Below are 288,358 nucleotides of genomic sequence, written 5' to 3' on the forward strand. Positions count from 1 at the left end.
GTCAGGGCTGTCATGGAATCCAAGGCGGTTTTGCGTTTTGTCGGAATTACAAACCAATATTGATTTAAATTGGAGTCATAAAACCGTATTGGTTTTGCTCTTTTCGAATGTAAATAAAACCGATGTTCAAATCAGCTGTTTTGCGGTGCACCGGCAACTTTGATGTTAATTTTTTTGGCAAAATTTTATAAAATAGTTGTTTTGTGCATTTAAACAGAAATAAACAAATTTATTCACATCAAAATGGCATCAGCAGTTGTAGCATTTATATTATTGGATGAAGAAAGTTGCGAGGTCAAAAGGAAAATTTTGAGAGATCGCAACAATCCATTTGAGATTCCAGAGACAGCGTAATTAAAAATTTCTTAATGTGGGTTTCTAAAGATTTATAGTCACCCTTCAAAAAACGCGAGTACCCTTCAAAAAACGCGAGTACTCCATAAATAATGTAAGGAATACTCCTTTAGGAGTATAGGAGTGTTCCAAAACTAATCTGTATTCATACAAAAAATGTGCTCCAATTAACATTGCGATGTCCTAGGAGAGGAGTAGGTGATCCCACTCTTGCTTTGTTTGTGAGTATTCCATAGAGTACATACGTGAGAGTACTTTCCAAAGTACTTTCACTGTAGTACTCCATGGAGCACCCACAGAAGATCATATGCCAAAGTACTAAAGAGGAATTGTGTCGCAAAGAATGATCGGAGTGAATTTAATTTAAAATAAAAGTAAATGAAGAGGGGAAATTAAACTTTTATATTTTTTACTACGAATATTCCTATGTGGTTTAGCATTTGCGTGAATAAAGAAACTAATATTTCTCTATACTATAGTATGTATACATAAAACCAGTGCGCGGTTGCATTTTATCAGTTGCCATAGTAAAATTTTATTATCAGTTATTTGTATGCAATATTTTACTTTTGGCAACTCTGTTCGATCGTCATCGTGTCGTGATCACAGTCGTTAAAAACGAGCAATGATCGGCTGATGGTGCTCCGCAAACGCATTGCAATGGAGTATTGTTAGAGTAATCCAACATGAAGAAAATAGAACACGTAATCCAACAATTTTTGCAGGGTACTCCATAAATAATGTAAGGAATACTCCTTTGGGAGTATAGGAGTATTCCAAAACTAATCTGTATTCATACAAAAAATGTGCTCCAATTAACATTGCGATGTCCTAGGAGAGGAGTAGGTGATCCCACTCTCGCTTTGTTTGTGAGTATTCCATAGAGTACATACGCGAGAGTACTTTCCAAAGTACATTCACTGTAGGACTCCATGGAGCACCCACAGAGGATCATATGCCAAAGTACTAAAGAGGAATTGTGTCGGAAAGAATTATCGGAGTGAATTTCATTTAAAATGAAAGTAAATGAAGAGGGGCAATACAACTTTTATGTTTTTTACTACGAATATTCTTATGTTATTTAGCATTTGCGTGAATAAACTAATATTTCTCTATACTATATAGTATGTATACATAAAACCAGTGCGCGGTTGCATTTTATCAGAGTTGCCATAGTAAAATTTTATTATCTGTTATTTGTATGCAATATTTTACTTTTGGCAACTCCGCAAACGCATTGCAAAGGAGTATTGTTAGAGTACTCCAACATCAAGAAAATGGAACACGTAATCCAACAATTTTTGCAGGGCAGCCCAATTCTGCATTTCCACTTGGATTGGAATTTTTTCGAGTTGGCAATTTTGGTATTCTGTGTTCCAATCTCTTTCGATCCAACTTCGAATCGTTCGATTTTGTGTATTTTGCATTTCGATCGTAGCTCCGTTTTTCTAAGTTGCAAATTAGTTGGCGGAAAAATATTTTCTTTTTATTTTTTTATTAATTTATAACAGAATTTTAACAAAAATGTAAGTAAAACTTGTTAAGAAACGTAGAAGGCTTAGGTTAGGTTGGACTGGCCGGTCACTGAGGACCTCACATAGACTGATTGAGTCCTTAGTGTTACCAAAGTTTGTTTTAACGACCAAACTGAAAAACCCTATCAAAAACCAGGACCTATGTTATAAAATAACTCCGTCCTCTTGGCAAATACTAGAAGATTCCTAGGACTTAAGCCACTTGCTGCTTCTAGATCTGGCAGCTGTATCGCTCCAACCCGCACTTCCTACATCTGCTATCACTGACCAAGCCTAATTTAAAGGCATGTGACGCCCGAAGGCAGTGTCCAGTCAGAATACCCGTCATGAGTCTAAAGTCCTCTCTTTTTAATGATAGAAGCAACTTTGTTAGTCTAAGGTTGTAAGACCTACACATAATCTTCGACACTTTACAGCCCCGCGCTTGAACTTACGCCTTTCCCGCTTGGTCGATCATGTGCACCCCTCGCCTTCGCTTAATATCGTCCAGTCTAATTGGGACGTCTACGGAGCAAGCTTCAAGGGATGCGCCCTTTTTAGCTAGTTCGTCCGCTTTTTCATTCCCATCTATTTCCATATGCCCTGGGCCCCGATATATAGATGTATGCTTCTCCCTGTCCCGATTCTCTCCACAGACTGCTTGCACTCCAACACGCATTTAGATGCTGTGCTATGCGAGATTATTGCCTTAATTGCTGCTTGACTGTCAATATAAAAGTTAACACGGTTGCAGCTTAAGCTATTCTCTTCCAGGGTTTCTACTGCTTTGGTTACGGCTAATATTTCCGCTTGGAAAACGCTACATTAAACCGGCAGCCTGTAGGATCTGCTTATTTCCGGATCAGCACAGTATACCGCAGACCTTCCACTACTTTGGAACCATCTGTGTACACATGTATCGCCTCGTCCGCAATTTGCGCACCCTTGCGCCAACCGTCCACCTCTATTGTGGGCTTAAGATCTCCCTCGAAGCGCAGATAGGGAATCAGGTAGTATGTTCGTCTTGTGATTGATGACGATATCCTACTATGACCATATGGTCGGCGCTCAAGCTTCCCCGAGGCACCGAGCCTGGTTGCGGTTGTTAATGCTTTGTTCTTTGCTACCAGGTCTACAGGTGGAATGTGGAGAATGGCATACAGTGCAGCCGTTGGGGTTGTTTTCAGGGCTCCCGTAATGCTAAGCATCGATAGTCTGCAGACCCCCTCTAATTTTTTGAGGTATGTTGTTTTTTGTGTGGCCTTCCACCAAACAAGAACTCCATAGTATAGAATAGGGCTTACAATCGCTGTAAAAACCCAATGAGAAAGAGAGGGCGATAAGCCCCACGTACACCCCAGCATTCTTTTACATGCATAGAGAGCCGTTGAGGCCTTCTTGAACCTCTCCTCCACGTTGAGCTTCCATGACAGCTTACTGTCTAGGACGATTCCTAGATATTTTGTGCAAGGTTTCTCCTGCAGGGTCACCCCTCCTAACTTAGTCCTGATCCAATTTGGGACCTTGTACCTCTTTGCAAACAAGACCATATCCGTCTTCTCCGCATTGACTTTCAACCCGACATTAGATGCCCAGGTATGAATATCCCGAAGCGCCCGATCCATCAAAGAACTAATCGTTGGAAGGCACTTTCCACTTATGACAATTGCAACGTCATCTGCGTAGGCCGTAAGTTTTACGGGTCCCTCATCCACGTAGAAGGCTTGATGGTGATTGTTTTTTATATGTTTCCAGGTCAAAAACAACATGTCGATGTCGAAGTCCTTGGACGTATTTGCCCCGCAAAAGTATCTAACACATACTTGAAAGCATCTTTATTAAGTCGAAAGTTTTTTATGAACCTAAATAAGAAAATAAGTAATTAAACTTTACCACTTTTAAGTCCAATTTCTTACAATTCTACACTCATCTCAAATGGATTACACAAATCTCGCAATATTTGCCTTTCCATTCTGGCCATTTTCGTATGCGTCGCTTTCCAACTCCACAAATAATTCCGCGGCTATTGATTCCTTTATAATAGACAGCTATAATTTGTGTCTGTTCGTTGGGTCCTGTTATATCCCAAAGCAAACTGCCGGAGTAGAGGAAGGTGAAGCGAAAATGTAAACAACCCTTGCGAAAAGTATAAATAAATCTTTATAAAGTATTTTAGGCCAGTGCAATGAAATTAGCATCCATAAAATTCAGAAAATGTTAACTATATTCGTGCAGGAATGCGTTTTAACAAAACTTGGGGGCCACGGCAGGGAATCGGCCAAAAGAACGACAAAAACACGCTTACAATTATGAAAGCCCTTCACTTAAAAAAATATAAAACTGCGGCAATATATTCTATTGCTTTTTTTGTACAAAATGGCGTGGATAATAAAAAATAAACGTTTTTCAGTGTTTTTTACAAATTTTTTTTAATTTGTTTTGTTCCACATTCCATACAAACAGCTGATTTCGAAAAATCATTTGGTCTTCCTCTTCTCGTTACGATTCCGTCGTAATGCAGAATACTCAACTTCGTTTAAAGCTGGAGACATTGGTGCTTTATCGGTAACCGTATCGGTAGCATTATAACAGCTGATTCGACCTATCTTATGAGAATCAATGCAATCGATTATTGGTGCCGCTAAGGTCGTAACCGTATCGTAGCCAACCAATTGGGTTTTGGTTTACCGACGTAACGATAAACAGCTGATTACGTTAGGGATACGGATACAGCGATACGACATACGGCACCAATGACTCCGGCTTAAAGCGGAGCGTAGAACGGGAACGTAATCGAAATGCAGAATAGGGGTGAGTGTATTTGCAGTTACATTGCATACTATCGCATAAACAAAGAGGCTTTCCGAATGGTATTGGACACCATTGAAGGACGCTTAAGTCGCTCGAAAGTTCTGCCAGTGCTGCAACTAGCAGCTACGTTACGATTTTTAGCTGAAGGACCCTATCAAATATCAGTTAGCAAGGATTCTAGCATAAGTGTAGGAAGAAGCACGGTGCCAACGATTATAGATGATGTGCTTCGTGAAGCGCTTCGCAATATCTGGATGTTTCTCTATAAATTCAGGCAAAATACTATTTTGCATTGAATTTTTATGTTTTCCCCTATTAAGAATGAAAATATATGTAAATTTACATTTATTTTGAGTAGTTATGAGTGGTAGCAGCTGTTTGAGTAGTTGGCACCGCGGGGCGCGAGCAGCAGCGGGTACTAGTTGTGGCTTGCTGGGCTGCTGGAAGGTAGGGGGGGGGGGGGGGGGGGGGGGGCGCTAAGGCGTATACTACGGGACGCCCTTGGACGTGAACAGCAAGGAGCCACAACAGATTTATAAAAGTTACGTGGACGTCGGGTTTTGGGATCAAGCCCAGAACAACCTGTCCGATGCGAGACACACTGAACAGAGTATGACCCTCCTAAAAAGATTCTTTTCCGGCAGATGCAGCAAGACCATTTCTCAGGACCGGGGTCTGGAGACGGACCCGGATTGGATTCGATACCTTCCCGGAGCAAGAGAATATGGAGCAGTCCCGCTGCAAGGAGCTGCTGGGAGGATGACAATTTGTGGGAGGGACGCAACAAATTAAATGGGGTTACACTGAAATGACAGTCCTTGGTCAGGAAAAATCCCGAGTCGCTCCGGTACATAGAACCGACTGCCTTGGGAAGCGTTACGATTCCGTCGTAATGCAGAATACCCAACTTCGATTAAAGCGGAGCGTAGAAGGGGAACGTAATCGAAATGCAGAATAGGGGTCATTATAATATAAAGTTCTGCAAAGAGTAGGCTATTTTGCAACAAATTGTTTAATAAACAAATTAAATTGACGAATCAAGCGATGTGAGTATATTCAGAATTCAATTACGAAAATTTCTGTCTAAACATTATTGCAATCGGTTGATTTTTCGAACCTGTAAGTGGTTTTGAATTAAATTAGTGCTTAATCCCCAATGTGTGTCGAAGTCCTTGGTCGTATTTGCCCCGCAAAAGTATCTAACACATACTTGAAAGCATCCTTATTAAGTCGAAAGTTTTTTTGAACCTAAATAAGAAAATAAGTCATTAAACTTTACCACTTTTAAGTTCATTTTCTTACAATTCGTCACTAATCTCAAATGGATTACACAAATCTCGCAATATTTGCCTTTCCATTCTCGCCTGACCATTTTCGTATGCTTTGCTTTCCAACTGCACAAATAAAGCTGCAGCTATTGATTCCATTACAATAGACACCTATAATTTGTGTCTATTCGTTGGTTCCAGTTATATACCAAAGCAAGCTGCCGGAGTAGAGGAAGGTGAAGCGAAAACGTAAACAATCCTTGCGGAAAGAATAAATAAATCTTTATAAAGTATTTTAGGCCAGTGCAATGAAGTTAGCATCCATAAAATTCAGAAAATGTCAACTATATTCGTGCAGGAATCCGTTTTAACAAAACTTGGTGGCCACGGCAGGGAATTGGCCAAAAGAACGACAAAAACACACATACAAATATGAAACACTTCACTCAAAAAAATATAACATTGCGGCAATATATTCTATTGCTTTTTTTGTACAAAATGGCGTGGATAATAAAATATAAGCGTTTTTCAGTGTTTTTTACAAATTTTCTTTAATTTATTTTGTTCCAATGTTCACACATTCTGTACAAACAGCTGATTTCGAAAAATCATTTGCTCTTCCCCTTCTCGTTCCGATTCCGTCGTAATGTAGAATACCCACCTTCGATTAAAGCGGAGCGTAGAACGGGAACGTAATCGTAGTGCTGAATAGGGGTGAGGGGTGATTATACAGCCCGATTCTACATTTCGACTTAGATTGGAATTTTTTCGATTTGGCAATTTTGGTATTCTGTGTTCCAATCTCCTTCGATCCAACTTCGAATCGTTCGATTTTGTGTATTCTGCATTTCGATCATAGTCCCGTTTTTCTAAGTTGCAAATTAGTTGGCGGAAAAATATTTTCTTTTTATTTATTAATTAATTTACAACAGAATTTTAACAAAAATGTAAGTAAAACTTGTTAAGAAACGTAGAAGGCTTGTTGATGATTTTTTTTTATATGTTTCCAGTCCAAAAGCAACATGTCGATGTCGAAGTCCTTGGACGTATTTGCCCCGCAAAAGTATCTAACACATACTTGAAAATAAGTCATTAAACTTTCCCACTTTTAAGTTCAATTTCTTACAATTCGTCACTCATCTCAAATGGATTACGCAAATCTCGCAATATTTGCCTTTCCATTCTCGCCTGGCCATTTTTGTATGCGTTGCTTTCCAACTCCACAAATAATTCCGCGGCTATTGATTCCATTACAATAGACATCTATAATTTCTGTCTCTTTGTTGGGTCCAGTTATATGCCAAAGCAAGCTGCCGGAGTAGAGGAAGGTGAAGCGAAAACGTAAACAATCCTTGCGAAAGGAATAAATAAATCTTCATAAAGTATTTTTGGCCAGTGCAGTGAAATTAGCATCCATAAAATTGAGAAAATGTCAACTATATTCGTGCAGGAATCCGTTTTAACAAAACTTGGTGGCAGCGGCAGGGAATTGGCGAAAACAACGACAACAACACACTTACAATTATGAAAGCAGTTCACTCAAAAAAATATAACACGGTGTTAATATTTTCTATTGATTTTTTTGTACAAAATGGCGTGGATAATAAAATATAAACGTTTTTCAGTGTTCTTTACAAATTTTCTTTAGTTTATTTTGTTCCAAAGTTCACACATTCCGTACAAACAGCTGATTTGGAAAAATCATTTGTTCTTCCTCTTCTCGTTACGATTCCGTCGTGAGGCAGAATACCCAACTTCGATTAAAGCGGAGCGTAAATTTTCTCCGTTGGCAAGATCTTGTCGTAGAAAATTTCAAATAAACGTCAAAAGTTTGTGTTCCGATTCAGGGATGCCACTGTACGAATTTCGAAATTACTTATTTACTCTCGGAGACGTTCGGAAACACGTTCGAATTGCATGATAGCAATTTCGTAACTTTCCCGAAAAAACAGTCTACGATGGATTGCGTGATTGAGCTGAAGATATATAAAAATTAGTTTTAAGCGTTTCCAACAATGAACAATGCCCTTAAAATTAGTCGTTATGAAATCCGTTACAACTAATCAGGGCTGTCATGGAATCCAATTTTAGATATTCAAAATGAAAATAACGAGTGCGCAATAATTCGAGGTTCTTGTAGCTGGCCTAGAAAAAATCGGAGTTTTTTTTCTATTGAGTCTAAGCTCCTCTTTATTATTTTCGTCACTAAAACTCATAATAAAACATTGAAATGAAATATTTTTTTTTTTTTTGAAATTTGGTTTAATGGAGGGGACTATAATAAAAGTCCCATATTCCAGGTTATTATCAATATTATATGTTTTTTAATTAATGGATTAAATTTCCAGTGTTGTATAGATGCACGTTGATCTCCACCAGTATACAATAGTAATACCATTTCGGCCAGAACCATGCGTAGCAGCTTGCTATTAGTATTAGACTATCCGCGATTTGTAAAATGGTATTTAAAAGGCACCACGCCAGGTTATATTCAATTTGTCTTCGTATTTAGTGTTATATTTTAAAGAATTTATATCCACTCTAATCATGTGTACATGACTGTACATTAAAATATGAAGATATTTTCTATCCCGTTATATGTCCTCGGTGGAGTTATATGTATTTTTTTAATTTATATTTAAGGTAATCTCTACCCCGTTACATGTTCCGTTAATAGCACTTTGATGATGGTATCACTAAAGTTATGTATATTTGTAAAACGAAAGTTTTACTTATATGCTTTTATTTCTTGTAATTTTTAATTAGATTTGTTTATATGTTGACTGTATTTATTAAAACTTTAATGTTAATTTTGATTTTGCCCGATAGCAATTATATGTATATTTTTGCATAAAATGCGTATTTTTATTTTAATATTTATAAAGATTTTTGCCCGATAGCAATTGAAACTTATTTGCACAATTTGCATATTTTTACGACGAACTGGAGAGATCATTTCGATTCCCGCACTATCCGCCATTTTATTCTTAACCGCATGAATAGAGTCCCTTAATAACACGCGGTTGAGTTGTGGGGAAAACCGAACTTGACGCGACCATTGTACAGGTTTACAAGTATGATATGTATGAGAGGGAAACAATTTCTTTCCCTTTCTAACACACGGCAGTTTGACACTTCGGTCAGTGTCAAACTAGCGTGGAACCCAGTGGAACCTGCGTGGAACATGAGTTTTGACACTGAACGAAGTGTCAAAATTACCGGGGTTGCTTCGTCGAAAGCGACACAGGGAAGCAAAAAAGGGATCGGAATATCAGATATGGGTTGCTGTGATGGTAAATTTTTTGAACGAATTTAGTAGGAAATTTTAAGTGCACCCATATGGGTCCTTCAGAAAATTATAAAAAAAGTCTTCAATTGGGGTATCTGAGGACACGTAGTTATTTCAGTATTAAGAATACAAACACGGGAGTTAAGTTTTTCTACCCGTTCAAAAGTTCTCCGCGAAAAACAGTTTGAAACCGAAGTCGACTACAATAACCCGTCCAAAAAAGCGGAAAGAAAAATGAAAAGACGCGTTTTGTCCTGTTATCAATAGTCCAAAGGCGGAAAAGTATTCGAATTATTGGAACCGAGGCAAAAACGCGTCTATTAATACTTCCCTCAACGGTTTTGGCCATGTTTTAGCAATCGTCCCCAGTAATAAAGTATCACAATTTGTTAATTAAAATTGTCCAAAACATATGCATATTAAAAAGAGATGTAATTAAGTGCTCATTTGAAAGTAAATAAGGATATTTCTTTGTAATTTTGCAATAAAAATTTTACACAGTTTTCGTTAGCAGCTACTAAATTTTCTTGGACCTAAGAAGTACAACACTGCCAAATAGCATCCACACAAAAAACGAACAAGAACAAGCAATTTATCAGGTGAGCGTGGCTGTGTATGTGCGTGCTGCTACATATCCTACTTGTAGACCTGTACAATGGACGCGACAACGTCACAAAACGAAGTGAAATGAAATATTTAAGCAAATCCTAAATCACGAAAAAAGATACAGAAATAGTAAAAAAAAAATTTGACATCTGATCCAGAAATGACAGATATATTTTCCTTTCGTTTTATCGATAAATTGTCGTCGTCGTCTCAAAAAGTTTAAGCGCCAAATACACGACACGAACATTTCCGCGAACATTCCGCAATCTTGTTCGCAGCTTTGGCCATACACCATACGAACTTTTGGCCGAACATTAGTTCTATTTCAGACAGCGATGAATACGGACAACAATTGTGATGCAGCAATATTGCTCGCTGTGGCAATTAAGCGTAAAAAAGTCGCATAATCATTATTCTTTTTAATTCTATTACAATAATCTTTGCTTTTTACTTGCCACAATGATGGCAAAGATATATACATTTCAATAAATTCACTCAGAAATTTTTTATTGGCCATTTTACTTTTCCGCGCACGTCTGTTCCGTTCAGAAATTACTACGATTATGAGCTATTTCGCCATACACGCACGAACAGTTCAGGCAAATGTTCGCCAAAAATTTAAATATTTTGATTTTTGGCGAACATTTGCGCGAACTGGCAAACACCACCAAACACGACAGAAAAGGTCGCAGAAACATGACATAACGGGAATGTTCGAGGAAATGTTCGTGTCGTGTATTTGGCGCTTTAGCCAATACCGATTTGGTGTCGGAGTGACGGCGACGTCGGCTGAAATCAAAAATTTTTGAAGATAAAGATGTTGCATGCGCGAACTTCAGTGGAAAGCAGAGGAGCTTCACAAAATTCTAGTAGGTCACTTCCACCACACCACAAATTTTAACACAATTTTTAGCATAATTTAAGCACACAAATACACCGATGGCAGTTTTAGAGTGTAAAAATATGAATTCTGAACACATTAGCTGAATAAAAAGTGTACATATAATTGTTAAATAATCACCCTTATTGTCATTTTCGTTGTCGTCACTAACTCACGACGACGTGTTGAGTTCGGTATTGCCATCGTCGTTTTCGATAACTATTGACGACTATCGACAGATGTTTGGTATTGGCTAAAGCTGGAGTCATTGGTGCCGTTTGTCGTATCGCTGTAGTCGTATCCCTAACGTAATCAGCTGTTTATCGTTACGACGGTAAACCAAAACCCTATTAGTTGGCTACGATACGGTTACGACCTTAGCGGCACCAATAATCGATTGCATTGATTCTCATTAGGTTGGTCGAATCAGCTGTTAAAAGGTTACCGATAAAGCACCAATGTCTCCAGCTTAAGCAAATTTGCTGTCGTCGTCGCCCTCACACGACGCCATTTTTGTAAACGCTGTTTTTACTGATGACAGAAGGAAAATTTGTAAGTAAAACATCTCTTTTTTAATTAATTAAATATACAAACATGTAATATGCATTGCTTTTTTAGATATTCAAAATGAAAATAACGAGTGCGCAACAAATCGAGGTTCTTGTAGCTGGGCTAGAAAGAAACGGAGTTATTTCTGATTTTTTTTCTATCGAGTCCAAGCTCTTCTTTATTATTTTCGTCACTAGAGCTCGCACTACTGTCATAATAAAACATTTTTTTTTAAATCTTGAAATTAAATATTTAAACAAATCTCGGTAATAGTCTAGTTGAGGGGTCGACTGCTAATACGCTACCAAAAATATCGAGAGAGGTGTCAAAATACGCGTATTAATCTCGAGAACAATAATCCGAAGAAAAAGAAAAATTTTATCTCTCTCCGGAGATATTTGCAGTTGAAGTTGGCGATTTCCATGTGGTTGTTGTTGTGTTCGTACCCACAAAAAAAATTGTGCATCATCGTGGCGGCAGCCACGGTTATACCACACACCCGGACTTGGCATGGCGTAGCCCAGGGTTATTTTTTATAAGCGCGGCCGAAGGCCGCCAACGCAGAAAGGTGTTCTGCGCAAAAATACTATGGATCTGACCCCCGATTTCGGAGGTACCCGCGGGTCTTTTTCGGTTTTTCGTTAATATCTTTTGAACGCGTTAAAATTTTTATTTTCCGCCTTCGGATTATTAATACTGATGTCAAGACGCGTCGTTTGACACCTCTCTCCATATTTTTGGTAGCGTATTAGCAGTCGACCCCTCAACTAGACTCTTACCCAAATCTCAAGTCGTAGAAATAGTAAAAAAATCGAACAGCTGATACATAAATGGCAGAGATGGTATATTTTCCATTCGTTTTATCGATAAATTGTCGTCGTCGTCTCAACAAGCTTAAGTGCCAAATACACGACACGAACATTTCCGCGAACATTCCGAAATCTTGTTCGCAGCTTTGGCCATACACCATACGAACTTTTGGCCGAACATTAGTTCTCTTTCAGAAATTTTTTATTGTCCATTTTACTTTTCCGCGCACGTCTGTTCCGTTCAGAAATTACTACGATTATGGGCTATTTCGCCATACACGCACGAACAGTTCGCGCAAATGCTCGCCAAAAATTAAAATATTTTGATTTTTGGCGAACATTTGCGCGAACTGGCAAACACCACCATACACGACAGAAAAGGTCGCAGAAACATGACATAACGGGAATGTTCGCAGAAATGTTCGTGTCGTGTATTTGGCGCTTTAGCCAATACCGATCAAATATTATCGAAAATAAAGATGTTGCAGGCGCAAACTTCGGTGGAAAGCAGCGGAGCTTAACAAAATTCTAGGCCACTTTCACCACACCAAAAACTTTAACACAATTTTTAACATAATTGAAGCACAGAAATACACTGATTGGAGTTTTAGAGAGTAAAAGTTAAAATTCTAAACACATAACCTAAATAAAAAGTGTACAAATAATTTGTAATATATTTATTTTGGGCCAATTTTTTGTTACAATTGTAATTCATTGGATCTTTTCGGCCGATAAATTAAAGACAAAACACAAGGGGTGGCTTTCCGTATTTCGATATCGGGCAGAAACGAGTGTCGAAGTATCGTTTTTGCTTTCTCTAACAAAACATATCGTCGCGTTGTATCGAACGTTCGATGTAAACAGTTCGACACCAATATTGCTATCGTTTTTCTTTTTCGCAGCTATTAACCGCATAAAAAGGTAAGTTAAAATTTTGTAATATTTTTGTGATTTAACATATTTGATATTTATTTACATAGGAGCCAACAAACAAACGGTGCTCAACTGAAATTACTAGTTGAATTTATGGAAAAGCATAATGCGTTATCTAAAAATAGCTTACAAAATACTAATAACGGCCGCGCGAAGAAAAAACAGCTATGGAGCAAATTAACGGACCTGCTAAATAGTAACGGTCCTCCTGTAAAGGTGACGCAGGCATGGCAGAAAGTGCGTTGTGGCATTAGAAATTATACAAATTCTCTTTGAAAATGTATTGTTTGTGGTAACAACATACTTTTATTTCTTCTAGGTATGGACTGACTACAAATATAACACGAAACACAAACTAACACAACGCATGAACAGTTTGAAAAGAACTGGCGGTGGTCCATATGACGCCGTTTCTTTAAACGACACGGAAGAACGAATAATTGCCGTAGCAAAAATAAATGAACATTTGTTGGGAGTTCCAGGCGCTACGACACATGGAAGCAATACAGATCATCCTTGTTCTTCTAGGCAGTCGGAGGAAGCATTCATAAACGACTGCTTCACAGCAATTTCGAGCGCATATAGTTCATCTAGCAACGACGAGAATAAAGCGCCAAGTGAGTCGCCAAGAAATAATATAACTTCAGGATCAGTAAGCGACAACGAGCCACCACAAACTCCCACAGCAAGAAAACTTACAGATCCCAAAATGAAAATTATTGAAAAAGAAATAAATAATCAGGAAAAATTTCAAACTGAAATGTTAAGGCTCTCAAAAGAAAGCAACGAAATTGGACAAAAGAAGCTGCAGTTAATGGAAAAACAAATTGCAATTGAAGTTCAGTATAAGAAAATTAAAGTGCAAGTAATGGAGGCGGATTTGGAAAAAGTAAAAGTTGAACTCTCTTTGCTGAAACAAAAAATGAATAACAAATGAAGCTACCTATATGTATGTGTTAAATAAGTACAATGTTTATCTATTTTTTTATTTAATTAATTCGTCCTATGAGTGAACTTTTACGAGAATGAAGTGCAATTATATTTTATTTATTACCAATTTACAAACAATTTTACTTTATTTGCTACCAATTAAAATGAAATTCTTACATAGCTGAATGGAAAAGATGGTATTTTATTCTATTTCTTATTCTATCTGCTTCTCGGTTGCCTGTGTCTGGCGGGGTAGGTTCTATCACTCCTTGCCTAGAAGTTATAGCTTCATTGTTGGTACGAAAAGGAATATTTCGGCTTTTGGTTTTCTGTCGTCTGATAATATCCTCCGGCGGCCTAAACGGGACGATGCAATTAAAGATAATATGATTACGGGCCAATATATTTAAAATAGATTTAATTAATAAACTAACCTTTGTAAACGCCAATAGTTCTTTCAACAATGCTCCTAGCTTTGCTGTGAGTATCATTAAAAAAGCTTTTCCTTTCGTCTGGCTCATCTTCTCGTAACCGGTACGGGGTCATTAGCCATGGTTCAAGAGGGTATCCCGAATCACCCAATAGCCACGAGTTTCTATTCCCACTGTTGTATTGTCGCTCCATTACCAGTCGCTCTTTTGAGGCCTTCCACACAAATGAGTCGTGTGCAGCACCTCCATATTGTGGGCATATAGCTTTGATTATTAGTTTATGATCACATATCTGTAATAAGGCATGTCCTATGCGTTTACTCAATAAACAGTTCTAAAGAACATATGTATATAGGTATGCACGTACATATATACTTACAATCATTGCATTAATGCTATGCTTTCCTTTTCTATTGAAATATATATGTTCATTTTCCACAGGTCTTAGCAACTGCAATTGAGTACCATCAACGGCACCAACGACTGGAATTAATTTAAAAAAACTAAACTTTCGTTATTAATTGATTTATTGAGCTGCATTACCTCCAGGAAAATTATATTTTTGGTTAAACCACTCCTTGCATGGCTGAAAGCGTTTTTCAAAAAGTATCCACTTACTACAAAGATGTTCATCCATAGACACCAAAGTACTGCGAAAAACCTTCGACAATGTACTATGCCCCATTGGTGCTCCACCAGTTTGCCATTGGTAACCGCCACCTGCTAATATCTCCAGTGTTGCTGCTAGCCTCAAAATCGGAGGAATATACGTGCTTCGTACACCTTCCCTTAGGTTGATTTCTCTTAAGATTTCCATAAAAATCTCTTTGGTTAGCCGGTATTTTGTTTGGAATCTGTGAAATGCAAATGTACAGATTTAAGACTTACTATTTGAAATGTGTATAATCTTACTGTTTTTGTGGCAACTCCATAGGATTAGATGCATCTCTTATCCTTCTCCTGTTAATTTACGAGTTTTCCGCACTAAAATCGTCCAAAATAGAAAAATAACGCCAATTAAACATTTCTTGCTTTTTATTTTTTATTTATGGCACACACTTTTTGACAGCCACAAATCACTTTCCAAATATGAGAACGAGAGTGCCTTTATCGAAATACGGAAACCAAAACGGCCTCGTCGAGGGTTCGATATCGAATTGAAGTATCGTACCGACGAGTGTCGACCATCGAATTACGGAAAGCCACCCAAGGTTTCCCTGCAAAAATTGTTGGATTACGTGTTCCATTTTCTTCATGTTGGAGTACTCTAACAATACTCCTTTGCAATGCGTTTGCGGACCACCATCAGCCGATCATTGCTCGTTTTTTAACGACCGTGATCACGACACGATGACGATCGAACAGGGTTGCCAAAAGTAAAATATTGCATACAAATAACTGATAATAAAATTCTACTATGGCAACTCTGATAAAATGCGAACTGGTTTTATGTATACATACCATAGTATAGAGAAATATTAGTTTCTTTATTCACGCAAATGCTAAATAACATAAGAATATTCGTAGTAAAAAATATAAAAGTTGTATTGCCCCTCTTCATTTACTTTCATTTTAAATGAAATTCACTCCGATAATTCTTTCCGACACAATTCCTCTTTAGTACTTTGGCATATGATCCTCTGTGGGTGCTCCATGGAGTCCTACAGTGAATGTACTTTGGCAAGTATTCTCGCGTATGTACTCTATGGAATACTCACAAACAAAGCGAGAGTGGGATCACCTACTCCTCTCCTAGGACATCGCAATGTTAATTGGAGCACATTTTTTGTATGAATACAGATTACTTTCGGAATACTCCTATACTCCCAAAGGAGTATTCCTTACATTATTTATGGAGTACCCTGCAAAAATTGTTGGATTACGTGTTCTATTTTCTTCATGTTGGATTACTCTAACAATAATCCATTGCAATGCGTTTGCGGACCACCATCAGCCGATCATTGCTCGTTTTTTCACGACCGTGATCACGACACGATGACGATCGAACAGAGTTGCCAAAAGTAAAATATTGCATACAAGTAACTGATAATAAAATTCTACTATGGCAACTCTGATAAAATGCGCACTGGTTTTATGTATACATACCATAGTATAGAGAAATATTAGTTTCTTTATTCACGCAAATGCTAAATAACATAAGAATATTCGTAGTAAAAAATATAAAAGTTGTATTGCCCCTCTTCGTTTACATTCATTTTAAATTAAATTCACTCCGATAATTCTTTCCGACACAATTCCTCTTTAGTACTTTGGCATATGATCCTCTGTGGGTGCTCCATGGAGTACAACAGTGAAAATACTTTGGAAAGTACTCTCACGTATGTACTCTATGGAATACTCACAAACAAAGCGAGAGTGGGATCACCTACTCCTCTCCTAGGACATCGCAATGTTAATTGGAGCACATTTTTTGTATGATTACAGATTAGATTTGGAGCAGTCTTATACTCCCAAAGGAGTATTCCTTACATTATTTATAGAGTACTCGCGTTTTTTGAAGGGTTCTCTTTTCCTCCTACGCGTTTCGATGAAATTTTTTCATCTTCATCAGGGAGAATTCAATTTATAACATTGAAACTTTCAACATCTAACACATAAATAAACAAAACCAATGGACGAAGCAGGAAACATGAATGGAGGCAGTAAATTAAATGTAAAGTTTTGTTTATTTATGTGTTAGATGTTGAAAGTTTCAATGTTATAAATTGAATTCTCCCTGATGAAGATACAAAAATTTCATCGAAACGCGTAGGAGGAAAAGAGAAACCTTGTGTTTTTTCTTTATTTTATCGGCCGAAAAGCTCCAAATAATTACAAGTGTACAAATAATTATTAAATAACAAATACAGACAGTGGTAGTTAACAAATTCTGCTGTGGTAAGTGGTGAATATGACCTACTAGAAGTTTTGTGACGCTTGCTTCACACGATTTTTCGTCCCTGCAACATCTTTATTTTCGATAACCTTTGTACCGATTTGGTGTCGAAGTGACGACGACGTCGATACGATGTGACGTCAAAGATTATCGAAAAGTAAAGATGTTGCAGGGACGAAAAATCGTGTGAAGCAAGCTTCACAAAACTTCTAGTAGGTCACATTCACCACTTACCACAGCAGAATTTATTAACTACCCCTGCTGTATTTGTTATTTAATAATTATTTGTACACTTTGTATTCAGCTACTGTGCTCAGAATTTTAACTTTTACTCTCTAAAACTCCAATCAATGTATTTCTGTGCTTAAATTATGTTAAAAATTGTGTTAAAGTTTTTGGTGTGGTGAAAGTGACCTACTAGAATTTTGTTACGCTCCGCTGCTTTCCACCGAAGTTTGCGCCTGCAACAAATTGCATGAAATATGCCGATATGGGTATCAAACGAAAGGTATTTCTCTCCACATTACAATTGGGACATTTTTGAGTAGGGTTGCCATTTAGGGTTGCCACCTATTCGAAATTAAAAAAAAATTGCATGAGATATGCCGATATGGGTATCAAACGAAAGGCATTTCACTCCGCATTACAATAGGGATATTTTTGAGTAGGGTTGCCATGTAGGGTTGCCACCTATTCGAAATTAAAAAAAAATTGCAAGAGATATGCCGATATGGGTATCAAACGAAAGGTATTTCACTCCGCATTACAGTAGGGACATTTTTGAGTAGTTTTGCCATTTAGGGTTGCCACCTATTCGAAATAAACAAAAAAATTGCATAAGAAATGCCGATATGGGTATCAAACGAAAGGTGTTTCACTCCGCATTACAATAGGGACATTTTTGAGTAGGGTTGCCATTTAGGGTTGGGGTAGTTAGACGAAATAGTACCCCTTCAAAAAACGCGAGTAAGGCATAAATAGTGTAAGGAATACTCCTTTAGGAGTATAGGAGTCTTCCAAAACTAATCTGTATTCATACAAAAAATGTGCTCCAATTAACATTGCGATGTCCTAGGAGAGTAGGTGATCCGACTCTCGCTTTGCTTGTGAGTATTCCATAGAGTACATACGTGAGAGTACTTTCCAAAGTACTTTCATTGTAGTACTCCATGGAGCACCCACAGAGGATCATATGCCAAAGTACTAAAGAGGAATTGTGCCGGAAAGAATTATCGGAGTGAATTTAATTTAAAATGAAAGTAAATTAAGAGGGGCAATACAACTTTTATATTTTATACTACGAATATTCTTATGTTATTTAGCATTTGCGTGAATAAATAAACTAATATTTCTCTATACATACTATAGTATTTATACATGAAACCAGTGCGCGGTTGCATTTTATCAGAGTTGCCATAGTAAAATTTTATTATCAGTTATTTGTATGCAATATTTTACTTTTGGCAACTCTGTTCGATCGTCATCGTGTTGTGATCACGGTCGTTAAAAAACGAGCAATGATCGGATGATGGTGGTCCGCAAACGCAATACAAAGGAGTATTGTTAGAGTAATCCAACATGAAGAAAATGGAACACATAATCCAACAATTTTTGCAGGGACTCTACTTACTCATATTCTATTAAAGCTTTAAAGGAGAACATTAAAGTTAAAAATCTTCGAAAAAAAATCTTACACATGATTCGACTTAATTTTCTTAATTTCACACACGCTAATGAATTTGAAATGCACTATCAAGGCACCGTGGCGAATTCTAGCAAATTATATTTTAATGCATATTTTTGGCAAATATGAAATTAATAGTTGCAATTTCTCACAGATTACTATTAGAAAGAAGAAGCTTAGGGAAGTAAGCTGGCATTTAATTAAACTAACTGATAGTTGTCATTCGTAAAACTTACAAGTTTTTGGAATGTAATAAAATTTTTGAGATTTTCATAGTGTATAACTAAAAAAATGTTTGAAATTAATAATTCGGCGCATGAAGATACTCGACCTAAATAACTTAGTTCTCAATTTCACTAATTGTCATAACAATCCCTTATACTATAGGCTGGAATTACCCATTTCAAATTTTTCATTCCAGTTCATTTTGCGGTTAGTGTTTGAAATGTTTTTGAAATCTATTTTTAAGGAAATCAAATACTTGTAAGTAAAAATATATAATATATGTACATATAAAAAAAGTAGAGTTTGCCGAGCAAAGCTCGGTCGCCCAAGTACTAACAATTTACAAACTATGTTCCCCAAGGGGGTGTGTCGAGGGGTAGCATTGTCTACTTTTTAAGATTGCTTACGCTTTGACCAATATGAACGATATATTAAATATTTGTCGTTTAGGTCAAAAAACTGAATTAAAATTTACTGATCTCAGTTATATGTATTCCACATACGAAGATTTGATATACCAACATTAAAATACTAAAATTTTTTCGGAAGTCCGAGGAAGCTTGCAGTTTCAACAGGGGTGGACCAGATTGAGAGGGGTGTATTATATATGTGGGAGTATTCTTACCACTGTTCAATATGGTGTTCTTGCCTGATGAAACACTTAGGTGAAAAGATAATCAGCGCGTGTTCTACAGCTTGAGTACAAAAATGTTAGTTTAGCTAACTGTAAGCTTACAAAAACAACATACATTGCAAAAAGAGAATGTCAAAATACAATAAATGTAATGAGGGTAAAGATGGTGTGAGGGCTTACCCGAACTCCATAGCGCCCGACTATGAGGCGGAGCTGTTTAGGACTGGCATCTACGCCGTTTCGCCTAATAGGAGGGCAGCGGGATGTCGGTGACTAAGAACTGCCAACTCCCTAATCCAGTGTGTTATGTGGATCGTGCCTATTGGATGATTTGCAGCCAGAGGATAAATTCGGCTCTATTCGAATGGAGCCTTCCCGATATCAGGCCACCTCGGCAAGTATTGTTGGCCTTACCACAATAAGGGGCGCTGCTGTGGCGGACGGTTCTTTCCCCGTATATAATACTGGACCGCTGAACCCGCCTTGTCGGGCAGGTGGTCGTATGACCAAGATGAACGACTCATTACCTAATTGTAGTAAGGACGATGATAAGAGGACTGAGTCGCAAGCCAAGGGCCACAAATACGCATTAAGCGATGCGTCGGATTCGGGGAACGAGAGAAGTGCTGATTCAATGAACTCCGTGTTGGAAAGGCACACAAATGAAAACGGAGTAGAAGAGTGGAGAATGGTACGGAGCAGAGGAAGTAAAAGAGCTATCTCGCAGTACCGTACAGCACTAAGAATTGTCCACCGCCTGGGAGCAGTGGTCGAGCCAACAGAAGTGGAGATCGAGCGCTTGGAATGGACCCATGAGAAGGTAGAAGTAGGTCGAAGGCAGTTCAAAAGGTTTTCTGCGAGAAACCCTCGGTTCTGCAACCGGTACGAGGGGGAAGAAGCGTCGAATGGCAGAATAAAGAGGCAACGTTCGGCGAAAGGTGACAAGCCTGCTTTCAAGAGGAAGAAAGCACCCAGTCCCAGAGCCGCGAGGCAGGGCAGTCGCATAGACAAGACAAGTAGGCCCAAAGCTGTAAGACATATGGGCCCCAATAGCGAGGTAGCAACTACCTCGAAAGCTGCCAGTCAGAGGGAAGTTCCAACTACGGAAGTGGGAGATAAGCCAAAGGGAGATAACACTAAGACTCCGGCTTCCTCGGAGGTGCTAAAGGGAGTTAACGCTAAGACTCTGGCTTTCTCGGAGGTGCCAAAGGGAAATAACACTAAGACTCCGGCTTTTTCCGAAAAGATGAGTGATGTGGCAAAGCAGTCACTGACTGTGGCTTGGTCGTAGCAGTCCTTTCGGACAGATGACTACTGAAAGGTGGAAATCTGTAGAAATGGAGCTTATTAGTTTAATGCTTAAGATGATGCGGGAACAACGAAGTAAGCTCCTTCCAACCTTTGATTCGGGAGGGTGGTAAATTGGTGTGAAGATGATAGCGTGCGACAACATCGCGAGCTTGCAGTGGCTGGAGGAAGTTGTTCCAAATCTCCAAAGACAAGGCACGAACGCACGGTTTGAGGTGGTGGATAAAGCGCAAATCCCCACGGTACGAAAAGTTAAGGTATGGATACCATGCGTGATGAAGTCGTAGGACACACTACGACTTCTGCAGGATCACAATCCGAATATACCGACACAGGATTGGAAGGTACTTACTGTATCTCGGCCTACGGAGGAAGGTCAGTTCTACATCTTCCAAATAAACAAGCACGCGGGGGATATATTGTACACGCAGCTTGGAAAATGTCCTTTGGTACAGGCAATATTTGGTTCCCCCCATAAATTCAGAAAACAAAAATTCAGAATCACATTTTTTCAGAAAACATTAGTCAGAACCCTTTTTTCAGAAAGCCAAAATTCAGAAGTCAAAACTCAGAAACAAAAATTCAGAAATCAAATTTCCGAAGTCAAAATTCGGAAGTCAAATTTCAGAAGTCAAATTTCAGAAGTCAAAATTCAGAAGTCAAATTTCAGAAGTCAAAATTCAGAAAGTAATCAGACAGCAAAAAAACATTACATTTTGCGCAAAATTTAATGTTTTTTTGCTGTCTGATTACTTTCTGAATTTTGACTTCTGAAATTTTACTTCTGAATTTTTTTTCAGGCCTGGAACACAGCAACGTCGAAAGAAGGCGTTATATTCAATCGAATTATGAAATATATATAATATCACCAAATTGGGTGAAGTCCGTACAAATAATTCCACCGAAAGGTGGCACAACGTCATTCGAAGTGCGTTTGGGACACACCCTAACATATTTAATTGCATAAATAAAATAAAAAACGAACAGGCAATAATAGAAACAAAACTGCAGCAATTTTCAGCTGGAGGCGAGCCATATCGGAAACGCAAGAAAAAATATAAAGACTTCGTTTTTTTAATACTGTAAATTCAAAAGATCGCGGGTTCGAAGTACTCAGTTTAAATAATTATTTTATCATTATTATTGTTATGATACATTTTTTCTTAATTGAAACAACAAAAATTGTTAATACATCCCACAGCACGGGGAAAAAGTGTCAATAAATATGACACTATGGCATCATTGCCATGAAGCAATTCCAATTTTCACATCCATTCTGCAACAGACGTCGGAGTGCTGTTAATATCAATTGACAAGAAACAGGGTAGAAGTAGAAATAATGAAGGCAAACAAACAACCGCTGTGATAGCTGAATGGCTATGGCAGCGACGCCTAAATTTAGGAGTTCCCGAAATGGATCTATACAACGAGCTTTGACAGTTGTCTAAGTTTTTTTCTTTCTTCTATTCTAATTTAAAATTTTTTCAATTAAAAAGAAATGTATCATAACTATAACAATGATAAAATAATTATTGTTAGGGCTCGAGCTCGATTCGAACCCGGGATCTTACAAATCAGTAGGCCGATATAACAACAATAATTTTAAATTCATTTGAAAAAGATAAGCGCGAAAAAAAAATTTAATTACATGCTTGCTATTGCACACAATTCAAAATTTTAGATTGTCCTACTTTTTCTGTGTACATAATTCCTTCCAAATAAATAAACCTTTTTGAATTTTGAGAAAAATTTTATGTTTTTTCTGTCGTCTGATTACTTTCTGAAATTTGACTTCTGTATTTTGCCTTCTGAAATTTGACTTCTGAATTTTCACTTCTGAAATTTGACTTCTGCAATTTGACTTCTGAAATTTGACTTCTGAAATTTGACTTCTGAAATTAGACTTCTGAGATTTAACTTCTGCGTTTTGACCTCTGAATTTTGTCTTTCTGAAAAAAGGGTTCTGACTAATGTTTTCTGAAAAAATGTGTTTCTGAATTTTTGCTTTCTGAATTTATGGGGGGCACCCAATATTTACATGCGACTTAGGAAAAGAAGTCCCGAGGATAAAAATACTAACACGCTGGAAGTGGGCGAAGTCGAAAAGGACCTCAAAAGCCTAAGAGAAAAAAGACAGGTGGAGGTAGCCGACGTCACCACGAAGGTGTTAGCAAATGGTGATGCTAGTCAGCACTAGTCAGGATCACCCGGCACAACAGTTACGAGAGGTTAAGGGGGGCCGGGAGGACGACGACGTCATGACGAAGGTGCTGGAGGGGGACAAACAGTCCAATGGTGCTGCGAGTCCTACAGATAAACCTCCAACACAGTAAAGTGGCGTCGAGCGAACTTCTCCTAACCCTTGAGGATGGTTCGTTTGACGTAGCGCTGATCCAGGAGCTGTGGCTCTCATCGGGAGGAAAGGTTTCTGGACTTAGCGCGCGCGGATTCGGCGTTTACTACGCGCAAACGGAAGGACGGGTGCGAACTGTAGTAATGGTTTGGAAACAGCTGCATTCATATATGCTGCCTAATTACACTACTGAGGACCTCGTAGATCAAATAAGTATAACGTCTCGGTTTTAAAACATCTCTTATTAGTGAAAATATATATATTGTGACGAATATTAGCATCACTAAGCTGCTACTAAATAAATGCACAACAACAATAAAGCAGCCCCTCTTATGCAGAAGGCGTCGAAGAGATATCTCACACATACAAATATGTAGTCATCAGCCGAAGTAGTTACTCACACATACATACGCATATGGCTACAAATTACAAATAAATATGTATATAGCTGGTAACCAAGCATGAAGTTCGCGAAATTACCAGACCTTAGGAGAAATGGGTGAAAGAGGAAACCGAGAGTATAAAAGCGCGCGCTGAGTAATAACTAATCAGTTTGATTTAAACACGCTATCAGCTGTGAAGTGAAGTATGATTGTGAAATATAATTGTACTACTCCCAAAGTAGTCTAATAAAGAACATTTTGCAACAGAGAGTATTGGAGTGATTTATTACACAGTTTAGCGATTCGAACGTTAGCAGAAGCAAAGAGGATAAATATAATAAGAGACGTCACTCGTTACTTTTCGTAATGTTATTCGTTAGGGTACTCGCAGTATTTTTTTTGGGCGAGATGTGCATAAATGTCTTTATACCTTTTCGTGGGGTATTTGTGTTTATTTTTCCGACTGTACTTAATTAATTAATTAATTCTCTTTCCAAAAATCACATTTGCATAAGGTGCCTATACGACATGAATAAATGCGAGACGATTGAAAATGTTCCTCATGGAAAACATTAGGCATCAATTTTTTTAATTTCCAGCGAGTTACTCGCCACTCGTAGCAGACTGGTGGCTCTTATTATATTTATCCTATTTGGCAGAAGGTTTCAAATAAGCGGAATTTCCCAAAATTCGTTACAATATATACTGAGAACTTATATGATGTTCAGTTTTCATATCAGGGCCAGGAAGATCCTTTACTCCTGAAAGTCACACCTCGAATAGCATTCGGTCAAAGGTTTCCTGTTTCAGTCACACCTTGGAATAAAGGCCTACTTGCTTCTGGAGATTGGTACCCTCATAACTGTAAGCCACCTGAAAGTTTTCTAGAGGCAGCACATGCCTGCATCCTATCCATTGGTCTCGTTCGTTTTTGGGTTTCTATGCGGTGGATTCATCCCCCATTTTTCACCATAACCATAGTGAAAGCCCCGTTACATAAACAGTTTTTCATATATATGCATTTTACACAATCTTATGCATTGAGTAGATTCCACGTATTTTTATGGAGAACGGTAGATTGAGCAACACTGGCGCCATCAGACATGGAAAAGTAGCCAACTCCTAAACATTGTTGCAAGCAAAGCTCAAGAAGAAAAATTTGACATTTGCCTTGGCTAAGGGCACGTTTGGAAAGTGAAATTATTTTTCCCACTCGTTGGTAACTTTTCTCACATTGCAATTAAAATCTGCAATATAACAAATGAATATGGCACAAAATATTGTGGCGAATATTAGCATCACGATGCTGTTAGTAAATAATCGCAACAACAAAACACAGCAAGCGGCAACACTTATGTACAAGGCAACGAAGAGATATCTCACTCACACACATGTAGTCATCAGCCGAAGTAGTTACTCACACATACACATGCATATGGCAATAAGAAAAACATAAACTACAAATATACATGTATATAGCTGGAAACCAAGCATGAGATACAATTGTTCTCGAACTGTTCGCGAAATGACTAGACCTTAGGAGAAATTGGTGAACGAGAAAACCGAGAGTATAAAAGCATCAAACTGAGGAATCAGTAATCAGTTTGATTTAAACACGCTTTTGTGAAGTACGTGATAGTGAAGTATAATTGTACTACTCCCAAAGTAGACTAAATAAAGACCATATTGCAATATTGAATATTTTTTTTAATGGACGTTGTGGCAGCGCGCTGCCTTCAAGTGGCCCAATGAAACCAGGTTAATCCTGTTCATGCGATCGATTTACATATCTATATATATATATAATAACTTTGTTTTTTTTTTGCCGAGTCTTTGATGGGCAGCGGTTTGTCAAGCGTCGAGATCTGAGACTGCTCAGCTACAAAAGAGATATTATCAGCCAAGCGTAATGCTTAAAGAGAACAGAAGCAATCGTTTTATACATACATTAATTATTAAGAGTGGCGAGAACAGTGTTTTTTATAGAAAAAAGGGAGTCCGAGCTGTGTTTGAGTGAGAGTTATAATCTTGGCATAAACACCGAAAACGTTCATTTAGTTCGAAATTCGTTCTACATTGTTTCAGCAGGAGAGGTTTGAAATATCTCCAAGTCCGAGAGGGAACACAAAAGCTCACTTCATTCAGGAGGAATGGGCTCGAAATTGATCCATTTAAAAGTTTTGTCATAAATATTACACCAAGCATTTCCCTTCGACTAGCAAGAGCAAGTGCACCGTATAATTGGTGGCTTTGTCCTTAATAATGTGGATAAATTAGCTGAGGAAAGCTTCAAAAGTAAGTGCATAGGTATGTACCAGAGTTGTAAACGAATTCAATGCAGTAATAAAAATAGTAATAATATAACTATCTATATATATAAAAAGAAGTTTACATTTTGAATGTCACTCCATAACTCGAGAACGGATAGAAAGATTGCCACGACATTTTTAGGAAAGATACAGGAAGGAGAGATGATGATTTGTTGATTTTGAAATCCCAAATCGGTTTAGCCATTCTTCAGTTATGATTTTTTTTTTAGAAAAAATTCAAATATGTATATATAAAAGAAAGTGGTGTTAGTAACACCACGCATAACTCAAGAACGGATGAACCGATTTGGCTGAAAATTTGTGGAGAGGTAGCTTAGAACCAGGGAACGGACATAGGATACTTTTTATCCCGTTCTGGCTAGGGCCTTGAGATCAAAACATGGACCTGGGTAATCCCGGGATGTGTTTGAACAATATATTTTCGTACCCCTGGGTCACTAAGGGCTCGAGATATAGGCCAAAACGTGGACCCGGGCACCCCTAGAATGTGTTTATACAATATGGATATCAAATGAAAGCTGTCAAAACCTGGCAAAACTGATAAATAAGCATGCGAAGCCGAAAAAAGACATGAATTAATAATATCCACATACCTATATACATATGTACGTCCTATTCGATTTGCCTGAAATTTGGTGTATTAATTTACCTGTATTAGTATTTACCATCCTTTTTTCCGGGAACTAGACCAGAGACGGACTGGGACTGGGATTAGGACTAGGACTGGGGCTGAGGCTCGGAGTGGGACTCGGACTTGGAATAGGACTGGAACAAAATACATACCACCCTCTGGGACTGGCAATAAGGGATGAAGAAGAATGAGAAGAACTTGAGAGAAGAGAAAAGGGGGAAGGAGAAGGAGACTGAGAAAGAGATAGAGTGAGATGAAATAGAGATAGATGAATCGAAAAAGACGGTGGGAGGAGTGAATAAAAGGATTAAGAAAAATATAAGAGGGGGAGGCAGAGTTAGACGGGAAAAGCTTATTAAGATGTATGCAGATAGACCAAATTTAGGGCAGAACAACGTCTGCCGGGTCTGCTAGTTATATTACAATAATAGTAATAAGAATAATAATAATACTATTATTAGTAATGCTGAAGAGAAAGCAAGGATTGCATTCCTTAACAACTCTGGTATGTACTTATGAAGTTTATTTACATCAAGTAACTTAAAGTAACAGTTCAACTAATATCCAAATATTAATTTTCAGTTCGAAAGTCACCATCGGATACTTATGATTCGCCGCCGACGACATCTTCACCCCAATTGTCGCGATCTTCATCGCCATTACCATCGTCACTACCATCACCATTACCATCAGCTACTTCTTCCAGGTCGTCGGAAAAGTCTGCTAAGAAAAAACAATTAGAGCGATTGGCCAATGTGTGCGAGGACATGCAGAATAACTTTTCGAAAAGCATGGAACAATTTTCTAAGTCAACGAAGAACTTGTTGAATTAGAAAGGGCGAAACTTATTGCAATACAAAACCTCCAAGAAGATATTGACTGAAGGAGTTTTAGATTTTTTAAATAGATCCTAGGTATTGTATGGTATCTCAGCAAAACATTGAAGAACGAACTTGCTCCGATTTTTTTCCAAACCAAAAATACCTTATCCCAGAACTTATTTGAATAGAACTTTTTTCAAAACCGAATTTTGAGATAGAACGGTCTTTTGACAAATTCAAAAACGGCGTTTTTGAAAAAAGTTGTAAACAAAATTTTGAGATGAGCAAGTTCTTTCCTCAATAAATCTGCACGTATTTGACTAATTTTGTCAAAAAATATGATTACAAACTATATTTTAAAAATGTTTGCGAAACTCGTGAAAATTCGCTAAATTTTCAGCAATATTTTCTACTTTTTTCTCAGAATTTTTTGGAGTATGCAGTTTTGTAAAAAATTTTGCTAATTTTTTCAATATTGTTTTTTTTTTTAATTTTATTTCGAAGAAAACCATTGCCTCATTCCATTTCAGACACCGTCCGCGCAGGAAATGATTTTTGATTTCGATGAAATTTTAATAAGTTGTTCTTTGGTCAAAATGATGAAACACGTGTTTTTTTTACCTCAAACAATTTTTTTCGGATTTAACGGCAATTGAATTCCACAAAATTTTATTCACCTATATTTTCAACTGTCAATAACTTTGTCAAAAATTAACCGATTCTCATGATTTTTTGTGTGAAATGTTCGCTATTATATTTAATTTGTTATAACTTTATAAACAATAGCATATAGTTTAAAAAAAAAATTTTGTTTAGTATTTAGTAAAATTTTATGACTTTTTTCAAAAATTAATTTCTCAAAAAAGGTTATTTTTTTTTGTTTAAACTTTTCTTATTGAGTAAACAGTTCATATTTTAATTTGGCTAAATGCCTATTAGCCAAAACTTGTTGTTTTCGAGATATGAATTTTTGAATATTAAAAATTTTTTCCCTTTGATGTAATGCATTACAGCATACAATAACTTTGTCAAAAATTAACCGATTCTCATGATTTTTTCTTTGAAATATTCGTTATGATTTCTAATTTTATATAAATTTATAAACAATGGAATATAGTTAAAAAAAATTATTTTTTTAGTATTTAGTAAAAAATTCTGTAATTCTGAAAAATAATAACAAATGAGTGTTTTCAATAATAAATGTGATATTTTAAATAATTTTAAGCATTTGGCATTGATCGCCTTGTATGCTGATATGTAATGCATCAATATATGGCGAAAAAAGTTTAATGCTCGAAAATTCATATTTCGAGGACAACGGGTTTTAGCTAATGGATAATTACCTGTGTTGAAATATAAACTGCTCACTAGATATAGAAAAACTTTAAACAAAAAAAAACCTTTTTTGAGAAATTAATTTTTGAAAAAAGTTATAAAATTTTACTAAACACTAAACAAATTTTTTTTAAACTATATGCTATTGTTTATAAAGTTATAAAAAATTAAATATAATAGCGAACATTTCACACAAAAAATCATGAGAATTGGTTAATTTTTGACAAAGTTATTGACAGTTGAAAATATAGGTGAATAAAATACCGATTGCATTTTGTGGAACTCAATTGCCGTTAAATCCGAAAAAAATTTTTTGAGGTAAAAAAAAACACGTGTTGCATCATTTTGACCAAAGAACAACATATTAAAATTTCATCGAAATCAAAAATCATGTCCTGCGCGGACCGGGTGTCTTGAAATGGAATGAGCCCATTTAAAATTGTGTACCTATTGATTGTTGTTGTTGTTGTTGTAGCAATTCTCGCCCCAGCTAATAGCCGCGACCGATCACAAATTGTCATCAATATCCTCTAACGGGAGTCCAAGGAAACTTGCCGTTTCAACAGGGGTGGACCATAAGGAAAGGGGTGTTAGAGGCGTTGGTTCCACATTACAATTGAAGAGATGGTTGGTGTCATGTGGGGACACATTGCAAGCGGGGCATACATTTTGTATGTCGGGGTTGATTCTGGATAGGTAAGAGTTTAACCTGTTACAGTATCCAGAACGAAGTTGAGCAAGAGTGACACGCGTTTCCCTGGGGAGTATGCGTTCCTCTTCCGCAAGTTTTGGATAATTTTCGTTAAGCACTGGATTCACCGGGCAATTCCCGGCATAAAGGTCCGACGCCTGTTTATGGAGTTCACCAAGGACCTGCTTGTGTTTTTTCACTTCATACGGCTGGGTTCTCAGGTGCCGTATTTCCTCAAAATGCTTACGGAGATGACTCCTTAAGCCCCTAGGCGGTGCTGGTTCATCAATCAGATGTCTGTTGGGATGCCCAGGTTTCTGGGTATTCAACAGGAACTGTTTGGTCAGCATCTCATTTCTCTCCCTGATGGGGAGTATTCTCGCCTCATTATGCATGGCTATGCCGTCTGGGCCCACTGCTGTGGATGGTTTAGCACGACCAATGGCGTCCTCAACCTCTTTAGCGGCGATGGTGATTGGTGACGCGCTGAATTTGTGTTTATGTGCGCGTCTATTAGCTCTCCGTCTATCTTTGACATAAGAAGACAGCCCGTAGCGATTCTGAGAGCAGTATTTTGGCAGGCCTGCAGTTTCTTCCAGTGGGTGATTTTTAGGCTTGGCGACCATATGGGTGACGCGTAGCACGTAATCGGCTGGCTAATTGCTTTGCATGTAGTCATGAGCGTTTCTTTATCTTTTCCCCAAGTACTGCCAGCGAGGGATTTGAGGATTTTGTTACGGCTCTGAATTCTCGGAACAATTGCGGCTGCGTGCTCACCAAAATGTAGATCCTGATCAAATGTCACACAGTCGGACAGTCGGTAGCGTAGTGCCATCGACGTAGATGTTCAAAATGGTCGACATTTGGGGCGTCCATGTTGTAAATAAGGTCGCGGAAGATTTAGTCGGTGATAATGCCAGGTTTCGCGAGGCGAAAAAACTGAAGAGATCAGGGAGGTAGCCGTTTATTTTATTGCATAGCGCATCGATCTTTGGGCCTGGGCCTGTGGCCATTATTGTGCAGTCATCGGCGTAGGAAACGATTGTGACTCCTTCCGGTGGTGAAGGTAGCTTGGATATGTAGAAATTAAACAAAAGTGGGGATAGGACACCACCCTGTGGCACCCCCTGTTTAATTCTCCTTGGTTTTGATGTTTCGTTTCTAAATTGCACCGATGCCTGCCGACCACCCAGATAATTTGCGGTCCACCTTTTAAGACATGGGGAAGGGTAGACCCTTCCAGGTCCTGCAGTAACGAGCCATGGTTGACCGTATCAAAAGCTTTTGATAGGTCTAGCGCTACGAGTACTGTTCTATGGTGGGGGTATTGATTTAAACCGCAATTTATCTGGGTGCTAATGACATTTAGCGCGGTGGTAGTACTATGGAGTTTTCTGAAGCCATGCTGATGAGGGGCTAGCTGCAAATTTGCTTGGAAATAAGGGAGCAAAATGGCTTCAAGCGTCTTTGCCACTGGCGATAGGAGAGATATCGGACGATACGACTCACCTATGTTAGCTGGTTTCCCAGGCTTTAGTAGCGGGACCACCTTGGCCATTTTCCATTTCTCAGGTATGACAAAGGTGGAAAGAGACAGATTGAAGACATGCGCTAAATATTTGAACCCCTCTTCCCTAGGTTTTTAAGCATCGGCATGGCTATGCCGTCTGGGCCCACTGCTGTGGATGGTTTAGCACGACCAATGGCGTCCTCAACCTCTTTAGCGGCGATGGTGATTGGTGACGCGCTGAATTTGTGTTTATGTGCGCGTCTATTAGCTCTCCGTCTATCTTTGTCGACCGTAGGATGCATTATATATTGTCGGCAGAAAGCGCTCGCGCATTTTTTCGCGTCCGACAGCACTTTGTCGCCAAAGGCGATGGAAACTTTGTCTTTGTGCTTAGTCGGATTCGATAGGGACTTTACGGTGGACCAAAGTTTACCCACACCGGTAGAGAGGTTACAACCTCTTAGGTGCTCCTCCCATTTCGCCCGCTTGTATTCATCTACAAGCAATCTGATGCGTTGGTTTATATCCCTTATTTGGGGGTCGCCTGGGTCAAGCTGTCTTATAAGGTCACGTTCTCTCGCTAAGTTTGCGGCCTCCGCCGGGAAGTGGGCCGGATTTCGGGAATTCTCCCGGCGGGAATGAAATGTGCCGAGGCGGATTTAATGACCTTACGGAAGGCACGCTCCCCTTGGCGGGCATCAGTCGGGATAGGGAGGGCAGCTAGGCGGCTGTCTGTAAAGGATTTATATTCTTCCCACTTTCCTTTTTTGAAGTTTATGAAAGTGCGTTTTTCAGTGACGATGAAGTCTGCGTTACGCTCAATCGAAATAAGTATGGGCAGGTGGTCGGATGCCAATGTTACCATCTGCTGCCAGTTGACGCAGTTTACGAGTTCTGCGCTCACGATTGAGATATCTGGCGAGCTGTGACAGCTTCCTACCATACGTGTGGGGGCGTCTCCGTTTATTGTGCAGAACGTCGTTTCTTCTATTTGATCCGCCAACATCTCACCCCTACTGTCCGCCCGCAAGTTTGAATGCCATAGATCATGATGGGCATTGAAATCGCCTAAGATAATGCGATTGTTGCCAGTGAGTAAGGCCCTGATATTAGGGCCGTATCCACTGGGGCAACAGGTGGCAGGAGGGATGTAGATGTTGATGATTTCTAGGTTTGCATCGCCTGACCGGACAGATAGGCCTTGACGTTCTAAGACATTGTCCCTGCGGTCGATGCCAGGATCAAATATACAATATTGCACAGAGTGCTGTATGATAAACGCGAGACCGCCTCCATTTCCGCTCTCGCGGTCTTTCCTGTGGACGTTATACCCAGAGCAGGTCTGCAATGCAGATCTTGCTGTGAGTTTAGTCTCTTGAATCGCAGCAATGCGGATGTTGTGCCGCTTCATGAAATCGACTATCTCCGTAATCTTCCCAGTTAGTCCATTACAGTTTAACTGCAGAATTCTGAAGTGCATAAGGGGAGACGTCGCCACTCTGGGGGTAAGTGACGGGTGACTACGCCTGGGTTGGGGAAGGCCAGGACGCAATTGCTGTTGTGGCCCTAGGACTGGGCGTCCTTGGGCAAGCATTGGGGTACCCGGATGATTTGGGTTTGCGACCTGGCAACATGGCGCGATGAAACCCGTCGGGGGGTTGCCGTCGCGGAGACCAGAACATCTAGGGAAGTGGCACCACCCAAGGCAGGAGCTGCATTGGTCGGATGTCGCAAACATATATATTCTGTGCTGGCAAACGGTGCAAACGGAGGTAGGGACTAAGAGTCTGTTTCCCTGATCTACACGATTGCTGCCGGAAAAGAGGGGGGAGAAGACGGGGGCAGGGGCTGTTGTTGTTGTTGTTGTTGTAGCGATAAGGTTGCTCCCCGAAGGCTTTGGGGAGTGTTATCGATGTGATGTTCCTTTGCCGGATGCAGATCCGGTACGCTCCGGTACCACAGCACCATTAAGGTGCTAGCCCGACCATCTCGGGAACGATTTATGTGGCCACATTAAACCTTCAGGCCATCCCCTCCCTCCCCACCCCCAAGATCCATGAGGAGCTTGGGGTCGCCAGAGCCTCGTCTGTTAGTGAAACAGGATTCGCCGCGGATAGGTGAGGTTGACAATTGGATTTGGAGAAGCTATATATTGCGCTGGCAACCTGAAGGGTTGCGCTACACGCCCCTTGAATCTGGTATTTAGTCGCCTCTTTCGACAGGCATACCTACCGCGAGTATATTCTGACCCCCTTACCCGCTGGGGTGGGCAGGGGCTGTTGCTCAGCATTGCTTCCGAATCTACTACGAAGATTGTAGTTATGAGTGGTAGCAGCTGTTTGAGTTGTTGGCGCCGTGGGGCGCGAGCAGCAGCGGGTACTTGTTGTGGCTTGCTGAGCAGCGGGGCTGCTGGAAGGTAGTGGGGGGGCGATTAGACGTAGACTACGGGACGCCCTTGGGCGTTAACAGCAAGGAGCCACAAAAGATTTATAAAAGTTACGTGGACGTCGGGTTTTGGGATCAAGCCCAGAACAACCTGTCCGATGCAACCATCCCTTGCACGAGACACACTGAACAGAGTATGACCGTCCTAAAAAGATTCTTTTCCGGCAGATGCAGCAAAACCATTTCTCAGGACCGGGGTCAGGAGATGCCTCCCGGAGTAAGAGAATATGGAGCAGTCCTGCTGCAAGGAGCTTCTGGGAGGATGACAATTTGTGGGAGGGACGAAACAAATTAGATGGGGTCACACTGAAATGACAGTCCTTGGTCGGGAAAAATCCCGAGTCGCTCCGGTACATAGAACCGACTGCCTTGGGAAGCGTACCTATTGATTTGACCATGAGTGTAAGTAGTTTTAAAAACAACACATTTTTTGAAATAAAATTCAATAGCATCAACTCACCGCAATATAGACTAAAGGCATTTCTTATTAATTCAGCTTCAGCTAAGTTTTGATGTAGATTTCTGGAATGGGGTTGTCTTCTTTGCTCGTTTGTATTTTGCTCGGTAAGCCAAGAAAGGCTTAAAGGATCATTTTCGGCTATTAAAAAATTGTGCAGCCCACAACAGGCTTTTATAATTGATTTGGCATTGTCTATTCGGTTGTCAATGCCCTTTCCAATCCGACGAAACCTGTAATTGACAATATTATAAAACTGCATTTTTTTTTAATATGTACAATTTTTGGTTTTTTGATTAGCTTCAACGGCTTCCTTACTGTAGTTTAGCTTTTTCTACAACTCTTCGGGATCTGGCATGCTGGTAATTGAATGCCTTTTGTGGCGATGTTTTTTCCAGGCTAAATGGATAGGGCTTCATTAGATATTTGGAAAACCGAAAGGCCGAATCTCCCAAAGTAACTATTGGTACATCATAGTTTCCCAAATTAGTGGTCATCGAGCTTAGATGGGGACAGCTCTCCAGCTCTCTTTTTAAGTTCGAATTTTCAAATATTTGGGAGTCATTGCATCCTCCTGGGCTACCCACGTTTATGTACAAAAATCTATATCTTAAAAAGAAAATAAAATTGTTTACATACTTATATTTATGAGAATACTAGCCTTTACCAGCGGCCCCGTCCGCAAGGAGAAAATGAAAAATATGGGCTATTCACGTTAGCCTGCTTATCAAGTTACCTGTTCAAAATTTTTTTTCTGTCTAATGCATTTTATTTTTGTAATTGAGTAAAAAAAATAACTAAATGAGCTGGTAATCTGATAGGATCCCCAAATGATGCCGAAATTATCCAGAAAATTATCCGAAATTAGTCCAAAAAATGTTCCGAAATTACCCTGACGGGATCCCGGACGATTCCCGAAAACCATACAGAAATGATGCCGGAAGGGTTCCAAATAAACCCGAAATAGTCTAGAGAAAGGTACGAAGTCACCCCTTCGGGATCCCGGACGGATCCCGAAAACTATACCGAAATGATCCCGGAAGTCCCAAAATGATCCCGAAACAGTCCCGAAATGACCACGACAAGATCCCGACGTATCACAAAAACCATCCAGAAATGATCCCGGAAGGGTCTCGATATGACCCTGACGGGATTACAAATAAGGTGAAGCTAATTATAAAGGCATGTTGATAAGGCATCAGTCGCGTTGAAGTGAATGAAGAGTTGAAAACAAACATACAGATAAAGCTAATAAAAGCGTGCTAATAAAAACAATTGAAGGAGGGAGGAAGGCGGGAGGAGACGGAGAGCACCACCGATCGTTTTTCCAAAATTGTTTAGATCTCGATCTGTGGGAGCCAAATACCAAAAATTATCATTTTAGGAGAAAATTTACGTTGAGTTATAAAGAAGTTTATAGATGTAGCAGAGGCGAGAGGGGGGGGGGGATGGGGGGTATCACTGCTCACTTTGTAAGCCCTACACTTATTTGACCCATTGAGTTTGGAATATTGGTGAAGGTCAGTATACGTAAAGTTATAATGTGTAAAAATTTTTAAAAAGTATTTATTCGAAGGGGTCGTGGGACCCCATCCCCCTTTCCATGTTCGAAAAACATTTCGCCAGTAGACTATTGTATCAGTCCCAAATTTCATCAAAATACGTGTGGCCGTCTTGCGTGATTCAGTCACAACACGAAAAAATATTGTATCGAATGTTAGCAGCACTGAGCGATGCTATCGTCTCTAAAAGCCTTCCGCGATTTACAACCAGATTGACTGAATTCTTGTATGTGTGCGTGTCGGGTATTTGACGCTTGCCCCGCGACTATCAAATAAAAAGCCATCAATCAACATTTGCATTGAGAAACCGTAGCGTTCGGACGTGAATATGTCGTCATCGGATGATGACTTTTTTTTACTTGCAACTACAGCAACTTTATTAAATAATAAAAAAATTTATAAAAATTTTATTAAATAATAATAAAAGCTTTACATTCCATAAAGCTGGTAAATATTGATAATTTTCAATAAATTTTAATATGAATTGCTTTTCTTCCGCGCACTTGTTCATTTTGAATGTCGACACAAACTAAATACAACACTGCGTTTTGTCAATCACACCCCGCGACTATCAAAGAGGCTAGCGTCAAATGAAAAAATCAAAAATTTTTGATTTTCATCAACGTGTAGCCGACAACAAATACGTGTGTCACGAAGCCACCCGACTGCACTAACACACACAAAATTCAGTCAATCTGGTTGTAAATCGCGGAAGGCTTTAAGCCGATGCTAAGCAGTGACGTGAATGCACATCAATAATTCAATCATTATGTATCTACATAAACGAAACAATAACTGCGTCTACATATATGTACCATGTACGTATACGAGCAGCGGAGAGTCAATGCACAAACACATGCATATATCTGAGATACTCCTATAAGTATGCAATGAGAAAAACTATAAAATTGTGCAATTGTAGTTACAGCTGAGAAGTTTGAGAGTTGCTGGACTAGTAGATTCTGGAAGCGCCTAGAAGATGCAAAGGTAGAAATCAAAGAGTATAAAAGGCGGCAATTGTAGAGGCACTGGAATTCAGTTTGATTTGAGTTGTCAAGCAGTTTCGATTAAGACGATATCTAGCAGTATTATTTTGAAAGTCAGTTTCATTTAAGCTATCAGTTTGGTTATTAAGCCAGCTAATTGCAAAGTATAAGTGTTATTGAGAAGTACTTTAATAAAGGCCATTTTTCCATTATTCAATATTGGAGTTATTTATTCAACAGTTTAGTGATACGAACTTAGCAAAAAGGCAAATAAGAGGATTTGCAAGTAAATTCGTTACAATTGGTGTCAGAAGAGGAATTGTTGAATAAATTCCGGAGGACAACAAGGATATGGCAAAGTTCAGTGAATTGAAGATCCAGCAACTGAAGAAGGAGTTGAAGAGCCGTGGATTGAATACAAGCGGCGTTAAACTCGAACTTCAGGCACGGCTACGAGAGGCAATGGAAGTAGAGGGAATTAATGTGGAAGAGTATGTCTTTCATCTTGATGGCGAGGAGACAACAAAAATTGAAGAGAAAAACGAAACATCCCAGACAGTTACCAGCACAGACTTGAACATGATATTGGCTGCCATATCTACACAAACATCGACAGTAGCATCAATGTCGTCGCAATTGGCATCCCAGCTGGAAGCGCAAGAGGCACGTATAACAGAAATGTCATCACAAATATCCACCAACATGTCATCACAACTGGAAGAACAGAAAACGTATATGTCATTATAGTTTAAATTAAAACTATTTATTTTTAATTTTGAATTTAGAAAATATTTAACTTTATTTATTTTAAAAAATGTTTTTTTTGATAACTTCCAATATTTTCATTTTGAAATATTATACAAAATAAAATGATTTAAAAATAATTTATAAAAACAAAGTGTATGTAACTAAAGTAGATAACCCTATATTTACTCCCCCTCCAGTGAAACGAAAAATTAATTTTGCTTGGAAGTAGTTGTGTAAATATTAATTACGGTGTATATTAATTACTGTAAGAATTTTGTGTTGTAGTTTGAAAAACATTTGAATTGTGTGTTAATTGCGTTAAAAGTTTATGTTAGTATTGATATAAGTACTCAATCTTTTGATGATTCGACGTACTTGATAGTTTATTTTAATTGGTGTTATGTTTAGTTATTGTATTAATATTTTACGTATATCAATATTTGGTTGTTATTGTTGTTGTTGAGGTTAAAAATAACTTAATAGCTGTATGTTAAATATTATTGTTGTTGTTGTAGCAATGTTAAATATTGTCAATTATAATTATGGTTTTCAAGAACCTAGAATGAGGTTGAATTATAGTAGTTGGCAACTTTGTGTGCACAATTACTCAAAAATTAAAAACTTGTATTATGCAGAATATATGTTCAATATATAATTGTACTCTGCATAATGTATGTCCAAGTTGTTGATAAGGAATCAAAAGTTGATTCCTTTATTCGTTTGAGGTTGACATGAAATTGTTATTGATTCATGTCATGTTAATGAGTATAATATTGAGTTTTTAATATGATTTTAATTTCAATATGAAATAATTGATATATGTCAATAAAAATAATTTTAAGAAATCTTTTGTGATTTTTTAAAATTGATTGTACTAATTAGTTTTATTTTAAAAATTTGAATGTGTTTATTGTTTTGAATTGGAAATGAGATTGGTTAAATATGAATTTGAGTTTATATGTCTGTTGTTGTAAATTTACTTACATATGTTAATGATATACATTTTTGATTATAAACTGGACAAACAGTGTATATAATTAAAATATATTTAATGTAACTGTAATTTTGAATATTTTAACGCTTGTTTTTTTTTTTTTTTTTTTTGTGTATACATTTAGTAACTTCACTAATAATTCATATAAAAGAAATATAATTTGATTATTTTGGTTGTATATTGATTCAACGAAAGATTTAGATAAAAAATGTTGAAGGTAGGAAGACGGTAAACTTCATCACTCACACTGACACTGCAATAATGTGTAGAAAATTTATCAATAATCTGCTTCATAACTTTTGTGGTAATCTTAAATTTAAGTAAATTTTTATATGTGCCGTTTTGCTATCACTGACGTATGACTGAAAGAAACTCGATGCAACTTAAATGCCAAGCGTCTCGTTGGTCATGCACGTATTGGTTTGTGGTGCAATGCTGGTAATAAAATGGAATGTACCAAAGAGTAAAACTAATAAACGTTGTGTATTTCGGCAGTGATGTAGATAATTAAAGCGTCCAAAAATTCCATTAGGTATTGTACGTAGAAAATTTTTTTTGTGTAAACTTGTAATTGTATAAACGGAGTAATTGTCCACATTGACTAACTGGCCAGTTTGCAGAAAATGTATTAACTTTTATAGTTCCTTTATGATTCGAAGCGGGATCGCCAATATAGTTTAAATTAAAACTATTTATTTTTAATTTTGAATTTAGAAAATATTTAACTTTATTTATTTTAAAAAATGTTTTTTTTGATAACTTCCAATATTTTCATTTTGAAATATTATACAAAATAAAATGATTTAAAAATAATTTATAAAAACAAAGTGTATGTAACTAAAGTAGATAACCCTATAGTCATCACAGATGGAATCCCAAGAGACACGAATAACATCGAAGATTGAAGCACAGGAAACACAAATTTCTTCACAACTGGAAGAACAGAAGACGTATATGGTATCCCAACTGGAATCGCAGGAAACCCGTATAACATCACAATTGGAAGAACAGAAGACATATTTGGCATCTCAACTGGAAGCGCAAGAGGCACGTATATCTGAAATGTCGGCACAAATTTCGGAACAGGTATCATGTTGTTGTTGTTGTTGTAGCGATTAGTTACTCCCCGAAGGCTTTAGGGAGTGTTATCGATGTGATGGTCCTTTGTCGGATACAGATCCGATACGCTCCGGTAACACAGCACCATTAAGGTGCTAGCCCGACCATCTCGGGAACGATTTATATGGCCACATTAAACCTTCAGGCCATCCCTTCCTCCCCACCCCCAAGTTCCATGAGGAGCTTGGGGTCGCCAGAGCCTCGTCTGTTAGTGAAACGGGATTCGCCGCTCGAAGGTGAGGTTGACAATTGGGTTGGAGAAGCTATATATTGCGCTACACAACCCCTTGAATCCCAACAGGTATCATCGCAGCTCTTTGTGAGACTGGAAGAGCAGGATGCTAAAGTTTTACAACTCGAGGACAAAATTGATGCCGAAATAGAAGCGTTAAAAGGTCGTATGGAGCAGTTACAACTAAACCGCCCAGCTGTTTCAGCAAGCAATTCAAAGGTAAAAACACCATCATTTGACGGTTCTGTTCCTTTCCAGGTCTTCAAGCTACAGTTTGAGAAGACCGCAGCAGTGAACAACTGGAATGCGGAAGATAAAGTTGCTGCACCGTTCGTGGTATTGAAAGGGCCTGCAGCGGAAATCTTACAGACGATTCCAGAGTACGAACGGAACAGTTATGAAGCATTGATGGCTGCTGTAGAACGACGTTATGGAAGCGAGCATAGGAAACAGATATTCCAAATTGAGTTGCAAAACCGTCAGCAAAGAGCGAATGAGACTTTGCAGGAGTTTGCCTCGGATGTTGAAAGGTTGGCTCATCTCGCAAATGCGGACGCACCCGTGGAATACACCGAGAGGGTAAAAATCCAGAGTTTTATAAATGGCATACGGGACGTGGAAACGAAGCGAGCTACATACGCAAACCCAAAGCTGACATTTGCTGAAACGGTATCACATGCATTGACTCGGGAAACGGCCTCAATATTGAGTAAACCAGCATACAAAGCTCATCGTGTGGAAGTGGAAAGACCAGTTTGGGTAGACACAATTTTGGAAGCACTGAAGGGATCACAACAGAAAAATGCCGGAGTTATTAAATGTTTCAAGTGCGGCAACCCAGGTCATATTGCACGACATTGCAGCAGCGGTCCCAATAGTTCCAACAATGTGGGTGGCCGTAAACGCAAAGCTGGAGGAGATGAGCAAGAGCGAGTAAGATGTAGAGATCGAGAGCTATCTCCAGCTATTGAATTTCCTGTGATATTTGTGTCGCAAATTGGTAGAAAATCGAGCAGTCTTACCGTCAGAGGGAATGTGGATGGTAAAGAACATGTACTGACTGTAGATACGGGCGCATCTCATTCCTTGATCCGATCTGACTTGGTCAACAGGAGAATAAAACCGTTACCTGGAGCAAAGTTGCGTACGGTCACTGGCGAGTATAACCAAGTTCAGGGAGAAGTGATATGTGAAGTCTTGATTGGAAAGGTCACGGTTCTACACAAATTCGTTGTGGCGAAGATCGTTGAAGAAGTCATATTGGGAGTGGACTTCTTGGTTGACCATGACATCAAGATCGATATGCAGAGAAGGGTGATGCGTTATGAGAACCAGGATATACCACACAAGTAAATTCGTTACAATTGGTGTCAGAAGAGGAATTGTTGAATAAACTCCGGAGGACAACAAGGATATGGCAAAGTTCAGTGAATTGAAGATCCAGCAACTGAAGAAGGAGTTGAAGAGCCGTGGATTGAATACAAGCGGCGTTAAACTCGAACTTCAGGCACGGCTACGAGAGGCAATGGAAGTAGAGGGAATTAATGTGGAAGAGTATGTCTTTCATCTTGATGGCGAGGAGATAACAAAAATTGAAGAGAAAAACGAAACATTCCAGACAGTTACCAGCACAGACTTGAACATGATATTGGCTGCAATATCTGCACAAACATCGACAGTAGCATCAATGTTGTCGCAATTGGCATCCCAGCTGGAAGCGCAAGAGGCACGTATAACAGTAATGTCATCACAAATATCCACCAACATGTCATCACAACTGGAAGAACAGAAAACTTATATGTCATCACAGATGGAATCCCAAGAGACACGAATAACATCGAAGATTGAAGCACAGGAAACACGAATTTCTTCACAACTGGAAGAACAGAAGACGTATATGGTATCCCAACTGGAATCGCAGGAAACCCGTATAACATCACAATTGGAAGAACAGAAGACATATTTGGCATCTCAACTGGAAGCGCAAGAGGCACGTATATCTGAAATGTCGGCACAAATTTCGAAACAGGTATCATCGCAGCTCTTTGTGAAACTGGAAGAGCAGGATGCAAAAATTTTACAACTCGAGGACAAAATTGATCCCGAAATAGAAGCGTTAAAAGGTCGTATGGAGCAGTTACAACTAAACCGCCCAGCTGTTTCAGAAAGCAATCCAAAGGTAAAAACACCATCATTTGACGGTTCTATTCCTTTCCAGGTCTTCAAGCTACAGTTTGAGAAGACCGCAGCAGTGAACAACTGGAATGCGGAAGATAAAGTTGCTGCACTGTTCGTGGCATTAAAAGGGCCTGCAGCGGAAATCTTACAGACGATTCCAGAGTACGAACGGAACAGTTATGAAGCATTGATGGCTGCTGTAGAACGACGTTATGGAAGCGAGCATAGGAAACAGATATTCCAAATTGAGTTGCAAAACCGTCACCAAAGAGCGAATGAGACTTTGCAGGAGTTTGCCTCGGATGTTGAAAGGTTGGCTCATCTCGCAAATGCGGACGCACCCGTGGAATACACCGAGAGGGTAAAAATCCAGAGTTTTATAAATGGCATACGGGACGTGGAAACGAAGCGAGCTACATACGCAAACCCAAAGCTGACATTTGCTGAAACGGTATCACATGCATTGACTCAGGAAACGGCCTCACTATTGAGTAAACCAGCATACAAAGATCATCGTGTGGAAGTGGAAAGACCAGATTGGGTAGACACAATTTTGGAAGCACTGAAGGGATCACAACAGAAAAATGCCGGAGTTATTAAATGTTTCAAGTGCGGCAACCCAGGTCATATTGCACGACATTGCAGCAGCGTTCCCAATAGTTCCAACAATGCGGGTGGCCGTAAACGCAAAGCTGGAGGAGATGAGCAAGAGCGAGTAAGATGTAGAGATCGAGAGCTATCTCCAGCTATTGAATTTCCTGTGATATTTGTGTCGCAAATTGGTAGAAAATCGAGCAGTCTTACCGTTAGAGGGAATGTGGATGGTAAAGAACATGTACTGACTGTAGATACGGGCGCATTTCATTCCTTGATCCGATCTGACTTGGTCAACAGGAGAATAAAACCGTTACCTGGAGCAAAGTTGCGTACGGTCACTGGCGAGTATAACCAAGTTCAGGGAGAAGTGATATGTGAAGTCTTGATTGGAAAGGTCACGGTTCTACACAAATTCGTTGTGGCGAAGATCGTTGAAGAAGTCATATTGGGAGTGGACTTCTTTGTTGACCATGACATCAAGATCGATATCCAGAGAAGGGTGATGCGTTATGAGAACCAGGATATACCACTTAACTTCAGTTTGGAAAAAGGGTTCAGCAGTAAGCGAGTGCTGGTGGAGGAGATTCGACAGAGACCACGAAAGTCAAGGAAAGTAGATCGAGCAAAGGTTGATGGATCGAATGGGCCAAATAAAGCGAAATCAAAAGTACCTGCGAGAAAAACACTGGCATTGACAAACCCTAATGGACGCACTAAAACGACTGAAAGAATTTTCCAGAAAGAATGCAAGGGTGGGTTCAAGCCGGCGCGCACTTCTGTTGGGAAACGTCGGAACGATACTGAGTATGTGAAGCCAATCCGTCAAGAACAAGCTCTACAAAGTAGTTCTTCATTGGCCAAGCAACAGAGTGCGAGAGAACGATCCAGAATAATGAGTAGTAAGATGGAACACAGGTACGACAAGGAAAATAATTCGGAAGGTTTCCGGGAGGGAGCAGTGTTATTTTGAATAGTAGAGTTTCATTGAGCTATCAATCAGTGTGGTTATTAAGCAAGCTATTCGTTGCACAGTTTGTTATTGTGAAGTACTTTAATAAAGGCCATTTTTCCATTATTCAATATTGGAGTTATTTATTCAACAGTTTAGTGATACGAATTTAGCAAAAAGGCAAATAAGAGGATTTGCAAGTAAATTCGTTACAATATAATAATTAAATTATAACTGTCCCTAGGGGCGGGGACCTCCCCCATTTTCAAATAGACTATTGGCTATATGTGTGTCATTCAAATCCGTCTAGCCGTTCTTGCGTGATTGAGACACAAAGACAAACATTTGGACACACAAACATCCAAACTTTCCCATTTATAATACATATTAAATTAGATTAGATATGTTAAGGAAAACACAACTCTGTTCTGTGTACCTTGCGTCAACAAGAGCTAAAGAAACTGTGGAATACCACCCTTTGTAATTCATGTAGTCCACGGCTTCTTCTTGCTTAGGGTGAATTTCTATGTGATATCCATCTGAAATGTGCATACACTCATGTTTTATACTATGTATAACATCAAACCTTGAGGTCTTACCATTGGCACCCAAACACTGTGGGAATCCAATTTGTTGGTAGCCATGAACACACTCTTCAATAGTTTCTCTACTTATTGGAAGGTGGTTCAAGTACTTAGGTTGCAACACCTGCCATACTTCCTTACAAAACTCCAGAAGTACTGTGCAAACAGTGGATCTTCCCACTCCGAACAAATTGGCTATACTTCTATACTCCGATGAGGAGCCAAGAGAATATAGTGCAATCGCCACTCTTTTTTCCAAACAAATTGTATTCCCGAAATTTGATTTCTTCCTCTGTAGGTTGCTCAATTCACTACACAGCATTTTGAAGGCACTTCTATCATTCGGAAATTTTGCTTAAAAAAATCATCATCCCGGCACTGGCATTCCACTTCCCAAAAGTGCTTCCTCTACCCTAAAAAGTATGTATATTTCTAAAAGTTTTAAGTCTAATCTTCTTTATTTTATACCTCTTGTCTGGCACAGGATCTTTCATTTGCCAAACCTCAGTCTGTACGTACCCGCAAATAGATATTTGAGCCTTTTGGTACCACATCAACACTTTAAAAATATTTGCACGTTTTTTTAAAAGTTCTTTAATTGCAGAATTCATTTCTGCAACTTTTACATAATTCGCAACAAACGAAAAATATATTTTTACAATTAATAAAATTAATGTAATTTGCCGTATTTTTAGATATTTTTTAATGTAAACAAAAACCATATGATTCGAACTACAATACCATATGTTTCGAACTTTGGTAAATGCATTTAAAAAATGCCGCAGCATGAACACTCTTCGAATTCTATGCTCGAAAATGCAAAATGCTGCTTTTAAAAATTGAACATGAACAGCATATAAAAGGGTCGTTAAATTCTTTTTGACCACCGTTTAACAATTGCAAAAACACCTTTGCCTTTAATCACTGTAGCATTATTATGAAGGTTGAAACTAAGTTTGGAATCCATCATGACTCCTAAGTCAACAAAATTATTTACAATTTCTAGACTATAGTTGTTAATTGTATTTGAAGCTGGCAGCGAAATTCTCCGAGAAAAACACATAACTTTACATTTTTTAAGATTGAGCGGCATATAATTTAGATTGCAACCAAGTGATTTAAATCCGTTTGAAGCAAGAAATTTTTCTCAAGAGACGCGTATGATTTGAAAAGTTTTACATCGTCAGCGTACATCAAGATTTTTGAGTATTTTATTGTGTTGGATAAATCGTTTATGAACAACAAAAACAGAATCGGACCAAAATGGCTGCCCTGAGGAACACCAGAAGAAACATTGATGACCCCAGATAGTGTATTTTTAAAGATTACTTTTTGGGTACGATTACCAAGATACGAAGAAATCCAACATATAAAACGGGGTTGAAAACCAAGTTGACCGAGCTTATGAATAAGTAATGAGTGTGATGCTTTGGCGAAAGCTTTACTAAAATCGGTGTAAATTACATCGGTGTGAAGGCTTTTTCTAAATCCATCAGAAACGTGAGTGGTAAATTCCAGTCCGAATGAGTGGAATGAAGAACGGTAGGAAGAGCAGAGTTGCATTGGATTAATATATATATGGTATCAATATTAATGATAAATTTAGAAAAATTAATAAATACTTGAGTATAAGCAAACATTTTCTTTCAATTACTGCAATTAAGGTGTCCTAGATGCTACATATTCCAAAATTATAACATTTTATGTCTGTTTAAAAATTTAACTGGAATTTCCCTAAAGATTTCCGTAATATGACCATTAGTGATGTTTGTGTGCGTGTGCTAATTTTGAGCGATCAGCTGTTAGTTGCGCTACTTTGTAAAGTTTACAATGGTCATAAGCCACCTTTTCATAGGCCGGGTCACATATATGAAAGATAAATTAAATAAATCTGTTAGCGGCTGATAGATGTATGCAGCACATTTTTTAAGAAAGTGTGTCAGGATCCTGTCAGGGCCGTATGTATCATTGTGAATGAAACTAAGTGTGATATCTTCTGCATACACGTCAAAATTCCAAAGCCAGCCCTATGCGCCGCCATACCGAACACCCTGTAAAAACGCTAAAAAGTAGCCATATTGAACATCCCGTCAGGCAGTTGACAGATAAGATATCACACTTAGTTTCATTCACAATGGTATGTATATGATACTTTTAAAGTTTTAAAATAAGATAATACATCTTCTGAAGGTATAAATGGTGCTCGGATTGAATTACATGTATCAAGATGGTATGTGTATTCATTGGGCGAATCGTTGGTCTCAATAGAGTAATTTGATTTGAAAAATTCCGCAAAGAAGCCGGCAATCTTTTGATCATCGCTGGAAATATTATCTTGGAATTTCATGGATGATGGAAATCCTCTCACCCTGCGTTTAGAGTTTACGAATCCGTAGAATGCTTTCGTACTGCAAAATATATTTTCATTTTGCAAAGATAAGCTTTGTAACACTTTTTGTTCAACTGAAAATACTTATGGCGTAGAATTGAGTACTGTAAAGCAGCAGTTACCCACCGACGTGTATAACGTACGTATACGTATGCCGTACGTACACACATATGAGCGAAATTTATGCCCGTGGTGGCAACGAAAAAATGTTGCCATTGACCTGTTTGAATACATGCTTATGGAAATATCAACTTCTTTTATTTTAATTTTTTGATGTTGTAAAAGGCTGAAATTAATATTAAATAAGTATAAATAGATTACGTATTTATAATCTGCACTTTTACATAGTTATTTCGAATTATTTTCACAATTTTTGAAATTTTAATTAGGTGTTTTTGCAAAAAACTTCAAACGGTCAAAAATTAGCGCACAAAAGTTTATTAGGCAACTCTGTCTAGTGAGAGAGCGATCAGCTGACACGTTCTTACGAAAAAAATCAAAAATGTTTTGATTTCTACGTTCGGAGTATTTAAAACCGTTACCTAAGTAAACGAATACGCCGCAGTAAAAATTAAATTTTCGGAGTATATTTTTTCTTCCTTTTTGAAAACGGGCGAAAAACTAACATCAAATTGATTTGGTAGCTTGGCAATTCCTTCGATTGTTTTTTTGCCATGTAATGTTTCTCAGCAAAAAAGTTATCTGCATAATCAGATGCACAACGTGCACCGTGTAGGATGACCAATTAATGCTGCCATTAGCACACCACATTCTGGAAGAAAAGTTTTACCATGCATATTTCATGCTCTCTTAATGACAGAAGGTTCCAGACCGGGGCAGATTCCTGTAGGAATGATAATGGCAACCTGGTCACTGACGTACAAAGTGGGGGGAAGACGAACCTGATACCCCGATTGCCGATGATGAAAAACACGCTCTGGCATCCAACTATGGCGAAGTGAGAATGGCAATATCACGGCTAAAAAATCAGAAGGTGCTAAGTAATGACGGGATACCCGCCGGGCTGTTCAAACATGGAGGCGAGGAGTTGGTATAAGATAAAGAAGCAAAAAAAGTGGGTCTTGTAGTAAATCTACGTAGCCACGTCACTGTTGACGGATAACAATTCGAGACTGTGACGGATTTCGTCTACTTGGGAAGTAGCATTAAAAGCAAAAACAATGTCGGCCTATAAATCAAACGGAGAATAACTGTTGCCAAGAAGTGCTTCTTTAAGCAATTGAAAAGTAAAATCCTCTCTCAACGAACAAAATTCTTGCCCTACAAGTCACTTATCATAACTGTCCTGATTTATGGCTCAGAATAATGGAAGATGTCGAGAGAAGATGAGATGGCTCTTGGAGTATTCGAGAGAAAAGTTCTCCGGAAGATTTATAGCCCTATCCGTGACGGCGAGTATCGAAGGAGGTATAATGATGAGCTATATGAGCTTTTCGCAAATATGACGATAGTGCAGTGAATAAAAACAGAAAGCTACGCTAGCTAGGTCATGTTATGCGGATGAATGAATACGCTCCCGCAGTTTGTAAACAGATGAAAGAGAAAATCTTCACTGAGTTGGGAGAGAAAGTTGGAGGAAGCTTTGACCTCGATTGGTGCTCCCAATTGGAGACTGTTATCGCAAAACTGGGTTAGCTGAACTCACTGACTTAACGTACTTCATTTTTAAATAAAACTTCAAGAAGTGTTGCATGTTGAAATTTGGCATGATTTACAGATCGCGTCCGGACGCATTTTTTTACATTTTACTCCTTCTATTCTCATTCTGTACGAAAGAAGTACAAAAACTGTGACTAAAATGGGAACAAACATGGATTAAGATACGAACAATGAATTCACGTCATTTCATCCAATCGTCACTTGTAAACAATCAGCTTTTCAACGTATACAATAAAAACTTCAACCAAAATATATTAGGTAGTAATACTTGGGCCGTTCCATTGGTTTATCGTGTTCTGGCTCTGGCTCAAATCTTATTGGAACGATCTGGATCAACTTCATGAGAGCTGTCAGCACTAATATAAAACATCTGTTTTGTAGAAAATAAGAAGAAACGTACACAAAATTTTAAGATACTGATAGAATTATCAACATTTAAATAGCTTCGCACGTAAGCAAACTATTTATTTCCTTCCTCATCTTCAAGTTGTTTACTCTTTCAGTGTTTTTGCTTTTAAATATGGCGAGATCTTTTATGTATACACAAATGTACACGTATTTAGTTCAACTATGTGGTTGGCTCATCTCACCAGCTGATTTTATTTTTTTCATTTCACTGGAGTAGGGATTGTCAGAAGGAGATGGCAAACTTAAAAAGAAACCAACGAATTTACAACATTTTCTTACTACTTACAAATGCTGCTAAGTTTTATGTTTTCATTCCATTCCATTCGTCTAACACCAACACGCTAATTTTGGCAATGTGAACAAAGGTATGTTATTGCTGTAGAGATGAGCCAACCATATAGTTGAGCCATGAGTGCTACCAACTCAAAAGTGGTTAGCTGTCAAAAAATCTACTACAGAAAACGAAACGAACAGAACTGCTATACAGATCAGAAATTGAACCATATAAATATCAGGATCACAACGTTGTTGTTGCATTTGCATGTTAAATTTGTATCCGTATCTCGCTCAAGCCTCAATGGAAAGTAACTACTATTTAGTTTTCAACTCGACCCAAAAAAACCTTTGGGATAAAAAATGTAGTAGGAGGTAAGAGCGGATAAAAAAAGTCTGAACACTGCGTCAGCAATGAAACATGTTGTTAAAAGCGTGATGTCACGCCGACAAAATTTATTTCCCAGCCAACTATGATTTTTTGCTCTCTCACTTTTTAATGGGGGTTCTGTTTATTGGTTCATGGAGTTGCCTAGTAAACTTTCGTACGCTAATTTTTGACCGTTGGCAATTTTTATCCAAAAACACCTAATTAAAATTTGAAAAATTGTGGAAATAATTCGAAATAATTATGTAAAAGTTCAGATTATAAATATGTAATCTATTTATACTTATTTAATATTAATTAAAGTCTTTTACAACATCAAAAATTAGTATAGAGAAAAAAGGCGATGTTTCCATAAGCATGCATTCAAACAGGTCAATGGCAAAATTTTTTCGTTGCCACTACGGGCATAAATTTTGCTCAACTGTGTGTACGTACGGCATACGTATACGTACGTTACACACGTCGGTGGTTAACTGCAGGTTAAGTAATGGTTATGTAAACCCACAAATCACACACACAAGATTGTGCATTGCGCATGTAAACAAAAGATCAGTTGTTTTTATGGGCAATTTTTACTTTCCTGTAGCTCTTGTTTTTTTCTCTCTTTCTTTCATTCGCTCAAACAGTCAAGTGTGACGTAGATGCGCAGAACGAGGCAATTTTGAACTCGTGAAAGCGCAATCTTCTGTGTGTGATTTGTGATGTAAACCTGTCTTCTAAACAATTTGAAAGACCGAGACTTTTTATTTTTTTAAGCTATTTATGCGACAGTTCAGCGATACGAAAGTTAGCAGGAGGTGCAAAATAATCGGCAATTCTCCAGAATTCGTTACAATATGTTGGTAAGTATTTATGTTATATAGGGAGATTTTTTATAACAGTAGTTCGCGAAATTTTGTATGTGAATGTGCAAGGCGAAAAAAACTTCAATTGCCAAGGCTGGAGTTCCTTAATATTTATAAACCATATATGTAATACTTCTATATCACTACTACTGAACTGTGCAGCCTGCCAAACATTACTGTACAGATATACAACGAGAGAAGGAGACAAAATCTCAAGACTGTCGTTAAATTTTTGTAAAAAAGGCGCTTAAATATATGTATATTTCAACAAGCCGTCTTGCTTTTATCAATATTAATGTACAATATTTCGTTATCCAAATGAAAAAGTAAGCTTTTGTTTTCCATTAGTATTATAAAATTTTTATTGTTTTAAGAACTCCGAGGAATAGCATTACCGATTTCTGCTGAGTGCGCAGATATACGTATGTAAATGAACCCTTAGTGATCAAAAAGCGACAAAAAAAGCAAATAATGCCAACTGACAACTACGAATGTATGTATAAGTATAGTTTTATACATGTATATTTTAATTTTTTTCATTTCAAAAATATGAATTCTTCGCCTTGTTTTTTTTTTTACTATTTATGTAAATAATGTACTTTGTATGGCTGCAGCCCATATTTAAATAATAAATACGTCAAGCCTTGTATTGTATTTGTTGGCCTTTTCATTGTTTAATCGACTAAACTGAGATTTTATAACAATTACTATGCAGAAGTTGGGTAAAGGGGATAGTGAACCGTTTGACCACTTTAATACTTTTTTTACACACGCTACTACAATTCACTAACACTAACAAAGCCCGCGCATGCGCAGAATATACATTTGCACAGTTTTCGAAAATAATAGCCGTGTTTTTTAACACGCGTATATCCGTTTACGCTTAAACTTTATATGGACTGCTAAGCGACAAACTTTAAATACACCTCTGAAATTGCTGCGCATAAATTTTGTCCTACTAAATTTCAATACGCATTATACTCAGATGTAACCGAAATATGTGTCTTTGTTTCACCCTCTACACTAATTCTATGTATTCTATGTGTGTCCCCAATTCATCGCAACTGATTCAGCTATATGTTATACCATATGGCAGGGCATTTTTTAAGTAATACGAACGTGGCCAAATGGCCACGTAGTAGTCCGCCGTGGCCACGTAGTAATCATAATCTGGCCACAAATAAATTTCGAAAATGCGTGAACAACACCTAACTGAAATAATGTCAGAAATTTTCTGAACATATGTACATGATTTCCCCAAAATGTCAAAGAATATATAACTTGCTAATTCTAATGAAGTTTTTTGGTGCTAATCGAAGAAATTTATCAACGAATGAATGATACATCATCAAATATACTGTCAATGAGGATTTATATGGAAAAGAACATAGGTACTCAGGACTTCCGTGACATATATAAATTCTGCACGTGCTCGAGGATTTTTGTCAGCATATAATAAAAAAATTTTGGGCAAGTATATAATAAGTTGGGTATGAAAAATAAGTATTCCTGGGATTACTTGTTTTATTGCAAATGTTTTGGTATGAGTGAGTCACAACCACGGTTGCCACAGCATTGATTAATCACCCTACAAGAATACTGACTATCATATGACTATCATCTGATTGTCAGCAATGTCAACCTAACGATCAGCGCCTCATACAAACTTTCTATCACAAACTTAAGGGGACTTGCGCAAATGTGATGTAAACAACTGTGTACGTGTGAGTTTTTGTCTCCTTCTTATACACCAACATGGCCTACTGATTAAGTATATAGCCGTACTGCTCACTCTCATTCATTTTCCTGGATCAGTGCTGACACTCTAACTATCAAAAAATGTCATAAATGATAGTTTACTGTAGATATCAGGTTTGACTGTTAAACTATCATAAATGACCATTGTTATATTCCGCCAAAAATGAAACAATGCTTTTTGCTTTCTATTTACTTTATTTCATTACGTTTTTAATTTTGTACATGATAAAAGCATACGTATTTCTTATTTGTTTAAAATAAATAGTTTTATAAGAATTCGAGTTCAGAATGTTCAATTTAAATTCAGAAAATAACAAAACAACAGAAGAGCGCTTTCCTCATGCGGAAACACATTTAAAAATGAATCACCACTAACCACTATTATTTTTCGCGTATCAATTTTTTGAGTGCGCCCCACACATTCCGACAGCTTTTGGTATTTTTTAATATTATTTTCGATTTTTTTTCTTTTAGCATAGAGCTTAGAAATGCTCTCTTTTTCATTTTTTAAACTTATTTTTTATATGGTTTTCGTCGGTTGAAAATAGCGGAATTTAAAAAATAACAAAACAACCGTGATAATCATTTGATTGTCATATGACAGTCAGTAGTGACAACATGATTAAATCGGATAAACTGTTCTCGCATACATAAAATTCCGTTAAGAATTATGTATCTGTCTCACATGCATAATGGTATCTGCTGTATGTTCTTTTGTTCTGTACCAGGTGTCCGAAGCTTTCCCAGTTTGAGTCCTTTTTCATGATTATAGGCTGTCGTTGGGTACATGCGGACATGCGTGAGCGAACAAAGGAACATACATAAATTTGAGTATCAATGTTTACGTCATCGCAGGATCAGCATTGTCAATTAGAAGTGTGAGTGTATTAGTAAAACTATCAGCGTTTCTTGTAGGGCAACTGACTGGCATGGCTGCTATTTACATCATGATTTACCATCATGTTCTTAATGGCAATATTCAAAAGCTGACCGGTGTGGTCAGTCATGTCTAGCAGAGTACAGTAGTTGGCAGCACATGTCATATGTTGAAAAGTCGCGTTGATTCAGATATCAAATAAAATACGCGTCTTTTCAAAATCGACGTTACGAAAAAAAAAAATTCGTTTGCATTAAATGCATAAAATTGCTACACGGACTTTACATGTAGAATAAGTGCTTTAATTTTCTCCAAACCAATCTTCCTCGTTCACGTGTATAAATTTCATAAAATCTCCTATTAAGAAGACTCGGAAGACTTTCTCTTTTCGTCCTTCTTCCTTTCAACTGGTTTCCGTTCTACGCGTTTCTCTTACACTACAGTAGGTTCCGAGTCAACATATAATGTTTTCAGACTCGCGCATGTATGTCGGTAGAGTAGTGGGTGTTCGAGGAGATATTTTTCTATTGGCCACCTAGTGAAAAATCCTTAAAAAATGCCCTGCCATATGGCCATCAGAGCTTTGTGTTTCCACTTTTCGGTACACCCTGTTGCTGTAGCTAGTTTCTTAACCACAGCCGATAGATGGGTCTCCTAAGCATTATCTAAGCGAGGATAGGCGTTTTTTTTCACGCGCAAACAAAACTTATGCGCGTGTAAAAAAAAAGACACGGCTAATGATTGACAGAAAATTTGCACATTAGGAAGATAGGAAGGTATTGATATAGAAGTATTATATATATGTTATAAACGCAACATCTTCGTTGATTGTGGCGATGTTACTGGAATGCATTAGCTTGTGTTAGACGCATCATATGAAAAATTCCATTGTGCCGCGGCGTTGAATCTGTGTGATCAAAAATATAGGCCCCTATTATGAGCATTTATCGACTTTCGATCTTCGCTGGCTATCGAACATCGCAAATCGAATTTGAAATTGGTAGTATTCGTTGTGTATCTATTTTTGAAGCGAATATGAATTTGTTATCGACGCTGTATCGAATTAGAAGAAAATTGTTTGAATCGTATATATTGTATATATTGTAGGATGCTTTATTTTTATTAAAATTAATATCCACACAAAAGTTATTTAAAAGAAAATGTTATATTTTAATGATGCAAAATTGAATAATAATGAAAATTTTTGAAAATAGAAAAATCAAACTACAAAGTAACATAATAACAAAGTTAAATAAAAAAAATTGAGTCAATATAATTTAAGAACCCTACACATAGCTCCAAGGTCGTGAATACAAAACAACTTCTTCGAAAACTGGTTTCAAAAATTGGACAAAATCCGTTTATAGCAAAAAGATTTTGCAGAAAGGATGAGTTGGAAAAAATCCAGAGTGTATTCTCGTACCCGATGCTCAGTTGAGACAATCCGTAGCGCAAAATCTGAGAATTGTTTCCAATTTCAAAAAGGAATAGACTTGGCTCTTGTGCATTGTTGCAACCATTCACCTTTACTGGATAGCAGTCTTCTATGGTCTTTATGATGTTTAGTTTTTAACACATGTAACAACATGTTTAGAAAATTACAATATTTAGAAAACTACAATTACGCGTTGAAATCCATTTCAGCGTTTTATACTTCTGTCTAGTTGCAGTACCTGAGCTTTTTCCATAGTGTACCTATACAAGTGTGTTCACTAAGCGATAAACGTCAAAACTACAAACAGCATCGCTCACCTGATGGAAATCTCAGGTCTAGAGTCGCATTTTTGGTCTCAACGACAACATTTTTGACTACCAATCGTATCGACTTTTTCAATTTTTCAATCATTCGGCGCACTCGGTAATGGTATCCATTTTGAATTCGCTGTCATTCCGAATCCAGCGAGTGCCTGTCAGAATGCTTGACAGATAAGTCAACACACTTGTACTTGTACACTATGGCTTTTTCTTCATAATAATTTTGCTTTTATTTTATTAGACAGCTGATGGGAATGTGCTTTTCTGAACGGTTGAATTTATCGAATTATCGAACAATGACACTAGTCTTGATCGAATGTGTGTCATAATGCCGAATGAAAATTCGATCAGCTCTTTCGACCACAGTCGAAGATCGAATTTGTCTCATAATAGGGGCCATACTCAACTACTTTTATGCATAAAGCAAATGTCTACATATGTGGCAACGTTAAATTTCTGAAAGGTACTGCCAACATACGAAAAATGCAACTTTACAAACACAAACTCACCTCTACCACGCACATCAAACATCAATGCACACACCCGCTCAAACACTAGCAAAATACACCACCTCATTTATCACATACAAAGCATTTGCGCACCATTTTCATTTTACCTCCGTCAAATTACTACACGGAACGAAAGAGAAAGAGAACATGATGAAGACGAAGCAGCAAAAGGCAAGAAATTGAAATCATAAAGCGCGTACGACAGAAAATTTGTGAAAAAGTTATGGAAAACAGAGAATTTAAATATCGAAAATGTGTTAATTTATGTGAAATAAAGTTAGTTTATCCAATAGCATATTTGTTTTATGTTTATGAACTGAATTTTTAACAAATAGAGGATTTATTTCGGTTCGCTAACGTCGCAGTCGCAGCGAGGACGTCGCACCCGTCAGCGCAGTAACCAAATACAGTCGTGGAGGTACGAGGCAAGAAAAAAAACCGCCGTTGCCTCGTCGTTGCCTTTTGTATGTACGGTTCAAATGATCAAAAATGGTCTGTGTATGCATGCATGTGCCACAAAAGTGGCAGTGGCAAAAACGCGGCGTTGAAACGAAAAATAGAAATTTTAAGTGAATTAAAAATATTTGAATGAAATTAAATAAGGGATTTATCTATACATATTTATCTATGCATAATTTGTTGTATATGTGATAGTTTTGTTTGTGTGTAAAAAAGAATATTGAATAATGGATAAATGTAATGCAGGCCAAATTGAAAGCTTTGGTGTTAGGTGAGGGGAAATTTGTATTAAAAATTTTCAGTGGATATGGAAGAAGGTAAACTCAAAAAAGTGTAGTGTAATGAAAAGCAGTAACATTTAATTACGCTTTCGATTGGGTTTATAACATCACGTGCGCGAAAGAGATAAATAGTATGCTTGAGTTTGACTGCGCAAAACGTTAATAAATAAAAAAAAAAAAATTTACTTAAATATAAATGTGTAAAGAAGAAACGTAGACAAAGAGAATTACAAAAAGAAAACAAATAAATGAATAGTGAAACCAGAGAACGAGAAGCAAAGGTGCGAGTGGTAGAAGTGGAACAAATGGAATCGTTTGAGAAAACATAAAAATAACTACATATTCCAAATGCAGGAAGCAGCAACAAAATGGAAAATAAAACAATACAAATGGATTTCAAATTATTGGTAATTAAATAAAATACATCCCAACAGGCAATTCTCTAAATGTTATCGCGTTAAAAAAAGCTGGGTAATCTTCTAGAACAGGGGTAGACTGCTAATACGCTACCAAAAATATAGAGAGAGATGTCAAACGACACGTCTTGACATCAGTATTAAAAATCCGAACGTGGAAAGTAATAATTTGAACTCGTTCAAAAGATATTAACGAAAATCCGAAAATGACCCGTGGGTCCCTCCGAAACGGGGGGTGAAATCAATAGTATTTTTGCGCAGAACGCTTCTGCGTTGGCAGCCTTCGGCCGCGATTATAAAAAAGGTCCCGTTTTACAAGACGGTGGACCACATAATTTTTATCAAAAATTATCAAAGGTGGTATCAAAAGACGAGCCTCAACTCCGTTTTTAGAATCCCGAAGCGAAAATTAGAATTTTTATTTCTATCAAAAGATATAAGCAAAAAATCGGCTTTAATTTTCATGTGGTTGTTGTTTTTTGTCGGATTTGTTGTACTCATACACACACTAATGCAGAAAGGTGTTGTGCGCGCATTTAGTTTTGATCCCCAAAACGGTGTCGGACCCACCCAGGGTAATTTTTTAGGTAATAGTCTAGTGGAGGGTCGACTGCTAATACGCTACCAAATATTCGAGAGAGGTGTCAAACGACGCGTCTAGACAACAGTATTAATAATCCGAAGGCGGAAAATAAAAATTTTAACTCGTTCAAAAGATATTAACGAAAAACCAGAAAAAGATCCGCGGGTACCTCCAAAACCGGGGGTGGGATCCATAGTATTTTTGCGCAGAACACCTTTCTGCGTTGGAGGCCTTCGACCGCGCTTATAAAAAATTACCCTAGCCGATCCACCAATGGGGTGGGATTAAAGCTAAATCCGTGCTAAATCCCTTTGTACACAAAATTTTTTTCGGTGCACAACAACATTACGACAACCACATGAAAATTGCCAACTGTGCAAATCCCCGGAAGGAGACAACATTTTTTTCTTTCTACGGATTACTGTTGTCGAAGTACGCGTCTTTTGACACCTCCCGATAATTTTGGTCGCGTATTAGCAGTCCACGCCTATTCTAGACTTCAACCAAAAGCTGTATTTTTTGAGAGTAATAAATTTTTCTGATAGTCTAGAGATAGTGTACCTATACCAAGTGTGTCAACTAAGCGATAAACGTCAAAACTACAAACAGCCTCGCTCACCTGTTGCAAATCTCAGGTCTAGAGTTGCATTTTTGGTACGTAAGAGTACTTCAAGCTGAGTTGCATTTAATAGTTCAATAAAACTTTGTAGTATTTACAGATGTAATAGTTGCATATATTTCCGCGGAAATAAGAATACTAGATTTGTAGCCTGCAACAATGCGGAAACATACGGAAAGCTAAATTTATTTAAATTAGAGTCAAAATATAAAGCGCCACACGTGTAACATGGAAATTTTTCACTTCTAAGGCTGTTTACACAAATGCATAAGGGCAAAATTATATAAAACGCTTTGGTCACTTCAAAAGCATATATGACACTACTTTATTTTTGCTTGGATTTCAAGCTAAAAAACTAACGAAACTTTATCGTAACTTCAAAACACAAAAAAAATTCTATCATGAAAAAGCGAGGCCACTATTCCCCCATAATTAGCGAGTTTGTCATGTTTTTGTTTATGTTTTACATTTTATTTTTACATTAACATTTTTAACAATAAAACAATGCAAATAACACGCGCAAATTATTTCTTTCTCTAATGGTTCACTTTTTTCACAAGAAACTTGATTCTAATTGTGTTTTTATGCACCAAATTTTCAAACTAAAAAAAAAACTTTCATTTGTCTGAAAAAAATAAAGAAAAAACGGCCGAATGTCAAAAAAAAACCTATCGAAAAACAAACTGGCTCGTTCGTTTTTAATGAAAGGTTGTATTCATGGTTCAATTATGTACAGGTTGGCTCATCTCATCAGCTGATTTTATTTATGTCATTGCATGGTCGAAGGGATTGTCAAAAGGAGATGGCAAACTCAAAATGAAACCAACACATTGGCAACATTTTACTTACACATAAAAAACTGCTAAGTTTTATGTTTCCATTCCATACCATTCGCACCAACACCAATACACAGATTTTGACAATTTGGACAGACATATTTTGTTGCTTTACAGATGAGCCAACCTGTATATAGTTGAACCATGGTTGTATTTTTCTTGTATTTCGTTAGTTTTTTGAAATATAGTTTAGCGTAGGCACGCAACCAAAGCATTTATGTAAATTTTTCGATACTTCGCCCGACAGATGAATTAATGAATGCAACACAACCAAAGCGTCTGTTTAAATCCGCTTTAATTTTGGTAGCTGTGAAAGCCTCCTGCAAATATAATGGTGCTGTAATTGCAAACAAATCAAACTCCTATATGACGCTACTTTATTTTCTATGTATTTTTCTTGTATTTTCTCTTATATTTTTTGTCGAGGGAGCCAATAAGGTTTCAATACTGGTGAAAGTATGTGATTTGAAAAAACTACCGAAATACAAGAAAAATTCAACGTAGTTCATTAAAAACAAACAAGCCAGTTTGTATTTCGATAGGGTTGTTTGACATTAGGCAGTTTTTTCTTTATTTTTTCTGACAAATGAAAATTTTGTTTTTAGTTTCAAAATTTTGTGCATAAAAACACAATTAAATTCAAAGTGTAAATTGTGTGTGCAAATGAGTTTTCAATAAGCGTACATTATTCAGTTTTCATAGTGAACTTGGGTACAGAAATTCAAATTAAAAAGTTTTTCACAATAATTTGAAAAACTCCACGTTTTCTCTGCTTTTTACAATTAAAGGAGTAACCCTCCGTAATAAATTAAACTTTTAATGAAAATCAATAACTCTCAACTGAACACTTTTCGCCATGATATAAAATTAAAATGCTGTGGAACAGGAGCAACACTTTTGTGACTACATAAACCCTGTTTCAATCTTTTACGTCTCTGCACAGAACCCTAATTGACCTTTTTCAACCGAAACAACAAAGGCAACCCAGATTTTCCCGTTATGCCCACTTAAGCGAGTGCCTGTCAGAAAGAAGTCAACACACTTGTACTTGTACACTATGGTCTAGAACAGCAGTCCACTGCTAATACGCGTCCAAAAATATCAGGAGAGGTGTGAAAAGACGCGTGTTGACCTCCGAAACTTGTGTGATCCATAGTACTATTGTGCACAACACATTTCTGCATTGATGACCGTCTGGAGCTTGGGGTCGCCAGAGCCTCGTCTGTTAGTGAAACAGGATTCGCCGCGGATAGGTGAGGTTGACAATTAGGTTTGGAGAAGCTATATATTCCGCTGGCAACCTGAAAGGGTTGCGCTACACAGCCCTTTGAATCTGGTATTTTAGTCGCCTCTTACGACAAGGCATACCTACCGCGGGTATATGCTGATCCCCTAACCCGCTGGGGGTTCTAAATCTAAATTACGTCTTGGCAATCAACCACTGTTGTAAATCTTTCTCCGCCTTCGGATAATTATTGTTGTGGTGTAGACGCGCTTTTAAGACAGCACTCTCGGACATTTTTGGACATGAATTAGTAGTCGAGGCCTGTTGTAAATCATTACCCAAAAAAATTATTCTCAGGGGGCGTCTTCGAACTGGCAAACCCAGTTAGGGGGTGTTCCACTCAGCATCCGATTTTTCATGTCCATAATGTTCGCCACCGTGATCTACAAAGGAAACAGTGTAATCTGTTTATAATAACTTGCTGTAAAATAAAAAAATACGCATAGAGCACATATGTACATATATATGTATAAGAACGAGGAACTTTTTAAAGATCAAACTAATTTGTTAGATCTCCGTGAGCGGATTCTCTTTTAGATAGGAAAGATGTGTATAAAGTCTCATCACTGTAGTTTTACCCGTTCTGGACCAAAAGCCAATGCAACTGGGTTTTTAGGTCTCTTGAATCTATAATTTCAGAAATATCACGTTATATGTGTCAAAAAGTGTGTTATTTTTTATTTTTATATAGAAAGTGGACGTGGTCACTTTTTTCCACATTATCATTAAATTAAAAAAAACGCATACCAAATTCCATCACTGAAGCGATCCCGTAATAGATATGAAAACATTCGCAATGATCCCTAGACAATTACCGAAACGTTACCAAACCAATTTCCGAAATATCCAAAAATTACCCCGATTATTATAAAAAAAAAAAAAAAAATAAACAACAATGATTACAAAATGGTCCAAAAGCATTTCAGAAATTATAACGAAATAGTCCCGTAACGGTAAATGGTCTCGAAAATATTCCAATATTTCATCCCGAAATCATCTTTTACTGGTCCCGAAATTGTACAGAAACGATCCGGAGATAGTAATAAATAAATAAATAAATTATCCAGAAAACAAATCTAATTGATACTGAAAAAGCCTTAGAACTATCCCAAATAGTTAAATTAGTAAAGTGGCTGCCAGAAGAAACTTTGGAACTCCGTTGGCCACTGGCTTCGGTCCTATTAAGGTGGCAGACACACTATAGCAAACAACAATATTATATATTAAATAATATATACCTCATTTATTGGCAATTTAATACTACAAAAAAAATTTAAAGCTGCGTCCGGTTCCGAGAAACGGGAGTGCCTGCTAGCTTAAGACTCAAGCCAGCAGCTACTTCGTGAAAATACGACCTACGACTTCCGAACGACTTGGATACTTGATATTACATTTATTGACAATTTAATACCGCAAAAAAAAATTTAAAGCTGCGTCCAGTTCCGAGAAACGGGAGTGTCTGCTAGCGTAAGACTCAAGCCAGCAGACACTTCGTGAAAACACGACCTACGACTTCCGAACGACTTGGATACTTGATATTACATTTATTGGCAATTTAATACCGGAAAAAAAAATTAAAGCTGCATCCGGTTCCGAGAAACGGGAGTGTCTGCTAGCTTAAGACTCAAGCCAGCAGACACTTCGTGAAAACACGACCTACGACTTCTGAACGACTTGGATACTTGATATTACATTTATTGGCAATTTAATACCGCAAAAAAAAATTTAAAGCTGCGTCCGGTTCCGAGAAACGGGAGTGTCTGCTAGCTTAAGACTCAAGCCAGCAGACACTTCGTGAAAACACGACCTACGACTTCCGAACGACTTGAATAATTGATATTACATTTATTGGAAATTTAATACCGCAAAAAAAAATTTTAAGCTGCGTCCGGTTCCGAGAAACGGGAGTGTCTGCTAGCTTAAGACTCAAGCCAGCAGACACTTCGTGAAAACATGACCTACAGCTTCCGAACGACTTGGATAATTGATATTACATTTATTGGCAATTTAATACCGCAAAAAAAAAATTAAAGCTGCGTCCGGTTCCGAGAAACGGGAGTGTCTGTTAGCTTAAGACTCAAGCCAGCAGACACTTCGTGAAAACACGGCCTACGACTTCCGAACGACTTGAATAATTGATATTACATTTATTGGAAATTTAATACCGCAAAAAAAATTTAAAGCTGCGTCCGGTTCCGAGAAACGGGAGTGTCTGCTAGCTTAAGACTCAAGCCAGCAGACACTTCGTGAAAACATGACCTACAGCTTCCGAATGACTTGGATAATTGATATTACATTTATTGGCAATTTAATACCGCAAAAAAAATTTAAAGCTGCGTCCGGTTCCGAGAAACGGGAAATCTTAAGACTCAAGCCAGCAGACACTTCGTGAAAACACGACCTACAGCTTCCGAACGACTTGGATAATTGATATTACATTTATTGGCAATTTAATACCGCAAAAAAAAAAATTTAAGCTGCGTCCGGTTCCGAGAAACGGGAGTGGCTGCTAGCTTAATACTGTTTTCACACAGGCGGCTTATTGAATAATAAAGGCAGTTTTCTACATTAAGACGCTTATTGAGCTCAATCTTCCCTACAAAATTCGAATCTATAATTATTTCATTAGTAGCTAATCGAATGCCTAATGAAGTCAAAAGCACAATGCAACTCTGGTGGCAGAGTTCCGCTTCTTAGTTTTTGGTGTGTTCAGTGCTTAAAAATGTCATTTGTCAAAGTAAATTTCATCGTCTGCATGGCGGAACGATACAAGGTGGCCGCATCGAACAGCTGATTATAACCTTTTTTATTTGATGTGATACATCAACTACCGGCGCAGTACGATTTTGACATTTGCTCATCGAATTTACAAGTACATGGAATTTTTTTATGTTTGTAGGTATGTCACCATGCTGCCACCTTGTATCGTTCCGCCATGATTGTCTGTCATATAGCATTGTCATTTTATTCGCTTGACATTTCATCCTTCATACTAATCGAGCAGTTACTTCTGTGTGAAAGCAAAAAATTTACGATTTCATTAGAAGGTGAAATGAGATCATTAAGTTTTTGTGTGAAAACAGTATAAGACTCAAGCCAGCAAACACTTCGTGAAAACACGACTACAGCTTCTGAACGACTTAGATAATTGATATTACATTTATTGGCAATTTAATACCGCAAAACCAAATTTAAAGCTGCGTCCGGTTCCGAGAAACGGGAGTGTCTGCTAGCTTAAGACTCAAGCCAGCAGACACTTCGTGAAAACACGACCTACAGCTTCCGAACGACTTGGATAATTGATTTTACATTTATTGGCAATTTAATACCGCAATAAAAAATGTAAAGCTGCGTTCGGTTCCGAGAAACGGGAGTGTCTGCTAGCTTAAGACTCAAGCCAGCAGAGACTTCGTGACAACACGACGTACATCTCCTTAACGACTACAATAATTTATACCTTATTGATTGCCTAAATGTTTCGTTGTCCTGAAAAATATTTTCACTATACCAAAAGGAAAAATAAATTTTATATTTTGCCGACCCTAATAAACATAAATTATAACTTTCGAAAATCAGTGAGTTGCATGTTACTGATTACTCAAAACTTAGCAACACTTATCTTGACTTAGAAGTCTGTTGAATTTTGATTTTCTATGTAAGTTCTAAGTGACGTTTACATTTTGAGATGCCATTTGTTTGTTTCCATTTCATTTTGACATACACATTGACATTTTTGATTATGATGCCCGAGTGTATGCGCTAAGTGGAGTATAATCGGTGCTAAATTGCCAAGTTTACGCCAAGTCAAGTCTATGCTAAGTATCAGTAATGGGCCCTTAAGTCTGAAGCCAGCAGGCGCTTCGCGAAAACACGTATGAACATACATAAATACATATGTACACATGTACAATGTACATGTCAGCGCGCATACAATGATTTAAGTAATGCGTAAATTTAGTTGCATCAATATGTTGATTGTTTTTGTGTTGATGATGTTTGCAACTATAACGGTTTATAAAATACATGTCGGTCTTCTTTCTTTCGAGAATCAGAGAAAAGTTTGTACATATTTCGTATTTGTATTTTCCCGCTTGCGCGCAGGATTTCTGATAACGGGTACATATGTATGTACATATATATGTGCTTTAGGATGTGCCGAGAAAAATAAGTTTTCAATTTCTATGCTCTCAAATGTTTCTATTTTATTAAAAAAAACCTCACCAAAGATGGGTCCTATAACTCCACTCTACGGGGTACGATATTTTTATTTTACGACTATTTATTTTCCCATTATTTTTTGTCCTAACTTGATTTACTCAACTTTTTACGAAAATCTTTTATGTGCCGTTTTGCCTAGTTTTGAGGTCTTGCACAGGTTACAAAAAGTTTTTATGATTTTTTTCTAATCATATCATTTGAAAACACTCTTAAGGTATTGAGACCTTAATTACGAATTTATGTTATTATTATATTGTTTTAGTTATGGCTATGTGAATTTATGCTTTATCGTTTCAATACACTTTTTAAGTGTGAAATAACTGTTTACACAATTTCGTCAAAGACCACAACTCCAAGTGGGCATGAATTTTGGAAAAAAATCGTAATTAAGATCTCAATATATTAAAGAGTGTTTATAAATGATATGACTAGAAAAAAAATCATAAAAATTGTTTGTAGCCTGTACAAAACCTTAAAACTATTCGGGAAATCCGTTTTTCGGGTACCACTTAGGGTGGAGTAATAGGAACAAACTTTGGTGAGGGTTTTATTTTTACATCAAATAGAAACATTTCAGAGGATAGAATTTGGACAAAAATGTACCCGTTAGCGCAGAAATCCTGCGCGTATGCCATTTGAAACATATCGAAATACAAACTTTCTCCGATTTTCGAAAAATAGTAGAGCGAGATGTATTTTAGAAACCGTTATAGTAGCAAACATATCAGTTTGTGCTAACACATACACAATCAACATATTCATGCAACTAAATTTACTCATTACTCAAATCATTTGTAGTAAGTATGCTCGCTACCTTGAATGTATGTTCCAGCGTTGCCACTCGCGCAATTTTTTTTGTTCCAAAAGTGTATCATTCCTGAAAAAATGTATCAATTCGTTTTAATAGATTGATACATAGTTTTTGAGTCATTTCGTCTGAATTTTATGTAATGTGTGAAACAAAACTCTGAAATTAATAATATTTAAAGCAAAACATCACCGCACTATTTTGGCTAAACGGATCACACAACTGAATTTTATAAAATTTTAGCAACGCTCAGTTTTAAATAAATGTCGCTGTTTTAAAGGTTTTTCTATTTAACATATCGAAACGCGTTTATTTAAACGGAATTATTGTTTATACGTTTTTTAACAAACACTACTTATTTTAAACAAAACTAATACCAACAAAATAATTATGTAGAAGAAATACGGTTTATCTATATATATTATATAGATATAAAGGAAAAAATAAATATCATTCTAAAATTTGATTTACTATAAAATGCATATTCAAAAATTTTTTAGAAATCTTACTGAAAATTTGTAGCTCCCATGACAGGGACAGAGCTTCAATCTTCCAAAATAAAATGTATACATTTTAGATTTTTTGTATCTTTGTGTCCACTCATTAAAAATTTATTCAAATGTATACAATTGTATCCAAACGGCAACCCTGACATGCACATTGTACATATCTGTTTTCATATGTACGCACTAGGGTAGATCTCCTGCGCGCATACTATTAGAAAATATTGTTTAGGACAACGAAAAATTCAGCCTGTCAAAATTACAGGTTTTAATTTTAATGTTAAGAGGTGCATCATGCGAATCTAGTTTTCTCTTACAAACTACATGGAGAATTTTTATTCGATGTGTACCTACGCTTTAATAACGTTTTCTTAATGATCCGGTCTTATAGCGTTTTCTTTTCTGGCAAAAGTGTTATGATTTTTGTACGCGGCGCAAGAGTTGTAAATATATTTTGTTCTATTCTAAAAAGCAGGTAAGGCCTTTACGGGGTATTTCGTTCTTTTGTGATGTATATTGGAACGATTTTCCGTCATCCCTTGTCAAATTTGGTTTAGAGACAAACCGGTTTCGGCGTTGTGCCATCATCAGTGTCGATTTTCGTTCGAACGAAAATCGACACTGATGATGGCACAACGCCGAAACCGGTTTGTCTCTAAACCAAATTTGACAAGGGATGACGGAAAATCGTTCCAATATACATCATTTATCCACCCTTTCGGAAAATCAACCAAACAAGATAAGTCGTTCTTTTGTATAATTGTTGCCTGCTCGCAACGCAAAAGCGTTACACTTTTACACTGTAAAAAATGGCGGTGTGGCAGTACAACCCTGCTGATCTGATCGTGGCAATTTATTTTCATAACTTCACACATTTTTAGCGACGAAAATTGAAATGAAGAAAATAATTCTGTGTGCGTTTTTGAAAATCAGCTAATACACGGGGTATCCATTTATGTTCTTTGCATGCACTATAAATGTTGAAAATTTTCTGGGGTAGGAGTAACTCTATTAAGGCTTTACCATTTACTTAGGAAAACATTTATTTCAGAAAAGAAAACTCTATTATTCTCCTGGAATATATGGCAAAAGTGCGTAAGTTAGCCTTAAACATTTTTTTTTTAAATCAACACGGCTTCTCAGCTGCTTGAAACTCACACTTTGTCTTACTCAAATTTAATTGGCTTCAACACTGCATAACCAAAATTCTTCTTAAGAGCCTAAGTCAATGGTTCAAAGTTTAGGTAAAATATGCAGATCTTTGCATTTGGGGTTGACATTCAACCCAGAATATCTTACAAACGATTCGTCTTAGTGAAAAATATCTTTAGACCTTTTTTATACGAATGGGTATTGCTCATCATTTAAGACCCAGTCTTTAAAGCGCAGGTACATTTCAAATAAAAAATCAAAACCTTCCCATATAATTTTGTATGGAGAAACTAAAATCGCGATGAGGCACTTCTTAACATAAAAATTAAAAGCTGCAATTTTTAAGGATCATCTTTTTCGTTGTTCTCAACAATATTTTTACTATACCAAAAGAAAAAATCTGGCCCATCCTAAAGAACATAAATTATGAAATACGTCTTGCTCTTCTTTACTCTTCATATACATCTACATTTGTGGTTAAAAAAACGCTTAGATAATGTTTGGGAGGTCCATCTAGAGGCAATTATTGAAGACTCGCAGCAGTGGTAAATAACTTGCTACAAAACGGGTTGTTCTGAATAGCGGAGGCACGCACCTCTGTTGGTCATAGTGTATAACCTATAGCTGAATCGGTTACAATTAATAGTGGACACACACCCTTTTTCGGTCATAGAAGTGGAGAATGACGCAGAGATAAAACGGAGAGACACATTTCAGTTGCAACTGAGTATAATGCATACCGCAATTCAGCAGTACTAATTTTAGGCGCAAAAATTTCATAATAGATAAAATTACACCTTAAGCAGTCCATATAAAGTTTGAGTGCATATGTATGTATAAAACCACAGCTATAATGTGAAAATCATACCGTTTCGAATTTCACTGCTATTTTCGTGTTCACAACTGTACAAATGAAATGGAAACAAACAATTGGCATCTCAAAATGTAAACGTCACTTAGAACTTACATAGAAAATCAAAATTCAACAGACTTCTAAGTCAAGTTAAGTGTTGCTAAGTTTTGAGTAATCAGTAACATGCAACTCACTGATTTTCGAAAGTTATAATTTATGTTTATTAGGGTCGGCAAAATATAAAATTGAATTTTTCCTTTTGGTATAGTGAAAATATTTTTCAGGACAACGAAACATTTAGGCAATCAATAAGGTATAAATTATGTTAATCGTTAAGGAGATGTACGTCGTGTTGTCACGAAGTCTTTGCTGGCTTGAGTCTTAAGCTAGCAGACACTCCCGTTTCTCGGAACCGAACGCAGCTTTAAATTTTTTTTGCGGTATTAAATTGCCAATAAATGTAATATCAATTATCCAAGTCGTTCGGAAGCTGTAGGTCGTGTTTTCACGAAGTGTCTGCTGGCTTGAGTCTTAAGCTAGCAGACACTCCCGTTTCTCGGAACCGGACGCAGCTTTAAATTTTTTTTTGCGGTATTAAATTGCCAATAATTATAATATCAATTATCCAAGTATTTCGGAAGCTGTAGGTCGTGTTTTCACGAAGTGTCTGCTGGCTTGAGTCTTAAGCTAGCAGACACTCCCGTTTCTCGGAACCGGACGCAGCTTTACATTTTTTTTGCGGTATTAAATTGCCAATAAATGTAATATCAATTATCCAAGTCATTCGGAAGCTGTAGGTCGTGTTTTCACGAAATGTCTGCTGGCTTGAGCTTTAAGCTAGCAGACACTCCCGTTTCTCGGAACCGGACGCAGCTTTAAATTTTTTTTGCGGTATTAAATTGCCAATAAATGTAATATCAATTATGCAAGTCATTCGGAAGCTGTAGGTCGTGTTTTCACGAAGTGTCTGCTGGCTTGAGTCTTAAGCTAGCAGACACTCCCGTTTCTCGGAACCGGACGCAGCTTTAAATTTTTTTTGCGGTATTAAATTGCCAATAAATGTAATATCAATTATCCAAGTCGTTCGGAAGCTGTAGGTCGTGTTTTCACGAAGTGTCTGCTGGCTTGAGTCTTAAGCTAGCAGACACTCCCGTTTCTCGGAACCGGACGCAGCTTTAAATTTTTTTTGCGGTATTAAATTGCCAATAAATGTAATATCAATTATTCAAGTCGTTCGGAAGTCGTAGGTCGTGTTTTCACGAAGTGTCTGCTGGCTTGAGTCTTAAGCTAGCAGACACTCCCGTTTCTCGGAACCGGACGCAGCTTTAAATTTTTTTTGTGGTATTAAATTGCCAATAAATGTAATATCAAGTATCCAAGTCGTTCGGAAGTCGTAGGTCGTGTTTTCACGAAGTGTCTGCTGGCTTGAGTCTTAAGCTAGCAGACACTCCCGTTTCTCGGAACCGGACGCAGCTTTAAATTTTTTTTTGCGGTATTAAATTGCCAATAAATGTAATATCAAGTATCCAAGTCGTTCGGAAGTCGTAGGTCGGTTTTCTCGAAGTGTCTGCTGGCTTGAGTCTTAAGCTAGCAGACACTCCTGTTTCTCGGAACCGGACGCAGCTTTAAATTTTTTTGTGGTATTACATTGCCAATAAATGTAATACCAAGTATCCAAGTCGTTCGGAAGCTGTAGGTCGTGTTTTCACGAAGTGTCTGCTGGCTTGAGTCTTAAGCTAGCAGACACTCCCGTTTCTCGGAACCGGACGCAGCTTTAAATTTTTTTTGCGGTATTAAATTGCCAATAAATGTAATATCAATTATCCAAGTCGTTCGGAAGCTGTAGGTCGTGTTTTCACGAAGTGTCTGCTGGCTTGAGTCTTAAGCTAGCAGACACTCCCGTTTCTCGGAACCGGACGCAGCTTTAAATTTTTTTTGCGGTATTAAATTGCCAATAAATGTAATATCAATTATTCAAGTCGTTCGGAAGTCGTAGGTCGTGTTTTCACGAAGTGTCTGCTGGCTTGAGTCTTAAGCTAGCAGACACTCCCGTTTCTCGGAACCGGACGCAGCTTTAAATTTTTTTTGTGGTATTAAATTGCCAATAAATGTAATATCAAGTATCCAAGTCGTTCGGAAGTCGTAGGTCGTGTTTTCACGAAGTGTCTGCTGGCTTGAGTCTTAAGCTAGCAGACACTCCCGTTTCTCGGAACCGGACGCAGCTTTAAATTTTTTTTTGCGGTATTAAATTGCCAATAAATGTAATATCAAGTATCCAAGTCGTTCGGAAGTCGTAGGTCGGTTTTCTCGAAGTGTCTGCTGGCTTGAGTCTTAAGCTAGCAGACACTCCTGTTTCTCGGAACCGGACGCAGCTTTAAATTTTTTTGTGGTATTACATTGCCAATAAATGTAATACCAAGTATCCAAGTCGTTCGGAAGCTGTAGGTCGTGTTTTCACGAAGTGTCTGCTGGCTTGAGTCTTAAGCTAGCAGACACTCCCGTTTCTCGGAACCGGACGCAGCTTTAAATTTTTTTTTGTGGTATTAAATTGCCAATAAATGTAATATCAATTATTCAAGTCGTTCGGAAGTCGTATGTCGTGTTTTCACGAAGTGTCTGCTGGCTTGAGTCTTGAGCTAGCAGACACTCCCGTTTCTCGGAACCGGACGCAGCTTTAAATTTTTTTTTGTGGTATTAAATTGCCAATAAATGAGGTATAAATTATTTAATATATAATATTGTTGTTTGCTATAGTGTGTCTGCCACCTTAATAGGACCACTGGCTTCCTGCCTCTGCACTGGTGGGCTGACACCACCTATTGTCAGCTGTCGAAATCGTTCTGGAAAGTATTTGAATTCAAGCGCTTGGCGGAACTTTCGTACTACATTTCCACCAAAACCAATCCCGTGTTTGCCAACAGTTTTATGCAAAATATCTCTTGACAGAAAAATATTTTATTTTTCGCTTTCGGATTACTGATCACGAGGTAAACCCGCGTCTTTCTAGACCTCTCCCGATATTTTGGCGGTCGATCAAAACTAGCAAACACTAATTTTGGGGTTGGTGGAACCATAGGGGTAGGGCTTATTAAAGCTCAATGATTTATTGTAGTTCGATGGACTGTAGGAAACACTAAAAAAAAAGTTTTAAAAACATCGTAATAAATATGTTTAAATCAGTAACTAAGTAGGATCGGAACCAGAGGAATAGGGTGATTAAGCGGAAGTTAATCAACAGGGCAAGTTAGGGAGGAAAGGTGCGAAAGAAATACGGTCGCACAAAGGAAAACGTTACTGATATAGGAGCTGGAGTCCATAACCGCAACCGGGACTGTAACCGTAACGGAACTGTTTTCGTAACCAAAACTGTACAGAAACCGTGACGGTAACCAAAACTAAAAAGTTGTATGAACGTAACTTTCTTATGGTTTTCTGAAATAACGTAATTAAAGCTGAAATTAATCCGATTTCTAAGAGATCTATATTTGAAATATAGACTAAAAATCTGGTTCTTTACTAAACGTAGACTCCACATACAACAAATATGTGTAAGTATGTTAGCTTTTTTGTTGTTGTTGTTGTAATAAAATCTACTTTAGGATGAGTACTTAGTCCATGTCTAACACAACCTCATCATCAAGCTCCAGCTTAATTTGACTGTTTTCATTTCTTTAACCACCTCACCACACTAAATTCAGAGGAGTGCTCTTAATGTACATACACATTCATTCATTCCTATATGTATATATGTATGCAAAACATACAAATATACGAAAATGAGAATTTTATGCACCTCCTGCGCCATTGCCGTCGCTTCCTACCTTTGCGCACATTTCGGCTGCTTTCGTTCGCTGTTGCTGCCGGCCGACACCGCGTCATTTGCCGTCAAACTGAACGCGTTGGTATTACTTGCATGGCGTTACTGCGCTGTCGTCCCACTTTAAACATCACAAAGCGTCACCATGCTCTTACTCTTTTTAATTTATGTATTCTACTCGTAGTAAAATTTCTGTCTGTTCCACTGCTGCTATAGCTGCGGTTGCCACAGATGCTACTATAGCTGCTTTCATTAGTGCAGTTACCGTAGTCGCTGTAGTCAATATAAGCTCCAAATAAATAAGAATCCATATCACACTATTAGATCAAAAGGGGGCTAACTCAAAATCTCAAAAATATGAAATTTCGAAGTTATGAGAATCACCGGGCTTTTCAAATCAATATCCGTATGTATACTCGCCAAAAGCGATACTAGTTATCCAGTATTTAAGAAGGGGGGGGGGGGGCATAATGAGAGGGGTGTTAGAGGCGTTGGTTCCATATTACAATTAAAGAGATGGTTGGTGTCATGTGGGGACACATTGCAAGCGGGGCATACATTTTGTATGTCGGGGTTGATTCTGGATATGTAAGAGTTTAACCTGTTACAGTATCCAGATCAAAGTTAAGCTATAGTGACTCGCGTTTCCCTGGGGAGTATGCGTTCCTCTTCCGCAAGTTTTGGGTACTGTCCTTTGAGTACTGGATTCATCGGGCAATTCCTGGCATAAAGGTCCGACGGCTGTTTGTGGAGTTCGCTGAGGACATGCTTGTGTTTTTTGGCTTCATACGGCTGAATTCTCAGGTGCCGTATTTCCTCATAATGCTTACGGAGATGATTCCTTAAGCCCCTGGGCGGTGTAGGCTCCTCAATCAGATGTCTGTTGGGATGCCCAGGTTTCTGGGTATTCAACAGGAACTGTTTGGTTAGCATCTCATTTCTCTCCCTGATGGGGAGTATTCTCGCCTCATTATGTAGATAGTGTTCTGGGGATATAAGAAGAAAACCCGTGGCGGTTCTGAGGGCAGTATTTTAGCAAGCCTGTAGCTTCTTCCAGTGAGTGGTCTTTAGGCTTGGTGACCATATCGGGGACGCGTAGCATGCAATCGGCTGGTCAATTGCTTTGTAAGTGGTAATGAGAGTTTCTTTTTTTTTCCCCAAGTACTGCCAGCAAGAGATTTGAGGATTTTATTATGGCTTTGGATTTTCGGTGTCGCCTAGTTCGATGATTGAATACGGTGGAGTCAATGACTCTATTGCATCAATAATTTAATCTCAGCGCTTGGCTGAGGATTTTCGCTTAGCTAACCCAATTTTTAACCGTCAAAGAACAATCTGCAAAGCGCCAGAAAATTACGGAAGTCTCGCCCGCCTGGTCATAAATACCTACTTATAAGCAGTTAACCAAATCGATCACGAAGTGGTTATCTGATACACACATGCAAATTGGTACAAGTATCAATTCGGATCGCTATCGCAATGACCCTATTGCATCAATAATTTTATCTCAGCGCTTGGCTAAGGATTTTTGCTTAGCTAACCCAATTTTTAACCGTCAAAAAACAATCTGCAAAGCGTCAGAAAATTACGGAAGTCTCGCCCGCCTGGTCATAAATACCTACTTATAAGCAGTTAACCAAATCGATCACGAAGTGGTTATCAGATACACACATGCAAAGTGGTACAAAAATCAATTCGGATCGCTACTATGTGAAAAAATGTGGAGACATTGACCATAGTGAATAGATAAGCTGTTCACAAAAGAAATAGCTCAAGATTACTCCGCTCTTCTCTCTCTCTCTCACACCTGCTTACTGAGATCACTAACGATGTCACCGAGCAGCGGGAGCGCGTATCTCACTCGCTACCCACTGCCGCTATGGACACCATAAATTTCCGGCCATCTTGGTGGCGGCCAGCCTATTACGACGAAAAGAGAATGTTAATATTCTGGCTTGAAAATAACAAGGCACCGGGTAACGACGGATTGCCCGCTGAACAGTTTAACACGGCGAGGAAAGTTGGTAAAGACCATGCATTAACTCCTATGCAAAATAAGACCTGAGGAGTGCATTCTATCTTATTCACCACAACGGCTTATTGTCACACATAAGATTTTATCTGTGGTCATGTGCAAAAGATTGAAGCCCAAAGTCGACAAAACGACTGGACCTACTCAGTGCGGCTTCAGAGTTGGTAAACGATAAGCCAAATCCTAGAAAAGATTCACGATAAGAGACGCGGCTCAAACCATCTTTTACCGATTTCAAAGGAGTTTTTACGTCGCCGCATTGGCGTCGTAGCAACCAAATCACTGTAGTCAGTCATAGTTTCGAAATAGTAAAATACTACTTTTATAGGGGTAGAATATACCAGCGACAGATGTGCCTGTCGTAAGAGGCGACTTAAATACCACATCAAGGGGTTGCCAGCGTAATTTAAATCTTCTCCTACCTAATTTGGTCAACCTCACCTACCGGTGGCGAATCCTGTATCTTAAGCAGGCGAGGGTCTGACGACCCCAAGTGCCTCATGTAACTAGGGGTTGGGGGCGGGATGGCCTAGAAGGTTCACTGTGATCATATCAAATCGTCCCGACATAGTCGGGCTTTTACCTTTATGGTACTTGTTATCGGAACCAACGGGTCTATATCCGGCAACGGACCATCAACCTCGATAACAATCCCCAAAACCTTCGAGGATTGTCTTTATCACTACAATAAAAACAAGAACTTTTATCTTACCGTTCAGGTGCTGCTATGCGGTGCAAACGCTGGCAACATATGATGGGCCGGCACTGAGATTGTTCGAGTGAAACGTTTAAGAAAGATCATAACATCATACCTAATGATTCCGGTATTAAAGGCCCTACATCTTATAAAGCTAGCCCAACCATTCCAGCCCGATCAAAAAACGAGACCATCCTAATTGCACAATAGTTAATGGTTTTTTAATACGGGTTAATTAAATTTATTACATTACACACTTTACACACTTAAGTTTTATTTATTTATTTTATTTATTTATTATTACGGTCTTTAAGACCTAGTTTAGGTTAAAATAAGAGATTAAACATAAATACTCATGTCACATTTAGTGACGTACAATATAAAAACAATTTTTTTTTGAACTTACTAATATTTTCACAGTCTTTCAAATCAGAAGGTAACTCATTATACATTTTATACCCTAAATATTCAAGAGACCTTTTGGCGAACTCAGTTCTTATTCTAGGCAGTCTTATATTATTGCAATTTCTTGTTCCATAATTGTGGATTTCATGATTATAATGTATTTTACTACTCAGGTAATTCGGTAACATTCCTAACCTAAGTTGGTGTATAAATTTCAATGTGAAATAACTAACTGACTGTTTAATACTAAGCCAGTTTAATCTATTGAGCATTACAATTTTTGGCGTTCTTGGAGGACATTTTAAAATAAATCGCATTGCCTTGTTTTGCTGTATTTGAAGTTTCTTAATATATATATCATTACTTAATAGCAGAATAGTAGGACAATAAATAAAGTGTGGTTCAATAATTGAACGATATACCAATATTTTATGACTTTGACTGATATGTTTACATGTTCTATACATGAAGCCTATTTTCTGTGCAATTTTCCTTTCCAGATAAGTTACATGCTCTCCAAAATTTAGATTATCATCAATCAAAACTCCTAAATACTTAATTTTGTCTACTCTTTGGATTTCCATGTTTTTTACCTTCAGCGTAATATTATTTAAACTATTGTTACTTATGATATTAGTGTTTTTACAAAATATCATGAACTTAGTTTTTTCGACATTTAATTTCAGTTTTCTAAGGCATAACCATTTGTATAGCGAGTCCAGGTCTTCTTGTACTTTCAGCATGGCACATTCTGCATATTTTTCACTTATGATAAGCAATGCATCATCCGCAAATAGACGTATTTTACAATATTTTAAGCATCTTTTGATATCATTGATATACAATGTAAACAATATTGGCGCCAAGACCGAGCCTTGTGGTAAACCAATGTTAACATCCACCACTGATGAAACCTCCTTTCCAATTATCGTTCTCTGTTTTCTGTCACCCAAATAACTCCGGAACCATTCCAAAGCCTTTCCTCTTATACCAATTTTAAACATAACGTCCAATAGCTCAGATCTATCGACAGTTTCAAAAGCCCGTTTTAAATCCAAGAAGACAGACACCGTAAATTTTTTGTCCGCCATGTCTTCTTTCCAATCTGCAATTACCATATTCAACGCTGTTTCACAAGAATGGCTCTTCCTGAATCCCGATTGTTCTGGGATAATCACATTGTGCTTCTCTAAGTATGCCACAAGTTGATCCTTCACCACTGTCTCCATAATTTTTTCATCTGTAGGTAACGTGTTAATTGGACGTAGTTCCTCGGGTTTCATTGTATTTTTTACTTTTTCAACAGGTATTATTGTTGAAATTTTCCAGTAACTAGGTACAATACCGCTGTTTAAGGATTCGTTAATTATGTCTTTGTAGAAATTAGCAGTATATGTCATGGCATCTTTAACGACACCCTCCGATAAAAGCTTGTCGCCGCCATATTTGTTTTTAAGTGATTTTGTGATAATAATAATATCGTCCACTACAATGTCAGTAAATTTAAATGTTTCAAATGGATTACTATGATTTGCGCTTATTTCATCCCCATTTACAATTTCTTCGATGCTATCATTAATTTCAACAATACTTTGTATAAAAAAGTTATTTAGGGCATTAGCTATATCATATTCATTTTCCAGGCATTCACCGTTAATTACAATTTTAGTGATATATTTTTTAACATCATTAAGCTCGACGAGGTCTTTTAGACACTTCCACATACGTTTCATATCGCCATTGTTATGATTTACTCTATCTTCCATGCATTTATGCCCAATTATGCTTAAGTTTGAGCTAGCCCAACTCTCGATTTTTTTTTAAACAAGTGTAATCAATTTTATTAACCCGTATTAAATTAGTATTAAATATAGTGTTATTAAATACGTTTTCTTTTTTTGATTGGACATAATGGTTGGGCTAGCTTAAGATACCTCTTATGAAGTCTTTTAAACAGCTAACTGGCTGATACTATATTACAATAATCATCACATGGGGTTTATGTTTGGCTACACGTAATCATATACATATATGCATGCATATGCATGTATGTACAGTACAGTGGGAAAGTATTAGAACAAGATACAAAAATATGTTGATGTTGAAATAGCCTCAGAATTGTATTTTTCCAGATTGAAAATGTCCAAGCGAAAGGAAAAGGAAATTTGCAAAAAACCAGGAAAAACTATCGAGAAATAGCCAAACTTTTGAAAATATCTCAGAATTGTATTTTTCCAGATTGAAACACAAATTCGTGCTGAAATCCATGAAGACTTGCATTCACCAATATCGTTCACGACAGTCATAGGTGTGATTGGAGGCATTGCTGTCAGAAAGCCACTTATACGGCCAGAAAATAAACAGAAAAGACTGAAGTTCGCTCAAGAACATATTGATCGGACGATTGATCAGTGGAAATCAGTTTTTTATGGTCAGATGAATCAAAATTCGAACTTTTCGGTAGGTCCGTCAAGCTGGACCCCCCACGATGGATTCGAAATTTGGTAGGCCAGGTATTATGTGCTAATTTGTTCCCAAAATAAAGAATGTTGTGCTCAAAATTTAAGTACTTTTTTTTAACCTCAAAATGGTGGGTCCAGCTGGACGTCCAGCTAGACCCCCACCCCGCCCCCTCATAAGCACTAGGTGAAACAAAAAAATTTAAATGTGGGAATTATGTGCTATTTATGTGCTCCAACATAAGATACGGTCTGTCCAGGAAAACAAATGGAAGGCAAGGGGGAGCGGGGTAAGCGGGGGCATGTAACCCCAGACGGCAAAATCGAAACGGGATAGGTGCAGAATTTAAGCTATTTATGGGCTCAATAGTTCCAAAAACGATTCGTTTTTTGACAACTTTTAATGTTTTTTTAATGTACGTCCAGCTAGACCCCCATTCATAAGCACTAGGTCAAACAAAAAAATTTAAATGTGTGAATTATGTGCTATTTAACAAAGGGGTGGCAAGGGAGGAGTGGGGGCATATAACCCCAGACGGCAAAATCGAAACGGGATAGGTGCAGAATTTTGTGCTATTTATGGGCTCAATAGTTCCAAACGATTCGTTTTTTGGCAACTTCTAATGTTTTTTTTAAAACTTCAAAAGTGGGGGGTCCAGCTGGACGGATGTTATACGGTTCTCCTGGGATTCTAGTTGTGTTTCCATCTTGGATGTTATCCGTGTCTCCTGTGATTCCAGTTGCGATGACATGTTGGTGGATAATTGTGATGACATTTCGGACATTTGTGCCGATATTGCAGCCAATATCATGTTCAGGTCTGTGTTCGCCATTGTCTGCATTTTTCTCCTCCAATTTTGTTGTCTCATCGCCATCAAGATGAAAGACATACTCTTCCACGGCAATTCCTTCTAATTCCATTGCCTCTCATAGTCGTGCCTGAAGGTCGAGTTTAAAACCGGTTGTATTTAATCCACGGCTCTTCAACTCTTTCTTCAGTTGCTGGATCTTCAATTCATTTAACTTTGCCATGTCCTTGTTTTCCTCTGGAATTTATTCACCAATTCCTCTTCTGACAACAATTGTAACGAATTTACTGCAATTCCTCTTATTTGCAACCTTCTACTAACGTTCGAATCACTAAACTGTTGAATAAATAACTCCACTATTCAATAATGCAAAATGGTCTTTATTAAAGTACTTCACAATAACACTTACACTTCGCAACTGATACCTTGCTTATCAAACTGATTGTCGTGCCTCTATTGTTGCTGCTTTTTATACTCTTCGATTTCCTCGTTCCATACTTCGAGGCGTTTCCAGAATTCACTTAGTTACTGCTATAAAATTATAACTACAGATGCACGTGTATAGCTTCTCATATGCGCGTGTATATGTGAGTGACACTTCCACAGATAATTGCCTACTTTTGGGGAGCATCTCAGATAAGATATATGCATGTATTTGTGCGTCTCTTCTCCGCTGAGTGTACGTACATATGTGTAGACATAATGATTGATTCGTTCATGTAGATACAAGTGACTGCCTGCTTTATTGTTGTTGTGGGTTCATTTACTTAGCAACAGACTAGTGATGTGAGTATCAATTAGTGACACTAATAGATACTCACAATATTGTAACGAATTTTGGGAAATTCCGCTTATTTGAAACCTTCTGGTAACGTTCGAATCTCTAAACTGTTGAATAAATCACTCCAATATTCAGTATTGCAAACTGGTCTTTATTTAGATAGCTTTGGGACTAGTACTTCAGAATTATACTTCACAACCAATAGCGTGCTTAAATGAAACTGACCACTGATTCCTCAGCTTGCGCTGTTTTATACTAAGTCCGTCAAGCTGGATATAACCCCAAACGGCAAAATCGAAACGGGATACGTGCAGAATTTTGTGCCCTCAGGCCCCCCACTTCTTAAGTTAAAAAAACACATTAACAGTAGTCAAAAAACCAAATTCTTTTTGGAACTACTTAGCACATAAAAAGCATAAAATTATGGACATATCCTGTTTCGATTCTGTCCTTTGCAGCTATATGGCTCGGCGCGGCCGTTACATAGCGTTGGAGTTCTTTGTCGAAAACTTTGCAAAGTGAAAGTAATTAGATGGAATCTAAGAAGACGGTGAAGTTAAGCTCTGTGTAGTTGGCACCAACATGTGCGAGTAATTAAAAAAACCATATCTCATTCGTTTCTCCACCGTTTGTCCATGTTTGTCCAGGGAAAATTTTCGTTTGTCCACCTTTTGTTAAAAAGTTATTTCAAAAAAAAAAATCGTATGTGAAGTTGGCACCTACATTTGCGAGTAATTAAAAAAACCAAAAACAACGTTTTGTTAAAAAGTTATAACAAACATTTTTTTTCCATGTTTGTTCTCTACCGAGAAAATCTGTGGGTCTCGGTTCAATAAAATGTTGGGTCTATGCTTCAAAACGCCAAAACGTCCTAACGGCCGTATACTTCCGGATGTTGGGAAAACTCTTTAAAATTTATTAATACAATATATTTGTTTATGTGTTTCTATTAAATTCACATAAGTATGTGCGTCTTCTTGTATCTTTGGTCAATATTATTTATCTATATATGGGGTATTCCATCCCATTTCTACCAATTTTGAACCCGACCCCTTTAGAATTGGCTGAAAGCTTTTCTTCTTTTTCTAGCTTACGAAAGACGTTTTTCAGAAGTTTTTTCAAATTTTTTCATCCAACTCAAAAAAAGTTATGAGTTTTTAAAAAAACACCGTTTTTGTTTTCAAAATGCTATAACTTTTTCAAAAATTGACCGTTTGGGATCTTTTTTTTTTAATTTGTTTTTAAATGTACTTTTCGGAAAAAATTCAAAAAAATTTTTAAAGTTTTTTTTTGTAATATTTCAGTTTTTCGAGATTTTTTGAATTTCGCCCTTTTTTTCTCATAAAAAACTTCAATCAATTCTGCAATCATCCCCACTAATCCCGGAGTGGGCCGAGAATTTTTTTTTTATTTAATTGAAAAAAAAACTTAAATTTTTTTTTTTGTATTTTTTCCGAAAAGTACATTTAAAAACATGTTTAAAAAAAAATGATCCCAAACGGTAAATTTTTCAAAAAGTTATAGCATTTTGAAAACAAAAACAGTGTTTTTTTTTAAATTCATAACTTTTTTTGAGTTGGATGAAAAAATTTGAAAAACTTCTGAAAAGCTCGAAAAAGAAGAAAAACTTTCAGCCAATTCTAAAGGGGTCGGGTTCAAAATTGGTCGAAATGGGATGGAATACCCCATATACATCTGTACATATGTATATAAATGGTCATAGTTGTATGTATGCGTTTAGTCTAAACTCGTATTGACATTTAATTTTAAACGAATGCGGTATTAAAGCATATGCGAGTAGTTGTTTATGTATTAAAATATGCACATACAGTTTTACATACATATGTACATACATACGTTCAAATATATGGCATGTTCCTGTGGTGTATGTACATTTGGGTGATTAATTTGGCGTTTTCAACCCGGGTTCTCATTTCTTGCCTGTTTTTAAAATTTTAGCTTTTCGAATACCTATAACCCCAATAATAGCCTACGTGTCTATATTTCGATTTGCTAAATACTCGTAGTTATATGTATAAAAAATCGCTTCGTTGATATCAAAAATAATATCAAATAAATTCGTTTTATTTTTGTTGGAGATTTCTAGGTTTGAGCATTTTTAATATGGATCAAATTGGGGATGTGTAATTATTCAATTAACCGCATATCCCGATTAATCAAAACTTGCATATTAATCTAAATGACTAACTTCTCGATTAATCACATTTTGTTTAATCACGATCTAATTTATTTAATTAATTAGGAAACTGCTTAAGCAGAAATTTTAAATGGTTTGATTATGTATAGTTTGGGGTTTCAAATAACGATAAAAATACAATGTAGATGTTACGATATTATTACGCGATACGTATTATTGTATTGCAATTAAATAAAACAAAAATAGTAAAAGAAAGAAAATAGACATCCCTATACATCTGCGATTGACGCAGCAGCTGGTGTTGTTCCAATATGAGTAACTATGAGTACATACCCGAGGACTGCGCAAGTGTCGAGTATTTACATTGTACAAGTACTTTCATTAGTGTCGTCCTCATGGGCACATTAAGAGTGCTCCTATCTCCCCCCACATTCGAGACAAATCCCACTAATTTTATTTTAAAATTTACAAGATTTGACAATTTGGCAATCCTGTGGTTACAGAATATTACATAAAATTAAAATAAACACTTGATGCGATTTACCTCCGAGGAGGTTTAAGCCGATCTTTTCTTCCAATTAGCTTCGTGCTTCTTTTAATATGCCCTACAAATAGGCGGGGCAGGCCCTACATATTTTCTGCCGACTCCGAACGGCATCTGCAAGGCAGATGAATTTTCACTGAGACGCTTTTCGTGGCAGAGATACACTCGGAGTGTTTGCCAAATTGTTGAAACGTGAAGAGTAGATTAAATTGATGACACAAAATATAAATTTCGTGAGATTTTGTAAAAAGCTCTTACATCGCCAAACGTACAGCTTCATTTACTAATTTAATTCGAAGTTTTCTCGATTTTTTCGAAAAGGTTTTTCATTCATACACGTTTTTTCTTAAGATATCGAAAAAAGAACTTAATTGACGAAATTAAATAAAAATTGCCACTGATATTTTTCTCTTCGCTACCATCTATATATATATAAAAGAAAGTGGTGTTAGTTACACTACGCATAACTCAAGAGCGGATGAACCGATTTGGCTGAAAATTGGTGGAGAGGTAGCTCAGAACCAGGGAACGGACATGGGATACTTTTTATCCCGTTCTGGCTAGGGTCTTGAGATCAAAACGTGGACCTGGATAATCCTGGGATATGTTTGTACAGTATGGGTGTCAAATGGGAGCTGTTTATGAGTACTTGGATACTGGGTATTTTTCGTACCCGTGGGTGACGAGGGTCTCGAGATATAGGCCAAAACGTGGACCCGTGCACCCCTAGAATGTGTTTATACAATATGGATATCAAATGAAATCTGTTGATGAGTGCTTTAGTACAGGGTAGTTTTCATACCTATTGGTGACTAGGGTTTCGAGATATAGGCCAAAACGTGGACCCGGGCACCCCTAGAATATGTTTATACAATATGGATATCAAATGAAAGCTGTTGATGAGTGCTTTAGTACAGGGTAGTTTTCATACCAATTGGTGACTACGGTCTCGAGATATAGGCCAAAACGTGGACCCGGGCACCCCTAGAATGTGTTTATACAATATGGATATCAAATTAAAGCTGTTGATGAGTGCTTTTGGTGACTAGGGTCTCGAGATATAGGCAGAAACGTGGATAAGGGTAACAATAGGGTGTGTTTTTACATTATGGGTATCAAATTGAAGCTGTTGATGTGTGCTTTACTACAGATTATTTTTTATACCGCTGTGTGACTTGGGTCTCGAGATATAGGCCAAAACGTAGACCCGGATACCCCGAGACTATGTTTATACAATATGGATATCAAATGAAAGCTGTTGATGAGTGCTTTAGTAGAGGGTAATTTTCATATCCCTGGGTGACTAGGGTCTCGAGATATACCTAGGCCAAAACGTGGACCCGGGCACCCCTAGAATATGTTTATAGAATATGGATAACAAATGAAATCTATTGATGAGTACTTTAGTAGAGGAAGTTTCATACCTCTGGGTGACTAGGGTCGCGAGATATAGGCCAAAACGTGGATCAGGGTAACACTAGGATTTGTTTTTAAATTATGGATATCAAATTGAAGCTGTTGATGTGTGCTTTAGTACAGAGTAAGTTTTACACCGCTGGGTGACTAGGGTCTCGAGATATAGGCCAAAACATGGACCCGGATACCCCTAGAGTGTGTGTGTATTATGGATATCAAATGAAAGCTGTTGCTGAGAGCTTTAAAGTAATTTTCATTGTGATATTCGATTTAGTCGCATCAACCTGGCAAAACTGATAATTATGCAAGCGAAGCTGAAATAAAGACATGAATTAATAATACCCACATACGTATTTACATACGTCCTATTCGATTTGCCTGAAATTTGGTATATAAATTTGCCTATATTAGTATTTACGATAATTTTTTCCGGGAAGTAGACCAGAGACAGACTGGGACTGTGATTAGGACTAGGACTGGGACTGAGACTGAGACTGAGACTCGGAGTGGGACTGGGACTGAGACTCGGAATGGGACTGAAACAAAACACATACCACCAAGAAAAACTTGAGAGAAGAGAAAAGAGAGAAGGAAAAGACTGAGAAAGAGATAGAATGAGACGAAGATGGTGATAGATGAAGCGAAAAATACGGAGGGAGGAGTGAATACAAAGATTAGGAAAAAGTGTAGAGGGGCGAGGGCAGAGTTAGACAGAAAAAGCTTATTAAAATGTATGCAGATAGACCTAAATTTAGGGCAGAACAACGTCTGCCGGTTCTGCTAGTATGTACTAACAGAAAAACCAAATTAAAAAAATAACAGAATAAAACAAGAAGCGAAGAAAATGTGATGAAATAATATCCAAGCTCTTTCGGCTAAGAGCTTGGATATTATTTCAACACAACATTTAAAATAATAACAATAAAAAAAAAAGTTTTTAGTTTTGTTTCGAATTTGCCTCTGAATTCAGCAATAAAGTTGTTTTTATTTGAAATTCGTCATTAACAGACATAACACCTCGTTTATTTAAATAATAATATTAGTTGTTTTCGTTTATCGCTAGTCGGAATTTGTTTTTAGATAATCAATGAAACGGGAAATACACTAGACGCTCACAAATTAGAACCACTTTGTTTTTAGGGTGACCTAATTTCTAATGCCTGGACGTTTTTTTTTATTTGTATAAAGTCTTAAAACCTAAGCCAATTTGCATTAAAAAACTACAATGAACTTTTGTCTTATTCAATTTTATTCATAAAAATGAGAAAACATAAGATAAGAATCCAGTACAATACATATCACATATTTTTTTTTTTTATTAAATATACATATATGTATATATACGCTAAATCAAAACAATATCCAAAAAACAAAATCTCCAATCATATATATTATTTCTAATTGCTGTTTTTATGTACGGATCCCTTTTTCGCTCTTTTATTAAAATAATTTGCTAAAAATAAACGATTGTGAGCACACAAAAAAATCTATTTGTACTATGGCACTATTGTGAATATTTGCACTGCATTACTGGTAGTTGCCATCATACGCTAGATAGCAGCGCAAGCTGTAAGTTTTAATTGATTGATAGAACAGCTGATTTTTGTTGATATTTGACAAAAGATGCGCAAGATGCGCACGGGTCCGGCTCGTTACAGTGAATATATATTTTTTCATTAAAAATAGATAAAAAATCGAGAGAAATACATTAAAAAAGCCAAAAATTAATCAAAAACTTCATAACTAATATTCAGCGATGTGCAATGATTTTTTGTTAGCCTCATGATAGGTATTAGAAACAGCGTTTAAAATTGATGATTTATTCGATTTGATTGCAGATGGCGCCACATCAAATTCTAGGGCTAACCGCTTCCCTTGAACACCTTTGTCAGGCTTTTCCAAGATCTGAACTTTGGTTTCCAAGGAAAAAGTATTTTTCTTAGGTTTATTTGGCATGTCGGTTTGATTGCAGATGGCGCCACATCAAATTCTAGGGCTAACCGCTTCCCTTGAACACCTTTGTCAGTCTTTTCCAAGATCTGAACTTTGTTTTCCAAGGAAAAAGTATTTTTCTTAGGTTTATTTGGCATGCCGGCGAATTACTTTTACTTTTAAACAAACAATGCCAAAACACGTGCACGAGTATCGAATTTTACACAAAAACTGTAAAGAACCGCGAAGAAAATCCAACGACTACCGAGCGTAACATGAATTAATTGGGGATTCCCCTTTTTATATCTAGTTTGCAACAAAAAAAAAAAACAAAATACGCTCAGAAATTAGAATTTCCGATTCTAATTTCAAATCGTGTAATGTATTGAAAAAGTTGATTCTAATTTCTGGACATTCTAATTACTGAAGGTTCTAATTTGTTATTATTATTATTATTACTACTACTGTATTAGTTTTTTTTGGTTTGAATTTCATTGCTTGAAGACAATGGTAATATGAAGTCAGAAAAGTCCTTAATACCACGGAATATGTAACGCTGACTTCAGCTTTTGATTTTTACCATACTTGGGTACGAAGCCGTTTTCTTCCTACAGCAAAATGTAACGAAATATGAAAATAATGAGAATTAAAATGAATTAAAGATAATACCAATTCAAAACCAACATTTTAGCTAAAAGCAAAAACCAGCAATAAACGTTGTTCTTAACTTCTTAGCGAAAAAATTTGAAAGATGTTAATAAATATACTGTCATTAACAAACTGTACTAATTATACTCAGCGTGCTTTGCACACAGAGTATATTAACTTTGATTGGATAACGGTTGGTTGTACAGGTATAAAGGAATCGAGATAGATATAGACTTCAATATATCAAAATCATCAGTATCGAAAAAAAATTTCGTTGAGCTATGTCCGTCCGTCTGTCCGTTAACACGATAACTTGAGTAAATATTGAGATATCTTCACCAAATTTGATACACGAGCTTATCTGGACCCAGAATAGATTGGTATTGAAAATTAGCGAAATCGGATGATAACGACGCCCACTTTTTATATATATAACATTTTGGAAAACACAAAAAACCTAATTATTTAGTAAATAATACACCTAGAATGTTGAAATTTGACGTCTGGACTGATATTTAGGCTTTATAAAAATTTGAAAAAAATGTTTTAAAAGGGGTGTGGCACCGCCCACTTGTGATAAAATCAATTTTACAAATATTATTAATCATAAATCAAAAATCGTTAAACCTATCGTAACAAAATTCGGCAGAGAGGTTGCCTTTACTATAAGGAATGTTTTGAAGAAAAATTAACGAAGTCGGTTAAGGACCACGCCCACTTTTATATAAAAGATTTTTAAAAGGGTCGTGGACGAATAAAATAAGCTATATCTTTGCAAAAAAGAGCTTCATATCAATGGTATTTCATTTCCCAATTGGATTTATAACAATAAATAGGAAAAGATTCAAATTTTAAAAATTGGCGTGGCACCACTCCTTTTATGACTAAGCAGTTTTCTATGTTTCGGGGACCATAACTCGACGAAGAATTAACGAATCGTAATAAAATTGGATACACATATTTTCCTTATAGCAGACAATATTTCTAGTAACAAGTAAGGAAGGCTAAGTTCGGGTGTAACCGAACATTACATACTCAGTTGAGAGCTGTGTAGACAAAGTAAGGGAAAATCACCATGTTGTAAAAAGAACCTAGGGTAAGCCTGGAATGTGTTTGTATGACATGTGTATCAAATGGAAGGTATTAAAGAGTATTTTAAGAGGAAGTGCGCCATAGTTCTATAGATGGACGCCATTTAGGGATATCGCCATAAGGGTGGTCCAGGCCTGACTCTAGAATTTGTTTGTACGATATGGGTATCAAATGAAATGTGTTAATGATAATTTTAAAAGCGAGTGGGCCTAAGTTCTATAGGTGGACGCCTTTTCGTGATATCGCCATAAAGGGGGACCAGGGGTGACTCTAGACTTTGTTTGTACGATATGGGTATCAAATAAAAGGTGTTAATGAGTATTTTAAAAGGGAGTGGGCCTTAGTTCTATAGGTGGACGCCTTTTCGAGATATCGTTATAAAAGTGGACCAGGGTTGACTCTAGAATGCGTTTGTACAATATGGGTATCAAACGAAAGGTGTTAATAAGTGTTTTAAACGGGAGTGGGCCTTAGTTGTATGGGTGGACGCCTTTTCGGAATATCGCCATAAACGTGGACCAGGGGTGACTCTAGAATGCGTTTGTACAATATGGGTATCAAATGAAAGGTGTTAATGAGTATTTTAAAAGGGCGTGGGCCTTAGTTCTATAGGTGGACGTCTTTTCAAGATATCGCCATAAAGGTGGACCAGGGGTGACTCTAGAATTTGTTTGTAATATATGGGTATCAAATGAAAGGTGTTAATGAGTATTTTAAAAGGGAGTGGGCCTTAGTTCTATAGGTGGACGCTTTTTCGGAATATCGTTATAAAAGTGGACCAGGGTTGACTCTAGAATGCGTTTGTACAATATGGGTATCAAACGAAAGGTGTTAATAAGTGTTTTAAAAGGGAGTGGGCCTTAGTTGTATGGGTGGACGCCTTTTCGAGATATCGTTATAAAAGTGGACCAGGGTTGATTTTAGAATTTGTTTGTACGATATGGGTATCAAATGAAAGATGTTAATGAGTATTTTAAAAGGGCGTGGGCCTTAGTTCTATAGGTGAACGCCTTTTCAAGATATCGCCATAAAGGTGGACCAGGGGTGACTCGAATTTGTTTGTACGATGTGGGTATCAAATGAAAGGTATTAATGAGTATTTTAAAAAGGAGTGGGCCTTAGTTTTATATGTGGACGCCTTTTCGAGATATCGCCATAAACGTGGACCAGGGGTGACTCTAGAATGTGTTTGTACGATATGGGTATCAAATTAAAGGTATTAATGAGGGTTTTAAAATGGAGTGGCCCTTAGTTGTATATGTGAAGGCGTTTTCGAGATATCGACCTAAATGTGGACCAGAGTGATCCAGAACATCATCTGTCGGGTACCGCTAATTTATATATATATGTAATAACACGAACAGTATTCCTTCCAAGATTCGAAGGGCTTTTGATTTCGCCCTGCAAAACTTTTTCATTTTCTTCTACTTAATATGGTAGGTGTCACACCCATTTTACCAAGTTTTTTTCTAAAGTTATATTTTGCGTCAATAGACCAATACAATTACCGTGTTTCATCCCTTTTTTCGTATTTGGTATATAATTATGGTTTTTTTTTCCATTTTTCGTAATTTTCGATATCGAAAAAGTGGGCGTGGCCATAGTCGGATTTCGGCCATTTTTTACACCAATACAAAGTGACTTCAGATAAGTACGTGAACTGAGTTTAGTAAAGATATATCGATTTTTGCTCAAGTTATCGTGTTAACGGCCGAGCGGAAGGACAGACGGTCGACTGTGTATAAAAACTGGGCGTGGCTTCAACCGATTTCGCCCTTTTTCACAGAAATAATTTATTGTCCCAGAATCTAAGCCCCTACCAAATTTCAAAAGGATTGGTAAATTTTTGTTCGACTTATGGCATTAAAAGTATCGTAGACAAATTAAATTGAAAAGGGCGGAGCCACGCCCATTTTGAAATTTTCTTTTATTTTTGCATTTTGTTGCACCATATCATTACTGGAGTTGAATGTTGACATAATTTACTTATATACTGTAAGGATATTAAATTTTTTGTTAAAATTTGACTTTAAACAAACATTTTTTTAAAAGTGGGCGTGGTCGTTCTCCGATTTTGCAAATTTTTATTAAGCATACATAGTAATAAGGGTAACGTTCCTGCCAAATTTCATCATGATATCTTCAACGACTGTCAAATTACAGCTTGCAAAACTTCTAAATTACCTTCTTTTAAAAGTGGGCGGTGCCACGTCCATTGTCCAAAATTTTACTAGTTTTCTATTCTGCGTCATAAGTTCAACTCACCTACCCAGTTTCATCGCTTAATCCGTATTTGGTAATGAATTATCGCACTTTTTAGATTTTTCGAAATTTTCGATATCGAAAAAGTGGGCGTGGTTATTGTCCGATATCGTTCATTTTAAATAGCGATCTGAGATGAGTGCCCAGGAACCTACATACCAAATTTCATCAAGATACCTCAAAATTTACTCAAGTTATCGTGTTAACGGACAGACGGACAGACGGACGGACGGACGGACGGACAGACATGGCTCAATCGAATTTTTTTCGATACTGATGATTGTGATATATGGAAGTCTATATCTATCTCGATTCCTTTATACCTGTACAACCAACCGTTATCCAATCAATGTTAATATACTCTGTGAGCTCTGCTCAACTGAGTATAAAAATGGACGGGATAGGTTAAAGACCACAGCAACTTACATAGATATAAAACAAGTTTAAACGGTTTAAAAGGGTCGTAGACTAGAATATTATGCTATAACTTAGCAAAAAATAATTTTGAATCAATGATATTTCACGTATCAAGTTTTATTGTAAGAGGAAATGGGGAGATTTTTTTTAACGGGCGGTGCCACGTGTTATGTAGAAAAGTATGTAGAAAAGTAATTTATCTGAAATGAAATGTGCAATTGACGCTCACGCCGAGTATATAATGTTCGGTTACACCCAAACTTAGGCACCTTTACTTGTTTTGAATTATTATCAAAAATTATTTATGTTTTAATTTCCTATGTTAGATATACAGCATTAAAAAACTGTATAAAACATATATATATGTATAAGGAGGTTTATTAAAATAATATAACACAAAGTTGTAAATAATATTTAAAATTGGGATGAAATATATTCAACCGTGTCTAAAGATCTTTTCTCACTCTTTGGGCTTTGTTGAGTATGTATTCAGTAATTTTGAGAATAATATATAAATCACAAATATTTAAAACAAATAGCGCGATACGTAGTTATGCCAAGGGTTTCTTTTAATTTTAATATTATTGTTATTGCTGATTTAAGTGTATGGAACAGGTTATTATCAAATTTCCAACTTTTTTCAAAAGCTCCAAAACCAGTTTTTTGAGATAGCCAAAAATTGAATACGCTAATAAATGTATTTAATATTTGAGCATACCTGTAGATGCCACAACTGATGCTATTTCTCTTCTAAAGCACCAATAAAAGGCAAAACCTACAAAATACCCAAAAACACAACCATGCCGAAGTCAACGTTTCAGTTTACGCTGCAGCTGGCGTATACGTGGCTTTAACTTTGTGGATGATATCGAAGTCTATTATAAAAATACCTCGAAATAGTGAAGGAAACATAGAACAAAACGTTTGCTGTGGTAGTCACAGAAGAGAGTTGGCTAGGCTAGTGAGCCAACTACAAAATATGTATAATTGAACAGTGTGTTTTTTTCGGCTTTGTACAATCTCTGTCAACTTCAACACTTTGGGCTTGCATTTCTATATTCAGCTCTACTAATACACAGTGTATTATATCTTTATTCACCTTACTATTGTTTTTTAAGGTATACACGAATCAAGATAGTTTTATAATTTATTTTTGCGACCGCCTTGGAGTGTGCGGCATTTACTTAAAAACTGCCCCCGTCTCAAGTGACTGCACAATTGATGCCTCCGAGTGTATTTCTGTCATGACAAGCTTCTCACCAAAACATCACTTTGCTTGCAGACGCCGCCAGAAGTTGGAATGAAGCATAAAAAAATAAATAAATACCTCCGAGGAGATTTAGATTTAGGGATTCACTTCTAATTTGCGTCGTTTGTCGTTTTACTTTTTTTTTTTACAAATTGTCGGGCTGTGATCTACATGTTTTATGTCTCCTTCGAGCGGTAGCTGCAAAGCAAATGAATTTTCATTGAGAAGCGTTTCATGGTAGAAATACACTCGGTGTATTTGCCAAACCATTGTCAAAGGGGCAATCCCGCTTAGATGGTTCCTTTTCAAAAATTTAATTAAAAAAAAAAAACTTCGAAATTTTGATGCTTCTTGAATTGAATATTTTATGGTTTACCTTTTCTTCAATATTTCGACTTCAGTCTGGAATCTTCAGATGTGCTTAGAAAGCTCAGTAATATTGTTTACCATACAACTTGGCGGGTTAAATTGGGGCTATGTTGCGAATAGAGTGGAAGGCAATCGAGTGGAGTGGAATGAATTGCATCGCATCAATATACCTTCAATCTTTGTATCAGTGTTACAGATAAATGTAGAAAAAATAACTAAATTCTTGAATGTATGCAAACATTTTCTCATAATTACTGCAAATAAGGTGTCCTAAATGCTAACTATTCCAAAATGATCACAGTTACAATTATCTGTTTAAAAATTTAACTTGAATTTTCTTAAAGATTTTCGTAATATGGAAGTTAGTAATGTTTGTGTGTTAATTTTGAGCGATCAGCAGTGAGTTTCGCTGCTTGGTAAGGTTTACAATGCTCAGTAAAGTAAAATAAAACAATTATATTATTGAAAACCGGCCTTTAATGTCAAGATATTCAGGGGCTTTATAGAGGTTTATAAGACTAAAAAATGCCAGATGTGTGAATCGTGCCATCCAATCGAAATTTGTCACTATGATGTTCTCCTAAGGAAGCGAGCTTTCTAATCTTGTGGGGAATCGCGCATTTCACACTGACAAAGGTAGCTGCCAATAAAAGGCTTCGCGTCTGGCTTCCACTCTGTCGCCAGCCTTAGATTTCTGAATTTTTTGTTTGAAAGCCTGAAGTGGCTACAAAATTATAATTTTAGATTTCGTTTTTTCTTTTTTGGTTTTTATTTCAAACAATTTTTGGAATTAAGACTATTGGTCCTTTCAGTTTATATTATAAACCGATTAAAATTAAAAAACTTAGTTAAACTCAAATTGTATCCGTTTATACTTGTTTATGGGGTCGTACGCTTTCATCGGATTACGTTAGTTTTTAATGGCATAAATAGACGTAAACCTCCGCACATCAAAATTAGTATCAGCATTGAAAAAGGTTTTTATTGGACCAAGGTGATCTGTCCGTCCGTCCGTCAGTTAACACTTTAACTTGGACAAACATTATTATTACTATTATTATGCCTGGAAGCACTGCGACCTTTGTGCAGATCTATTGTGCATTGGACAAAAATTAAGATATCGATAAATAGCCAGCACAACCGCCAGACTTTGTCTTGCCCGAAAATGGTTTGCCTACATTCAAAGGGTGAGCCTCGCTTCCCCTTTTAATTTTTTATTCCATTCTCGTCTACTTTATTTTTCATTTTTCTTTTTATGCTAGCCCATCAATTATTTCTTTTGAATCCATTTTACTCCTAAACCCTTTCCCACTCACATTCAAACTACCACTGCCACGCATACTCCTAGTGATATCCCAATTCCACTTTCACCCCACTACCTTTCCCACCAATAACTCTTCATTTATGGGATATCTTGGAATTCTCGCTTCAATTAATTGCGAAGAAAAAGTATACTTTTTGTGGGTCGAGATATCATTTTTACTTCTAAATGAAAAGTAGGAATTGTTGACAAAGTAATTCGTCTTGTGAAAACAGGTTGTGCTAAAAAATAATGAACGATCTAACCTTTACAAGAACACTGTGCGGTGGTTGTGGAGACGGCCGTAGTGCTTTTGTAAAAGAGCGAATAAAAAGCGGAGAATGAGAATAAAGAAGAAAAATAATAAACGAATATTTGTGTATATGTAGCTAAGATTAGAGAACTTACGTTTGTTTGTAGATGTATATAGACATAAATATGTTTATAAGTAAATAGTATGTATGTATTTACAGTGGTGGTCTTATAATTCGAAGAATTGTAACGTTGAATTTGGATGTTAAGTAAAGCGTCTAATGAACGTTGAGATCTCTGTCTGATCTTCTCTGGTTACGTTAAGTTGAGAGGGCGTGCATAGGAACTTCCCACCCTTTGGTTGGTAGTCATCACGGTTGAAGCATCAGTGCAGTAGCACATTGAGTTGTGATTATGCCCGTGAATACTATCACAACCCATTTGTTTAGTTTGCGAATGAATCCAAAAACAATCATGAGCATTTTTTGACCTGACAAATATTCCGGTTCGTGCACAGCAAGTTCGTTGCTCTTCAAAGCTTGTGACATACATTTTTGAAATAAATTCATTTGTTTCCTTTTAAATCTGAATCATTTTAAATGTGGAAAATACAAAATTTGCAATATTTTTCATGTAAATGAAACATTATTTTAATGTAAAATTTGGAGATCATTGCTTCTTTGATTTCTTATATATTATCTTTAGTTATTGTATTAGTTAGTAACTGTATTCAAGGATGCAATAGTTAAACTATCAGTGCGCAGAGCCCTCTTGGACTACTTGGGGTTCTTTGAGGTTGTTTGTCGGCATCCTTTCAGGATTATTTTCCGATCATTTCGCTATTGCTTTCGTGATTGATTTTGAGATCATCTTGGTTGGGACTACCATCGGTGAACTCTGGAAACTCAAGAATAGAGCCATTATTGCTAGAACCATACTTGTTAGATAAACTTTTTAAGCTTAAATTTCATAATATTTGGAATTGACATTTATCTAGCTCGTTAAATATGCCCTCCAACTTTTTATAAATGCCTGCAACTACTCACCGTAGTTTCATTGCAATTGGCTAAATAGGAAAAGAGCTGCAGGAAGAAGAGACGAATTTTAAACATTCCAATCCAATTGTAAAAATAAATACAAAATCAAATTAGGGCAATTCACAAGAGTGTCGTATTCATGTAAAATTCTAAGATTTGAGTTGTTCCTATGGTTTCCCATATAAAATTTTATTAACACATAGCACATACCGCGAATAGGAGACCTTGTGTGCCCAATAGTTTTTCAATTACAAAAAAAAAAAAAAAACATTTTAAGACCACTACTGTATGTATTTACATATATGGTTTGTTAAAAATAACAAGAGAGGAGAAGCAAATAGGAAAAGGTATGAATGGTCCCAATCAATAGTGGAGTAAACCACATTAGCTCGCATATACGTATGTACGTATGTTCATACAATGCCATACCTGCATAGATGAGATCAAATAACGCTTGGTTTTCACCGGGTCGAATTTGACCACGAACTAGGCAATATCAATGAAAATGGCCATACTAACAACCATCAACAGCATAGACCGCCATTTTGTGGCTTTAAGACTCGCTAATTCCGTTGTAAATTATTTGAGAAATTCTTACGCAATCTCATTTGCCTCAAGGATGGTACACGCTTTATGTTGCCGATTGCCACAGACGTTCTTGATAGTAAAACGTTTATAATGTACTGATGCATTTTCCGAACGGCTACGGTCGGATCACAATAACTTGTGATGTGCGTGCCAATTTTGGATTCCTACAAGTAGCGAATTTTTCAAAAAACTTTCTCAATATTGTAAAAGGCTGAGATGAGTTCATTCGCTGGGCGGAAATTTTTTTTCAATATAAACTTAAATGTATTTGATCACTTGCTTGTTTATATTTTGACTATATATTGGACTTAAAAAATTTGTAATAATGTGTTTTTATTTTTACAAATTAGGGTGGTCCTAAATTATTATTATTTTTTTTAATTTTTTGGCAGTGAGTGCACCATCTCAATTGGTTCTCTATCCTGAGAAACTATTGCAGTATTTTTATACTCAGTTGAGCAGAGCTCACAGAGTATATTAAGTTTGATTGGATAACGGTTGGTTGTACATATATAAAGGAATCGAGATAGATATAGACTTCCATATATCAAAATAATCAGGATCGAAAAAAAATTTGATTGAGCCATGTCCGTCCGTCCGTTAACACGATAACTTGAGTAAATTTTGAGGTATCTTGATGAAATTTGGTATGTAGGTTCCTGAGCACTCATCTCAGATCGCTATTTAAAATGAACGATATCGGACTATAACCACGCCCACTTTCGATATCGAAAATTTCGAAAAACCGAAAAAGTGCGATAATTCATTACAAAAGAGAGATAAAGCGACGAAACTTGGTAGATGAGTTGAACTTATGACGCAGAATAGAAAATTAGTAAAATTTTGGACAATGGGCGTGGCACCGCCCACTTTTAAAGGAAGGTAATTTAAAACTTTTGCAAGCTGTAATTTGGCAGTCGTTGAAGATATCATGATGAAATTTAGCAGGAACGTTACTCCTATTACTATATGTACGCTTAATAAAAATTAGAAAAATCGGAGAACGACCACGCCCACTTTTAAAAAAAAAATTTTTAAAGTAAAATTTTAACAAAAAAATTAATATCTTTACAGTAGTATATAAGTAAATTATGTCAACATTCAACTCCAGTAATGGTATGGTGCAACAAAATACAAAAATAAAAGAAAATTTCAAAATGAGCGTGGCTCCGCCCTTTTTCATTTAATTTGTCTAGGATACTTTTAACGCCATAAGCCGAACAAAAATTAACCAATCCTTTTGAAATTTGGTAGAGGCATAGATTTTATGACGTTAACCCTTTTCTGTGAAAATGGGCGAAATCGGTTGATGCCACGCCCAGTTTTTATACACAGTCGTCCGTCTGTCCTTCCGCATGGCCCTTAACACGATAACTTGAGCAAAAATCGACATATCTTTAATGAACTTAGTTCACGTGCTTACTTGAACTCACTTTATCTTGGTGTGAAAAATGAACGAAATCCGACTATGACCACGCCCACTTTTTCGATATCGAAAATTACGAAAAATGAAAAAATGCCATAATTCTTCTATATCAAATACGAAAAAAGGCATGAAACATGGTAAGGTAATTGGATTGTTTTATTGACGCGAAATGTAACTTTAGAAAAAAATTTATAAAATGGTTGTGACACCTACCATATTAAGTGGAAGAAAATGAAAAAGTTCTGCAGGGCGAAATAAAAAACCCTTAAAATCTTGGCAGGTATTACATATAGAAATAAATTAGCGGTATCCAACAGATGATGTTCTGGGTCACCTTGGTCCACATTTTGGTCGATATCTGGAAAACGCCTTCACATATACAACTACCACCACTCCCTTTTAAAACTCTCATTAATACCTTTAATTTGATATCCATATCGTACAAACACATTCTAGAGTCACCCCTGGTCCACCTTTATGGCGATATTTCGAAACGGCGTCCACGTATAGAACTAAGGCCCACTCTCTTTTAAAATACTCATTAACACCTTTCGTTTGATGCCCATATTGTACAAACAAATTCTAGGGTCACCCCTGGTCCACCTTTATGGCGATATCTCGAAAAGGCGTCCACCTATAGAACTAAGCACCACGCCCTTTTAAAATACTCATGAACACCTTTCATTTGATACCCATATCGTACAAACATATTCTAAATCCACCCCTGGTCCACCTTTATGGCGATATCTCGAAAAGGCGAACACCTATAGAACGAAGACCCACTCCCTTTTAAAAATACTCATTAACACCTTTCATTTGATACCCATATCGTACTAACAAAGTATAGAGTCACCCCTGGTCCACCTTTATTGCGATACCTCGAAAAGGCGTCCACCTATAGAACTAAGGCCCACTCCCTTTTAAAATACTCATTAACTCCTTTCGTTTGATACCCATATTGCACAAACGAATTCTAGAGTCACCCCTGGCCCACCTTTATGGCGATATCTCGAAACGGCGTCCACCTATGGAACTAAGGATTACTCCATTTTAAAATACTCATTAACACCTTTCTTTTGATACCCATATTGTACAAACAAATTCTAGGGTCACCCCTGCTCCACCTTTATGGCGATATCTCGAAACGGCGTTCACCTATGGAACTAAGGATTAAAAAAAAATAAAAAATAAATGTAAGGCGCGATAACCTCCGAAGAGATCTAAGGCCGAGCTTCTCTTCCAATTTGCGTCGTGCTCCTCTTGATTTTTCCCCACAAATTAGCCGGACGGGACCTACATGTTTTATGCCGACTCCGAACGGCATCTGCAAGGTAGATGAGTTTTCACTGAGAGCTTTTCATGGCAGAAATAAAATCGGAGCGCTTGCCAGACACTGCCGAGGGGCGACCCCGCTTAGAAAAATTTTCTTCTAATTGAAAAATCTTATTTCTAAAATTTTGATGTTGCTTTGCCCGGGAGTTGAACCCAGGGCATACGGTGTGATAGGCGGAGCACGCTACCATCACACCACGGTGGCCACTAAGGATTACTCCCTTTTAAAATACTCATTAACACCTTTCTTTTGATACCCATATTGTACAAACAAATTATAAGGTCACCCCTGGTCCACCTTTATCGCGATATCTCGAAAATGCGACCACCTATACAACAACCACCACTCCCTTTTAAAACCCTCATTAATATCTTTAATTTGATACCCATATCGTACAAACACATTCTAGAGTCACCCCTGGTCTACCTTTATGGCGATATTTCGAAACGGCGTCCACGTATAGAACTAAGGCCCACTCCCTTTTAAAATACTCATTAACACCTTTCGTTTGATGCCCATATTGTACAAACAAATTCTAGGGTCACCCCTGGTCCACCTTTATGGCGATATCTCGAAACGGCGTCCACCTATGGGACTAAGGATTACTCCCTTTTAAAATACTTATTAACACCTTTCTTTTGATACCCATATTGTACAAAAAAATTCTAGTGTCACCCCTGGTCCACCTTTATGGCGATATCTCGAAATGGCGTCCACCTATGGAACTAAGGATTACTCCCTTTTAAAATACTCATTAATACCTTTCATTTGATACCCATATCGTACAAACGCATTCTAGAGTCACCCCTGGTCCACCTTTATGGCGATATCTCGAAAAGGCGACCACCTATACAACAACCACCACTCCCTTTTAAAACCCTCATTAATACCTTTAATTTGATACCCATATCGTACAAACACATTCTAGAGTCAACCCTGGTCCACCTTTATGGCGATATTTCGAAACGGCATCCACCTATAGAACTAAGGCCCACTCCCTTTTAAAATACTCATTAACACCATTCGTTTAATGCCCATATTGTACAAACAAATTCTAGTGTCACCCCTGGTCCACCTTTATGGCGATTTCTCGAAATGGCGTCCACCTATGGAACTAAGAATTACTCCCTTTAAAAATACTCATTAACACCTTTAATTTGATGCCCATATCGTACAAACGCATTCTAGAGTCAACCCTGATCCACCTTTATGGCTATATCCCTAAATGGCGTCCACCTATAGAACTATGGCCCACTCCCTCATAAAATACTCTTTAATGCCTTTCATTTGATACACATGTCATACAAACACATTCCAGGGTTTCCCTCGGTTCATTTTCCTACATGGTTATTTTCCCTTATGTTGTCACCATAGCTCTCAACTGAGTATGTAATGTTCGGTTACACCCGAACTTAACCTTCCTTACTTGTTCTAAATTTTTTTGATTAGAGGTGATACATAGAATTAGTGTAGAGGTGAAACATAGACACATATTTCAGTTACATCTGAGTATAATGCGTATTGAAATTTAGTAGTACTAATTTTATGCGCAGCAATTTCAGAGGAGTAGTTAAAATTTGACGCTTAGCAGTCCATATAAAGTTTAAGCGTAAACGTCTATAGATGTAAAAAAACACATCTATTATCTAAGTGATGGTTAGCACCTTTTTGCCTGCGAATGTAGTGGTATGCGGGTAGAATGCAAAAAAAGAAAAATCGGCTAGTATGTAGTCTGATCTTCTATCGAACCATTTAAATTATAACTATTTAAATACAAAACAGGGGCAATTCAAGACCTACTGCTAACAGAAAACTAACATAACAACGATTATTCAATACTGTGACCAGTCGTGCCATTCGACTTTCCTGACCACATTTCTTGCTTATATGGAAAAAAAAAATTTATTTACGAAGTTGGGCTTGGAAATTATAAAATTTGTAAGATTACTTGCAACTAGTTGGTTTGTCTACAGGGTATATACATTAGACTGGGTCGATTTATTAACCGATATCGCGCCATCGATTTTCGATAGGATTTGGGCTCAGGAAAAATGTTCCACGACGCATACCCAAAAAAATAAATTTCGAGCCTGCGAAAAAAATGGCGCAAGGGTCAATTTTTCGACCAAAACACTCCCCAAAACCCAAAAAAATATTTTTTTTTTTCAAAAAACTGTTGTAAAAGCGTTGGCAGTTTAAAAAAAAAATGATAAGTATATCAGTGAAATGTCTAGTCGGTGTCTCCAAGCGATTGAAAGATTAATAGAATGCGTTGAGAGCGAGGTAATTTAGAAAACATTACAAGGAGCAGTCGACGAAAATTGTTGATACAAGGGGTTATGTAGCGCAAACCTTTCAAGGTGTTGCCAGCGCAAAATATAAGAAAAAGAATTCGATATTTGCTTTGGCTAATAGTATGTCTACACGGTACACGATTTTGGTAGTATGATTTCGGAAATTACATTCCTGTCCACACGATTATGCTTTTGCAATTAAAACGTTCAAGATCAACATATGTTTTTGAAATTTGACAGCTAGTGCGGGCAGACCATCGATTATTTTGTGTAAATTGTAATCGACCACAGAGTCGCTCAGTAAATTGCACATAATTTGGGTCCAATTTCGATGAAATTAAAAAGAATTTCTAATTTCGTTTGACAGTTTTCACATGACGAAATTAGCTAATTTTGGCTGAAATTAAGAATCTTCCGAAATCAACTTGATTTTGGTGCCGTGGAGACATAGTATAAGGGTGCTTTCACACTTTGCAAGTGAAATTATTCTTTTCACTTGTTGGCTGCACGGCCGTTGTGAACGAATTTTGTAATTGAAATTTAAGTAACTTCCGGATAAACTACAAGCTTGAAACTTGGAATATAGTTCAGAACCCGATGACAATGCAATAATAAAAAAATCTCCGCTAGGTGGCGCAAGGATCGAGATATTCACAAAAATCGTATTTGTGGTCCGATTTGGCTCATATTTGGAACACATAATATATACAAGAATAGAAAGCGACCTATGAAAAATCACCGCTAGGTGGCGCAAGGATCGAGATATTCACAAAAATCGTATTTATGGTCCTATTTCGCTCATATTTGGAACACATAATACATACAAGAATAGAAAGCGACCTATGAAAAAAATTGCCGCTAGGTGGCGCAAGGATCGAGATATTCACAAAAATCATATTTGGAACACATAATATATACAAGAATAGAAAGCGACCTATGAAAAAAATTGCCGCTAGGTGACGCAAGGATCAAGATATTCACAAAAATCGTATTTGTGGTCCGATTTGGCTCATATTTGGAACACATAATACATACAAGAATAGAAAGCGACCTATGAAAAAAAGTCGCCGCTAGGTGGCGCAAGGATCGAGATATTCACAAAAATCGTATTTGTGGTCCGATTTGGCTCATATTTGGAACACATAATACATACATGAATAGAAAGCGACATATGAAAAAAATCGCCGCTAAGTGGCGCAAGAATCGAGATATTCAAAAAATCGTATTTGTGGTCCGATTTGGCTCATATTTGGAACACATAATACATAGATGAATAGAAAATGGCCTATGAAAAAAATCGCCGCTAGGTGGCGCAAAAGATCGAGATATTCAAAAATGTCGTATTTGTGGTCCAATTTGGTCCATATTTGGAACACATAATACACACATGAATAGAAAGCGACCTATGATGTCCGATTTGGCTCATATTTGGAACAAATATTACATACAGTCCGGTAGAAGTGACATCAAAATATTTTGGAGTTCGAGGAGAGACAAGCATTCGTGGCGCAGAGTCGAGTAAAGTCTTTGGAAGGATTATGGACTTAGATTGTAACAAATTGCCAGGAAAGATTCCTTGTAATAATGAGTCACTAAATGAACTAAATAGAATGAGAAATAATGGGCAATTAAATAAAGACTAAAAACTTGAAAATAAAATAATTAAAACAAAATTTTTTTAGTTAAACGGTTTTATTGAAAACGATACTTACATGAAGTAATAATAATACTAAAAGCTAGAAAATAATTAGGTAGGTCCTAGGTACTAGCCATCACACTCCTCATCAATCTAGGGCGTTGATCAGACAATTAAATAAAAGCGTTGGACGCGTAAAATGTCTATTGATAGTCATAAGTAAGACCAACTGAACCTTAATCAGGTTATGCCACGCCTCACATTTTTAGAAATTTTGGGACTGTTTTCGGAGTCCTTTCAGGAATATTTATGAATAATTTCGTTTAGTGTTCTGTACTATTTCGAGACTATCCTTGGTTAATTTCCGGAAAATTCAAGGGTGTTATGGAATACAATTGTTGTCGTAATCGGATTAAACCAATAAATTTTTCTGTTATGTATCATATAAAATTTTCGCTTATATACATGAACACCTATCAAACCAAAATATTTGAAGTGATTGCATCGCAGCCATTTGGTATTATAAACCTTCAAGGATCCCTCGTTATAACTTTTTCTCTTCAAAGTTATTAGTTTTTGAGTTAAAAACAAAATTTTTTGGGCACTTCAAATTATTATATGTTCCTGAAAACCACGAATTTACTTTAAAATTAATTTATGTCTCAATTCACACAAATTATTCAAGTTTCAGAGAAAAAATAAAAAATAATACGAACATTGTTTGGTAGAATTAACATTCTGGCAACACGATTTCCTTGTTGTTTTTAGTGTGTCAATTTAGTGATGCACTTGTTAAAAATATCTTCATTTGTATTATTTTTCAAAAAGTGTTGCAAAACATTTGTAATAGTTCGCATGTTTCTTTGTTAGAGAACTTGATTGTTGCCGAGCAAGCATTTTGAAGCATGTATGAGTTGAAAAGGCATTTTGTTCGTCCATACAGTTGATAAATTGTATGTAATAAAATGTGCAGTGTTATCACCCAACCATCCAAAGGAAAGGTGATGCCAAAATAACCTCAAGAAAAACAAAGTAAATTCGTTTGAAAGTCGCACGGTTCTTAGCCCAAATTTCGAGGTTAAATCCTGAAATGACTTTTAAGTCGACTATGTTGTCATTATGGTGTGCTGCTTATTTTTCTACAAATTGATTCACGTAAAAAATGTTTATGCCGACACCGAACGGCATTTGCTAAGAGAAGTAATTCCTTTGAGGAGAAGATTTTCATGGCAGAAGTACCACGGTGAACTTGGCAAAAAACTGCGGAGGGCCGCGCCGTTTTTACCTAGCTTTTATTAATGTATGTAACTTTCACAATAATTTTCCAGAAGTTTGATTAATTTGAAACTTTGCACACGTATCAAGGACCGATAACAATGCAATAAGTTGATGGTGGGGTGACATAAGTTCAAGGGACATAAAGTCAACTGACCTTATGACCACCTCAAATGGCCATAAGTTTATTGAAATTTGGCGCAGGTATCAGGGACCGATGACAATGCAATAATTTGAAGGTGTGGTGACATAAGGCCAACGAACATAAGGTCGATTAACCTTATTTAGAATGGCCATAAGGATAATTGATACATTGAACAGGTATCAAGGGCAGATCACAATGCAAGTGGCCATAGGGCTATACCGCTTTAGGACACTGAAAAATTTGGTGTAGTGACCATAACCATATTTTTACTGATGTGAGACGAACACAAATGGAAACAACTCCGCAGCATCAATTTTACGTTGTGATTTGCAATATCTTCGTTACTCGATTCCCCATTGGAGTCAAATAATACAGGGAAATTAGCGCCGCAAAATTTTTTATTCCAAATTTTCTTTAGACGCAAACATGAATCAGTAGAAACAGTCAAGGTCCTTCACGTACAAGCAAATGTCCGACGTCTGAACGTACTCGAAAACATGGAAATCTACAAACAAAATACATAAAGCTTAAATATTAATAATAAATAATAGTTTATAAAAACTATGCTTTCATAACTAGCTGAAATAAAAATTGGAAAATAATCTTTCATCACATAGATTTTATGTTACATTGATAGAAGTAGAATAATTTACCATAATCAATTTACTCAAAATAAAATTACCATTAATAAAAAAGCGTAGTTTTGAGTTTTTTCAAAATATTTTTATTAACTATTACCGATCTAGCTAGAGCGCGACTAAGGTTCCTTGGAACCCCGTTTCTAGAAGACCTGAGAGGTTTATCTGTGATAGCAATCCCGAATATCCTTAATTTTATCAACAACTCTGGCTGGTTGTAGTACATTGACCGTAACATTCCGTAGGTTTTTGACGTCATGGTATCAAAACGGCTTTAAATAGCTACTTGTGCGACGAGCGTCGCAGCCATTTCACCTACCTACCGATTTAGAACAATTTTCTCATATATTTTGATATCAGTTGTCCTTAACTAAAGTTGAGAAACTTGTGGCATTATCGTTTACAACCCTGTGTTGGTGTAGATGTCAAAGACGTCAAAATCTTACAACTGATTACTAGCAGTTGTCTCAGAAAATTTTGCATTTTGGAAAAAATATTATAAAAAAATGGAAAGCGGGTAATTTACAATTAAAATTAATTTAAACAAAATTTTATAATCAGCAATTTTGTACACATTTATAGAAAAAACAAGGTTTCAATGAAGGATCAAATTGAAAAACTTATTGACCATATGGAGCGACATCCCGAAGTTGGACGAGGCAAGCCGTACTTCGGATGCAGCCAAATTAGAGTGCAGGAATTATGGGAGGAATTCGCCTTAGAGCTGAATAGTTTGGGACCCCCGACAAGAACTGCACCGGAGTGGACACGCGTATGCAGTAGTCGTGAAAATAGATGAACACATTAAAAGCGCATTGATATTTTACATGTATATATTACAACGAATTTTGGGAAATTCCTCTTATTTGCAGCCTTCTACTAACGTTCGAATCACTAAACTGTTGAATAAATAACTCCACTATCCAATAATGCAAAATGGCCTTTATTAATGTACTTCACAATAACACTTCTACTTCTCGACAGATAGCGTGCTTAAATCAAACTGATTCGTCGTGCCTCAGCTGCTGCTTTTATAATCTTTGGTTTCCTCATTGACATATTTCTAGGCGTTGCTACTCGTTTACCAGCTATAAATTTCTCCGCTATAACTGCAGGTGCACGATTTTTATAGCTTCTCGCATAGGCAATGCGCGTGTATATGTGAGTGATACTTCCACAGATGATTGCCTACTTTTGGGAGTACATATCTCAGATATAGATATATGCATGTGTTTGTGCGTTTCTCCCTGCTTCGTGTACGTACATATGTGTAGACATCATGATTGATTCGTTTATGTAGATACAAGTGACTACTTGTTTTATTGTTGTTGTGGCTGATACTAAGTAAAGATTAGTGATTTGAGTATCACTTAGTGTCACTAATATTCGTCACAATGCCCTCCACCTAAGTCTGATCGTCCCGATCAGACAAATTTTCCGATCTAAACGCCGCCAGCCTTTCCAGATCCACTTTCATTTTGGTTTACCAATGGTTTGTATGCGGTAAACTACATCGTTGATCCGTTTTACAACTTTGTATGGGCCTTCCCAGTTACACTGCAATTTCGGGGACAAACCATTTTTTCGTTGTAGGTTGTATAACAGCACCAAATCTCCTTCCTGAAAACCTTCCGAATTAATTGCTTTATCGTATCTGGTTTTCATCTTGTCACTCATAATCTTTGTTCGTTTCCTTATCAGATCGTGTATTTCTCTCAGCTCTTCCAAAACACCAGTGGATTTCTTGACATTTCATTCCGCATCAGCATCTATCCCAAATTTCAAATCAGCTGGCAGTCGAAGGCCATTGCCAAAAATTACTTTTGCAGGGGTTTGGCCCGTTGTCTCATGCACTGCTGATCGGTAAGCCATCAAGAATAATGGTATGCGGGTATCCCACTCTTTATGGAACTTGTCCACTCCTTTCCTTAAGTGCTCCTCCAATGTTCTATTGAATCGTTCCACCATACCATCGGACTGAGGATGCATGTCTACCCAGTCTGGCCTTTCCACTTCTACGGGATGAGCTTTGTATGCGAGCTTACTCAAAAGTGACTCTGTTTCTTGAGTCAGTGCATGGGAAACCGTTTCTGCGAATGTGGGTTTTGGGTTTCCATATGTCGCTCGCTTCGTTTCTACGTCCCGTATGCCATTTATAAAACTCTGGATTTTTACCCTCTCGGTGTACTCCACGGGGCGTCCGCATTTGCCAAATGAGCCAACCTTTCAACATCCGAAGCAAACTCTTGCAAAGTCTCATTAGCTTTTTGGTAACGGTTTTGCAATTCTATTTGATATATCTGTTTCCTGTGTTCGCTTCCGCACCTTCGTTCTACAGCAGCCATCAATGCGTCATAACTGTTCCGTTCGTACTCTGGAATAGTCAGTAAGATTTCGGCAGCTGGTCCTTTCAATGCTACGAAGAGTGCAGCAATTTTATCTTCAGAATTCCAGTTGTTCACTGTTGCGGTCTTCTCAAATTGTAGCTTAAAGACCTGGAAAGGAACAGAACCGTCAAAGGATGGTGTTTTTACCTTTGGATTACTCGTTGAAACTGCTGGGCGATTTAGTTGCAACTGCTCGATACGTCCTCTCAAAGCATCCACCTCGGCCTCTATTTTTTCCTCAAACTGTAAAATTGTTGTATCTTGCGCCTCCAACTTCGAGCAAATACGTCCTTCTTGCTCTCCCAGTTGAGCAGAGATCTGCGATGATATCTGTGCTGAAATTTGCGCCGACATTTCGGATATTCGTGCCTCTTGTGCTTCAATCTTCGCTGTTATACGTTTATCCTGCGATTCCATCTTGGATGCCATATATGTCTTCTGTTCTGTCAGTTGAGATGACACTGTCGATGTTTGAGCAGATATTGCAGCCAAAATCGTGTTCAAGTCTGTATTCGTAAATGTCTGCGTAACTGTCTCTTCCATTTTTGTCATTTCCTCGCCACCAAGATGAAAGACATACTCTTCCACGGTAATTCCTTCTGTTTCCATTGCCTCTCGTAGTCGTCCCTGAAGTTCGAGTTTATTGCCGGTTGTATTCAATCCAGGGCTCTCCAACTCCTTCAGTTGCTGGATCTTCAAATCACTCAACGTTGCCATGTCCAAGTTGTATTCGAAATCTCCAGAATTTATTCAACAATTCCTCTTCTGACACTCATTGTAACGAATTTTGTGAAATCTTATTTGCAACCTTCTACTAAAGTTCGAATCACTAAATTGTTGAATAAATAACTCCACTATTCAATAATGCAAAATGGCCTTTATTAAAGTACTTCACAATAACACTTCTACTTCTCGACAGATAGCGTGCTTAAATCAAACTGATTCGTCGTGCGTCAGCTGCTGCTTTTATACTCTTTGGTTTCCTCGTTGATATATTTCTAGGCGTTTCTATTTCTAGAATTTGCTACTCGTTTACCAGCTATAAATTTCTCAGCTAGAACTACAGATGCACGATTTTTTTGCTTCTCGCATAGGAAATGCGCGTGTATATGTGAGTGATACTTCCACAGACGATTGCCTACTTTTGGGAGTACATATCTCAGATATAGATATATGCATGTGTTTGTGCGTTTCTCCCTGCTGCGTGTACGTACATATGTGTGAAAGGTCTCTAAGCCCGCTAGAGGAAAATGTAGCCCAACTCATTCAAATGATAATCCAAGTTGCACCTAGTGGACGAGCTTTCGGGAAGGAGAATATACCACCGGCTAGCGATGACGAAGAACATGTTGACACTATTGCTGCAGCCGCGCCCAGGAGTAGGGGGACCACTGGTTCAAACGCAGGCGACCTTCCCACTCTGTCAAGCGGCGATGGTTTCTAGGACATGGTTCTGAATTTACTTCTTCGTCAGCTAGCTTCTTGGGAGCTGAGTATTGAACTCGAAATCTCCAACAGTCATACATTATATTAGTGTAAAGGCAGATGCCTTTAACCACTCAGCATTCTAATACTAAATTTTTCCGTAATATCAATAGCAAAAACAATTGTATAAATCAATATGAGCATGTATCGCTTGTCCCAACGGGTTAAGAGGCTTAGAATATACCCGCGGTAGGTATGCCTGTCGTAAGGCCTTCGGGGAGTGTCCTTATCGCTCGCTACAACAGCAAGAGCATGTCTCGCTAATTAAATACAAGCAAAAAATTGATCGGCTAGAGAGAGACAGCACACAAAATATGTAAAGTGAATGAAACATTGCTGGAAATTAAGCAAAAAAAATATTATTTTATACTATGTCTACACGGTACACGATTTCGGTAGTATGATTTCGTAAATTACATCCCTGTCGACACGATTATGCTTCTTCTTTTGCATAATTTCAAATGACATTGTTTTCGTTTTTTTCCACAGCCGTATTAAAACGTTCAAGATAAATATATTGTAACGAATTTAGTGCAATTCCTCTTATATGCAACCTTCTACTAACGTTCGAATCACTAAACTGTTGAATAAATTACTCCACTATTCAATAATTCAAAATGGCCTTTATTAAAGTACTTCACCATAACACTTATACTTCGCAACTGATAGCTTGCTTAAATCAAACTGATTGTCGTGCCTCAACTGTTGCTGCCTTTTATACTGTTTGGTTTCCTCGTTGACATATTTCTAGGCGCTTCTATTTCCAGAATTTACTAGTTAGTTATCAGCTATAAATTTCTCAGCTATAACTACAAATGCACGATTTTATAGCTTCTTGCAAAGCCCATGCGCGTGTATATGTGAGTGATACTTGCATACTTTCGGGAGTATCTCAGATATATGCATGTGTTTGTGCGTCTCTCTCCGCTGCGTGTACGTACATATTTGTAGACATAATGATTGATTCGTTTATGTAGATACAAGTGACTGCTTGCTTTATTGTTGTTGTGGCTTCATTTACTTAGCATCAAACTAGTGATGTGAGTATCTCTTAGTGTCACTAATGTTCGTCACAATATGTTTTTGAAATTTGACAGCCAGTTCGGGCAGACCATCGATTATTTTGTGTAAATTGTGATCGACCACAGAGTCGCTCAGTAAATTTCACATAATTTCGGTCCGATTTCAATAAAATTAAGAAGAATTTCTAATTTCGTTTGACAGTTTTCACATAACGAAATTAGCTAATTTCAGACATAGTATTAGTTTACATTACATGAAGTGATATTTTACTTTACATTTATAATAAGTTTTAGGAACATTTTAATAACGCCAACCTGAATGAAAATTAGTTTAGTTGTAAGAGTGTGATATTTTTATTAGTATTTATTTTTGTCAAAACATTTGAAAATAAAAGACTGCATGAATTACAAATTAATTGAATGGATAAAATAATATTGTTTCGAATTATTCTGGTGGCATCCTCGGTTTCTCTTTCCACGTCAAGTGGTTCATTGCTTATGTCCGCATCAAAAGTAAGTGGTATTTCTTCTGGAGGCTCCACTCGAAAGTGTTGGGAAATATTATGCAAAGCGCAACAACAATTCACAATTTGTTTGGCCTCTTCAGGTAAATAATGTAAGCCACGCGCGGGTGAAAGGCAGCGAAAACCAATTGTTCTCTATATAATATTTCGGACCTTTGAGTGTACGGTGTTGTAGCGAGATTGCGGAGATCCAGGTTCTGCCATGCGATAAGCAGTCATTAAATAAGTTTTCAGAGGGTAAAAAGCATCGTCTTAAACAAAGGGTTTTAAACAATTTATTTGTGTATATAATAACGACCACACGTACCCAATAACCAAAAGTTACTCTTTACGTTTCTCTCCAAATGCACCTTCAAGTCGCTTACATTAAAAACAAATGAATCGTGATTAGCAACTGGGCGCCTGGCGTCCACATTCCGGATGGACATTTTGTAATCGCAAAGCTGAAAATCGAAATAAGTTTATGTCAATAATTTGTTTTAAAATTATTATTTGCGCCAACAAAGCCCCTATGACGTTTAAGCTGTAGTAGCCTTTCCTATTTAGACATAAATGCTGCATTTCTTTTCTTGGGGAAATTATGCGAACGTGACTTCGATCAATACAACCCACTACTCCTGGGGATCCTGTTTTAGAGTAAAACGCGATTTTTGAAGTGCTCCTCTGCAGCCATTTGGGTTTTAATTCACTTCGCACAAATAATCTCCCCAATAATATCTAAAGCCTCCTTGACAATTATAGATGTTGTAGGTTGTGCCAGTCCAACACCAAAATCATTTCTACAAGATTTTTGATAGCTGCCGTCAGCAAGGAATCGGAGTGTAGCACATAATTTTAAAATAGGAGGTACAGCCGCCCCTCGAACGCGTTTGCGGAAATGGCCCTTCATTTCGTTTAGTAACGAAAAAAATGCTTCCTTACTTAACCGAAAATAGCTTACAAATCTGCAATATAACTTCATTAGAAGCTCATCAATTGTCACTAAGTTGAGTTGTAAACCGTAATAGGGGCATTAGTGTAGCTGACCAAGAAAAATAGAGCAAGAAAGAATACATTTCGGTGTGCTTATGTTTCAAAGTGTTTGCTGGGGACATGTGAGTATGTGTTTGCGTGATATTGATGTGGATTGGTTGGCTTTGTTGGCGCTGCAGCAAAGTAGTGATACCGCTTCTAAAAGTGCACTGCCCCACTTCTCACTGAAATAAATAAAAAAAAATCTTTTAGTGCACAAATGTAGCTACAGTTATCAAAACCGAATAAATAAAATTTTAGATGCTAAGTACACCAGAGGAGCACATTAGCGAAAGACCGTACCCGTTGATTAAAGAGCCGATTCTGAATTTTATTTGTTTGTTTTAAATGTTTTTATTAGAAACGAGCAGACCCGGCACACGTTAATCTGTCCAAAGTTCATTGGCCTTCCTAACTCCTTATTCTCACCTTCTCACCAATTCCATTAATGTGAGCCCACCTTAAAAATTCTTGCAAAATGCCCACAATTTACAAAAGAAAAACCACGCTTTCCGGGTCTACAAGGGTTCGCTTTTAACCGGCTAACTAAAGAGTTTGAAATGTCTTACCTCGGTTCTTGTTTTCCCAGTTATTTGTCTTTTTGTATCATTAAACTTTAAAATTTCGAGGCCAATTAGCGTACTTAAGTATATTGTATGTTTTTTAATGTGTACATATGTATATAAGTACATAGTAGATATGTACAGTAAGCCGTTCGTTATATATACTTTATTTGCAAATATTAGGTTTGCCGGGCGGAATATAATCAGTGTTGCCATTTTAGCTTTTTTCAAGCTTGACAAGTTGCGATTTAGCTTAAGCTTTTTTTCATTTCTTTTAGAAATTTTTTAGATCTTTTTAGCTTTTTTCAAAGTTTTAGCAAATGTAGATAAACAGTTTTATGTAGATTCAATTTTATGAACATTGAATGAATTTGGGCTAGATTTAAAAAAATTGAGGGGCTAGATGATATTGGCATTAAGGTAGGCAGAAATCGAGGCGTAGTAATTTTATTAAGGCAACATCAACCTAATATCATTTTCGTTCGGTGTGTTTGCCAGTCGATTCTATGACTGTTTCATCTGTTTCGAAACCGCTTCCGAGCGAAATTATATTTTTGATTTCAGTAACATTTAATTGGGTTTCTCAGTCCACATGTAGACAAAATGATACACATATGCTGCGACGGACTGGACCCGTTACAAATCGCATCCACACGAATGGGATGATAACTCCTTGTTTTTCTGTACTCATGTCAACAGGCATACTATTTATTTGAAAGCTACCGTTGTGTGTAAGGCTTATTATAGCTCATATAAAGTAAAACTTACGTAAGGTTTTATTATAAGCCATTAGGTAGAATATTACAACTTTATTGTAAGGCTTATGGACCAACAAAAAGAAGGCTTACTTACATAAGGCCTTATTAAAAGAAACTTCTTGCTGTATTAGGACCTTTTATATAAGGCTTATTTGTAGCCCACCCAAAATGAGCTCTCTTAAGCTAGCCCAACCGTTTCAGCCCAATAAAAAAAACGAGACCGTACTAAATTGCATAACATTTAATACTCATTTAGTACCGGTTAACTAAATTTATTACCTTCGTATTTTAAAAAATATCGAGGTTAGGGCTAGCTTAAGTTTAAGATAGCCCGACCCATATGCACAATCAAAAAACGAGACCGTACTAAATTGCACAACATGTTTTACTAATTTAGTACCGGTTAACTAAATTTATTACCCTTGTATTTTAAAAAATATCGAGGGTTGGGCTAGCTCAAACTTAAGCTAGCCCAACCCATATGCACAATCAAAAAACGAAACCGTACTAAATTGCACAACATTTAATACTAATTTAGTACCGGTAAACTAAATTTATTACCCTTGTATTTTAAAAAATATCGAGGGTTGGGCAAGCTTAAGTTTAAAATAGCCCGACCCACATGCACAATCAAAAAACGAGACTGTACTAAATTGCACAACATTTAATACTAATTTAGTAGCAGTTAATTAAATTTATTACACTTGCATTTTAAACTTAGGCTAGTCCAACCCATCTGCACAATCAAAAAACGAGACCGTACTAAATTGCACAACATTTAGTACTAATTTAGTAGCGGTTAATTAAATGTATTACACTTGTGTTTTAAAAAATATCGAGGGTTGGGCTAGCTTAAGTTTAAGATAGCCCGAACCATATGCACAATCAAAAAACGAGATCGCACTAAATTGCACAACATTTAATACTAATTTAGTACCGGTTAACTAATTTTATTACCCTTGTATTTTAAAAAATATCGATGCACAATCAAAAAATGAGACAGTACTAAATTGCACAACATTTATTACTAATTTAGTACCAGTTAACTAAATTTATTGCGCTTGTATTTTAAAAAATATCGAGGGTTGGGCTAGCTTAAGTTTAAGATAGCCCGACCCATATGCACAATTAAAAAACGAGACCGTACTAAATTGCACAACATTTAGTACTAATTTAGTAGCGGTTAATTAAATGTATTACACTTGTGGTTTAAAAAATATCGAGGGTTGGGCTAGCTTAAGTTTAAGATAGCCCGACCCATATCTGTGGACATTTGACAAAACAACTTCTCTCGAAATAAGACAATTCTCCAAGATTTTTATCATATATATGAAATTTCAAGGCGCATATTTCTGTCTTATAGCCATATTCCTAGGACCGTTAGTTCAAAAGCTATAACGGTCATCAAAATAACTTCTTTTGTAGTTTTTCACAATTACGTGTGAAAAAAAAGCTCGTCTCGATTAAGATGGAATTTCCAACGTAAAAATCATAACGGAAATTTTTCAAAAAAACTTGTCTCTGTTTATCGTTTGAGTAACTTCAACAATTTTAATTTGACAAAACAACTTGTTTCGATTGAAGTTCTTTTGACAAATGCATGCTTAAAAAAAACTGCTTTCTTAATTTGAACAAGCTGATTTGTCAACCATTCAGTTGCCAAATGAAATTGTGAAAGAACATCTTGCATCAATACAGGTTATTTATTGCGAAAAACAGTGTAAAAAGTGAAATCTTATTTGCAGAGAAGTGCTTTAGCTAAACTTATAAAAGTAAAATAAGCAAATTTAAGTTGCTTTTCGAAAATAAAACAAGTTTTATTGAAAAAAATGGGTAGAGGTAAAAAATTAGTAGCTTTAGCCCAAAAAATAAAAGTGACCTCCAATATATGCCCTAGTAAAAGTGTGCAAAATAAAAAAATAGTTCATCCGTTTAGCTTCGTGGATAGTGAAGTATTGAATGAACTCCCAAATGAAACAGCTTCATCCTATAATGTGCTATTCGATACTAATAACATTTCTATGTTGCGACAACATCTAAATACTTCCCAATTTAGGAGCATTGAAAGCGACCACTCAGAAGAAGATATATTTCATGAAACTGATTACAACGATTCAGATTATGTACCTTCGAGCATTTCTAGTCATAATAGTACATCGGAAAGTATCAGAATGATGGAAGGTGTAATTGAGGAACTACTTCTGAATAACTCGAAGCCAACAAATTTTAAGAAAACTAATAAAATAAACAAAAATTTGGGAAAGGAATATGTTACATGGAAGAATAAGACAATTCCAGCAAAGAAAACTGAAAAATTAGTCGATTGCTTTAAAATGTGTAATACAAAAATCACCGTGGACCAACAGGAAAAAATATTCAAAGTCTACTGGAAACTCGGGGATTATAACAAGCGACGCTATTATCTTGCTCGTATGATACACATAGAGCCCCAAAAAAACTGAAACGCTTAAAAAAGCTTGAAATCCAAGAAATCGACAGTTTGTTTATTTTTATCACTTTGAAATTAATGGACAGAAAACTCGAGTATGCAAAAAGTGTTTTTTAAAAATATTTGGTGAAACGGATCAAAGTATTAAAACTGTATGTCGTCAAAAGATCAAAGGCCATTTTGGTGGAGATATCGCAAATGACCAACGAGGCAAGCATTCTCCTCATCATAAGTTGTCAATCGAAAAATATAATGAAGTACTTGCACACTACACAGTATACCTAAGTACCAAAGCCATTACAGTCGTCGTCACACTAGTCAGCTATACTTCCAGCGTGGCCTAAACCTTGCTCACTTATATAGATTGTATAAAGAAAAGTATTCTGAACCGGTTTCAGAAACAAAATATCAAGAAATATTTCGACAATTAAATATAAAGTTTAAGAAGCCTCAAGTTGATCTTTGCAATAAATGTGAAATCCTAAAATCCCGTTTTGGAAACACGACGGAGGAAAATGAAAAGAAACAACTATTAATGGAACAAAAAGGACATCACGATGAGGCAGATTTTGCATATAACTGCAAAAAAACCGACAAAGAGATAGCCAGTAACCATGGGAATGTAAACATGTTTTCGTTTGACTTACAACAATGTTTGCCAACTCCGTACATATGTACATGCTTCAATGTTTTTTTATAAACGTCCATTAAGGACTTTCAATTTAACAGTGCACGACGGAGAAACGAAAAAAGCAAACTGTTACATATGGCACGAAATAATTGCAAAACGTGGAGCAAATGATATTGGCTCCTACATTTTTAAATGTTTGATGAGCCTGCCAGAATCTATTAGTCATGTTATTATGTACAGCGACTCATGTCCGGGGCAGAATCGTAACTCTTATATTTCAGCCATGTTTGAACAAGTTATCGAAAAACATCCTAGTATAGCGGTTATAGACCATAAATTCCTAGTTGTGGGACACACGCATCTTGAATGTGATTCCGTTCATGCACAGATTGAAAGGAAAAAGAAAAATATGTCAGGATCCATTCAGCATCCGCACGACTGGGCCAACCTTATAGCTGCTACAAGTAGTAAATACGTCGTACATGAAATGAAGCAGGAAGAGTTTTTTGACTTCAGTGCCCTCCTTAAAATGAAATACACTTGGAGAACGACAAACGCAAAAGGTAATTTTCAAATCGTAACTTATAAATTTCAAATTTTTCCATATAATGATACTAATTTATATGTATATATTTAGTCTATTTATTTAATCTCGTCAATTTCAGGTGACAAGTTTGAGTGGAAAAACGTTCGCTGGATGCGCTATGAGAAACAAAAGCCTGGAGTTTTACAATATAAGACGTCTTTGAAACCAGAAGTGAAATTTAATGAGTTAAACATCAACCCACGTCGTCCAGGAAAGTCGATTCCTATATTGCCGACGAGCTATACATCTTTGTTTACTATAACAAAAAACAAAAAGAAAGATTTATTGGATATGCTGCCCCTGATCAACACCGATTTTCATAATTTTTATAGACATTTACCAGCAGAAGGTGAATGCGAAGTCGAAGCTGATTCGGACCTAGATGATATAGAGTATACTTAATAATAATTATTATAATTATTTTCTATACTTACATATGCATATGCAAATAGTAATTTAATATTATACGCGATGTTTTTGAATTTTTTAATTAAAAATAAATGGAATATTTTCTTTATTTTAAAACAAATTCATTAATAAAATTAGTTCAAAGATAAATGCCGCTAGAAAAAAATCTTAATTTGGCTTTTTTTTTAATTGGCTTTCGTCAAAAAAACTTGTGTCGACATAAGACAAAAAAACCATTGCCTATTTTACAAAAATGAAATTTGAAAAAACAGCTTGTATGAGGTAGGATGATTTTCTGTAAGGAAAGGCATTTGACAAAACAACTTACTTATTTGTTTTGTATTTATTTAAAAAAGTAAAAGGTTTAAAATAAATCAACTGATTGAAGAACACTTCGTTAATTACCAGTATCCAGGTTTAAGCGATTTTGTCCTTTATATATAAGGAATCTTTATAGTGGAAGGCCCTAAGCACGTTTTTTTGCTCTCCTGAGAAGTTTGCATTTTTGAAACAGGTTATTTTGTCAAATGTCCACAGATATGCACAATCAAAAAACGAGATCGCACTAAATTGCACAACATTTAATACTAATTTAGTACCGGTTAACTAATTTTATTACCCTTGTATTTTAAAAAATATCGAGGGTTGGGCTAGCTTATGTTTAAGATAGCCCTACCCATATGCACAATCAAAAAACGAGACCGTACTAAATTGCACAACATTTAATACTAATTAAGTAGCGGTTAATTAAATTTATTACACTTGTATTTGAAAAAATATCGGGGTTTGGGCTAGCTTAAACTTAAGCTAGCCCAACCCATATACACAAGTATTAAATGTTGTGCAATTTAGTACGGTCTCGTTTTTTGGTTTTTTAAAATACAAGGGCAATAAATTTAGTTAACCGGTACTAAATTAGTAATAAATGTTGTGCAATTTAGTACGGTCCGTTTTTTGATTAGGCTGAAAAGGTTGGGCTAGCTTAAGAGAGCTCCCAAAATCAGGCTTACATAAGCTATTATAATAAGGAGGTTGAATAAGGATTGGTGTACCATAGTATAACCTTATTATAAGTTTTATTGCACATATGAAATTGCTTGGACTTATAATAAGGCACCATCTGACTTCAAATTCCCTTTTTCATATTGATAATAACCTATTTCAAAACTCTATTTAACCGGGGGTCATTCATCAGCAGTGGTCCGGCCAGCCCAGAAAGTGCCATGAAGATATTCCCTCCAAAAATTCATTTATCAGATATCGTTTGGAGTCGGTGTAAAATACATACCAAAAACTTGAAAAAGAGGTTCCCAGACAGTGTGGCATGTAGAGTCTATAGGTAGGTAGGTTGAACTGGCCGGTCCATGAGGACCTCACATAGACTGATTGAGTCCGTAGTGTTACCAGAAGTTTGTTTTAACGACCAAACTGAAAAACCCTATCAAAAACCAGGACCTATGTTATAAAATAACTCCGTCCTCTTAGCAAATACTAGAAGCTTCCTAGGACTTAAGCCACTTGCTGCTTCTAGATCTGACAGCTGTATCACTCGTAATAGCTAGAGTCTTAGCCTGGCAAGTGCAGGGCACGAGCACAAAACGTGCTCGATCGTTTCCTCCTCCAACCCGCACTTCCTACATCTGCTATCACTGACCAAGCCTAGTTTAAAGGCATGTGACGCCAGAAGGCAGTGTCCAGTCAGAATACCCGTCATGAGTCTACAGTCATCTCTTTTTAATGATAGGAGCAACTGTGTTAGTCTAAGGTTGTAAGACCTACACATAATCTTCGACACTTTACAGCCCTGCGCTTGAACCCACGCTTTTCCCGCTTGGTCGATCATGTGCACCTCTCGACTTCGCTTAATCTCGCCCAATCTAATTGGGACATCTACGGAGCAAGCTTCAAGGGATGCGCCCTTTTTAGCTAGTTCGTCCGCTTTTTCATTCCCATCTATTCCCATATGCCCTGGGACCCAATATAGATGTATGCTTCTCCCTGTCCCGATTCTCTCCAGAGACTGCTTACACTCTAACACGCATTTAGATGCTGTGCTATGCGAGCTTATTGCCTTAATTGCTGCTTGACTGTCAATATAAAAGTTAACACGGTTGCAGCTTAAGCTATTCTCTTCCAGGGTTTCTACTGCTTTGGTTACGGCTAATATTTCCGCTTGGAAAACGCTACAGTAATCCGGCAGCCTGTAGGATCTGCTTATTTCCGGATCAGCGCAGTATACCGCAGACCCTACTCCTTCCACTACTTTGGAACCATCGGTGTACACATGTATCGCCTCGTCCGCCATTTGCGCACCTTTGCGCCAACCGTCCACCTCTATTGTGGCCTTAAGATCTCCCTCGAAGCGCAGATAGGGAATCATGTAGTCTGTTCGTCTTTGGATTGAGGACGCTATACTACTATAGCCATATGGTCGGCGCTCAAGCTGCCCCGAAGCACCGAGCCTGGTTGCGGTCGTTAACGCTTTGTTCTTTGCTACCAGGTCTACAGGTGGGATGTGCAAAATGGCATACAGTGCAGCCGTCGGGGTTGTTTTCAGGGCTCCCGTAATGCTAAGCATCGATAGTCTGCATACCCCCTTTAATTTTTGAGGTATGTTGTTTTTTGTGTGGCTTTCCACCAAACAAGAACTCCATAGTATAGAATAGGGCTTACAATCGGTGTAAAAACCCAATGAGAAAGAGAGGGCGATAGGCCACACGTACACCCCAGCATTCTTTTACATGCATAGAGTGCCGTTGAAGCCTTCTTGACCCTCTCCTCCACGTTGAGCTTCCATGACAGCTTACTGTCTAGGATGATTCCTAAATATTTTGTGCAAGGCTTCTCCTGTAAGGTCACCCCTCCTAACTTAGGCCTGGTCCAATTTGGGACCTTGTACCTCTTTGTAAACAAGACCATATCCGTCTTCCCCACATTGACTTTCAACCCGACATTAGATGCCCAGGTATGAATATCGCGAAGCGCCCAATCCATCAAAGAACTAATCGTTGGAAGGCACTTTCCACTTATGACAATTGCAACGTCATCTGCGTAAGCCGTAAGTTTTACGGGTCCCTCATCGAATTGCCTGAGCAGTTGGTTGATGACCAGCGTCCACAGCAGAGGTGATAGCACCCCTCCCTGCGGCGTGCCCCTGTCCACTGATTTCGTGGCCTCGTGCAATCCCCTTGTGATGTAATCTTTCTGCAATTTAACACGCAGCCGATCCATCTGATTAAGGCAGGATGTATTTTAATGTAATTAAGACCATCCATAATCGCCCATTTTGCAACATTATTGAAAGCCCCGGCAATGTCCAAGAAGACTCCTAGAGCATACTCCTTATATTCCAGGGATTTTTCTATGTTTATTACCACCCTATGCAATGCGGTGTCTACCGACTTGCCTTTGGTGTACGCATGCTGTGTTGTGGAGAGCAGCTTTTCATCCACGTTGGACTTCATGTACACATCTATCAGCCTCTCAAAGGTTTTGAGCAGAAATGATGTTAAGCTAATGGTTCTATAGTCTTTGGGATACACGTGACCGATCTTCCCCGCCTTTGGTAGAAAAGCTACACGAGCAGTTCTCCAAGAGTGCGGTACATGATTCAGTCGTATGCACCCATCGAATATTATTTTAAGCCATTCCACGACCGCCCTACTTGAGGCTTGTAGCATGTCCGGGAATATACCATCTGGGCCCGGCGATTTAAACTTAGAAAACGTCTTCACTGCCCACTCGATCTTGGTATCGGTCACCAAGCCCGGCACTACTAGCTCCGTGATCGAAGTGTGAGTGATGTCTGCTGGCTCCTCTAAACCGTCTCCCGATGGGAAATGTGTATCGAGAAGCACCTCAAGGGATTCCTCACTATTACGTGACCATTCCCCGTTCTCTTTCTTTATTAGTGCCTGGACTATGTTTCCCTTTGCTAGGACTTTTTTCAACCGTGCTGTTTCGCTGGAGCACTCCTATCTCCGTACAGAAACTTTTCCATGAGTTTCTCCTCGCCCTGGTAATTTCACGCTTGTAGATCCTCAGTAGATCCCTGTACTCGTCCCGACACGCTTCGCTTTCCGCGGTCTTTGCTAGCTTAAACATTTCTTTTACCTGTCTTCTTAGAAGACTCAGCTCATTGCTTTGCTTTTCCTCTGAATCTTCTTAGAGGGCAAGCTTTGTTATACGCAGTCATAAGCGTCCTTGTTAGGAATTCATTCGACTCCTCCAGTTCCTCTACATTAGCAACCTCTTTGGGTTGTCCCAGTTTTGTTTCTACATGTTTCTGGAATTTAGTCCAGTTCGTTGACCTAGGGTTTCTAAAGGTTCCTCCTTTCTCTACCCTCTTTAGGGGGATGTTGAAGCTGATATACGCATGGTCGGAGAAGGATGGTCTATCAAGAACCATCCAATCATACCTTGATATATCACGCTCGGAGCTCAATGTAATATCCAGAACATTGCTGGATGTTGGACCAATGGATGTAGGGACATTTCCCCTGTTGGCTATCTGCAAATTGGTTTACAGGATGTAACAAAACAGAGATTCGCCTCTCTCGTTCGTATCTGCTCTTCCCCACGCATTGTGGTGCGCATTTGCATCTGCGCCTATGACCAACCGCCCTTTGCGCCCTTCCTCCTGTACTAGCCGTTTGCACTCCATCGGTGGGACCTCCGCAGCATGGGCCATGTAGCAGGACGCCAGGATAAATGCCTGCTTATTCTTTTGCTCAACGGCCACCGCTACGAGATCCTCAGTGGTGTAATTAGGCAGCATATATGAATGCAGCTGTTTCCTTACCATTACTACAGCTCGCACCCGTCCTTCCGTTTGCGCGTAGTAAACGCCAAACCCGCGCGCGCTAAGTCCAGAAACCTTTCCTCCCGATGAGAGCCACGGCTCCTGGATAGCGCCACGTCAAACGAACTCTCCTCAAGGGTTAGGAGGAGTTCGCTCGACGCCACTTTACTGTGTTGGAGGTTTATCTGTAGGACTCGCAGCACCATTGGGCTGTTTGTCCCCCTCCAGCACCTTCGTCTTGACGTCGTCGTCCTCCCCTTGCCCTTTTGGTTTAGAGTATTCGAGGCCCCCTTCAGCCTCCCGTGACTGTTGTGCAGGGTGTTCCTCTGTGCGAGTCACAGCACCATTTAGCGGTTGGTCCTCTTCTAGCACGTTCGTGGTGACGTCGGGGACCTCCACCTGTCTTTTTTCCCTTAGGCTTTTGAGGTCCTTTTCGACTTCGCCCACCTCTAGCGTGTTAGGGTTTTTATCCTCGGGACTTCTTTTCCTGAGTCGCATGTAAATTTTGCCAGTGCCAAAGGACATTTTACCAAGCTGCGTGTACAAAATATCCTCCGCCTGCTTGTTTATTTGGAAGATGTAGAACTGACCATCCTCGGTAGGCCGAGATACAGTAAGTACCTTCCAATCCTGTGTCGGTATGTTCGGATTCTGATTCTGCAGAAGTCGCAGTGTATCCTCCGACTTCATCACGCATGGTATCCATAATTTAACTTTTGGTACCGTGGGGATTTGCGCTTTATCCACCACCTCAAACCGCGCGTTCGTGCCTTGCCTTTGGAGGTTTGGAACCACTTCCTCCAGCCACCGCAAGCTCGCGATGTTGTCGCACGCTATCATCTTCACACCATTATACCATCCCCCCGAATCAAAGGTTGGAAGGGGCTTACTTGGTTGTTCCCGCATCATCTTAAGCATTAAGCTAATAAGCTCCCTTTCCACAGATCTCCACCTTTCAGTAGTCATTTGTCCGAAAGGACTGTTACGATCAACCAGCGCCACAGTCAGTGACTGTTTTGCCACATCACTCATCTTCTCGGGAAAAGCAGGAGTCTTAGTGTTATCTCCCTTTGGCACCTCCTAGAAAGCCGGAGTCTTAGCGTTAACTCCCTTTAGTGCCTCCGAGAAAGCCGGAGTCTTAGCGTTATCTCCCTTTGGTTTATCTCCTACTTCCTTAATTGGAACTTCGCTCTAACTCGCAGCTTTCGAGGTAGTTGCTACCTCGCTATTGGAGCCCATCTGTCTTACAGCTTTGGACCTACTTGTCTTGTCTATGCGACTGCCCTGCTTCGCGGCTCTAGGACTGGGTCCTTTCTGCCTCTTGAAAGCAGGCTTGTCGCCTTCCGCCGAACGTTGCCTCTTCATTCTGCCATTCGACGCTTCTTCCTCCTCGTACCGGTTGCAGAACCGAGGGTTTCTCGCAGCAAACCTTTTGAACTGCCTTCGACCTACTTCTACCGCTTCATGCGCCCATTCCAAGCGCTCGATCTCCACTTCTGTTGGGTCGACCACTGCTCCCAAGCGTTGTACAATTCTTAGTGCTGCACGGTACTGCGAGAGAGCTCTTTTACTTCCTCTGCTCTATACCCTTCTCCACTCTTCTACTCCGTTTTCATTTGTGTGCTTCTCCAACACGGAGTTCATTGAATCAGCACTACTCTCGCTCCCCGAGTCCGACGCATCGCTTAATTCGTATTTGTCGTCCTTGGATTGCGACTCAGTCCTCCTCTTTACATCGTCCTTATTACAGTCAGGTAATGAGTCGTTCATCTTAGTCGTACGACCACCTGCCCGACAAGGCGGGCTCAGCGGTCCAGTATTATATACGGGGAAAGAACCGTCCGCCACAGCAGCGCCCCTTACTGTGGTAAGGCCATTAATACTTCTCGAGGTGGCCCGGTATTGGGAAGGCTCCGTTCGAATACAGCTGAATTTATCCCCTGGCTGCAAATCGTCCAATATGCACGGTCCGCATAACACCCTGGATTAGGGGGTTGGCAGTTCTTGGTCACCGACATCCCGCCGCCCTCGTATGAAGCGAAACGGCGTAGATGTCAGTCCTAAACAGCTCCGCCTCATAGTCGGGCGCTATGGAGTTCGGCTAAGCCCTCACACCAACGACAAAGTGCCTACCCTAGTGAGGGTAGAGTCGTATCTTTCGTGGGTTCTTCAAAAGGACAAAAGGTATAATAAAATCATTTACCTCAAACATATTACGAAAACTTATAGACTATAGTGCAGTTTTATTTATCATTTATTCCTTTTAAATTAAAACACAGCATCTACTATTTTTATTTTTTTTTTTATTTTTATGAAACTAGAGTAAAAATTAATTTAAATTTTTTATTCTGATATGTTTTTTATGGAAAAAATTAATAAACGCATAGAAAGTTGCCTTAAACTATTAGCTTTTTTCTTAGCCTTAAACATTTTTATTTAGCCTTTTTTAGGTTTTATTTTTGTCAATCTAGCCTTTTTTCTGAAAAAGTTCTGGCAACACTGAATATAATAAATAATGGTATAAAAATAAGCCATGCAAAATTTCACTCGTATTGGATAACTCTTAGAACTGCCACGTAGCATTTGAAACTTCTTAAAATATAGTATATTAAATAATTGATAAACATTACTTGTTGAACATTTGTAATGAGAAAAAACTCACAAAATTAGGTTATGAAGGTAAGTCTCAGTAAAATTGTATTGGGTCTGAGATTTCGCGAAATTATCGACTTTCAAAAAATATTGAAAGCCATTCGCGTTGTACTCAAAAATTCTCCTGTGGCACTATCTCCGGCATGTTTTCGCCACTATTTAGAGTATGTTTTAAGTATCGTATAGGGACTATTTCGGGATTGCAGTTGGTCGACCAGATTTGAGCCAATAATATATGAAATGTGTGTGTCACATATATAGATGATGGAAAAGTTGTAATTTCTTTTCAAAAAAACTTTCTTGGGATAACATAAAAAATAGCAACATAATAGCAAATATATTGCCGTATTTAGCAAAAAGGCAGCAAGCTTCCCTTACCATATTTTAGGAATTTTACTGCCAATAAACTTTAGCGATTACAATTTACTCCTTTACTAAACAACTACTCATTTGCAATTCACAGCGAAAAAAAAATTTTTAATTTGATGTCTACTTGTGGTCAGTTTTATTTTACATCAAAACGTTATATATTATGGACTTCTATTATAACTTTAGTATAGATTTGCACCTGGCGGCACTGTATAGAACTATAAATATCCTTATAAAGGGTGAATATTTTTAGGTGGGCTCTTGCATGCCTAAACACTTATGAATGGTGTTTCCTTTTCTGGAAAAATTGTTACCCTCATGTTGCACTCGTAAATTCTTACATTTGAACTGGGTCACCTGGAGCTATGTAAAATGGCTCTATTTATAGGTAATGTGATCCCTTTATTTATTCAAATAAAAAATATTTTGTGAAAGGAACGCACAAAATCTTGAGAGAACTGAGAAGAACCAATAGGGCGACATTATTTTCAGAAAATAACTCTTTTCTATAGTTTAGAGCATGGCTCGTAAATTCTTAAAAAAAGAAAAGTATAACATTTCAATGAGTTTTCTTATAGCAACACATCATGAAAAACGTTGACAATGAAAATAAATAACATAAACTAAATTTTTAAAAACTTGCAAAGACACAACCACATAAATACTTTGTATGTACATATATATATTAATATGTATGTATATATACATCGTCGTAGAGGGAAACCCCATGCCTTGGGAGTAAATATGTGCCAAGCCTAGTTATATCTTTGAAGGTTAAACCCAGCATATCTTTATAGAATTGGTATCCAAAAGTTATAGGTGATTGCCCTTTTGCATATGCAGTCAGAGCACAATAGTGCTGCAGAATGCAGACTATGGCACCGACTCCCAGGAATCTCGTTCCCGAATCCCGAGACTCCCGAGCCATATTGCCATACTGAAATTATGTTCTAGCAAAGATTATAGCGAGCACTTTGCCGTCAACCTTAGTCTTAAAATTTATTTTAAGCCTAAATATAGAATAATAACAATATTTTTGTAAGTTTCAATTTTAAACCACAGGAAATCCTCTATTCCTGGTAGTTACAAATCTCAATGATCCAATTTCAAAGGAAACAGACATTTTTCTATCCGATGGATCTCGTGATGTGATGGAGTCTGAAAGATGTTCCTTAATTCCTCTAGTGTGTGTTATACATACATATACATACAATGTATCAAGTTAAGATCTAGTCTTTCAGATGTTATTTTAAATGATCTAATAGTTAATTGATGTTTTTTGGTAAAATACTCATATTTGTATATGTTACATAATTATTTCTGAACCAAAATTCAAATGTAAGTCCGAATGATCCCGGAAAACCCCGGGAATGTCATTTTCAAGTCCCGAAATCTCGGGATTGCAAAAGATCTTCGGGGTTCGATGCCTTAATGCAGACCTTTATAGCTTTTTTTCTGAGAAGCTGTTTATAAAAGCTGTTCTTAAAATTTCAAAATCGAAATTCATTAACATTATGTCTGTGTTGTCTCAGTCCTCCATGTGTCCGAAGACCATACCGACCAGAAGAGATAACGGTTATACAGTGTTGTGCAAAGCAAAAGCAAAAACATCAATGCAAATATATACAGCCCAATTATAAACAAAAATTCCTTGCTAGTTTTTCCCTTCTCCCTTTTCTCTTATTGTGAACAATGTTCGAAAAAGCGCAAACCGGTTATGGGAGAAAAGTAGGTATTATGAATGTGAGTGAGATGGAGATTTCTCTGCCATCTCTTAGGAGTTTTTTCACTTGTTAAATTAAAGTAAATGCATCAAAATAAAGTTAATTGGCTCTTTTAAGAAAGAACACTTATTTGTACAAATTTGTGCTAAAATATGTACATTCTACCACAATATTCTTTATTTTAAGTCGAAAAGTATATCATAAGCAACGGAAGAGCTCTTGGTATATTTGATGCAGCCATCCAGAAATTGCGCAAGGATTTTTTAAAAAGGCTTAAATAGATTTTGGCGAATGACGAAAGACGAATTCAACTCAATTTGGCCGCCAGAAAATTGCTTTGCTGAATGGAAGCAGGCAACTCCGGCGGATTTGTGTTATCCCGCCGTCTTCTTCTTCTTATACTCCTCTGTTGATGTTGCTGTGGCACCAAATCATTACACATTTCAGTGAATAGCACATGAAATGCAATAATATGCATTGTTTATATTTTATTGCTTAATTTCAAACAAATTCGCAACAATAATTGAACTTTTCAATTTTTTAAACAAAATAAGAAATCCGCAACGAAATTGCAATTGACAAGACAGCTGACTTTGAAAATTCGTAATTCCTATTACACAATTATTGTTCTCCCTAGGAGAAAATAACTGGAGGAATTTTTCCGCGGGAATAAAAACAATCAGCGAGACCAAAATTCCGAAGGAATATTGAGAATTGGGCTGATAGAGCTGTATTTTTCTCGCTGAACAATTTAAAGCAACGGTTTTTTCAAAATATGTAAAAGTCATTGACCGGTCAACTATTTATAAAACATTCACTAACTTAAAGCAGTAACAAGTGAGCACAAAAATAAAGAAGTGTATTTTGCCTAGCATGGAGCTGTGCAAAACTAAACCAACAAACCAATATTTTGGAAGCGAACCATTCTTTCTTAGTATGTAAGTATAGTTTTAAAAAATCGCGAGTTCGAATAACGACATATATGAACTAGAGACTTCGCGTACTAGTTGGATTTATAATTTATCATAATTTGTATAAAGAGTTAGGCAGTTTCATATTTATAAATTGAGTGAAGAATGGATTCCGATACGAATCGAAACACACGATACGGGTGCAGAATTTGTGCGATATTCCGAAAACTTACTCATTTACTGGGATATATGCATGCTGTCCCAATAGAAGTTTGCCTGATCCGCAAAACACTACTTCATTTTACGAAAGATACAGACGAGGCATAGCTTTATACACGCGTACTACACGCTGCATACCAAATCTTTACGCTTTGATGTCAAACACGTGTACATATTTGAATTGGAGACCTGCATACGAGATGACGGCTGCATGCAAGCTACAAAGCATAAAATCTTCATGTAACTAAGCGCACATCAGTGCTGGTGGCTAGGCGTACGAGCGCTTGGACAAAAAGAAAGAACAAGAAGCATTTTAGTGTATGCGAGCATTGTGAATGATAAATAAGTGTGATATCTTCTGCATAGACGTCAAAATTCCAAAGTGATTGGATCATCTGATTTGTATTTGACTATCGCTGTCTCATTCTGTATCTCTTTCTATCACCCGCTGAAGATAGGCGCCGCCATATTGAACACCCTGGCAAAACGCAAAAAGTAGCCATATTGAACATCCTGTCAGGAATTTGACAGATAAGATATCACACTTAGTTATCATTCACAATGTATGCGAGTTTCTGTAATTACTTAGAAAATGCCTTCTAGTCATGACAAAAGCGTGAATTGTACATTTTGAAAGTGAGAAAAAGTATTTAAAACAAAAAACATTGGCTAACATTGTCGAAGTGATTACAAACAGAACTTTATCTAATTAATTTCTTTTTGTTTTGATGAAGATCATAACTGAAATCAATTAATTTATATTTATTTTTTAATGAAATGTTTGCTTTTTGTACCGATGCGTAGCAGAATCGAAGCTAGAGGACTTATCTTGTGCGCGTCTATGACGCAACCTTATTTGATCACCAACATTTTTTTAAGAAATAAAATAAAACATACAAAAGGTTTGTAAAGCCTTTTAAATTTATATTTTTATCTGAATTTCCAATTAAAAGAGCTTTTTAAACCTATTTAACTGTTTATATTTAAGGGGATCGTTTTTAAACATTTATGTTCCATATAATAACTAGTATCGCCTGTGATCGAAATTCGACAAACTTGTATTTTTTCAACTCAGTCTTTGCATCCAGTGTTGGGGGGTAGTGCAATAATGAGTTAATAGTTAACCAGTGAGTGGAAATATAGCAAACTGGTCTAACTTACTTAAAATTTTGAATTTGATCTAAGACGTTATACTTTTTGATTTCATTTTCTTAAATTTTCTACAAACTTTTCAAATGTAATTATAACGTTTTGGTATGGAGCTCCTTAAACAAAAATATAAAAAATATGTAAAATCAAATGAAATTGACATAGAATTAAAGTGAAATTACTATTTTTCAAAGCTTTTTCCACACCAGCCGGGAGGTACGCCGTTGGCGCGCTACCGAAGTTAGGGTTTGGGTGCTCGGTTCCCCAGTACGCCTACATATATCACCCATATAAACTACATATACATTTACTTCAGTAGTGTCATAATTCAAAACGAAGAAATGTGCTAAAGGAATTTAGCCTATTTCACACAACCCGTTATGTATGAAATTGGCGCTTTACCGAGTTTAATTTTGTATAAATACATATGTAAGTGTGACACAAAACTAAAATTTCGAATAGAATAGAGGATACCTTCATAAAAAATAAAATAAAACAAGTAAAGGTGTCTAAGTTCGGGTGTAACCGAACATTATATACTCAGCGTGAGCTTCATAACACGTGGCACCGCCCGTTTAAAAAAATGTCTCCCCATTTCCTCTTACAATAAAGCTTGATAAGTGAAATATCATTGATTGAAAACTATTTTTTACTAAGTTATAGCTTATTATTCTAGTCTACGACCCTTTTAAACTTGTTTTATTTCTAAGTTACCGTGGTCTTTAACCGATCCCGTCCATTTTTACTAGAAATATTTTCTGTTTGTATGAGTTAATCGGGGATTGCCCGTATTGCTTTAAATGTATGAAAACATTTATTTCAAGCAATTTTTAATTTTATAATTTATTTAATCATTTGGGAAAAATTTAAACAACGTGACATCAGGACGGACAAGGCGACAGCTGTTTCGATTATACCTTGTAAATCTCTTCAAAGCCTTTTCTCCCGGGACTGGGATTCGAACCCGTACTCCTACGATAGTTGAAATGGTTACAAACGCATTCAGCTACGTCATGCCTTAGTTGTTGTAAAGTTTTTCCCAATTGCCTTCTTTTGCATATATTATTCTTCTACACATCACATACTTCGTATGTAATTATTTGTTGAAGTTATGCATGTTGGTAAGGCGGTCTGCTATAAGGAAAATATGTGTACACAATTTCATTACGATATGTTAATTTTTCTTCGAGTTATGGCTCCCGAAACATAGAAAATTGCTTAGTCATAAAAGGGGCGGTGCCACACCCATTTTCAAAAATTTTAGTATTTTCCATTTAATGTTATAATTTAATTTAGAAAGTAAAATTCTATTGATACAAAGCTTTTTTTCGCTAAGATATAGCTTATTATTTTCGTCTACGACCCTTTTAAAAATCTTTTATATAAAAGGGGCGTGGTCTTTAACCGATCTCGTCCATTTTTTCTAAAAATATTTCGTGCTATAGTGAAAATTTGTGTACCAAATTTTATTACGATCCGTTAATTTTTCTTCGAGTTATGGCTCCGGAAACATAGAAAATTTCTTAGTCAGAAAGGGGCGGTGCCACGCCCATTTTTTAAAATTTGAAGTTTTTTCTATTTATTGTTATTGGCGGCCACCGTGGTGTGATGGTAGCGTGCTCCGCCTATCACACCGTATGCCCTGGGTTCAACTCCCGGACAAAGCAACATCAAAATTTTAGAAATAAGATTTTTCAATTAGAAGAAAATTTTTCTAAGCGGGGTCGCCCCTCGGCAGTGTTTGGCAAGCACTCCGGGTGTATTTCTGCCATGAAAAGCTCTCAGTGAAAATTCATCTGCTTTGCAGATGCCGTTCGGAGTCGGCATAAAACATGTAGGTCCCGTCCGGCCAATTTGTAGGGAAAATCAAGAGGAGCACGACGCAAATTGGAAGAGAAGCTCGGCCTTAGATCTCTTCGGAGGTTATCGCGCCTTACATTTTTTTTTTTTTTTTTTTTTATTGTTATAAATACACTTGGGAAATGAAAAACCATTGATATAAAGCTCCATTTTGCAAAGATATATCTATTATTGTCGTCGACTTTAAATAATAAATAAATAAATAAATAAATTTTATTCGTCCACGACCCTTTTAAAAAATTTTTATATAAAAGTGGGCGTGGGCCTTAACCGATTTCGTTAATTTTTCTTCAAAGCATTCCTTATAGTAAAGGCAACCCCTCTGCCGAATTTTGTTACGAGAGGTTTAACGGTTTTTATTTATGATTAATAACTAGCAGACCCGTCAGACGTTGTTCTGCCCTAAATTTGGTCTATCTCCATACATTTTAATAAACTTTTTCCGTCTAACTCTTCGCATAACATAACACTGCCAGCATGGCCGATGGAATATTGGTCGTCGAACTGTGTAGATGTTTGCTAGAAGCTCGTACTGCTCTATTGTAGTTATAACAAAAAAATATATTCTTCCATCACGTTCGTACATAAATAGTTCATTTATAGGTAATCCTAGTAAAAGTGCTTTTCAAAAAAGAGCGACCAAAAGGACAAGTATTATCGCCCTACATACCTGGTAGACAGGATCACTACTAAAATTTGCAACCATGACCTCGACACGTCGATAATAGTAAAGTATTTGGGCATTGTGATAGACAGAACCCACCTAGAGTACGCTTATGAAAAGGCCCCTTCGAAACTTTATAAAATAAAGCAGCCCTGGTAATCGCAGGAATGTGTCCTATCGATCTATAAGCCTAAGAAGCAGTGCTGAATAATCGGTTAATCAGGATCAGCTGAGGCACGTGAGACCAGCGGCAACGAAAAAAAGAACATGAGATGGATTGGAGATAATCCTCTCCATCCATCTCATACAGATCTCAGGTAATAATAATTTAAAAGAAGAACGCACGGATTTTAGATAAGATCTCTTCGACCTTAGGGAACAGTACTTGACGGTAATGCCGGAAGATCGGTACTTGCGACGGTAGGAGATTTAGTGCAGAACGAGTCCTACACTGACTTCAAGGCTTTCGATGCTTCCTCATCTGAAAAAAAAACATTAGGGGCTTCATATCTTCTTCCTATCCTAATAATCCAGAGAGGACAGGTAATAGATAGAATAGGGATAGGTAATAGCGATTTACTCCTATTTATATCTATAATTATGAATATTTCCTAAAACAAATCGAAAAAATCTATTGTAAATACACGACAGCTGACTTTTGCTTACACTTTTGCCTAACATTTAACCGATACGATGCACACTGGTCGGTCTTATATGGAGTTGGAGGCCAAAAATACTTCCGGTAGAGATATCAACGTGAAACTTTGGTCACGGCTTTACAAATATGTGAGAATTATTTCTTCATAAAATTGGTGCGGGTGATACCTTCATACCACCCATAACCACCCACTTTCACCGCATGCATACAAAAAGTACGTAGATGTGGGGCAAAAGTGGTAAGATGTGTCTATTGCAAATACAATGTTTAATAGGATTAAATAAAGAAATTAAAGTTATTAAAAGGTCTTGCATACATAACAATAATAAAACAGCAAACACACACAAAAGTTTACATTTGCATATCGTCCACTGGATAGAATAATGTCGTATGTTACATGTGAGCCCATATAACATACGACAATAATTTATCAGTGTGACGCTATCAGAAAACTCTCGCAAAACATAGTTAGTGGCAGAAAGTGGCAACTGATATTAACACCTTAGAATCTTAAAACTTTGACTAATAATAAGATATAAGTCCCAACGTGAGGATCGGTGAGGAACCCAACTAAAACTTTAGCTGAAATTGAAATATTTGTGCAAATAAACACTAATAAAAGCACTGGTGAAATTTTAAATAACAAAAAAAAAAAAAAACACAACAATTGTTTTTGTTTTTATCGGCCTATTGATAAATGATTCAAGGTTCGATTCGAGCTCAAGGCCAGAACAATAATTTTTAAAAAATAACAACAATTATCATTGGAAAAGAAAATTGTTGTTCTGGCCTTGAGCTCGAATCGAAACTTGAATCTATTTATCAATAGGCCGGTAAAAGCAAAAACAATTGTTAATAAACCATGAGCACTTGGGAATGTCAAACAAAGTAATTGACAATAAAAAAATCCAACATTATCAGTGATTTGCAACAGATGGCGCAACACTGAATAGATATACAGCCCAATTCTAAACCAAAATTCCGTGCGAGTTTTTTCCCTTCTCCCATTCCTCGTATTCTAAATAAAAATTCCTTGTGAGTTTTTTCACTTCTCCCTTTCCTCCTATTCTGAACAATGTTCGAAAAAGCGGAAACCGGTTATGGTAGAAAAGTAGGTATTATGAATGTGAGGGAGAGGGAGATTTCTCTGCCATTTCATAGGAGTTTTTTCACTAGTTAAATTAAAGGGAATGCATCAAAATAGTTAAAGGAAATTGGTTCTTTTAAGAAAAAAAATACTTATTTGTACAAATTTGTGCTAAAATATGTATTTACATTCTACCACAATATTCTCACTGTTAATACAACAACAACAACAACCACAATATTCATTCTTTTAAGTCAAAAAGTATATCATAAGCAACGGAAGAGCTCTTCGTATATTTGATGCAGCCATCCAGAAATTGGGCAAGGATTTTTAAGAAGGCTTAAATAGATTTTGGCATATGGCGAAAGACGAACTCAACTCGACTTGGCCGCCAGAAAATTGCTTTGCAGAATGAAAGCAGGCAACTCCAGCGGATTTGTGTTATCCCGCCGTCTTCTTCTTCTTATGCTCCTCTGTTGATGTTGCTGTGGCACCAATTCATTACTCATTCCAGTGAATACCACATGAAATGCAATAATGTGCATTGTTTATACCTTATTTCTTAATTTCAAACAAATTCGCAACAATAATTAAACTTTTCAATTTTTTAAACAAAATAAGAAATGTGCAACGAAATTTCCATTGACAAAACAGCTGACTTCGAAAATTCGAAATTCCTATTCCCCACTTATTGTTCTCCCTAGGAGAACAGAATTGGAGGAATTTTTCCGCGGGAAAAAAAAAATCCGCGAGAACAAAATTCCGCGAGAATATTTAGAATTGGTCTGATAGTTGGTAAGACGGAATAGAAGTAGCAATTTGTCAGTCAAACAAACCACCGCTGTGTATAGCTAAATGGTTAGCGCAGCGTGCCTAAAGCATACTGATGATGAAGGCTTAGCACCCTTCGAAATGGATCTATCTGCGCAGCTATGGCAGGTTGTCTGAAAAATTTTCTACTTACTATTCCAAAAACAAAATACAATTTTCAAATTTAGAAAAATTAAAAAATAACAATAATTATCATTGGAAAAAAATTATTGTTCTGGCCTTGAGCTCGAATTGAACCTTGAATAAAAAATACAACAAGCTAAAAACACTAAAATTATTTCAAAATGAAGTAAATACCTTTGACTTCAATATCCATTTCTACTTATTTCAGTACAATGATATTTTATGTATTTTTATATAGCTTAAACTTCCACTTTATTTTTAACTTGCTCACACTGCAAAAACCAACTAATACCATAACCCCAACTTTGTAGCTATTCTTAAAGAGTACAATTCGAATACAAAAAAAAATATACCTTTTAAAAGGCGTTCCAATAAGAGATACTAACGACACATTTGAGGGACAAACTTTTCACTTTGATTTTTATTTTTGGCCTATGGAACCGACCACTGTGCGATGTTCAGTTATCATGGAGTAAACGAGAATTGCCATAACTTATAAATAAATAACCAAATGAAGATGGTGCGAACGGCCATAAGTATGTTTAAGAAAAGAAAAAAAAATATTTTGACATTACTCTTCAAGGTTCTAAACAGTTGCCGAAATGTTTAGGGAATAGTGCGTAGAGCTTAAGAGTATGAGTAATAGTACTTGTTTGTAATATGTGAAAAACGTGTACTGGGATGAAGATTGCCTATGACGTCATAGGGAGCTAATTTGTGTGGTCTGTCTTCGACATAGTAATTGTTCGACTAAGTTCCCTTTACACGATAGTTTACCTAATCACAGTGGGCGAAGTGCACTAAATTTTCAATACCACTTCCAGTACATTTTTGTACGATTTTCTTATAATTCATATTAATGTTAAAACTAAACTTAATGTTAAACCTTAAATACACACTTAAGACTAAAGAGTAGAGCCATTTAAATATGGTAGGAAAGAAAAAACAGAGATAGGAAGTGAAAGAGATGTAGTCATGCAGTTATGTTGAAATCACAATATTCACGCTGAGCTGAAGTAATCATGGATCACCTTATTGTAATTGCTCCTACTCAAAGCACCCTTGAGAAAATCAGGTATAGAGTTCCAAAGCCTTAAAGCATTTATAAAAAATAGCCTCGATGAGGCCAGATAGTAATATTTGGGGATTATCAGATTGCGGTGCCTACAAGACTTTGGGAATTTAAACTTTTCGTAAAGATATTGAGGGGTTTTGAACTCGATGAGCTTGAACATATAAATACAGTTTCGCGCCTCAATGTACTCAAAAATACTGCATCCTAGTATTTCGCGCTTAAATAGGGAGATGTGATCATATTTCCTTAGGCCGTAGACATAACGCGTGATATTGTTGAACGCAACATCAATTTTGTGGTACGAGGCAGAATCAAACTGACTATAAACTAGCTCTGAGTACGTTATGTGTGGGACTATAAGCTGAACAGCTAGCTTTTTTCTTGTCTCTAAGGGAGTAAACGAGGCAGACATTCTTAATCTGCGTAAAACCGAATAAACACTACTCACGACTTTATTAACGTGGTCAACACAGTTCATTTTAGAATTTATCACAAAACCTAAATTCCTAATTTTGTCAGTAAACGGAAGAACACTATTTCCAACTAACAATTTAGGAATATCTTCAACGTGCACAACACTGTTACTAATGGGCAACACATAGGACTTTTGAGCATTTAAACAGAGACAGTTTTCAAACGACCATTTCGAAATTGCAGACAAATCACTATTAATTTTAAAACACAAATCCTCGACGAGACCAACACGGCTAGACAAATATAATTGAATGTCTTCGGCATAAGCATGGATATTTACGTACTGGCAAACAGAGAACACATCATTGACAAAAAGACTAAACAGGAGGGGGCCTAGTACAGAGCCTTGTGGTACACCCGAGGAAACAGTACATGGTTTTGATGCAGAGCCTTTGCATAACACTCTCTGGGTCCTTCTCGCCAAATAACTAGCCATAAGCTTTACAGAACTGTCAGAGAAGCCAAAATAGGACTCAAGCTTTTTGCATAGGAGACTATGGCTGACTGAGTCAAATGCTTTAGAGAAATCAAGGAGACACAGGAGAGTAAGGTCACTATTATCGAATTTTACTCTTATATCGTCAAGTATTTTTATTATTGCAGTAGAGCAACTATGCTTGGATCTAAACCCTGATTGGAATGGGCTTAAAAGATGGTGATCTAGGACATATTTTGAAATTTGAGAAGCCATCAAGGACTCACACACTTTTGCAAAAGCAGATAAGATGCTAATAGGCCTATAATTACTAAGCTCGACTGCATTATTTATTTTTGCGACGGGAATAATCAACGCCTTTTTCCATTCCTTTGGAAAACATGACGTTGTGAAGCAGTGGTTAATAATATGTGTGAGAGTTCCTAAAACATATGGCAGCAATAGTTTCACGAATTTCAAACATATTCCATCTTCACCAATTGCATTGGACTTAATGGCCATAAGTGATTTTAGAACCTCTTCCTCCGACACTGCCCTAAACTCAAAGTTATTCTCCGGTGAAAGGTTTCTGGTTATATGATAAGGTACAGGATTGACCCGGCGGTTGCCTGAGCTAACAAAATAGTCATTAAGGGTATCCGGATCAACCTGACACTCAGATTGCTGCTTACCATGTATATTTAGATTTTTCAAATTGCGCCATAAGTCTTTTGAAGGGGTTTAGCTTATAATCGCAGTACATCTGTTTCGCTTTTCTGGTAATATCAGTGGCTTTATTCCGGGCGATTTTATACTGCGACCAGGCAACCACGGTTTTGCTCCTCTTCCAATTGGAGTAAAGCTTGTTACGATTTTTAATTGCATATCGAATAGGACGTATAGTTATGTGGGTATTATTAATTCATGTTTTTATTTCGGCTTCGCATGCACATTTATCAGTTTTGCCAGGTTAATGCAACTAAATCGAATATCACAATGAAAATTACTTTAAAGCTCTCGGCAACAACTTTCATTTGATATCCATATTACACACACATTCTAGGGGTATCCGGGTCCAGGTTTTGCCCATATCTTGAGACCCTAGTCACCCAGCGGTATAAAAATTACTCTGTACTAAAGCACTCATCAACAGCTTCAATTTGATACCCATAATGTAAAAACACATCCTAGTGTTACCCTGATGCACGTTTTGGCCTATATCTCGAGACCCTTCACAAATAGGTATGAAAACTACCCTGTACTAAAGCACTCATCAACAGCTTTCTTTCGTTATCCATATTCTATAAACACATTCTAGGGGTACCCGCGTCCACGTTTTCGCTTATATCTCGAGAGACCCTAGTTACACGCGGGTACGAAAAATACCCCGTATCAAAGTACTCATAAACAGCTTACATTCGATACCCATATTGTACAAACATATCCCAGGATTACCCAGGTCCACGTTTTGATCTCAAGACCCTATCCAGAACGGGATAAAATTAACCTATGTCTGTCTCCTGGTTCTAAGCTACCCCTCCACCAATTTTCAGCCAAATATGTTCATCCGTTACTTCCTCTTCAATCACTCTTTATCTATTAAAAAAAAGCGGATCAAAATCCGTTGCATATTTTTAAAGGTTTAAGCATTCAAAGGGACATAGGGACAGAAAAAGCGACTTTGTTTTATACTATATAGTGATGTATGTACATCCATACATACTTATAAACCTACGCTCGAAGTTAAATAACGCAGCGAATGCTATATATGTACGTATGTATGTGTCGCATCAAGCCCCACTCAAAACCAATTAGCGCGGACAGTTCACAGCGAACAAACACATTTACGCATTTTTTGATAAAAATGTTACTTTTGCTTAAACAATTTGGCTGATATAAGAAAGGAATCAAGTATTTTTTTTTTTTGATGCAGATCGAAGGTAAATATTTCAAAGTTTTACTGAAAAGTAGAATTTTTTAAATCCATCCATCCGTTTATGAGTTATAGCTGTGTAAACAAAAATTTTATGATTTTTTATTACATTTTGGCAATTTGCCACGCCCCTATAATATATACCTTCAAATTATATTAACTGCACCATCTCACGTAGCTAAGCTTTCAAATGGAAAAAACCGATTTAAAATCGGAGCATTCTGTGTGAAGTTATGTGCATACATGGCATTTAGCGACTTTATTTTATAAGATTTATAAGATAGATAGATATTTGTAAAATTGATTTTATCACAAGTGGGCGGTGCCACGCCCATTTTAAAAATTGTTTTAAAATTTTTATCAAGAGTCTCAATATCAGTCCGCATGTCAAATTTCAACATTCTAGGTGTATTATTTACTAAATAATCAGGTTTTTGTGTTTTCCAAAATGTTATATATATAAAAAGTGGGCGTCGTTATCATCCGATTTCGCTTATTTTCAATACCAATCTATTCTGGGTCCAGATAAGCTCGTGTATCAAATTTGCTGAAGATATCTCAATATTTACTCAAGTTATCTTGTTAACGGACAGACGGACGGACGGGCATGGCTCAATCAAATTTTTTTTCGATACTGATGATTTTGATATATGGAAGTCTATATCTATCTCGATTCCTTTATACCTGTGCAACCAACCGTTACTCAATCAAAGTTAATATACTCTGTGTGCAAAGCACTCTAAGTATAAATATAAAAAAATTATGTAATGAGAAAGAAGGCAGAGTTTACTAAAAAAATTTTAAATGAAAGAAAAGAAAAATATAAAGTATAAACAGTTCCATATAAAAACGCAATAAGTGCACTTAGACTTTTTTTGCGGGTTTTAATGTTATCATTGTGGAAATATGAAGATTCTATGGTCGTATATTTAATGTTGGCATTGCCATTGAGATCTATGTACGAAATTAATTTATATTAAATTTGTAAACACTCCATTTCCTGAATATATATGACCATATCTACCATAAAATATCGTCTGTGAACGATAATACCAAGATATAACAAAGACTGCATTCTGTTCCTAACTATTCCTTTTCTAAAAGAATTCTTCACCTCCATAAATTTGCTGCACAACACCCTGTAATATCCGAAAATCGTGCAATCCCAGTGGTCAATAGAGGTAAATGCAATGAACAGCTCACCACTATAATCTTCTTACCGGTTAATTGCGATACTCGGTTTCTGCGGTTTCTGCTGATGTCGCCACTGTTGTTCATGCTTCTGTAGAATATTGTACAATTATATATTGGAATTCGTCGGATTAGTGTGCTGTGTATTGAGTTGAGTAACCTCAATATCCTCTTTAATAAAAGTGTTACTCCATTTAAATTTAATGTCATGGAATCCAATTGTTGTCGGAATCGGATTTAAAAACGACAAAATAATTACTTTGGTGTCATGAAATCTAATATTATCGGTTTAATGTTCGAATCGGAATTAGTGTCGGTTTTAGGTGTCACAGAATCCGATAATATCGATTTTGCTATCGGAAATAATCCAATCAGTTATTTGCTGTTGGATTTCATTTTTTCATAGTTGTTTCTCAGCCCTATTCTGCATTTCGATTACGTTCCCGTTCTACGCTCCGCTTTAGTCGAAGTTCGGTATTCTGCATTACGACGGAATCGCAACGAGAAGAGGAAGAGCAAATGATTTTTCGAAATCAGCTGTTCGTACGGAATGTGTGAACATTAGAACAAAATAAATTAAAGAAAATTTGTAAAAAAACACTGAAAAACGTTTATATTTTATTATCCACGCCATTTTGTACAAAAAAAAGCTCTAGAATATATTGCCGCCGTGTTATATTTTTTTGAGTGAAGTGCTTTCATAATTGTAAGTGTGTTTTTGTCGTTATTTAGGCCAACTCCCTGTCGTGGCCACCAAGTTTTGTTAAAACGGATTCCTGCACGAATATAGTTGACATTTTCTGAATTTTATGGATACTAATTTCATTGCACTGGCCTAAAATACTTTATGAAGATTTATTTATTCTTTCCGCAAGGATTGTTTACGTTTTCGCTTCACCTTCCTCTACGCCGGCAGCTTGCTTTGGCATATAACTGGACCCAACGAACAGACACAAATTATAGCTGTCTATTATACGAAAATGGCCAGGCGAGAATGGAAAGGCAAATATTGCGAGATTTGTGTAATCCATTTGAGATGAGTGAAGAATTGTAAGAAATTGAACTTAAAGTGGCAAAGTTTAATGACTTATTTTCTTATTTAGGTTAAAAAAAAATTTCGACTTAATAAGGGTGCTTTCAAGTACATATGTGTTAGATACTTTTGCGGGGCAAATACGTCCAAAGACTTCGGCATCGACATGTTGTTTTTGACCCGGAAACATATAAAAAGCAATTATCAAGCCTTCTACGTTTCTTAACAAGTATTACTTACATTTTTGTTAAAATTCTGTTATAAATTAATAAAAAAAGAAAATATTTTATTTTATAAAAATAAATGTAAATTTACATATATTTTCATTCTTAATATCGGAAAGCATAAAAATTCAATGCAAAAGTGTATTTTGATTGAATTTATGGAGAAACATCCAGATATTGCGGAGGGCTTCACGAAGCACATCATTTAAAATCGTTGACACCGTGCTTCTACCTACACTCATGCTAGAATCCTTGCTAACTGATCTTTGATAGGGTCCTTCAGCTAAAAATCGTAAGGTAGCTGCTAGTTGCAGCACTGGCAGAACTTTCGAGCGAGTTAAGCGTCCTTCAACGGTGTCCAATACCATTCGGAAAGCCTCTTTGTTTATGCGATGAAACTGCAAATACACTATAAATATTTAGAAACCCACATTAAGAAATATTTTTAATAACGTTGTGTCTGGCAACTCAAACGGATTGCTGCGATCTCTCAAAGTTTTCCTTTTGACCTTCTCGCAACTTTCTTCTTCCAATAATATAAATGCTACCACTGCTGATGCCATTTTGATGTCAATAAATTTGTTTATTTCTGTTTAAAGGCACAAAACTATTTTATAAAATTTTGTCAAAAAAATTAACATCAAAATTACCGGAGCACTGCAAAACAGCTGATTCGAACATCGGTTTTATTTACATTCGAAAAGAGCAAAACCAATACGGTTTTATGACACCAATTCAAATCAATATTGGTTTGTAATTCCGACAAAACGCAAAACCGACTTGGATTCCATGACAGCCCTGATTATAATTTTTTTGAACATGAGGTTTTGTGTTGCTGCTGATCTATTTATCTAGTTAAGCGATATCGCCCACACTTTTCAAAGATTTCCACCTTATTTTGATAACCCGCTTTTTATTTAGTTACAATAGCAGTGTTTTTTTACATGTGTATACATATATATTTGCGACTAAAAAACCCCATCGACATTCACGCATAGTAGTGTATGTAGAAATAGTGAAGACACAAACCTTCTTGGTCATAGTGTATAACGCACGTGGAGAATAGTGGACACACACATAAAGGCCTGCGGTACAATGACATTTTTATATAGATGCGTTTATTACAAGCGTATGCATTCCAATAACATTCAACCAAGATGTTGCGTTTGTAAATATGAAGGAACTTCAGACTTGGCAATTGAAGTTTATTACGCCTTGCCCATTCACATACAAAATTTCGCGAAGCACTGTTATAAACATTCTCCCTATACAACAAAAATACTTGCTAACATATTTTGTGTCGTAATCGATTGTTATATTGCAATTTTTAATTGCGAAAAATGTTAGAAAATTTACCAACCAGTGGGAAAAATAATTTCACTTACAAAGTGTGCCAACACCCTCAGCCAAAGCAAATGTCCAATTCTTCTTCTTTTGATTTGCTTGGAACAAAATTGGGGAGTTGGCTACTTTTCAATATCAGATGGCGCCAGTGTCGCTAATTCTACCGTTCTCCATAAAAATACGTACAATCTACTCATAATGCATAAGCTCGTGTTAAACTCATCTATATGAAAAACTGCTTATGTGTCAGAGCTATAAGTGTAGATAAAGTTATGCACTAGCAGTCCATATAAAGTTTAAGTGCATATGCATGTATGTATGTATATATACATGCAGAAAATCAGGGATGCATCTTAACGTTAAGCTAATCGTTTATCAAAAAATTTCCACCGTTTCCGTTGAAACACTTCGAAATATTACCGATAAAGAAATTATCAAGATAAATTGTATCTCGTTTTTAGCCGAAACGAAAAGCTTTCGTTAACGTTAAAAACGTTAACAAAAACGTGATATTTTATGTTTGAATTGTGCTGGCAATGCTATAGCCATGGTGAAGCCGTAAGGTGGTAACAGCGAGAGGACATACACACACAAACTCCATGTAATTTGTTTGTGTAATTCGTTGGTGGTAATGTCAAAAATACTCTGAGAAATGTTCGTACTGTCAAAATTCGTGAGCAAAGTTGCAATCAGCTTGGCTAATGCTTTCACCTTTAATGAATCCGCCATCAATCAGCTTTGCCAGCATAGTTTGAAATTAATAATCAACATAAACGATTTGATTTCGTTTTGATATGGCAGAAAACGAAGCAAAATCATTTCGTTAATTTGACGTTTTTAACGTTAATAAACGAAACGAAATGAATTTGTTTCGTTTATTAGCGTTAATTATCGTAACGAAATGATATCGGTTCGTTGGTTAAGCATGCCTGCAGAAAATTCACAACTAATTTCAAATACTGCAGTTTTTCTTAGTACTGACAAGATCTCACGCTTTTCACAATTTCGAAAAAAATTATATAAAAAATATTTGCTCTTAAAAATGTATTATTCATAAAATATTACAAATTAATAGATTTTATTTTAAATTTTGTATTTTTTTCAATTCTTTATGTATTAATCGTATTGTGGCAGGTAGTCAGTGTACATATGTATATACAATAACTGTTATTAAGGTTGTGCAGGTGGTGGTAGAAGAATTTAATTTGAGTGAAGAGAATGCAGAGGAGGAAAGCAGAACGAAATGAAAAACATGTTAGCTAGAAGCCTGACGCAAACCATAGACAAACATAGAAACAAATTATAAATATGCATATACAAATATCTACCACCAGTTCATGGATACAGGGCCGATTTAACCATGTTAGGGACTATACAGTTTCACTGTTGGGGCCCCTTAGCCTCTGCAACAGTTCAGTGCTTTCTTCGGCTGCTAGTTATTCTAATTCCTAAACTACTTAGTACATTACCATGAACGCGAAAATTTGTTCATTTCGTATTTTTCTTTTTTGAGAATATACATTGCTTGATTTGTGAACCTTGAGTATAGGGCGAGGATGAGTTTCAGTTTTTGACCCTTTATTTTATTTTTTGGTATATATTTCTCTCCGAGGGTAAAAAAAAAATTCTTAACAAAAACCTTGCGAATGCCGTTCGGAGTTGGTATAAAACCATAAACAAATCAGCAAAGATCCCGCATTCCGGAATTGTTGTATTTGTAATCGAATTTGAAAAAAAAGTTTGATGACGTAGCGCTTTTGAAGTTTTTCGATTTATTACATTTCTCTCATATTTCTCTGCCAGTGTTCGGAGTATTTAAAACTGTTACCTGAGTAAACGACTACGGCGGAGTAAAAATAAAATTTTCGGAGTATATTTTTTCCTTTTTGAAAGCGGGCGAACAACTAACATCAAATTGATTTGGTGGCTTGGCAATCCCTTTCGATTGTGTTTTCGTCATGAAAAGTTTCTCAGCAAAAAAGTTTTCTGCTTATCAGATGCACATGGAGTCGGCCTAAAAGGTGTAGGATTACCAAATAATGCTCCCATTAGCACACAACATTCTGGAAGAAAAGTGGGCTCTATCTCCCCGAATATATATCGCGAAAAATATTATTATTTTTGGTTTATCATACATTTTTCATACTCTTTTAATGACAGAAGGTTTCAAGACCGGGGAAGATTTCTGTAGGAATGATAATGGCGACCTGGTAACTGACGTACAGAGTGTGGGGGAAGACGAACCCGATGCCCCGATTGTCAATGATGAAAACACGCTCCGGCATCCAACTTTGGCGATTTGGGAATGGCAATATTATGGATAAAAAATCACAAGGTGCCAAGTAATGACGGGATACCCGTCGAGCTCTTCAAACATGGAGGCGAAGAGCTGGTAAAAGATAAAGAAGCAAAAAAGTGGGTCTTGCAGTAAATGTGGACAAGACGAAGTACTTGCTGTCATCGTGGCCTTTGTAGCCACGTCACTGTTGACGGATTCATAATTGGAGACTGTGAAGGATTTCGTCTATTTGGGAAGCAGCATTAAAAGCAAAAACAATATCGGCCTAGAAATCAAACGGAGAATAACTCTTGCCAACAATTGCTTCTTTAAGCAATTGAAAATTAAAGTCCTGTATCGACGAACAAAATTCTCGCTCTATAAGTCACTCATCATAACTGTCCTGATGTATGGATTGGAATGATGGAAGGTGTCGAGAGATGATGAGATGGCTCTTGGAGTATTCGAGAGAAAAGTTCTCCGGAGGATTTATAGTCCTATCCGTGATGTCGATGGCGAGTATCGAAGGAGGTATAATGATGAGCTATATGAGCTTTTCGCAGATATAACGATAGTTCAGCCAATAAAAACAGAAAGCTTCGCTAGCTAGGTCATGTTATGCGGATGAACGAATACGCTCCGGCAGTTTGTAAACATAGGAAAGATAAGACCTTCACTGAGTTTGGAGAGACAGTTGGAGGAAGCTTTGTCCTCGCTTGGTGCTCCCAATTGGCGACTGTTATCGCAAAACAGGGTTAGCTGACCCCACTGACTCAACGTACTTCATTTTTATATAAAACTTCAAGAAGACCAGTATGTTGAATTTAGGCAGGATTTACAGATCGCGTTCGGACACATTTTTTGCTTGCATTTTACTCCTTCTGTTCTGATTCCATACGAAAAATGTGAACAAACATGTCTTACGACACGAACAATCATTTCGTCCAATCGTCACTTGTAAACAATCAGCTTTTCATACGTACATATGCATGGAAAACTTCAACCAAAAGATATTAGGTAGTAATACTATTTAGTTTTCACCTCGACCCAAATAAACCTTTAAGATAAAAAATGTAGTAGGAGGTAAGAGCGGAGCAAAATACTCCGATTGGTATAAAGTCTGAACACTGCGTCAGCAATAAAACACGTTGTCAAAAGCGTGACGTCACGCCGAGAAATTTATTTCCCAGCCAACTATGATGTTTTTGCTCACTTATTTTTTAATGCGGGATCTCTTTATTGGTTCATGGTATAAAACATTTTGGTCTCGGCGTTTTGTTTGAAAATACTTAGAGGGGAAGACCGGGATTACAGCCTCATGCTTTAACAAACGAAACGGCTAGCGAACGAAACCTGCGTTGGCGATAACGTCTATTATTAGTACTCTAAAACTTACGTTGTAGTTTATCGTCTAGCCTTACGTTATTCGTCAACTACTCAAAAGCAACATTAAAGATTGTTTTTGACACTTTAACTTTTCATAACAGTCGGCTGTTATCGTTTTTGATTATCGTTTTGCTAATCGTGCTACAACCAAGCAAAGGTAATGTGACTGTTAATAAGCTTGAGCTATCTGCCTTATTCCCTCCGCTTATACGCGTGCTATAAGGTGTGCGGGCCTAATGCTCTTGCCTGCTTTGCTTATTCCCGCTATGTATACGTACATCAAATTTACCAATGAGGCAGTGTAAATACGGATAGAACATGATTATCGTGCTTTTTATTCATTTACATATTCTAACATTATGGTACTTATGCATGTAGTAAGTATACATATATGGCTGTGCGTAAGTATGTTTGAATGTATGTTTCTTCATTCTTCCGAACATCGCATGTACTCCATGTACGCGTTTTAGGGGTACTCCCTAAGGACAAAGGATCACACTTAAACTAATCCGCGGTGTTTTTTTTATGACACTTAATTTACTTTTGCATTTGTATCCAAATCATCAGTTTTAATAACACAGGCGGACAAAATTTGAAAAAAAAACATATTTCCATAACTTGGTCTTAATTGGGAATCAAATCTTCACCATCCACCATACAGAAGTAGGTTTCTTCTTATAATCTTACCCACTCTAGAAAATGGGAGAATATTACTTGGGGCATTGCTTATCCATAAGCAAATTATTGGAGATTGACTCCGCTGACCTTCTCAGCCAATTGAATTTTGCTGTCCCTCCTGGGGTATCCAGGCACTATATACTTTAGGGTGGGTCGATTTGTATGGAACAAAACCTTAAAAATCAAAGTCGAAAAGAGTGAAAAAAAAGAAATTTCGCAGGCTCGAAAATTATTTTTTTGGGTATGCGTAGTGGAACTTTTTTCCTGAGCCCAAATCCTATCGAAAAATCGATGGCGCGATATCGGTTAATAAATCGGCCCAATCTAATATACATACCTTTTCATTTACACCTTTGTCGTCGAAGCTGCTAAAAATAATCCTCTGCTTATCTGGTGTTAGCACTACCATGACATGTGTTGCTTTATTAGTGTTGAATGTTCTCTTACCTCTTTACGTGATGCAATACTCGCCCATCTAACTTGAGAGATAGCATCTATTTTATTTTTTAACATGCCGGCATAATTTGTTCAGTCACGATATCGTATAAGGATGGATTGCATACATGGACTCTTCAACCTAGAACATTAAAAAGAAACAAGACAGTTCTGTGTTGATTGGAATCTGCTGCATTCCAACATCGTTAAAACATGCTTTCTCACGAGATACTGGCCGGAATCGTATGCATTCCTGCGGTATAATTTTTTGGGTCAAGCATCGAGTTGATTGAAATCCAGTGCATTCCAACAACGCAAGCCATATTACTTTTTGTGATGGCATACCACACTAAGCAATCGGAGCTCTGCCGCATTGGAACGACATACTGATTAGAATCTTGTTCCATCCCCACAGGAAGTAGATCGGAATCCTGTGCATTCACAATGCTTGCTGAGCGAAATCTGATGCATTCCAGTATAAAGCGCCAGTTACCCACCGACGTGTGCCGTACGTACGGACGTTTGTCGTACGAAACACGTTTTACCGAAACCTCAAGCCCGTAGGAATCAATGTGTGCGTCTGTGTACATGTACATAACATATTTGTGTGTGTATTGTTTACAGCAAAGCACTGTTGCCATTGACCAGTTTGCATGCATGCTTATGCAAACATCAACTTTTGGAATTACAATTTTTCATGGTGCAAATAATAAATAAAAAAAAATAAATGTAAGCCGCGATAACCTCCGAAGAGATCTAAGGCCGAGCTTCTCTTCCAATTTGCGTCGTGCTCCTCTTGATTTTCCCTACAAATTGGCCGGACGGGACCTACATGATTTTATGCCGACTCCGAACGGCATCTGCAAGGCAGATGAGTTTTCACTGAGAGCTTTTCATGACAGAAATACACCCGGAGCGCTTGCCAAACACTGCCGAGGGGCGACCCCGCTTAGAAAAATTTTCTTCTAATTGAAAAACCTTATTTCTAAAATTTTTGATGTTGCTTTGCCCGGGGTTTGAACCCAGGGCATCCGGTGTGGTAGGCGGAGCACGCTACCATCACACCACGGTGGCCGCCATGGTGCAAATGGCATAAACAAATACTGAATAAGAATTTCTAGTTCATTTATTTGTAGCCTCCCATTTTATATAATAATTTTAGGATATTTCAACAAAATTTTAAACAATCATTAGGCCTTTTTGTATAGTAACTGCAATTGGTCCAAACATAGCACACAAAATATTTAATAGGCAACTCTGTCTTGTGAGAGAGCGATCAGCTGAGACGTTCTTACGGAAAAAATCAAAATTGTTTTGATTTCTACGTTCCGGGCTACGTACGTACGTGCGTTGAACGTCGGTGAGTTTTCGTTTACATTGCACACTCATAAGTTAGGCCGTGTCAGCTGACACGTTTTTTCTACGTACGTTCGTGGGTAACTGCCGCTTAAGAATTTCTATATTCTTTTATTTCGTGCTATATATTCAGAGATTTAATTGTATTGTTATATATAATATTAGCTTTTGATCTGTATTTTTCTGTATCCTTTTTATCATGCAGTCGACCATTTTACGTTTGTTGTCGACTTAAATAAAATAAATAAATACAGTGAAAAGGTGGACCGCAAACTATCTGTCTGGTCGGCAGGCATCGGTGCACTTGAGGTACGTAACATCCAAACCCAAAAGAATTAAACAAGGGGTAACACAGGGTGGTGTCCTATCCCCGCTTTCGTTTAACTTCTACATATCGAAGCACCACCCTTCGCCACCAGAAGGAGTCACTATTGTATTCTACGCCGATGACTGCTGGTAAGTTCCCAGCTCACCCATCGATGAGCTATGTACTAAAAAAAACTATCTCACTGAAATAATTGGCGACTTTATTTACAATATGGACACGTCAATGGCATTACGCTATCGACTTTCTTACACCCAAAAATACTGGGAGTGGCGTTCGTTCAGGATCTACATTTTGGCGAATATGCAACCGCAATTGTACCTAAAATCCACTTGCGATAAAGACGAAGACGCTCATGACTACTTACAAAGAAGTTGGCCGGCCGCTTGTATGCTACTCACGGAAAGAAATAACAGGCCTACCAAAACACCGTTATCAGAATTGCTAGGGGCTGTCTTCTTAAGTCCCCAAAACACCACCTATGTACTCAGTGAGGCGAGAGTACTCCCCCTTAGGGAAAGGAATGAAATGCTAACAAAAAGTTTCTTTTGAAAACCCAAAAACCCTTGCATCCTGACAGATATCTAAATGAAGTGGTCTCACCTCCCAGGGGCTTAAGAAATCATCTCCGCAAGCATTATGAGGAAATACGGCACCTGAGAAAACAGCAGTATGTAGAAGAAAAACACAAACAAGTCTCCAGTGATATCCACAAAAAGGCGTCGGACTTCTATGCTAGCAATTGCCTGGTGAACCCCGTTCTTTAAGATAAATAACCCGAACTCGCAGAAAAGGAAAGCATTCTCCCTGAGGAGAACGCGTCACTCTAGCTCAACTTTATCTGGCTACTGTAACAGATTAAATCTTTTAACTATCCAGAATCAACCCCGATATACATAATGTATGTCCTGCTTCCAATGTGTCCCCACATGACACCAACCGTCTCTTAAATTGCAATGTGGAACCAACGCCTCTTACACCGCTCTCACTCTGGTCCTCCCCTGTTGAAACTGCAAGTTTTCTTGGACTTCCGTTAGAAGATATTGATGACAAACCATAAGGGAGTTTAAATCGTTTTTCACTTAGTCCTTTCAGCGGAGTGCAGGCCGCCCTCTTCCTCTGCTTCCATAGACGTGTTGCGATAAGAATACTTTCTTGGCCGGAGCATCATCTTTCATTCGCATACCATGGATCAGCGAGCGTAGCAGAGTGTTTAAATTCGTTGGACAATGTTGATATCTGCGTAAAGCTCGTAAATAAATCTTCTTCGGTACTCTCCATCGTCAAGAGGTAGAGGTCCGTAAATCTTTCAAAGAACTTTTCTCTCGAACACTCTCAGAACCACTTCGTCTGATATTGTTATGGTCCATACGGGAGTGCCCCTAAATCCCAAAAAAAAAAAATCCCCAAAAAAAAGTTCCCAAACAGAATCCCCAGGTAAAAAAAATCCCAAATACATAATTCCCAAATTTAAAATCCCATACCCAAAATACCCAACACAAAATCCCCGCACTTTTTTTGGGACTAAATCCCCAAACCTTTTTTGAGGAAATATCAAAAAATCTCGAACACAAAATCACAAAAATTTTAATTAAATCATAAAGTAAAGTTCTGACGCGTATAAACATAATTTCGCATTTATGTATATGGGGTATTCCATCCCATTTCGACCAATTTTGAACCCGACCCCTTTAGAATTGGCTGAAAGCTTTTCTTCTTTTTCTAGCTTACGAAAGACGTTTTTCAGAATTTTTTCAAATTTTTTCATCCAACTCAAAAAAAGTTATGAATTTAAAAAAAAACGCCGTTTTTGTTTTCAAAATGCTATAACTTTTTCAAAAATTGACCGTTTGGGATCTTTTTTTTTTAAATTTGTTTTTAAATGTACTTTTCGGAAAAAATACAAACAAATTTTTAAATTTTTTTTTTAATTTTTCAGTTTTTCGATATTTTTCGAATTTTGCAATTTTTTTTTCTCATAAAAAACTTCAATCAATTGTGCAATAATCCCCACTAATCCCATAGTGGGCCGATTTTTTTTATATATTTTTTTATTTAATTGAAAAAAAAATTTTCAAAAATTAAATTTTTTTTTATCAATTTTATTTATATAACAAAAAAATGTAAGAAAATGATTTTTAAGTATTCTTTTCTTTATATATTATGGTAATACATACGAATGTATGTGTATACCGGCCTAATGCAGTTGCTGGACAGCGAAAGCGAGTCATTTTAATCGTAGATTACCATAATATATAAAGAAAAGAATACTTAAAAATCATTTTCTTACATTTTTTTGTTATATAAATAAAATTGATAAAAAAAAATTTTATTTTTGAAAATTTTTTTTTTCAATTAAATAAAAAAAAATATAAAAAAAATCTGCCCACTCCGGGATTAGTGGGGATGATTACAGAATTGATTGAAGTTTTTTATGAGAAAAAAATGGCGAAATTCGAAAAATCTCGAAAAACTGAAAAATTTAAAAAAAAAATTTAAAATTTTTTGTATTTTTTCCGAAAAGTACATTTAAAAACAAATTTAAAAAAAAGAGATCCCAAACGGTCAATTTTTGAAAAAGTTATAGCATTTTGAAAACAAAAACGGTGTTTTTTTTTAAAATTCATAACTTTTTTTGAGTTGAATGAAAAAGTTTGAAAAAAATCTGAAAAACGTCTTTCGTAAGCTAGAAAAAGAAGAAAAGCTTTCAGCCAATTCTAAAGGGGTTGGGTTCAAAATTGGTCGAAATGGGATGGAATACCCCATATGTAAGTATGACTATAAGCATAAAGTAAAATGATGGGGAATAACCTAACGGTACACGTTCTATTTCCATTGTGTTTTCATATCTTCTTCCTGTTCTAACATGTCAATGTTATATTGCGAATTTGACAACAACTTCTTATGTATATCAGTGGCACAGAGGCTTAGGTCTTCAACTACCGTGCAAAAGTCGTCGGTTCAAAGCCAGATCACAGATTTAAATTTCATTTTCTATTTATTTAATTTATTATTAAAAATACTGTGAAAAAATATTAAAAAATTTAAAAGAAAACCCTAGATCTGGTAGTGAACCGACTATTAGAAAATATTGGAAATTAGCATAATATCTTTAATATAGCTATTGAATAGAAGGAAACTACGAAAGCAAACTGCAAAAGTTTTCTAAATAATTGAAAAAAGGAAAATTTAAAACGTTACAGATCTCCATCGCCTAAATATCTTCTTGGAGAAAAAATTGCGTTAAAGTATAAGTTTTGTTTGTCATGAATTTCTATCGCCTTATTAACAAAATTATCGAATTAGTTACTTCTTGGCGATAGGCGATAAAATTATCAGAAAACTGCTGGCAGGGTTTTGTAATGTAATTTATACATAAAAATATATGTATGTACATATGTATTTATAATTTGTAAAAACAAAAAAAAAAATGTTCCGGTGTTTATATGCAATGCAATGAATTTTGAATTTTTTTGTTATGTAAATACTTTATTAATTGTATTTATAAGTTATTGCGTTGCACTGTATTTTCTTTAATGTACCATTAAATATTTGTGAAATTATCAATATTGAAGTGTTAATTTGGAAATAGAATAAACATAACTTCCTTTTTCTGTGTGAAAAACATTCAAATTTAAAATCGCCGCGATTTTAAACCTAATTTGAATGTTTTACACACAGAAAATGGGGATTTCGTGTTGGGGATTTTGATTATGGGATCTTGATTTTGGGGATTTTGATTTGGGAATTTAGATTTTGGGGATAAAGGGGGTAACCCGGTCCATACTTCTACACCATATTGCAGGACGGGTACGATAAGTGACTTATAGAGCATGATTTTCGTTTACCGATAGGCGACTTTACTTTTCAATTGCCTACCTCGTCCAAAGTAGCATTTATTGCCAAGAGTGATTCAGAGCTGATGTTGTTGCCAGTGTTGATGCTCGTTCCCAAATAAACGAAGTCTTTTACTATTTCGAAATTATGGCTGCCAACAATGTCTGAATACTGTCATGTCTTAATTGGGTTCTGCTAAACTTGAACTAATATGTCAAATGTCATTAACCCCGCCGTCCTCCTTTTTTTTAACTTTCTTCACCCGGAGTGTTTGCCAAATCACTTCCGAAGGGCGACTCCGATTAGAAAATTGTTTTTCTAATTGAAAACTTTTTTGTCTAAATTTTTATACCTTTCATGAACATGAAATGGTATATTAACTTAGGTCCGATGTTTGTAACGTTGAGAAATATAGAAGATAGACTCACCATTAAGTATACCGAATTGATCAGGGCGACGAACTGAGTTGATATAGCCATGTCCGTCTGTCCGTCTGTCCGTTCGTCTGTCTGTTTGAACGCAAACTAGTCCCTCAAATTTTGAGATATCTCAATGAAATTTGGCACAAGGATGTATTTTTTTTCTCTCAAATGTCTGAGAAAACATTAATTCTGAGTTTGATATTCAGCATTATTAATCATTTGAAGCTAAATATTCTCTCAACTTTTTCTCAAACGTTGCTCTTCAACTTGAGAATGATTTGAGATATACTTGCATTTCGTTCCATTCTGGTTGAAAACCATCGATATCATGGAATATTTTCGTTCGGCAGTGGTTAAACAACTAGCTACACCTACAGGGTGTACCGAAAAGCGGAGACACAACCCTCTGTTGTATTTCTGTGTATAACATATAGCTGAATCAGTTGTTATAGTGGACACGCATAGAATACATGGAATTAGTGCAGAGGGTGAAACATGGACACATATTTCAGTTACATCTGAGTATAATGCGTATTGAAATTTAGTAGTACTAATTTTATGCGTAGCAATTTCAGAGGTGTATTTAAAGTTTGTCGCTTAGCAGTCCTTATAAAGTATAAATATAAGTATAAAGTATAAAGCATAAATCTAAACGAGTTAAAAGTGAAGTGAGGCAAGTGACATTTTCGCTTACCGAAAGTGGCACAACAGTGGATTCCATTTCGTTCCGCTTTATTCTCCTTTGAGAAAAAGTTGAGAATCCAAAAATTCTGAATTTGAAAATAAAGAAAAATTCCATATTAAAAATGTGCCAACGGTTATTATGATATCAACGGTTATTTGAAATGCATTTGAAAACTAACGTTTGAAATGTGAGAAATGGACTGATTCTCAAATGTATCTCAAACTGAGAATTGACAAAAATGTTTTTTGGGTAGCGTGTTTCTTATGTACCTACCTTCATGTGTACGTATATGCGTTCCTGTTTCGGCAGCTTTTTTTGTGTCTTTCGATATACATATTAGATAAATTGGTTGCATCTGCAAATTTAATTTGGTTTAGTTGTATTTACATTGAAAAAACGATGTTACTTTATATATACAATAGGTATGTATGTATGTGCTAATATTGATGCAGCTGTGTACAAAAAAATAGGATAACCAGTTTTGGCAAACAATTTAAGAACTAAATATTAATTGAAATGCAGGCAAGTTTAAAAAGGTGATAACCAAAGGTTCAACAACCTTGTTTTAAGGATAGGGCGGCCTGCCAAATTCTATGCTACAACTGTTTTCGTTTTTACTTGATCACTGCAGTAGAACGGGCTCATGCTGTTTGTTGCCTTAAAAACAAATACGTATACCACATGCGGCCAACGTGGTTTCGTGGGAGCGGGCTCCGCCTACCACACCCACGATCCTAGGTTCAATCCCCATGCAAAGCAACATCAAAAATTAGAAACAAGTTTTTGAAATAGGAAAAAAAGTTGTTCTAAGCGGGGAAATTGTGTGGGACTCCGTCTATCTGGGAACCAGCATAAACAGGGAAACAATGCCAGCTTAGAAATTGGCACATAACTTCTGCCAACAACTGCTACTTTGGACTAGAGGTTTACGCCGATCACTTTATAGGCGGCGGCGTATTATATCGGCGGCGACGCCGGCGTATTTACTTTAAAAAACTTGATTTTTCTATTTAAATAAATAATATTTTGGAAAGGTTTTTCTTACACTTAGGTATTGAAGGAAATCTACGTTTTGGCCATTTCGGAAAGATCCGATGTTTTTGCCTCAAAATCTCGCGGATCGTTCAAAAAATTGTATGGTAGCTCCTTGCGAAGAGACTGTCCTTCATTCACTCACTCCAAGAGGGCCTCGAACCTAACACCGGTCTTAGTGACAGGTACTGCTGCGTCTGCCGAAAAAATAGAAATACTTGAAGTGATCACAAGGGCCGTTTATACAATTTTTAAAATGTAAGCCAAAATTTGCAGACGTTTGTGCTCGAAACATTGATATTTTTATATGAAAGTCGGCCGATTTTAAGTTGAAAGATGTTAAGGTTGCCGCTTAGCTTCAGTTTTCCGATTAGATCGACTGTCCACTAAGTTAGGGTAGTAACACATCTGGTCATTTGTTCGACTGTCTTGGCAAAGCTTTTGCTTTACCACTTTGAGTCTTCTTAGGAAAGGTAAAACCGCACCTGGTAAATATACATATGTGCCTACGTATTCACATTTATGTACGTGTTGAGCTGGCATTAAGAGCACCTGTTTCTTTATTATAACTGGCAGTGATGCGCATTCGTTGATAGCCCTTACGACCATATCGGACCAATTTTCGACATGAACATTAAGAGACGAAAATCGGCGGCGGCGGCGGCGTATTTGTCTATTTTGGACTAAGTAGGCAATTGATAAGTAAAGCCCTTTTTCTACGAGCAAAAATCACTCTCCATAGGTCGCTCATCATACCTGTCTTGATGTATGCCTGGAATCACGGAAAGTGTCGAGAGAAGGTAAGATGGCTCTTGGAGTGTTCGAGAGAAGTTCTCCGGAAGATTTGTGGTCCTGTGCGTGGTACTGACCACGAGTATCACATGTGGTATAACACTAGAGTACACGCGTAGATCTAAGTTAATTGCCTCACATTTTCTTTTTAATCTATTACTAATTGACAAAAAAATTGTTTTTGTACCATTATTACATATGTATACAGCATCGACCACTTCTTCCCATATTTGTTGTTAAATCGTGTTTTTCATTTTCAATTGTCCCTAAGAGCATCACACTTCTGAATTTGAGTTCTCAAGGAAGGGTTTAAATGAATGCACGACGATATAAATTTAATTAATTAATTAAATCAAACAACTGATGTAAAAAGTTACACCTGTCAACATTTTCAGGACTGACATACATTTTTTTGATGTACTAAATATGTTCGTGGGGTTTATAAGAACATAGATTTATAATTTCTCTATGAGTGGTTTTTAGCGCGATAGGTTATCCTATGCTCCTTAGGGGATTCACCCTTTGCGTCTGGTGGCTTTACACGAATACTACTTCTGGTAAATTTTTTTGTTCCAGACAGTACCATTGGGACACGTATAATGCTCCTTTGATCTCCTACCAGCTCCGGGAAGGGAACATCATCAGTGCAATTTCAATTACAACATCATCGTAGTCTTGCATCATATAGCTCCATAATACACCTCTCCGCCAGCACAGTATTAATCACGCAGTGCGCAAAAATCTGCAAAATTACAAACTAAGCACACCAATACACGTGCGGGCTATTATGGCAGCCCCACGATTTTTTCGCCTGTCACGAACGATACTTGACGCTAAATTTAAATTAGAAAGCTTTCCTGGAACTTAACGGATCTTAAATATTAGTTAAAATTAATATTGAAATAAAATTTACATCTTATTTAAAAATCTTTGAAAAATATCGTGCCAGGCGTGAGAGTATTTCCTTACGGATAGCAACAATCGAATACTCAAAACTAAAGCAGTTGTACAGTTCATTATAGCGCGAGCACCAATTGCGAAGAGGGCTATATTTGGCAAAATTACGCCGTAGAATGGGTAAATGAAAGAGTACACAGTGTCTTGTAGTTCTCGCAGGAACAGAAAAATTCAGTCTGCTTACAAGGTCAGTGGAGTTGTATCTCACCGATAATCAGTTTATGAAGGAACATTACCCCGAGTAATGATCTTCTATTCTCTAAAGTTGGCAAACTAATGAGAAGTCTATTTCTATAAGGCGGAAGATGTTGATTTGATTCCCAGTTAAGACCGCGTAAAGCGAAGATTAGAAACTGCTTCTGTACCGATTCAATTCGATCTATATGATTTTTATACCCCGGGGAATATCATCTGGTTCTAGGCCGCTGCCGCGGGGCTAGTAAAAAAATATGTAATCTTTAATTATATAAAAATAATATAAATTACTAACTAAAACCTTTTATTTTACAATTACAGATAGAGCAATCACTAAATCTGCTCGACAGTTTCGATTCAGCATCACAGTGTGACGCTTTACATTATCTTTTGCGCACGCTAAAATGTAAATATCCCGAAGCGTGCGAACTTGTGGTTAGATCAGTGTTCCCGCATATTACCGATGAATATGCCAGTACAACAAAAACGGCTAATAAGAAACAGTTACAGCTGCAATTGTTGCTCACTACCACCAAGAAGGAAAATATTAAAAAAGAAGATGAAGGTTCAACAGACCTAAATCAGAATTTCGAAAAAATTCTATGCAAAGAGGAGCTTGTGTGTCTCGATGAGGACGATGAAGATGCATATGGTGATGATGATATGGTGGCCATTACAAAAAATTTGTCTTCCAACAATCGACACCTGCTGCATTATAACAGCATGCGGTTACTCAAAGGTGGAGATCCACTCGATCTAATACCATCATCTATTATTGATACGAGACATTCGACTAAAGCAAAATATCGAGCCTCTTACCAGCAACAGCAGCACAAAGTCGGAGCCGTAGAAACGAGTGTACATCATATCCATGGTGGTGATGATAGCAACAACAGTTGGGATGCGCTAGTAGCGACGTCTGATCAGGTGAAAAGTTTATATCGCTATCACAACAAGAAAAATATTCATAATCACTATCCGAAATTGCTGAGCGAAAAATTCATACTGACACATAGTAATGCGGAAAATTTAGCAAAAAGGGCACGTAGGAAAGCCGAAGATGATTATTTTTTCTATCCGGATAATGAATGGACCATACGATATCATCACAGTACAGGCGAATTTAGTGTGCGGGCGTATAAGAAGCTTTTCCGTTTTCGTTTACAAACAGCGCTCCATGAAGATCATAAACCCTTCTTAAAACAATTCTATAAGAATTTTATTATCACAGGTCAGTTGCTGGGCACAAGACCGCCACCTTATGTATTGGAAGCGTTCCGTGAAAAACGTCGTGAGGAATGGTTACAGTGGCGGCAACGTAAATTATCTGTCGCTGCTTTAACGACTACAGCGAAAAAACGACGCTTTTTACCTGCGATCGCTTTTGATTCAGAACTGGAGTCTGAATCTGAGCCTCAAATGCCATCAACGTTGGGAGTGACACCAGAGGTTATGAAATTTGAAGAAGTCCCAGTTGAAGGAGTAGGCGCTGGTCGTCATCTAATAAATGATATGCAAATGCGACCAGATATCGGGGATATATTGCCCAGTGGTAGTAGCACTAGCAGTAATGGTCATAGCAACGGCAGTAATAATGATGCTGATTTGCAAGAATTGGCAGCTGGAGCAGCAAAACCCGAAAATGTGTTAGTACGGGCGATGGGAACAGCGACGACGATGAATACATCAAGCAATACGAATACAGCTTCACTAGGTAGTGGCGGTACGGAGAGTAGATCAAGCTCAAATGTGAACATTATTAGTAACCATTTGATACAGAGCCCACATCAGCTACAAGGGTAAATATAAATTTGTAACTTTGTTTTGTAATCCCAGTATAACTTAAACTCAGAGATAAATTTTTTTTATTAATAATATTTTTTTCTATCATTAATAAAAAAATATTGTAACGAATTTAGAGAAATTCCGCTTATTTGCAACCTTCTGCTTACGTTCGTATCGCTAAACTGTTGAATAAATAACTCCAATATTCAATAATGCAAAAATGGTCTTTATTAGACTACTTTGAAAGTACTTCACAATAACTTTTAACTTCACAACCAATAGCGTGCTTAAATAAAACTTAGTACAGACTACTCAGCTTCTGCTGCTTTTATACTCTCTGCCCAAATGTCTAGACGTTTCTTCTTCTAGAAACCTCTACCTGGCCACCAGCCATACGCGCGTGTATTTGTAGTGTGTAACCATATGTGTGTGTATATGTGAGCGAAGTAGTAGCTGATGATGACATGCGCTTGGGAGTATCTCTCTGCTGCTTGTATGTATGTGTGTACATGATGATTAATTTGTTTACGTACATACAAGTGTGGCAGCTTGCTTTATTGTTGTTGTGGCTTTATTTACTTAGTATCAGATTAGTGATGTGAGTATCGCTTTGTGTTACTAATATTCGTCACAATATTAACAAAAAACTTATTAAAACCCAAAAGTTTAAGAAAAAACGCATAATATGCATTCCTTCATATATTTTTCTTGTTGACAAATTCTTCTTATTTAATGATGTAATCTGCATATATACTTAAAACGTTTCATAGCAAATTTGAGAATTACCTGTGCATATGTGAATGGAAAATCGAATTGAACGAAAAAAAAGAAATTTCAGAGTTTGACCGTGATCGAACTCGCGCCACGCGATCGCAACCGCAGCATCACATAACCGTCGGGCAGTGGACGACTGCTTCATAGCTTGTGCCAAATGTTGTATTTAACATTGTAGTGCACAGTAATTGTACCGTTTCTTTTTTTATTTAACTTAATTTAATAATATTCTACTTAATTTATGAACATTGTTCTCATTAATATAACATTTTTTCATATTTTAAGACCAGCCGCCCCCTTTTCAAGAAAATGGTGTCAGTTGAAGCACAAGGTTGTTGTCTAAAGAATTGGTCGTTCGTTTTTCAAGAACAAAAAAGTAAGAACATGAAAAGCTTAGTACTAGATTTTAGAACGGCGAATTTCCCTGAGTGTGCTTAATTGGCACTTAACCGTTGAACGGGTAGGGCCTTCCAATAAAGAGCGCCTGTCGCTTCTTCGCGTGGCCAACGGGCGCTAATTAGTAACACCAAGGGAATTCTAAACGCTCTTAGAGGAGTGGGGCCGTCTTCTTCGTCTGCTTCCATAGGCGGGTTCCAAGAATAACTATTTTTTTGCTGGAACATCATCTTTCATTCGCTTAAATGACCTAGCCAGCTTAGCCGCTGTGTTTCAGTTCTCTGAACTATGATGGGGTCTCCTTAAAGCTCGTACAGGTCATCATTCAATCTTGCTTGGTACTCGCAGTCGCCGACGCGTAGGGGCCCATAAATCTTTCGAAGAACTTATTTTCTCTCAAACACTCTCGCAGCTGCATCATATAATGTTGTCATGCCATACTTCTGACACTTTGCTTGATGACAACAGGTAGGTAACTACGTACCGCTGTATTATTGGAAACTTTGCTTGTGTAAGAAACTTCCTGTTGAGCCACGAAATTGCAATGCTAACAATGGTCCTTAAAATAAAGCCAAGCAATAAAAGGAAAAAAATTAAACGAGATTTGGAATAGTTTGATAATTTTTATGTAGATTCCTGGAAAGCTGAAGCTTGAAACTTTTAGACTAATAATAGAGGCCAAAGAGACCACAATACCTATCATAAAAAATTCTGCTAAGATTCACAAGGTTGAAACGATACCTGCCACAGAGTTATTAACTTGAAACTTCACACATAGTAAAGAACTCGGACACAATGCACCAAAAGATGTGAAAAGAAAACAAAAAGATTAAACAGTTCTTTTAAATAAATGGATCAATACGCAGCGAAAAGTTTGCCCTCAAACCCAGTCATAACAGTGATTAGTTTCGATTTTGACATTTTAACAATAACTATTGTGATCAGAAGATCATGTTTAACTCCCACAACCTAATACTACGTTTCCACCAAACCCAAACTCCGTGTTTGCCAGTTTCGTAAGACTGTTGAAACATGTCTAAAAATATAGCGAAAGCTATCGAATAACGCGTTTTAACTTCGGTATCAATAATGCGAAAGCAAAAATCAAAAGTTGCATTTCTGCCAAGAGATATTTTGCATAAAAGAGTTGGCAAACACGGAGTTTGGGTTTGGTGGAAACGTAGCATTAGACTAAAAAAGTTAATCTTATCATTAACAAGTAAGGAAGGCTAAGTTCGGGTGTAACCGAACATTACATACTCAGTTGAGAGCTGTGGAGACAAAGTAAGGGAAAATCACCATGTTGTAAAAAGAACCTAGGGTAACCCTGGAATGTGTTTGTATGACATGTGTATCAAATGGAAGGTATTAAAGAGTATTTTAAGAGGAAGTGGGCCATAGTTCTATAGATGGACGCCATTTAGGGATATCGCCATAAAGGTGGACCAGGCCTGACTCTAGAATTTGTTTGTACGATATGGGTATCAAATGAAATGTGTTAATGAGTATTTTAATAGGGCTTGGGCCTTATTTCTATATGTGGACGCCTTTTCGAGATATCGCCATAAAGGTGGACCAGGGGTGACTCTAGAATTGGTTTGTACTATATGGGTATCAAATGAAAGGTGTTAATGAGTATTTTGAAAGGGAGTGGGCCTTAGTTCTATAGGTGGACGCCTTTTCGGAATATCGTTATAAAAGTGGACCAGGGTTGACTCTAGAATGCGTTTGTACAATATGGGTATCAAACGAAAGGTGTTAATAAGTGTTTTAAAAGGGAGTGGGCCTTAGTTCTATAGGTGGACGCCTTTTGGGAATATCGTTATAAAAGTGGACCAGGGGTGACTCTAGAATGCGTTTGTACAATATGGGTATCAAATGAAAGGTGTTAATGAGTATTTTAAAAGGGCGTGGGCCTTAGTTCTATAGGTGGACGCCTTTTCGAGATATCGCCATAAAGGTGGACTAGGGGTGACTCTAGAATTTGTTTGTACGATATGGGTATCAAATGAAAGGTGTTAATGAGTATTTTAAAAGGGCGTGGGCCTTAGTTCTATAGGTGGACGCCTTTTCGAAATATCGCCATAAAGGTGGACCAGGCGTGACTCTAGAATTTGTTTGTACGATATGGGTATCAAATGAAAGGTGTTAATGAGTATTTTAAAAAGGAGTGGGCCTTAGTTCTATATGTGGACGCCTTTTCGAGATATCGCCATAAACGTGGACCAAGGGTGACTCTAGAATGTGTTTGTACGATATGGGTATCAAATTAAAGGTATTAATGAGGGTTTTAAAAGGGAGTGGCCCTTAGTTGTATATGTGAAGGCGTTTTCGAGATATCGACCAAAATGTGGACCAGGGTGATCCAGAACATCATCTGTCGGGTACCGCTAATTTATTTATATATGTAATACCACGAACAGTATTCCTTCCAAGATTCCAAGGGCTTTTGATTTCGCCCTACAAAACTTTTTCATTTTCTTCTACTTAATATGGGAGGTGTCACACCCATTTTACCAAGTTTTTTTCTAAAGTTATATTTTGCGTCAATAGACCAATACAATTACCATGTTTCATCCCTTTTTCGTATTTGGTATATAATTATGGCATTTTTTTCATTTTTCGTAATTTTCGATATCGAAAAAGTGGGCGTGGTCATAGTCGGATTTCGGCCATTTTTTACACCAATACGAAGTGAGTTCAGATAAGTACGTGAACTGAGTTTAGTAAAGAGATATCGATTTTTGCTCAAGTTATCGTGTTAACGGCCGAGCGGAAGGACAGACTGTGTATAAAAACTGGGCGTGGCTTCAACCGATTTCGCCCTTTTTCACAGAAAACAGTTATCGTCCTAGAATCTAAGCCTCTACCAAATTTCACAAGGATTGGTAAATTTTTGTTCGACTTATGGCATTAAAAGTATCATAGACAAATTAAATGAAAAAGGGGGGAGCCACGCCCATTTTGAAATTTTCTTTTATTTTTGTATTTTGTTGCACCATATCATTACTGGAGTTGAATGTTGACATAATTTACTTATATACTGTAAAGATATTAACTTTTCTTTTAAAATTTGAATTAAAAAATTTTTTTTTTTAAAAGTGGGCGTGGTCGTTCTCCGATTTTGCTAATTTGTATTAAGCATACATATAGTAATAAGAGTAACGTTCCTGCCAAATTTCATCATGATATCTTCAACGACTGCCAAATTACAGCTTGCAAAACTTCTAAATTACCTTCTTTTAAAAGTGGGCGGTGCCACGCCCATTGTCCAAAATTTTACTAGATTTCTATTCTGCGTCATAAGTTCAACTCACCTACCAAGTTTCATCGCTTAATCCATATTTGGTAATGAATTATCGCACTTTTTCGATTTTTCGAAATTTTCGATATCGAAAAAGTGGGCGTGGTTATTGTCCGATATCGTTCATTTTAAATAGCGATCTGAGATGAGTGCCCAAGAACCTACGTACCAAATTTCATCAAGATACCTCAAAATTTACTCAAGTTATCGTGTTAACGAACAGACGGACGGACGGACGGACATGGCTCAATCGAATTTTTTTTCGATACTGATGATTTTGATATATGTAAGTCTATATCTATCTCGATTCCTTTATACCTGTACAACCAACCGGTATCCAATCAAAGTTAATATACTCTGTGAGCTCTGCTCAACTGAGTATAAAAAGAGATGACTGCAGACTTATGACGGGTATTCTTTCCTGCGAAGTTTCCCATCTAAATGACCTTAAAGGATTTGTTCACATAGGATCGGTAATTGCTTTCTACGTTTATAGTTTTGATAAATAGTTTACAATAGTTTGTTAAAATTTTAAAATCGAAATTCTTCCACAAATTTCCCGCTTTGTACCGAACCATTTAGTTAAATTTTTAATTTTCTTTTAAACCCTCCTCCGATGATTGGTTGATTAAGGAGCTGCTGTCAGATCCTGAGGCAGCAATTCAGCTGACAACTATAAAACTTCTTGAATTTACTAAGAGGGCGGAGTTATTTCATAACATAAGTCCTGGTTCCTATCTGGGTTGTTCCATTTGGTCGTCAAAAAATGCTGGTAACACTATGGACACATACAGCCTATGCGAGGTCCTCATTGACGAAAAATTCAACATAATCTAACCTTCACGAGCATTCACGCAAAATGATGTTAAAGGGGTGGCGAGTCCTCAAAAACCGGCAGTATTTCGAAAGTTCATTGAACAAATGTCGAAAAACCGGTTAGTCTTAAGTCTTTAGGCTTTTAATGACCCCTTCTATTAATTTTTGCATTGATGGTCTCATAGTTAGGCTTAGTGATGTTCTGAAAATGCAATAAATCCACCCTAAAAACACATATCACCAGCTGGGACAAGGGTTTAAGATAAAGGCAGAGAGATACTGTTTTTGACTCCCTTCGCAAGTAGCTTTTCGAAGATAAGCTGGAGCTAGCCTTCGTTACAAATTAATCGTACTTTAACTCAACTGGGTATATAATGCTTTATTGCAACCAAATTTTGGTTTTGCGTTTAATTTTAAATAAAATTTTGTTTATTTCAGAAGCAACAGCCTTGTGATAAATGGCCTTACAGCAAGTAATAATTTAAGTAATCTTAACTACGGCAGACGAAATCAGCAATTGGCGAATATTGTTGAAGATCTTCCTGGCATGTCTCCCAAGGAGCCGAAGGAGCAGTTTCAACAACAACAACTGCAACACATTGGTGGACCGCAAAACGAACATCGAAATAGTGAATTGTTACTACAACAACAACAGCAAAATTTTACTAAGCAATATTTGCATGGACAAAACTTGCAACATCATCACCTAAGTCCGTTATCTTTTCCACCAATCAACGATTTTGTTCGACGTGATAACGTAACTGGAATGATGGTCACAACTAATAATGATAATAATAGCAATCAAATGACTATGAATACGCAAAGTGGTAAAAATGATCCAATGCTATTGCCTGGTTTAACTAATAATAGTAGTAGTAGTGATAGTGGAAGTGGTAGTGTTGTTGGTGTTGCTGGTGGCGGTGGTGGTGATAATGCGACAGGGAAACATTTGGCTACCGGAAATCTTCATAATAATGTTTTGAATGCGAATCACTCACAGTTTATTGCGCATCAACATCAAGAACAACAGAGGCTAATAATGCAAAATCAAAAACCAGATGCTCAACAGCAACACCAACACCAACACCGACTTACTCTTAAAGCAAATTTGCATCAACAGCAACAACAAACACCGCATCCTTTAACGTTGCTGGGTGGCATGGCTGAGAACGCGCAACACGAATTAGAACAACAACGCCAAGAACAACTTTTGCTGCAACAGCAACGCCTACAACAACAACAACAAAATAGCGCAGCCAACACAGCGTATATGAATAGTATTGACAACATACTCGATAGTGGCAATTTGCAACAACAAAAGCAACCACCACCACATTTCACTGCTGAGTTGTTGGCGGGATCCTCTAGAATACAAGATCCAGTCGCACAGCAGGCTTCAATGTCACCACATGCAATGCATCACCAACAACATCCCATGCCAATGTTACATATACAACAGCAACAACAGCAGCATCACATTACGTTTCAGCAGCAACAACAAATACCTAACATGTCTTCCGCTTGTGGCACCAAATCACCAACGGCATCATCCGTAGTTATGTCTGCTGCTCTTTCCGCAAATGCAACTCCGAACAGCAACATGGCAGCTGGTACATCTGCTTCAGCATCGAACTCTGGTTCGCTTTCCTTGGACATGTCTTTGGGTCTAGATGATAATGATTTGTCACAAGACGAAGATGATGATATGGATGAGCATGATTTGGATGATATGGAGCCAAACAAACAACTAATTGATGGTGGTAGTAGTAGTAGTACATCACTTCATGCTCCACCAGGCGGTGCAGCTGGAGCACGCGCTAGCGGTGGAAGCACAAAGAAAGCCAAACCCAGCTATCAATGCTTACAATGCCCGAAATCGTATCGCAAGAGAAAATCATTGTTGGATCATTATAAAATCCATCCAGGCTTTTGTCATGATTGTGGTCAACCGAACGGTACATCACTGGAAGTGAGTATTTGTTTTTATTTTTCTTTAAAGTTGAGCGGTTCAAGGTCTACTTTTCCAAGTAAGCACTTTGATCACTGTAGGTACTTTGACTGAAAAGTAGCTTCTTATTAGCTTTGAATTTAGCACATAGATAGCAAATGGCTTAGCAGAAATTGTTTTCGAAATAATTTCGGGACATTTTCAGGTTTGGGTTCGGGATCACTTAAGGACAGCTTCAGATTAGTTTCGCGACTCCCTTTCGTACGATTTATTTAACCTAATGCTGGAGAAGATAACTCTAACAGCAATACTGAACCGTGATGGCACACATTTTTTTAAGAGCGTACATTCGCTGGTGTGTATTAATGATATTGATATTTTATGGGCCTAACAAACGTGCCGTAAGTTCTGCCCGTCTCTGGATTAGATAAAGAGGCAAAAACAAGTTGGTCTTGCGGACAAGACGAAGTACTTGCTGCCATCCGAGAAAGAATCGGCGCATTGGCTATCTGGGAATCAGCATTAACAGCGGTGGTGTGGTGGTAGCGTGCCCCGCCTACCATACCGAAAATCATGTCCCAGGCAAAGCAACACCAAGAACTTAGAAACAAGTTGTTTAAACTATACAACAGTTATTCTAAGCGGGGTCGCCCTTCAGCAGTAATTTGGCAAACACTCCGAGTGTATTTCTGCCATGAAAAGCTTCTCAGTGAAAACTCATATGGTTTGCCGTGATGCCGTTCGGTGTCCCTCCAATTTGTAGGAAAAACTATTTAATTGCATGTTTTTTTTTTCTTGTATGAGCTTTACGCAGATATGAATATAGTAATAAGCATTATTTCAAAGATATGTTCGGGATAAAAGTGGAACTTTTTGGGATTATTTAAGGGGTTTTTCGGAATAAACTTGGGACTATCTCCGGATCATTTCAGCTTTATTTCTTAATCAAGGGTACAGATAAAATCATGCATAAAGATACAAAGTAATTTACGACGACTGTGTCCCTTATACTTGAATCAATTGATGTGGCATTTGTTAGATACTATATGACTTAAATATTTGAAATATTTTATTTATTAACTGTCATATATTAATTCTCTCCTCCAGGAAATAATACATCACAATCGCACTATACATGCCAAGGAGTTTCCGTTCGTTTGTGATACTTGTGGTGAATCATATTCGCGCCGTCAACAATTCCACGCCCATGTTGAATCTCACAGCAAGAAAGAATTCAAAAGTGAGTGTGAGTGTGAGTGCCTGAAAAATTGTCCAAAATACTAACACAAGCATACTAAGTGTAGAGTATCTTAAGCGTAAATGAAAGTAAATTTCTCTAAATCATAAATATGAATGTGCTTCACCGTTGGTTTCTTTGTTTTTAAGTTTTTAAATTAATTAACTCATACGCTACATAGTAATTATTTATAACCTTGTATATTTCTTATATAATTGCTTTTAGTTTGTTATTAATTACACAGGCCGACAGCATTTCAGACCCAGAAACAAGGCTATATATTTCCGAAGGTTTATGATGCGCTGAATCCAAATCTGGCCTCAGAATTGCTCTATCAGCTCGGGTTTTCGAGATATCCAGCTCTGTGAAGTTGGCACCTACTTGGGCCAATAATTAAAAAAAAACCATATCTCATTCGTTTGTCCACCGTTTGTCCATGTTTGTCCAGGAAAAATTTTCGTTTGCGCACCTTTTGTTAAAAAGTTATTTCAAAAAAAAATCGTGTGTGAAGTTGGCACCTTCATTTGCGAGTATTTAAAAAAACTAAATGCCATTCGTTTGTCCACGTTTGTCCAGGAAAAATTTTCGTTTGTCCACCTTTTGTTAAAAAGTTATTTCAAAAAAAAAAAAAAAATAAAATCCTGTGTGAAGTTGACACCTCCATTTGCGAGTATTTAAAAAAACCAAATGCCATTCGTTTGTCCACGTTTGTCCAGGAACAATTTTCGTTTGTCCACCTTTTGTTATAAAGTTATAACAAAAACTTTTTTTTTTCGAAAAAACCCCAACAAAATGTTTGTTTCGCTTTATTGTGCTAAATCGTATGTCCGTCGTTTGCCCATCGTTTGTCCACGTTTGTCCAGGAAAATTTTTCGTTTGTCCACCTTTTGTTAAAAAGTTATAACAAAAACTTTTTTTTTTCGAAAAAACCCCAAAAAAATGTTTGTTTCGCTTTATTGTGCTAAATCGTATGTCCGTTGTTTGCCCATCGTTTGTCCATGTTTGTCCAGGAAAAATTTTCGTTTGTCCACCTTTTGTTAAAAAGTTATTTCAAAAAAACAAAAATCGTGTGTGAAGTTGGCACCTCCATTTACGAGTAATTAAAAAAACCAAATGCCATTCGTTTGTCCACGTGTGTCCAGGAAAATTTTTCGTTTGTCCACCTTTTGTTAAAAAGTTATAACAAAAAAATTTTTTTTTTTCGAAAAAACCCAAACAAAATTTTGTTTCGCTTTATTGTGCTAAATCGTATGTCCGGCGTTTGCCCATCGTTTGTCCATGTTTGTCCAGGAAAAATTTTCGTTTGTCCACCTTTTGTTAAAAAGTTATTTCAAAAAAACAAAAATCGTGTGTGAAGTTGGCACCTCCATTTACGAGTAATTAAAAAAATCAAATGCCATTCGTTTGTCCACGATTGTCCAGGAAAAATTTTCGTTTGTCCACCTTTTGTTAAAAAGTTATAACAAAAACTTTTTTTTTTCGAAAAAACCCAAAATATTTTTTGTTTCGCTTTATTGTGCTAAATCGTATGTCCGTCGTTTGCCCATCGTTTGTCCATGTTTGTCCAGGAAAAATTTTCGTTTGTCCACCTTTTTTTAAAAAGTTATTTCAAAAAACAAAAATTGTGTGTGAAGTTGGCACCTCCATTTACGAGTAATTAAAAAAATCAAATGCCATTCGTTTGTCCATCGTTTGTCCACCTTTTGTTAAAAAGTTATAACAAAAACTTTTTTTTTTGAAAAAACCCAAACAATTTTTTGTTTCGCTTTATTGTGCTAAATCGTATGTCTGTCGTTTGCCCATCGTTTGTCCATGTTTGTCCAGGAAAAATTTTCGTTTGTCCACCTTTTTTTAAAAAGTTATTTCAAAAAAACAAAAATTGTGTGTGAAGTTGGCACCTCCATTTACGAGTAATTAAAAAAACCAAATGCCATTCGTTTGTCCACGTGTGTCCAGGAAAATTTTTCGTTTGTCCACCTTTTATTAAAAAGTTATAACAAAAAAATTTTTTTTTTCGAAAAAAACCCAAAAAAATTTTTGTTTCGCTTTATTTTGCTAAATCGTATGTCCGTCGTTTGCCCATCGTTTGTCCATGTTTGTCCAGGAAAAATTTTCGTTTGTCCACCGTTTTTTTAAAAAGTTATTTCAAAAAAACAAAAATTGTGTGTGAAGTTGGCACCTCCATTTGCACTGCTTCCCAAGGCAGTCGGTTCTATGTACCGGAGCGACTCGGGATTTTTCCCGACCAAGGACTGTCATTTCAGTGTGACCCCATTTAATTTGTTTCGTCCCTCCCACAAATTGTCATCCTCCCAGCAGCTCCTTGCAGCAGGACTGCTACATATTCTTTTACTCCGGGAAGGTATCGAACCCAATCCGGGTCCGTCTCCTGACCCCGGTCCTGAGAAATGGTTTTGCTGCATTTGCCAGAAAAGAATCTTTTTAGGACGGTCATACTCTGTTCAGTGTATCTCGTGCAAGAGATGGTTGCATCGGACAGGTTGTTCTGGGCTTGATCCCAAAACCCGACGTCCACGTAACTTTTATAATTCTTTTGTGGCTCCTTGCTGCTCACGCCCAAGGGCGTCCCGTAGTCTACGCCTAAGCGCCCCTCCACTACCTTCCAGCAGCCTCGCTGCTCAGCAAGCCACAACAAGTACCCGCTGCTGCTCGCGCCCCACGGCGCCAACAACTCAAACAGCTGATACCACTCATAACTACTACCTTCGTAGTAGAGCTGGTAGCAATGCTGAGCATCAGCCCCTGCCCCCGTCTTCTTCCCCCCCCCCCCCCCCCCCCCCCCTCTCTTTTCTGGCAGCAATCGTGCAGGTCAGGGAAACAGACTCTTAGTCCCTACCTCCGTTTGCACCGTCTGCCAGCACAGAATATATAGGTTTGCGACATCCGCTCAATGCAGCTCCTGCCTTGGGTGGTGTCACTTTCCTAGATGTTCTGGTCTCCGCGACGGCAACCCCTCGACGGGTTTCATCGCGCCATGTTGCCAGGTCGCAATCCCAAATCATCCGGGTACCCCAATGCTTGCCCAAGGGCGCCCAGTCCCAAGGCCACAACAGCAATTGTGTCCTGGCCTTCCACAACCTAGGCGTAGTCACCCGTCACTTACCCCTAGAGTGGCGACGTCACCCCTCATGCACTTCAGAATTCTGCAGTTAAACTGTAATGGACTAACTGGGAAGATTACGGAGATAGTCGATTTCATGAAGCGGCACAACATCAGCATTGCTGCGATTCAAGAGACTAAACTCACAGCAAGATCTGCATTGCAGACCTGCTCTGGGTATAATGTCCACAGGAAGGACCGCGAGAGCGGAAATGGAGGCGGCCTCGCGTTTATTATACATCACTCTGTGCAATATCATATATTTGATCCTGGCATCGACCGCAGGGACAATGTCTAGAACGTCAAGGCCTATCTGTCCGGTCAGGCGATGCAAATCTAGAAATCATCAACATCTACATCCCTCCTGTCACCTGTTGCCCCAGTGGATACCGCCCTAAAATCGAGGCCTTACTCACTGGCAACAATCGCATTATCTTAGGCGATTTCAATGCCCATCACGACCTATGGCATTGAAACTTGCGGGCGGACAGTAGGGGTGAGATGTTGGCGGATCAAAAAGAAGAAACGACGTTCTGCACAATAAACGGAGACGCCCCTACACGTATGGTAGGAAGCTGTCATAGCTCGCCAGATATCTCAATCGTGAGCGCAGAACTCGTAAACTGCGTCAACTGGCAGCCGATGGTAACATTGGCATCCGACCACCTGCCCATACTTATTTCGTTCGAGCGTACCGCCGACTTCATCGTCACCGAAAAACGCACTTTCATAAACTTCAAAAAAGGAAAGTGGGAAGAATATAAATCTGCAACAGACAGCAGCTTTGCTGCCCTTCCTATCCCGACTGATGCCCGCCAAGGGGAGCGTGCCTTCCGTAAGGTCATTGAATCCGCCTCGGCACATTTCATTCCCGCCGGGAGAATTCCCGAAATCCGGCCCCACTTCCCGGCGGAGGCCGCGAGCTTAGCGAGGGAACGCGACCTTATAAGACAGCTTGATCCAGGCGACCTCCAAATAAGGGATATAAACCAACGCATCAGATTGCTTGTGGACGAACACAAGCGGGCGAAATGGGAAGAGCACCTAAGAGGTTGTAACCTCTCTACCGGTGTAGGTAAACTTTGGTCCACCGTAAAGTCCCTATCGAATCCGACTAAGCACAAAGACAAAGTTTCCATCGCCTTTGGCGATAAGGTGCTGTCGGATGCGGAAAAATGCGCGAGCGCTTTCTGCCGACAATATATAATGCATCCTACGGTCGACAAAGATAGACGGAGAGCCAATAGACACGCACATAAACACAAATTCAGCGCGTCACCAATCACCATCACCGCTAGAGAGGTTGAGGACGCCATTGGTCGCGCTAAACCATCCAAAGCAGTGGGCCCAGACGGCATAGCCATGCCGATGCTTAAAAACCTAGGGAAAGAGGGTTTCAAATATTTAGCGCATGTCTTCAACCTGTCTCTCTCCACCTTTGCCATACCCGAGAAATGGAAAATGGCCAAGGTGGTCCCGCTACTAAAGCCTGGGAAACCAGCTAACGTAGGTGAGTCATATCGTCCGATATCTCTCCTATCGCCAGTGGCAAAGACGCTTGAAGCCATTCTGCTCCCTTATTTCCAAGCACATTTGCAGCTAGCCCCTCATCAGCATGGCTTCAGAAAACTCTATAGCACTACCTCCGCGCTAAATGTCATTAGCACCCAGATAAATTGCGGTTTGAATCAATACCCCCACCATAGAGCAGTACTCGTAGCGCTAGACCTATCAAAAGCCTTTGATACGGTCAACCATGGCTCATTACTGCAAGACCTGGAAGGGTCTACCCTTCCCCCATGTCTTAAAAGGTGGACCGCAAATTATCTGGGTGGTCGGCAGGCATCGGTGCAATTCAGAAACGAAACATCAAAACCAAGGAGAATTAAACAAGGGGTGCCACAGGGTGGTGTCCTATCCCCACTTTTGTTTAATTTCCACATATCTAAGCTACCTTCACCACCGGAAGGAGTCACAATCGTTTCCTACGCCGATGACTGCACAATAATGGCCACAGGCCCAGGCCCAGAGATCGATGAGCTATGCAATAAAATAAACGGCTATCTCCCTGATCTCTCCAGTTTTTTCGCCTCGCGAAACCTGGCATTGTCACCGACTAAATCTTCCGCGACCTTATTTACAACATGGACGCCCCAAATGTCGACCATATTGAACATCCACGTCGATGGCACTACGCTACCGACTGTCCTACACCCCAAAATCTTGGGTGTGACGTTTGATCAGGATCTACATTTTGGTGCGCACGCAACCGCAATTGTTCCGAGAATTCAGAGCCGTAATAAAATCCTCAAATCCCTTGCTGGCAGTACCTGGGGAAAAGATAAAGAAACGCTCATGACCACATACAAAGCAATTAGCCAGCCGATTACGTGCTACGCGTCACCCATATGGTCGCCAAGCCTAAAAACTACCCACTGGAAGAAACTACAGGCCTGCCAAAATACTGCTCTCAGAATCGCCACGGGCTGTCTTCTTATGTCCCCAGAACACCATCTGCATAATGAGGCGAGAATACTCCCCATCAGGGAGAGAAATGAGATGCTGACCAAACAGTTTCTGTTGAATACCCAGAAACCTGGGCATCCCAACAGACATCTGATTGACGAACCAGCACCGCCTAGGGGCCTAAGGAGTATCTCCGAAAGCATTTTGAGGAAATACGGCACCTGAGAACCCAGCCGTATGAAGCGAAAAAACACAAGCAGGTCCTTGGTGAACTCCATAGACAGGCGTCGTACCTTTATGTCGGGAATTGCCCGGCGAATCCAGTACTTGAAGAAAAATATCCAGAACTCGCGGAAGAGGAACGCATACTCCCCAGGGAAACGCGTGTCACTCTTGCTCAACTTCGTTCTGGATACTGTAACAGGTTAAACTCTTACCTATCCAGAATCAACCCCGACAAAATGTATGCCCGCTTGCAATGTGTCCCCACATGACACCAACCATCTCTTTAATTGTAATGTGGAACCAACGCCTCTAACACCCCTTTCCTTATGATCCACCCCTGTTGAAACGGCAAGTTTCCTTGGACTCCCGTTAGAGGATATTGATGACAATTTGTGATCGGTCGCGGCTATTAGGTGGGGCGAGCATTGCTACAACAACAACAACAACAGTAATTAAAAAAATCAAATGCCATTCGTTTGTCCATCGTTTGTCCACGATTGTCCAGGAAAAATTTTTCGTTTGTCCACCTTTTGTTAAAAAGTTATAACAAAAACTTTTTTTTTTGAAAAACTTAAAAAATTTTTTGTTTCGCTTTATTGTGCTAAATCGTATGTCCGTCGTTTGCCCATCGTTTGTCCATGTTTGTCCAGGAGAAATTTTCGTTTGTCCACCTTTTGTTAAAAAGTTATTTCAAAAAACAAAAATCGTGTGTGAAGTTGGCACCTCCATTTACGAGTAATTAAAAAAACCAAATGCCATTCGTTTGTTCATCGTTTGTCCACGTTTGTCCAGCAAAAATTTTCGTTTGTCCACCTTTTGTTAAAAAGTTATAACAATAACTTTTTTTTTTCGAAAAAACCCAAAAAATTTTTTGTATCGCTTTATTGTGCTAAATCGTATGTCCGTCGTTTGCCCATCGTTTGTCCATGTTTTTCCAGGAGAAATTTTCGTTTGTCCACCTTTTGTTAAAAAGTTATTTCAAAAAACAAAAATCGTGTGTGAAGTTGGCACCTCCATTTACGAGTAATTAAAAAAACCAAATGCCATTCGTTTGTTCATCGTTTGTCCACGTTTGTCCAGGAAAAATTTTCGTTTGTCCACCTTTTGTTAAAAAGTTATAACAAAAAAATTTTTTTTTTTCGAAAAAAACCAAAAAAAATTTTTGTTTCGCTTTATTGTGCTAAATCGTATGTCCGTCGTTTGCCCATCGTTTGTCATGTTTGTCCAGGAAAAATTTTCGTTTGTCCACCTTTTGTTAAAAAGTTATTTCAAAAAAACAAAAATCGTGTGTGAAGTTGGCACCTCCATTTACGAGTAATTAAAAAAACCAAATGCCATTCGTTTGTCCACGTGTGTCCAGGAAAATTTTTCGTTTGTCCACCTTTTATTAAAAAGTTATAACAAAAAAAATTTTTTTTTTCGAAAAAAACCCAAAAAAATTTTTGTTTCGCTTTATTGTGCTAAATCGTATGTCCGTCGTTTGCCCATCGTTTGTCATGTTTGTCCAGGAAAAATTTTCGTTTGTCCACCTTTTGTTAAAAAGTTATTTCAAAAAAACAAAAATCGTGTGTGAAGTTGGCAACTCCATTTACGAGTAATTAAAAAAACCAAATGCCATTCGTTTGTCCACGTGTGTCCAGGAAAATTTTTCGTTTGTCCACCTTTTATTAAAAAGTTATAACAAAAAAATTTTTTTTTCGAAAAAAACCCAAACAATTTTTTGTTTCGCTTTATTGTGCTAAATCGTATGTCCGTCGTTTGCCCATCGTTTGTCCATGTTTGTCCAGGAAAAATTTTCGTTTATCCACCGTTTTTTTAAAAAGTTATTTCAAAAAAACAAAAATTGTGTGTGAAGTTGGCACCTCCATTTACGAGTAATTAAAAAAATCAAATGCCATTCGTTTGTCCATCGTTTGTCCACGATTGTCCAGGAAAAATTTTCGTTTGTCCATATTTTGTTAAAAAGTTATAACAAAAACTTTTTTTTCGAAAAAACCCAGAAAATTTTTTGTTTCGCTTTATTGTGCTAAATCGTATGTCCGTCGTTTGCCCATCGTTTGTCCATGTTTGTCCAGGAGAAATTTTCGTTTGTCCACCTTTTGTTAAAAAGTTATTTCAAAAAACAAAAATCGTGTGTGAAGTTGGCACCTCCATTTACGAGTAATTAAAAAAACCAAATGCCATTCGTTTGTTCATCGTTTGTCCACGTTTGTCCAGGAAAAATTTTCGTTTGTCCACCTTTTGTTAAAAAGTTATAACAAAAACTTTTTTTTTCGAAAAAACCTAAACAATTTTTTGTTTCGCTTTATTGTGCTAAATCGTATGTCCGTCGTTTGCCCATCGTTTGCCCATGTTTGTCCAGGAGAAATTTTCGTTTGTCCACCTTTTGGTAAAAAGTTATTTCAAAAAACAAAAATCGTGTGTGAAGTTGGCACCTCCATTTACGAGTAATTAAAAAAACCAAATGCCATTCGTTTGTTCATCGTTTGTCCACGTTTGTCCAGGAAAAATTTTCGTTTGTCCACCTTTTGTTAAAAAGTTATAACAAAAAATTTTTTTTTCGAAAAAACCCAAAAATTTTTTGTTTCGCTTTATTGTGCTAAATCGTACGTCCGTCGTTTGCCCATCGTTTGTCCATGTTTGTCCAGGAGAAATTTTCGTTTGTCCACCTTTTGTTAAAAAGTTATTTCAAAAAACAAAAATCGTGTGTGAAGTTGGCATCTCCATTTACGAGTAATTGAAAAAACCAAATGCCATTCGTTTGTCCACGTTTGTCCAGGAAAAATTTTCGTTTGTCCACCTTTTGTTAAAAAGTTATAACAAAAATGTTTTTTTTTCGAAAAAAACCCAAAAAAATTTTTGTTTCGCTTTATTGTGCTAAATCGTATGTCCGTCGTTTGCCCATCGTTTGTCCATGTTTGTCCAGGAGAAATTTTCGTTTGTCCACCTTTTGTTAAAAAATTATTTCAAAAAAACAAAAATCGTGTGTGAAGTTGGCACCTCCATTTACGAGTATTTAAAAACACCAAATGCCATTCGTTTGTCCACGTTTGTCCAGGAAAAATTTTCGTTTGTCCACCTTTTGTTAAAAGGTTATTTCAAAAAAAACAAAAATCGTGTGTGAAGTTGGCACCTCCATTTACGAGTAATTAAAAAACCAAATGCCATTCGTTTGTCCATCGTTTGTCCACATTTGTCCAGGAAAATTTTTCGTTTGTCCACCTTTGGTAAAAAGTTATAACAAAAATTTTTTTTTTTTTTCGAAAAAACCTAAAAAAATTTTGTTTAGCTTTATTGTGCTAAATCGTATGTCCGTCGTTTGCCCATCATTTGTTCATGTTTGTCCAGGAGAAATTTTCGTTTGTCCCCCTTTTGTTAAAAAGTTATTTCAAAAAAACAAAAATCGTGTGTGAAGTTGACACCTCCATTTACGAGTAATTAAAAAAACCAAATGCCATTCGTTTGTCCAGGAAAAATTTTCGTTTGTCTACCTTTTGTTAAAAAGTTATAACAAAAATGTTTTTTTTTTTCGAAAAAACCCAAAAAAAAATTTTGTTTCGCTTTATTGTGCTAAATCGTATGTCCGTCGTTTGCCCATCGTTTGTCCATGTTTGTCCAGGAGAAATTTTCGTTTGTCCACCTTTTGTTAAAAAGTTATTTCAAAAAAACAAAAATCGTGTGTGAAGTTTGCACCTCCATTTACGAGTAATTAAAAAAACCAAATGCCATTCGTTTGTCCAGGAAAAATTTTCGTTTGTCCACCTTTTGTTAAAAAGTTACAGCATAAAATTTTTTTTTCGAAAAAACCAAAAAAAAAAATTTGTTTCGCTTTATTGTGCTAAATCGTATGTCCGTCGTTTGCCCATCGTTTGTCCATGTTTGTCCAGGAGAAATTTTCGTTTGTTCCCCTTTTGTTAAAAAGGTATTTCAAAAAAACAAAAATCGTGTGTGAAGTTGTACGAGTAATTAAAAAAACCAAATGCCATTCGTTTGTCCATCGTTTGTCTACGTTTGTCCAGGAAAAATTTTCGTTTGTTCACCTTTTGTTAAAAAGTTCTAACAAAAAAATTTTTTTTTCGAAAAAACCCAAAAAAAAATTTTGTTTCGCTTTATTGTGCTAAATCGTATGTCCGTCGTTTGTCCATCGTTTGTCCATGTTTGTCCAGGAAAAATTTTCATTTGGCTACCTTTTGTTAAAAAGTTATAACAAATTTTTTTTTTTTTTTCGAAAAAACCCAAAAAAATTTTTGTTTCGCTTTATTGTGCTAAATCGTATGTCCGTCATTTGCCCATCGTTTATCCACGTTTGTCCAGGAAAAATTTTCTTTTGTCCACCTTTTGTTAAAAAGTTATTTCATTCAACAATTTCTGATGATGACTTCAGACTGAAGTCGAAATATCGACAAATTAAATAATATAATTGTATATCAAAAATTCACGTACTGTGTTTTATTAAGAATATACAATTATTTGGCCTAGAGCTCGTTTTTATTTAAAAAGTTATAATTCAAAGGCCGTAAACAACAAAAATAATTTTTGTTATAACTTTTTAACAAAAGGTGGACAAACGAAAATGTTTCCTAGACAATCGTGGACAAACGATGGACAAACGAATGGCATTTGGTTTTTTTTAATTACTCGTAAATGGAGGTGCCAACTTCATACACAGTTTTTGTTTTTTTGAAATAACTTTTTAAAAAAAGGTGGACAAACAAACATTTTTCCTGAAAAAACATGGACAAACGATGGGCAAACGATGGACATACGATTTAGCACAATAAAGCGAAACAAAAAATTTTTTGGGTTTTTTCGAAAAAAAATGTTTTTGGTTATAACTTTTTAACAAAGGGTGGACAAACGAAAATTTTTCCTGGACAAACGTGGACAAACGAATGGCATTTGGTTTTTTTAAATACTCGCAAATGGAGGTGCCAACTTCACACACGGTTTTTTTTTTTTTTTTTTGAAATAACTTTTTAACAAAAGGTGGACAAACGAAAATTTTTCCTGGACAAACATGGACAAACGTTGGACAAACGAATGAGATATGGTTTTTTTAATTATTCGCCCAAGTAGGTGCCAACTTCACAGAGCTGAGATATCCTAACCTAAAAGTGCAAAAAACACCATTTTTGCCCATATTTGAGGTTATGTAGCCTTGCAGATATTTTCTTTCACCAGATTTGGATTCAGCGCGTCATAAACCTTCGGAAAAATAGTCTGGTTTCTGGGTCAACAAATTTGTTAAATTTTGTCGGCCTGTGTTATTGTAGAATCGTGGTGGTATGTTTCATAATTAAAATTGTGAGATTACTGCGTTAAATTTTTTAAATTTTGAAGCAAATGCAAAATGTAAACGCGGTTAATAAATATATATTCATTACCCTGTGGTTGTAGTAGGGGCAGGCCCCATCTATATACACATTACGAGCAGTTTTACCATTGGTATGTCATTGGAGGTGGCGTCCTCCCACACTCTGCAGACTTTAGGGTTAATTTTTTCTCAACATGTCATACATTGCAGACTTTGGGGTATACATTTTCTCAATATCTCCCACATTGTAAGAAATATCCACCGAAGAGACTTGTGCCCCTATTACCGTTTACAACTCAACTCTGGTTGAGTTGAAATTTCGCAATTTGGTATTACAGATTACAACTCAACCTGTCAAAAAAAATTTCGGTTGAATTGTCTAGTCTTACAACTTTTTGTGGCATTGCCGTTTACAACCTTGTGTTGGTGTAGTTGTCAAAGACGTCGAAAGCTTACAACTGCTTACTAGCAGTTGTCTCATGCAATTTTGCAGTTGTTTTGAAAAAATGTTACGTTTTAGAAGACGGTTCACCGCCTAATTTTTAACAAAGATGTTCAAAGTTGATATCAAAAGACACGTTTCGACCTCCGATTTAAGAATCCGAAAACACAAATTGTAATTCTTTGCGACAGCATGGCACTGCTAATACGCGTCCAAAAATATCGAGAAGCGTATTAATCTCGAGAACAATAATCCGAAGGCGGAAAAGAAACATTTTATCTCTTGTCCGGAGATATTTGTAGTTGAAGTTGGCGATTTTCATGTGGTTGTTGTAATGTTGTTGTCTTTTTTCGGTTTTTGTTTAATATCTTTTGAAGGAGTTAAAATTTTTATTTTCCGCCTTCGGATTATTAATACTGATGCCAAGACGCATCGTTTAATACCTCTCTCGATATTTTTGGACACGTATTAGCAGGGTCATGCTGTCGTAAAGAATTACCACAAAAATTAAAAATTTTATTTCTAATAAAATCTAATTTCATGTGGTTGTTGTATTTTGCCAGATTTTTTGTACACAGCTATGCAGAAAGGTGTTGGACCCAACCAGAGTTATTTTTACGAATCGCGGCCAAAGGCCGTCAACGCAGAACGATGTTCTGGGCAAAAAAAACTGTGGAACGGGCCTCATATTTCGTACCCTCTCGGGCCATTTTGTGGGTCTTTGTAAATATCTTTCAAAAGAAATAAAATTTTTAATTTCCGCTCTCGAATCCTAAAAACGGAGATGGAAACCCGTCTTTTGATACCACCTTTGATAAGAGTTAGATGGTGCACGGGCTTATAAAACGTTATCAAAAAAAAAGCAAAACATTTAAAGCCGGTAGTTAAACCTTTTTTAATCAAACAATAATCAACAATGTTGTACACATTTCTAGAAAAAACAACGTTTAAACGAATTACATTGAATAACTTTTTGACTTTAGTTGGACGAGGCTGGCCGCAGTTCGGATGCAGCCAAAATAGGTGAAATAATTATGCGAGTCCCATTGATACTTATCACTACTCCTGGGAATCCTATTTGAGTAAAATACAGTTTTTTCTGTTTGGGTTTTAATCTACTTCGCACAAATATTCTCCTCAATAATATCTAAAACCAGTCCAACACCAAAATCATTTCCACATCATATTTGATAGCTGCCGTCAGCAAGGAATCGGAGTATGGCGCATAATTTTAAAATACGAACGCGTATGCGGAAATGGTCCTTAATTTTGTTTAGTACTGAGTAAAATGCTCCCTTTCAAATCTGCAAAATAACTTCATATGAAACTCATTATTTGTTTGTCACTTAAACATTTTCTTACTTGGTGCTTGGTAGTTCCAAGGAATTGGAATGATCACGCGAATGTTTTCCGTATTCGCGAAATGTCAATCACCAACATTTTTGTCATTATAAAATAGATTTCATATAATATTAATAAAAAAAAAACACATTTGAAAATGCTTAAATTTCTGCCACAAATTGATCAGCTGTTTATTTATCTGTCAAATCATCACTTTCTGAAGTTGGCAACTCAATTCAATTTCAACTGAAACAAGTTGTAATTCGTAATACCAAACAGGAGTTGAGTTGTCTTAAAGTTGAGTTGTTTTAATTACAACCCAACTAAGTTGAGTTGTAAACGGTAATAGGGGCATTGATACTGGGCATAGTAATAGGGCCATGAGAATTTGAGGTTTACGCCGATCACTTTATCGGCGGCGGTGGCGTAGGATCCATAGTTTACCGGATGCGGCATAACTACTTTAAATAATTTGATTCTCTTATATAAAAAAAAATACAATTTAGGAAAGGATTTGTTTATATGTATTTAAAAAAATCGACGTTTTGACAATTTCGGACCTCCCAGCAGCAGGTTCTATATACTGGAGTGATCCGGGGTTTTTGCCAGGACCAATGCCTGACATTTCAATGTAACGCGGGTCAATTTCTCGCGGATCGTTCAAAGAATCGCAGCTGTCTGAAGGTCTGTGTCTGTTCTTCGTTCACTAACTCCAGGGAGGTTTCGAACCTAACCCCGGTTCTAGGGACTGGTCAGCAGAAAAAAATACAAATACTTAAAATGGTTTCACTTTTGACTGTATGTATCGTGCAAAGCGTAATTACGCCGAAGGAGATTTTCTAGGCTACACGTCGTCGACGAGATTTCTTTGGATCAACAGTTGCTACCGCGTTTCCTAGCCCTAACAGTGTATGCCAGAACAAAACATATAGGACTGTGACATCCAATTAATGCCTCCGCAGACGTCTTTTAACTAGGTGTAGCTCCGAAGACTTTCTAACGGATGTTTTTGTCGCGCCTTGTTGCCGAACTACATAGCCCACAAGAGACTTTGCGAATCACCAGAGAAATACCTTGAAACGTTAGAGAGTAACTCTCCGGCCAAAGATGCAGCCTTTGAAATCATAAGCTGTCTAAGTGGATATCATTGCGTAGCTCATGGTGAAAATCGCATAATCCCAGGCGCATCTACAGTAATTTCAACTTTGCAAGGACCGGGATAAAATTTTTAAGTCGAAATTTGGAGAGTTCTAAACATTGATTTCAATAGCGTTAAACCAAAACGATATTTTAAAATGAAAGTCGACCAATTTTAAGTTGGAAAATGTTAATGGTTATATGCTCAGTCCAACTAGTTTTTTCTAGCCTTCTAGCTTCAGTTTTCGACTGTCTTGGGAAAGCTTTTGCTTTGCCACTTTGAGTCTTCATGGAAAGGTCAGAGCCTCACCTGGTTAATATATGTTCCTACATATTCACATTTGTAACAGGAGCCGTGCTTTGGATAACCTATAATCATGATGATTTTTCCAAGGGACTAGAAAGTTGGGTTTTGGTAATGATCAAGTGTGAAAATCGAAATCAACATTTCAGAGGCTGTTATTTAGTTTCGCAAATAAACACCAGATGTTTGAATATAAGGCCAATGACTTCAAATCCTTTCCCATACGTATATCTTCAACTTGAGTATGAAGTGAGAGTAATTTCAATGGGATATTAAAACCCCATTGAGTCTCTGAGCGAAAACCTGAGGGTTGCTATCCCTGGTTTGCCGTAACTGTAGAACAATTATGTCCGAAAAGAGATAAATCTGTGGTAACTTTTTCTAAGAAAGAGTTACACGATTTTTTGCAGTGGTACAACCATACAAATACAAAATGCTTCCAAATGCGTATTCCGTTTTTATATTGCATCACCGATTTCGCTTATTATTTTAGCCATTTGAAAAATGCAGAACTTTTTTTGGTGTAATTTTTAATAACTCGAGGAAAATTTGACTTGGGTCATTTTATTTTAATTCGTTGTTTTTTATTAATTTTCTCAAAAATGTTTGCAAAGTGAGCAATTGAATTTATTATATAAATTTTCTTTTTTATTTTTGTTTTAATAACTTGGAGAAATCGGTGATGCAAAATCCGTTGCTATGTTGAGCTGGCATTGAAAGCGCTTTTTTTTTTTAATAACTTTTGAACGGCTGAAAAGAAGTAAATTTCGCAATTGGATTCTTATAACTGGAAATGATGCGCATCCGTTTAGATCCCTTTGACCAATTTTCGACATGAACAATAAACGGCCAAGACATCCCAACAGACATCTGATTGATGAGCCAACACCGCGTAGGGGCTTAAGGAGTCATCTCCGTAAGCATTATGAGGAAATACGGCACCTGAGAACTCAGCCGTATGAAGCAAAAAAGCACAAGCAGGTCCTCAGTGAACTCCACAAACAGGCGTCGGACCTTTATGCCAGGAATTGCCCGGTGAATCCAGGCCTCAAAGAACAGTACCCGAAACTTGCGGAAGAGGAACGCATACTCCCCAGGGAAACGCGAGTTACTCTAGCTCAACTTCGTTCTGGGTACTGTAACAGGCTAAACTCTTACCTATCCAGAATCAACCTCGACATACAAAATGTATGCCCCGCTTGCAATGTGTCCACACATGACACCAACCATCTCTTTAATTGTAATGTGGAACCAACGCCTTTAACACCCCTTTCGTTGTGGTCCACCCCTGTTGAAACAACAAGTTTCCTTGGACTCCCGTTAGGGGATATTGATGACAATTTGTGATCGGTCGCACCTATTATGTTGGGCGAAGCACTGCTACAACAACAACAACAACAGTCTTAAATGAGTGCGAAACATAGCAACGCGCTGCGCCGCCGCCGAACGTCATAAATAACGGCGGCTTGGATATCTAATGAAAATATGCTTGTCGAATTGGGTATCTTGACACTGCTAGAACAACAGGGTATTCTATTTCATGACATCGATTCTTTTAGAACAAAGAAATTGAACATCAAATATACAAGTGTGCAACATTTTCATTTGCACGTGTTCGTTCTATTCCAGTTTATAGTTTTTGCTACAAACATCAAAAGCTTTATTTTTAATTAGCGATGCGAGGGGCGCAATTCGTTCAAATCGCCAATCACAATAGGGCTGTATGTTATATTTTAAAATAATAAATTTTACTTGCTCCACTTTTATCTTTACCCTTTTAGCTTATTCATGTACTGAATGTGGACTGAAGTTTCCGCACAAGAAATTACATCAACAACATTTGGACACGACAGGCCACAAAGCTGATGGTGCTATTTGTGAGGTTTGCGGTGCGGATTTTTCCTCGAAGAATGCACTCTATCAGCACATAATACGCGTCCATAAAAAAGATAACTTTTTCGAGTGCCACATTTGTCAAAATCGTTTTACATTGAAAGCAAATTTGGAACGTCATGTACAATTGCATACAGAAGTGAAACGTACATATGTTTGCGATATTTGTGGCTCGTCGTATTTCACATATCCAGCTTTGAAAGATCACTATAGTAATGCTCACACGGATGCCTCAGAGTGTAAGTGTACTTTGTGTGGCAAACGTTTTGGTTCGGTAAAATCGCTACAGCGCCATTTGCCATCACATTCGGAAGAACGTCCTCATAGCTGTTGTTATTGTGATCAGGTAAACTTTGTGTACTTGCTATATGTACCTAGATATTAATTGCAATTACTTTTTTCTTTGATCATCAATAGACGTTCAAGTGGAAAACTCATCTCGTTCGTCATAAGCAAACTGTGCACGGTAATCAACCATCGCCGAAGAAAGTAAGGCGATTGGCAAAGGATGAAGGTTAGTTGCTTTTAATGTATATTTTGTGTGTAAGTTGGAATATGTTTTATAAATATTGCAGAGTGCAGACTAGGTATGCCAATTCCGGAATCACGGGCATATTTGATCTCGGAATAGCAATACCGAGACCTCAATTTAAAAAATTGGCATCCCTAGTATATACAGAATTGAAGCGAAAGATAAAGATGCAGCTAAGTTAAATAAAGACAAAGATAGAGATAAAGGTAAATTACAGTAGAGATAGTCTGGAATGGTCCCCATAAAAAATTTGCAAACGTCTACCCCTAAATTTGAAGCGTTTGTTGAAATGGTTTGGGATACTTTAATTTTTGTTTTTGGTCTTTGCAAATACAGCCGAAAATGTTTATTTTGTTATATCTTGGTTATTTGAGGTTTAATTTTTAACATAGAAACGCCATTATCTTGGCCTTGAGAAGCTCTATAAGTCCTTTACATATCCTTTTCAGCTTCCCAGTCGTTTTATAGTTGTAATTCTTTAAACGGCTAGAAATTGGTTAGGTAGGGCTGATTTGACCGATCAATAAAGAAATCGTATAGATATAGACTGAATGTGTCCATAGTGTACAGAATTTGTTTGACGACCAAACGGTAAACCCAAATTAGGTGCGGTGCTAGGACCTAAGTTTTCTAGGACTTAGCTTAATTGCTGCTTAGGGAATTATGAACTCTGTAGCCCCTTCTACCTGAAGCCTTGACCTCGCGAGCGCACCGACGAACTCAGAATGTGCCCAATGTTTGTTCCTGCAGTTCGCACTGCCTAATGTTTTTCGCGAGAGATCAAAAGTGCTACCGAACATAATTTTCAAATATAAATATTGAGTTTATATTCAAATTTAAAATAATAATTAAAATAATAATAATTATGAATAGTGCAGACAGATTATATTATTAATTGGTAAAAATGAGGGACTTAATAGTTATAAGTAGGGCAACCGGAAACATGCCGTAAAAAAATTGTTTTAAGCGCTTAAAATACGCAAAAAATACAAAATTATGCCTTAATATGCACGAAAAATATAGAAATATGCATAAACATGAACTATTAACTCTTCACTCAAATGCATTTAAAAATATAAACACATTCAGTTTCTTTCAACAAAAATACTATATTGAATTTTATTCAGGAAGGTACAAAAACAGGTTAAGACAAAATATTTAGCCAAATTTTTAAAAATAATTGATTACCTGTTATCGCGGAATATATTCTTAAACATAGAAAAGGACCTGTCCACATATATGCTGGTAATAGGCGCGAACTTGAAGGCACAGATTTCAGTGATATATTTTTCAAGCGGTTGAATCAAATTAACAGATTCAATTTGGCTTACAATACTTTTTAAGACGGCAATCCCCTTGTTCTTGTTAAGAACCAAATTAAGCTTATCGCTTACAGGTGAAACATTTACAGCACTAATTTTTCAGTTTTCACAACAATTTCTACTTGGGCGGATATAGTCAATGAACTTGCTTCTAATTTCGAAAGTGATTCTGGCAAAAAATTGTAGTTACTGTAGATAAATAAAATATGGCTACGTAGTTTGTAATTGCGCAACAAATCCTGCGCTTCCTTAACTGCCTGTGAATCTAGACAATCAAGGGTGTTAATGATTTGACTTATGATATCGAAGTTTTGGGATTAGTAGCTGACGGCATCCAGCCACGTCCCCCACCGTGTTATTATTGGCCGTGAAGGAAGCGGTGATTTGGAGATTTTAGAAAATTTTTATTTTTATTACAAATAAAATGATCAACCAAAGGATGCTGATCTCGTAGGTCCCCACAAACTTCATGAAGCCCCTGAGCAACACAAGTTACGTGCGTAATCTGCGTGATGTATCTGTTACCAGTAGCAAAATCTTGTTCCTGTCGTAATCCACGCCTAAAATCTTTACAGAGTCGTCGAACAGCTGTGCTATAGAACTGTGGTCTGCCTTTTCCAAAACCGCGATGTTCAGCAAAAAAGGTTTACTAGACAAATGTTCGTTACAATCTAACACTCCTATTATGACATTGGCAATGTACCTGCCTAAAGTATCAGTGGTCTCGTCAATTGACAACCAAATATAATGGTTTTTTATCATATTTTTTATATCTTTTATTGTTGACGAAAATATACTTCAAATATTTTCCCGCAAAGTAGTTTCGCAAGGCGTTTTAAAATTTGTGTATTTATCCAAAAAAGGTTTAAAATGTTTGTTTCTCACTTTATAGAGTGGAATATCAGCAGCTAAAAGTGCCTCGCACAAATCTTTATTAACACTGCCAAGCGTTAAGCTTTCTTGTAGGAACTGGTGCGCAGTGTCTCAAGGTTTTGGGAACCATTAATATGAGAAGCTGCTTGCAAATGCTGTTTAATAGAAAACAACTTAGTTTTACAATACCTTAGTGTATATAGCTGAAACTAGTAGGAATAGTATAATTCTAACGTAAACTTTCCTTGTTAACTTCTAACAGCTGATTTAACTTTCAGCCTCGATAGTAGATAGTGCTTATAACCTTGCGTAGCGCTGCGATGTTGCGCTAATACCGAGAGCGCTTCACTGGTGCTTATAGACTATTTTGCAACAACAGTCACGCCAATAACCCTCAAAATATTTGAAATGCAATCGCGAGTAACGTTTTAAGCGCCAATCGAATGTAACTTGACTTCTTGCAGATTATTTCTCATATCGCTCTTTTATTTCTTTGTTTTAAATAATTATATACCTGTGATATTATCACAGTGTAAAGATGTATGCCTGTGATTTTATTTCTTTTTCTAACCTTTTTTTTCTAACAGGTCTTCCTTTATGTCGAGTCTTGTAGGGTCTTTTTCGTTTAATGTTTACTATGGTGATTTAATAAAAATGCATAACTTTGAAATTTATATAATATTAATCGTGAAGTGCCTTATTGTAAACCTTCACAAGTAGCGCAACTCACAGCTGGTTGCTCAAAATTAACACACACACAAACATCACTAAAGTCCATATTACGAAAAACTCTAAGAAATTTTCAAGTTAAATATTAAACAGATATAAACTTTGCCAATTTTGGAATGTATAGCATTTATTACACATTATTTGCAGTAATTAAGTGGAAGTTTTAGTTTATACTCAAGTATTCAATAATTTTTTTTACTTATCTATTATTTATGCAAAGATTGAAGGTATATTGATGCAATGCAATTTTGTTCTTCCTGGTAGTCTTCATAATCGCAAATAAGCATTTATTTTTAAAATATGCAAAAAAATTCTTTTATTGCAAAATATGCTGAAATATGCTCTAACAAATATGGCTTAAACACTTTCTTTTTTTAAAAATAACATTCCCACATTATATCGTGATAGAGCATACGAAAGTAAACATGCTTGAGCTAATTTTTGGTTGCCCTTGTTATAAGTTGTAGGGCATAAACGTTGCTTCATAATAATTTTTGAATGAGAATTGAAAAATGTTTGTTCAATAATAATTTTTTGTCAACGTTTAGTTTTTCTTCATTCAATAATTACTTTTCAACGTTTTTTTTACGTTGCTTGATAATTATTATGATCAATAAATCTTTATGTTTTTTCGTTGGCATTAAAAGTTCTAATATTGATAGAATTTAGAGTAGATATTATTGATTTCTTTTATTCATAGCTTTTAGTCTACAAAACAGGTACATACGACTTTGGGCGCCCCCAACAAAGTACGTCAGCAATATCTTCCTAGAAATATCTGACGCTAATTGGTTAGCCGGGAAACCAAGTTTTTAATAACCTGTTTATTCCAATTCAGTGGAGACTTCTACCGGAGGGTACCAAAATCACTTATCCGGCAAAGCCTTCGAATTCTCATTAGCTGTGCTTTGCATAATTTAAGATGTTATGCCGGTAGCTCGGTTTTGGACTATCTGCTGTTATATTGAGCAAGATGGCGCATGCTCTCAAAGTTTTTGAGTACGAAGAAAATATAGCCCATTAGGCTGATTTACGGTTTGGTTTAGCCTTTGCAATATGCTAGGCTATCTGAGATACGGCTTATCTTATTTAAAAAGTCATCGTGAAAAGAACCACCCAACAAATTACTTGGCTTTGTCCTGATCAAAAAGCTCGGAATCAAGTGAATGGCTCAATGATAAATCAATGACAAAATGATCAATGTCAGGCATAACTCCAGAGACCACATTTTACGGAGTCTAGAAGATCCAAATATCTTCATGAGCATGATTTGAAGGCTGATCGGAACAACAAATGAAAATACAACAAAAATATTTGGCGAATGACGGAAGGTCTCAAGCCCGATGTGCAGAGTGTATTAAAGAAAGGTGGTAACACTTTTCTCATTGCTAAGCAGTAAGGGAGATGATGAGGCTGATTCCTCAATTCCCTAAGATGGAACGTACCGTCTGACTATGAGAAAAAATGGTAATATTTCGGTTGGCAAATAACAATGGCCCAGGTAATTATGCACTTATTGCCAATGTGTTCGAACATAAATATAAAGCATTGGTTAAAAGCGTGTATTAACGCTTTTGTAAAATATGGTCGCACGATCGCATGCCTACCATGCTTACTCCAATACTTAAGATATGTGATTACACAAACAACAGGCCAGGATGCTCAGATATTGCAAAAGATTGATGCCCACAACACCTTTATCCAGCAGCACTATTATGACCAAAAGAAAAATTAAATTGTTTTCCTATTGCCAACTCAAAAAAATACCTACCTATCGCTCATAATCAGGGCTGCTCCTATACATTTGTAGCACTTTTGTTTTTGTTTTGCCTTAAATCATGGGCACAGATACAAATCACACTTCAAATATAAAAAAAATCATAGCACTCCCATATGCCCTCACATATCATTTTGAATCATATGAAAAAAAAATCGAATTTCTTATGAAAGTGCCAAAAAAAAGCACTCCCGTTTGAAGCTCAGGCACTTGTGTATGATGAAAAAAATTTACACTAACAATTTGACAACTAAAAATTATTCAAAAATATAATAGCACTGAAAAAAATTTGTAATAAAAACTGATTCATAAATAAAATTAAAATAGATAACTGACCGCAGAGCTGAAATACATGGGGTATATGACCAAAGAATATAAGCAAAACTGTACCAAAAGAAGATGAGCTTATTCTAACTTCATATGATAATAGTTGATTATCCTCAAGGGAAGTCAGTAACTAGTGTTACAAAATTCTGGTTCAGAACTAGACCTAGAGTGCCAAATAATAGTTCGTTAGTAGCTAGATTTGCAATTATAAAATAGAGAGGTTGGATTTTCATATTTCATATTTAACATATGTGACCCGGTCTATGAAAAGGTGGCTTATGACTCAAAAAAAATTACTACTACTAAGAAATGCATTGTTTATCTTTAACAGCTGTTTCTCGCAATTTCTTTTTTGAGTCATAACCCGACTTTTCATAGACCGGGTCACATATATTAAAAAATAGGCCACCAACAAAAATATATATACCAGCTTTAACAAGCTACGACTACATATGAGTATGACTTTTTTCAACACTATGTCCGGAACTATCGAAAGAGGCTATAATATCATACTAGAAGCATCATGTAGGATTTCGCTCGGGTTCGGCGCCAACGAAATATTACCGAGAAAGAACGATATCAGCTGTAAGATTTTACACTAGTTCGTAACTATCCAAAAAGTGTCAATAATGTACTAGTTCTAAAGTGGAAATTTGTATATAGTTGCGGGGACAATTTCCATTGCTTAGGACATCGCATTGTTAAATTCGCCAGATAAAAGTATGTAAATGAGATACATAGATGGCGAACTGTTAGTGGTTCAGAATGCAGTAGAAGTGCATTAGTTTTGATCTAGAGATCGGTTTACGGTGTAGTTTCTGTGATTTTGTATTTTATTTCGGTATATTATTTTTCGTGGTTATGAGACATTTTTTGACTGAAAGTGGGGGAACCATTAAGCAACCCTGCCTATCATTTACTTCTTAAAGATTTTATTAAATTCGGGTGGCATTTCAGTACCTCAGTAATCTCTGTTGCTAATATATGTAAATTTAAATACAAATTTAAAACAAACCACGCGGAGCCCTCTAATTAAGCATTTCAAAAGTTATCAAACTCAATTTCTAATGCGTCTGAGGCTATAGGTCAATGTAATATTTCGCAACTTTCAGAATTAAATTTATTGGCTTTTGTATGTTGACGATATAACTATTTACATAATATTTTAATCAAACATTTTGTAACTTGAAACCAAATCTTCAACTTTTCCGGACCTCAAAAAATTTAAATTTTTTAATCTACTTTTTTTAAATACAAAAAAATGTCAGTGCACATATAATTTTGTACATGTATTGTGATTTGCACTTCCATATAAAAAATGTGCATAACATACTGTAACGAATCTGCCGCAAATCCTCTTATTTGCAATGCTCTGCTAAGTTCGAATCACTAAACTGTTGAATAAATAACTCCAATATTGAATGATGGAAAAATGGCCTTTATTAAGTACTTCACAATAACACTTATACTTGGCTACTCGCTGGCTTAATAACCAAACTGATTGAAACTTTACTATTGGCCGCCAGATCGCGTGCTTAATCAAACTGATTGATAGCTCAACTCAAACTGAATTACTTCTTACTCGCCTGCCCCGCTTTTATAGTTTACGCTGCATACTTCTAGGCTCTTCGATTTCCAGAACTTACTAGTTATTTTCGCTACAAAATCGCCAGCCACAACTACGTGCACAAATTATTGCTCTCTCTTGTGACAACTCAGATAAGATATATGCATGGGTCTGTGCATTGCCGCTCCGCTGCTCGTATACGTACATATGTGTAGCCACAATTATTTATTCCTTTATGTAGATTCATAATGATTGAATTATTGATGTGAATGTTTGTAGTTTACAGTCTCTCGCGCATACATAAGCGCATAAGTAAATGCATCTGTGTGTGACATCTCTTTCGGCTGCCTTATATATGTGTATACATGATTTGATTATTGACGTAAATACTGCTTGGCATGGCCTTAGCATCGCCTTAGTGATGGTATAGGTTAGTGATGCTAATATCCGTGACACTGCCCTCCACCTAAGTCTGATCGTCCCGATCAGACAAATCTCTCGATCTAAACGCTGCTAATCTCTCCAAATGAACCACTTTCATTTTAGTTCGTGGTTTGGTAGTGGTTTGTATGCGGTACACTACATCGTTGATCCGTTTTACAACTTTGTATGGGCCTTCCCAGTTACACTGCAATTTCGGGGACAAACCTTTTTTTCGTTGTGGGTTGTATAGCAGCACCAAATCTCCTTCCTGAAACCCTTCCGAATTAATTGCTTTATCGTACCTCGCTTTCATCTTGTCACTCATAATCTTTGCTCGTTGCCTTACCAGATCGTGTATCTCTCTCAGCTCTTCTTCTAAGACATCAGTGGATTTCTTGACATTCCTCTCCGCATCGGCATCTATCCCATACTTCAAATCAGCTGGCAGTCGAAGGTCATTGCCAAAAATTACCTTTGCGGGAGTTTGGCCCGTTGTGTCATGTACTGCCGATCGGTAGGCCATCAAGAATAATGATATGTGTGTATCCCAGTCCTTATGGTACTTGTCTACTACTTTCCTTAAATGCTCCTCCAATGTTCTATTGAAACGTTCCACCATACCATCGGACTGAGGATGCAATGCAGTTGTCCGTGTTTTTCGAATGCCCAACTTCTTGCACAGTTCTTGGAACACAGCTGATTCAAAATTCCTGCCTTGGTCAGAATGTAACTCCATTGGTACACCATACCTTGCAACCCATTCGTTTTTAACTACTTCTGCTACTGTTTCTGCTTCTTGGTTTGGGATTGGGTATACCTCTGGCCATTTACTGAAATAATCCATAACCACCAGTACGTATTTGTTTCCGCGATTGCTAGTAGGAAATGGACCTGCGACATCCATGGCGATCCTTTCAAATGGTGCACCTGAAATATACTGATTCATCTGGCCATGACTTCGGGTTTTGGGCCCTTTCGCTCTGTTGCATACCTCGCAATTGGCAATCCACTCGGTGACCGACTGACGGCAACCAACCCAATAGAATCTCTGCTTAATTTTCTCGAGTGTCTTCGTGATTCCAAGATGGCCTCCACTTGGACCATTGTGCAACTCGCTGAGCACGTCAGGAATCCTCTTTCTGGGAACAACTATCAGTTTCTTCTTGCATTGACCATCCTCACTCTCCCATACTCGATGCAAGCAACCGGATATCAATTCCAAACTGTTCCACTGTGCCCAATATGACTTCGCAATGGGACTCTCTGCTGACATATCCTCTCTGCTTGGTCTTTCGTTTCGTTCGAGCCCTTGCATAACATGTGACAGATCTGTATCTTCTAGCTGACACTTTCTTAGTTGTTCCTTGTCCCATTCATCCGTACACGTTATAGTCATTAGCCGGACATCTATAATGTCTTCTTTAGCCTCGGCCTTTGAACAGTGCTTGCATTCCAAACTACATGGCCTTCGTGACATTGCATCGGCATTTCCATGGGTACTACCTTTTCGATGCTCAATGGAAAAGTCATAGCTTTGAAGTCGCTCGATCCACCGTGCCAATTGTCCTTCCGGATTACGGAACTGCAGAAGCCATTTCAATGCTGCGTGATCTGTCCTGACATGGAATCGCTGGCCGTAGAGGTATTTGTGAAAATGTTTAATGCACTCTACCAATGCCAACAGCTCTCTCCGCGTAACACAGTAGTTCCTCTCTGGTTTTCCAATCGAACGGCTGTAATATGCAACTACCTTCTCCTGTCCATTGACCAGTTGTGATAAAACGCCTCCTATAGCATATCCACTTGCATCTGTATCTAGAATAAATGTTGCTCCTGGAATCGGATATGCTAACATTGGGGCAGTGCACAAACGCTCCTTCAATGTTTGGAAAGCCACTTCTTGCTCCTTCTTCCATTCAAAGGCTTTGTTTTTTCTTGTAAGCTCATGGAGGCTATGGGCTACGCTGGAAAAATTTGGTACAAATCGGCGGTAATATGTGCACAGCCCAAGAAAACTTCTCAATTCATGTAGGCTCTGAGGTCTTGGCCAATCCTGTACAGCCTCTATTTTTTCGTTCGCAGTGCAGATGCCCTCTGTCGTTACCTTGTGACCCAAATAATTGACTTCCTTTTTAAACAGCGCACACATTTTGGGACTTAACTTCAGACCAGCACCAGCTATTCTCTGGAAAACTTCCTCCAAGTTCTTAAGATGTTCATCAAAGTTCTTGCCCAATACGATGATGTCGTCCAGGTACACCAAGCATGTTTTCCAATGTAGTCCTTTCAGTACCTGGTCCATGAGTCTCTCAAAAGTAGCTGGTGCATTACAAAGTCCAAAAGGCATCACTGTAAATTGCCATCACCGACACTGAAGGCTGTTTTCTCTTTATCTTCCTCCTTCACCACCACTTGCCAGTAGCCGCTTTTCAAGTCCAGCGTGGAAAACCATTTCGTGCCAGATAGCGAGTCGAGAGTATCGTCAATTCTTGGCAATGTGTAGCTATCCTTTTTCGTTATGTCATTCAACTTCCGGTAGTCCACGCAAAACCTCATTTTTCCATCCTTCTTTTTTACAAGTACTACCGGTGAGCTCCATGGACTAGCTGATGGTTCGATGACGCCGCTGTCGCTCATTTCTTGAATGATTTGACTCACAACTTCCCGCTTCGCCAGTGGAACACTACGTGGAGCTTGACGGATCGGCCTCGCATCTCCAGTGTCAATTTGATGTTTCACAACGTTGGTGCGGCCTGGTTTAGAATCATCCTGGTCAAATATGTTCGCGTACTTTAGGAGCAGTTGTTTTGCCTTACTCTGATATGCTTCCTCTAGCCCCTGTATCCATGCCGTGATGTCATTTGAAAGATCAGTATTACTAGCTGAAACGTGTTCCTGGAGCTGTTCACAGTTAATAACTACTTCAGCCTCTTGGCATCTTCCCAAAATAGCTCCTTTAGTCAGTTTGAGTGGTGACTGGAACTCATTGAGTACTCTTACCGGAATACGTCCATCTTGTTTTGTCATAGCCAGGGTTTTTCCTACAAGTATGTTTAGTGTTGATTTGTTTGCTGCTTCGACAACCCACAATTTGTTTGTCCCACAATCTCCATCAACCTTTGCCCAGATGACTGCTTCGGATTTTGGTGGTATTCGCTGACTCTCTTCCACCAGCACTCGTTTACTGCTGTAGCCTCTCTCGTAGCCGAAATTAAGTGGCACATCCATGTTCTTATATCATATCGTCTTGCTTTGCATATCGATCTTGATGCCTTGGTTGATTAAGAAGTCCACTCCAATTATGATTTCATCAACAATACCTGCCACTATAAAATTGTGAAGTACCGAGACGTTGCCAATTGCTACTTCACATTCTACTTCTCCAATTACCTGTGTGTCCTCTCCCGTGGCTGTACGTAATCTTGCTCCAAGCAATGGTCTTATCTTCTTGTTGACTAAATCTGATCGAATGATGGAATGGGATGCACCCGTATCTACAGTCAGTAAACGTTCCTTTCCATCGACATGTCCTCCGACAGTAAGATTGCTTGACCTTCTTCCAATTTGCGAGATAGAGATTATGGGGCATTCAATTGAGGGAGCCAGCTGTCGCCCCTTGCGGCTGACTCGCTTTAGTTTAACGATTGAGTGGATTTGGAGATTTGCTCGTCTCCTTCAGCTCTGCGTTTACGGCCACCCACATTGTTGGAACTATTGGAATTGCTACTGCAATGACGTGCAATGTGACCTGGGTTACCGCACTTGAAACATTTCATAACTCCGGCATTTTTCTGTTGTGATCCCTTCAGAGCTTCCAAAATTGTATCTACCCACTCTGGCCTTTCTGCTTCCACACGATGAGCTTTGTATGCTGGTTTACTCAATAATGACGCCGTTTCCTGAGTCAATGCATGGGATACCGTTTCAGAAAATGTTTGCTTTGGGTTCGCGTATGTGGCTCGCTTCGTTTCGACGTCCCTTATGCCATGTATAAAGCTCTGAATCTTCACTCTTTCCGTGTATTCTACGGGTGCATCCGCATTTGCAAGATGAGCCAATCTTTCAATGTCCGAAGCAAACTCCTGCAAAGTCTCGTTAGCTTTTTGGTAGCGGTTTTGCAATTCTATTTGAAATATCTGTTTCCTGTGTTCGCTTCCGTATCGCCGTTCTACAGCAGCCATCAATGTGTCATAACTGTTCCGTTCGTACTCTGGAATAGTCTGTAAGATTTCGGCAGCTGGTCCTTTCAATGCTACGAAGAGTGCGGCAACTTTATCTTCCACATTCCAGTTGTTCACTGCTGCGGTCTTTTCAAACTGTAGCTTAAAGACCTGGAAAGGAACAGAACCGTCAAAGGATGGTGTTTTTACCTTTGAATTACTAGTTGAAACTGCTGGGTGATTCAGTTGCAACTGCTCGATACGTCCTCTCAAAGCATCCACCTCGGCCTCGATTTTTTCTTCAAACTGTAAAATTTGTGTATCTTGCGCCTCCAACTTCGAGGAAATACGTCCTTCTTGCTCTTCCAGTTGAGCAGAGATCTGCGATGATATCTGTGCTGAAATTTGAGCCGACATTTCGGATATCCGTGCCTCTTGTGCTACAATCTTCGCTGTAATACGGTTCTCCTGCGATTCCAGCTGAGATGACATTTGCGACGACATTTCGGTTATACGCGTTTCTTTTGCTTCCATCTTCGATGTAATCTATGTCGACATTTCTGACATACGCGTTTCTTGTGCTTCAATCTTTGATGTTATACGCGTTTCTTGTGCTTCCATCTTTGATGTTATACGTGTCTCTTGAGATTCCATCTTTGATGTTATACATGTCTCTTGATTTTCCATCTGTGATGACATTGTCGATGTTTGAGCAGATATTGCAGCCAATATCATGTTCAGGTCTGTGTTCGCCATTGTCTGCGGTGTTTCTTCCATTTTTGTTATTTCCTCGCCATCAAGATGAAAGTCATACTCTTCCACATCGATTCCTTCTGCTTCCATTGCCTCTCGTAGCCGTGCCTGAAGTTCAAGTTTAACGCCGCTTGTATTCAATCCACGGCTCTCCAACTCCTTCTTTAGTTGCTGGATCTTCAATTCACTGAACTTTGCCATGTCCTTGTTGTCCTCTGGAATTTATTCAACAATTCCTCTTCTGAATCTGCCGCAAATCCTCTTATTTGCAATGCTCTGCTAAGTTCGAATCACTAAACTGTTGAATAAATAACTCCAATATTGAATGATGGAAAAATGGCCTTTATTAAGTACTTCACAATAACACTTTACTATTGGCCGCCAGATCGCGTGCTTAATCAAACTGATTGATAGCTCAACTCAAACTGAATTACTTCTTACTCGCCTGCCCCGCTTTTATAGTTTACGCTGCATACTTCTAGGCTCTTCGATTTCCAGAACTTACTAGTTATTTTCGCTACAAAATCGCCAGCCACAACTACGTGCACAAATTATTGCTCTCTCTTGTGACAACTCAGATAAGATATATGCATGGGTCTGTGCATTGCCGCTCCGCTGCTCTTATACGTACATATGTGTAGCCGCAATTATTTATTCCTTTATGTAGATTCATAATGATTGAATTATTGATGTGAATGTTTGTAGTTTACAGTCTCTCGCGCATACATAAGCGCATAAGTAAATGCATCTGTGTGTGACATCTCTTTCGGCTGCCTTATATATGTGTATACATGATTTGATTATTGACGTAAATACTGCTTGGCATGGCCTTAGCATCGCCTTAGTGATGGTATAGGTTAGTGATGCTAATATCCGTGACAATACTTTGTTCTACATGCCATCATTAACCAAACTCTACTTTTTTTATATGTACATATATTATATATTTTTACTTACCAGTATTTGATTTCCTTAAAAATAGATTTCAAAAATACACCAAACACTAACCGCAAAATGAACTGGAATGAAAAATTTGAAATGGGTAATTCCAGCCTATAGTATAAGGGATTGTTATGACAATTAGTGAAATCGAGAACTAAGTTATTTAGGTCGAGTATCTTCATGCGCCGAATTATTAATTTCAAACATTTTTTTAGTTATACACTATGAAAGTCTCACAATTTTATTACATTCCAAAAACTTGTAAATTTCACGAATGACAACTATCAGTTAGTTTAATTAAATGTCAACTTACTTCCCTAAGCACCATCTGTTGGTAAGTAGTTAAATGGTTAGATGTCCTTTTCAAATTGAACATATGCCTCTAGTGTTCAACGGTAGCAAATTACCATGCTGAGATATCTTTTTGCTATGGTGGAAATCTTTCTAATAATAATCTGTGAGAAATTGCAATTATTAATTTCATATTTGCCAAAATTTTCCATTTAAATATATTTTGCTAGAATTTGCCACGGTGCCTTGATATTGTATTTCAATTTTATTAGCGTGTGTGAAATTAAGAAAATTAAGTCGAATCATTTGTAAGATTTTTTACGAAGATTTTTAACTTTAATGTTCTCCTTTAAAACTTTAATAGAATATGAGTAAGTAGAGTACTCTTTCGTCTAACTACCCCAACCCTAAAGGGCAACCCTACTCAAAAATGTCCCTATTGTAATGCGGTGTGAAATACCTTTCGTTTGATGCCCATATCGGCATATTTCATGCAATTTTTTTTAATTTCGAATAGGTGGCAACCCTAAATGGCAACTTTACTCAAATATGTCCCTATTGTAATGCGGAGTGAAATACCTTTCGTTTGATACACATATCGGCATATCTCATGCATTTTTTTAATTTCTAATAGGTGGTAACCCTACTCAAAAATGTCGCTTTGTAATGCGGAGTGAAATACTTTTCGTTTGATACCCATATCGGCATGTCATGCAATTTTTTTTAATTTCAAATAGGTGGCAACCCTACTCAAAAATGTCTCTATTGTAACGCGGAGTGAAATACCTTTCGTTTGATACCCATATCGGCAATTTTATTTTAATTTCGATTAGGTGGTAACCTTGTGAAATATTATGAGTGGCAACACATAGGTAGAAAGTCTTAGAAGGTGATACATTATCTCTGTGCCAAATTTCATTTAAATCGATTGAGCCGTTCCCGAGAACGTTCGGCTATACAAATATGCAAAGAAGTGCTCGTCTAAAGTTAAAAGATTAAGCAACGTAAAAAATAAACGTTGACTCATAACTAGGGCCCGGATTTTTATGCACTATAAACTGGAAAATATGCGCATATAATATGACCTAAAAATCAAAAATATGCACTAAAACACATAAACAATATGCAAAAACACTTCAAATTTTTAAAATTTTTTTTTATTAGTTTTTACTTTTTTTTAAGATTTTAATTAACGCAAGGATATATGTATTGTACTCTTAGTGTGAGACTCCAAATTAATAAAATATACATATATATACCTTTTTAAAGTATACAATAAAATAAATAGCTAAGCACTTTAAAAGTAAAATACCAATAAATTATTTTCAAATCCATACATACATACATATGTACACATACTTAAAATTTTCAGTGTTCTTTGTTGATGGCTTTATTGGCAAACAAGATAAATTGTTCTTTAAAATTTTCAAAGTTAAAGCCTTCCCTATTTGGGCGCAAAAATGTTTTGTACAAGGAAAACGTTCTTTCTACTTCAACACTGGTGATTGGGGCGTACTTGAAGCAAGATAATTCGTGGCGGTCATAACTACTTTCGTTACAGCTGTCACTTGAGTCCATTTGGTCACTTGAACTTAGCACACCGGATATTACCTTAAGTTACTGGAACCCAGTATTTTTTTGCAGAACGGTGTTCAATTTCTCCCGTATCTTTTCACCAAGTTAACCTTGCATCCCTTCAATAGTTGTAACAGCAGCCTCCACAATATGTAATTTTTCAGCCAACGATTTTTTCCCTTCCAATTTAGTTATAATATCTGGCAAGAAGCTGTAGTTTGAATTAATATAGGCTAAATGTGCTTCAATAGAATTTGATGCCATTGCCTTTTTTGCCTTCAATATAGAAGAAGCGTCACCATAATTTAGATCTTTAAGAAAGGTTTGAAACTCGTTAAAAATTTCGCAATAATATTTTGCCGCCTCTAACCAGGTTCCCCATCTTGTTAGTATTGTCTGTGGCGAAAGAGCGATATTGGGAAACAAGTTTTTAAACGCTTCAGCACGCAAAGCAGATTTTAAAAATATTTTCTTTCCATTAGATATTAAGTCGTCAATATCACTAAAACGGGTTCTAACATCTTCGGTCACTCGATGCATTGCATGTGCCAAACAAGTAACGTGCAGTAATTTTTGGATAAAATACCTTCAGCGTTTTTGCTGACTTTACTATATATGGAGCTTCGTCAGTGACATAAAAAAGAATTTTCGACTTTTCGAAAGCAGGGCCCAATAATTGCATGTAATCATCAAATGCTCTTGCAATTGTGGAATGATTTGTCCGTTCTAGACAAACGACGTTTAATAAAAAGAATTTGGAGCTCACATCTTTGTCTGGATGTAATATTCCCACTAAAATGTTTGCTACGAAACGGCCTTGTATGTCAGTCGTTTCATCAATTGATACCCACAAAAAGTGGTTCTTCAATTGCCCTTTGGTTTCTTCAATTGGCGATAAATAGATATCATGGACATAGTTTTTTCTCAAAGTTGGCTCAGAAGGAATGGATTCCGTGGTGTATTTTTTGAAAAACTTGATTAAATGCTGGTTTGTTAACTTCCATAATGGGATATCAGCTGCAATAAATGACTCGCAAAGCTCCATGTAAAACTTGGTCTTATTGCCCACGTAATTTTTAAGGAGGCATTGAGAAGTTTTTTTCATCTTGCCTTCTAGAAAGCTCTACGTGCTTCTGGCTCCGCATGTGCTGATCAACTTGAAACTTTTTTGCACAGCTAACTCTTATTGCAAATTTTGCAAAATAAATTTCCTCCATCGGTTTCGAATTTCTCTTTATATTCGTTCACACATTTTGATAGAGTTCCAGCCAAAGTAGTTTCAGGTATTTTTAAAAAATTTCTGAATGTACAACAATTTTTTGTGCAAAAAGAAGATAAATAAGAAAACGAATCGCAGAACATAAAATATTTATACCAGTGACACTGGACGCGAGCATCGTTTAAATTCAAATATAAAAGTATTTATGTACATACATATGTACAAATCGTACAGGTGTACGCAGAAACATATAGTTCGCTCTCATTCTCGCTACCCATATTGTAATACACACAGACTGTAGTATAGACTAACTATATACACATACGCATTGGCAAAAGCATTATTGGTCTAAAAACATGTGTTCGATAAGGTAGCCAACTAATCTTGAAATGTATTTAACTGAAATTCACGAAATATAAAAAATATGCGACAAAATATACCTTTATGAAAAAATATGCAAATATATGCATTAAAGACAAAATATGCAAAAATATAAACTAACCAATCAATCCTATTTTTACACTTATTTCTTGATTCGAAAAATCGCATATTCTTTAAGTTCCTGTGACTTACCAAAAAAATATGCAACTGCATAGAAATCCGGGCCATACTCATAACTATTATTTTAAAAAATATCTTGTATTTTCGTTTGAAAATTTTTACAAACCAACGTTTTCAGATTCAAAATTTCAAATAATAATTAAATTGAGTCCGTGGTAAAAATACCAGATGTTAACTTAGCCACTGAACTGTGATTACCCTAGCAGTAGAAAATAGTAGAAAATTCGTAAAATATTGAAATTGTGATTATTGTACCAAAATAAATATTTGGTAACATGAGTTTATGTTCGAATGTTCAATATCGGATTTGCCGGATATTCGACTGTACGTAAGGGCTCTAATAAGTATCGATACGGCAGAAAGCCTTGAAGAGAATGACTACTTTGAATTGTATTATATGCCTCACGTGCTTGGTAAATTAAGTTCTTTAACTTATTGTTAAACGATTTTTTTGTCTTTATCCTCCTCTGTAATAGAAATGGCATCATCATCAGATATGCCCGGTCCTCCACCTGCGAAAATTGCCAAAAGAACGAGCAAAGCAAAACAGCAACAGCAGCAGCAAGCCCAACTACAGAATCCCCCGCAACAACAGCAATCACTGCAAAGGGGAGTTACAAGCGTTTCAACGCCACCACCACTTTCCACTACACCAGGCACATCACAACCAGATCCATTTAATGCATCATTAATTAGCAATAGCAGCTCACAATCTTCAACAGCATCGGCATCACAGCATTCGCTATCAACAAACGAATCGTCTCAACAAAATTCCGTGTACAATCAAAGTTTTAGTGCCGAAAAGCTGATTGGACATCAGACCCAACAACAACAACAGCCACAGCAACAGTCGCAACAAACTTTGGCACAGACGGCACCAACCAAACATTGCACTCCTGCAGCTGCAGGATCGGCACATCTTGCACAACAACAACAACAATTACAACAACAACGACCAACGCCCCCGCCATCACAGCGTCGCACTCCCAACACATCTAGCACCCCAAGGAACACAACACCAGATGGCTCGGTAAGTGGTGCAAATGCCCCTGGCAATAGTTTGATATCACGTATAAATACCTATGGTCAACCCGGTGCTGCACCGAGTGTTGGCAGTCTAACGGGCGGTCAAGAGTTTCACTTTGATCCCAATCATAATTCAGCTCCGGGGCCAAGTAGTGCCAGCGCATACCAACAACATCAATTGATTAATCAATATCAGCAGCAGCACCATCAGCAGCAACAAGCTGCTGCAACCGCAGCTGTGGTGCAACAACAACAGCAGCAGCAACATTTGCGCAGTCATACACCGCAAAGCCCTCAACAACAACAGCAACAACAACATTTCACATCACCACATCACATGCCGCCAACACATCAGCAATTGCACCATCATCAGCAGATGCTGCATCATCATCAATTACAGCAGCAACAACAACAACAACAGCAGCAACAACAACATCGTCACAATCAACAACGTTCTCCACATCATCATCCCACACCTACACAACAATTGCAGCAACAACATCATCAACCATCACATTCACCACAACGTGGTCGTTTACAATCACCACAGCCCCAACAATCGCCAGTTCAGCATCAACAACAACAGCAGCAACAATATACTGCCCTTCAGCAGCAAACGAATGAGTCGGCTTGGGCGGCTAATATGGGCTTTGGGGCGAATGCAATTACTGGCGTTGCTAACACACAACAATCCCAGCCACAGCAACAGCAAACACCTCCCCAACTACAACAGCAACAACAACCGCAACAGGCGGTTGCTGCTGCACCAGGTGGTGGTGAGCTAAAAGATAATCCCACCAAATTTTATATTGTTGATGCACCCGACTTCCTTGGGCTTCCCATGAATGTTGGCGCTAATGGCAGTACTACAGGAGCTACAACACCAAACTCACTCTCACAACAACAACAGCAGCAACAACAACAACCACAGCAGTCTGCTGTTGCGAGCAATTCCAGAAGTAAGCAAGAATCTCCAATGGGTGGTGAACTTATGAGCTTCCAGGTAAATTAATTTAAATAAATTATATTTATTGGTCTTTTTTGCTATGAAATTCTGAAGCTTTAGGAAAAAACACTTTATCGTTATTATTATATAGCAAAACCACGTTTAATTTCATTTCAAAAAATAATTATGTTGTTTTTGGTTATGCAGTAAATATTGAGAAAAAATAAATTTATTTTAAATCTATATTATATGTAAATTTTAAAGGAACCCCCAAAGCTTGGGTAGGACAATGTTTGCTGAGTCTGAGACAGGAACAAAATACATTACTCGAGTGTACAGGAAAAAATTATGTTATTTATTTTAAAGAAGTGCACTGGGCTATTTAACATCAGAAAAACGTTTATATATGAAGCACACGTTTACTTTGCTTATTAGAAAAATTCATTTTTTTTTTGGTAACGGACGCGATAAGGGCATAATCCATAAAAATTCAATTTTTCAAAGTTTCTTATACTTTTAAATTGCCGTTATATTGTGGATCTGGCTTGAACAACGTAACTATTCAAAGAAATGGCGTTACATTTTATTGGTGAAATGGGGCAAATTTAAAAGCGGAAGGAGCCTTTTTTAATTATATTTATCTGTCCAGGATATAACCCATATCATACACTAATTTAACTTTTAATATGAAGTGATAAAATAGAGTCAGACCGGTTATTATTTTCTGTTCGTGGTGGACCTTGTTTGGGACTCGCCCATATAATATTTAGTTGAAATATATTATTAATATTTTGGTTTTTCATTTACAGAACATGTGGCCATCGCCTGGATCTACTACATCTACGATGATGTTTGGTAGTGGTGCACAGCAGCAGCAGCAGCAGCAGCAACAGCAACAACAACCCCAACAACAACACACTCAAGGAAGCCCACAAGCAGGACCCTCTGGCGGTACAGTTGGTAGTGCTGGCGGCGTCGGCGTAAATATTGGTGGCAGTAGCGGTGGTGGTGATCCACATAATTACAATAATATTGGCAGTATACTAACGAATCTCATAGAAACAAATCCTGCTTCAATGGAGTATAATTTTGATTTAATGCAGCCAGGCGCTGCCCAAATGGGTGTATCACAATCGCAATCACAGCAACAACAACAACAACAACAGATTCAACAAAATTCACTTGCTGGACACCAACAACAACAGCATACACAGCATCCGCAACATGCGCTTTCAACGCATCATCAACAACAAACCCATCCACACTCACATACACATCACACCCAACAACATCACAGCGCCGCCGCAGCAGCTGCTGCAGCTGCCGCCAGTAACTACGGCACAACCGGCTTAATTCGTCATTCAAGTCTATATGGCACACCTAGTGGTTCGTCTCTGTATGAGACAAGCGCGGCTGCTGCTGCTGCTGCCGCAGCTGCAGCTGCACATCATCACCATCATCTGCCTTCACATCATCATAGTCTTGCAGAACTTGCATCAGAACAACAGCAAAAGAATAGCTTCCAACCCTATCATCCTCATGCAGCACCACATACGTTAAATGCCCATCATCCACTAGCACCAACTGCACACCATCCACTGGCACCGCATTTGCTGCCGCCACCACCACCACATGCAAGCATCTATGAGCGTAGTGTGGGCGGTGGTGGTTATCATCATCCCTCAATGCTTATGGGCAGTAGTGGTGGCGGTGATGAACAAAAAACTGTATTGCCACCAATTAGTGATTATATGCATCACATACAACATCAACAGCAATTGCATTCACAACACCCGCAACAATCGGACCTAGTCTATTTTCCAGTTAAAAATGATTGACATCTGAAGTAGGACGTATCAGTTAATGAGGGAATGATGATTGCAAGAGGTGAACAACAGCAGCAACTTTATAGTGGGCATAGTAGCGATTTAAACGTTTATGCTTTTTCACCGCAATTACAACACCAATTATCGCCAGCGCAGCCAAATTTTAAACATTATCACAATTATAAAATGCCGAATGAAGCACATACAACGCATACACAACGATCGTTGCATCATCATCAACTTCAAAACTTTGCTACTGCACATCATCAGCCAACGCATTCAGCTTGGTGGCATGCACTAAGCGCTCTTGGCACAAATTCAACCCAAACTGCTACAAAAGTAGCTACAGGTAGTGGAAGCGAAAGTGGTATGGGTGAGGGAAGAAGTATTAGTAGCGCCACATACTTATGCGACAATTAAAACAACTAAGAGGCGTACATTTCTACTAAGAGAAAGCTAAAAAGTTGTAAACATATTACAAAAACGTTATTTTACAAAAAAAACACTAAAATTGAAAAACATAATAACAATAAAGATATTCTTAATATACGTATGTAAAAAAATATAGTAATTGGTATACGGTGCGGAAGCAAAATAGATACATAAATAAATACTTACACAAGTTAGGGCTTAAAAGGCTACAAAGACAATTTTCGTGTAAAATGTCACATAGGCGGTTTGAAAAATAAGATTTCCGCTTTTGAAAAGTGCCCAACAATATTTTTTTTTTCAAAAGCAGTGAAATAAAAAAAAAAGTGAAAATTGAAAAAAAAAATTTATTTATCGAAATACATGCATACATAAATAATAAGAAAACGAAAACTAAACTTTCTGTATAATATATGTATGTATATGTACTTCATATTATATTATTATTTTCGAATCGTGTGACCAATACACACGCTCCAGTAAAAACCAGTAACATCCTATATGCACGGAATGAATGAGATAATAAAACTAAATACATAATATAAACATACATACATATGCATATACATACTTAAAATTATATTAAGAAATAAAATACAAATTATGTAAATATATAAAAACCAAAAAACTCAGTTAGCTTGTAATGAATATATATGCATACATGCAGACAGCAACCATTCATGCATAAATCAGTACTTGCGTATGGGACATTCCGCACCAAAGTGGCACCATTTAATTTTCACGTTGTGTATTTGTAATTTTAAGTTTTTTTTTTAGTACTAATTGAAAGACTCCTCCAAAATTTCTTTTACAATTTTTTATACTGGTTTAAGAAATTCAACTGCCATTCATCGAAGGACTTGTAAATTGTGAATTTTTCTTACGTATTTTTATTTTGCCTGTGACTATTTTTGTTAATGTAACGGCGGTCGCCATGGTGTGCCGGGTTCAAGTCCTGACCAAAGGAACATCAAAAATTAAGAAACAATTCGTCCCTCGAACACGAGGCTAAATTGTAAGTGAAGCTCAGCCTTAATGCCTTCGGAGGTATATCGCGTCTTGTATTAATTTTTTTATTTATTTATTCCTGTTTTTGGTTTCTCTTTTGCGGACGGAAAACCCTAAAAATTTTAGATGAGATGAAACAACTTTATTTTCTTCTCATTTACAGTGGCAAACACGAAAATAGCAGCAAAAACTATTTTTAACACGTTTATATTAGCTTCACTTGTATGTATGCGTGCTTGCAACTCTCTAGGTTAGGCGCAAATGAGAATTAGACCCATTTAGCCGCAATAGTTCGCTACAAAACGAGTTGTGCTTAATAGCTGAAATACGAACCTCTGTGCTACGGTGCTGTCAACATCAAATATCTAAGTGGATTGTAGATACAAAAACGGCACCATATTCGCGTTTTTTCCTGTTAATTTTTGAATGAATCTTTAACGAAAATTGCAAATCAATTTCAAAAGCGGTATCGGGAAAAGTCCGAAGTTTTTGTGCAGTGTCTACAAAACTGCATACTCAAAAAGTCCTGAAAATTCTTAGTCAAAATGTTTTAAACACTTCTGAAACTTTGAGTTTGTTTCGAAAAATTGATGTATGCAGCATTTCAATATTAGCGTCCATAAACAGTTTATGCAGATTTTTGTCTATTCTTTTTGACAGTAGGCAGATCGCGGTTGTCATTCGTATTGAAAAAGCCAAATGGTATTGGATTGGTGCGCGAAATGATCCACATGTTTGTGCATAAGGAAGTAGATATTTACATACTTACACTCACATATAAAAAAGGAGTAGCCACACTTGCAGCTCAAATATGAAGCTATATTCCTTTAGTGAATTAGCTAAAAAGCAGGACAGTTGTATTGTGAACGTTAAAAAAATTACGAATTCACAAATGCATGAAATAGAATAGATTAAAAGGTACTAAAGACAAGTACACGCGCCTCTAGAATATAAGTTGAATTATTTATATAAACCATATATTCATTTATGTATCAGGATGTGTCATTTTTTGGGTGTTATATTAAAGTTGAAAGAGTCAAGATAGACTTTCATGTATTAAAATTTTCACTGTGGAAAAAGCTTTCGACTACACCAACCAAGTCCAAGTAATTGAACAAAAATGAAGAAACCTTTACCAAATTTTGTACACGAGGTTAGAACCTGAATAAATTCTTTATTGAATATGTGCGAAATCGAAAGATAACCATGCCCACTTCTAGACATCGAAAATTTCGAAAAATATTTAAGTCATGAGCAAATAATACACAAATCCTTAAACCTGGCAAAAAGATTGTTTTTATTCTACGAGATACAAATTTGATAAAATTTTTTAAAATGTTCGTGGCTCCTCATACTCCTACATTTAAGAGAAAATAAAGCATCTTTGCATGTCGCTTTCATGTTCGTTGTTGTTGTTGGGGAGTGTTATCGATGTGATGGTCATTTGCCGAATAAAGATCCGGTACGCTCCGGTAACACAGCACCATTAAGGTGCTAGCCCGGCCATCTCGGAAACGATTGGCCACATTAAACCTTCAGGCCATCCCTCCCTCCCCACCCCCAAGTTCCATGAGGAGCTTGGGGTCGGCAGAGCCTCGTCTGTTAGTGTAACAGGATTCGCCGCGGATAGGTGAGGTTGACAATTGGGTTTGGAGAAGCTGTATATTGCGCTGGCAACCTGAAGGGTTACGCTACACAGCCCCTTCAATCTGGTATTTTAGTCGCCTCTTACGACAGGCGGGTATATTCTGACCCTCTAACCCGCTGGGGGTCATGCTCGTGACATTTCTCTTTGAATTTCTCCTTAGCATACAGTTCGGTATGTAGTATATTAAATTCACAGTTAGGAAAAAAATTTAAAATGACACGCCCTCATGTACATACGTAAATAGTTGCAGATAGATATATAATTTTAAGCAAATAAGTAGATATTGTATATATATACAGAAAAGCATAATCCATACATCATTGTACACTTATACACTTTTACTGTTTAACATTTATCTAACATTTTTTCATCATTGTTTATATTTAGTTTTATAACCAATTTTATTATTATTAGTACTACTGGTTTTTTTCCTAATATCTATTTATATTTTGGCGGTATTTGAGCATTCGTTATCCTAAATTATGTTTTTTTTATTATTTTGAAGGTACTCGAGCACTATACACCAAGTAACTTTCTTGGGATTTTCAAAAAGCACCATATCTAGTCTAAATACACAATTAATGTGAAAATAGCAACAAAGATTATTATCACAATTTTTCAGTTATTTTATTCTTTAATTTATTTTCGTTGATCTTAGAAAACACTAAAAAATTATACTACGCAAATCAACTTTAAAAACGTTTCCGAAAAAAACCTGAAATTTCATGGTGTTAAAAAACCTTCGTTAAAATTTCGAAATTTTTTTTGTTGTAGTGAAAGCAATTTTATTCTAAGATAGTACAAGTTTGAAATCTCGGAAAATTTTGCATTAATTTTTAACATACTTTCTGAAACACCCTTGTACTTTCTTCGACTAAAATTGATTGTATTAGAAAACTGAGTACGCAGGAACTTTGGAAATTTTTCTGAAGACTGTTAAACACATTTTGACTGTTAAATTTTTGCTGTCATTTTCTTGTTCTGGCTATACTTGGATTTCATTTAAAAATAATAAGTCCAAAAATGGAACAGATTGTGTACTGGCTTCATCGGCTGACTTTGATAATCAAAAATTGTGTTTTTGTATAAATGACCTAATCCTGTTTACATATACCTTGATTTTAAATAAGAGAGAAGAGACACAATTTGTGTTTTTTATATGCAAGGCTGGAAGTAAAAAACAAACTTATATTTGAAGTCGTAAAAAGTAGATTTCCCTCTAATGCATTTACTATAAGTTTTCTCCCTTTTCCAGCCTTTTTCAGCCCCGTATCACCTTGCTTTTTACTGTCATCCGTTCATATTGAAGTAAAAAGTTGTTGTCTTCTACTTTTTATTAGTATTATTTTACACCGCTACTCCAACGAAAAGTACAACAAGTGCTCACAAAAAACATAATTTTTAACTAGAAGTTACTCAAAATTTGCCCGAATAAACCCTTTCTTGGTATAGCATATAATTCTATAGACCTGCGAATAAAAAATAGGAGAAAAAGTGATTCGCAAATTGTGTCAGTTATTTTTTGCTACTTGCTGTTATTTGCGCAAATTTAAATAATGCTTCTTAAGTTAGACTATGTAATCTCATTTGTAAAAATCTTCATAAATATTTTAGATATACAGACAACCGCTTAGTGAAAAAAAAATTTCCAACTTTTCATGTCGATTTTTTTTCACTCTTCGAACGTTTTTGAAATTGGTTGAAAATCGCATACCAGGGTTGCGTGATCCTAAATCCTTTTTGATTTAAAATCCAACTTCAAATCAAAGATACTTCTTATTTTTTATTTGATTCGGCATCCAAATAAAAAATATTTGTTATTTGATTCTTCAGGCGAATCAAAGATACTTTTTATTTTTTATTTACTCGGCGTCCAAATCATTGTAAAGGTTTACAAGTAGGATATGTAGAAGCACGCACACACACAGCCACGCCACCTGATAAAAATGCTTGTTCTTGTTCGTTTTTTTTTGTGGATGCTATTTGGCATTGTTGTACTTCATAGGTACAAAAAAAGTGTAGTAGCCGCTAACGAAAACTGCGTAGAAATTTAAATGTACATTTACAAAGAAATACCCTTACTTATTTTCAAACGAACACTTAATTACATCTCTCCTTAAAATCCATATGTTTTGGACCATTTTAGTTAACAAATTGTGATACTTTATTACCGGTGACGATTCCTAAAACACGACCAAAACCGTCGGGGGAGGTATTATTAAACGCGTTTTTGCCTCGCTTCCAATAATTCGATGACTTTTTCGCCTTTGGATTATTGATACCAGGACAAAACGCGTCTTTTAATATCTCTTTCCACATTTTTGGACGGGCTATTGCAGTCGACCACGGTTTCAAATTGTTTTTCGAGGAGAACTTTTGGACGGGTAGAAAAACTTAGCACCCGTGTTTGTATTCTTAATGCTGGAATAACTACGTGTCCTCAGATACCCCAATTGAAGACCTTTGTATAATTTTCTGTAGTACCCATATAGGTGCACTTTACATGTTCATACTAAATTCGTTTAAAAAAATTTACCATCACAGCAACCCATATCTGATTTTCCGGTCCTTTTTTGTTTCCCTGCGTCGCTTTCGACGACAGCAACCCCGGTAATTTTGACACTTTGTTCAGTGTCAAACTCATGGTGCACGCAGGTTCCACTGGGTTCCACACTAGTTTGATACTGACCGAAGCGTCAAACGGCAGTGTGTTAGAAAGAGAAAGGAATTGTTTCCTTCTCAAACATATCATACTTGTAAACCTGTACAATGGTCCAGACAAAAATATTTTTTATTTGTTATTTGATTCTTCAGCCAAATCAAAGATACTTTTTATTTGTGATTTGGTTTCTCAGCCAAATCAAAGATACTTTTTACATCTTTCATGCAAATGGAGTGTTACATTAAGTTTGGTCCGAATCTCAAAATTGTAAGTTCTTAAAGGGGAAGAGATAGACCCACCGATAAAAATACGGAAATAATCATGATGATGATCGCAATCTATTTATGTATTTATATATATTGCTTTCTGATTAGAACTGTGTCGGAACCAACCGGATAAGACCACTATAGTATATGTTCTTGGCGAGCTCTCTGGCCTCTGATCCCTCTAGCCAAAAGAAGCTTTAGGCGCTCACGAGCTGATTATGCTCCACAGCTTGGCTAGGCTGATCAGGCCTAAGTAAAAATCAGAAAAATTCTATTGGGCCTGAGATTTTGCGAGGTTATCGGATTTCAAAATACAAGAACACGCCATTTTCGTACAACGCAAAAAATCCTATGCTTTTATATGGAACTTAAAAGAAATCAAGACTGAAGTTGGTCATTTTCCAATAATTGGCAGACTGGATGACTGCTATACATAGCTTGGGATTGTGTTTTATTAAACTCTTGATTCTTTACCTCAATCTTCCTACAACAGGTCACGTAGAACTCTTTTTAATGGAAAAACAACATAAACTGAAAACTTCCCATTTTACACATACTCTATGGAACAAAATTATCAATTCATATACGAGATGCCATAACTCGTCATGTGGCGCAGTAGCGGACTGTCGGAAGGAACAAAATTCTGTTCGTATACCTAGTTGAAGTGTCTTCATTTCTACTAAGAGGATACCGTTTCTTACCCGAAAAAATCCTTCAAAAAGAACTGGGGACTAGTGTCGTACATTATCCGTAGAATGAACAATACATTCATAATACTAAAGAATTCTAGTATAGTGTGGTTGATGAAAATATGTTTTATTAACATGTACTAAACATTATTAAATAACATCGCATTCAAAAATATTTCAATATCTTGAACTAGTAGTGGATGAGCTTGTAAAAATTTACGATTTTTCAAACAGTTTTGAATTTGCTTTATATAACACCCTTTTCTCAAATTGTACATCTGCCATCCGGATGTACTTTGGTAAATAAAATAAAGTTGCAAACGATAATAACCGTTCAACCGGCTCTGAGGAAGGTAAAGCCGTGTTATATTTCAGAAAAAGTTCGTTTACTGCAAAAAAGTCATTAAGGACATTAAGCGAACTTGAAGTTTGATTGAAAACAAAGGATTTAATAACAAAGGAAAGTCTTCATTAAGTACATTATTAACAACATCGCCGAACTAGTCCCAAAAAGCTGCAGGAATATATGATACAGTTCCATCAGTTCAAATTTTGATCGGAGTCCGTCAATCCTTTAAGGATGGACAAAGGTGACACTTAGCTCAAAATTAGTTGATACACACGCGCACTTATTTGTGACACGTATCAAGGAAGAAGCATAAGATATCTTTCATTCAGATAGCGCCCAAAATCGGAAAAAAAACTTGTCTTTGATTTCGCTAAAGAACCAAATAACACAAGTAAAAAGTATCTATTATTTGAATGTATTTTTTTATTTGGATGTCGAATCAAATAAAAAATAAAAAGTATTCGATTTGGCTGAAGAATCAAATAACAAATAAAAATTATTTTTTATTTGAATGCCGAATCAAATAAAAAATATCTTTGATTTGAAAAAATTTTCAAATAAAAAATACATTTTATTTTTGGATTCGTGATTCATTGATATTTCATATTTCTTTATTCAGTCTATGATTTCCAATAATCTTACGGACTAGATTAACAAAAATTTCTTATATATAAGTAGAAAGTGTTAAAAAATTAACATAATATAGAGAATAACACATTTTTAAAACAAAAGCGTGATACGGAAAAATCAATACAATGATCATTGTTTAATGAGTCGATGGCAATTAGGGCGCGCGTGATCGGCCTATTTAGAGCATAATTAGACTTAAACTGATAAATAAAAAACATGTTATGTTGCCGAAAATTCCGTGATGGAACGTAAAAGTTCAGTCTCCAAAAGCATTGGACAATCGATATTGCCATTAATAATGTCGTAGATAAATATTATCGATGAGATAACCTTCTACTCTCTAACGTATGCAGATTTATTAGCCTACACCTTTAGATATATGAGGGGAGGGGCAAATCAAATCTTATATCAGATAAACAGTATTTCATAAATATTTTTTGTACACGTTCAATCCTTTTCTTATGTACCTCATAAAAGGGACTCCATATTATGGAACCATATTCAAGCCTAGATTGTACAAAGGCATTGTACAATAGCTTTTCAGTATATGGGTCCTTAAACTCAGATCCATTTCTCTTAATAAAGAGCAATAGGGAATATGCCTATGCTCAGTAAATGTAAACGGTGAATCGAATACAATACCCAGATCTCGGATTTTGTTCACCCTAACTAAAGGCATATCACTGACGTAATAAGTTGAAATCAACTTATTATATACCTTTGAGTACGTTACGCAGTAACACTTATTGGCATTAAGTGCAAGCATGTTTTTACAGCACCAGCCATTAAAATTATTTAACTCTGATTGAAGAGTGAGAACATCGGTTTCATTCTTAATTTTGAAAAAGATTTTTAAGTCATCAGCGTAGAGGAGATAACTGCATTGCTTGAAACAAACACTCACGTCATTTATAAAAAGAATGAAAAGAAGAGGACCTAGGACACTTCCCTGAGGCACACCTGAGGTTGCGACGTATGGTGATGATCTTACATTATCAATGACAACAAATTCAAATAAAAATCACGCAACCCTGTCTCATACGCAATTTATTTTTTCTAAACAACGAAAATAAATGAAAGAATATTACTGATAAAATTTGTTATTTCTTCTTTTTCTATTTTTTTACATAATTTTTAGAAGTACAATTTATAACGTTTGAAATTTTTTGTACAACTGGTAATTTCTAAACACTCTCAAACAAAGCATAGAGAACCAGTTTCCAGAACCTTTTTAAAGTGAAAACTCGCTCGACTATTTCGTTGATAAATCTATTAAATATTTAAAAAAAATATCGATGGTTAAAATTTTCAAAGCTCCGTAATATTGCTTAAGCTTAGTATCCAGCTCTCAAGAAAAGCCAAAAGCTAATTTATATGAACAGCACAAATAGCATTGTTAAATAAAATTTCCATTAAATTCTCGTCTAACACCTTTAGTTTTGAAATGTACTAAGTATGCAATAATCAGTTGGACCTCAAAAACTTGAAAAATTGTGTTCAGAACTGTGCAGGAAGTATTGTGCTAATGGTTTATTGAGGAACAATTGACTATCCCCCTACTGGAAAAAAATTTGATAATTTTTATCAAGTAGGACGCTTGTAAAATGGTATAGCAAAAAAGATTTTTTTTTTTATTTTTATGCACAAACTATACGCTGTCAAAAAAAGTTTTTTATTGCAAAATGCTTGAACAAACTTTAAAAATTTCGCAAAAATATGTACAAAAAACGAAAATATCAGCAAAAATTATTAAACAATTTATCGGTTATTATTATGTTCTATATTGTAACGAATTTATTGCAAACTTCGCTTATTTTACACCTTCTACTGAGTTCGTATCGCTAAACTGTTGAATAAATAACTCCAATATTTAATAATGCAAAATGGTCGTTATTAGACTACTCTGAAAATACTTCACAATAACAATTATACTTCGCAACTGATAGCGTGGTTAAATCAAACTGATTACTCATGCCTCAGCTTGTGCGGCTTTTATACTCTTCGGTTTTCTCGTTCGCACACTTCTAGGCGTTTCTTCTTCTAGAATTTACTACTTAGTTACCAACTATAAACTTACCAGCTATAAACTACAGATGCACGTTTATAGCTCCTCGCATAGCAATATGCGCGTGTATATGTGAGTAATAATAATCCACCAATGATTGCATACTTTTGTGAGTATCTCAGATATATGCATGTGTTTGTGCGTATCTCTCCGCTGCTTCTCCGCTGCCAGTATGTGCATATGTGTAGACATAATGATTGATTTGTTTATGTACATACCAGTGACTGCTTAGTATCGGCTTAGAGATGATAAAATAAAATGAATTTCGAAAAAAATTAAGAAATGATTAAAAATCTTCAAAAGCACGTTTTGTAGTCTTTTAAAGTTTTTAATGATTTTTGATTAATTTTTTCTCCGAAATTCGCGAGACTTCTGAATTTTACTTTGTTAGACTAAAATTTATATTGGACTACAAAATTGCGTAAAAAGGTTTACCAAAAATTCTAAAACTACCGAATACATATAGAAGAAAAGAGCTGACAAAGATTGTTTACAATTTTCAGTGCTATTTTCGTGCTCATATCTATATTATAATTTACTCAATTAGTTTTTTGTTTCTCTTCTTACTTAGCTACAATCAATTTCAGAATACCACCAATTAACTCCATTACTCATTTATTTATTTTCATATCATATAATTCGGCCCTGATTAATCATATCGAAAAAAAACAAATATTAAGTAAGTGACGTATGCTTTTGTTTACTAACTCATGCAATTGAGGCTTATTCTATCCCGAATCGCCCATTTTCGGTTTGGTAATATTCAGACCAATTCTAAATATTCTCGCGGATTTTTTTTATTCCCGCGGAAAAATTCCTCCAATTCTGTTCGCCTAGGGAGAAGAATAATTGGGGACTAGGAAATTCGAATTTTCGAAGTCAGCTGTTTTGCCAATTGAAATTTTGTTGCGCATTTCTATTTTTGTGTAAGAAATTGAAAAGTTTAATTATTGCTGCGAGTTTGATTAAAATTTAGAAATAAAATATGAACAATACACAATATTGCATTTCATATGGAATTGACTAAAATTAGTAATGAATTAGTGCCACAGCAACATCGACAAAGGAGCATAAGAAGAAGCAGACGGCGGGATAACACAAATCCGTTGGAGTTGTCTTCTTCCATTCAGCAAAGCAATTATCTGGCGGGCAAGTCGAGAGCCTTCTTAAAAAATCCTTGCACAATTTCTGGATGGCTGCATCAAATATACCAAGAGCTCTTCCGTTGCTTATGATATACTTTTCGACTTAAAATGTACATATTTTAGCACAAATTTGTACAAAGTTCTTTCTTAAAAGAACCATTTTTCTTTAATTATTTTGATGCATTACCTTTAATTTAACAAGTGAAAAAGCTCCTAAGAAATGGCGGAGAAATCTCCCTCTCACTCACATTCATAATACCTACTTTTCTCCCGTAACCGGTTTCCGCTTTTTCGAATATTGTTCAGAATAGGAGGAAAGGGAGAAGTGAAAAAACTCACAAGGAATTTTTATTCAGAATACGAGGAATGTGAGAAGGGAAAAAACTCGCACGGAATTTTCGTTTAGAATTGGGCTGATTTGCTTTCAAGGCTATGCAAAATTTATTAAAGATTTCACAATTTTAGATAATATTTTGTTTTGTTTTTAATTATGTCGCCGACCCGTGTATGAAACAATATTTGATCACGTTTCTAAAAATATTACAAAAATAAATCTAAAAAGCTGGAAAACAAGAAATCGTATACTATAAAAATTTGAAATTTAAAAAATTGCCTTAGTTTTGCATAAGCAAAAATAATGCATTTAAAAATTGTATATTTGGTCCATTGGGCGATTTTTGATGGAATGACTCATATGTTATTTCATTATATTTTTAATTAAAATTAAATTTTATTTTTATAACCCAGTTTTTACACAAATATACATACATATATATATATCGATTTATGTAGTTTATAATTTTTTTTAGCAACAACCGTTTAATATTTTATAGTACACAGATGCTAGGAATCTCCTTTTTCTTTTACTTCCAAACCTACACACACATATGTATATAGTATATATATATACTACCTACTCCTTTTACAATCTTATGTCTGTAGTTAGTTTTTAAGGTAAAACTCATAAGCAAAAATAAAAACATATATATACACATATATTTCTTTGGAATCTTATATTTCATTCAGTAGATGACCAGCTCAACAGCGTAGGCAAAATCAATTTTTGTGTTTTGTTTTTAAACTCTTTCAACTCTCAATCTCTCAAATTTTGAATAGCTCTTATATCATCTCTTATAAATACTTACACTTACGGTCATAAAAAAAAGCCGACGACAATGTGTTCCCCTTTTACATCGTTTCTACGGTCATTGCAGCTACGTAACGAAACTTTTTAGTTATTGTGATTAACATCGACAATTCCTTAACTCATTAGGTGATATCTTAAAGCGAAAAAGCTAGAAAGTTCCTAGCAGCTCGAGTAAAAGCAAAAATGTTTCATAAAAGTAATAGTTTTATCCTTGAAGAAAAAATTAACATAATTGTCTACAAAAGACAAACCACGCAAAATTTGGAAATCGTAGGCGGAGTACATCACAATGAAATATTCTTAAAAAGATTATGGACGAAATATATTGAATAGGTGACTTTATGCTCTCATTTTCGAAGTGGGCGTCCACGAAACCCCAATGTACGCGTTGATAGGAATATCGTCATCATGGCTCTTCTGAATACATTTAAAACTACTCCAGAAACTTCCGCGAAATTGAAGGATTATATAAATATGAAAACTACAATAGCAACGGCACAGTGTCTCTGGAGAACAAATAATTTGATGGCCCATGGTCAAAAAAGAACCCACTTTCTACAAAAAAAAAGCGATCCCGCACGCTAACTGGTATTACAAAAACATAAATTGGACAGGGAACGATTGGTCTTTATTCATATTTTCTTATGAGTGCAAATAAGTTTTATTCAGTTAAGGTTCGCGATGCATGGTAAGTCTCAAAAATCTGGAAGATTGAGTCACAATTGCGTTAAGGCAACAGTGAAGGATTCTCCGTATATAATGGAGTGGAACGTTGCTTAAATTTTGCTAATGGGGAGTTAAACTAATTCCGCCGCCTACATGGACAGCATTCAAGACGGCATCTCACCAATAGTTTGGGGCTAGTCGAGCACAGTAATCTGAACGCATCTGTTAATCCATATTTTTGTATTTTTGGGGCAAACCACGCATTACAAAACTGGATTAAATTTATTTATTTCGCACTATTCAGAGAATATGACTAGTCCCCAGTTACTCCGAGGCCAGTTTCTTTTTTCGCAGAAACAGGGCCGAATCGTTACATACGATCCGTGATCGAATGCCGTCTTTTAAATCGCTTTAGCTCCGAAATGGTGCATTGGATTAATGAAGTATGTATATGAACTAGGGACAACGCGTACTCACTAAATCCATAATATATTACTATTTTTTTAAATAGTTGGATAACCTTATTTCTATCGCTTGTGTGAAAACCGTTTTCGGTCCGTGATCGTATGTTACGATTCCATAGCAGCTTAGTAGGGAGGAAGGATTTTTGTGCTAAGAAGCTGGATTTATTCTAGCCAGGGACCATCTAATTATTTTAACTCAAGTGACGGCGGACCAACAATATTATAGTTTTCGTGTTTATACCATCCTTCAATTCCGCGAAAATTTCTGGAACAATTTTAAATGTATTCGGAGGAGCTATCCTGACGATATTCCTACTAACACGTTCAGTGGCCTTTCGTGGTCGTCCAATTTAATAACGTGTGAATAAATTCACCTATTCAATATATTTCGTCCAGAATCTTCTTAGGGATAATTCATTATAATGTTCTCCGCTGACGCTTTCCATATTTTGCGTGATTAGTTCTTTTTAGACAAATAAATTAATTTTTTCTTCAAGGATAAAATTATTACTTATATGAAATATAGTTGATTTTACGACAACTGCTGGGGATTTTCTAACTTTGTCGCCGTAAAATACCACATAATTAGTTAAGGAATTATCGATATTAACCACAATAATTAAAAAGTTTCGTTACGCAGCTGTAGTGACTATAGAAACGCCGTAACAGGGAAAACAGGTTGCTCGGCTTTCTTTTTACCGTAATTGTACATATACTCAGTTGCATATGGCTTGAATATTATTTATGTATGTATATTAAAATATAAAATAAAATACATATATGCATGCACATACATGCATACATATGTTTTAGTAATAATTTTTCTTGTTAATATAAATATTAAAATCAAAAATTATTTATTAAAAATAATGTTTTGAGTTTTTATTGTGTTTCTTGCTAATATTTAAGAAATTTTATATCGAAAGTAACTACAAGAGATATGATTGTGTATATTAAAAAAAAAAATTAAAAAGCAAAAAAAAAACACTACATAATGCATACAAGCATATTTAAAATAAATAAATAAGGAAAAAACAAATTAGTTTTATCTTGAAAAAAAAAAAAAACTCAAACAAAATATTTTGAATAATGCTGTAGTAATATTAAGAAAACAAAAGCACACCTACAAATTAAGTGAAGTGGTAAAAATGACCATAACAACATCATTAGATTTGGTGAAAGTGCGTTATAAAAACAGTGAGAAGAGATAAATTGATGATTTGTATTGTAATACATACATACTCATACATACATACATACATATTGCGGAAACATAATATTTGTATATTTAATAAAAATTATAGTGAAATAAATGCAAACTTCATTTTAAACGCTCTCGATATTTTGATTGGCTTAATGTTGCAGTTGGTAGGACATGTGCTTTTAAAAAATAAAAGTTTTATATGGTATTTGTTTAACCGGCTTTAGGTCCAACTTTTTAGTATTAATACACCAAAAATTGTTTTCCTTCAATTTACCAATATATTTCGGTTACACACGGTAACAGTCTTCAGGGCTTTGAACTATAAACAAATTACAGAAACATAAAATAAAAATACAATTTATAAAAATTATATAAAAATTAAACAAACATGAACATTTCTTAATCAATAATAGCATAGTGGATAAAATGTACAGAATGGATGTAATCACAAAAGTCGAGAAAAATAAACTCATTACAACCACGGCACTACCGCCACGGATTTATGGACTTCCAAAAACACATAAGCAAGGAACACCACTCAGGCCGATATGTTCCGCCTTCGGATCTCCAACACACAACCTGTGCAAATATATAGCGAATATCTTAAAAAACGTCATGCCAAACTCGAGTTACAACATAAAAAATACACTAGACTTCAAAGGAAAAATAAACAACTATATATTTGTGACGATGAAAGACTAATATCATTTGACGTAATTTCCCTATTTCCCAGTATACCAACCCAAGTAGCACTTGACATCATAATAAGAAAATGGACGATAATAGAAAAGCATACGAAATTACAATGAAAATGTTTATAGAAATGTTAAAATTGTGCATCGAAAAAAATAGATATTTCAAATTTAATGATAAAATTTACACCCAGCTATTCGCCATAATAAATTAAGATGAGGTACAAAACACTTAACGCATTTAATTCGTTTGACAAACATATACATTTCACAACGGAACTCGAAGACGACCGAAAATTGCCATATCTTGACTCAGTTATTGTTGGACGACGCAACCAATTGAAGTTAAAGTGGTATAAGAAACCCACAGCTACAGGACGAATCATTAACTTTCATTCGAAACACCCAAAGACGATGATAATGAATACAGCAATGGGCTGTATACGACGTATGATAAATATATCAGATGACGCTTACCACGAAGAGATCAAAGAAGAAGCAAAAGTTATTTATTAAAGTATTATTAGCACACTAAAAAATTTATTCAACAGAACAAAATTTAAGATACCTCAGGCGGATAGAAGCAATGTGATATATAAAATACCATGTAATGGAAATGACATGGAATCGGGAAATAATATATATGTGAGCACAACCAAAGCCAAATTAAAAACTCGACTAGCCCAACATAAATCAGACTTTAAACATTGCCACGAAACAAATCACCAAAAAACAGCACTTATGACACACTGTACGACGAAAACCCACTCTCCGAACTTTAACCAAACAACAATACTTCAGGAAGAGAAACAATACAATAAGATATTGACTTTAGAAGTACTTCATATTTTAAACACACCGACTAACATACGAATTAATTACAAAACGGACATTGATAACTGCGCGAGCTACTACAAACATTTGATTAACAACATGCGGACAGTGACTAAAGGGCCCATTACTGATACTTAGTATATACTTGACTTGACTTGAGAACTGTCACTTACAGATTACTGATTACTGATTACTCAAAACTTAGCAACATTTAACTTGACTTAGAAGTCTGTTGAATTTTGATTTTCTATGTAAGTTCTAAGTGACGTTTACATTTTGAGATGCCATTTGTTTGTTTCCATTTCATTTTGACATTTTGTCATACAAATTGACATTTATTGATTATGATGCCAGATTGTATGCGCTAAGTGGAGTATATTCGTGGCTAAGTTGCAAAGTTTACGCCAAGTCAAGTCAAGTCTATGCTAAGTATCAGTAATGGGCCCTTAACTCCACGTTAAACAGTGAACACGTGTAAAACAATGTATGTAAAGAAATTGTTACGTGGCTGACTGTTTGGGTGGTGAGGAGCGGCGGCAAGCAGGTATGCTTGCGGGCCCAGGCTAGCTCGTCGTCTTGGGCGGGGTATTGCACCACCGACCTCACCCGCAGCCACATGAACAAAAAAGGGTTCATACCTGCATGTGTTTAGGAAGGAGATAAAAGGCTGAAAAAGATAGAAATAAACGTGAGGGGCAGAGTTAAGAGGGGAAAAAGATGGAGGCCTGTCCGGTCAGGTGGAGTCTACCCTCCCTCTGCAGTGCAACTTGCACTGCACCGTGGGCACTGTGCTGACTCCTATCTACTTACAGTGCCCCCAAGCCTGACACTAGTCTGTCCCCTGTCACTCAGTCATTTTTTTCTTTTACTCACCTTCACCTTACCTTGCCATGCGCAAGCGCAGCACCAACACCACCTACCACTTTAGCCCTGCATTATGAAAAGATCTAAAATCTTCATCCATACATTATTCATTTATTAAAACAAGCTCAGAAAGGGAAGGTAAGCTAAAAGCTACGATTTCAAGAAAATGCTAAGTTTTAAATTAAACTACGCCCTAATACTAATTACACGTTTTCAATTCGAATGAAATTATTATTCGCAAAAAAAAAAACTTAACCAAAGTAAAAATAAATGTTGCCCTAAAGATCTACCAAATCAATCAATTCACAACAATTTTCCCTTTTTCTTCAATTTACGACCTACCCTAATGTCTTACTAACTAATCGGAAAACTTATGGATACAATTCAAACGTAATAAAAGAAATTCCTTGCGCTACAAAAAAAAGGCAATAAAGTTAAAGCCCTAATCCTTGACCTATCTCAATAACTGATGCAATTAAGAACGATGAAAAAGAAGAACGATTAAAAAAAAACCAGTTTGGCCTAAGACAAAAATATGCCTGCATGTAGATACGTATGTGCATAAAATTGTGTATGCAAATATATTACTGCTCTTTGTCAATTCCTATTCTTTTCAAATTTTTGAGTATAAATTAGGAATTGCAAATCAATATATGTGCATACCAGCATATATACTCAAAGAAAATAATATAAGTTTTACTCACTCACCATGTCACTCAATGTGTTGGAGGCGCCTTCAAGCTGTAGAGTAGATATGCTGAAAAGAGGAAAAGTTCAGAGCATACATGCTAGATACATACGTCTATTCAGCTCTCGATAACTCACTCGGTTTTGCAGTTCTGCAACGAGTGGGTTTGTAGTAACGAATCTACCAGCGTGGTGTTCATATGGCAAAAATGTATGTTTAGAAAAAAATAATAAGCCATCAAAAAAATGCCGGTATCTAACTAAATTAACCGCGGTATATAGTGCCGATATCCCAAGGGACGATCCGGCAAGGCATATTGCCGTCAATTCTGGTAAACAAAAAAAGTTAAATTCTCAAAATTTTACAATTTTGAGTTAGTCTCTCGTTGACTACTATATATGTGAAAATCTGCCAAAAAGGCAAAAAAAAAACCCCTAATGGTGAAATAGGCCCGGTTAAAAGGGGAATAAAATGAACGAATGAAAGCCGAAGCGAAATGAAGTGAACAAAATAAACAAAAGGGAATAAAAATTTAATGAAAAAGAGGAATTAGAAAAGGTCAAAGAAAATATTGTTTAACACAAAGAAAAGTAAAATCCCTGATGTCCCCTTTTACAGATTTCTACCAAAAAAAATTCACCTAATTCAAAGAACACTACCTGTGTTTTCGTAACTTCAAACAATTCAGCAAAAAAAAAAACTTATGACTAAAATAACAATAAAATTTGTAGATCTGTTCTTCCCGCCATTGCTGTTGTAGCCTTCCGTGGATGCCGTCGTTCTTCCAGACTTGAATGTTGTGAAGCTCTGTTGTTGTTGTCCTATGCGCAATTTACATTACCAGACTTTCCTTTGCCTACGGACAGGTTCAATTTTTGTTGCGAGCGATACCAAATAAATATAGTTGAGCGCATATATATGTTGTGTGGTGTTGCTCATAGGTTTAGATATAGGTTGAATTGTGCTTGTTGTTCTTGCCGTGTGTTGCTCAGGAATATGCGCGAGTGCGTTGATAGAAAAAATGAGGTTGTGGTTGTTGTAAACGTTGCGTGCCGTCGTTATGAAAATGTTGTGACGATTACTGTTGGCGTTGCGCCGCCAATACCAAAATTCGTGTTGTTATTGTTGGAGCGGTATGTCGCTAACGAAAAAAGATGCTGTAGTGGTTATTGCGGCCGCATGTCGCCAATTTAAAAGCGGCGTAATAGTTGTTGTTGTGGTGCGCTGAATAATATAAAAAATTCGTTGTGGCGGTCGTTGGTTGTTCAGGCTGGGTGCCGCCAAATGGTACGGTTTGCAGTAGTTGTTGCGTGGCCGATAAGCCGGAGATGGCTGTGCCCAGTGGATCCTACCAACTAGCAGGGTGACCTAGAATTAGGAGGGAAGAGTAAAAAAATCAAACTTTACTAAGTAAAATATATGTCGAGCTTTAAAAATTCATCAACCATATTTATGCATACACTTCTTGTTTGCATGCTCATATACTCACCTTACATACATATGTTTGTATGTAGGCTTATGTATATGCTTGCAATTTTGATTTGGGATTGCTTAGGAGATGGACTAGGTTAATGTCCCAGCTCCCGTCAAGCACGCCTAGGAACACAAACAAAAACTGGAGGTGGACTTACCTGGATCTGGCTGGCTACTTATCGCCTTTTGGTTGATTCGGCGGTACATATCCCGAAACTATACTTCACGGCGCACGCACAATTTAAGAAAACTTCTTTGTTTTTTTTTTTTTTTTCTTTACAAAAATGGTAACTTTACGGTTTAATTCGCGCACTTTAACCGACTTTCTTCACGCACTTTTTAAAGGATTACTTTTTGGCAACCACCACTGGACACTGTTAAAAATGTACTTTTAGCCCGTTGCCTAGCGTGTTGCCTTTTTATCCTCTACCGCCGTGGTAAGGAAAGTTACCCAAAACGGATAGTTTTAACACATACAAGCTTTTTACTTTCGGCTTTCCCGTACTTTCCTTTATGCATTCACACAGTCACACATTCACACATTTGTGCGTTCACACAACATAACACCTACACAGATACATTTCGTTCGTGCCCTCACCGCAATGTTGCTATACCTTTGGCAACATTGTTGCAGTTAAAACCCACCTGATGCCGAACCGACTGGTCACTTCCGCTGCAACACTGTTGCCATAGCGTAGTGTAGATACATTCTTCGCAACATTGCAGCTGAAGCATGAACCTAGACACACTACACACAGATACGGACACACGCTACCATTCACTCAAACCAGTATCTATGGTGAAAGGCTGTCGTTACAAAATGTGTGTAAAAAAATGTTCATGTTTGTTTAATTATTATGTAAATTGTATTTTTATTTTATTTTTCTGTAATTTGTGTATAGTTCAAAGCCCTGAAGACGGTTACCGTGTGTAACCGGAATATATTGGTAAGCTGAAGGAACAAAATTTTTGGTGTTTTAATACTAAAAAATTGGACATAAAGCCGGTTAAACAAATACCATATTAAAAGGAAAAGGTCGCCAAAGAATTTCAATAAAAGTTTTATAGAAAAAAAGAAAATCCACCATCGGGTGAAACTGAACATTATGCACCCAGCTGTGTACTATTACATATGTCACTAACACTAAGTGATATGAATGCTGAAATCATTGTGAATTCATACAAGTGAAAAATCTTTCTGTTCCTCCATTCCCGTACCTGTCAAATAAGTCCTGTACTTGTCAAGAACTGCTGTTGCGAATGTCCAGAGAATGGAAGAAAGGTTTGTTTTTTGCTTGCGGTTAATAAATTGAAGTGCCCTGAATCGCCCATTTGTGTTTCAAACCAACTTCACTCTAGCTCAACTTCGATCTGGGTACTGTAACAGGTTAAACTGTAACCTATCCAGAATCAACCCCGACATACAAAATGTATGTCCTGCTTGCAATGTGTCCCCCACATGACACCAACCATCTCTTCAACTGTAATGTGGAACCAACGCCTCTAACGCCCACTATGGTCCACCCCTGTTGAAGCTGCAAGTTTCCTTGGACTCCCGTTTTTCTTATAAATCACAAAATTTTCGTTAATACCACATTTACAAATGCTTTAATCTAAAATAAATCGTCAATAGATAATCTACACATTTACATATGTCTCATCCTTTGGGAAATGGTGAAATCACCAGGTGAAGTAAATAGAAAAAGACAGAAACGGCACGGGTGTATTTTTGAAGGTCAGAGGGGGTATTCTTTTAACCCGCTTTGCAAAAATAGGAGTAGAAAAATGTATAGTTATCTACGGAAGCTATTACAGAAACTGTTCTTTCAGCATAACAGTGTTTTCTAACGCCATGCGGATGCGATCAAAGTAAACTGGCGTCAATTCGAACTACAGTTGAAACATTCACAAGCCGGACATAATAGAGAGTATTAAATCGTTTCTGAGATGGTCGGCTTTGTACCTTAATTGTGCTTGTTACCCGAATGTACCAGATCTATATGTGGCAAAGGGCCATCAAAATCGATAACACTCAAACCAAAACCTTCGTGGTGTCTTTATCGCTACAACAACAAGAATAACAACAACAACAAAATAATAGAGAGAGGGGTTATCTATATACTACCTTTTGCGGCTCTTAAATGGGTTTTGGGTTCGACTACTGGTGCCGTAATGAGGAAAAGTTTTACAGACCTACTTCGATGATCCTAATACTCTCAAATGTGTACAAGGTTCCAGATGCTTTGTTGATTTATAATTGGAAGTCGGAAATTAAAACATCTTCGGTCTAGTACCAGAAGATGCTGATCCGAAACGAGCCGGATTCAAACATTGCAAATGACAACCCATAACATTAACATTCCTCTAAATCTTAGGGGAGTGATTTTATGAGCAAAACAGCTACTGTGAGTTACAATTTTTTCTATATTTAGAACAGACCTGTTAAATTTGAATTAGTATTAGTAATCAATTAATTAGATGCCTATTTTAATGGCCAATGATTATTTCAATTGTTTTCCAAAAAAAGCAATTACTAATTGATTACCATTAGAAAAAAAATCAAATAAAAAATCATGATTTTTTCCGATTATTGAAAAAAATCTAAAATAATCAAAAGTAGTCAAAATGATTACTCTTTATGAGCAAATGATTACTTTGATTATTTAGATTTTTTTTTGATTATTTTTGATTATTTTTCCGCTTTGTTGAAAGAAAAATTCTCGTTTGTTGCATGCACGGGATAATTTCTACATACAAGTACATTTTAGGATGCAATAGTAAATCATAAGTGCTTACGGAGGCGAATATATACATGCAACATATAGAGCGAATGGTATATGAGCGTTAACCTAAACATATTCTCCGGTAAGTATACACACATGTGCATGTTTTACTACACTCATTATATAAAATAATGTGGGATCGAAAACGGCGGTTTTTCTAATTGCCGAGACAATATGTAAAAAAATTTTGGATTCATAGGTTGGCGTCCAAATGCTTTCATTTAGCAATGATCCTTTATGGTTTCATCCCTAAGTCTAGCCAATTTTGTTATATCCAAAATAAATATATCCACTATTTTGGATTACTCTATGGCTATGCACTGATTATTTTGTACATACAAGTACTTTGGTGGATGTAACGGTATATCGTGAGTGCTTATCTAGGCATATTGGTACATACATACTCGCATTATCGTGTCTATAAATGTATCCGACGAATACCTTGCGGGGGAGTGCGTATTGTTTTACAACAAACCAATATGTATGAGTAATACTACATAGGTTGATAGCTTCACTTCCAACTGGAGCGATCTTCTAAGTTGTCATTCATCATCATGATCAGTTGTCTAACCAAAGGTTGTTATATCACAGATACATTTATTAACATATGACCATGTACATTAGATTGAAACTTCTTTTTATTTCCTTATGATTACGTCTAGGATATTTCCTATAAAATTTTAAGTTTCCAATAAAATTTAAAGTTTTGCATAGTGATCCATATTTTTTCGACATGGTTGGATATTTTCCAAGAATATATATGGGGTATTCCATCCCATTTCGACCAATTTTGGACCCGACCCCTTTAGAATTGGCTGAAAGTTTTCCTTCTTTTTCTAGCTTACGAAAGACATTTTTCAGAAGTTTTTCAAATTTTTTCATCCAACTCAAAAAAAGTTATGAATTTAAAAAAAAAGACCGTTTTTGTTTTCAAAATGCTATAACTTTTTTAAAAATTGACCGTTTGTGATCTTTTTTTATTTTAAATATGTTTTTAAATGTACTTTTCGGAAAAAAAATTCTCGGCCCACGATTAGTGGGGATGATTGCAGAATTGATTGAAGTTTATATCAGAAAAAAAAGGGCGAAATTCGAAAAATCTCGAAAAACTGAAAAATTACAAAAAAAAACTTTAAAATTTTTTTTAAATTTTTTCCGAAAAGTACATTTAAAAACAGATTTAAAAACAAGATCCCAAACGGTAAATTTTTGAAAAAGTTATAGCATTTTGAAAACAAAAACGGTGTTTTTTTTTTAATTCATAACTTTTTTTGAGTTGTATGAAAAAATTTGAAAAACTTTTGAAAAACGTCTTTCGTAAGCTAGAAAAAGAAGAAAAACTTTCAGCCAATTCTAAAGGGGTCGGGTTCAAAATTGGTCGAAATGGGATGGAATACCCCATATATACATTGTAAAGGTCTATAACAGCGGTCGACTGCTAATTACGTGTCCTAAAAGACTTGGCTTAACCTCAGTATTAATAATCCCAAGACGGAAAACAAAGATTTTGAGTCGTTCAAAATAACATAAAGCTCTCTAAATGGGACGAAGAACACTCACATAGTGGCGATGATATGAAACCAATATTATTAAAATGAAGCGTACAATGACCTGGGTCGATTTGTATGGACGAAAGTTAACCGATATCGCGCCATCGATTTTTCGATACGATTTGGGCTTAGGAAAAAAAAGTTCCACTACGCATACCCAAACAAATAATTTTCGAGCCTGCAAAAAAAAAATGGCGAAAGGGTAAATTTTTCGACCAAAACACACCTCAAAGCCCTAAAAATATATATTTTTTTTTTTTTCAAAAAACTGTTATAAAAACGTTGGCGATAACAGTTTAAAAAAAAAACATATTTTTAGGGCTTTGAGGAGTGTTTTGGTCGAAAAATTTACCCTTTCGCCATTTTTTTTTTGCAGGCTCGAAAATTATTTTTTTGGGTATGCGTAGTGGAACTTTTTTTTCCTGAGCCCAAATCATATCGAAAAATCGACGGCGTAATATCGGTTAATAAATCGACCCAGTCTAGCGTACAATATAATAAACTTTGACTACAAAGCAATCAGTGCATAGCTATAACTTAATCCAAAATAGCGGATATATTAATTTTAGATACAAAACAAAGTTAGCTTGATTTAAGGATGAAACCATTATTATTTTATATAAATAGTGTAGCAAATAATGCACATGCACATCAATTACTATTGATTACTTTTGATTTTTTTTTTTTGAATTTTGATTACTTTTGATTATTTTTGATTTTTTTCAATAATCGTAAAAAATCATGATTTTTTTGATTATTCTTTTAATCAATTGAAAAGTAATCATAAAATGCAGAAGTGTAAGAATTTAACCTGTTACAGTACCCAGATCGAAGTTGGGTGCATTAGCCGGGCAATTCATGACATAGAGGTCCGACGCCTGTGTGTGGATATCACTGACATGCGCGGGTTTTTTTTCGCTTTATACCGCAGCGTTCTGAGGGGCCGTGTTTCATACGACGCGTAGCATGCAATCGGCCGGTCAATTGCTTTGAAAGTAGTAATGAGCATTTCCTTGTCTTTACCCCAAGTGCTGCCGGCAAGGGATTTTCAAGACTTTATAACGGCTCTGGATTTGGTACAATGGCGGTTGCATGCTCTCCAAAATGTAGATCCTGATCGAACGTCACACCCAAGATTTTAGGGTGTAAGACAGTGGATGTTCAATATGGTCGACATTTGGCGCATCCATGTTGTAAATAAGGTCGCCGATGATTTTGTCGGTGACAATGTCAGGTTTCGTGAGGCGAAGAAACTGAAGAGATCAGAGATAACTGTTTATTTTGTTACAAAGCTCATCGATCTGTGCGCCTGGATCTGTGGCCATTATTGTGTAGTCACCGGCATAGGAAACGGTAGTGACTCCTTCTGGTGGTGAAGGTAGCTTTAATATATAAAAGTTAAACAGATGTGGGGATACGACACCAACCTCTTGCACCCCTTGTTTAATTCTTCTTGGTTTGGATGTTATGTTCCTGAATTGCACTGATGCTTGCCGACCAGATATATAATTTGCGGTCCACCTTTTGAGACTTGGGGGAAGGGATGACCCTTCCAGGACTTGCAGTAACGTGCCGTGGTTGACCGTAACAAAAGCTTTTGACAGGTCTATCGCAACGATAACTGTCCTATGGTGGGCTTTGATTCAATCCGCAATTTATCTCTGTGTTAATAGCGTTTAGCGCAGTGGTAGGTCTTTGCAATTTTCGGAAGCCATGCTGATGATTGGCCAGACGCAAATTTTCATTAAAATACGGAAGCATAATGGCTTCAAGTGTATTGGTTACTGGCGATAGGAGAGATATCGGACGATAAGAATCTCCTATGTCTGGTTTCCCAGGCTTTGATAGCGGAACCACCATGGCCATTTTCCATTTTTCGGGGATATCGAAGGTGGATAGGGACAAATTGAAGACATGCGCTAGATAATTAAATCCCTATTTGCTTAAGTTTTTAAGCATCGGGCTGGCTATGCTGTCTGGGCCTACTGCTTTAGATGGTTTAGCATGATCGATGGCATTTTCAACATCTTTGGGGACGCGCTGTATTTATGCTTGCGTGCGCGTGTGTCTCGACTTTGTCAACCGTAGAATGCATTACATATCGTCCGACAGACCTTTATCGGCAAAGGCGATGGAGATTTTGTCATTGCGCTTATTCGGGTTCGATAAGGACTTTACGGTGGACCAAAGCTTACCTACACCGGCAGAGAGTTTACAATTCTTTAAGTGCTCCTCCCATTTCGCCCACTTGTGTTCATCCACAAGCAATCTGATGCGTTGGTTTATATTAATTATTTGGAGGTCACCGGGATCGTGCTGTCTTATAAGGTCACGTTCTCTGGCTAGTGTTGCGGCCTCCGCCGGAAAATGTGGACAGATTTCCGGAATTCTCCCGGACGCCATAGCGCTTTTGATGGCAGAGAAAGCGCTATGGCGTAACCTTAAAACCCTCAAGGTCCATGGGGGAAATAAGGTGGAATGCAGTATTGACCCTGGCCTACTAAATAATTTTTTCATCGGTTCCAGGAACAACTTCGGTTCTGTCTCTCCTGAGAAGATGCCTTAACTAGTCAATACTTTTATTAATATGTTTGAGTTTAAGTGTGTTAGTGAGTGTGATGTAATAAAGTCTATTTTGTCTATAAAGTCGAGTGCCGTGGGTAATGATGGGGTCTAGTTAAAATTCGTAAAAATTGTTCTTTCTTTTATTGTAAATCCTCTGACCCACATTATTAACCACTGTTTTACAAGTGGTTGTTTTCCTTCTGCTTGGAAGAAAGCAATATTTGTGCCTGTCCCTAAGAAACTGCTTGCTGCGGATCCTTCGGACTTCAGACCGAATAGTATCGTACAATCGTTCTGAAAAGTGTGCGAATCTGTAATGGCTGAACAAATATCTAATTTTGTTGGAGAAAACAACTTGCTCTCTCCTCTACAGTCTGGCTTTAAGCCTAAACACAGTTGTGCCACTGCTATGGTAAAAATCATGGATGACATCAGAGGGCCATTTGATAAAGGCGACCTAACCATTCTTTGCATTTTGGATTTCTCTAAGGTATTCGATTTGGTCAACCATTGTGCTGGAAACTCCGTCACTTCTTTGCCTTTTCTGATAGTTCAATTAAAGTCATGGCTAGTTACCTCCAAGGTAGGGAACAAAAGGTCAGAAGAGAGAAAGCTGCGTCAGAATTCAAATCCATTAAAGCAGGTGTTCCTAAGGGATCAGTTCTTGGACCTCTATTATTTAGTATGTTTGTCAATGATATGTTTTCCGTGTGTAAATATGTTAATGTCCACGCATATGCTGATGATATTCAGTTGTACCTTTCTAGTCGTGGCCTCGTTGAAGACTTATGCTTCAAAGTAAACTGTGATCTGTCTGCTGTATTCTATTGGGCTAAAAACAACGCTTTATGTCTTAACGCTGCAAAATCGTACGTTACGCCGATATCCAAAAATGAAATCGACCCGGAAAGTGTTCCATCTTTAAAGATCGGCTCGCAGGCCCTTAGTACCACTGACAAAGTTAAGAATTTAGGCTTTGTGTTAAAAACAAATTAACTTCCTTCGACCTTGTTAATAAAGTAGTCAGTAATGTTTAAGTTAAACTGCGGACCTTACGCATATCGGCACCGTTCACACCACAGGAAAATCGTTGCAAGCTTACACTGCAGCTAATTGTACCCCACTTTACATATTTTGAACTTGTGTATACTAAACGAGTCCGCCAACAAGATCAATGTAACCTTCAATAATGTTACCAGGTACGTGTATGGGGTAGGTCGATACGATCACATATCCGCCAACAAGATCAATGTAACCTTCAATAATGTTACCAGGTACGTGTATGGGGTAGGTCGATACGATCACATATCACCCTGGAGAAATAAAATTCTGGAATGCAACATCCTTAATTATTTGGCTGTCAGAAACTGCATGTTCATATTTAAACTGTTAGAATGTAAGGTGCCCAAGTATCTTGATGACAAACTGTATTTTACCAGGCCTCAAAGAAACCGTTGATTAGTGGTTCCAATGATAAAATGTATTAGCATAAGTTTTGAATTCCATTCCTCTTTTCCCTTATGGATTAGTTCTTATCTATCCAATCGACAGTATGTGGTCACTTTTGATGGTGTATAATCTAGTCCCTTTGTGGCAACCTCTGGTGTTCCTCAGAGAAGTATATTAGGACCGCTATTTCGCCTCCCAAGGCAGTCGGTTCTATGTACCGGAGCGACTCGGGACTTTTCCCGACCAAGGACTTTCATTTCAGTGTAACCCCATTTAATTTGTTGCGTCACTCCCACAAATTGTAATCCTCCCAGCAGCTCCTTGCAGCGGGACTGCTCCATATTCTCTTGCTCCGGGAAGGTTATGAATCCAATCCGGGTCTGTCTCCTGACCCCGGTCCTGAGAAATGGTTTTGCTGCATCTGCCGGAAAAGAATCTTTTTAGGACGGTGATACTCTGTTCAGTGTGTCTCGTGTAAGGGATGGTTGCATCGGACAGGTTGTTCTGGGCTTGATCCCAAAACCCGACGTCCACGTAACTATTATAAATCTTTTGTGGCTCCTTGCTGTTCACGTCCAAGGGCGTCCCGTAGTCTACGCCTTAGCGCCTCCCCCCCCCCCCCCCCCACTACCTTCCAGCAGCCAAGCTGCTCAGCAAGCCACAACTAGTACCCGCTGCTGCTCGCGCCACGCCATGTTGCCAGGTCGCAAACCCCAATATACCGGGTACCTCAATGCTTGCCCAAGGATGCCCAGTCCCATGGCCACAACAGCAGTTGCGTCCTGGCCTTCCTCAAACCAGGCGTAGTCACCCGTCACTTACTCCCAGAGTGGCGACGTCTCCCCCTATGCACTTCAGAATTCTGCAGTTAAACTGTAATGGATTAACTGGGAAGATTACGGAGATAGTCAATTTCATGAAGCGGCACAACATCCGCATTGCTGCGATTCAAGAGACTAAGCTCACAGCAAGATCTGCATTGCAGACCTGCTCTGGGTATAATGTCCACAGGAAAGACCGCGAGAGCGGAAATGGAGGCGGTCTCGCGTTTATCATACACCACTCTGTGCAATATTATATATTTGATCCTGGCATCGACCGCAGGGACAATGTCTTAGAACGTCAAGGCCTATCTGTCCGGTGAGGCGATGCAAACCTAGACATCATCAACATCTACATCCCTCCTGCCACCTGTTGCCCCAGTGGATACCGCCCTAATATTAGCGCCTTACTCACTGGCAACAATCGCATTATCTTAGGCGACTTTAATGCCCATCACGATCTATGGCATTCAAACTTGCAGGCGGACAGTAGGGGTGAGATGTTGGCGGATCAAATAGAAGAAACGACGTTCTGCACAATAAACGGAGACGCCCCCATTCGTATGTCAGGAAGCTGTCACAGTTCGCCGGATATCTCAATCGAGAGCGCAGAACTCGTAAACTGCGTCAACTGGCTGCCGATGGTAACATTGGCATCCGACCACCTGCCTATACATATTTCGTTCGAGCGTACCGCCGACTTCATAGTTACAGAAAAACGCACTTTCATAAACTTTAAAAAAGGAAAGTGGGAGGAATACAAATCTTTTAGAGACAACCTCTTTCCTGCCCTCCCTATCCCGACTGATGCCCGCCAAGGGGAGCGTGCTTTCCGCAAGGTCATTGAATCCGCCTCGGCACGTTTCGTTCCCGCCGGGAGAATTCCCGAAATTCGGCCCCACTTCCCGGCGGAGGCCGCAAATTTAGCGAGAGAACGTGACCTTATAAGACAGCTCGACCCAAGCGACCCCCAAATAAGGGACATAAACCAACGCATCAGATTGCTTGTGGATGAACACAAGCGGGCGAAATGGGAGGAGCACCTAAGAGGTTGTAGCCTCTCTGCCGGTGTGGGTAAACTTTGGTCCACCGCAAAGTCCCTATCGAATCCGTCTAAGCACAATGACAAAGTTTCCATCGCCTTCGGCGATAAAGTGCTGTCGGATTCGAAAAAATGCGCGAGCGCTTTCTGCCGTCAATATGTAATGCATTCTACAGTCGACAAAGATAGACGGAGGGCCAACAGACACGCACATAAACCTAAATTTAGCGCGTCACCAATTACCATCACCGTCAGAGAGGTTGAAGATGCCATTGGTCACGCTTAACCATCCAAAGCAGTGGCCCCAGACGGCATAGCCATGCCGATGCTCTTTCCACCTTTGTCATACCCGAAAAATGGAAAATGACCAAGGTGGTCCCGCTACTAAAGCCTGGGAAACCAGCTAACATAGGAGAGTCGTATCGTCCGATATCTCTCCTATCGCCAGTAGCAAAGACGCTTGAAGCCATTTTGCTCCCCTACTTCCAAGAAAATTTGCAGCTAGCCTCTCATCAGCATGGCTTCATAAAACTCCATAGCACCACCACCGCGCTAAATGCCATCAGCACCCAGATAAATTGCGGCTTAAATCAAAACCCCACCATAGAACAGTACTCGTACCGCTAGACCTATCAAAAGCCTTTGATACGGTCAACCATGGCACGTTACTGCAAGACCTGGAAGGGTCTACCCTTCCCCCATGTCTTAAAAGGTGGACCGCAAATTATCTGGGTGGTTGGCAGGCATCGGTGCAATTTAGAAACGAAACATCAAAACCAAGAAGAATTAAACAAGGGGTGCCACAGGGTGGTGTCCTATCCCCACTTTTGTTTAATTTCATATCTAAGCTAATTTCACCGCCAGAAGGAGTCACTATCGTTTCATACGCCGATGACTGCACAATAATGGCTGTTGTGGCGGATTACTTGGCTTGTGCGGTGCGGGTGGACTTCTCCGGCTTAGCGGGAGTGGACTGTATGCGGTGGTTTTGTTACTCACAAATTGCAGGTAGCCAAAGGAAACTCAATAGCTTTTGTTCACTTCACTTTAATTAAGTTAACTTTAGTGGGTTGTACATAAATACAAGATTTAATGCAATGTACTATTAAATAAAAGTAAGTAAAGAAAATCACGGGCGGTCCTGTCAGCGGCAAGATATAATTCCAATAATAAAAGAACAAAGTAAGCAAACGTCAAAATGCAAAGTAGTGAGAAAAAAACCCCACCTTATCGACGTATATGATACACTACCATATCGGCACCTAGTTACCCCATTAACATTACGAAGAAATTCAAGACAACTTTAAGATCCAACATGCCGCCGCCCTTGAACTATATATGTACATATGATATGTTCAACTTAATCTTATAATAAATATTTCAAGGCATTTGACAATAAATATTTAAATATAAAGAAATTACATACTATGTATTTTGAGTATCATATGTTTACAAATTCAGTCTTCAGTTATTAACATAACTATTAGAAAAGATATTCACCTTTACAAAAATTCAATTTTTAATTACTCTCATACAACTTTAACTTTTAATAATCGAAAAAGTTTACTTTGAATTACAATCATCAAAAATTTACTTTAAATTTTTAACTTCGCAAAGTTTACTTAACATTTTTAATTATTAAGAAATATTAACTTTACAATTTAATTTTGAAATTCTATCTCGAAAAATTTTATGTTTTTACAAACTTGAGTAATCGAGATAAATATGAAAAAAATACGAAAACCTTGTAAATATTACGCTTTTTCTGATGATGACTCGCAAAACAAATCCCCTTTTGTAGGTAAAAGGCACAGTCTGGTTACGGGTCGAACGTACTCTCCATTTCTTGTCTTCACGGTTACGACGCGCACGTTTCCATCGCTACCAGGGTGACAACGAATTACCCTCGCAAGTGTCCACTTCGTAGGTGGATTTCGTTCATCAAACAAAGCTACGACATCTCCTTCTTCGTAGTTGCGTGCGGATCTAAACCATTTAGTTCGACGTTGTAGATTTAGCAAGTATTCATCACGCCATCGGCGCCAAAAATGTTGTCGCATAGAAGAGATTAAATGCCATCGCTGAAGTAAATTTCCACAGAACCCTTGACCCTCAGGTTCTGGGATCGACTTCAGTGGCTCGCCGACGAGGAAATAGCCAGGCGTTAAAGCTTCAAGATCGGTTGCGCTGGTCGGAACAGCGCATAAGGGGCGAGAATTGACGCATGCTTCGACTTCGGTCAGCAGAGTGCTGAATTCTTCGAATGACAGTAATTTACCTTCTAGAACGCGTTTAATATGGTATTTTATGCGCTTGATACCGACTTCCCAATATCCGCCCATATGAGGCGCGATTGGCGCGTTAAAGTGCCACTCTATGTTGGAGTCAGCGAAAAACGATCGCAACTTCTCATCTGCCGTACACCAATTACCCAATAACGGTGTTGAAGAACGACAGTCATTACGCGTGGGCCAGCGTGTAGGGTATACTTATGTATGTCAGATATTATTAATTTCGACAGCGGTGAATTTTTTGGTAAGATAATAGGGTGTTTGGCGTCAAGCGCGACATCCGCAGATTTTAGGCAACCTCCGACCCTTAAAACACCTGACGGATCAAGATAAGGCTGCAAGGGAATCGGTTTTTTCTCCCTGCAATGAAAAATCTTATTAGTAAAATACATACTTTGGGTATATTTAATTAAACGTAGTTCGGCTGCAGCTAACTCTTGACAAGTAGGAGTACCATCTTTGATTTTTGGTGCGCGGTTCTTACTAGCGCGAGTATTGTGAATGAACCTTAATACATATGCGATAACCCTCCATAGTTTTGAAAATGATGAATATTTAGTCATGATTGACCAGCACTCCTCGGGTACCGTTATGTGAACGGCAACCTTCTTGCGTAGACCAAGTTCAGTTAAATGCGGTTCTGGCGTAGATTGCTTCCAAAACTGATCTTCGCTGTACAAAAAGTCGGGACCCGACCACCACAGCTGATGTTGTATAAGTTATTGCGGCGTTAAACCTCTTGATGCGCAATCTGCCGGATTGCGTTCTGAGCGTACATGGTGCCAGAACTCTGGTGGTAGAATTCCTTGTATGTCGGCCACACGATTCGCAATGAATGTTTCCCATCTACTTGGGTGAGCTTGCAACCATGCCAGGGTAATAGTTGAATCAGTCCAGGCGTATAGCGGGTAACGAAGTTCGTCCCAACTTTGTAGTACACTTCGTACTAACTTAGACGCGAGATGAGCTGCGCAGAGCTCCAAACGCGGTAATGTGGTAGACTTAATTGGCGCTACTTTGGTTTTAGCCGAAATCAGGGAAACCGTGACTTGTCCGTTGCTATGTACTGTACGCGCGTATATGACGGCCGCATAGGCTCGTTCCGATGCATCTGAGAAAACATGAAGCTCAGTTGCTGATTCAGAGGTTTTACAGCCAACCCAACGAGGCACCTTTATATCCGTTACACTTTGTAGCTCCGATCGATGTTCACACCAGAGTTCCGCTAATTTATCAGGTATTAGTTCGTCCCAACCGACCTCGGCGCGCCAGATGTCCTGAAACCACATCTTGGATTTGATCGTGGTGGGTGCGAGCAAGCCTAAAGGGTCGAACAGCGTGCTAGCATCGGATAAAAAAGCTCTCTTTGTAGCAAGCCTTGGTGGTTCCTTAAGGTTGATTGCAAAATTGAAATAATCTTCGTCCGTGTTCCACACGAGGCCGAGAGCGTGAACATCTTTACTTTCAGCGATGTAATGAGCAATGTTCTCTGAAGCGCTAGGGATAGTGCTGGTAAGCTCCCCACAATTTGAAGCCCACTTGCGAAGTTCAAACCCACTACCAAGGAGGATTTTGGAGACATTTTGTTGCAGGGACTGAAGCTCATCAACACTCGAAGCGCCGGTTAAAAGATCGTCCATATAAAAATCCCTTCGTATTATTGCAGCGGCATTTTCGCATATACTTGTTGAATAACGTGAATTTTGCTGAAGTGCCTTGACAGCCAAATGTGATGCGGCGGCGACCCCGTACATTACCCGAAGCATCCTGTAGTCTTGAATGGGATGCGATGGGTCACTCCGCCAAACAATCCGTTGCAGGTCTACATGTTTCGGTGAAACACATACCTGACGGTACATTTTTGCAATGTCCGCAGTGACGGCATAACGGTTGGTTCGGAAGCGTAAAAGTATACAAACCAAGCTCTGTTGCAGTTGCGGACCGACAAACAGTGCGTCGTTGAGAGAGTTCCCATTTGTTGTCTTAGCGGATGCGTTGAAGACGACTCTTAATTTGGTCGTAACACTCGACTCCTTAATCACGGGGTGATGGGGCATATAATATGTGGGATTCGACGTTTCGACAGCAGCTTCCATGTGCTTCATGCTTATTAGCTCTTGCATAAACTCATTATAACTGGTACGTAAATGGTTATCGGCGGAGAGTTTCCTTTCTATGCGTAAGAGGTTACGAACCGCCTGGTTTCGAGACTCTCCAAGGGGTACATCAGGCTTTAGCGGTAATTCGACGATGAAACGGTTGTCCGGTGATCTGGTATGCGTTGCTTCGAAGTGCTCTTCACAAAATTGTTCCTCCCTTGTTAGATACGTTTTCTCCGGTGCGTCTTCCAATTCCCAGAGCCTCGTCAAAGCTCTTTCGAGTTGCACCTCACAAAAATAAGTTTGGAAACACGGGCGTTGATGGATTGTCTACACTTCCAAAGATCGTCCAACCGAACACTGTGCGTTGAGTTGTAGGCATCCCACATGGACCCTTTGGAATCTCCGAGCAAACTAGCGTCTCCATTACGTCCATACCTATCAATAGATCAATAGGACCAGGCCTCATAAACTGCGGGTCTGCTAGGGACAACCCTTGGATATGTGGTCACGAAGTTATACTCACGGTTTGAGTCGGTAAATTCCCGGTGATTTTTGGTAAAATTAATGCATTGATACCGTAGCATTGATCAGAAAAGTTCGATGATAGTGACAGCGAAACTTGACCTCTAGCGCGTCCTCCCTGCGAGGACCCAATGCCCGTAATTATGGCGGTAGATGAGCTCCTACGTAAGCCCAAACGTCGGACACACGACTCAGTTACGAAGGAGGCGTGCGAACCAGAGTCAAACAGCAAACGAGCTTGTTGAAAGCGACCAGAACAATCTCGTACCTTAACGAGAGCCGTAGCCAACAATATAGTTTTGTTCTGTGGTAGCGGATCAGCATTCGTGTCTAAACACGAAGACACACATTCAGGGGCGGGGTTATCGGTCGAAAAAGCGATTGCGGAAAGAGCGGTGGTGCTATTCCCTGAAGTGTTATTTGCGGCGGCGTAGTTCGATGTCGTTTGTTGGTTTTCAGCGGTGTCGGTACTGTTGGTTGCTGCTGGCGTTCCATATAATAGCGTGTGATGGCGTTGGCAACAATTGCGGCATGACGAAGAACTATTGCAACGAGGTTTATAATGCCCCGAACCTAGGCAATTTATGCAAAGATGTGACTGCTTAACAAACTTTGATTTAGAGGTAGGATCAAGGCTGATGAATTTATCGCAGCTATAAATCTTGTGCGCACCCTTGCAACAAGGGCAACTATTTGTGTTGGGATCAGACATAGCATGGAAAGCTTTGGTGTGTTTGTTAGCAGTAATGGGTTTACTTGGTTGTAATGGCGTTGCTGCTGACAGCATAGACAGGGATGTACATCGAGTCTTAAGAAATGTAGTTAGCTCCTCAAATGTTGGCGGTGCATCAGTCAAAAGCGACAGCTCCCACTGCTTCCTTGTTTCAAAAGATAATTTACATACTATTTCATGGACGAGCCAGTCGTCCCAGAACTCAACAGGGCGGCCTAATGCCTTGAGCTCGCGAACATGCTGCTGATATGGGTTCAGAACTGCTTTAATTGCGCTGGCGGTGTCACTTGTCGCTTTGCGGACATCGGCCATTGCCTTGAAACGCGATTCTACGATAACTCGCATAATGTTGAACCGGGACTTGAGCAAGTCCCATGCCTCCTTATAATTGGCGTCACAGGTTTTGAAACCGCTGACCTCCTTCAACGCTTCCCCCTTTAAACAACTCTGTAAATAATGCATTTTTTGCCCGTCCGACAATGCAGCATTACCATCAATAAGTGAGCAAAAGGAATCATAAAAGCTGATCCACTCCGTTGAATCGCCCGAAAAAGATGGTAACTCAATTTTTGGTAAACGAATGGTGGCAGAAACTGTTGTAGAATGGGTTGCATTGTGAATTGGAGATTGTTCACGACATTTGCGAACACGAGTAAAATTGGCTACGGCCGATGCGTACCAAGTTTCGGCTTGAGTCCGTGTGCTCTCCTCAACTGCAGCGTTTTCTGTACCACATGAAGTGTCCACCTCATCTTGTGCAGCGTTGAATCGAGCCCATTGCTCATTCAAGAGTTGCAAATAACTTTCAACTTGATCTATGTCTACAGTTAATGCAACATCCGTGCTTTTGGTCATATAACGTTTGATTGCATTGAGCGCGGAATCGCGGGTTTTTACAAAGGCGGACATAATTTTAGGTATTACTAATATTCGAAGAGGTGTATGTGATTCTATTCGTAGAATGCCGATTTGTTACAAAAAAAATGCGAAAATGTAACTTTTGTATCAAAATTGCATGGGGGTATAAACGTATAAGCGGAGTCTGCTATTTAGTATTGAATGCTCGCTTAGAGGGCAATTAAAAGTCGTATGAGTTGAACTTGTACGAAACACAAAGCATAAAAGGAATTTGCAATCCTTGTTAATATGTATATTTGTATGTGTGTAGAGGGCAAATGAAAGTCGTTTGGTACTTTTGGTACTTGCAATTGTAGAGTTGCGCCAAGATTATTGAATATATAAGCTATGTATATAATATTTGCGGAATACTTGCGGTTTTTTAATTTATGCGGTGAAATGCTTTTCCTGGTGGATAATCCGGCTCGAAGGACCAAAAAATGTTGTGGCGGATTACTTGGCTTGTGCGGTGCGGGTGGACTTCTCCGGCTTAGCGGGAGTGGACTGTATGCGGTGGTTTTGTTACTCACAAATTGCAGGTAGCCAAAGCAAACTCAATATCTTTTGTTCACTTCACTTTATTAAGTTAACTTTAGTGGGTTGTACATAAATACAAGTTTTAATGCAATGTACTATTAAATAAAAGCAAGTAAAGTAAATCACGGGCGGTCGTGTCAGCGGCAAGATATATAATTCCAATAATAAAAGAACAAAGTAAGCAAACGTCAAAATGCAAAGTAGGGAGAAAAAAACCCCCACCTTATCGACGTATATGATACACTACCATATCGGCACCTAGTTACCCCATTAACATTACGAAGAGATTCAAGACAACTTTAAGATCCAACAATGGCCACAGGCCCAGGCCCACAGATCGATGAGCCCTGCAACAGAATAAACGGCTACCTCCCTGATCTCTCCAGTTTTTTCGCCTCGCGAAACCTGGCATTATCACCGACTAAATCTTCCGCGACCTTATTTACAACATGGACGTCCCAAATGTCGACCATTTTGAACATCCACGTCGATGGCACTACCCTACCGACTGTCCTACACCCCAAAATCTTGAGTGTGGTGTTTGATCAGGATCTACATTTTGGTGAGCACGCAGCCGCAATTGTTCCGAAAATCCAAAGCCGTAATAAAATCCTCAAATCCCTTGCTGGCAGTACCTGTGGAAAAGATAAAGAAACGCTCATTACTACATACAAAGCAATTGGCCGTTTACGTGCTACGCGTCACCCATGTGGTCGCAACGCCCAAAAACTACCCACTGGAAGAAGCTACAGGCCTGCCAAAATACTGCTCTCAGAATCGCCACGGGCTGCCTTCTTATGTCCCCAGAACACCATCTACATAATGAGGCGAGAATACTCCCCATCAGGGAGAGAAATGAGATGCTAACCAAACAGTTCCTGTTGAATACCCAGAAACCAGGGCATCCAAACAGACATCTGATTGATGAGCCAACACCGCCTAGGGGCTTAAGGAGTCATCTCCGTAAGCATTTTGAGGAAATACGACACCTGAGAACCCAGCCGTATGAAGCAAAAAAACACAAGCAGGTCCTTGGTGAACTCCACAAACAGGCGTCGGACCTTTATGTCATCAGGAATTGCCCGATGAATCCAGTACTCAAAGAAAAGTACCCAAGACTTGTGGAAGAGGAACGCATACTCCCCAGGGAAACGCGTGTCACTCTTGCTGAACTTCGTTCTGGATACTGTAACAGGTTAAACTCTTACCTATCCAGAATCAACCCCGACATACAAAATGTATGCCCCGCTTGCAATGTGTCCCCACATGACACCAACCATCTCTTTAATTGTAATGTGGAACCAACGCCTCTAACACCCCTTTCATTATGGTCACCCCTGTTGAAACAGCAAGTTTCTTTGGACTCCCGTTAGAGGATATTGATGCCAATTTGTGATCGGTCGCGGCTGTTAGGTGGGGCGAAGCACTACAACAACAACAACAACAACCGCTATTTTTCATTTTATTTATTAATGATATTAGTAGTTGTTTTTCATTTTCTAAATGTTTGTTGTATGCAGATGACTTAAAGATATTCTCAATAATCAAGATACCTGATGATGTTCTAAAGTTGCAAAGTGATATCAATAAATTATATCAGTGGTGTCTGAATTCACGTCTGTCTCTTAATCCGTCTAAATGTTTCCATATGACGTACTCTAAGTCAACTTCCGTCTTGTGCACAAGGTATACTATCTCTGATTGTGAACTTCAACGCGTAAGTGAGATTAAAGACCTTGGTGTCCTCTTTGATAGTAAGTTTTGTTTTAATAATCATATTAATTATGTAACTTCCAAATCTTACTCCATGCTTAGTTTTGTTAGGCGTAATACCTCCAAATTTTCTGATCCTTATACAATCAAACTTTTATATACCTCGTTTATAGGGTCGTACTTTGAATATGCTGTATTTATTTGGAGGCCTTGTACTCAGTTAGCCATAAATAGAATCGAGAGGATACAGAAAATGTTTCTTAAGTATGCTCTTCGTCCATTAAACTTCTCAGAACCCATGCCATCCTATTCTTCTCGGCTTATGATCTTAGGGCTCAAGTCTCTTGAGAGTCGGCGATCTATACTCTGTTTAAATATTTTATACAATGTGATTAAGGGGGTTACTGACTTTCCTGATCTGTTGGAAAGGATTCGCTTTATTGTTTCTCAACGACTTATTCGGAATTTCTATCCTTTCTATGGAGATAACTTCAGAACAAATTGCGCTGGTTATGCTCCTGTTAATCGCGCTACTTGTGAGTTCAATGTACTGAGTAAAAAAGTCTCTCTTGATTTTTCGCTACCAAGAGCCGATTTTTTGATAATTTTGAATTCCGCTTTTTGAGCTGTATATTTTAACTAGCTTATGCCCGTGAGTTTTACCCCACGTTTCTATAGGAATATGCAAGCTACGCGCAACTGGCCATGGGTAAAACATGAGTTGGTAAGATTGACTTCTGCTGCAGCTAATGACTGTTGTTGTATGATATCGAGTCGTAACCGCTCAAAGGGCTTAACCGACATTATTTTTGATTTTTTGTTTTTGATGAAAACTGAAAGGCCATTACCATATGCACCAGCTCCAAAAAAAATCAAAGTCCTACGAAATACCGATACGAAATTATAGATAAGGCAATTTTGGCTCAAGTGCACAAAACAATTTGTTTATATTTTTTTGTGTTCGCAATGTGTAGGTTAAGCCTTTTTTCCGAGACAATTTTGTTATTTTAATACAAGATTTTTACATTTTTGTGTGCATGTTTCGTGTTTTTTATTTAAATGTGGACTTCTTGCAAACGCAGGTGATTATTTTTCATATTCAGATTTTTATTAATAAGGATTATAATGAATAAAGCCAAACTATTGTTGCAGATTTCAAATAAAGTTGCACTAGTTCCATACAGAGACGCCGATTCTTCGGAGGAAATAATTGAAGAATATACTTGCGTTGGGAAACGAGGTAGGAGGATTCCGAAACCACTACCCAAAATACTTCTACGAAAGAAGGGACCTTCCACTTCAGTTTATACAGGAGCTTACAGAGAATTTCATAGTTAAATTATTCAGATTTAAAATCACTTTGTGATAAAAATAATTCCCAAAATTTTCCACAGAGTACTTCAAATTAAAACACAACTCTTTTATCACATATATATTACCAGATACTGATGGAGAAGACGGCAATGTGAAATGAATAGATTGTACCTTAGTTATATAGTTTTTATTTAAAAATACTTAGTTTAGTTGTAAATTTAAAATATTTGTTAATCAGTCTCTATCTTTAAATCTGAATAAATATGAATTCCGTCTTGAAATCTGAATAAAAACATTGATCTGCATCACCAACCACTGTTTTTAATGTTTTCAAATGTGTATTTTTTAATATTTTAATTTTGGCTTAACCGACACTTTCAAGTAATGAAGTCCTTTTTTTTTGGAACGCAAAAAGGACTTAAGCGACAAAACCGCCATTATTATTAAAGAAATGCAAAAAATCCCACATCAATATACGTCAATTATATAGGCTTATATACACACCCAACTATCACGTTACTATCTAAAGTAATCGCAATATTAATACAAAAAAGCGTCTACTGAACGATTTTGTTTATGTCGGTTAAGACCTTTCTGCGGTTATGGCTCTATATAATCATATTTGTAGCAGGATTCCCCTCGCGTAGGTGAGGTTGACAATTGAGTTGCAGAAGTTCCGAAGCTATAAAGGTTTATATTGCCCTCATCAATCCCTTGATTCGCATCTAATGATCGTTTTTGTGTTTTGTGATTAAAAGCCTTGTCCCACTACATAATCATGGAGAATCAAAGTAACGAAGCATTAATATTATGATATTATGGTCCCTTTTTTAAGGATCAGTCGATGAGGAGAACTCTTGGAACTCTTCCACGACTGTGTTAATAGAGTGATAAGTTGTCTTGGTTCTAGTGATATTAACATCCTCATTTTAAGGTGCCTAAAATGCCTTTTCTCAAAGCAATTTAAAGTTTGTAAAGATAGATTCAATATTTGGAAGGAACATTAGATCTTAAAACTTCAGGTGATGTCATAATTTCCCAAAAACTTGCAGGAAAAGAAATCAAATCTGTTAGTAAAGAAATAGAAATTTTGCCATAATTAATTTCAAGAAGTTCTTTAGCAAAATCTGCTGCTGAAGTGTGTCCGCCAAAATGCCCTCTCATATTTCTAAAGAGAGTAAATTTTTGTACGTAAAGCCGTCTATAGACGAAAAAGCACGAATTTACTTCAACTGCGGCTGTTCCAGCAAGTAACAGGAGAGCACCACCTTTGAGATGATCATTACACCTTAAATTCTTAAGGGTTTGGTCTAAAACTTGCAGCGACTGTGTATGAGTCATGGTGCACACATCGCACACCCTCACTTTGGCCTGACCGTTTGCTTATGTTGCACATCCGTGTATCACATGTTTGCAGACAGTGGTCATTTAAATGCGACGGTGTACGTCCACCACACAAAGGGTATCCGCGGTATATGAGAAAGCAACTTTCATAGTTATTTCTCTTTTTTCTCTTACATCAATTAATATCAAATTAAAAAGAAATGTTTTTTCCGGTTCCTCCAGTCGTATCCAAAAATACCAACCCTAAAGATAACATAAAAGAATACTAAAGGAATATCAGCCAAACCCAACTCTGCAATCAAACTTTACGTGTTGAAATAACCCAAGTTTTTTGGGGGGCCACGCCCCCTCTTACTCACCCCTTATTTTCTTAGTGCTGTTAGGGATTGACCCAATTTAACTCTTTACTGGATTTCAATATTCTTGCATGAATACTTCCAGAGTTATGCTGTATGAAACATTCCATTTGTATGGTAGGTGCCACCCCCTTTTTTATATTGAAGTTATGTTCAGCCTATGACCATCTTTGGAATGTTTCTAGTGGGTGATTCAAATTTAGTTGTGATCGGCCGATCCGTTTAAGACGCAACCCGATTTATACCTACATACAAACATTCATAATTTTAACTTTATATATATATAGATAGAAGATGCGGATAGACTGAAGTTAACAAAATTTTAACGGCGGAAGATTACTAAACATCCAAAAGGAATAACAGCCAAACAAGTGTATAGTAAAACTTTAGCTGTTATAATAACCTAACTTTGTACGGCAGCCATAGTTCTGAAAAATCCCATTTGTAGGGAAGGTGCCACCCCACTTTTCCCCAATTCCACATTTTACTGGAGGTTTTAGGACTTAACCTCATATAGCTCCTTACCAATTATCATTATCCTATCATTACTACATCCAGAGATATGCAGAATGAAAAATTCCATTTATATGGGAGGTGCCACGCCCCCTTCTCCCCCACCCCACATTTTCTTGGGGTATGGGTGAATTTCAATGTTCTAGCATGAATACTATCAGAGTTATGTAGGACGTAAATCGATCTATACCTAAATAAATACATACATAATTTGAATTTTATATATGTATATCTGTGGCAATTTGAAAAACCAACCTAATTCGAGTTAGGATAAAAGTGACATTCTGGCTTCATAACAGTAATCCGTTACAGATCTCCCTGTGTTACTTACTCATAGCCCTAGCGCCACTTGGCTGCTACAAAATATATGAAGTTACAATGGTGAATTGTGGCTAGCTTTTCAGATAAAGGTCTCACGGTGTGCCTGAAGCAAGTTTAATTGAAGGGTCAAAGCACAACCGATTTTCTCGTGGATTCTTATTTTATGGACCAAATTAAGTCAGAATCCAAAATTTAAGCTTTTTCTACCGAGCCGTTTTTGAGAAAATTCGATTTAAATTTTGAAAATTACAAAAAATCAGCACTAACTTTTTTGATATAAGATCCATGGATTTGGTGTGTGTGTCACATAATTGTCATATGAACTGTCTGTACCTTAATAGTCTTGTCTACGTAAATAATTTTCTAGAATAAATTCCTTTGTTTACATATTTCGATTTTTGGAAAAAGTTTCTATGTTCAGTGTATGAGAATAATACATTTATAATTTCGTAAACAAGTACAGACAAAGGACGAATTTGCAAGAAACATAAATATTTCAGGGTGATAGGTTGTGTGAAATTGTGGAGTGAAAAAATGTCTGTAAAAAAAGACCACGCTCAATCTCATGAAGAAACCCGCGAGAGGATTTGTTTATTTTGTTTGAAGAAAAGACCGAATATGAGAAAACTTGAGGGAGAAACGAAAATGGTTGCTGGAGAAGTTTTTCCATTGTTCGAATTTGAAGACATTCGTTTTCCGAAAGTTATATGCAGTGCTTGTGTAATTAGAGTTTATCGTGCTAGAAAAAGTGGAAATTCTTCTTCTGTTATTAAGTTACCGGATAACTCTCAATTTCCAGATCTACCAAAGAGTAAAAAAAAACAAACAAGTTTTGCACTTGAAAATTATGTGAACTTACGAGAGCTCCAGGACATCAGAATTTCGTCAAAAATAGGATAAAAACCACAAAAAAAAGATCTCGTAATCAGGTGTCCCTCTGAAATACGACAATATTGTGAAACACATTCAGTCCACATTACCTCCAAAATCTCAAGAACATTTAGTAGTCGATTTGATGAAAAATATTACTTTGAAATCGAATAATAATGTGCAAAAAACCGTGGTGCTGAAATTACTTTATCTCAAAAAGTCGGTCGACCACTAAGGGTAACTTTCAATAATAAAACTGAAAATAAACAAAAACCTATTAAAAGTGAAGATGTTTTGAAAATCGGGACAGAATTTGGACTTTCAAATAATATTGTTGTTGGCTTAGCCTCAGCGTTGCGTAGAACTACCAGAAATATAAAAATGTTCGAGCGACAAATGAGAGATAAACTGCGTACTATGAGACACTCATTGGACAACTATTTTATGGTAAAAGAGTGCAATGTCATTCGTACAAAAGAGAATAATAAGATTAAGAGTACAGAAACATTAGCGTATTGTAGTAGCATTGATGGTCTTTTAGATGTGATTCGTGAAAAGAGAGGTGTAAATGAAACTCATTTGAAATTTGGAATTGATGGTGGAGGTGTATTTTTGATAATTTGTCTTTCGGTCCAAGCGACGAATAGAAATCTCACCAATGAAGAACGAAGAACTTTGTACAAGGAAGCTGGTATTCCATCCAAGTTTAAGGATACTGGCGTAAAGAAATTGTTTTTGCTTGGAATTGTCGCTCATACTGAAGAAAATTATGAAAACGTAGATATGTTATGGTCATTACTACAAATAGGTGGATATGAGGCGACTATAGGAACGGACTTGAAATTAGCCAACATTCTCACAGGAATTGCGTCCCATTCTAGTTCTTTCCCGTGTACATGGTGTTCTGCTCACAAAGGCCACCTAGATATTTGCGGAGAATACAGAACTGTAGAAACTTGTGCTAAAAATTATACTGCTTGGCGGGAGAGTGGTAGTAAGAAAGTTCAAGCAAAAAACCACGAAAATTGTGTGCATGTACCCATTATTTCTAGTAAAAAAGATACACAAATAATAGACATTTAATGTTAGGAGTCGTCAACACACTTTATAAGCATATGAGCAAGGAGTTCGAAAAAGATGCCGCTGAATGGGCTAAAAAATGTAATGTTAGCCAGCAGTTTATTCATGGCGGACACGGCTTTGCAGGAAACGCGTGTCGAACACTTTTGAGGAAAGTGGATATCTTGCGAAGTTCTTGTTCTTTGGGATGCTTGAAATATCTTTGCTGCTTTGCCGACTTCAATAATGTAATAACTTCATGTTTTTCCAGTGATCTCAAAATAACTTATGAAGAAGCTTCTTCTAGAAGATATAAAAAAATTCGCAAAAAGCTACAAAGATTTGGCAATTTCTGTCACTCCTAAGGTTCATGCTGTCTTTTTTCGTGTTCCTGAGTTTTGTAAAAGAACACAGCAAGGTCTTGGATTTTATAGCGAGCAAGCTATTGTATCAGTGCACGCTGATTTCAAAACGATTTGGAAAAACTACAAGGTTCCAAAAGACCATACAGATTATGGAAGAAGACTACTCCAAGCAGTGCGAGAGTATAATTCAAGGCATATATAATAATGTAATGTTTCCCCTGTAGTTAAAGTCATTGTTTCTTTTTCTCAAGATTTCTATTGTGATAATATTCAGCAACAACTTTTATTTTGAATATAAAATATCTTGACATACATTTTTTATATATAGTTTATATAAGCAAAGCTTACTGAGAATATTAAATGTAAAGTAGAAAGTAACAAGTAACAAAGTTGATAATTTCATTTGCTAAAATCCAACACTTTCCCTCAAATGGAATTTTACATACATATATATGTATATTATACGTAGTTACTTATGTATATTTAATCTACATTATAGTTAATCCAATTTCGTTAATGCAAGTATTGTGTTTTGGCAAGTGCTTTGGTCAGCACATCAGCTGGCATTCTATCAGTAGGCAAATATTCGATAGAAATTTCTCCCCTCTCCACTGTATCTCTTACAAAATGATGGCGTATATCAACATGCTTTGTTCGATTATGGAATACTGGATTCTTACTCAATAATCTTGCTCCTTGGTTATCATTAAATATGGGTGTAATACCAATTTGACCACGTACTTCAACCAAAAAATTTCTAAGATGTATTGCTTCTTTTACAGATTCAGAAAGCGCCATATACTCTGCTTCTGTGCTGGACATTGCAACAGTTCTCTGCTTTCGAGACTCCCAGCTTACAGCGGCATTTGCTAACTTGAAGACAAAACTAGTATAAGATCTCCTGTCATCTATATTAGCGCCCCAATCTGCGTCGGTATAACCCACTAGTTCTTTACCAGTCCTCGTAAAAACTAATCCCATACTTGCAGTTCCTTTTATGTATCTTAGTACCCGTTTTGCAGCTATCCAGTGCTCTTTTCCGTAATTGGAATTATATTGACTTAAAACGCTAACTGCATGTGTAATATCTGGCCTTGTAGATATTGATAAGTACATTAGGGACCCTATAAGATTCTGGTAAGGTATGTTCTGAACTTCTTGCTTCTCTGTTTCGGTATTCGGGCTCATTTCTTTCGAAAGTTTTATGCTCGGATTTAAAGGAGTGGAGACTGGCTTCGCGTCTTGCATGTTAAAACGCTTTAAAATATCATTTACATACTTTTCTTGCGACATCGTTACTGTATTATTCTGATTATTTTGCTTGAAACTAATACCAAGACAATATGTCAACTCACCCATATCTTTCATCTCAAATGATTTTGCTAGTTCCATTTTCAGCTCGTGCAGCATTTGATTGTTATTAGCTGCTACAATCAAATCATCGACGTAAACTGCGACAATTATCATACTTTTTTCTGTTTTCTTCAGAAAAACGCATGTATCTGATTTCAATGGCTGGAATTGCATTTCCTTCAATTTTTCATCTTCTTTCGATTCATCCTTACTTAAGATTTAGTCGAATTCTTTCGGTATTCTCATAAAAATTTCTTCCTCAATATTCCCGTTCAAATATGCAGTTACAAAATCTAGTTGATGCAAAATCAGACTATACTCAGCCGCAAGAGCTACAATTAAACGAATAGCTCCAATTCTAGCAACAGGTGCAAACGTTTCGTCAAAATCAATTCCCGGTATTTGAGTAAACCCTTTTGCGACAAGCCTAGCCTTGCGTCGTTCTATACTTCCGTCAGGTTTATATTTTGTGCGTAGGACCCATTTACATTCGATTATTTTCTTATTAACTGGATTCTCAACTACATCCCATGTATGATTTTTCATTAGGGCATCGTATTCACTCTTCATTGCTTTAATCCAGTCATCTGCATCTGGACTAGATAGAGCTTCAGCTGTTGACAGTTGATCGCTATGAACAGCTAAGCCAGCAGTATTAGGGTAATCTTCACCAATCTCATCTGATGCTTCTCTTTTCGATTTACTTACCATGTTGTACAATTTACGTGGCCTTCCTCGTCTTCCGGTGAGAACTCTCTTAGGCCTGCCTGGTCCTCGCATCGAAGTCATGGGAGTAGCATAGCGTTCAGTATTTTCAAGTTCAGAAGGGGTATTATACCCGTCTTCTCCTTCATCGCTAAAATCTTCTTTAGGATCTTCGTTGTCTTCTTCAGCGCTGCTACCTTTTATATGTGTGTTTTTGTTGAAAATTTTAAAATCAATACCAAAAGCTAAATCTTTTTTGACATTTTCTTCGTCAATAAATTCTTCATAATCGCTCAACTCGAAACTGTTACCAAAAGTGACATCTCTACTTCGTAAAACTTTTCTGGCACTTGCATCCCAAAGCCTGTAAGCTTTAGTTTCTTCTGAATATCCAATAAAAATACATTTTTTGGATTTGGCTTCAAACTTTCCCTTTTTATGAGTTTTGTCAAGGGCATAAGCCGTTGACCCAAACTTCCTAAAGTGAGTTACGTTTGGCAATCTTCCAGTCCATAATTTAAATGGAGTTTCACCATCCAAACTACGAGATGGGCATCTATTTCGCAAATAATTTGCTGTCAAAACCGCTTCAGCCCAAAAAACTGCGGGCAGCCCTGATTGAATCATCATGCATCTGGCCATTTCTACCAATGTCCTATTTTTGCGCTCTGCAACGCCATTTTGTTGCGGCGTATAATCAACTGTCCGTTCGTGTTTTATACCCTCTTTCTTCAAAAATGTCTGCATTTCATTGTTAACGTATTCTGTTCCGTTGTCTGATCTAATACATTTAATAAACTTACCAGTCCTTTTTTCGACCATGCGTTTGTATTCTGCAAATTTGGTCATAACTTCGCTTTTCTTTCTGATGAAATATATTTCGCACCACCTTGATTTGTCATCAATGAATGTGACAAAATATCGAGATCCCCCCAAGGAATTTGTACGCATTGGTCCACATACGTCAGTGTGAACTAACTCCAATAGATCAGTCGTTTTAGTGGACGATTTTGGGAATGGTGTCTGAGTTTGTTTTCCCTTAACACAGACTTCACAAATAGGTAATTGTTCGTTGAAATTTGTTTCAGCTCCAACAACTTTGCCTTTTCGTATAGCATCTTTTAGATCCTTCTCGTTCAGGTGGCCGAATCGTTCATGCCATTCTTGCAAACTTATTTGTGCTAGACTACATTTTTCAGTTTTCTCTGAAACATAGTACAAATCTTTAAATCTAGTAGCCATCATTACTTGTTTACCTGTTTCTGGTTGTAAGACTATGGCCTCTTTTGCGGTAAAAACTACATTAAAACCATGATCTGTTATTTTCGAAACTGAGAGTAGATTTGATCGCAGGTCAGGAACGTAGAGCGTGTCATCAAATTTTGCTGCGATGCCTTCTGAAGTGATGAGTTTCACAGTACCAATTCCATGTATTTTCGTTGACTCGTTGTTAGCCAATTGTAAAACATTTATGTCCGATGGTTCAAGTCCTCTAAATTTTTCCTTTTTGCTACACATATGCGAAGATGCACCTGAATCTAGACACCAATGCTCGAGCTCTCCATTCACCTGCATTGCGACTTCTGCAGTTCTTGTTGATTCGTTACGTTTCAAGCCATTATCCTTAGACTTTGCTTCGTTTGCCTTCGCTCTACATTCTTTGGCCTTGTGACCTATTTTTCCGCAGTAATGACAGGCATATTTAAACTTTCCCTTACCTTGCTTTCTTCCCTGGTTCTGTGAATTTTTGTGGATAAACATTGCATCGGGGGTGCTCTCACTATGATTTCGTTTACGTGCTTCGTATTCTTCCAGCAGCTTTACCTTTAACACCTCTGGTTCCGGCAACTTTTCCTGAGTTTCGATTGCAATCCTAAATGACTCGTATTCTTCGGGAATGCTGTACAACAACAAGACGGTTAGAAGTTCATCAATTATTTCGAGTTGCATTTCTTGAATCTTGTCTACGACGTTAAAAAAATTTTTCACGTGGTCCCGCATATCTTGGCCATTCTTCATTTTTAGTAATATAAGAGATTTCAATAACATTGCCTTACGAGCTGGTCCTTTGGATTGATATATGCTATGAAGCTTGTCCCATCTATCCTTTGAAGTGATACAATTTCTTATCTGCTTCAATTCGGTAGTAGCGATCGCTAATATCAAATCCGATTTAGCCTTTGCATCCTCAGAGTCCCATTCGGCGACTTTTTCCGGGGGAGAAGTTGGTTTTGAACACGTACCATTCACGTATTTCCAGGCATCATCATTCTTTGTTAGAAGGGCCTAAATCTGGATCTTCCACGTATCGAAATTCTCTTTACCCAATGGCTCAATTTTCACGGCTGTGTAGCTCATCCTGAATCACACGTATGTAGGTATTTATAAGTTACTTATTCGGCTCAGTGGAAGCGTAACTGGGCCCATAACCTATTGTGATAATATTCAGCAACAACTTTTATTTTGAATATAAAATATCTTGACATACATTTTTTATATATAGTTTATATAAGCAAAGCTTACTGAGAATATTAAATGTAAAGTAGAAAGTAACAAGTAACAAAGTTGATAATTTCATTTGCTAAAATCCAACAATTTCTAAACAATTCTAATGAAAGAATATAATTTATGAATTTCTTATGGACACATGGTTCCAGAAAAAATTAATTATTTACATACTTTTATGTTTTCACATTAAAAAAAATTTGGTAAAAACAATAGAATCCATGGATCTTATATCAAAAAAGTTAGTACTGATTTTTTGTAATTTTCAAAATTTAAATCGAATTTTCTCAAAAACGGCTCGGTAGAAAAAGCTTAAATTTTGTATTCTGACTTAATTTGGGTCATAAAATAAGAATTCACGAGAACATCGGTTGTGCCTTGACCCTTCAATTAAACTTGCTTCAGGCACACCGTGAGACCTTTATCTGAAAAGCTAGCCACAATTCACCATTGTAACTTCATATATTTTGTAGCAGCCAAGTGGCGCTAGGGCTATGAGTAAGTAACACAGGGAGATCTGTAACGGATTACTGTTATGAAGCCAGAATGTCACTTTTATCCTAACTCGAATTAGGTTGTTTTTTCAAATTGCCACAGATATGTGACCCGGCCTATGAAAAGGTGGCTTATGACTCAAAAAAAAAAAAAACAAAAAAACTACTAAGAAACTGAAGAAGTGCATTGCTTATCTTTAACAGCTGTTTCTCGAAATTTCTTTTTCTGAGTCACAAGTCATAGGCCGGGTCACATATAGATTACAATTAAGCTGTACGTAATAATTTCTTAGATTCATAGTCGTAGTCTATAAGGATTTTTGTCCAATGACTTATTAATAATAATGTCAGTTGATGTACATATAAAAGACTTTAAGTTCGTAGGTGTACAAATTTCTTAAATAAATAAATGAATAAAACGAGCCGAAGCGGATTTCATGATCTTACGGAAAGCACGCTCCCCTTGACGGGCATCAGTCGGCATAGAGAGAGCAGCAAAGCGTTTGTCAGTATAAGGTTCGTAATAATCTCACTTTCCTTTCTTAAAATTGATGAAAGTGCGGTTTTCAGTGGTGATGAAGTCGACAGATCGCTCGAGCGAAAGGTGTATGGGTTGGTGGTCAGATGCCAATGTTACCACCGGTTGCCAGTTGACGCAGTTTACTAGTCCTGCCCCACGATGTTTAGATCTGGCGAACTGTGACAGCTTCCTACCATACGAGTGGTGGCGTCTCCGTTTATTGTGCAAAACGTCGTTTCCTCTATTTGGTCCGCCAACATCTCATCCCTGCTATCCGCCTGTAGGTTAGAAGGCCATAGATCGTGGTGGGTATTGAAATCGCCTAAAATAATGCGACTATCGCCAGCGAGTGTAATGTGCTGATGTCAGGGCAGTATCCACTGTGGCAGCAGGTGACAGGAGGGATGTAGATGTTGATGATTTCTAAGTTTACATCGCCTGACCGGACAGATATGCCTTGAGTTCCATGGAACTTTGTGCCTGCGGCCGAAGTCAGGATCAAATAGATATTGCACTGGGTGGTGGGTAATAAACCCGAGACCGCCTCCATTTCCGCTTCCGCGACCTTTTCAGTGGACTTTATACCCAGAGCTAGTGTTGATGTGAGTTTGGTTGTTGTTGTTGTTGTTGTAGCAATGCTCGCCCCACCTAATAGCCGCGACCGATCACAAATTGTCATCAATATCCTCTAACGGGAGTCCAAGGAAACTTGCTGTTTCAACATGGGTGGACCATAAGGAAAGGGGTGTTAGAGGCGTTGGTTCCACATTACAATTGAAGAGATGGTTGGTGTCATGTGGGGACACATTGCAAGCGGGGCATACATTTTGTATGTCGGGGTTGATTCTGGATAGTAAGAGCTTAACCTGTTGCAGTAGCCAGAACGAAGTTGAGCAAGAGTGACACGCGTTTCCCTGGGGAGTATGCGTTCCTCTTCCGCGAGTTTTGGATAATTTTCGTTAAGTACTGGATTCACCGGGCAATTCCCGGCATAAAGGTCCGACGCCTGTTAATGAGTTCACCAAGGACCTGCTTGTGTTTTTTCGCTTCATACGGCTGGGTTCTCAGGTGCCGTATTTCCTCAAAATGCTTACGGAGATGACTCCTTAAGCCCCTAGGCGGTGCTGGTTCATCAATCCTATGTCTGTTGGGATGCCCAGGTTTCTGGGTATTCAACAGGAACTGTTTGGTCAGCATCTCATTTCTCTCCCTGATGGGGAGTATTCTCGCCTCATTATGCAGATGGTGTTCTACATAAGAAGACAGCCCGTGGCGATTCTGAGAGCAGTATTTTGGCAGGCCTGTAGTTTCTTCCAGTGGGTGATTTTTAGGCTTGGCGACCATATGGGTGACGCGTAGCACGTAATCGGCTGGCTAATTGCTTTGTATGTAGTCATGAGCGTTTCTTTATCTTTTCCCCAAGTACTGCCAGCGAGGGATTTGAAGATTTTGTTACGGCTCTGAATTCTCGGAACAATTGCGGTTGCGTGCTCACCAAAATGTAGATCCTGATCAAACGTCACACCCAAGATTTTGGGGTGTAGGACAGTCGGTAGCGTAGTGCCATCGACGTGGATGTTCAAAATGGTCGACATTTGGGACGTCCATGTGGTAAACAAGGTCGCGGAAGATTTAGTCGGTGATAATGCCAGGTTTCGCGAGGCGAAAAAACTGAAGATATCAGGGAGGTAGCTGTTTATTTTATTGCATAGCGCATCGATCTTTGGGCCTGGGCCTGTGGCCACTATTGTGCAGTCATCGGCGTACGAAACGATTGTGACTCCTTCCGGTGGTGAAGGTAGCTTAGATATGTAGAAATTAAACAAAAGTGGGGATAGGACACCACCCTGTGGCACCCCTTGTTTAATTCTCCTTGGTTTTGATGTTTCGTTTCTAAATTGCACCGATGCCTGCCGACCGCCCAGATAATTTGCGGTCCACCTTTTAAGACATGGGGGAAGGGTAGACCCTTCCAGGTCTTGCAGTAACGAGCCATGGTCTCTTGGATGTGAGTTTGGTCTCTTGGATCGCTGTAAATCGGATGGTATGCCGCTTCATGAAATCACTATCTCCGTGATCTTCCCAGTTAACCCAACACAGTTTTTTTTATTGTTTTTCAATGAAGTGTCTCCAAGTCTGAGAGGGAATACAAAAGCTCACTTCGTTCAGAAGAAATGGGCTTGGAATTGATCCATTTACAATTTTTTTCATAAATATTACACCAAGCATTTCCCTTCGACTAGCAAAAGTTGGAAGATTTATAAGCTTTAATCGATACTAATTGAAGATTATATAAGAGCCATATTGAAAATTTCTTAAGGCAAATTATAAAAATTGTTTTTGTATTGATTCGAGACTGTCTGCATGGACTTGATAACGCGGATTCCAGATTACTGAGCCATATTCTAATATTGGCCTAACTAACGTTGTAAAACATGCTTTAGTTACGTAAGGGTCATTAAATTCTTTTGACCACCGTTTAACAAATTCAAAAACACCTTGGCCTTTAGTCACTGTAGCATAATTACGAAGGTTGAAACTAAGTTTGGAATCCGTCATGACCCAAGTCAACAAAATTATTTACAATTTCTAGACTATACCCAGCCAGCATTTTTTGAAAATTTTGATCAAAAAATTCAAATATCATACCCCAAGGTCATTAAAAACGTTTAAATTTAAAAGCATTTTCTGTTCGAAAATTAACGTATCGTCGGGAGAAAAATGTACCATAAATGTGATTATTCTTGAATAATCATTTATGATTCATATTTCGAAACGCATTTTGTTCATATTTGATATCATTGTGAAATTGAGCTTTAGTTGTTTTAGAGTAATATTTGAATGCTTCTCACAGTCATTTTCTAATCATATTCGTGAACATATTTCAATAGTTTTGGTTGAGATTTTTGAATCATTTTTGAATGTGATTACGATGCATTTATTCTTCATATCTCATTCAAAATAAGATACTACAAAATAATCTTATTTCATCAGGGGAAGAAAGAATGCAAAAGTGAGCTATTTGAACCACAGGTCACTCGCAAATAAACTTGACAGATATACACCTCGACTACAACATCCAGCATCAACTATGATCGTCAACATCTTGAAATACGATATGGTACGGGATGTTGAAGCCATATCCAGGTACATACATATGTCAAGAGAGTTTCGCTTACCTGGGGTTCACAACCTTTGTATTGTCTAATTTGTATTTTCTGGGAAGCCGAAGGTGGAGAAATGGTTGGGGACATCTTTTCTTAGGAGCAGTATTTACATTATTTCTTGTCTTGAAGAATAAAGTTGTAATATATTTTTTCTGAACTTGATGATTGAAAAAATGTGAGTATGTGAAAAAAATAAGATCTTCAATGAAAAGTGAAATTTTAACAAGTTTCAAATTCGTTATTCAGTCAACCAAGATAGTCAAAAACGATTCAGAAAGCTGAATGAAAAATGATTACTTTAGGTGATCAAAAATGTTTAAACACATTTGATTCAAATATGATTCCAAAATGTGATTGAAAAGCTATATTGAGTTTTTGATCATCAAAAGTATTCATATTTGATTATTTCTTTTGTTCAATTGTATGATAACTCATTATTTAGTCAGAAAGAGTAATCAAATTATATTGATATGTAGGGAAATTCAAAACTTAATCACTTAAATGCTGAGTGGGTAGTTGTTAATTGTATATGAAGCTGGCGGCGAAGTTCTTCGAGAAAAATACATAACTTTACATTTTTTAAGATTGTGCGGCATATAATTTAGATTTCACCAGGTAACCAAGTGATTTAAATCCGTTTGAAGCAAGGAATGTTTCTCAACAGACGCGTATGATTTGAAAAGTTTTACATCGTCAGCGTACATCCGGATTTTTGAGTATTTTATTGTATTGGATAAATCGTTTATGACCAACAAGAACAGAATCGGACCAAAATGGATGCCCTGAGGAACACCAGAAGAAAGATTGATGACCCCAGAAAGTGTATGTTTAAAGATTATTTTTTGCGTACGATTACTAAGATACGAAGAAATCCAACATATCGTCGCCCGCTTGCCAGAAGCATGAATGTACCAAAATGAAAATCTTGGGAAATCCAGTTTCAAAGTTTATTGCTCCCTCAAAATTAGAAAAATTTGTTTCTAATGTAAAAATGTTTCTATATATAATATTCACACTATGCTCTTTCAAGTGAAATAATTGTTCTGCTCTCATCCCTTCTATTCTCCTAAATTAAGCATAATCATTTTTCCTGCACAACAAAAAATTTTAAAAACTGACCTAATTTTTATTAACACATCTATACAAAAAAATTAAAAGTAGCGGGATCAGGTAAATTGGCTCATGCTTTCTATGCATTTTGATGCGATGAATCCTGCGATTCAAGAGACTAAACTCACAGCAAGATCTCCATTGCAGACCTGCTCTGGGTATAATGTCCACAGGAACACCACTCTGCGCAATATTATATATTTGAACCTGGCATCGACCGCAGGGACAATGTCTTAGAACGTCAAGGCCTATCTGTTCGGTCATGCGATGCAAATCTAGAAATCATCAACATCTACATCCCTCCTGTCACCTGTTGCCCCAGTGGATACCGCCCTAATATCGAGGCCTTACTCACTGGCAACAATCGCATTATCTTAGGCGATTTCAATGCCCATCACGACCTATGGCATTCAAACTTGCGGGCGGACATTAGGGGTGAGATGTTGGCGGATCAAATAGAAGAAACGACGTTCTGCACAATAAACGGAGACGCCCCCACACGTATGGTAGGAGGCTGTCATAGCTCGCCAGATATCTCAATCGTGAGCGCAGAACTCGTAAACTGCGTCAACTGGCAGCCGATGGTAACACTGGCATCCGACCACCTGCCCATACTTATTTCGTTCGAGCGTACCGCCGACTTCATCGTCACCGAAAAACGCACTTTCATAAACTTCAAAAAAGGAAAGTGGGAAGAATATAAATCTGCAACAGACAGCAGCTTTGCTGCTCTCCCTATCCCGACTGATGCCCGCCAAGGGGAGCGTGCCTTCCGTAAGGTCATTGAATCCGCCTCGGCACATTTCATTCCCGCCGGGAGAATTCCCGAAATCCGGCCCCACTTCCCGGCGGAGGCCGCGAGCTTAGCGAGGGAACGCGACCTTATAAGACAGCTTGATCCAGGCGACCCCCAAATAAGGGATATAAACCAACGCATCAGATTGCTTGTGGACGAACACAAGCGGGCGAAATGGGAAGAGCACCTAAGAGGTTGTAACCTCTCTACCGGTGTAGGTAAACTTTGGTCCACCGTAAAGTCCCTATCGAATCCGACTAAGCACAAAGACAAAGTTTCCATCGCCTTTGGCGATAAGGTGCTGTCGGATGCGAAAAAATGCGCGAGCGCTTACTGCCGACAATATATAATGCATCCTACGGTTGACAAAGATAGACGGAGAGCCAATAGACACGCACATAAACACAAATTCAGCGCGTCACCAGTCGCCATCACCGCTAGAGTGGTTGAGGACGCCATTGGTCGCGCTAAACCATCCAAAGCAGTGGGCCCAGACGGCATAGCCATGCCGATGTTTAAAAACCTAGGGAAAGAGGGTTTCAAATATTTAGCGCATGTCTTCAACCTGTCTCTTTCCACCTTTGTCATACCCGAGAAATGGAGAATGGCCAAGGTGGTCCCGCTACTAAAGCCTGGGAAACCAGCTAACATAGGTGAGTCATATCGTCCGATATCTCTCCTATCGCCAGTGGCAAAGACGCTTGAAGCCATTTTGCTCCCTTATTTCCAAGCACATTTGCAGCTAGCCCCTCATCAGCATGGCTTCAGAAAACTCCATAGCACTACCTCCGCGCTAAATGTCATTAGCACCCAGATAAATTGCGGTTTGAATCAATACCCCCACCATAGAACAGTACTCGTAGCGCTAGACCTATGAAAAGCCTTTGATACGGTCAACCATGGCTCGTTACTGCAAGACCTGGAAGGGTCTACCCTTCCCCCATGTCTTAAAAGGTGGACCGCAAATTATCTGGGTGGTCGGCAGGCATCGGTGCAATTCAGAAACGAAACATCAAAACCAAGGAGAATTAAACAGGGGGTGCCACAGGGTGGTGTCCTATCCCCACTTTTGTTTAATTTCTACATATCTAAGCTACCTTCACCACCGGAAGGAGTCACAATCGTTTCCTACGCCGATGACTGCGCAATAATGGCCACAGGCCCAGGCCCAGAGATCGATGAGCTATGCAATAAAATAAACGGCTATCTCCCTGATCTCTCCAGTTTTTTCGCCTCGCGAAACCTGGTATTGTCACCGAATAAATTTTCCGCGACCTTATTTACAACATGGACGCCCCAAATGTCGACCATATTGAACATCCACGTCGATGGCACTACGCTACCGACTGTCCTACACCCCAAAATCTTGGGTGTGACGTTTGATCAGGATCTACATTTTGGTACGCACGCAACCGCAATTGTTCCGAGAATTCAGAGCCGTAATAAAATCCTCAAATCCCTTGCTGGCAGTACCTGGGGAAAAGATAAAGAAACACTCATGACCACATACAAAGCAATTAGCCAGCCGATTACGTGCTACGCGTCACCCATATGGTCGCCAAGCCTAAAAACTACCCACTGGAAGAAACTACAGGCCTGCCAAAATACTGCTCTCAGAATCGCCACGGGCTGTCTTCTTATGTCCCCAGAACACCATCCGCATAATGAGGCGAGAATACTCCCCATCAGGGAGAGAAATGAGATGCTGACCAAACAGTTTCTGTTGAATACCCAGAAACCTGGGCATCCCAACAAACATCTGATTGACGAACCAGCACCGCCTAGGGGCCTAAGGAGTCATCTCAGTAAGCATTTTGAGGAAATACGGCACCTGGGAACCCAGCCGTATGAAGCGAAAAAACACAAGCAGGTACTTGGTGAACTCCGTAGACAGGCGTCGGACCTTTATGTCGGGAATTGCCCGGTGAATCCAGTACTTGAAGAAAAATATCCAGAACTCGCGGAAGAGGAACGCATACTCCCCAGGGAAACGCGTGTCACTCTTGCTCGACTTCGTTCTGGATACTGTAACAGGTTAAACTCTTACCTATCCAGAATCAACCCCGACATACAAAATGTATGCCCCGCTTGCAATGTGTCCCCACATGACACCAACCATCTCTTTAATTGTAATGTGGAACCAACGCCTCTAACACCCCTTTCCTTATGGTCCACCCCTGTTGAAACGGCAAGTTTCCTTGGACTCCCGTTAGAGGATATTGATGACAATTTGTGATCGGTCGCGGCTATTAGGTGGGGCGAGCATTGCTACAACAACAACAACAACAACAATCCAAATAAGCTATAAGAATTGGCCCAAGTGGTCATGGTATGGCCTAAACTCAAAACACGTAAAAAAAAATCACTGCAGATTGTTTTTTAAATAACGTTAGGGTCAAGCCAAGACCTGCTAGGCCAATTCTGTTGGCGGGTTGGGATCAGAGCATCACATTACTTGGGAGGGTGCCGAGGAAACGGTTAATCACTTCCTCTGCGAGTGCCCAGTCCTCGCGAATTTTCGGTCCCGAACTCTAGGCAATTATGTGTTGCCGGACTTAAGGCCGGTGTCAAACTGCCGCATCAAGGGCATCAGTGGGTATATTGTTTTAACCAAGTGGTTTGAGTAAAACAACATGCAGGGTACATCACCCTAAAAAGATAATTGGTTCCAGGAGAAAGTGCATCAACATGGCCCCTATAGCGCTAGTTGGGCCCGGCTCCGTAGCCGGGCAGCACAGCAACCAACCAACCAACTTGGGAAAACATCCGCGGCTGTTACTTATCGAAAGTATGTATGTAAATGAAAAAAAAAAAAATAAACACATTCAATTCAATATCAATTATTGCAAACTTAGAACTACATAGTTCTTATTTTCATCAAAATCAGAATCTTCTGTTGGGTTCGGGTAAAGCGTTGCCCTCTGGATTTTTATAATAAGAACGATATTCTTGATATAACCAGTTTTCATACATTTTGTATTTTTGTTTTGATTCGGCAAGAGGCATCGGCTCGGCTGGTATCGTAAAAGTGAGAAACGCTTTGCTGCACGTCAGCATTAAATGCACACTATTCGAGATAGATAGCGATTTAATTTTTTGAAATTGGCCTTCGCAAAGTCAAAGCTATAACTGGAGTTGTATCGTTTATTTCCGCGGTTACAAGAACTGCAGCATTCTGAAGTGCAGCGGGGGAGACGTCGCTAAGGCGCAGACTACGGGACGCCCTTGGGTGTGAACAGCAAGGAGCCGCAAAAGATTTATAAAAGCTACGAAGACGTCGGGTTCGGGGGTCTAGCCTATAACATCCTGTCCGATGCAACCATCCCTTGCACGTGACACACTGACAAGAGTGTGACCGTGCTAAAAAGATTATTTTCCAACGTTGCAGGAAAAGAACAACAGGAGTATGTTATATGCTAGTCTACAAGGAGGGGTATCCTGCAAACTGCGCCAACTATCGCCTTATTAATATCGCATATAAGGTTCTGTCAAGTGTATAATTACGATATATGTCACACACGGATCTAATTGCATGATCATTGGCCCAACTATCGGATCCATGTTGCCTGCATCAACACTTCATAGCCGAGTCATTGGTACCAAATTAGCTTGTAATCGGACGTTTCAATCACAAATTCTTACATTGGTCTGATATGGAGTCTATATAAGCTCAAACCATTTTAAGAATAATGGCATCCGGTTGTAAGGCAACTCCACCTTTTATTTCTGGTGCTGGGGCTCATCAGATACATGAAACAATTCCACAATTTTAATATAAGGATTAGGGGATGTGATCAACCCGTTCTGAGCACCAGGAATAATAATAAAACAAAACCTGCTTCACAATTGAAGGGAGTGTGATAAACTTTTCCAACACATCATGATCATGATCAAAAATGTCCGCTGTGAATAACTACAACGACGCCATCAATAAAATCAAAATTTCCCTTAGCTGTGAATAAACTACTTCGACGTCATCTATAAGGTTGACTGTTCACCGTGAATAACATGTTCGGGGCTACATGAATGCTCACAGGTACTAAGCCTAACGCAGTTTCAAACATTTCAAAAAGAAGAGTGAGCACAAAACCAATTATCCCACACAGTGCTTTATCAATAAATGTCCTGGAATGCAAACAAGCATTGAAAAAACTTCGCTCAGTTCGGGCCATACATCTGTACAGGTTCCCGGTCATAAAGGGATATAAGGTATGAAAAGGTCCCCCCAGCGGGTTGGGGGGTTAGAATATACCCGCGGTAGGTAGTCCTGTTGTAAGAGGCGACTGAAATACTAAATAGATTCAAGGGGCTGTGCAGCGCAACCCTTCAGGTTGCCAGCGCAATATATAGCTTCTCTAAGCCCAATTGTCAACCTCACCTATCCGCGGCGAATCCTGTTTCACTAACAGACGAGGCCCTGGCGATTCCAAGCTCCTCATGGAACTTGGGGGTGGGGAGGGAGGGAATGGCCTGAAGGTTTAATGTGGCCACGTAAATCGTTCCCGAGATGGTCGGGCTAGCACCTTAATGGTGCTATGGTACCGGAGCGTACCGGATCTGTATCCGGCAAAGGACCATCACATCGATAACACTCCTCAAAGCCTTCGGGGAGCAACCTTATCGCTACAACAACAACAACAACAGGGCGATATGGCCTAGAAGGTCGCATGTGGTCATAACAAATCGTTCCCGAGATGGTCGGACTTGGTACCGGAACCTACCGGATCTGCATCCGAAAGTTATTTACAAAAATGGCCCCTAGAGGGTCCGAGATATGGGCCCGATCCATAGTTTTTTTGCATAACACACCTTTCTACGTTGGCGGCCTTCGGCCGCGCTTATAAAAATTACCCTGAGTGGGTCCGACCCCGGTTTGGGGATCAAAACGAAATGCGCGCAGAACACCTTTATGCATTAGTATGTGTGTGTGTACAACAAATCTGCCAAAAAACAACAACCACATGAAAATTTCAACCCATTTTTAGCTTATATCTTTTGACAGAAATAAAGATTTAAATTTTCGCTTTCAAATTCTAAAAACCAAGGTCGAGACGCGTCTTTTGATAACACCTTTGATAATTTTCGATAAAAATTAGGTGGTACACCGTCTTGTAAAACGTTACCGAAATTTATTAGTTACCTTTGGCATTCCTTCTAATGTTATTGAAAAATATTCATTACATTTTCAATTCCTTTCGAATGTATTGGGGCAGACATTACATTTGTACAAAGTATTTATAATTTGCGTTTTTTTTTTATATATTTGTTTTGAGGAATTGAAATGTAATCAACTTCTTTGCTATGGAGGAAAGGAGTTGATAACTTTTCTCAAAGTAAACATTACTTCCCAGCTCTGCCATAATTGATAGGTTTTTATTAACCAAAATAAACGAACTAAACACAAATAATATAGGTACATCCGTACATATGTATGTATGTACAAGGTAAAAATAACCAAGTAATTCTATAAATCTGAACAAACATCTAAAAAAACTAAATTTGTATTATTACTTCATATCGCGACGGCGTTTAATTGTGCCATCGCAGGTTGGAATATGTCGTTGTAAAAAGCCTTCGAATACAAACTTACGCCCACAGCGATCACAATGGAAATCGCGCTTTTCTGCAATCATTTGCTTATGCTGTTTCAACTGTTCTTCATTGGAGTATTTATCACGACAATCATCGCAGGCATAACGCCGTTTTACTTGGCCTTCCTCAAACACAACCATAAAGTTCTTTGTACAAAATGAGCATGTGAACTCTTTTACTACAATTTTTTTTCCTACATAATGTTCGGAAAATGCTTGAGCCTCAGCATCTAGTTTGTCTTGTTGTTTATGTGCCTCCATGTGCGCTTTCCATTTTTCTTCATCTATAAATTTACGATAACAACGTGTGCACCGCCGTGGTTCTTCACCAGTGTGACGCATCATGTGCTCCTTTAAATATGAAACTGAATTGAATACCTTGTTGCATATTTGACACTTTCGTTCTTCCGGTGGCACTTCTGCGCGTTGTTTCACACATGCTCGTGTATGTAATTTTAATGAACCAGCTGCACTGTAACAGTTACCGCAGTTGGTACAGTAAAAAGTTTTACCTGAACGTTGAATTCCATCTGGATCCGGGCTAAGACTCTTGTTGCCTTCACTGCCACTATCTATTCCAATCTCTTCGGGGAAATGAGATGATGGCACAAGGTGTAGTATGGTGTGGATGCCATCAGTTCCTTCAATAGTCTCTACCTCCTGTACGGCATGATTGCCTACTAGTTCTTGTATGGTGACAGCGCGTCCATGTTCGTCAATGATGACTTCTTCACTGCTAATAATTGTTTCATGCTCACCAGATAATGACTCAACGTTGCCATCAGCTTCCTCGGATGAAGAAAGTGTAGCATATGTGTAATGTTGTCCACCTGGAGCATTAGGATCGTGTATTAACACGGGAACGACCTCCTCTTTAACTCTATTCCTCAGAGCTGTAAATTTGGTTCGCCTTGGGTTCATGTTGTTTTTGTATTATATAGAATAAGAAATCAGCAGTGCCTTTACATGAGCGAAATGTACTTTTTAGAGCTGGATTTCAATTCGATTTTAAGGGGATTCAATCGATGTTTTTTAAGCAATGAAGAATCGATTTTTCTGGATTCGTTTGATTTTTTTAGCTTCGGAGTTTTGGACCTCTTGCATGAGGAGTAGGTAATCATATTCACCCCTATTCTGCATTTCGATTACGTTCCCGTTCTACGCTACGCTTTAATCGAAGTTTGGCATTCTGCATTACCACGAAATCGTAAAGAGAAGAGGAAGAGCAAATGATTTTTCGAAATCAGCTGTTGGTACGGAATGTGTGAACATTGGAACAAAATAAATTAAAGAAAAATTGTAAAAAAACACTGAAAAACGTTTATATGTTATTATCCACGCCATTTTGTACAAATAAAAGCAATAGAATATATTGCCGCAGTGTTATATTTTTTGAGTGAAGTGCTTTCATCATTGTAAGTGTGTTTTTGTCCTTCTTTTGGCCAATTCCCTGCCGTGGCCACCGAGTTTTGTTAAAACGGATTCCTGCACGAATATAGTTGACATTTTCTAAATTTTAAGGATGCTAATTTCATTGCACTGGCCTAAAGTACTTTATAAAGGTTTATTTATTCTTTCCGCAAGGATTGTTTACGTTTTCGCCTGCCTCTACGCCGGCAGCTTGCTTTGGCATATAACTGGACCCAACGAACAGACACAAATTATAGCTGTCTATTATAATGGAATGTTGTTGTTGTTGTTGCAATGCTCGCCCCACCCAATAGCCGCGACCGATCACAAATTGTCATCAATATCCTCTAACGGGAGGCCAAGGAAACTTGCCGTTTCAACAGGGGTGGACCATAAGGAAAGGGGTATTAGAGGCGTTGGTTCCACATTACAATTGAAGAGATGGTTGGTGTCATGCGGGGACACATTGCAAGCGGGGCATACATTTTGTATGTCGGGGTTGATTCTGGATAGGTAAGAGTTTAACCTGTTACAGTATCCAGAACGAAGTTGAGCAAGAGTGACACGCGTTTCCCTGGGGAGTATGCGTTCCTCTTCCGCAAGTTTTGGATAATTTTCGTTAAGTACTGGATTCACCGGGCAATTCCCGGCATAAAGGTCCGACACCTGTTTATGGAGTTCACCAAGGACCTGCTTGTGTTTTTTCACTTCATACGGCTGGGTTCTCAGGTGCCGTATTTCCTCAAAATGCTTACGGAGATTACTCCTTAAGCCCCTAGGCGGTGCTGGTTCATCAATCAGATGTCTGTTGGGATGCCCAGGTTTCTGGGTATTCAACAGGGACTGTTTGGTCAGCATCTTATTTCTCTCCCTGATGGGGAGTATTCTCGCCTCATTATACAGATGGTGTTCTGGGGACATAAGAAGACAGCCCGTGGGGATTCTGAGAGCAGTATTTTGGCAGGCCTGTAGTTTCTTCCAGTGGGTGATTTTTAGGCTCGGGGACCATATGGGTGACGCGTAGCACGTAATCGGCTGGCTAATTGCTTTGTATGTAGTCATGAGCGTTTCTTTATCTTTTCCCCAAGTACTGCCAGCGAGGGATTTGATGATTTTGTTACGGCTCTGAATTCTCGGAACAATTGCGGCTGCGTGCTCACCAAAATGTAGATCCTGATCAAACGTCACACCCAAGATTTTGGGGTGTCGGACAGTCGGTAGCGTAGTGCCATCGACGTGGATGTTCAGAATGGTCGACATTTGGGGCGTCCATGTTGTAAATAAGGTCGCGGAAGATTTAGTCGGTGATAATGCCAGGTTTCGCGAGGCGAAAAAACTGGAGAGATCAGGGAGGTAGCCGTTTATATTATTGCATAGCGCATCGATCTTTGGGCCTGGGCCTGTGGCCATTATTGTGCAGTCATCGGCGTAGGAAACGATTGTGACTCCTTCCGGTAGTGAAGGTAGCTTAGATATGTAGAAATTAAACAAAAGTGGGGATAGGACACCACCCTGTGGCACCCCCTGTTTAATTCTCCTTGGTTTTGATGTTTCGTTTCTAAATTGCACCGATGCCTGCCGACCACCCAGATAATTTGCGGTCCACCTTTTAAGACATGGGGGAAGGGTAGACCCTTCCAGGTCCTGCAATAACGAGCCATGGTTGACCGTATGAAAAGCTTTTGATAGGTCTAGCGCTACGAGTACTGTTCTATGGTGGGGGTATTGATTTAAACCGCAATTTATCTGGGTGCTAATGGCATTCAGCGCGGTGGTAGTGCTATGGAGTTTTCTGAAGCCATGCTGATGAGGGGCTAGCTGCAAATTTGCTTGGAAATAAGGGAGCAGAATGGCTTCAAGCGTCTTTGCCACTGGCAATGCTAAACGCTGTGCTAAATATTTGAACCCCTCTTTCCCTAGGTTTTTAAGCATCGGCATGGCTATGCCGTCTGGGCCCACTGCTTTGGATGGTTTAGCACGACCAATGGCGCCCTCAACCTCTTTAGCGGTGATGGTGATTGGTGACGCGCTGAATTTGTGTTTATGTGTGCGTCTATTGGCTCTCCGTCTATCTTTGTCGACCGTAGGATGCATTATATATTGTCGGCAGAAAGCGCTCGCGCATTTTATCGCGTCCGGCAGCACTTTGTCGCCAAAGGCGATGGAAACTTTGTCTTTGTGCTTAGTCGGATTCGATAGGGACTTTACGGTGGACCAAAGTTTACCCACATCTACCAAAGTTTACCCACATGTTCATCTACAAGCAATCTGATGCGTTGGTTTATATCCCTTATTTGGGGGTCGCCTGGGTCAAGCTGTCTTATAAGGTCACGTTCTCTCGCTAAGTTTGCGGCCTCCGCCGAGAAGTGGGGCCAGATTTCGGGAATTCTACATCCATCTTTTCACCATTTAAACTACGAGCATTAAAGTGCACCACGTTGAAACCTTTATGGTGCCTGCATAGGACATTAAGCAAAGCTAGGCTATTATTCGCAATGCCATTCGCATTTCTACTATCTCCAAACACTGAGTACAATCGAATTAAAAGCAACTTTAAAGTAAGTTATAGACAAAGCCGAAGTAAAAGAAAAAAAATAAATTAATGTTTGCGCCATCTTTACATAACAAAAAACAATGAATAAACATATGAACTTAAGGCTGCCATTAATAAACCTACTTTTTCAAAAATTGAGTATGAGTTAAATGAAAAACAGCGGCGCCATCTGCCTATCACATTTCACGTGTGCAAATATATTACGACCTCTGCTTCTCAAGTCTCTCAATGATCCAGGGCATTCCCGTGAGAATTGAGCGGGATACGGAGCTAGAAAACTCTTTGGATGATGGCTTTTGATTTAGCTGCAGAATCAGATAACAAATAAAAGTTATTTTTTATTTGGATGCCGAATCAAATAAAAAATAAAAAGTATCTTTGATTCGGCTGAGGAATCAAATGACAATAAAAATAATTTTTTATTTGAATGCCAAATGAAATAAAAAATAAAGTGTCTTTGATTTGAAGATATAGGGATTGTCAAAAGGAGATGGAAAACTCAAAATGTAACCAACACATTGACAATAATTTACTGCCTTGGTGGTAAATTTTGGACAAAAAAATATTTTCACATCACTTTAAGTTATGTTTTTAGCAAATGCATCTAATTTAGTGCATTATTCTCCCACAACTCACAAGAATTGCAAAGTTGTATGTGTTCTTCCCATTCCATTCGCCTAATACTAGCAGTGTTTGTTTTACATCTATATCAGTTTAAGCTTTATATGGACTGCTAAGCGTCAAACTTTAAATACACCTCTGAAGTTGCCATGCATAAAATTAGTATTACTAAATACCAATACTCAGATGTAACTGAAATATGTGTCTATGGTTCACCTCTACACTAATTCTATGTATGTATCACCCCTTAAAATGGTGCGTGTCCACAATTCATCGCAACTGATTCAGCTATATGTTATACACTATGGCCATCAGAGGGTTGTGTCTCCGCTTTTCGGTACACCCTGTGCTGTAGCTAGCTATTTAACCAATGCCGCTAGATGGGTCTCCTAAGCGATTTTTACGCGTAAACGTATACGCGTGTAAAAAAAAAACGGCTACTAACACGCAGATTTTGACAATAGGACCGTTCCATTGAGTTATCGATCTCTGGCCAACGATCAAATCTCATTGGAACAATCTGGATTCACTTCATAACAGCTGGCAGCACTAATATAAAACATCTGTTTCGTTTATGGTGGTGGTCCGCATTCTCTTTTCCCTAACAGTGAAATTTATTTTATTAACATTTAAATAGTTTCACACGCAAGCAAACTATTTATTTTCCTTACATTTTCTTCAAGTTATTTACTCTTTCCGTGTTTTTACTTTTAAATACGGCGAAATCTTTTATGTATACACATATGTACACATTTATTTCAGTGCTACCAACTGAAAATGGTTAGCTGTCAAAAAATCTACTACAGAAATGCACATATGTACACATATTTATTTCAGGCTACCAACTGAAAAATGGTTAGCTTTCAAAAAATCTACTACAGAAAACAAAACGAACATAACTGCTATATGGATAAGAAATTGAACCAGATAAATATCAGGATCACAACGTTGTTGTTGCATTTGCATGTTAAACTTCTATCCGTGTCTGGTTCACGCGTCATCGGAATGTTACTTTAGGGCCGTTCCATTGGTTTATCGAGCTCTGGTTCTGGCTCAAGTCTCATTGGAACGATCTGGATCAACTTTATGAGAGCTGGCAGCACTAATATAAAACATCTGTTTTGTAGAAAATAAGAAGAAACGTACACAAAATTTTAAGATACTGATAGAATTATTAACATTTAAATAGTTCCGCACGTAAGCAAACTATTTATTTTCCTTACACCATTTTCAAGTTGTTTACTCTTTCAGAGTTTTTGCTTTTAAATATGGCGAGATCTTTTATGTATACACAAATGTACACGTATTTAGTTCAGTGCTACAATGGTTCAACTATATGGTTGGCTCATCTCACCAGCTGATTTTATTTTTTTCATTTCACTGGAGTAGGGATTGTCAGAAGGAGATTGCAAACTTAAAAAGAAACCAACGAATTTACAACATTTTATTACTACTTACAAATGCTGCTAAGTTTTATGTTTTTATTCCATTCCATTCGTCTAACACCAACACGCTAATTTTGGCAATGTGAACAAAGGTATGTTATTGCTGTAGTGATGAGCCAACCATATAGTTGAGCCATGAGTGCTACCAACTCAAAAGTGGTTAGCTGTCAAAAAATCTACTATAGAAAACGAAACGAACAGAACTGCTATACGGATCAGAAATTGAACCAGATAAATATCAGGATCACAACGTTGTTGTTGCATTTGCATCATGGTTCAATTATGTACAGGTTGGCTCATCTCATCAGCTGATTTTATTTATGTCATTGCATGGTCGAAGGGATTGTCAAAAGGAGATGGTAAACTCAAAATGAAACCAACACATTGGCAACATTTTACTTACACATACAAAAACTGCCAAGTTTTATGTTTCCATTCCATACCTTTCGCACCAACACCAATACACAGATTTTGACAATTTGAACAGACATATTTTGTTGCTTTACAGATGAGCCAATATACCCTACAAGAATACTGACTATCATATGACTATCATCTGATTGTCAGCAATGTCAACCTAACGATCAGCGCCTCATACAAACTTTCTATCACAAACTTAAGGGGACTTGCGCAAATGTGATGTAAACAACTGTGTACGTGTGAGTTTTTGTCTCCTTCTTATACACCAACATCGCCTATTGATTAAGTATATAGCCGTACTGCTCACTCTCATTCCTTTTCCTGGATCAGTGCTAACACTCTAACTATCAAAAAGTGTCATAAATAATAGTTTACTGTAGATATCAGGTTTGACTGTTATACTATCATAAATGACAATTGTTATATTCCGCCAAAAATGAAACAATGCTTTTTGCTTTTTATTTACTTTATTTCATTACGTTTTTAATTTTGTACGTGATAAAAGCATACGCGTTACTTATTTGTATAAAATAAATAGTTTTATAAGAATTCGACTTCCGAATGTTCAATTTAAATTCAAAAAATAACAAAACAACAGAATAGCGCTTTCCTCATGCGGAAACACATTTAAAAATGAATCACCACTAACCACTCATGATTCAATTACTAGAGGTTTGTTCTTCAATGATGACAGATCTTTGACACTCCCACATTGAAAAATCTGGACGGGTTGCTTTTACGAAATAAGAAAAACGTGGAATAATTCAATCCCCTTCAGTGAACTTGTAGTAGACAAGTATCTTTGGTAGTATATTAGTAGTGATAATAAATTTGTAAATGCCAAAAGTTTTTGGGGAAATAATTCATTTTCTACTAAATATTTCGTGAATTGATAAAATTATGTTGGTTTGGTCATTCTTTCAGAAATTGTTTGAAGAATGCCGTACGTTAGAATTTTATTCAAAAATGCACTATCTCAAAATTTGTTTCCATAACTCCCTACATGAGCATAAGTTCATAAGAGGGAGTTAATGAAAAGCATTCTGAGATGAAGTGTTCTTCAATCTAACTGTAATATAGCGCGGTTTTGTGACAAATCCTGAATTGGGAAATTTTTGAAAAAGATTTTGAGATAGCATGATTTTGAACAGGCAGCCGACATAGGGTGATACGCTACTCCGCAGCCGCAATGAACTGACAAAAACAAAAATATAAGAAAATGGCGTATTGTCTTAGAACTTTATATTCCTACCTTGACTTTGACAGAAGAGTTAGGCTCTTGTGCGGTCCTGCTACTCAGGGAGTATTCACCTTTTTATTCTGAAATTTCGGAAAGTCCTTTTCCGTTAAGTATTCATGGAAGCGTTCCGGATAAACCGTTAATTTAGAATATTCGGAATACCTTCATTTGATACTACCTCACGAGGTTCAAATATGTATAATATTCCAAATATAAACCAAGTCTCCAAATTCTTAAATGGAGACGAATGTTCCGAACATACGGAATTAATAGAACAGAAGGTCGACTTTTAATACGCGCCCAACAATGTCGAGAGCAGAGTCAAAATACCCGTATTGACCTCGATAACAAAAATTCGAAGGCGGAAAAAAAATTTAACTCGTTCAAAAGATATTGACGAAAAACCGAAAAATGACCCCGGGTTACGTTGGCGGGCTTCAGCCGAGCTTATAAAAAATTACCCTGTCCGGTCCATCCATGAGGTGGGATCACAATTAAATGCGTGTAAAATCTCTTTGTATACAAAATCTTTTTCAGTGCACAAACAAATTACAACAACCACATGAAAATAGCCAACTTCAACTGCAAATATCTCCGGACAGGAATACAATTTTTCTTTTCCGCCTTAGGATTATTGTTGTCGAGGTCACCTCTCTCGATATTTTTGAACGCGTATTAGCATTAGACTCCTGTTCTAAACTTGTACCTGAATAAGTTAACATGCCCAATGAGTACATTTCGTTATGGCATCTCCATGATTTACTAATGATATTTATACGTGAATCGATTTAATAGTCGAAGTTTTGACGTTGAACGATGAATTATGAATTGGTTTAGCTTTCGTATGTTCATAGGTTTACGAAAGTATGCCCTTCCTCAGTGTCCGTACTTTTCATAAAACCTATGTTCAGCCACACTAATAGATCATGGCATAGTTAATAAATTCATCATAAAATTCAAATAAATGTTCTAAGAATTATGGTGTTAAGTACTTATCGGGTATTTGTAAACTGATTGCTTCCTATTTCTACTACTAATATTTTTGGAAAATTCGCAAAAAAACAACACAGTTAACGGATGCCAATTCGATTTGGGAGCAAAATGGCTGCAATTGTCAAAAAATGTGTCTGTCGAGCAAACCTTACGCTATTATTTTTCGCGTATCAATTTTTTGAGTGCGCCCCATACATTCCGACAGCTTTTGGTATTTTTTAATATTATTTTCGATTTTTTTCTTTTAGCATGGAGCTTTGAAATGCTCTCTTTTTCATTTTTTAAACTTATTTTTTGTATGGTTTTCGTCAGTTGAAAATGGCGGAATTTAAAAAATAACAAAACGACCGTGATAATCATTTGATTGTCATATGACAGTCAGTAGTGACAACACGATTAAATCGGATAAACTGGTCTCGCATACATAAAATTCCGTTGAGAATTATGTATCTGCCTCACATGCATAATGGTATCTGCTGTATGTTCTTTTGTTCTGTACCAGGTGTCCGAAGCTTTCCCAGTTTGAGTCCTTTTTCATGATTATAGGCTGTCGTTGGGAACATGCGTACATGCGTGAGCGATCAAAGGAACATACATAAATTTGAGTATCAATGTTTACATCATCGCAGGATCAACATTGTCAATCACAAGTGTGAGTGTATTAGTAAAACTATCAGCGTTTCTTGTAGGGTAGTTGAACCATGCATTTGCATGTTAAATTTCTATCCGTATCTCGCTCAAGTCTCAATGGAACGTAACTTTTGGTATGCTCACAATACGCACGTTCCAATAAAGCGTTTGCTGTTGCATCTGCATGTTAAATTTCTATCCGTAACTGGATCACTGGATCATGCTTCATTGTAAGCATGGCGGAACGATACAAGGTGGCAGAATGGTGACATACCTACAACAATAATTATTTCATGTACTTTGTTTTTGTAAATTCGATGGACCAATGTCAACATCGTACTGCGCCGGAAGTTGATGTATCAAATCAAATAAAAAAAGTTTGTAATCAGCTATCCCATGCTGCCACCTTATATCGTTGCGCCATGATTGCAACTTAACAAATGATTTCACTGTGATACAGCTGATGATGCATTCCGCAATGCAATTCGTCAATTAATCTTCAGCCAAAAAAAGCGATTAATTATTTTTTGTGAGAGTTTGTTTAAAAAAGTTGAAAGAAAAAAGTTTAAGAGAATGTCTATTATTTCGGGATGCAACGATGATAAGCGCAATAAAATACCAAGAATCATGACCTTTCGTCCCAGCTATGAAGAATTCAAGAATTTCTCCAGTTATGTTGAATATATGGAACGACGTGGTGCACATTTAGCAGGACTAGCAAAAGTTATACCACCACCAGAATGGGAACCAAGAAAAACTGGCTATAATATAGACAATATTAATATGACTATACCGGCGCCTATTTGTCAAGTGGTATCGGGTGCGTAAAATATAGTGGATGAGTGACAAAAGTTTTATTGATCTTTTTTTATTGCAGGCAAACAAGGTGAATATCAACAAATCAATGTACAAAAACGTTCTATGACACTGCGACAATTTAAAGAGATGGCAGAATCTGAACGTTATCAAACCCCACGGCATTTCGACTATGATGATTTAGAACGAAAATATTGGAAAAATGTAACGTATATTGCACCATTTTATGCGGCCGACGTGAAGGGTTCGTTGAGCGATCCTGACTTACGTGTTTGGAATATAAATTGTCTTGATACCATACTAAATTATGTAAATAAGGATTATGGTATTGAAATTGATGGTGTTAACACCGCTTACCTTTATTTTGGCATGTGGAAAAGTTCTTTCGCATGGCATACGGAAGATATGGATTTGTATTCTATTAATTATTTACATTTTGGAGCACCAAAAACTTGGTATGCTATACCACCTGCATATGGTAGACGTTTAGAAAAGCTAGCAAATCGTTTATTTTATGAAAATTATCAAAATTGTAATGCATTTCTACGTCACAAAATGACTTTAATAAGTCCACAAGTACTGCGTCAAAATAAGATACCCTTTAATAAAATTACACAGGAAGCGGGTGAAATCATGATAACTTTTCCATTTGGTTATCATGCTGGTTTCAATCATGGCTTCAATGGTGCCGAGTCAACAAATTTTGCATCGAAACGTTGGGTAGAGTATGGAAAACGTGCAAGCCAATGTAATTGTCGAAAGGATATGGTTAAAATATCAATGGAAACATTTGTGCAGCGCTTTCAACCGGACCACTATGAAAATTGGTTGAAGGGCATCGATTACGGATGTCATCCAGAAGAGCCCGGAAGAATTTATCCGGCACCAGCACCTACCCTTAACAAATACTCATATATAACGTCGTTGCACAAAGGTAGAAGACCATCTGAATCGACAGAATTTTCACTAGCATTACAAAACTATAATACGAAAGAAGTTAGTAAAAATACAGAACAAAAGCGTGGATGTACTTCCCTTGCCGTACCAGAAGATCCATCCGCAAATGCATGTTTTGCTAAAATACCTAAAATTATATTAACTAAGATAGATAGCGCAAGCAGTAAAAATTTAGATTTTAATGCTATAGCAGCTGTGAGATTCAAAAGACTTTGGAATAATTTGCCATGTGATCAGGAAGGTAAAAGTTTACTTACAAACGGTATAATAAAAAATACAAAAAGGATGCGTTTTCAAACGAGCACCATCATAATGGATGATGAAGACTAGTCGAGGTATGGCATATTTCATACGTAAATAAATACTGTTACCTCAATATTAATATTAGGTATTTTAGCTGTTTTGAAAAATAAATTGACAGCTACATATGAAACTATACATCTTCTTGTAAATATATTTTATAGTTAGAGAAAAAAAATAATACCATTCACATGAAATTGTGATCTTAGTTACGCCGAAGTGTCATATGAATTTTGCGACTGTTATCATATTTTTCGAAAAAGCGTATTTAAATAAGTTAGAATTAATTAGCATACTTCATACATATATCTACATATATATGTATATAACATTTATAAATATTAGTTCTGTATCTAAAATATAATTTTTCACCTGTACAATTGTGTTCTGTATATTTAAATTCACGGTGCAAATAAAATAGTATTTAAAAAAAAATAATAATAGTGTATTCCTCACAATGTATTATGGAACTCCAAAATAGTTTGGTACATAAATATATAGACTGCATACTATTTGCATGTTTTCATAAATTAGTTATATCTTTTTACAAATGTATATTTTTTTATATTTACTACGATTTTCTATTTTCCTTATGTATAGAAACTTCTTTTTATCGTAAGTCATAATTTGAAAGATTTAATGCGCGCGTATTCGTTTGAAAAATAACTTCTTATAACTTTTTACCATATAGTATGAAATACTCCTATATTGCTAATAGAAAATACTCGCAATGAGTTTTGAATTCGATATAAAAACAAGACAGCCTACAAAACATTGTGGATAAAACTAAAATGTTAAATGCTACACAACTTTTGTGATTGTAGCAGCATAAATGAGACAAGAAAAAATTTTAATTTAGGTAGTACCTAACATGATAAAACTATAAGAAGGTCAAACCATTCTCTCTTCTCGGCGGCCACAAATGTTTTTTGATTTAAAAAAAATTTAAAATCACTCTTAAACTTTGTGGAAATGCCAAACCAAAGAAAACACAATCACAAAATGTGTTGGTTTGTCATTTTTCACTTTTTTAAATCTAATCTAATATATATTATAAATGGCAAAGTTTGGATGTTTGGATGTTTAGATGTTTAGATGTTTGGATGTTTGGATGTTTGGATGTTTGGATGTTTGTCCAGACGTTTGTCTTTGTGACTCAATCACGCAAGAACGGCTGGACGGATTTGTGTGAAATTTGGCATGCATATAGCCAATAGTCTAGAAGGATCTACTAGCTATATATTTTTCAAAAGGGGCGTGGTCTCCGCCCCCTAGGAACAGTTATAATTTAATTATTATATTTTTTTGTCTTTGCGACTGAATCACGCCAGAACGGCTTCACGGATTTTGATGAAATTTGGGACAGAGATAATAGGCTACTGGCGAAATTTTTTTCGAACATGGAAAGGGGGAAGGGGGTCCCACGACCCCTTCGAATAATTACTTTTTAACAATTTTTACACATTATAACTTTACGTATACTGACCTTCACCAATATTACAAACTCAATGGGTGAAGTAAGTCGAGGGCTTACAAAGTGAGCAGTGATACACCCCCCCCCCCCTTTCCCCTCTCGAGCAAAATCTATAAATTGTTATAACTCAATGTAAATTTTGTCCTAAAATCAATAATTTTTGGTATCTGGCTCATACAGATCGAGATCTAAACAATTTTGGAAAAACGATCAGTGGTACTCTCCTCCTCCCGCCATCCGCCCTCCTTCAATTGCTTTTATTAGCACGCTTTTATTAGCTTTACCTGTATGTTTCTTTGTAACTCTTCAGTCGCTCCAACGCGCCTGTTGCCTTATTAACATGGTTTTATAATTATCTTCACCCTATTTGTAATCCCGTTTGGGTCATCTCGTGACCCTTCAGGGATCATTTCTGGATGGTTTTCGGGATCCGTCCGCGATCCCGCCGGGGTCATTTCTGGACTTTTTCGGAACTATTCCGGGATTATTTTGGGACCCTTCCAGGATCATTTGTGTATAGTTTTCGGGATCCGTCCGGGATTCCGTCGGGATTATTTTGGGACATTTTCGGGACTATTTCGCGATCATTTGGGGACCCTCCGGCATCATTTCTGGACGGTTTTCGGGATCCGTCGGATCCCGTCGGGGTCATTTCGGAACTTTTTCTCGACTAAGACGGGATCATTTGGGGAGCCTTTCGGCATCATTTCTGGATGGTTTTCGGGATCCGTCCGGGTCCCGTCGGGGTCATTTCTGGACTTTTTCTCGACTGATACGGGATCATTTGAGGACCCTTTCGGCATCATTTCTGGATGGTTTTCGGGTTCCGTCCGGATCCCGTCAGGCTCATTTCGGGGCCCTTTCTCGACTAATACGGGATCATTTGGGGACCCTTTCGGCATCATTTCTAAATGGTTTTCGGGATCCGTCCGGGATCCCGTCGGGGTCATTTCGGGACTTTTTCTCGACTAATACGGGATCATTTGGGGACCTTTTCGGCATCATTTCTGTGTGGTTTTCGGGATCCGTTCGGGATCCTCTCAGGGTCATTTTGGGACTTTTTCTCGACTAATACGGGTTCCTTTGAGGTACCTTGCGGCATCATTTCTAGATGGTTTTCGGGATCCATCAGGGATCCCGTCGGGGTCACTTCTGGACTTTTTCTCGACTAATACGGGATCATTTGGGGTAGCTTCCGGCATCATTGCTAGATGGTTTTAGGGATCCGTCCGGGATCCCGTCTTGGTCATTTCGGGACTTTTTCTCGACTTATACGGGATCATTTGGGGACCCTTTCGGCATCATTTCTCGATGGTTTTCGGGATCCGTCCGAAACCCGTCGGGGTCATTTCGGGACTTTTTCTCGACTAATACGGGATCATTTGGGGACGCTTTCGGCATCATTTCTGGATGGTTTTCGGGATCCGTCCGGGATCCCGTCGGGGTCATTTCGGGACTATTTCGGGATCAGTTGGGGTACCTTCCGGCATAATTTCTAGATGGTTTTCGGGATCCGTCCGGGATCCCGTCGGGGTCATTTCGGGACTTTTTCTCGACTAATACGGGATCATTTGCGGACGCTTTCGGCATCATTTCTGGATGGTTTTCGGGATCCGTCCGGGATCCCGTCTTGGTCATTTCGGGACTTTTTCTCGACTTATACGGGATCATTTGGGGACCTTTTCGGCATCATTTCTGTATGGTTTTCGGGATCCGTTCGGGATCCCTTCAGGGTAATTTTGGGACTTTTTCTCGACTAATACGGGTTCATTTGAGGTACCTTCCGGCATCATTGCTAGATGGTTTTCGGGATCCGTCCAGGATCCAATCAGGGTCATTTCGGGACTATTTTGGGATCATTTGGGTTACCTTCCGGCACCATTTCTATATGATTTTGAGGATCCGTCCGGGATCCCGTCGGGGTTATTTCGGGACTTTTTCTCGACTAATACGGGATCATTTGGCGACCCTTTCGGCATCATATCTGGATGCTTTTCGGGTTCCGTCCGGGAACCCGTTGGGGTCATTTCGGGACTTTTTCTCGACTAATACGGGATCATTTGGGGACGCTTTCGGCATCATTTCTGGATGGTTTTCGGGATCCATCCGGGATCCCGTCTTGGTCATTTCGGGACTTTTTCTCGACTTACACGGGATCATTTGGGGACCCTTTCGGCATCATATCTGGATGCTTTTCGGGATCCGTCCGGGAACCAGTCGGGTTCATTTCGGGACTTTTTCTCGACTAATACGGGATCATTTGGGGACGCTTTCGGCATCATTTCTGTATGGTTTTCGGGATCCGTCCGGGATCCCGTCGGGGTCATTTCGGGACTATTTCGGGATCATTTGGGGTACCTTCCGGCATCATTTCTAGATGGTTTTCGGGATCCGTCCGGGATCCCGTCAGGTTCATTACGGAACTATTTCGGGATCCTTTGGGGTACCTTCCGGCATCATTTCTATATGGTTTTGAGGATCCGTCCGGGATTCCGTCGGGGTCATTTCGGGAATTTTTCTCGACGAATACGGGATCATTTGGGACGCTTTCGGCATCATTTCTGGATGGTTTTCGGGATCCGTCCGGTATCCCGTCGGGGTAATTTCGGGACTATTTCGGGATCATTTGGGGTACCTTCCGGCATCATTTCTAGATGGTTTTCGGGATCCGTCCGGGATCCCGTCGGGGTCATTTCGGTACTATTTCGGGATCATTTGAGGTACCTTCCGGCACCATTTCTAGATGGTTTTAGGGATCCGTCAGGGTCATTTCGGGATACCTTCCGGCATCATTTCTGGATAGTTTTCGGGATCCATCCGGGATCCCGACGGGGTCAATTCAGGACTTTTTCTTGACTAATACAGGATGATTTGGGGACCTTTTCGGCATTATTTCTGGATGCTTTTTGGGATCCGTCAGGAATCCCGTCGGGGTCATTTCGGGACTTTTTCGGGACTAATACGGGATAATTAGGGGAGCCTTTCGGCATCATTTCTGGATGGTTTTCGGGATCCGTACGGGATCCTGCCAGGGTCATTTCGGGACTATTTCGGGATCATTTGGGGTACCTTACGGCATCATTTCTATATGATTTTGAGGATCCGTCCGGCATCCCGTCGGGGTTATTTCGGGACTTTTTATCGACTGGTATCGGATCATTAGGGTCCCTTTCGGCATAATTTCTGGATGGTTTTCGGGATCCGTCCGGGATCCCTTCCGGGTTATTTCGGAACTTTTTTGGGACTATTTGGGGATCATTTGGGGTATTTTCCGGCATCATTTCTGTATGGTATTCGGGATCATTTGGGGTCCCTTCCGGCATAATTTCTGGATGGTTTTCGGTCATTTCGGGACTATTAGGGGATCTTTTGAGGACATTCCGGCATCATTTCTGGATAGTTTTTGGGATCCGTGAGGGATCCCGTCGGGGTAATTTCTGGACTTTTCAGATATTGTTTCGGGATTATTTTGGGTTTCCAAGATCATTTCTGGATGGATTTCGAGATCTGTCCGGGATCCCGTCAGGGTCATTTAGGAGTCCGTTCGAGATCCCGTCAGGGTCATTTCGGGACTATTAGGGGATCATTTGAGGACCTTTCCGGCATCATTTCTGGATAGTTTTCGGAATCCGTCTGGGATCTCGTCGGGGTTATTTCAGGACTTTTTCGGGACTAATACGGGATCATTTTGGGACCCTTCCGGAATCATTTCTGTATGGTTTTCGCGATCCGTCGTGGATCCCCTAAGGACCCTTCCTGGATATTTTCTGGATGGTTTTTGAGAACCGTCCGGGAGCCCGTCAGGGTCATTTCGGAACTTTTTCGGGACAATTTCGGGATCATTTTGGTACCCTTCAGGCATCATTTCTTTGTGGTTCTCTGGTTAAGTCTAGAATCGTGTCGTTGTCATTTCGGGTTTTTTGGGACTATTCCGGGAACTTTTGGAGACCCTTCCGTGGCATTTCTAAATGGTTTTCGGGATCTGTCCGCGATAGCGTCGGGGTCATTTCATGGATTTTTCTGGATAATTTCGGGATCATTTGGGGATCCTGTCAGGTTATCAGCTCATTTAGTTCTTTTTTTACTCAATTACAAAAATAAAATGTATTGGACAGAAACATCTTTTTAAACAGATAACTTGATAAGCAGGCTAACGTGAATATCCCATATATTTAATTTTCTCCTTGCGGACGGGGCCGCGGGTAAAGGCTAGTATATTATAAATGGCAAAGTTTGGATGTTTGGATGTTTAGATGTTTGGATGTTTGGATGTTTGGATGTTTGTCCAGACGTTTGTCTTTGTGACTCAATCACGCAAGAACGGCTGGACGGATTTGTGTGAAATTTGGCATGCATATAGCCAATAGTCTAGAAGGATCTACTAGCTATATATTTTTCAAAAGGGGCGTGGTCTCCGCCCCCTAGGAACAGTTATAATTTAATTATTATATTTTTTTGTCTTTGCGACTGAATCACGCCAGAACGGCTTCACGGATTTTGATGAAATTTGGGACAGAGATAATAGGCTACTGGCGAAATTTTTTTCGAACATGGAAAGGGGGAAGGGGGTCCCACGACCCCTTCGAATAATTACTTTTTAACAATTTTTACACATTATAACTTTACGTATACTGACCTTCACCAATATTACAAACTCAATGGGTGAAATAAGTCGAGGGCTTACAAAGTGAGCAAAATCCCCCCCCCCCCCCCCTTTCCCCTCTCGAGCAAAATCTATAAATTGTTATAACTCAATGTAAATTTTGTCCTAAAATCAATAATTTTTGGTATCTGGCTCATACAGATCGAGATCTAAACAATTTTGGAAAAACGATCAGTGGTACTCTCCTCCTCCCGCCATCCGCCCTCCTTCAATTGCTTTTATTAGCACGCTTTTATTAGCTTTACCTGTATGTTTCTTTGTAACTCTTCATTAGCTCCAACGCGCCTGTTGCCTTATTAACATGGTTTTATAATTATCTTCACCCTATTTGTAATCCCGTTTGGGTCATCTCGTGACCCTTCAGGGATCATTTCTGGATGGTTTTCGGGATCCGTCCGCGATCCCGCCGGGGTCATTTCTGGACTTTTTCGGAACTATTCCGGGATTATTTTGGGACCCTTCCAGGATCATTTGTGTATAGTTTTCGGGATCCGTCCGGGATTCCGTCGGGATTATTTTGGGACATTTTCGGGACTATTCCGGGATCATTTCGGGACTATTTCGCGATCATTTGGGGACCCTCCGGCATCATTTCTGGACGGTTTTCGGGATCCGTCCGGGATCCCGTCGGGGTCATTTCGGAACTTTTTCTCGACTAAGACGGGATCATTTGGGGAGCCTTTCGGCATCATTTCTGGATGGTTTTCGGGATCCGTCCGGGTCCCGTCGGGGTCATTTCTGGACTTTTTCTCGACTGATACGGGATCATTTGAGGACCCTTTCGGCATCATTTCTGGATGGTTTTCGGGTTCCGTCCGGATCCCGTCAGGCTCATTTCGGGGCCCTTTCTGGACTAATACGGGATCATTTGGGGACCCTTTCGGCATCATTTCTAAATGGTTTTCGGGATCCGTCCGGGATCCCGTCGGGGTCATTTCGGGACTTTTTCTCGACTAATACGGGATCATTTGGGGACCTTTTCGGCATCATTTCTGTGTGGTTTTCGGGATCCGTTCGGGATCCCTTCAGGGTCATTTTGGGACTTTTTCTCGACTAATACGGGTTCCTTTGAGGTACCTTGCGGCATCATTTCTAGATGGTTTTCGGGATCCATCAGGGATCCCGTCGGGGTCACTTCTGGACTTTTTCTCGACTAATACGGGATCATTTGGGGTAGCTTCCGGCATCATTGCTAGATGGTTTTAGGGATCCGTCCGGGATCCCGTCTTGGTCATTTCGGGACTTTTTCTCGACTTATACGGGATCATTTGGGGACCCTTTCGGCATCATTTCTCGATGGTTTTCGGGATCCGTCCGGAACCCGTCGGGGTCATTTCGGGACTTTTTCTCGACTAATACGGGATCATTTGGGGACGCTTTCGGCATCATTTCTGGATGGTTTTCGGGATCCGTCCGGGATCCCGTCGGGGTCATTTCGGGACTATTTCGGGATCATTTGGGGTACCTTCCGGCATCATTTCTAGATGGTTTTCGGGATCCGTCCGGGATCCCGTCGGGGTCATTTCGGGACTTTTTCTCGACTAATACGGGTTCATTTGCGGACGCTTTCGGCATCATTTCTGGATGGTTTTATACGGGATCATTTGGGGACCTTTTCGGCATCATTTCTGTATGGTTTTCGGGATCCGTTCGGGATCCCTTCAGGGTAATTTTGGGACTTTTTCTCGACTAATACGGGTTCATTTGAGGTACCTTCCGGCATCATTGCTAGATGGTTTTCGGGATCCGTCCAGGATCCAATCAGGGTCATTTCGGGACTATTTTGGGATCATTTGGGTTACCTTCCGGCACCATTTCTATATGATTTTGAGGATCAGTCCGGGATCCCGTCGGGGTTATTTCGGGACTTTTTCTCGACTAATACGGGATCATTTGGCGACCCTTTCGGCATCATATCTGGATGCTTTTCGGGATCCGTCCGGGAACCCGTTGGGGTCATTTCGGGACTTTTTCTCGACTAATACGGGATCATTTGGGGACGCTTTCGGCATCATTTCTGGATGGTTTTCGGGATCCGTCCGGGATCCCGTCTTGGTCATTTCGGGACTTTTTCTCGACTTACACGGGATCATTTGGGGACCCTTTCGGCATCATATCTGGATGCTTTTCGGGATCCGTCCGGGAACCAGTCGGGTTCATTTCGGGACTTTTTCTCGACTAATACGGGATCATTTGGGGACGCTTTCGGCATCATTTCTGTATGGTTTTCGGGATCCGTCCGGGATCCCGTCGGGGTCATTTCGGGACTATTTCGGGATCATTTGGGGTACCTTCCGGCATCATTTCTAGATGGTTTTCGGGATCCGTCCGGGATCCCGTCAGGTTCATTACGGAACTATTTCGGGATCCTTTGGGGTACCTTCCGGCATCATTTCTATATGGTTTTGAGGATCCGTCCGGGATTCCGTCGGGGTCATTTCGGGAATTTTTCTCGACGAATACGGGATCATTTGGGACGCTTTCGGCATCATTTCTGGATGGTTTTCGGGATCCGTCCGGTATCCCGTCGGGGTCATTTCGGGACTATTTCGGGATCATTTGGGGTACCTTCCGGCATCATTTCTAGATGGTTTTCGGGATCCGTCCGGGATCCCGTCGGGGTCATTTCGGTACTATTTCGGGATCATTTGAGGTACCTTCCGGCACCATTTCTAGATGGTTTTAGGGATCCGTCCGGGATCCCGTCAGGGTCATTTCGGGACTATTTCGGGATACCTTCCGGCATCATTTCTGGATAGTTTTCGGGATCCATCCGGGATCCCGACGGGGTCAATTCAGGACTTTTTCTTGACTAATACGGGATGATTTGGGGACCTTTTCGGCATTATTTCTGGATGCTTTTTGGGATCCGTCAGGAATCCCGTCGGGGTCATTTCGGGACTTTTTCGGGACTAATGCGGGATAATTAGGGGAGCCTTTCGGCATCATTTCTGGATGGTTTTCGGGATCCGTACGGGATCCTGCCAGGGTCATTTCGGGACTATTTCGGGATCATTTGGGGTACCTTCCGGCATCATTTCTATATGATTTTGAGGATCCGTCCGGCATCCCGTCGGGGTTATTTCGGGACTTTTTATCGACTGGTATCGGATCATTAGGGGACCCTTTCGGCATAATTTCTGGATGGTTTTCGGGATCCGTCCGGGATCCCTTCCGGGTTATTTCGGAACTTTTTTGGGACTATTTGGGGATCATTTGAGGTATTTTCCGGCATCATTTCTGTATGGTATTCGGGATCATTTGGGGTCCCTTCCGGCATAATTTCTGGATGGTTTTCGGTCATTTCGGGACTATTAGGGGATCTTTTGAGGACATTCCGGCATCATTTCTGGATAGTTTTTGGGATCCGTGAGGGATCCCGTCGGGGTAATTTCTGGACTTTTCAGATATTGTTTCGGGATTATTTTGGTTTTCCAAGATCATTTCTGGATGGATTTCGAGATCTGTCCGGGATCACGTCAGGGTCATTTAGGAGTCCGTTCGAGATCCCGTCAGGGTCATTTCGGGACTATTAGGGGATCATTTGAGGACCTTTCCGGCATCATTTCTGGATAGTTTTCGGAATCCGTCAGGGATCTCGTCGGGGTTATTTCAGGACTTTTTCGGGACTAATACGGGATCATTTTGGGACCCTTCCGGAATCATTTCTGTATGGTTTTCGCGATCCGTCGTGGATCCCCTAAGGACCCTTCCTGGATATTTTCTGGATGGTTTTTGAGAACCGTCCGGGAGCCCGTCAGGGTCATTTCGGAACTTTTTCGGGACAATTTCGGGATCATTTTGGTACCCTTCAGGCATCATTTCTTTGTGGTTCTCTGGTTAAGTCTAGAATCGTGTCGTTGTCATTTCGGGTTTTTTGGGACTATTCCGGGAACTTTTGGAGACCCTTCCGTGGCATTTCTAAATGGATTTCGGGATCTGTCCGCGATAGCGTCGGGGTCATTTCATGGATTTTTCTGGATAATTTCGGGATCATTTGGGGATCCTGTCAGGTTATCAGCTCATTTAGTTCTTTTTTTACTCAATTACAAAAATAAAATGTTTTGGACAGAAACATCTTTTTAAACAGATAACTTGATAAGCAGGCTAACGTGAATATCCCATATATTTAATTTTCTCCTTGCGGACGGGGCCGCGGGTAAAGGCTAGTATATTATAAATGGCAAAGTTTGGATGTTTGGATGTTTAGATGTTTGGATGTTTGGATGTTTGGATGTTTGTCCAGACGTTTGTCTTTGTGACCCAATCACGCAAGAACGGCTGGACGGATTTGTGTGAAATTTGGCATGCATATAGCCAATAGTCTAGAAGGATCTACTAGCTATATATTTTTCAAAAGGGGCGTGGTCTCCGCCCCCTAGGAACAGTTATAATTTAATTATTATATTTTTTTGTTTTGCGACTGAATCACGCCAGAACGGCTTCACGGATTTTGATGAAATTTGGGACAGAGATAATAGGCTACTGGCGAAATTTTTTTCGAACATGGAAAGGGGGAAGGGGGTCCCACGACCCCTTCGAATAATTACTTTTTAACAATTTTTACACATTATAACTTTACGTATACTGACCTTCACCAATATTACAAACTCAATGGGTGAAATAAGTCGAGGGCTTACAAAGTGAGCAAAATCCCCCCCCTTTCCTCTCTCGAGCAAAATCTATAAATTGTTATAACTCAATGTAAATTTTGTCCTAAAATCAATAATTTTTGGTATCTGGCTCATACAGATCGAGATCTAAACAATTTTGGAAAAACGATCAGTGGTACTCTCCTCCTCCCGCCATCCGCCCTCCTTCAATTGCTTTTATTAGCACGCTTTTATTAGCTTTACCTGTATGTTTCTTTGTAACTCTTCATTCGCTCCAACGCGCCTGTTGCCTTATTAACATGGTTTTATAATTATCTTCACCCTATTTGTAATCCCGTTTGGGTCATCTCGTGACCCTTCAGGGATCATTTCTGGATGGTTTTCGGGATCCGTCCGGGATCCCGTCTTGGTCATTTCGGGACTTTTTCTCGACTTACACGGGATCATTTGGGGACCCTTTCGGCATCATATCTGGATGCTTTTCGGGATCCGTCCGGGAACCAGTCGGGTTCATTTCGGGACTTTTTCTCGACTAATACGGGATCATTTGGGGACGCGTTCGGCATCATTTCTGTATGGTTTTCGGAATCCGTCCGGGATCCCGTCGGGGCCATTTCGGGACTATTTCGGGATCATTTGGGGTACCTTCCGGCATCATTTCTAGATGGTTTTCGGGATCCGTCCGGGATCCCGTCAGGTTCATTACGGAACTATTTCGGGATCCTTTGGGGTACCTTCCGGCATCATTTCTATATGGTTTTGAGGATCCGTCCGGGATTCCGTCGGGGTCATTTCGGGAATTTTTCTCGACGAATACGGGATCATTTGGGACGCTTTCGGCATCATTTCTGGATGGTTTTCGGGATCCGTCCGGTATCCCGTCGGGATCATTTCGGGACTATTTCGGGATCATTTGGGGTACCTTCCGGCATCATTTCTGGATGGTTTTCGGGATCCGTCCGGGATCCCGTCGGGGTCATTTCGGTACTATTTCGGGATCATTTGAGGTACCTTCCGGCACCATTTCTAGATGGTTTTAGGGATCCGTCCGGGATCCCGTCAGGGTCATTTCGGGACTATTTCGGGATACCTTCCGGCATCATTTCTGGATAGTTTTCGGGATCCATCCGGGATCCCGACGGGGTCAATTCAGGACTTTTTCTTGACTAATACGGGATGATTTGGGGACCTTTTCGGCATTATTTCTGGATGCTTTTTGGGATCCGTCAGGAATCCCGTCGGGGTCATTTCGGGACTTTTTCGGGACTAATACGGGATAATTAGGGGAGCCTTTCGGCATCATTTCTGGATGGTTTTCGGGATCCGTACGGGATCCTGCCAGGGTCATTTCGGGACTATTTCGGGATCATTTGGGGTACCTTCCGGCATCATTTCTATATGATTTTGAGGATCCGTCCGGCATCCCGTCGGGGTTATTTCGGGACTTTTTATCGACTGGTATCGGATCATTAGGGGACCCTTTCGGCATAATTTCTGGATGGTTTTCGGGATTCGTCCGGGATCCCTTCCGGGTTATTTCGGAACTTTTTTGGGACTATTTGGGGATCATTTGGGGTATTTTCCGGCATCATTTCTGTATGGTATTCGGGATCATTTGGGGTCCCTTCCGGCATAATTTCTGGATGGTTTTCGGTCATTTCGGGACTATTAGGGGATCTTTTGAGGACATTCCGGCATCATTTCTGGATAGTTTTTGGGATCCGTGAGGGATCCCGTCGGGGTAATTTCTGGACTTTTCAGATATTGTTTCGGGATTATTTTGGGTTTCCAAGATCATTTCTGGATGGATTTCGAGATCTGTCCGGGATCCCGTCAGGGTCATTTAGGAGTCCGTTCGAGATCCCGTCAGGGTCATTTCGGGACTATTAGGGGATCATTTGAGGACCTTTCCGGCATCATTTCTGGATAGTTTTCGGAATCCGTCTGGGATCTCGTCGGGGTTATTTCAGGACTTTTTCGGGACTAATACGGGATCATTTTGGGACCCTTCCGGAATCATTTCTGTATGGTTTTCGCGATCCGTCGTGGATCCCCTAAGGACCCTTCCTGGATATTTTCTGGATGGTTTTTGAGAACCGTCCGGGAACCCGTCAGGGTCATTTCGGAACTTTTTCGGGACAATTTCGGGATCATTTTGGTACCCTTCAGGCATCATTTCTTTGTGGTTCTCTGGTTAAGTCTAGAATCGTGTCGTTGTCATTTCGGGTTTTTTGGGACTATTCCGGGAACTTTTGGAGACCCTTCCGTGGCATTTCTAAATGGTTTTCGGGATCTGTCCGCGATAGCGTCGGGGTCATTTCATGGATTTTTCTGGATAATTTCGGGATCATTTGGGGATCCTGTCAGGTTATCAGCTCATTTAGTTCTTTTTTTACTCAATTACAAAAATAAAATGTATTGGACAGAAACATCTTTTTAAACAGAGAACTTGATAAGCAGGCTAACGTGAATATCCCATATATTTAATTTTCTCCTTGCGGACGGGGCCGCGGGTAAAGGCTAGTATATTATAAATGGCAAAGTTTGGATGTTTGGATGTTTAGATGTTTGGATGTTTGGATGTTTGGATGTTTGTCCAGACGTTTGTCTTTGTGACTCAATCACGCAAGAACGGCTGGACGGATTTGTGTGAAATTTGGCATGCATATAGCCAATAGTCTAGAAGGATCTACTAGCTATATATTTTTCAAAAGGGGCGTGGTCTCCGCCCCCTAGGAACAGTTATAATTTAATTATTATATTTTTTTGTCTTTGCGACTGAATCACGCCAGAACGGCTTCACGGATTTTGATGAAATTTGGGACAGAGATAATAGGCTACTGGCGAAATTTTTTTCGAACATGGAAAGGGGGAAGGGGGTCCCACGACCCCTTCGAATAATTACTTTTTAACAATTTTTACACATTATAACTTTACGTATACTGACCTTCACCAATATTACAAACTCAATGGGTGAAATAAGTCGAGGGCTTACAAAGTGAGCAAAATCCCCCCCCCCTTTCCCCTCGAGCAAAATCTATAAATTGTTATAACTCAATGTAAATTTTGTCCTAAAATCAATAATTTTTGGTATCTGGCTCATACAGATCGAGATCTAAACAATTTTGGAAAAACGATCAGTGGTACTCTCCTCCTCCCGCCATCCGCCCTCCTTCAATTGCTTTTATTAGCACGCTTTTATTAGCTTTACCTGTATGTTTCTTTGTAACTCTTCATTCGCTCCAACGCGCCTGTTGCCTTATTAACATGGTTTTATAATTATCTTCACCCTATTTGTAATCCCGTTTGGGTCATCTCGTGACCCTTCAGGGATCATTTCTGGATGGTTTTCGGGATCCGTCCGCGATCCCGCCGGGGTCATTTCTGGACTTTTTCGGAACTATTCCGGGATTATTTTGGGACCCTTCCAGGATCATTTGTGTATAGTTTTCGGGATCCGTCCGGGATTCCGTCGGGATTATTTTGGGACATTTTCGGGACTATTCCGGGATCATTTCGGGACTATTTCGCGATCATTTGGGGACCCTCCGGCATCATTTCTGGACGGTTTTCGGGATCCGTCCGGGATCCCGTCGGGGTCATTTCGGAACTTTTTCTCGACTAAGACGGGATCATTTGGGGACGCTTCTGGCATCATTTCTGGATGGTTTTCGGGATCCGTCCGAGATCCCGTCGGGGTCATTTTGGTATTAGGTGATCATTTGAGGACCTTTCCGGCATCACTTCTGGATGGTTTTCGGTATCCGATCAGGATCCCCTCGGCATCATTTCGGGGCTTATTCGGGATCATTTAAGGATGGCTTTCAGGATTCGTCCGGGACCCCGCCAGGGTAATTTCTGAACTTTTCCGAGACCATTTCGGGATCATTTTGGGACCTTCCCAAGATCATTTCTGGATGGATTTCGGGATTTGTTCGGGATGCCCTCAGGGTCATTTTGGGACTATTAGGTGAGCATTTGAGGACCGTTCCGGCATCACTTCTGGATGGTTTTCGGTATCCGTTCAGATTCCCGTCGGAATAATTGCGGGACTTTTTCGGGATCATTGGGGTCCCTTCCGACATCATTTCTGGATGGTTTTTGGGATTCGTCCGGCATCCCGTCGGGGTCATTTCGGGACTTTTTCTCGACTAATACGGGATAATTTGCGGGCCCTTTCGGTATCATTTCTGGATAGTTTTCGGGATCCGTTCGGGATCCCGTCAGGGTCTTTTCGGAACTATTGGGAGATCATTTGAGGACCTTTCCGGCATCATTTCTGGTTAGTTTTCGGGATCCTTTCCGGGTCCCATCAGGGTCATTTCGGGACTTTTTCGGCATCATTTAAGATTGGTTTTCAGGATTAGTCCGGGATCCGTCAGGGTAATTTCTGGACTTTTCCCAGACTATTTCGGGATAATTTTGGGACCCTCCCAAGATCATTTCTGGATGGATTTCGGGATCTGTCCGGGATGCCGTCAGGGTAATTTTAGGACTATTAGGTGATCATTTGAAGACCTTTTCGGCATCACTTCTGGATGGTTTTCGGTATCCGTTCAGGATCCCGTCGGAATTATTGCGGGACTTTTTCGGGATCATTTGGTGTCCCTTCCGGCATCATTTCTGGATGGTTTTTGGGATTCGTCCGGCATCCCGTCGGGTTCATTTCGGGACTTTTTCTCGACTAATACGGGATCATTTGCGGGCCCTTTCGGCATCATTTCTAGATAGTTGTCGGGATCCGTTCGGGATCCCGTCAGGGTCTTTTCGGAACTATTAGGAGATCACTTGAGGACCTTTCTGGCATCATTTCTGGATAGTTTTCGGGATACTTTCGGGGTCCAGTCAGGGTCATTTCGGGACTTTTTCGGGATCATTTAGAGGTGGCTTTCAGGATTCGTCCGGGAACCCGTCAGGGTAATTTCTGAACTTTTCCGAGACTATTTCGGGATAATTTTGGGACCTTCCCAAGATCATTTCTGGATGGATTTTGGGATCAGTCCGGGATGCCGTCAGGGTCATTTTGGTATTAGGTGATCATTTGAGGACCTTTCCGGCATCACTTCTGGATGGTTTTCGGTATCCGATCAGGATCCCCTCGGAATCATTGCGGGACTTTTTCGGGATCATTTGGGGTCCCTCCGAAGATCATTTCTGGATGGATTTCGGGATCTGTCCGGGATCCCGTCAGGGTCATTTAGGTGTGCGTTCGAGATCCCGTCAGGGTCATTTCGGGACTTCTTCGGGACTATATCGGGATCATTTCTGGATGGTTTATGGGATCCGTCCATGACCCCTTAAGGGTCATTTCGGGACTATTAGGTGATCATTTGAGGATCTTTCCGGCATCACTTCTGGATGATTTTCGGTATCCGTTCGGGATCCCGTCGGAATCAATGCGTGACTTTTACGGAATCATTTGGGATTCCTTCCGGCATCATTTCTGGATGGTTTTCGGGATTTGTCCGGGATCCCGTCGGGGTTATTTCGGGACCTTTTCGGGGCTAATACGGGATCATTTGGGGATCCTCTAGGGGTCGTTTCGTGACTTTTTCTGTATTATTTCGGGATCATTTTGGGACCCTTTCGGCATAATTTCTTGATGGTTTGCCGGATCCATCAGGGTCATTTCGGGACCATTTTGGGATCATTTGGGGACCCTTCCGAGATCATTTCTGGATCCGTCCGG

The 288,358-nt window shown here is 38.0% G+C and overlaps 5 protein-coding genes, 1 long non-coding RNA gene and 1 pseudogene across 16 annotated transcripts; 4 read left to right on the forward strand and 3 right to left on the reverse strand.

The window, feature by feature from the left end:
• The first annotated feature begins 12,577 nt into the window (after positions 1-12,577).
• Positions 12,578-14,136, forward strand: LOC137244676 (uncharacterized). Its single transcript, XM_067774033.1, has 3 exons — positions 12,578-13,001; positions 13,061-13,250; positions 13,333-14,136. Exons 2-3 carry the CDS (start codon positions 13,107-13,109, stop codon positions 13,948-13,950), a joined length of 762 nt encoding a protein of 253 aa, XP_067630134.1. The 5' UTR covers positions 12,578-13,001; positions 13,061-13,106; the 3' UTR covers positions 13,951-14,136.
• On the reverse strand, positions 13,908-44,712 carry LOC137244674 (putative nuclease HARBI1). Of its 8 annotated transcripts, none has more exons than XM_067774028.1 (6): positions 34,081-34,379; positions 15,287-15,358; positions 14,918-15,228; positions 14,742-14,857; positions 14,378-14,666; positions 13,913-14,300 (listed from the first exon to the last, which is right to left on the reverse strand). In XM_067774028.1, exons 2-6 carry the CDS (start codon positions 15,304-15,306, stop codon positions 14,224-14,226), a joined length of 813 nt encoding a protein of 270 aa, XP_067630129.1. In that variant the 5' UTR covers positions 15,307-15,358; positions 34,081-34,379; the 3' UTR covers positions 13,913-14,223. The 8 variants fall into 8 exon arrangements, 6 of the variants coding, with proteins under 6 accessions (XP_067630133.1, XP_067630129.1, XP_067630128.1 ...); XM_067774027.1 differs by lacking the exon at positions 34,081-34,379 and adding an exon at positions 15,434-16,586; XM_067774032.1 differs by lacking the exon at positions 34,081-34,379 and having other exon boundaries at positions 13,908-14,300; positions 14,993-15,228; positions 15,287-16,588.
• Positions 44,713-49,918: 5,206 nt separating this feature from the next.
• LOC137244677 (uncharacterized) lies at positions 49,919-214,721 on the forward strand. 3 transcript variants are annotated; one of them, XM_067774034.1, is made up of 9 exons: positions 49,919-50,005; positions 54,862-56,054; positions 153,192-154,669; positions 160,384-161,914; positions 163,001-163,145; positions 179,262-179,719; positions 179,791-179,887; positions 196,901-198,453; positions 199,206-214,721. In XM_067774034.1, the coding sequence occupies exons 2-9, from the start codon at positions 56,016-56,018 to the stop codon at positions 200,232-200,234; spliced, it is 6,330 nt and encodes a 2,109-aa protein (XP_067630135.1). In that variant the 5' UTR covers positions 49,919-50,005; positions 54,862-56,015; the 3' UTR covers positions 200,235-214,721. The 3 variants fall into 3 exon arrangements, with proteins under 3 accessions (XP_067630135.1, XP_067630136.1, XP_067630137.1); XM_067774035.1 differs by having other exon boundaries at positions 163,001-163,139; XM_067774036.1 differs by having other exon boundaries at positions 49,920-50,005; positions 163,001-163,133.
• Positions 111,511-113,807, forward strand: LOC137243492 (uncharacterized; annotated as a pseudogene).
• Positions 214,722-260,286: 45,565 nt separating the features above from the next.
• Positions 260,287-261,668, reverse strand: LOC137246804 (zinc finger protein 668-like). The gene has a single exon (XM_067777811.1). The coding sequence runs from the start codon at positions 261,452-261,454 to the stop codon at positions 260,450-260,452; it is 1,005 nt and encodes a 334-aa protein (XP_067633912.1). The 5' UTR covers positions 261,455-261,668; the 3' UTR covers positions 260,287-260,449.
• Positions 261,669-265,916: 4,248 nt separating this feature from the next.
• On the reverse strand, positions 265,917-266,634 carry LOC137246805 (uncharacterized). Its single transcript, XR_010951704.1, has 2 exons — positions 266,342-266,634; positions 265,917-266,234 (listed from the first exon to the last, which is right to left on the reverse strand). It is a non-coding gene; the product is annotated as an uncharacterized lncRNA (long non-coding RNA).
• A 3,327-nt stretch (positions 266,635-269,961) lies between these two features.
• On the forward strand, positions 269,962-272,319 carry Kdm4A (Lysine demethylase 4A). 2 transcript variants are annotated; one of them, XM_067774043.1, is made up of 3 exons: positions 269,962-269,980; positions 270,307-270,666; positions 270,724-272,319. In XM_067774043.1, exons 2-3 carry the CDS (start codon positions 270,420-270,422, stop codon positions 271,947-271,949), a joined length of 1,473 nt encoding a protein of 490 aa, XP_067630144.1. In that variant the 5' UTR covers positions 269,962-269,980; positions 270,307-270,419; the 3' UTR covers positions 271,950-272,319. The 2 variants fall into 2 exon arrangements, with proteins under 2 accessions (XP_067630144.1, XP_067630143.1); XM_067774042.1 differs by lacking the exon at positions 269,962-269,980.
• The last annotated feature ends 16,039 nt before the right edge of the window (positions 272,320-288,358 follow it).

The sequence above is a fragment of the Eurosta solidaginis genome, chromosome 3 (assembly GCF_040869045.1).
Source record: "Eurosta solidaginis isolate ZX-2024a chromosome 3, ASM4086904v1, whole genome shotgun sequence".
NCBI classification, from domain to species: domain Eukaryota; kingdom Metazoa; phylum Arthropoda; class Insecta; order Diptera; family Tephritidae; genus Eurosta; species Eurosta solidaginis.

Coding starts and splice junctions, on each gene's coding strand:
- LOC137244676 (XM_067774033.1), top strand. CDS start 13,107: ATGGAAAAGCATAATGCGTTATCTAAAAATAGCTTACAAAATACTAAT. Junction 13,251..13,332: donor TGACGCAGGCATGGCAGAAA/GTGCGTTGTGGC, acceptor TATTTCTTCTAG/GTATGGACTGACTACAAATA.
- LOC137244674 (XM_067774028.1), bottom strand. CDS start 15,306: ATGGAGTTGCCACAAAAACA. Junction 14,667..14,741: donor CAATGATTGTAAGTATATAT/GTACGTGCATAC, acceptor GCCTTATTACAG/ATATGTGATCATAAACTAAT. Junction 14,301..14,377: donor AACTATTGGCGTTTACAAAG/GTTAGTTTATTA, acceptor CGTCCCGTTTAG/GCCGCCGGAGGATATTATCA.
- LOC137244677 (XM_067774034.1), top strand. CDS start 56,016: ATGGAAAATAAAACAATACAAATGGATTTCAAATTATTG. Junction 56,055..153,191: donor AAATGGATTTCAAATTATTG/GTAATTAAATAA, acceptor TTACAATTACAG/ATAGAGCAATCACTAAATCT. Junction 198,454..199,205: donor GTGAACTTATGAGCTTCCAG/GTAAATTAATTT, acceptor TTTCATTTACAG/AACATGTGGCCATCGCCTGG.
- LOC137246804 (XM_067777811.1), bottom strand. CDS start 261,454: ATGAACCCAAGGCGAACCAAATTTACAGCTCTGAGGAATAGAGTTAAA.
- Kdm4A (XM_067774043.1), top strand. CDS start 270,420: ATGTCTATTATTTCGGGATGCAACGATGATAAGCGCAATAAAATACCA. Junction 270,667..270,723: donor TATTTGTCAAGTGGTATCGG/GTGCGTAAAATA, acceptor TTTTTATTGCAG/GCAAACAAGGTGAATATCAA.